At 35.5% G+C, this 282,404-nt stretch overlaps 29 protein-coding genes and 3 long non-coding RNA genes across 38 annotated transcripts in view; 11 read left to right on the top strand and 21 right to left on the bottom strand.

The window, feature by feature from the left end:
- LOC136809641 (fat-like cadherin-related tumor suppressor homolog) overlaps positions 1-4,636 on the bottom strand; it is a 15,243-nt gene extending 10,607 nt beyond the window's left edge. The window contains exon 1 of the mRNA XM_067066187.1: positions 4,330-4,636. Coding sequence (XP_066922288.1) covers positions 4,330-4,468 — 139 coding nt within the window. The 5' untranslated portion in view covers positions 4,469-4,636. The remainder of the gene's footprint in view (positions 1-4,329) is intronic.
- A 2,785-nt stretch (positions 4,637-7,421) lies between these two features.
- On the bottom strand, positions 7,422-18,941 carry LOC136809640 (uncharacterized). The gene is made up of 12 exons (XM_067066186.1): positions 18,817-18,941; positions 18,447-18,567; positions 17,652-17,974; positions 15,083-15,698; positions 14,251-14,468; positions 13,750-13,883; positions 13,315-13,459; positions 12,408-12,563; positions 9,968-11,833; positions 9,557-9,691; positions 8,208-8,358; positions 7,422-7,888 (listed from the first exon to the last, which is right to left on the bottom strand). The coding sequence occupies exons 1-12, from the start codon at positions 18,893-18,895 to the stop codon at positions 7,825-7,827; spliced, it is 4,008 nt and encodes a 1,335-aa protein (XP_066922287.1). The 5' UTR covers positions 18,896-18,941; the 3' UTR covers positions 7,422-7,824.
- A 10,635-nt stretch (positions 18,942-29,576) lies between these two features.
- Positions 29,577-33,285, top strand: LOC136809673 (uncharacterized). Its single transcript, XM_067066216.1, has 3 exons — positions 29,577-29,740; positions 30,151-31,104; positions 31,614-33,285. The coding sequence occupies exons 1-3, from the start codon at positions 29,577-29,579 to the stop codon at positions 33,283-33,285; spliced, it is 2,790 nt and encodes a 929-aa protein (XP_066922317.1).
- Positions 33,286-41,360: 8,075 nt separating this feature from the next.
- On the top strand, positions 41,361-44,111 carry LOC136809638 (small ribosomal subunit protein uS2m-like). The gene is made up of 4 exons (XM_067066185.1): positions 41,361-41,450; positions 42,040-42,150; positions 42,570-42,778; positions 43,286-44,111. The coding sequence occupies exons 1-4, from the start codon at positions 41,408-41,410 to the stop codon at positions 43,781-43,783; spliced, it is 861 nt and encodes a 286-aa protein (XP_066922286.1). The 5' UTR covers positions 41,361-41,407; the 3' UTR covers positions 43,784-44,111.
- A 10,761-nt stretch (positions 44,112-54,872) lies between these two features.
- LOC136809637 (cytosolic carboxypeptidase 6-like) lies at positions 54,873-56,805 on the top strand. The gene has a single exon (XM_067066184.1). It carries the CDS (start codon positions 55,050-55,052, stop codon positions 56,637-56,639), a length of 1,590 nt encoding a protein of 529 aa, XP_066922285.1. The 5' UTR covers positions 54,873-55,049; the 3' UTR covers positions 56,640-56,805.
- A 373-nt stretch (positions 56,806-57,178) lies between these two features.
- Positions 57,179-62,064, top strand: LOC136809672 (uncharacterized). Its single transcript, XM_067066215.1, has 5 exons — positions 57,179-57,377; positions 57,683-57,927; positions 58,385-58,705; positions 59,743-59,918; positions 60,199-62,064. Exons 1-5 carry the CDS (start codon positions 57,179-57,181, stop codon positions 61,742-61,744), a joined length of 2,487 nt encoding a protein of 828 aa, XP_066922316.1. The 3' UTR covers positions 61,745-62,064.
- Positions 62,065-65,084: 3,020 nt separating this feature from the next.
- Positions 65,085-66,335, top strand: LOC136809636 (uncharacterized). The gene is made up of 3 exons (XR_010846998.1): positions 65,085-65,189; positions 65,518-65,658; positions 65,895-66,335. It is a non-coding gene; the product is annotated as an uncharacterized lncRNA (long non-coding RNA).
- A 938-nt stretch (positions 66,336-67,273) lies between these two features.
- On the top strand, positions 67,274-82,975 carry LOC136809635 (uncharacterized). 3 transcript variants are annotated; one of them, XM_067066182.1, is made up of 10 exons: positions 67,274-67,340; positions 76,778-77,068; positions 78,454-78,691; positions 78,939-79,071; positions 79,471-79,554; positions 79,755-79,853; positions 80,136-80,223; positions 81,397-81,569; positions 81,837-81,957; positions 82,265-82,975. In XM_067066182.1, exons 2-10 carry the CDS (start codon positions 76,876-76,878, stop codon positions 82,630-82,632), a joined length of 1,497 nt encoding a protein of 498 aa, XP_066922283.1. In that variant the 5' UTR covers positions 67,274-67,340; positions 76,778-76,875; the 3' UTR covers positions 82,633-82,975. The 3 variants fall into 3 exon arrangements, with proteins under 3 accessions (XP_066922283.1, XP_066922284.1, XP_066922282.1); XM_067066183.1 differs by lacking the exon at positions 67,274-67,340 and adding an exon at positions 71,563-71,647; XM_067066181.1 differs by lacking the exon at positions 67,274-67,340 and adding an exon at positions 71,811-71,920.
- A 1,090-nt stretch (positions 82,976-84,065) lies between these two features.
- On the bottom strand, positions 84,066-88,823 carry LOC136809634 (uncharacterized). The gene is made up of 2 exons (XM_067066180.1): positions 88,733-88,823; positions 84,066-86,117 (listed from the first exon to the last, which is right to left on the bottom strand). The coding sequence occupies exon 2, from the start codon at positions 85,798-85,800 to the stop codon at positions 84,418-84,420; it is 1,383 nt and encodes a 460-aa protein (XP_066922281.1). The 5' UTR covers positions 85,801-86,117; positions 88,733-88,823; the 3' UTR covers positions 84,066-84,417.
- Positions 88,824-94,625: 5,802 nt separating this feature from the next.
- LOC136809633 (eukaryotic translation initiation factor 3 subunit M-like) lies at positions 94,626-114,849 on the top strand. Its single transcript, XM_067066179.1, has 10 exons — positions 94,626-94,792; positions 100,204-100,336; positions 100,658-100,793; positions 104,006-104,129; positions 104,445-104,539; positions 105,213-105,396; positions 113,145-113,226; positions 113,575-113,718; positions 114,404-114,464; positions 114,668-114,849. The coding sequence occupies exons 1-10, from the start codon at positions 94,745-94,747 to the stop codon at positions 114,798-114,800; spliced, it is 1,140 nt and encodes a 379-aa protein (XP_066922280.1). The 5' UTR covers positions 94,626-94,744; the 3' UTR covers positions 114,801-114,849.
- Positions 114,850-121,445: 6,596 nt separating this feature from the next.
- On the top strand, positions 121,446-122,063 carry LOC136809670 (GTP-binding protein drn-1-like). Its single transcript, XM_067066214.1, has one exon. It carries the CDS (start codon positions 121,446-121,448, stop codon positions 122,061-122,063), a length of 618 nt encoding a protein of 205 aa, XP_066922315.1.
- A 5,754-nt stretch (positions 122,064-127,817) lies between these two features.
- LOC136809669 (GTP-binding protein Di-Ras1-like) lies at positions 127,818-128,504 on the bottom strand. The gene has a single exon (XM_067066213.1). The coding sequence runs from the start codon at positions 128,502-128,504 to the stop codon at positions 127,818-127,820; it is 687 nt and encodes a 228-aa protein (XP_066922314.1).
- Positions 128,505-132,314: 3,810 nt separating this feature from the next.
- On the bottom strand, positions 132,315-135,917 carry LOC136809632 (synaptotagmin-1-like). Its single transcript, XM_067066177.1, has 4 exons — positions 135,811-135,917; positions 133,553-134,358; positions 133,141-133,261; positions 132,315-132,756 (listed from the first exon to the last, which is right to left on the bottom strand). The coding sequence occupies exons 1-4, from the start codon at positions 135,830-135,832 to the stop codon at positions 132,449-132,451; spliced, it is 1,257 nt and encodes a 418-aa protein (XP_066922278.1). The 5' UTR covers positions 135,833-135,917; the 3' UTR covers positions 132,315-132,448.
- Positions 135,918-139,382: 3,465 nt separating this feature from the next.
- On the bottom strand, positions 139,383-146,285 carry LOC136809631 (hemicentin-1-like). The gene is made up of 12 exons (XM_067066176.1): positions 145,866-146,285; positions 145,568-145,603; positions 145,040-145,315; positions 144,665-144,832; positions 144,295-144,366; positions 141,963-142,001; positions 141,366-141,656; positions 141,178-141,213; positions 140,657-140,917; positions 140,180-140,347; positions 139,982-140,053; positions 139,383-139,788 (listed from the first exon to the last, which is right to left on the bottom strand). The coding sequence occupies exons 1-12, from the start codon at positions 146,236-146,238 to the stop codon at positions 139,613-139,615; spliced, it is 1,968 nt and encodes a 655-aa protein (XP_066922277.1). The 5' UTR covers positions 146,239-146,285; the 3' UTR covers positions 139,383-139,612.
- A 579-nt stretch (positions 146,286-146,864) lies between these two features.
- On the bottom strand, positions 146,865-156,835 carry LOC136809628 (uncharacterized). The gene is made up of 6 exons (XM_067066173.1): positions 150,127-156,835; positions 149,742-149,813; positions 149,422-149,508; positions 148,549-149,034; positions 148,083-148,220; positions 146,865-147,275 (listed from the first exon to the last, which is right to left on the bottom strand). The coding sequence occupies exons 1-6, from the start codon at positions 156,741-156,743 to the stop codon at positions 146,936-146,938; spliced, it is 7,740 nt and encodes a 2,579-aa protein (XP_066922274.1). The 5' UTR covers positions 156,744-156,835; the 3' UTR covers positions 146,865-146,935.
- Positions 156,836-157,275: 440 nt separating this feature from the next.
- LOC136809668 (uncharacterized) lies at positions 157,276-158,878 on the bottom strand. Its single transcript, XM_067066212.1, has 3 exons — positions 158,610-158,878; positions 157,684-158,112; positions 157,276-157,340 (listed from the first exon to the last, which is right to left on the bottom strand). The coding sequence occupies exons 1-3, from the start codon at positions 158,788-158,790 to the stop codon at positions 157,276-157,278; spliced, it is 675 nt and encodes a 224-aa protein (XP_066922313.1). The 5' UTR covers positions 158,791-158,878.
- A 474-nt stretch (positions 158,879-159,352) lies between these two features.
- LOC136809629 (tubulin beta-6 chain-like) lies at positions 159,353-163,814 on the bottom strand. The gene is made up of 5 exons (XM_067066174.1): positions 163,289-163,814; positions 162,193-162,451; positions 161,333-161,778; positions 160,465-160,959; positions 159,353-159,724 (listed from the first exon to the last, which is right to left on the bottom strand). Exons 1-5 carry the CDS (start codon positions 163,343-163,345, stop codon positions 159,587-159,589), a joined length of 1,395 nt encoding a protein of 464 aa, XP_066922275.1. The 5' UTR covers positions 163,346-163,814; the 3' UTR covers positions 159,353-159,586.
- A 49-nt stretch (positions 163,815-163,863) lies between these two features.
- Positions 163,864-169,733, bottom strand: LOC136809630 (lysosomal aspartic protease-like). Its single transcript, XM_067066175.1, has 8 exons — positions 169,484-169,733; positions 168,587-168,716; positions 166,985-167,105; positions 166,128-166,246; positions 165,686-165,885; positions 165,110-165,232; positions 164,445-164,688; positions 163,864-164,269 (listed from the first exon to the last, which is right to left on the bottom strand). Exons 1-8 carry the CDS (start codon positions 169,540-169,542, stop codon positions 164,108-164,110), a joined length of 1,158 nt encoding a protein of 385 aa, XP_066922276.1. The 5' UTR covers positions 169,543-169,733; the 3' UTR covers positions 163,864-164,107.
- A 3,102-nt stretch (positions 169,734-172,835) lies between these two features.
- On the top strand, positions 172,836-179,818 carry LOC136809627 (uncharacterized). 2 transcript variants are annotated; one of them, XM_067066171.1, is made up of 9 exons: positions 172,836-173,084; positions 174,457-174,560; positions 174,786-174,872; positions 175,322-175,378; positions 175,588-175,671; positions 175,851-175,931; positions 178,507-178,637; positions 178,828-178,935; positions 179,352-179,818. In XM_067066171.1, the coding sequence occupies exons 1-8, from the start codon at positions 173,024-173,026 to the stop codon at positions 178,877-178,879; spliced, it is 657 nt and encodes a 218-aa protein (XP_066922272.1). In that variant the 5' UTR covers positions 172,836-173,023; the 3' UTR covers positions 178,880-178,935; positions 179,352-179,818. The 2 variants fall into 2 exon arrangements, with proteins under 2 accessions (XP_066922272.1, XP_066922273.1); XM_067066172.1 differs by lacking the exon at positions 175,851-175,931 and having other exon boundaries at positions 172,850-173,084.
- Positions 179,819-179,900: 82 nt separating this feature from the next.
- Positions 179,901-181,324, bottom strand: LOC136809692 (uncharacterized). The gene is made up of 4 exons (XM_067066230.1): positions 181,128-181,324; positions 180,902-180,978; positions 180,462-180,774; positions 179,901-180,238 (listed from the first exon to the last, which is right to left on the bottom strand). Exons 1-4 carry the CDS (start codon positions 181,198-181,200, stop codon positions 180,207-180,209), a joined length of 495 nt encoding a protein of 164 aa, XP_066922331.1. The 5' UTR covers positions 181,201-181,324; the 3' UTR covers positions 179,901-180,206.
- Positions 181,325-181,759: 435 nt separating this feature from the next.
- Positions 181,760-185,640, bottom strand: LOC136809626 (uncharacterized). The gene is made up of 2 exons (XR_010846997.1): positions 185,345-185,640; positions 181,760-182,589 (listed from the first exon to the last, which is right to left on the bottom strand). It is a non-coding gene; the product is annotated as an uncharacterized lncRNA (long non-coding RNA).
- A 6,240-nt stretch (positions 185,641-191,880) lies between these two features.
- LOC136809667 (endosomal/lysosomal proton channel TMEM175-like) lies at positions 191,881-193,380 on the top strand. The gene has a single exon (XM_067066211.1). It carries the CDS (start codon positions 191,881-191,883, stop codon positions 193,378-193,380), a length of 1,500 nt encoding a protein of 499 aa, XP_066922312.1.
- A 400-nt stretch (positions 193,381-193,780) lies between these two features.
- On the top strand, positions 193,781-198,709 carry LOC136809625 (UPF0462 protein C4orf33 homolog). Its single transcript, XM_067066169.1, has 6 exons — positions 193,781-193,860; positions 194,073-194,357; positions 194,660-194,720; positions 195,047-195,098; positions 195,925-196,121; positions 198,543-198,709. The coding sequence occupies exons 2-6, from the start codon at positions 194,093-194,095 to the stop codon at positions 198,640-198,642; spliced, it is 675 nt and encodes a 224-aa protein (XP_066922270.1). The 5' UTR covers positions 193,781-193,860; positions 194,073-194,092; the 3' UTR covers positions 198,643-198,709.
- A 453-nt stretch (positions 198,710-199,162) lies between these two features.
- On the bottom strand, positions 199,163-214,792 carry LOC136809624 (hemicentin-1-like). 2 transcript variants are annotated; one of them, XM_067066167.1, is made up of 18 exons: positions 214,660-214,792; positions 211,030-211,221; positions 210,213-210,371; positions 209,584-209,889; positions 208,693-208,965; positions 207,857-208,162; positions 207,148-207,483; positions 206,633-206,932; positions 205,918-206,232; positions 204,831-205,130; positions 203,754-203,926; positions 202,753-202,837; positions 201,609-201,857; positions 201,123-201,269; positions 200,915-200,944; positions 200,587-200,671; positions 200,026-200,251; positions 199,163-199,595 (listed from the first exon to the last, which is right to left on the bottom strand). In XM_067066167.1, exons 1-18 carry the CDS (start codon positions 214,703-214,705, stop codon positions 199,311-199,313), a joined length of 3,813 nt encoding a protein of 1,270 aa, XP_066922268.1. In that variant the 5' UTR covers positions 214,706-214,792; the 3' UTR covers positions 199,163-199,310. The 2 variants fall into 2 exon arrangements, with proteins under 2 accessions (XP_066922268.1, XP_066922269.1); XM_067066168.1 differs by lacking the exons at positions 207,857-208,162; positions 208,693-208,965; positions 214,660-214,792 and adding an exon at positions 212,186-212,302.
- Positions 214,793-217,108: 2,316 nt separating this feature from the next.
- On the bottom strand, positions 217,109-217,918 carry LOC136809666 (transmembrane protein 101-like). Its single transcript, XM_067066210.1, has one exon. It carries the CDS (start codon positions 217,916-217,918, stop codon positions 217,109-217,111), a length of 810 nt encoding a protein of 269 aa, XP_066922311.1.
- Positions 217,919-218,144: 226 nt separating this feature from the next.
- Positions 218,145-221,478, bottom strand: LOC136809622 (uncharacterized). Its single transcript, XM_067066166.1, has 4 exons — positions 221,220-221,478; positions 219,850-220,266; positions 219,238-219,558; positions 218,145-218,888 (listed from the first exon to the last, which is right to left on the bottom strand). Exons 1-4 carry the CDS (start codon positions 221,449-221,451, stop codon positions 218,374-218,376), a joined length of 1,485 nt encoding a protein of 494 aa, XP_066922267.1. The 5' UTR covers positions 221,452-221,478; the 3' UTR covers positions 218,145-218,373.
- Positions 221,479-221,653: 175 nt separating this feature from the next.
- Positions 221,654-230,533, bottom strand: LOC136809621 (WD repeat and FYVE domain-containing protein 2-like). Its single transcript, XM_067066165.1, has 11 exons — positions 230,299-230,533; positions 227,835-227,902; positions 226,880-226,953; positions 226,505-226,713; positions 226,080-226,192; positions 225,717-225,843; positions 224,894-224,999; positions 224,128-224,229; positions 223,868-223,998; positions 223,406-223,514; positions 221,654-222,598 (listed from the first exon to the last, which is right to left on the bottom strand). The coding sequence occupies exons 1-11, from the start codon at positions 230,433-230,435 to the stop codon at positions 222,560-222,562; spliced, it is 1,215 nt and encodes a 404-aa protein (XP_066922266.1). The 5' UTR covers positions 230,436-230,533; the 3' UTR covers positions 221,654-222,559.
- Positions 230,534-231,260: 727 nt separating this feature from the next.
- On the bottom strand, positions 231,261-235,349 carry LOC136809620 (uncharacterized). 2 transcript variants are annotated; one of them, XM_067066163.1, is made up of 7 exons: positions 235,250-235,349; positions 234,896-234,960; positions 234,681-234,737; positions 234,078-234,147; positions 233,561-233,669; positions 232,691-232,784; positions 231,455-231,793 (listed from the first exon to the last, which is right to left on the bottom strand). In XM_067066163.1, exons 1-7 carry the CDS (start codon positions 235,308-235,310, stop codon positions 231,761-231,763), a joined length of 489 nt encoding a protein of 162 aa, XP_066922264.1. In that variant the 5' UTR covers positions 235,311-235,349; the 3' UTR covers positions 231,455-231,760. The 2 variants fall into 2 exon arrangements, with proteins under 2 accessions (XP_066922265.1, XP_066922264.1); XM_067066164.1 differs by lacking the exon at positions 234,681-234,737 and having other exon boundaries at positions 231,261-231,793.
- A 113-nt stretch (positions 235,350-235,462) lies between these two features.
- Positions 235,463-249,125, bottom strand: LOC136809619 (calcium-binding protein 39-like). Of its 2 annotated transcripts, none has more exons than XM_067066161.1 (11): positions 249,016-249,125; positions 242,312-242,428; positions 241,242-241,299; positions 240,979-241,085; positions 240,067-240,185; positions 239,389-239,557; positions 238,893-238,952; positions 237,372-237,437; positions 236,741-236,884; positions 236,395-236,500; positions 235,463-236,081 (listed from the first exon to the last, which is right to left on the bottom strand). In XM_067066161.1, exons 2-11 carry the CDS (start codon positions 242,417-242,419, stop codon positions 235,957-235,959), a joined length of 1,062 nt encoding a protein of 353 aa, XP_066922262.1. In that variant the 5' UTR covers positions 242,420-242,428; positions 249,016-249,125; the 3' UTR covers positions 235,463-235,956. The 2 variants fall into 2 exon arrangements, with proteins under 2 accessions (XP_066922262.1, XP_066922261.1); XM_067066160.1 differs by lacking the exon at positions 249,016-249,125 and adding an exon at positions 243,717-243,778.
- A 153-nt stretch (positions 249,126-249,278) lies between these two features.
- Positions 249,279-251,247, bottom strand: LOC136809665 (uncharacterized). Its single transcript, XM_067066209.1, has 2 exons — positions 250,993-251,247; positions 249,279-250,892 (listed from the first exon to the last, which is right to left on the bottom strand). Exons 1-2 carry the CDS (start codon positions 251,192-251,194, stop codon positions 249,364-249,366), a joined length of 1,731 nt encoding a protein of 576 aa, XP_066922310.1. The 5' UTR covers positions 251,195-251,247; the 3' UTR covers positions 249,279-249,363.
- Positions 251,248-255,112: 3,865 nt separating this feature from the next.
- LOC136809618 (uncharacterized) lies at positions 255,113-256,731 on the bottom strand. The gene is made up of 3 exons (XR_010846996.1): positions 256,571-256,731; positions 256,219-256,283; positions 255,113-256,033 (listed from the first exon to the last, which is right to left on the bottom strand). It is a non-coding gene; the product is annotated as an uncharacterized lncRNA (long non-coding RNA).
- Positions 256,732-256,783: 52 nt separating this feature from the next.
- LOC136809617 (calcium-binding protein 39-like) lies at positions 256,784-265,450 on the bottom strand. The gene is made up of 12 exons (XM_067066159.1): positions 265,401-265,450; positions 264,012-264,128; positions 262,233-262,290; positions 261,970-262,076; positions 261,043-261,161; positions 260,347-260,515; positions 259,873-259,931; position 259,431; positions 258,956-259,021; positions 258,295-258,444; positions 257,898-258,003; positions 256,784-257,404 (listed from the first exon to the last, which is right to left on the bottom strand). The coding sequence occupies exons 2-12, from the start codon at positions 264,117-264,119 to the stop codon at positions 257,280-257,282; spliced, it is 1,068 nt and encodes a 355-aa protein (XP_066922260.1). The 5' UTR covers positions 264,120-264,128; positions 265,401-265,450; the 3' UTR covers positions 256,784-257,279.
- Positions 265,451-282,404: the final 16,954 nt, after the last annotated feature.

The raw sequence follows: 282,404 nt of genomic DNA, 5'->3' as shown, positions 1-282,404 counted from the left end.
TTTTTTATACCAACATGTCCTTGAGCCGACACGGCGACGAGGCACCGACAAACCGTCAATACTCGATCTCATCCTTACAGGGGAAGAAAATCAAATTTCCGAGATAAAATACCTTGCCCCACTCCATCTCAGTGATCACAGTGTCCTCTCCTTTAAATTCTATGGCTATTTCACAATTAAAAACGAGCTTGATAGATATCAATACAGCAAAGCCAACTACCAGTTTATGAGATCTCATCTAAGCCATATCAATTGGTCTATCGAATTCATCCAAAATTCGATTGAATTAGATGTGAATGAGAGTTGGGACCTATTCCTAAAACAAATGATCGAGCTCCGAAACCTCTATGTGCCACTTACCCACAATAAGAACAACCTGTCAAATCAAAGAAGGAAAGGGAAGCATCCCTTAGATCCAAAAATTTGTCAGATAATTAAAGAGAAACGTAAGGCGCATAGAAAATGGATCATCTCACTTCAAAATGACGACACTGAGAGACGTAGAAGGGAGTACGTAAGATGGCGCAACGCCGCTAATAGTGCCCTGACTCGCTCCAAGAGAGAGTTCGAAAAAAAGATCAGCGAACAATCAAAAACAAATCCAAAAAGATTCTGGAAATATGTACGCAGCAATCTGAAAGCAAGAACGGGAATACATCCTCTCCTCGAAAACCCTAATAATGAAAATTCGATCAAATATGATGACAAAAGTAAAGCCAACATACTCCAGAGCCAATTCTGTAGTGTCTTTACACGTGAGCCACTTGAACAACTCCCTGAATTCCATTCCAGGACGGATAAAGAAGTAGAGATAAACATACTAACTGAAACTATTAAAAAGGAGCTCAAGGCGCTAAATCCAAACAAATCCATGGGGCCAGATGAACTTCACCCAAGGATGCTCAAGGAGCTCGCTGAATATATTGCAGAACCACTTTTCCTTATAATGACAAAATCTCTCAACGAAAGTTGTCTCCCAAACGACTGGAAGCATGCTAATGTATCACCTGTTTACAAAAAAGGAAACAAAAATATAGCTGAAAACTACCGTCCGATTAGCCTGACATCCATTGTGTGTCGAATGATGGAAAAGATTCTTAAAACACATATTATGTCACATCTAGAGCAAGAGAAACTACTTTCTAACAAGCAACATGGTTTTATCAATCGCCGATCAACAGTAACACAACTGCTAAACTATCTAGATGTGTGTACCGAAGACATTGCTAACGGTAAAGCTGTTGACGCAGTATACTTTGACTTTGCAAAGGCATTTGACTCAGTTCCCCACCAAAGGCTCTTAATCAAATTAGAAGCCTACGGAATAAGAAATAAGTTGCTTGAATGGATCAGATACTTCCTGAAGGATCGATTTCAGATAGTTAAAGTAAATGGAGCTGAATCCGAAAAACAATTAGTTCTTAGTGGAGTACCCCAAGGTAGTGTCCTAGGGCCTACCCTTTTCGTTCTATACATCAACGATTTACCGGATTCAATTAAATCACAACTCTTTCTATTTGCTGACGACACTAAACTTGTCAATAAAGTAGAATCAATTGAAGATGCACTTATAATCCAGGAGGACATCGATCGACTACAGCAATGGTCAGATACGTGGCTTTTAAAATTTCATCCCGACAAATGTCATGTACTAACGTTAGGTAAGCCGAATATAATTAAACATGTACATCAATACACACTCGGAGGAAATTTACTGAAACATGTACAATTCGAAAAGGATCTCGGAGTTATCTTTGACCAAAATCTCTCATTCGACCAACATATATCAAACCAAGTAAAAAAGGCAAACTCAATGGCTGGTCTAATTAGAAGAACCTTCACGTATCTCACTCCTGAATTATTCCGTAAACTTTACATAACATTTGTCAGGCCCCACCTAGAATATGCACAAGTCATTTGGTCACCAAAACTGAAAAAACACAAAAAACTTGTAGAAGGTGTTCAGCGGCGCGCTACAAAAACGGTTGAAACATGTGGACGACTATGTTATGAAAGCAGACTACAAAGAATTGGAATCCCAAGTCTAAAATATAGGCGTGCGGTAAGTGATATGGTTGAGATCTTTAAACATTTAAATCACTATGAAAAATCGTGTGTTCCTAAGAAATTTAACCAACGAATAAGACCAATGAGAACACATAATTCTGAACTGGTAAGAATTTTCGGGAACGATGGTGTCCGTGGACCCCAGAGTAACTCCCTTTACTATCGGGGCATTCAACAGTGGAATAGCCTACCTGAAAAAGTAGTTAAATCATCTACAATACAAGAGTTTAAAGAAAACCTCGGTCTAGCTTGGAAAGAGAAAATGTTTGAGTATGATTGAAACTGTCACTATTGTTGCATATCTGTTTGAAGTTAACCTTTGTAATAAACCAAACCAATGTATGAGCGATTTATAGAGGCCCATGTGCTTGCACGGTGGCCTGGAAATCTGTAAAACATTATTATTATTATTATTCAATAAAGAGTTATTGATTTGATTTTTATAAAGTAGATGCTTATAAGAAAAACAAATATGATCATCTTCTTCGCCATCCGTTGTTTACTTTGTAAGAACTAATTACCGAAAGTTAATAGTTAAAGCAAGGAAAAGCGTCCGCCGCGCATGCTAAAAGGGAAAAGCTATGAAACTTTACCGGGAAGCCAAATTTACGGGATATCATTTCAGCCGGAACATACGATACTAACGAATGCAAAAAAAAAAAAAAACGCGCGCGCGCAAAAATTTGAGATGCGTGTCCAATATCCTAGCGTGAAGCAATGACTGCCATCCTCGCTCGCCCTCAGGCTCGCTGCGGTGGCAAAAAAATTCGAGATGCGTGTCCAATATCCTAGCGTGAAGCAGTGACAGCCATCCTCGCTCGCCCTCAGGCTCGCTGCGGTGGCAAAAAACGGATTATCTGATTCCAAGAATACTGTGATTTGATTGGCCGAAAGTATTTAAGAAAAAGATGGCTGCCGAAAGTGGACAAGCTGACTGTGTAGCAAATTACTGGCAAATCTCAGTGAAAAATTGATTATTTTCATCATTATTCATGATGTTTTGGACATGATTTATGAGAAGTTTGATGCATACTGGTTCTCTAACAATGTGGAAAGACTTTGGAGAAATTTTAGCCATGAATCGTCAGCTGATCGAGTGCTTAAATCTTGCATATGGCTAACTTCTCTTCTAGACTAGGCGCACAAAATTTGAACAAGATTGACAAGATTTTCACAGTGTTATGGCTGAAAATGATCGTTTTTGGACTTTGTCGTAATTTCATCGCGGCTGGCGACCGTTCCTTTTGATTTTTCAAACCCGACACAGATTTTTTACAAATATATCACTATGAGAATTCAGTAAAGGATACTGAAACAAATTTCCTGTATAAATTTGAACAAGATTGGAGAAATTTTCACAGTGTTATGGCTGAAAATGATCGTTTTTGGACTTTGTCGTAATTTCATCGCGGCTGGCGACTGTTCTTTTTGATTTTACAAACCCGACACAGATTTTTTCCAAATACAACACTATTTATTACATCATAGTAATACTATGATTACATACACAATGTTGTACTATTTTATTTGGTTTATCCTGCTCTCCTCCAAGTATTATCCCAACAGAAAGAAATAATGCTTAGCTAAAAGCCATGGCCTCTAATTTAGGCTATTTTTCTCCCCAAATTTTTATCCGGACAATCAAAGCAACGGCGCATCACGGCTTCGCTAATTGGCAAGTTTAGAAAAGAATAAATTTATTAAAACTTGGAAATATTGACTTCTAAATGTTTATCTCCTTTAGCTCCTTTTTTGAACTTTTTAGTCAAGGATAATTGGGCGGGTGGTGGGGTTGGTTCTTTATGCAAGAAAGTGCGTGTAATCACTTAGAAGAGCTAAACTTCCAGCTGGTTTATTTATTCGTTAAGATTATTTCTCATACTCGCTCTGCAATAGAATTATTACTTTGATTTCTGATTTCTGATTAGTAGTTTGTGGGCAACGTTCTAACACAACTAACTCAACAAACTCATCTTTCACATCTTTTAATCTCTTAAGCCGGAGCTTCCAGCGCAGCTGGTTTATTGATGTTTGTTTCTCATTCTTAATTATATTTTTCAACTTCAAATAGCTTTTTTGTTATTTTTTTCAAAATGACAATCTCGTCAAATGCTCCTAGTCTACTTCACTGGACTCGTCAAAAACTATTAGAAAGCAAAGTTTAGCCAGAAGTAGACTCTAAGGGTTATGCAGAACCTCAATTTGACCACAAAAAAACAAAGAAAGCAAATGAAATCGATATTGATAACTTGAATAACTCACCTGTGACATTTTCAAAGGTGGCAAAAAAGTAAATTGAAAATCCATTTATCAAATCTTTGAGATCTCCATGGAAGTTAGTTCTAAGTCTCACTCCAATAACATCGTTTTTCTGCAGATAGCGAATGTCAGCAATCCTCATTGTTTTGTATCCGTAATTATTTAAATTATTTTCACACAGAAGAAATTCTTCATTGTTCAAGAAAATCCTAATTGTCACTATCCCAGTATTTGTCAATTTTACAATCGAGTTAAAATCGATAAAATAAACGCCATCTTTTGGTACAATGAATGTTGAATGAGAATATTCAAAGTTTCTGAAATTGAAAGAGATTATTTTGTTTTTGATTATTTTAAATTCTTGCTCTAACAGAAAATGTATAAAATGCTTTAGTATTGGTGACTATATCAGGTGGAAAATCACATTTAGCAAAATCGAAAAATTCTGGCTATAGTTGGGGCCCGATGAGTTGACTTCTTGCAAAGGTAAGTTAGTTATCAGTCATCTCACCTGATTGACAATCCCGGTTTATTTGCTTGCCAAAACTCAAGATTTAAATCTTGATTTGGAGATAACGATGCAGTTAGATGATTTTCAACGATAAAACCTGTTGTTGAGTTGTTAGCAGCAACTGAATAAAATCATGTTAAAGAATCAAAATTTATTTAATAATCATAGTAAAAGCTTTTCGTCTACGCCATCGTCAGTACAAACGTAGAATGGTAAAAAATCACAAATTTTCTATCAAAAATGTTTAAAAAATTGGCTAATTATCTAAACAAAAAATTTCATGTTCTTGTTTGATTAAAGAATCTTTGGTAATTTGACCGTTAATAAGTCCCTTTAAGTTCTTTTTGAAATAAATATTAAATCATTGATTTGTTCGATCAATGACTGCTATGATTAATTCCCACACCCCTGTGTTGCAGACCCGGAGGACCTCACTGTCCACTGGAAAACTAGGCTAAAATTTCGTCCCCGGTGAGAAAATACCGTACAATTTCAGCCCCTGTTTGAAATTCAATGGTAAAAATTGCACTCTGAAATCTGTAAACAATAGAACATTTACTCCGATTGGGATTTCGAAAAGGTTACACCGGGGCTATGAAATAGGGGTGTATTTCCGAATAAGAGAACAGATATCATGCTATGATTGCATACAACTCGCAAAACATTGACGAAAAGATTTTTTCCAGCGAAAGTCCAGGTGTTGCAAAGTAAAGATCCTTCGGAGAAACAACTATTTAGTGTCTATTTATGACATTTCACAGGTTGTTGACATATTTTAAGGATTTAAAACATAAAAAATGAAATATTTACCTATAGCTGTACTAAATTGGACCAGGGCTAGTGCAAGGAAAAATTTGTCAGCCATTGATTATCAGTTACCACACTCATGTATTAAAACTATAAAAATGTTTTTTAATTATCAGTTTGATCTTATCATGTAGTGTTGATTAGGAAACTAAAAACACTGCTTTCATTTTTATTTTTGATGCAATCTTATGGTAACGGGCCTTTTAACGTAAGCTTATGCATTCTTAAGTTAATCTAAGTATACTATGATCTAAGGCTAAAATCAAATGCTATTAACGCTCACTATACCTTTTGTTATAAGGTCTTTTTTAAACGAATAATTGTTTTTCTATTATTTTGAACTCTTTTAGATCGTAAAATGAATATAATGAACTCACTGCGATCTTATCAATCTATTCAATTTTCAACTCGAGGATTGGTAACCGCCCACGCTAAAGCTTTAAAAAGGACGGGCAAATTTCCTTTGCAGAGGAATGATAGTTGGACATTGATGAGCTTCATCCCCGTTGGGATTAGCTACTCTTTGACTTTTTGACTTTTTTCTAAGAATTTTTGACTTTTTCTTTGACTTTTTGACTTTTCTTTGACCTTTTAACTTTTTTTTGACTTTTTTGACTTTTTGTAGAGGTGTACGATAATTTTTCGAGTGATTTACCCCTGGAGCTACTCTTGCGCGTAGGGCTGGAAATATTTCTGTTGGATCCAATAATCCCCGAAAATGAGGGCTTCCTCGCTACAATCTATTTAAAAGCTATTCGGTAATTCAAACCATGTAGATGTATCCTGTGAGTATAACGAACTGGGCTCTAACGTAACTTTTCAAGATTTTCAATATTGCGTCTTTCTTTTCTAATCACTTCTCTTCTGATTGTGCTTGATCAACACTTTCTTCTGATGGCTGGTGACTTAAGCAGCAGGGCATGCTAACTCATGGTCACACCTGATGCCAGACTTTGGTCATCATCTATCTGCACTCCATCTATTTCTCGACTTTCTTTATATTCACTTACAGGTTTTCTCTACGCTAAAACTTTATTTTTGTCAATTGTCAGCTGTGGAATTTTTGTCGGGTTTAGTTTTTTGTTTTTTTCTTATTTTTGTTAATTCTTAGTTTTGTCGCTGTGTCGATTGTTCGGTTTGCCACTTTTGTCCTTGTCGCGTTGAGTTGGTGATATAATTTATTTTGGTTTGAATGTTTTTTACTTTTAGCTTAACTTGCGTTATTTTTGAATTTTGATTAGCTTTTCAGATATCAGAGACCCAGTTTTCATAGGTTGAAATATGATTTCGACATGTGCTTTTCACGGTACTTCCACTCTATGCGAAAGTATTTTCCCAATGTACTGAAGCTCTGAAGGATTATGAAAGATTTTCAACATCTACACTACTGAAAACTCAACCTATGATACTCAGGGAAGGGTGGGAGATGATTGATAATTCGAGAACAGCTTGAGTGATTCGCCACTCTATATGAAAACGAAAAATGCGCAGACAAAAATCAAAGCCTCAAATTTTCGGACCTTTACAGTAGAGTGAAATTTCGGCCACATTTGAATAAATTCGATTTTTTCTTTTCTTACACTTCTTACACCCTTACATTACACTTTCGCTCATTTTGACCTTTACAAAGAGCACTTTGGGAAACCCGATAAACATATAGGGTCATACCAAGCTAGATCTCTCACCTTCAGTACTCCCCTGGACCCTGGCCAACGATGTCTGGACCTTAACAAATTAAAGTTGGTGGATTCAAATAGGAAATTAGAAATAGGAAATTGCAATTACAAATCTGATATTTATTCAGTGGCAACAGTAACCATTAATTAAAAATAGAAAAAGTTAAATTGCGTCTATATTAATGACTTTTTCATACAAAAATAGTAGATTATTCGTATCAAGTAGGCTTATTTACCATTACAATTATGTTAAGTGCACAATTTTTAATACAGTTTATTGATCATACAAGATTAATATTTCGTAATATATCCATCGTGTCAGAGTCCATTAACAATTCCCGGAGAAATTCATTATGTTGGGACGACTTCTATATCATGATGATAAGTACTGTAATAAATCAAATCTCGAGGTTTGGTCAGAAACCTTCTTTTTATCTCTTCTTTTAAGAAACTACTGTACTTGCACAAACCAACAGGTGGATGTCAACTTTCAACGGTGTAGATTTACTGTGTATCTGTATTTGACGGAGTCTCCACTGCCATGTCTTCTTTTGGTAACATTCGCACTCTGAGGAAAAAAAGGGTTGTTTGCATAGTCAAGTGGAATTTGGAAATTTTTCAATAATAACGTTGAAGAGGTTGGCAATTTTAAGGCCTAAAATTTTGCTGGAAGTTGTAAAGGGAAACTTCATTTTTTTGAGAAATGAAAATTTTGTTGTTTGTGACACCACATAGATCCATGGCAAAATCAGTTTTCGGACTAAGTTTTATCTCGTTTTGCTGAAGTGGTCATATGGTCAAAGTCTGCCAGGATAATTACTTTCTAAAAATCATTATAAAGTCAATAAAGCTGGGCGAATTCCTCTACTGCAAACATTTGTACTCACCCCGCACTGGCATTAGCCATCTTTAGGTCTTGCATGTATCGGACTTTGGACTTGTAGAACACAGCAGCCAACACGACAATAATGACCAACAAAACCACAGCTGCAACTCCAATACCAACGATAGTTGCGAAATTCTCTTTCTCTTGTTCTTCTGTTATGGAAAAGGAAATGCATTTACAAAGTTTTCAAATTTCCAGGGACGGCTTAAGGGATTATTAAAATCTTTCAGGTTTGGTTAAGTTACATAATAGTTCTATTTATACTTAAGACGATTAATCTGTCTGAGACGAGCAATTTAGAAAATGAGCATTATGGAAGAGTGTTCTTTCCATTCATGTTTCAATAAATAGGATCTCTTCCTCAGGTGAGTTAAGGCAAGTTCCAAACATATTTTGCGTGACGCGCACCGCTTCCCATTGTTCCTTAACTTTCGTATATAGCTTAAAAGAAGCGTATTAAGGAGAGGATTTCGGAAAGTGCTGGGCCGAAAATTTAAATTAAGCCAATCTCAAGATATCGGTCAAAAACTGATTTTTACGTTAGGAACTACGTCGAAAAAACACGTCAAAAAGACAAGTTAAATGACGTCATATTTAAAAACAGCGATAACTTCGATTACATTACTACAATTAACACCAAATTTTGACTGGAGACGTTTTTAGATTAACGATTCTAAAATATTTGTTGAGAAATTTTCAAAATTTTTAGATGACGTCATTTACTTTCGGTAAAAATTAAAATACGTCAAATAATGATGACGTCATCAAAAATGTTCAAATTTTTTTCATGCAATATTTCAGAATCAACAATCAACGTCTCCAGTCAAAATTTGGTGTTAATTGTAGTAATGTAATCGAAGTTATCGCTGTTTTTGAATATGACGTCATTTAAATTATCTTTTTGACGTGTTTTTTCGACGTATTTCCTAACGTAAAAATCAGTTTTTGGCCGATATCTTGAGATTGGCTTAGTTTAAATTTTCGGCCCAGCACTTTCCGAAATCCTCTCCTTAATACGCTTCTTTTGAGCTATATACGAAAGTTAAGGAACAATGGGAAGCGGTGCGCGTCACGCAAAATATGTTTGGAACTTGCCTTAACTCACCTGAGTCCACAGATCACATTTTACAAACTACTCATCTCAAACGATTTTTCCGTCTCAGTATAAATGGAACTAATAACTCCCAGGAAGAAAAGAATTGTAAGTTTTACAACCTCCAAACCTGAAGAACTGGTATCCAATATCCGGAAGTTAGAATGGGAAGTGCATTGAAGTACTAAGATTTTTTGCTCGAAAAATGCATGCGGTTTGTTGCGAATGTAATTAAAACCTGGGTTAATTTACGATACCTTTTTCTTCACATGTGAAACCATCACCTTCATAATTATCTTTACATTGACAAGTATAAGAAATGGTGTTCGGAAAAACTACACAATACGCATTTACATCACATTGATCGGAATTTGTTTGACATTCATCAACATCTAAGAATGAAAATAGAAAATTGTAAATTGATGCATAGAATCTTGGAGATAACATTGAAATCAAATCTTTTAGCAAAACGAACAAATAAAGTCGTTTGTATTTTTTTCTAACTTGAAAATATTCGAGCCTTTGAAATACCTTAGCAAGAAGAAGTTACGATAAAGTATACAAATTGATCTATTTAATATATAATTAAAACATGATACAACTGGAAGATGTAAGGTTTTGGCAATGAAGAAGTTTTTGGGAGCCTAGAACAATTGAATAAATTCTACCTGAAAGAGCACTGAATTTTGGATTGGTTTGAAGTCTGTAATTCGACGATTTTGTGAATTCAATTGTTTCATTCTTCTGGATTGGATTCAATTCTTTCAACGTGGCATCTGTTGTTTTGACTTCAAAGACGTATTTGACCGTCAAAAACCCAGGGTCGATGACTGCTGCTCGTTTTTGTCGGTAATTATCAACGACAGATAATTCAGTAATATTGAGTCGAACCAAATTATACTTGTCGGCAAAAAAATCGATCAAAGATGTTGCTATACCTTCCTCAAGATCGATGTAGTTGACGCTTTCTGGAGACCGGATGATCTCTAGAAGTTCTGTTTTGTTGAGGATTCGGCCATTTTGTTCGACATTGGTGAAAGTGACGTCACCATCTGCAGTACTGGTCAAACTGAAAGTGATTGGATTGCAATCCAGCCCACAATGTCCATCAAAGTTTTTATTGGTAGCTTTGTAGACTACAACAGAAAGGGATTGTTTTGTCGTAAATACACCGTCGTAAACGGAGATACTCATAGTATAAGACCCTATCGCTTTGTCATCGATGCACTTTGTGGTGAAAATATTTCCATCTTCGATTCTAAACAAACCAGCCTTGTTACCTGAGACGATGGAATAAGTGAAGGCTAGGTTTACACTGTCCTCGCTTTGGATTTTGACGTTCGCAACTAAGGAGCCCGTAGGGAAATTTGTTGTAAGTCGAGCAATGGTAGGAGTGATGAATACTTTTGGAGGATCTTTGCGTGCTTCTTTGATTGGCTCTTTATTTTTAATGATGACTTCTGCGAATCCTTTTCTTGGTGACCCGTAGTGTGGGTTATCTGAAACTTGCACAAAAAACCGGAATTCCGATTCTTGGAGACTTTTAATCATTTGTACAGACCCGTTCCGTAAAATCCGGAAATATTCCTTTGCTAATGAGCCTTTTATGGAAAACAGCATTTGTCTGTTAGTTTCATCGGGATCGGTTGCATTAACACGAAATAGCGTTTTGAACAGAGTTTGTTGGGTTAGTTCATATTCGTATACAGATTGTGTGAAAGAAGGGTCATTATCGTTCACGTCTTGAACAAGAACGTTGACAAGTAGGTCCCGGTATGATCGTCGTCCCCGATTATCTTGAGCTGTGATGTGCAATTGGTATGATTTTGTAGACTCGTAATCTAAAGAACTGTTCAAATGAATAGTCTGTCCTGTGATAAAAAATTTCTTCGCGTTATTTCCTTGAGTGATGATGTATCTGATCTGATCATTAAAGTCTGCGTCCGTTGCATAGATTTGGTAAACACTTGAGAAAGGTAATGCTCCTTCTGATACGTTGACACTTGCACTCAAGTACTTGAATACTGGTTGGTTGTCATTTACATCAATAATATTGATTTTTACCTCTGTTTCACTGTACGAGAAACCATCAGATGCTTGGATGAAAAAGTTGTATGTTTGTCGTAACTCGTAATCGAATGGAACCTTGGTTGTCAGCCTGCCGCTTCTCGGATCGATGTGAAAGAATTTTTCATCACTTTTACACTGCATGCTATATGTAATTGGGTCTGAATCTAAGTCTCTTGCCAAAAACCTGCCAATATAGGTGCCGTTAGGTACCTGCTCACCAATAGAAAGACTGTACAAATCAAGGTCAAATTTTGGAGGATGTTCATTTACATTTTCAATTTTAACTTGATGCAGAAATGTCTTTTGGTATGTTCCTGGGTGGAACGTTGGTTCGTCGACGTTCTTAGCCACGATCGTTAGAATGTATTGATTGGTCAAATCGTAATTTAAGGTGCCGTTTAATACCAAGTTGAAGTAAGATGATTCGTTTACATTAATAAAGATAAACACGTCTTCTGGATCACCTAAGAAACAGAAAAAGACGTATTAAAATTAGTTATAGGGCTTTGAGAAAAACAGACCTCGAAAAAACCACACAACACAGCTAGTGGAAAAAGCTTTTCCGCAAGAGGATATGTAAAAGACTAAAGTCAGGCAAAATGATCGACGGGTATGTCCGGCGGTTGAGGGTATGTTTTTCAAAATAGCAGAAATGCACTGTAAGGATGGACTTTTGATAAATGCACTGTTTGGGTGGAAATTTCAGCAAATCTAGGAAAAATTTAAATTTTTGCCCAAAGATCCTGATTTTTTTGCTCGAAAAGAGTTTACAATTTGAAAAATGCACTGTAGGGGTATGAATATCGCCGATTTTTTTTGCACCGTAAGGGTGCAATTCTGAAAGCCAATTTTTTCGCTGCACATACCGTCAGTTGGTTAACCCACTGCAACCCGGATTAAGAAATACTTTTCAGAGAAAAACAAGAGGTTTGGTATGAAAGTATTCTGACTGTAGAACATTCAAAAAAACCTGGATTTGATAAAAAAAAATTATTGAGACAAAGTATGGGTAATCCTGGCATCAAAGAAATTGAATACCTGAAATGATTTGAAGCTTGATTTTAGCAAGTTGGTTTTTCGGTGAAAGCTTGTAAGCTTCTGCTTGAAAAGTTTGCAACACGGTTCCAATATCTGCATTTTTATCAACGGAGCTCGTTGTAGATTGTGCGTCTGGTGTTAAAGATGGGTACGGATCTAGAATTGATTTAAAATAGCAAAGATTAAACAAAATCCGCCATAAATTCCAAAAAGCTTTTATGCAACCTTGAAACAATAACCAAATGACAAATGAAAAAAGTGCATTTTCGACAGATTTCAATATGATTTGAGATACTCTCCCTGTAGATTTCTTCAATGAACATGGAGAAAACTTTCAAATCTTTTCGCTTAACTTTCTTTTTTTACAAAGTTAAGATCCAAGTAAGAAGTTTTTTATTTTTACCAAAAAACTTTCATGGGAAGATCGGTATTAGAACCAGTTTTTAGAAATTTCGGATTGCGATATCTCGGCTGCAAATCAGACTCAGACAAAAAAGTTAGAGGTTTTGCTCAGGACCATGGAAGGAATCTCCCGAAAGAAATATCTCTTAAAGCTCAGAGAGAAATAAACAAGATGATAGAATTTCGTAAAACAAGCTTATAAGCTGACAATGAGATTAGTTTTATTTCTACACAATAGTTCCCGTTTCATATCAGGGTAGTGTCTGCTTATTTATTATTATATCGTGCTGATATAAGCAAAAAATATTTTTCTTTTTCTCCTTCTGACCAATCTTGCTCCACAGCCGTGTCAATTCAATATCAAAAAGCTTGTAAAAAGCAAAAATATACTCTTAATTAAAAACAAAACCTTTAAATAAGTACGAATGTATATCTTTTTTCACAGAATATCTGCGGTGAACCTAATCCTTTATTTTTTGAAAAAGAAGGTTACGTCAATATTTACCATAAAACTCCAGTTTCGCAACGTTACTTGGATATTCTGTTCCTTGAATTAGAACTTTGCATTGGTACGAGTCTTCATAATCGCTGTTTGGAACGCTGCTGATCTTGATGCTGTCTTTTTTAAATATTATCGAATCTGTGATTTCCTATAACGAATAGCGTTAATTACAATTTTACTTCGAATTAGAATAAACGCCCATTCTGATAAACCAAAAAAACTAACAGAAGTACTACGGTGCAAATGTTTGAATTGAGGTATATGTTGTTTTCTGGCTAATTCAAGAGAAGATCTTTTCATTTTCTTTCGTTATTTCGCTTCGGCTTTTCACGATATAACTGAATACGAAAAAACGTCGAGCGGTAACTCGAATTTAAAATATGCTAGTGACCATTTTAATTCAATTGATTGATTACTGTACATGGTTCGTTAACTTACAACTTGATTTCTAATCCAACGGTATCCGTCTGGCTCCACAAGGCCGTTGTATTGACATGTGTAAACAAATTGCTTTCCAGTTTGAACACGATTATATGCAGGAAAGTCTGACAGAATATGACCATCGTAATCACCTAAAAAGAACAGTAAATATTCGCCTAAATCTGTAGAAAAATTGTACAGTTTTTTTGGTCATTTGGCATTAGTCAATATAATGGCTCACAATAGGCTGTAAGAAAAGTGTCAGCTTAATTTCAGGAGGATGAAAGGTATTTAAAGGTATAAACAAGATATTTCATTAGGGGTATAAACAACTTTGTTCTCTCAACTAGGTCAAAAAATTTCACCTTGAAATTTTGGGTGAGTTCATGGTTGAGAATTGTTACTGTCTCAATGATTCCCAATGAAAAGTTGAAATTTTTATGAGCTTACATCTTTCACTGCAAATTCAACTAAAAAGTCATAACGAATTTTAATTTTTCTCTCTGCAAATCTACTTACCGATGCGAAGTAAAGAAATTAAACTTCCAGCCTCTACAGTGAAGTCATTACCATTATCTTCTGACGTAATTTCAAATTTCAAACTGTCAAAATGCTCTAGTTGCAAAATGCTTGATATTCCCAATGTACCTTCCACTTGAGGATCGATTCGCGTTGTCGCCTTAAGATTTGAGAGTCGTTCTCCAGAATTGACCCTAACCGCTTGTAAGGAAAACCATCTTGAAGAAAGTAAATATTGATATAAATGCGTGATACGTGTTTCACAGTGGAAATATTTTATGATTACTTTATTACACGAATATTACTATAGCTATAGGCAAGTATTCAACGGCCTTGAAATTAACACGCAAAAAATTAACACGAATTTTATTTGCTTTTTCAAAGACACAACGGCTGGTTTTAATTAAGGGGGTTTTTATTAACACGAAATTTTTCAATTCGTGTTAATAAAATGACTAGTAGTAATATTCGTGTATTAAGGTAGCTAAGGGCGATAGGCCAATTTCTGCCAATTCAGCAAAACAAGTTAAAAATATAGTCACTCCTTACGCAAAAATAAAGCTTTATGCTACCTTAAGCCGCAAATGTTGTAATTCTATTTAATTTTGAAGGTAGTCAATAACGAGTTTTTGCAAAGTTGGATGCTGGTTACTATTCTATGGTAAGCTTAAAATGATAAAACAACAAAGATTTTTGCGAAAAGATCATAGATGTAATAAACGTTTTAAGGTTTCATTATCATCATCATTATCATTGTTCAACCGATTTCGAGATTGGTTCATTTCAAAGAGTTACGGTACGTCCCTAATCAAAAGCTTTAAAAAAGTATTACCTAGGTATAATGCTCGGGTTGATCACATTGATTTGAATAGCTACTTTGTATACACCAGCATCAAGACTTATTTCTCCGGTAGATTGTGAGTAAGATACACTGTTGTTGAAGCCTCCTTCTCCTGGAACGTTCCAATCCGATGCCACTCCTCTCATCAAATCTGCTGGTGCCGATGATGCATAGGTCGACTTGTCGGTTTTTACAGCCATGAAACCTTGTGTTGAACTATCTCCAAGTCTCACAATCGATCGAGAAGTTTTTGACGAAAGGATTTGGCCTACATTTTGTGCCTCGACTTTAAACGAAAGATCATCACCATTTTTTAAAGACAAAATTATCGATAAAGCCATCGATTCTTGTCTTAAAATGGTTTTGTCATCAAAAGATAATTTTCCTTTGAAGACCACTTTATCGTTGATGAGAATGGATGTACCGAAACCTGCAAGGACGTTCGATATCGTTGGTGAGAATGTAACGAGATATATCCCCTCGCTCTTACTTATTGTGAAAAGGTCATGCTTGTAGAAATTCCCGAGTCCACCTGTTGTCCACCCAGCTGTCGTCGGTTGAAGGCTATTTGGTAATGCCCGATCTCCGTTAACAATCATCGTATGACCTGAAAAAATATGAAAATCAAAAATTTAATTGGAATGTATCAGCTAAGGAGTGTGTTATTTTGAACACTTTCAAGATATACTTCATATTTTTTGATCTTCCACCCCGAGGCTTGTTCAGGCAAATTCTTTTTACAGCATTTCCGCAACTCTAACTAAATCACTTAAATCAGGCCTTTACCATCAAACTGATCGGGTCATGTCATCGCAATACATTTCATATCATTGTATGTAGACAAAAACAGCCATTGAATAGAGAGAGAAGAGAGAGGAAGATAACCCTCCGATATCATCGGACCTGGTCCTATCCCGGGATAGTTTCCTACCCCTAGAAAGGGAAATCACAGCGTTTGCTAGACATTGTACTCTGTGCATGCAACACATCAGAGCCGTGCTTTATCGATGATGATACTCGAACAGTACGGGAGAACCTTGCGTTCTCGGAGGTACTGAGCATATGAGTACCATCACCACACCACATTCAATGTCCAGCATATCTTCCCATATTCTTGTATCAGAGTGATGGTACCCTATTCCCCTCACATGGTATGGGTTGACCCGGGCCAAGGTACATTCACTTGCCAAGTGAATCGCAGCATCGAGTGGGAATCGAACCCTGACCTCTCGCATCGAAGTCAAGAACGATGACCACTACACTACTGCGCCTATATATTCAATTAAAGTCTATTCACGATAACTGTGCACTCTTTTTTCATTTACCTATAACTTTTGAAGGAATTCTTCAATCTTTATAAATTTGGTATCATTGGAAAGATATTAGTGAGTGGATCAATTTGAAATAAAAAAATCTTTAAACAAATTCTAAAAATGAAGATGAAAATGAAGAAGAAAAAAATGAAGATCTTGTAGAAAGGTGCTATAGCTATCATTTTCACTGAAGTGAATCCTTGATTATCGAACATCATCACTGTGAAAAAATTCAGTCAAAAGATATCAAGCAAAGTTATAAGCTGATTGACGTCTAAAAACGCTGTTTTCTGCTGTTTTCTGCTGTTTTTTTGGGGTCAATCACTTATTAACTTTGTATCATAACTTTATATTGAATAAATATTTTAGTGGAATTTCTTCACAGTGATGATCTCCTAAGATCAAAGAATCTCTCCAGTGAAAATGAAAGTTATAGCACTTCTCTACAAGATCTTCCTTTTTTTCTTCTTCATTTTCATCTTCGTTTTTAGAATTTTTTTAAAGACTTTTTTATTTCAAATTGTTCCACTTACTAATATCTTTCCAATGATACCAAACTTATAAAGATTGAAGAATTCCTTCAAAAGTTATAGGTAAAAGAAAAAAGAGTGCACACTTATCGTGAACAGACTTTAAACAACAGTACATTTTTTTCTTTAAACTTTGAAGAAACTCTAAAAAGAAAAACATTCGAACGTTCGATCATGGGATGGTTTTATTTTTATGTAAATCGTTCAAATATTTACCCGGAGGAGGCACTCAGATGAAATTGGGAACGGGGACGTGCCGCTGAACAGGGTCCCTTTTTTAGGCTCTAAAGAGGGTCCCAAATTTACTAACTTTCAACATTTGTACCTGACAGGGTCGTTTTTGGTTATTTTGGACAATTTTCAGGGTGGAAATTAGGAAAATTTTCAACCTATCGTCTACATTTCGTCATTTTTGCTACTTTTCAGGGTGAAAATGGGAAATTATTTTCGATTTTCCTTCCAACAGGATCCCAAATATACCAAACATTCATATCTGACAGGGTCCAATTTTCAAACTCCAGCCGCACGTCCTCGTTGGTCGTCAATGTCAGTGCCCCTCCCCCGGGAAAATTTATATAGTTTATGTTTTGTTTTTGCCTAGGTTATAATAAAACATATTCAATATGTTTTCGTTGGTTATTGGATCTATTGATAAATCTCAATAACCAACTTTATTTACCTATTGAATATCTGCTTATTATTACCCAAAGAACTTACCTACGACATTGTCCAAGTTTGCAAGGAAGTACACTGAAAATCCATTATTAGTTATTAAATCTTTGACGTTTTCTGAGAAATCGGAGTTGAGTCTTACTTCAATAACATCGTTTTTATCAAAGTACCGAGCGCTTGTAATTTGCATTGTTTTGTACCCATTATCGTACAAGTTGCTTCGCAATTGGGTAATTTCAACGTCGTTCAAGAAAATTTTTACTGTCATTGAACCTCTCCAATTTGTCAATTTTATAATCGAGTTAAAATCAAAAAAATAAACTCCAGTCTTTGGTACGATGAATGTCGAGTAAGAATATTCAAAGTTCCTAAAATCATAACAACAAAAATTCTTGGTATATTTCCAGCTTTATAATAATGTTGCTCTTGGTATGAATGTAGTATATTATATTTGTGTCTTTAGACACCCAATATCCCCATCAAAGAAAAAGGTTCCACCGGGGCTGCGAAACAGGGGCATCATTAGCTATAAGCAACTTTGAAAACAATCACTCATGCCTGTCCCGAGCATTAAAGGTTTTATTTTTACATAAGTGTTCCCATTTCATGTCAGACACATATTTCATATCAGGACGTTGTCGGCCTATTGTTATATCATGCTGATATAAGCATAAAAATATTTTTCTTTTCTTCTTTCTGACCAATCTTGCTCCACATTGATAAATTGATAATTGAGTAAACAAACGATATCACTCTTACAAAACAAAACCTTTAAGCTCAATAGATATTTCTCAACAAATCTAGATAGAATACAGATCCAGAAAATACATACAGTCTTACCTAATTGACAATCCCGGTTTATTTGCTTTCCAAAATTCTAGATTTACATCTCGATTTGGAGTTAACGATACAGTTTGATGATTTTCAACGATAAAACCCGTCGTTGAGTTGTCAGCAGCGTCTAAAGCGGATATTTCATATTAAAGTGAAAATATTGAGATGCTATACACTTTAATTCTCCAACAGCTATTTGAGAAAAATGACTTCGACACGAGCCTAAACAAACTCATACAAGCGGGCTTCAATCTAAAGCTTTTACAAAAAAATGAAATATATAAATTCTATGAAATACTGATGTATGTGTATTTTCAGCGAAAATAAGTATAAATGAAATAAGCAAAAAAGTTCAATGATCATTAAAAGTAAGTACCTAAAATTATGCTTAAATGAGCTAGGAATAATCCTAATAAAATGCCCCGTTTGCTTGCCATTGATTCATCAGTTTTCATACTCTGCACATGAACTAGTTTTTAATTCACTATTGCCCGTATATCAGAGGAATGATGACTTTAAGAGATTGTAAGCCCATAGATCCGGATTATTAACTTCAATAAGGTTTTGTAGGTAATTATCTATAACAAGCTGATGAGAGATAATACCTTTATCATTCACTATTCATATTATTGTATGATCGTTTTTCTTTACTCTACATGGGCTTTTGTTGTTTTGCAGAAGTAGTAATTAATAAACCTTTTTCCTGATGTTTTTTATCACAACCCCCGTGCAACCGTTGCTTTATTCGCATGTTACACTCCTGTATCAGTGAACCAATTAGATCTGCCAAAATAGTTGCCAAAATGACATAATCTTAGGATAATGAGTAGCCCCGGTCATCGTTTATTGAAATTCTCTATACCCTGAACAAAACTGGAAAATTTATGGTTTTATCCTGGTCAATAATTGTATCAATTACATCAAGCCGGTCAAAATCAAAAGGAAAAATACTTATGAACTCTAGCAGTACCAGACTCGCTAACCCTCCTACCCCGTTGAAAATTGGGCAAAGCTTTTTTACCTCGGCGATTTTTTTTTCTATATCTCAAATTCAAATTCAGTGAAATTCCCTTTTCTTCAAAGTCACCCCGGTGGTTTCAGAAGTTTACCAGGTCACTGAGACCAGGGCGTCCTGTTTGTGTAACACCCCCTGTTTGAACTTTTTATCTCTAAAATATAGCGCAAATATGGGTGTATGGTTGCTTTTTAGCTGCCTTTTTACAAGGAGTTCTCCTCCTCAGAATTTCCAAGACTCAGAGAATTTATGTTTTTATCCTTGATTTCAGCTTCTAAATCCCAGAGTTCAAAATGTGGAACAAGACAAGCCCTCATCCCTCAGACTATAACACCCCCGTCATCTTAGTTTTCTCGATTACTTTTCCTTGTCTCAATCCTTATTCCTATTTTAAGCCTCTTTAGTTACTCATAGCAAGAGCTAATCACGATTTAAAATTGGTAATTGATAAGACTACAATAAAAGAGCACACACTCTGGTTTCATCTTATTCAGAGATTTTGAGATAGCATTCCTCTTTTACATTTCTTAGAAATTGTCTACATTCTTTTACATGTATAACTAACTAGTGAAATAACTCCGAATATAAAAATAATTAGTCTCTTAAAATATTATTAGTATTTACAAATATTTACATTTTACGAAGTAAAACTTTGTGGCTTATTGTGGGTGCTGAACCACCCAGTGCGGTGGGCTTTTAAAAATCTGAAATTCACTGGGCTGCATCAATAGAGTGGGGCTCAGGCCCTCGAGTCCAGATCTCTGAATAGGGCGAGTAAATATGAGTGAGGAAAATCTTTGCAGTTTTTTACATGATTTAGAGTACTTAAGAAGTATCTTTTTGTTCAAATGAATTCCATTCTTACACTGTGACACCTCTTTCGTCGCTATGGAGCATGGAGATAAATTTAAAGAAAGGATTTCTTGAGATTGCATGATCTGATTTTTTTGTAAGAACTTTATCAAGCGGTGGATGTAATAGTCAGCAGGTCAGCATCAAGACAATACAAAAGTAAATTTGCGAGGCTGGAATATATAAACACGTACCTTATCGGCCAAAACTTAGTCGGCCCTAAGTGACTAAGTTTTAGCTTAGTGACTAATAAAATTAGGGCCGACTAATAATTAAGGCCGACTAAAATTAAGGTGGACGAACTTTTGGCCGATAAAGGTAGATTGTTTATCTTTCAATCATTTGAAAAGAAGTCACTCTTTCAACTAAACGTTCCATATAATGCCGTCATGTCAAGTTTCGGGTGAACTGTTCTTATGAAGAATGGCATGAGTTGATGATTCCTTTTCATATAGACTGTTCCGGAACTCTCGGGGGAATACTAGAGAAGAGAAACGAAAATAGGGAAAGAGAAAATTACTGACGGCGTAATACTACCAGATTTGTCCTTTCATTGCATTGTCGATTAAGAAAGATCCGCTGTCGCTGTTTCGACAGCCGTTAGTCGAGCTAACAAATGTTTTTGTGCTGTTGACCTTTTTAACAATTTTCATCAGAGTGTGCGTTTCAAATAAATGCTTTTGACGATTGAGAAGTCGCAACTATTACCTTAGCTCGTCAGAGACTGTAATGACAGGGAAGTGTGGATGTTAGAAATTAGGTAAGTCTATCCCGACCGTAGTGCAGTGGTAGAGCATCCGGCTACGGTTTGCAAGGTTGTGGCAGTGGTAGAGCATCCGGCTACGGTTCGCACGGTTGTGGGTTCAACCTCCAGCCGATGCTCTGCAATTAAGAAAAGGATCGATGGAAAAATCCAGTGAGAAAGAGTGGCGCCCTCCCCTACCTTCGGATAGCTACCGAACGAGGAGCCTTCGGGACGCCTCCGACTGCGATCGCATACTTACTACTAAGCCTATCCCAAGCGGAGTTCAAGCCACATCTGATAACTTGCGCATTTCCTTAGGAGCACAAATTCGCTAGCGGGTCATCTCAGATTAAAGAAAAGCATTAATAGTTTAATAGTTCTAAAAGTATAATTGATATATCTTTTCAACCATTGCAAGTTTATCCGATTTTTAGGTTGAGAAAGTAAATTTTGTTTTTGATCCTCTAGGAATGCCTTAAGAATATTTCAAGATGAATTTCCTGAAAAAATAAAAAAATAAAATCAAGGCTTGATAGACGGTGATATACCTTCCAGTAATTAGTTCTTACAAAGTAGATAAAGGTTGGCGTAAAGTATCAGCTAAAATATATTTATAAAAGCTTTAACATTATCCTAACATGTCGCTACAAAGACTTAGCAAAAGGAAAACGTCGTTTTATTGGCTTGTAATACAAGCGATAGGCAATACAAATTGAATACAACGATCTTGAGGAAGAATTTCACCTGCAATTCAGGCTCGGCCTGATTGATCGCTTTTTTGTCGTCGTATCCATTGCTTTCAAAGCATCACCGAAGGGCCTGGATTTGAATCTCTTGCATCCAAAACGCGTGACCTGCGTCCGTCGTAGCTTTCTCTGAATTTAAGCTGTGGGAGAAGAACTGTTAGAACTTACACTTAACAGTGTTATTGCGCCATATTTGAATCACATTTACATTCGAAAGAATCGAAGATGGAGAGCACATATCTTCATATTAAGTTTAAGCAGCTTATATACATATTTCAGCCAAAACGGTTTTTTTGCAAAATTTGCTGACGTCAGCAAAGAATTTTAAATTTTTTTGGGGATCGCTTTCTTTTATTGATTTACACCTTTGTTGGAAATTTGAAGTTAAAAGTTTTCTTCTAATACTTTATGAAATTTTTTGAATAATCGAAAACCCCCTCTTTATAAAAAAACGCTTCCCCGCTAAATTTTCGCGACGGTTTTTAGTCACGTGACTGAAGTGCCTACTAATAGAGAAGTTATTCAAATTCTTATTTCTGTGACGTTATCAAAATCATGAAAATAATTGGCTGAAAATGAGGTTTTTATCGAAATTTTTCGATTTTTCAACAAGTGGGACCATGCCCCGTCTTATTTTCTGTTAACGAAATTTCGAAAAAACCTAAATAACATTTATGTATGTTAAGTTAAGGTGCAAGCTTCATGAGATCATTCGGGAGTGCCTTTAGGTACCCCGGGCTAGATTGGAAGGGGCCTGGAATTCCCGAGTTATTTTTTTCCAATTTCCGAGTTATTTTTCCGAGTTATTTTACATATGACGTCATAGTTAAAGTTTTGTGACGTCATTATGACGTCATCACAAAAAATGATAACTCGGGTTTTTTTTTAGCTTTTAATTTTTCGAGTTATTTGGTGTTTTTTAACTCGGTTTTTTTTTCGTGCCTTTCATTTATCGAGTTATTTGAAAATGTTAACTCGGTTTCTTTTCGTGCCTTTAAATTTTCGAGTTATTTATTTTATATATATATATTATATTTTTGTAGTAGATATTCGATTTAGGGAAAATTCGACTTGTTTATATGGGCTTGTTACCTGAAGGGGCAGATTTATGTTAAATATATCATCAACAATTGACTCGAAAAGTTAATTAAAGGCACGAAAAAAACCCGAGTTAGAAAATACCAAATAACTCGAAAAGCTAAAAGGCATGAAAAAAAAACCGAGTTAGAATTTATCAAATAACTCGAAAAGTTAAATACCCGAAAAAATCTCGAGTTATCATTTTTGTGGTGACGTCATAAAAACTGAAAATATGACGTTACATGCAATAAATATACAACTCGGAAAAAAATAACTCGGGAAAAAATAACTCGGGAATATTCCGGGGTTCATCGATTTCCGCGCGCGCGTAATCTTTGAAAAATGCTGACTCGACACAGAACAACTTTCGATTTCCAATACATTGCAAAAACAAAATGGCTGGTTTTATTTTTTGCATGTGACTGGCCTACTTTCCTTTTACTGCCTTTTATTGTTGATTTTTAGACAGATTTGACAGACTTTAAAGCTTTTTTATTGTCTACCTGGGTTTTCGAAGGTTTGAGGTTTTGTCTAGCAGTGCAGGTGATTGATTTCTATCTGAAGTTTCAAAAAATAAAAAGTTCTTGAAATTTGAAAAGATTTTATGTTGAAAATTTGTCTTGATATTTAAGTTGAATCAGTTGGTGGAAATACCTCCATTTAAAGTATGTTTAAAGTTTAACGACTTTCTTTTTATTATTAAGGAAACCAGAAGTGAGAACAAACATAAACTAAAAGTCATCTATTAGGACCCTGTCGACGCACCGTACTTAACAACGAACACCGGACACGCGAAAGTCCTGTGTAAAATGAGAATTTTTTTTACCACCGGAAATCTCTACACCAGACTTAAGGAAGTCGGATGTCTGGTGTCGGAGAAGGATATTTTTTTCCACCGGACATGACCAGTCCGGTGCATCCGGTGTTTCTTAATTTTTTGTTTCGTAAATGTCCGGCGTCCAAAATTCCCTGTATGCAACACCAGACTGACACCGGACAAAATACACCGGACAGTCTGGTGCGTTGGCAGGGTCCTCCCTGCCTACTGTTACTGACTGCCCTTTTTTGTACCGCACAGTCTGGTGTGTTTGTCGGTGCCCAGAAAGTATCCCCCAGTCACACAGGAAACCTTTTGTCAGGTGTAAGTTCCGGTGCTGATTTTTGAGCCTCTGGATGTAGGGGACACCAGGACCAGACAAAGTTTGTTTAAAAAATAATGCACACTGGTAGCCTGGGAATCCACGACCCTGCCGATTCACCGGACATTCCGGTGTTGTTTTTCCTGTGTCCGGTGATTTTTTAAGTAATTTTCAAAAGTGCGCACCGGACTACACCGGACTGTCCGGTGCACACTTTTCTAGCGGGCGTTTCGTGGTACCGCGCGGTCCGCGCGGCCTTTTCTTAAAATGAATATCGCTAATGCGTGGTCACGAGCGCTGTTTTCTGAAGTCTCAAAAAGCTGGATATTTTAGCTAAGTAATCACAACCAAGGAACTCCGCCGAGAAAGGTGAAACTTCGTGTTTTCCAAAGCTTAGTTTTTCGAAATTACCACTTCTGGGCATTTGAATGCTGCGAAGTGTTTTGTGAATTCAAACATCAAAGTTTATTGGGTGGGACTAAGGAACATTAAGAAAACGCCCTTGCCCACTACCGTGAGGCGGGTTGAATCGGATAGAATTGGAAGGTTATGGCCAAATTGCATCTTCTAGACGAAACCTACCACCTAATAAAACCGCAAAACTTGGTGAGCGGGGTCTAATTCGCGAGTGTAGAAAATTTCATTTTCAAAAGTTTCTTCTACGAGAAACAATCTTCAATCGAATACAAGAAAATCGAGTCACTCGTTTCGGGGTGAAGTGGGTAGAATTTGACGGGGCGTCATTCGGAACATAAACAAACACTCTCTATATTTTGTGGTGGAGCAATACCATTTTTCAAAAATTACGTTTTGCCGAAGTTATAATTTGAATTCATGCAATTCTCACAAAGTGATTATTCATTATAGATGGAGCGTCATAAAAATGTAATACCTAAGGGTTATATATTTGGGTAGTACGTTTAGTATCATTGATGATAAGATTTTGATTAGTGTGCGCTATGAAAAGTGTTGGTTGAATGCACGATAGAGAGTGCAATGTAAGAAAATGAAACGTCTCTGAAAGGTCTGACTACATTAGCTAAATCCAAGTTTGTTTGTTTTTAAATTTGACGCTTGCGTTTCGTTCCAGAGGAAAATAAAAAAAGGGAGAAGTAAATGAATGAATAAAAAAGAAGAGCATTAGAGAAACTGGACAACTTACGAAAATATTAAATTTTCATCGAAGCATCGGCCGATAGCGTCAACAAACACAACCATGGTGTTAGTTATGGTCGTTATATTCCGCGGTTACGATAGATAGCATTGAATTTAAAAGCAGAAAAATATCATACCCAGCAGGTGCGTATTTCTTTTAATCCCAGAAGAGTCTAGCATACCCACACCCCTGTTTCACATTCACTGGCTAAGTTAGGTTAATAGCAGTGTACATATCCCATTGTTTTACGGACGTTATAAAAGAACGTTGTTTTGACGTTTAGCGTCCATAGAATACCCCTGTCTCAAGTATCCACTGGACTTCTACTAATGCCCCATGAAAAGCTAACTTTTTCCAGTTTCCCAGTGATACTGAGTGTGATATAGCTGAGCCGATAAAAAGAGTAGAGAAATTAACCTGATCGTATATTTTTGTTTTCCCGTTATTTCAGGTGATACTGAACAATCTTAGATACTTGAGAGACGGGAGAAGATTATCAATGACGCTCTGGTTAACTCTAAGATTTGTCGACAAAATGATAAGAGAAAACGTATGATACACCCCTGTAGTATCAGTGATCCGGTCACAGATCCCGTTTCGATGGAAACCAGTGAAAAAAAATACAAAGAATGAGCTAACTCTAACGCGTTCACTGTCAAGCCATTTTCAGAAATGGTGGCCTTGGTTCTGCTTAAAGTGCGTACAAATTGTATACCGATCGACGCAGAATTTAAGGAAGATTCCAAAAATACAAAAACGAAACAAGCAAAAGTATTTGTATCAAAGGTTCTGGCCCTATTGGAGAATTGTCGGTATTTTGACACCTCTACTGCAACTAGGTCAAACCAGTCAAAATCGAAAAAAAAATTATTAATGAATTCTAGGAATAATGCTTAAAAGTGAATTTTTCCGTACTCCAGCGAGAATTAGATTACAAAAACAGGCCCGGTGTGTGTGACGTTTTACTTGTTTCGTAACTTCTCCGACATGGTCGATTTCAAATTTTCACTGAGTTACTGAGACAGGGGTATTATGGTGGCACTTAAAGAATTCAGAACCAGCGTGGACTCGCCATAAACACAAAGACATGAGACAGTATTAACTCTATATGGTATTCAATGCTCAGATGCATAGTATACTCGTACTCGTAGTTGATGGCAGCAAACTTTTTAAGCTCTTATTTGGAAAATATGTACTTTTTATTCTTTTCTTAGCGAAAGAAAATACTTTATAACACTGTCTCTCTCTCAGTGCCCGGTGAGAACTTTTATACCCTTTGGAAAAATGAAGGGTAAAAAAACGGTAAGGAAAATACAGAAAATAAAAATTTGTCGGATTCTTAACTGTCTGGGGCATATTTTCTCACCGGGCCGATTATTTATTGCCAATTGTTCCACTAGGAAGGGGCTCCACCGTGTCATACTTTCTTGCCCCTTTTTCCAATTTCCGCTTGCAGAAATATTTGCACCCCTGTCTCAGAGATGATTTAATCCAGGGGATGCGAGACCTCCGAGAGAATGAACAGCATATGAACGAACGGGAAATTATGTCTTGCTTCATACTGTACGCTGTTTCATTATCAAGCCTTTTAGAAATAATCTCTTTCGTCAAAGACATTTCCTATGAAGGACGAAAGACCGCGGCGTCCGTTACTTTAATAAATGTTCTTATCTTGTTGTAAGGTGTTTGTAGCCTTACCCTTCCCACTATTTTCTTCTGGAAAATAATACATACATATATAAACTCCTAAATTATCACTATACAAAATATGCAAAGACATTGTATTCACATGAACAATGAGTGACTATTAACATTCGAACATTTATTCCTAGCTACTATGAACACTAACAAGCCTCTTTTTTAATTATTCAATAATTAACTTCTTTCCATTTCTCGGTCCCGTATCAATCACTTAACAACGCCTTCAACTTGGGGCGCAAATGGGCGATTCGCGTTTTAACGCGAACAATTTTCCGCCCTAACTTTAGAATGAAAATACGAAGAATAGACGTTGTTTTTCGTTTAGTGAACCAAAGATTGTATACACAATACAACTGGCTTTCGTAGAACACAATGCCAAATGAATCTCCAATCACGGTCGCTTCATTATTTCTTATTCGGCATTTCAAAAAAGGGTCCAAAAATCAGAAGGTTTTCTTCTTCAATTTCCGAAGAACATGTTCCAAATCTTCGAAGTCATATTTTTCCGATAGCTTGATCGATCAGGGAACGGGATCTGAAAACAGAATAGAAAAAGACATCGTCAGTGAAGTATGAGAGGCGATTAAACCAATTATCCGGTACACCGGACATCGGAGAATGCCGCGGCTCCACCGTGTCATACTTTCTTGCCCCTTTTTCCAATTTCCGCTTGCAGAAATATTTGCACCCCTGTCTCAGAGATGATTTAATCCAGGGGATGCGAGACCTATGAACGAACGGGAAATTATGTCTTGCTTCATTCTGTACGCTGTTTCATTATCAAGCCTTTAGAAATAATCTCTTTCGTCAAAGACATTTCCTAGGAAGGACGAAAGACCGCGGCGTCCGTTACTTTAATAAATATTCTTATCTTATTGTAAGGTGTTTGTAGCCTTACCCTTCCCACTATTTTCTTCTGGAAAATAATACATACATATATAAACTCCTAAATTATCACTATACAAAATATGCAAAGACATTGTATTCACATGAACAATGAGTGACTAGTGACTATTAACATTCGAACATTTATTCCTAGCTACTCTGAACACTAACAAGCATCTTGGGAGTAATTAAAAATAACATGATAACGGCATTTGATATTTTTTAATTATTCAATAATTAACTTCTTTCAATTTCTCGGTCCCGTATCAATCACTTAACAACGCTTTCAACTTGGGGCGCAAATGGGCGATTCGCGTTTTAACGCGAACAATTTTCCGCCCTAACTTTAGAATGAAAATACGAAGAATAGACCTTGTTTTTCGTTTAGTGAACCAAAGATTGTATACAATACAACTGGCTTTCGTAGAACACAATGCTAAATGAATCTCCAATCACGGTCGCTTCATTATTTCTTATTCGGCATTTCAAAAAAGGGTCCAAAAATCAGAAGGTTTTCTTCTTCAATTTCCGAAGAACATGTTCCAAATCTTCGAAGTCATATTTTTCCGATAGCTTGATCGATCAGGGAACGGGATCTGAAAACAGAATAGAAAAAGACATCGTCAGTGAAGTATGAGAGGCGATTAAACAAATTATCCGGTACACCGGACATCGGAGAATGCCGCGGCAAAAATGTCCGGTGCAATTTTTTCACTTGCAAGTAAAACACACCGGACACTACACCGGACTTGTGTCCGGTGATTTTTCCAGTTTTTTTGAAACCGGACAAACAACACCGGAATGTCCGGTGAATCGGCAGGGTCGTCAAGTACCTGAGCAAAAAGACTATCTGAAACCTTCAAACATACATAACCTTATATGTAGGATCCAGAACTTGCTTCCAGAGAGATGCGCCATCTGTAATGAATCTTATTGTGTAAGGTTGGAGGATAATCCCCTTCTTCAATGCGTCATGTGTGGACAGGATGTTCATAGGCAATGTTTTCTTCTTCAACTCGGTGCTGTTGACCCAAATATGGACAGTGATAGTCTCTTGCAGTTAGCCACACTAGCGTCCCGCCAAAATGCGTATCAAAGATTAATGCTGCGAAAGCGCTATATCGTTTACTTGACTCTCAAGCAAAAAAATGCACCGCAAAACTTCTAAAGGGATTCATGAAAAAATAACCCGGCGCTTTTTAATGAAATCAACATTTTCAAAAACTTTGAGAAATTGCCTAAAATTTGAGCCATAGATGAAAAAATTTGAGCCAAGCCAACCTTGAAAACTAATTTGAAGATCAACTTCCCAAGAAAAAGATCTACGGGGGAGGCGGAACCCACCTAGATCCGCGCACTGCCGGATAGGCTATCTCCCGGAAATTTTGCCGGACCTCAAACAATGACCCATTTACATGTGCGTAATTGTTTTTACTTTAGCGTATAGACAAGGCCTTAAAAATCGAAGCGCTGTCTCGGGAATTGAATGACAAATTTTGGTTGGTTGATTTTGGCTGTTGCACGTTTTATTTTGTTTCCAACTTTCAAGTTTTAATTGATATTGTCTTGCGAACTTGATTCAGGTAACTCTCATCCTTGTTGTTGAAATGTATCCTGTAGATGACTGATGTTGTTTTTTCTGAAAGCTAGATTTCCTAGTGTGACTAACTGTCTTGTCTATCATTAATCCACATAACATCAAAAACCTCTACTACCTTTGTGATCACTGTGCTAATGAGAACCTCCCAAAGAGCGAAGCAGGAAAGAAGAAAAACAAAAGACAGAGAGACCTTAATAACCTTGTCAAGCCAATACCAATGGCAGGCAAACAAGACGAGGATGACAATATGAGTGATCCAATCCTGAGTGATAAAGACAACTCAGAGTCAAATGAGACAATTGAGAAAATAAGTGACAATTTGACGGACCAAAATCGACAGATATCCAAAACCTGTGCGCACTATGTAAAAGGAAAATGCAAGTACGGAATAAAGGGAAGAGACTGCAAGTTCGACCATCCAAAAGCATGTCGAAAATTCATGAAGCACGGAGCCAGAGCCAGTGTTGGCTGTCAAAAAGGTAGAAACTGTCTCTTTTTTCACCCAAAAATGTGCTTTGATTCACTGAGGAAAGGAGAATGTTTCAATAAGATGTGTCAGCTAACACATGTAAAAGGAACAAAAAGAAATGCCGAAACCTACCCACAGTCAGAGAGAGAGAGAATATCAAAACAAATGGGATGTCAAAGAAAATCAGTACCAAAATGATTTTAAGGAACAACACTATCAGCATGACAACAGGGAATATGGATCTCAAGTAACCCATCAAAGAAATAACCAGAATACAAACAAAGAAATGGATTTTTTAGCTATTTTTCAAAAATTCAAAAAGACTTAATGCTGGAGATCGATCAGAAAATATCCACACTGATGGACAAACAAGTGAGGAAGGAAATACCACTACAATACCAGTATCCTCAACGAATGATGTCCCCTCAGAACACCAACTGGGGAATAAACCCGTCAATGATCAACCCGTCTCGCTAAATTCATTTTCAATTTTAAACGTTCAAGGACTTAAACCACAAACAGTTCAATCAACAGTACCATATATCAAAGACAAGTTGATTGAGAATAACTTTTTATTTATGATTTTAACAGAAACTTGGCTCAAAGACCATAATGATGCTGAGTTACACATAGAAGGCTATGAAATATTTCGGTCCGACAGAAAAAGACCAAAGTCACGATTTGGAAGATGTAGTGGTGGTGTCGCTATATACATGAGAGAAGATATTTCATCACACTTCAAACAGACCGTTACACACTCAAATGGCGTTATCGAAGTCATATGTCTGAGTTCGACTACATTGGATATCCAAATATGGGGAATATACCGACAGCCAGACGACTCATCAAACGGAAATCCATCTAAGAATGAACAATTCAAACCAGTTATAGAGTTAATTAAATCAGAACTAGACAAAACTGAAGGAAAAACACCAGACATCTTCATAGCAGGTGATTTTAACCTGCCACACGCAAATTGGGACAGCAAGTGCTCAAACCCTGGGGCATCTACAGAGGAACAAAGAATGACTAGTGAAATATTCACTCTTATGAATGACCATAATCTGATTCAACACATTAGAGGGGCCACACACAAAGCAGGAAATACACTGGATTTAATGCTCACAAATAACCCTCTACTAATACACAGCTATGAATCAGCCCCATCACCAGATTACATATCCCATCACTCAATGATCAATGTTAAAATTCACTTTGATTTACACTCAAGTTTCCAAAAGGAGGATCCCTTTGTTGTACGTAATGTATTTGATCAGTACAATTTTCATTCAAAAACAATAAACTGGGTATCAATCAAGGAAAAAATGAAGGATAAATTGTGGACAGACCTTCATGATCAACCGACAGCTGACCAATTGTCAACAATCACAGACTGGACCATAGACATAATTAAGGAATATGTACCAAAACGAAAACCAAACACTAAAAAATTTCAGAAGATACCACGCGAGCGAAAGATTTTATTCAGAAAAAGAAAAAACATTTTTAGAAAATTTCCAAACCCATTGAAAAATGCAAAATCCAAACAAAAATTAATAGACATTGAAACTAAACTAAAGCTATCCTACGAATCAGAGAAGAAAAGCCAGGAAAGGAAGGCAACAGAATCAATAAAAAGCAATCCTAAATTTTTTTATGCATATGCAAAAAGCATAGTAAATCAAAATCCAAAGTTGGACCACTGCGTGACAAAAATAATTCTTTGATATATGATGCTGACCGTATTGCTAATATACTCCAAGACCAATACACATCGGTTTTCAGTGTACCATCAGAAAATGACGTCACTCATCCAACAATATGTCCAAACGTGCTAAAAGACATAGACTTTGACGAAAAAGATTTCATTGAAGCAATCTCAACATTGTCACCAAACTCTGCTCCAGGTCCTGATGGATTTCCTGCGATTTTGCTGAAAAATTGCAAAGAAGAACTTGCTAAGCCACTCGCAATATTCTGGAGGAACTGTCTGAACCATGGAGTAACAGAGGAGATTCACAAAAGAAATCATATCACACCAATATCAAAGGGTGGAGATCAAGGAGAGCCATCTAACTACAGGCCAGTATCACTTACGTCCCATCTCACCAAGGTGTTTGAAAAAATAGTTCGAAAGAAGATAGTCGAATTTATCAACAACAATGACTTGTTCAACCCAACACAGCATGGTTTCCGGGAAGGGCGATCATGCCTTAGTCAATTACTCAGCCACTATGACAGTATCCTATCAAAACTAGAAGAAGGATTGGATGTAGATGTTGTATATCTCGATTTTTCAAAAGCATTTGATAAAGTCGACCACAGGATACTGCTATCAAAACTGAAATCTATTGGAATAACAGACAAACTACTTAAATGGATTAAGTCATTTCTTCAAGACAGAAACCAAGTAGTATTTGTAGACGGTCACAAGTCGTACCAGGCAAAAATTCAATCAGGAGTACCTCAAGGATCGGTTCTTGGGCCATTATTCTTCATCATCATGATATCAGACATTGATGAAGGGACAACCAAAGCAGAACTTGCAAGTTTTGCTGATGACACACGAGTAAAGAAAGGAATCCAAAACATCATTGACCAGTTTCACCTACAAAACGACCTTAACAATGTTTATCAATGGTCGACCATAAACAAAATGATGTTAAATGGAAAAAAGTTCGAGCATCTCCATTATGGAAACGGACCAGCCACCAGTTATTTCACAGGTGAAGGAAAGATAATCCAAACCAAATCTTCAACAAGGGATCTTGGTGTTACCATGTCAGACGATGCGAAATTCAACCAACATATTCTAACCATTGTAGAAAAAGTACAGATACTCATTGGTTGGATTCTGAGAACATTCAGCTCAAGAGAACATGATGTCATGCTCACTCTTTGGAAGTCTTTAGTCATACCACACATCGACAACTGTTCTCAACTATGGTCACCCAATGAAGTTAATCTGATCCAGCAGATCGAAGATCTCCAAAAGTCATTCACAAGGAGGATTAAAAACCTACACAACCAAAACTATTGGGAAAGACTACAAACATTAAAACTGTTTTCACTGCAGAGAAGGCGTGAAAGATATATTATCATATACACTTGGTGTATTATTGAGAAGCTTGTCCCAAATCCTGGGACAATCACGTTCTATGCCAATCCCAGACAAGGAAGAAAATGTCACATACCACTAGTGAAAAGGGGGCCCTGGCAAAAAGTCATATACTCAAGTTTTAAAGTCCAAGGACCAAGGCTTTTCAACTCGCTGCCAAAACGTCTGAGGGATCTCACTGGGTGCAAGAAATTGAAATTCAAAACTGAGCTGGATAAATATCTGTTTACAGTTCCCGACGAGCCACTCGTGACTGGCTACACTATGATGAGACGAGCTGAAACAAACAGCATCATCAATATGAAAATTTACATCGGTCCTCACAGGATGGATGCGTAAAGATATTACGAAACAAGCTCAAGGTAACTCAAGGTAACTAGCACACCGGACGCACCGGACTCAAGTCCGGTGACCGGTGTTGAGATTGCCCTCATCCAACAACAACACCGGAATTTGCGTGACCAGTGTTCGTATATATGGTCTGGTACGTCGACAGGGTCGTCATCAGCGATCCCTGGTTGTACAACAAGAAAATCCCCGGAGTCTAGGGAATCGGCAGGGTCGTGTTGTGACGTACCGTAGAGTCGTTTAATATCGACATACGTCTTGCAATCTCGACATAGCTGTAGCTGATCTTCGAAATAAAAAATCAAACATAAACAAATACATACCAAAGTTATCAATCAATCACTAAACTGTTCTCCCTCTCTATCCACGTCACAGATTGTTAATACAATATGAGAAATGTGAACTGTTATTACTTACAGTTAGCCACACTAGCGTCCCGCCAAAATGCGTATCAAAGATTAATGCTGCGAAAGCGCTATATCGTTTGCTTGACGCTGAAGCAAAAAAATGCACCGCAAAACTTCTAAAGGGATTCATGAAAAAATAACCCGGCGCTTTTTAATGAAATTAACATTTTCAAAAACTTTGAGAAATTGCCTAAAATTTGAGCCATAGATGAAAAAATTTGAGCCAAGCCAACCTTGAAAAGGGCCAAATTGAAAAGTCCCGTTCCTGTCACGGAAGGAAATCAGAGCCTTTTTTGGTCTTTTTTTGAAAAATGGTAAAATGAATGAAAATAGTATTAGTCCTGAATTAAAGCCTTCATAGTACTACTACTTCCAAAGCAAAATAAATTTCATAAAAGTTTTTCCTCGTTGAATAATTGAACTTTGAAGGTTCTGTCACGGAAGGAACGCAGCGAAGACAAAAGTATGCTGATTCAGATTCCTGTGAATTTAAAGAGAATTTTAAAACCAAAATACCACCAGAAGAAACTTATGTCTATCTGCTTGTCATTGAAAAAAGAACTGAGTAAAAAAAATTAATTTCAATGGCTACAGGCCTTTGCAACTGAGAAAGGTCAGTGTCACGGAAGGACACCGTCACGGAAGGAAAAAATTCCTATTTTTCAAAATCAGCAATAGCGTAAGAAATGTTGACTGAAACTAGTGAAGTGACACATCATATCATGAATCATAGCCATTTTTACTATTCAGCTCATTTCAAAACCTTGGAACTGTATTTTTATTGTTCAATTATAATGGTGATAATAATTAGGAAATTTTACAGGAAAGATTATATTTTTTAAGCAAAAAAACGTAAAAACGCGACCTTGCAAGCCAGTGAGCTACTTCCAAAGGCTCTAATTAGCATATTTCCATGGTGCTGAAGCGATTTAGAGGATTTAGAACCAGCTAGGAACAGTAGTTTTGCCAGAAAACCGGTTTTTAGGCCTCAAGAGCCGCCTGGGCTTTACGCTGTAAGCTTACAGCGCTGTACTGGAGCCTTAGTTTTAAGCTTATTCTGAGCTCCATACAGGGCTGAGCTGGTTCCCAATGGTCACAAACCTTGAAGGACACTCCCCTGCAATGGACTAGACCCATTGAAGTCCAGCGAAGGGGGCAGAACCGACAAATTTTCACTAAAATAGCTTAAAAACGCTTAAAAAGCTCTATTTAAGCGTTTTTAAGTTTTTTTTAAGCAAAAAACGTAAAAACGCAACCTTGAAAGCAAGTGAGCTACTTCCAAAGGCTCTAATTAGCATATTTCCATGGTGCTGAAGCGATTTTGAGCGTTTAGAACCCGCTGGGAACAGTAGTTTTGCCAGAAAACAGGTTTTTAGGCCTCCAGAGCCGCCTGGGCCTACACTGTAAGCTTACAGCGCTGTACTGGAGCCTTAGTTAAGCTTATTCTGAGCTCCATACAGGGTTGAGCTGGTTCCCAATGGTTCTAAACCTTGTAGGACACTCTCCTGCAATAAATTAGACCCATTGAAGTCCAAGATTTCTAAAAATAACAAGATATTTTTAATCCGTCACGGAGGGACAAGGTGAAAGTGTCACGGAAGGACAATAATTTCAGACCTTGTAAGTGAATATGAAGGAGGTTGCTTTGGAATGTAATTTCATTTTTTGTTAGGGGGTACCAATAGTTAGAACTTGCAATAATATCAAGAATAGTGGACTTGCACAAAACTGGTGAAAAAAACTTTTTGTCTTGAAATTGTCACGGAAGGAATTCGATATTTGAAAAAAGTTTCTGCTTGCAGTACTTTTTTGTTGTTCGACTTATTTCAAAATGAATAAACCTATTAAACTAACTAGGGTATGTACTTGTTTTAAAACAACATTTCATTTTTGATTAATCATTTTATTATTCAAAAGAAGGTCCATTATATTTTAACACTTGTCCTTCCGTGACAAACCTCACTAGTTGTGTCTCGATAAAATCACCTACTTACAGAGTCTAAAAGTGCGCCTCGGTTGATTTAAAAGTTGAAATTGGAAAATTTAAGGGTTATTTAAATAAAAAATCACAGTTACTTATTTTGTTTGTAAGATTTTTGATTTTGTGTTTTGGTTGACGACTTTTCAATTTGGCCCAAAACTAATTTGAAGATCAACTTACCAAGAAAAAGATCTACGGGGGAGGCGGAACCCACCTAGATCCGCGCACTGCCGGATAGGCTATCTCCCGGAAATTTTGCCGGACCTCAAACAATGACCCATTTACATGTGCGTAATTGTTTTTACTTTAGCGTATAAACAAGGCCTTAAAAATCGAAGCGCTGTCTCGGGAATTGAATGACAAATTTTGGTTGGTTGATTTTGGCTGCTGCACGTTTTATTTTGTTTCCAACTTTCAAGTTTTAATTAATATTGTCTTGCAAACTTGATTCAGATAACCCTCATCCTTGTTGTTGAAATGTATCCTGTAGATGATTGATGTAGTTTTTTCTGAAAGCTAGATTTCCTAGTGTGACTAACTGACTTATATTTGAAAAGAACACTTTAACGATGTAGTAATCACTAAAAAACTAATTAGCATACTTTCAACGAAGATGCTCAAATCACACAACATTTTACACGCGAGGAATTTTTTAGTAGACCTTTTTACCGTGAACCGAAAATAATTAAAAGGACCCGGTTTCCTTATGAATTCAAAAAGGGACCAGGTGTGCTAGGTGCGGCGCCTAGAATTTTAACGCGGCCTCCTAGCGCCTAGAGCGTGTGCTTGCAATAAATAAAAAGGAAATGGAAACCAGGTCGACTAAGCGCGCGAATTATTTTTATCGCGTGACTTGAAGCGTAATAAAGTTGTAAAATTTTAATGATGGACACGAGAAAGTTACGAGGAAGTTTGCATGCGTTTCGTGTGTTGTGTAGAACTGCTTATAATTTGGCTGTTTTTTTAATAACGGATTGCAATGTTTACTGAACTTCTAGTTTGATGAATGAACTTGTTCGATAAGAATGATACCAAGAATTTCATTCAAGGTTTGTTTTGATTATTTTACGGATCCGGTGTCGAGATTGCAAGACGTATGTCGAGATTAGACGACTCTACGGTATAGGTTTTGTAATCGGCAAGTACAAAACGCCTACTACCTACTACTTAATACTTACTACCTACTACTTACTACTTACTACCTACTCAGTTTGTATACTTTACAGACCAGAACTCTCCTTCGCTTGTTCGAAATCTCTATTCTAAAAAAATTGGTTTTGTAATATCTGAATGCTAACACACAAGTCTTTGCTTTATATTTACTTGAAAAAAGTGTTATCTAAAAGAATATTTAGCATATTTACGTAGTGAGTAAATATTCTCTTCGCCTCATATAAGTATACTGAAGTATAAATAAAAGGCCATTATCTTGATTTTTTCTTTTTCCTAAACTTACTCTCTCTTATGACTCTTATTATAAGAACTTTCCTTTTTTCTAGACATAAATGTCTAAAAAAGGCTCTGTAATATAAATAGGGGGTCAATCTATCTCTATCCTATTGTATGATCTGCATCATATCAAATGGTGCCAAAATATTTCTTGGAATTGGTTTGCGAAGCTTTTAATATTCAATAACTGTGTCAATATTTTTATCAAAAATTTCATTTCGTCAATACTTTGACATGGTCAAATTGACACCTCTAAAACAGCTCTTTGTAGTATTTTCCTACTGAAAATTTCTACCTTGCGATACTGAAAGCATCTTATTGAGCACAATAAGAATTTTTGCTACATTAAATGAAGTCTACAAAGGTCATATTTTACGACCCTGTCAATAGTTTGGTTCAAAAGGGTCATTTTGTCAATAAATGTCAAAGACATGTCAAAGGATTTTCAGCAAGTACCCAGGGAAACACAGGGCTCTACTTACATGTTTTTTTATAAGCATAACGCTTATAAGCATATGAAGGCTCAGATTTGCAGATTTCCTAAGCATAACATAACATAAGCATATACGCTAGCCTGAAATATTTTTCAAGTAGTCAATCTCTTTCTATTCAAAAAGGTTTGCAAGTGGTCAAGTAAAAAAAGACATTTCACGGCTAGCCACATTCCACTGCTCAAAAATTTAAATGCTTTTTGAATCGAATATTAACAAAATTTTTAAGATTTTATTAAAAAATTTGGTTGGGTGAATCGTGAATCAGAAGCATAATAATTCTTAAGCATATAAAAAGCATATTCATAATAAAAGCATATATGTCTGGATGCTTTGAAAGCTTAAGCATACTCGAGCCTGACCAAGGGGCATACACTTGCTTATAAAAAAACATGTACTTAAAGTATTTTAACTTTTTAGATTGATCGATTCCTATAAATAAAACTGACATGAATAAGTAAGTGTGCGAAGGAAATATTTTTCTCTTCTCCGAAGAAGTGCGTCTGTAAACTTTATAGAAAAAGCGCGGGAAAAAGTCATAAACAAAATAAAAGAGAGAAAATATTTTGAAGTCTTCAAAGTACGATAAAAGAAGAAGTTTTAACTTTTTTACCACCAAAGTTTCAGATTTTGCTAATTTTAACATGCTGAATATTTTAAAGGTAATTTCGAGCCGTTTTGAGCTATTTTACAGTAGGTAGTAAGTAGTAGGTAGTAAGTATTAAGTAGTAGGTAGTAGGCGTTTTGTACTTGCCGGTTTTGTAATCAATTTTCACAGTTTCTTGATTATTTTATAAACCTTTTAGTAGGAGAACGTGTCATTCAATAAGGAATTTTATAACAATTCATCATGGCAGATTAAAAAGACAATTATATACCTATATATATACATTTTTGCATTTATGGGGAAAAATGAAATTTTCAGAAGATGCTTTATTATATTCGATACCCTAAGTTGGTCTAATATCGACATCGCTCGTCTAATTCCGACACCCTTCTTTAGAGAAAGGAATAATATGAAAGCTTGAATCACTGATTGAAAAAGGATTATTCCTCTCTGACCACTAAGCAAAGAATAACAGTTTCAACCTTTCTATAAATTTCAGCTGATAAAAAGGGTGTCAGAATTAAAGGAGGGGTGTTGACATTAGACCAAGTTAGGGTATGAGGATTCCCATTTCCGTAAAATCGCGATTTCCCATGGTTGCGAAATGGTCTATGGGTAATTCCTTTGTTCTTTTGCTATTTTTTTTCTATTTTCTTTTTCTCTTGCGCTGACTGTGATTTTGTCTGGTTGACATAACGAGGCTAAAGTACGCTGAAAAGATTGTAAACAAAAAAAATGGCGGAATCAGAAAAGTTTCTAAACGAATTTCTCTAGAATTTGCTAGCACTTCTGTTTTTTATTCAAAATTACCTAAATCGAGATAAAAAGTGCAGTGAAAGACCTGGGTATCCTACTCTCAAACAACCTGTCATATGAAATGCACATTCAAACGATCACTGACAGAGTCAAAGGTATAAGTGCCTGGATATACAGAACCTTCAAGTCCAGAGATAATTCAGTAATGATCACTCTTTGGAAGATATTGGTACTTCAACATCTGGAATACTGCTCCTAGCTATGGTCTCCTACAAAGCGATCCCTGATGCAAGAACTGGAGTATCTGCAAAAATCCTTTATAAAAGGGATCCAACTTCCACACAATTTAAATTATTGGGAGAAGCTCAAACACCTCAATATGTACAGTCTCGAGAGAAGACGCAAAAGATACCAAATTATATATACACGGTGTATAATCGAATAACTGGTGCCAAATTTTAACTATGGTGAAGGGGAAGGCGGTATTTATTCATATACAAACCAACGCCTGGGAAGAAAATGCCACCTCAAACCAGTGAATACAATGAAAAAGAACATTTGGAAGAGCTGCCTTTCAGACACCGGCCCAAGACTATTCAATGTGTTACCAAGAAAAATACGTGACATGACCAAATGTTCAAAAAATTCCTTCAAAAAACAGCTTGATCAATTTCTCCAAGATGTTCCCGACCAGCCACTGCTCCCTGCCTATCTCCCTTACAGGATGGCTGACTCGAATTCAATTGTTGAAATGGTCAAACACCGGACCCCACGGGTTGAGTGAGCAGAGAATTTGCTGAAACACATCAAAGGTAATCAAAGGTAAACAAATGTAAACAAACTGTTAACCCTTCCATGGACGAAAATTTCATAAATCGCCAAAATAAAAAAAATTCCGACCCACCGACCCACCTCCAAAATCTAGGGTCGGTTGACGGCAAACCAACAATTTTTTAAGACCAGCCCAAAGATATATAATGAATTTGCTTTCACTGATGCCTATTGACAGTTTTAGTGGAAGTACTTCAATTTTTTTACAAAAGCATCTTTAGCCTCGTTAAGTCAACCAGATAAAATCACAGTCTAGCGCAAGAAGAAGAATCTTCCGACCGTAAAAGAATCTTCCGACCGAGCAGGACCAAGCTGAAATTCCAAAGTCCCCAAAAAGGAATCTTCGGACCATTTATGATTGTAAGAAAAATCTTCCAACCATGTAAAAAAAATATTGAAAGAATCTTCCGACCGTAGACCATGGTCCGAGGATTGCTAAAGTTTCAAAAATAAAGAAAAAATTCAAAATGTACCGTGCAGTCGGGTAACTTGCATTTAAGTGGAAGGAAACTTGCATAGCCATCAAATGACCAATCAAAGCAGCAAAATTTCAAAATAAATGAACTACACAGTTCTGCTCACAGCTCTACTCTACCATTTTTGTTGTGATTTAACTTTTTAATGACCAGCCAGGTCATTCATTTGAGGGCTATGCATGTTAGCCTCCACTGATGCAAGTTACCTGTCTTCACGGTATGTGACCAAATTTCTTGAAATTAGGTATTTTATGAAAGTAGCTATAGAGATTGTAAAAAAGTGTATTACAATATAGAATTAAGTTTGGTGGTTAAGAGAGCCCAAAACCCAACTTTGCAGGTTTTGAGGGGTATCCTGGTACCAGGTGATAAAATTTTACCCATCATTATAAAAACCATACTTGCTGAACTTTGTCTGCCAAGTGAAAATTTAAAAACCTCTTCAGCGAGTTCAAAATCAACTCACAGATAGGGTGCATATTGCAAAGTACATTAATTTAAAATGTTTTGGCTTATTGCATTTTGCTCTGCCTATAGCTGTGCCTAAGTTTTCTTTGAGGCCAAAATATCCACCAGACATATATACAATTTTTTGCATACCACCATACCCCATTTTGGATAAGTTGTATTTAACACCCATGTACTAAATTTTTTTGGGACATTTTAACACAGACCACCCTATTTTTGTCTTCTCCTGGCCATGTTTCTCAAAAGTGCTGACTTTTGCAACATAATACTAATTTTTTGCACAAATTGATACTTTTAAAAGATGTTACTTTATTTGTTAATTTGTTATGAATGAAAATAATAAAGAAATTTTACTGAATGCAAAAATAATATAACTTAGAAAATCTTCAAATATTTTATTACCAGTGTACTAAAGAATTTCTCATATTTTTGTCTAGATGCCTTTTTTGTATTTCAGAAAAATAATTTTAGAACCAGTTTTTGGGTACATATCAGCACGTCACTAAATAACATAAAGTGAGATTTTATACCGACCCTCTCCCCTTGTATGCTACAGTATTATTTATAACCATTCGATAGTTTTTTCACCCATTTACAACATCTATTTACATCTTTACAATTGAATTAGGAAAAAAATCATTTAAAAAATGGCTTTTCATTTTGGCAAGCAAGTCTTAAATGTATTCAAAGGTAAGTGAATGTTTCAAATTTTGCAAAAATTTTCAGGTGCTATGCTCTCATGATATTATTCAATTGAGGTCGCTTTTAAAATTATTTGGACACTTTATTTTCTTAAAAATTTCTCAGCGCTTATTTATGCTATATCAAAAAGTTTTACACCAGTGAAAGATATTTTCGAAGAGAATAATCTATATACTGTAAGATTAGATTTCTGTAAAATTGAAAGATGAAAAAGAAATAATTTGTAAAATGTAAATTCTTTGCACTGATTCAAAGATCATGACATGAAATAATGTGTTCAGACACTTTATTTCTTCTTCATTTTTTACAATTTTACAAAAATCTCTTAGATTATTCTCCCCAAAAATATCTTTCCAACAATGTATATCTTTTTGATATTGCATAAATTTAAATAGGCCCTTAGAAACTATTTATATACTTATGAGACTCACTTTGAAAACTCTAATCTCATTTTAGCAAGATTTGTTGTTTCTCTGTAACAAATAGTAAAGATATCAGACCATAAAATGTAAAATACTCAAATGATAAAAAACGAAAACGACCATCACCCAAAGTACATTTGTTATCTTTTCCCTAGGCGTTCATTCTTCTCAACCACTTCTGAAGCATACTAAGCAAATATTCTTGAAGAACAATCTCCGTTTAGCCAGCTCATCAAGCAAGCTGTTCACTAGTGAAACTAATACAGGTAATTTTTAACCAAAGCATACCACTTTGGTTATTTATTTAAAATAGCTGGTGTGAATAATTGTATGCGTCTAATGAGGGCAAAATATGAAGTTAGATTCGATCTTTATTTTCGTGATTAGGATCTAGCCCCAAACAATTAAACGCTTTAGTCCTAAAGAAGGCAAACCTTTATTTTAAATTCAATACTCTCCTGACTCAAGAAATTTAATTTTAGAAGTGGTATAATAAGGTAAAGGCTTGGATTTTTTTAGCAATTTCAATGTGGGATTTTTCAAAAAATTGTCAAATATTTAAAATGTCCAATGAATCTTAGTCTTTGCGCCTCAATGCCAACTTTTCCATTGATTTTCAAATTCAATATTTTAAGATATATCAAATATATTTGTTTTCATCGCGTTTTATATCATTAATTGCCAGATGAGACTTCTGCTGTGTCATTGAACCCCATGGACCACGACGATTATTTTAACGTCAAATCTCTAGTTGATATGAAGGAGATGTTCGACGCAAGAGTCCATTTGGGCCACCATGAAGGAACATGGTATCCACTGACGCGCCCTTATATTCATGGAATGAGGAGTACTCAGTATATTATTGATTTGGAAAAGTCTGTCGAATGTCTACAGGTGAGTTATTTTTCTCCAATTTGGACAGTTGATCTAAAGAAAAGACATTTTTTAGCAAACCCGGCCCTTTGAAAGAATAGAATTCACACCCACTGGCCATCCCAGTGGAAATCTTTTCTGAAAATATCCATTATTTTCACGTAAAAATACCTTTACCCCACTAGTATCTTATTGCAAAAATTGTCCCAATTCAAGATAACCACCCTCTAAGATGTCAATACCCAGAGTTCTGTAGAGTCAGTTATTGAAGTATTTAATATCTCAGGAACCTCTGTTTTTTGTTAAGGAATTTTTTGAACTGAATTTCATTTTTCTTAGGATGGTTCTCGGTGAATTTTTTTTTGATAACAGTAACAATTCTGCAATCAATTTTATTGGTCGTATGATTACTGATTGTTCAGTGTCATTTTTATTTGTAGACTTCTATTTTTACATAGGCTCAACCAAGGACTCTTTCATTTGTGTGTAGAACTTGTTTTAGCGTATCCCTTTCTCCTTTTTTTCCAGTGCGCATTGAACGTGTTAAGTCACATCGTTTACCAAAAGGGAATCGTTCTTTTCATCACAACGAATCCACGGTTCGATCACTTGATTCAAAAGACCGCGCGGAACAGTGGTGAATATTTCATCACTCGCGCATGGCACAAAGGATTATTCAACAACGCATCTACCATGTTAGGGACGGATCGATTACCTGATCTAATAATCTCTTTTAATAACTCACGCTTCGAACGTGTCCGAGAAGCGATTACGGAAGCGGCCATGTGTAATATTCCGGTGATCGGCCTTATTGATACGGACTGTGATCCCCGGTTAGTCACTTATCCGGTACCTGGTAACGATGACACGCTCGACTCAATGGAATATTTTTGTACTATCTTTGAGAAAACTATTTTGAACGCTAAGCAGAGATTAGCCAAGGATGAAGGTGTTGAACAAGACACCTCTGTTGATATAACGAACGATGAAAGTGAACCACGTGAACGACACGAAGCTCGATCCTAAGACTCGCTGAAGTGGATTATTCTGGAAATAGTGTATTCGAAAAGTGATCTTTAAAGCTCAATTAGGAACTCAAAATGTTTCGAAGGTTGACAAAAACTCCATACAGTACTATGTCTCCCCGTCAAAGCACAAACTTACCTGAACAAAAGTGCTTAATAATTCAGTTTGAATAACGTGGATTTTTGAATTCAGTTTCAAACAGCATGGTGTAGAAATACTGTATGCTTTTCGATAAATTTTCATTCAGTGTTTTTGAAATTATTTTTGTAAACAATCTAAAGATAGAAATTGATGATATCTAGATAAGATAAGTAAAGCTCTCTCTAAAGATATGGTTATTACCCGAGTTAAATTTTGTTGGAAATATTCGAGTTATGTTTGTGGGGGCCTTTTGTTTTAAAGGGACATAACAGTACTTTCCGAAATTTGTAAACAAACTGTATGCAGCGGATACAAAATCAAAACAAATGTCACATGTCAAAATAAAAAATGAAACCAAATATGGCTAATTTTGATTGTTCAATTGTTTTACAAGTTTGTTTTGGACACGTGACTTTATTTGTTCTCTTTAATGACACGTGGTTAGCGCAATGTTTACATTTTACTACTTTTATGTCCCTTTAAATGTTTAGGAAATACATCATAGTATGGGCCTGAAATTTCCGATTATTTTTTATGCGCCACTTTGTTTTCAGGTATATTATGCTCTTTAACTTATGACTTTTAGCTTTCGGCACAATAAAGCTGCCAGGTTTTCTTTCTTTTACTTCATCTTCATTCATTTTCGAACTATTTTGAAAGGAATTACCCCCTCCCCGCATACACACCATGCTAAATAGGGAGGGTTTCGACCCTTTATTCGCGACAACCTTAAAAACATTTAATGCCAGGAATTTTGACAAGAATAACCCTAAGAAAATAAAATAAATTTCATATGAAAAAAGACTGATTTCTACATTAGCAAGTCAAGGTATACCCGCATAGCTACCAATAAGCACTTGAGCTGAGCTTGTTTCAACGCACGAGGGGTCATCCCCCTCAGGCAAATTAAAGCAAGTACAAAAATATTCCAAATTTACCGTAATTTTTTCGCACTGTTAGCACCTATCAAAACATGTCGACTTGTACCTCTTTTGCCTACGTCAGCATTTTATTGCAAAATTTCTTCAATTGTTGACTTTAGCTGATGTCAGCAAATTTCAAAGAAATTCTTTTTTCACAAAATGCTCCTTTTAATGTTTTGCAGCTTTGGATTTCATGCTCCTAACAATCTTAACTTTTTCTCCTTTTCAGTACACAAAATTCCAAACATTTAACATTTAACATTTCATGTTTATACCATAAGCCAAACTGGAGTTATTCAAAAAACAAGTTTTGCTGACGTCAGCATTTTTTGGTTTTTGTCTAATATCTTTTTTTGGGTGAAAAAATTAATTATGGCACAGCTATTCCAGTGATCTACACTCCAATTAAAAATAAATAGGCTTCTTTCGATGTATGAAGTGATATGCTATGACAAGTGGAAACGGTGATAAAAAATTAAGATAAATTTGGACGTGCCATAATTTGCCTGAGATCTCCTTTCAGCTGAAAAAAATAATTACGCTACAACCACTTCCGTAATTAATCTACATGTCAATACGCTTTTTATGTTTTTATGTATAAGTTGACATGTTTAAGTTGGCGCTAACGGTGCGAACAAATAACGGTAAATTTGACGTTTCAAGACCTGTGTCTATTAATTGCCCTTACTTAATTCTCGGCTTAAAGTTTGTAGCATATTTATTAAAAAGTAGTTTTATTTTAGAAAAGAAGTTTGTTAAGGGAAGAAATTTTCGCGAGAAGAAATTTTCGCGGAATTTAATTTCGCGAATCAGAGTTTCAAAATGGCAAATTTCGCGGAATTTAATTTCGCGAATGAACCGTATGCAAAAGTTTCACGGAATTTAATTTCGCGATTGAGAAGAAGTTATCAACTTAGATTAACTTTTAAGCATCACGGAGCTGTTTATATTTGTTTTTATTTGATAAAAATGCACGTTATATGCTTAAAAATCAATTGCGTCCATCTCTTCATCAGGTAACACCTGGTCAATAACAACAAAATAAAAAAAATAAAAAAAATCGAATTTCGCGGAATTTAATTTCGCGATTTAGCCATTTTGGTGTGTTTCGCGAAATTTAATTTCGCGAATTATACCCAAATTCGCGAAATTAAATTCCGCGAAAATTTCTTCCGCGAAAATTTCTTCTCGCGAAAATTTCTTCCCTTAAGGTACCAAACGCAAACGTATCTTTCCAAAAGTTTGCTTAACATTAGCAAATAACGTTCATTCAAATCGATATCAGACTAGTCAAATCTCGAAATCATAAATAACCATGGCAGACGATAGCCCTTGACCCTTCAGAGCTAATGCTAAGCAAGCAACCCCAGCACTGACCCGAAAATTGCAGCTGCTTATAAAACTAGTCATAGCTTTCACTAAATGCCCCCACACAGAAAGGTCATCTCATGCACTTATAAAGCTTTTAATGCTTTAAAAATTAAAGCATAAAAAATAATCAGGAATAATTGATTGATTTAATTATTTATTGATTGGTTGAAAAAAACAAACATATTCCATTAACAAAATACTTGAAGAATTCATGCAGCTTGACAATTTAATAAAATTCAAGGAAAATCTTGAAAAGCTTCTCAAAAACATATTTCGAAAATCATGGTATCATTATCTTACTGACATTCACATCTCCGTTGTTTATTTGTTTTTTCTTACAACAATATATCATTCACTAAATAGATCTTTTCCGATAATGCTGAAGACATCTTAGATTGTAGGCAAAATATATAAATATATCAACAAGGTAACCAATCAGCAATAGCTTGTTTATTTTTCATTGGCTGCTATATATTTCAACAATTCTCTATTGCTACTTTACCTAGTAAACAATAGTAAGATGATAAGATGTTACTGCGTATAAAATTTATCAAAAAGTTCTGCGCCATCTGAAATAGACCAATCCTAGTTAAGGCCCGGGCTCCACTTGCGTACGCTGTGATTGCAGTCAAAAGAAAAATAAAGGAATGTCATTGTGGTCCATTCAGACGTACAGTCGAAAAGTTGAAATGTGCCTAATTTTTTTTCAAGTACATAGTACTTTTTCATGATGAAATCTTTTCTCCAAGCTAAAAGGATTGAAGCCATTAAGATATGATTGCAGCGCAGACAATGAAGAGACGGGCCTTCAGGAAACTAGAATTTTTGAGTTTTTAGCTATGTATATACTCTCACTTTATGGTGTTCCTGTATGACTGTCTGTGTGCCTAGTCTAACCACCGTTAAATGCCTTAACTTGGAAAGCTAGAATTGGAGCTATTTCACCAAACCCCTAGAGCGTAAGTTATTTAGGCTATGGGGCCATCCATATAGTACGTACGCAGTGAAGGGGGAGAGGGGGGTTTAGCAAAAGCGTACATTTATTGTATAAATGACATCATTTCTATTGTTCTCTGCGTACAAGGGGGAGGTGGTATCAAATTTTTGGAGAATCTTTGCGTACGTACTATATGGACGGCCCCTATCACAACTGCATGAAAAAGTGGAACGTGCGCATGCAAAGTTAAACGAATGTAAACAAACTTTTTTCAGGTTTTTAAAATAGATTTACCACACTGAACAGTGAAAACACTCTAAGTGAGGTAAATCTATTTCGAAGACCAAAAAAAAATAAAATTGATTGACATTCAACACATTCAACGCAACCACTTTTGGATTCAACTTTACTTATGTGTACATTCAACTTTTTTGTACTTTGCCGGTATCTTGTTTTACCAAGTTAAGAAGGACTTTCTCGAGTTACGACCATATGATGGTCTTTAAAGCTCAAGAACTCTATAAACAATAAAGCTAGTTATTAATATAATAACAGACAAAGATAAATTACAGTTTGAACAAAAATATCAAATGTACATTTGAAAACTTGAGCAAACTTCTTTAAAGATTCCAGAAAAAGAATTGAAATCATTGCTGAAATGAACTTCTGACTAAATTACAATATTTAGTATTCAGTTTGAAAGACAAGAAACAAAATTTAACATACAAAACACTTTTTCCAGTCAATGAATCAGCTCATCATCATAACCAGTCTGCCATTTTGTTTGTTTTGATTATTTGCACAAGTAATATTGTAATTCGTGTTATGGTTTTCTTTAATTATGCACTATATACAAATTTTACCTCATAAATAACTTCCAAGATGTTTAAAAAAGAAAAGAAAATCTATAATTTGCATTTATAACACTCGCTTCAGCTTTTCAATGCTAAATCAAAACTAATAAAATGTAATACGCAATAATGGTAATAGCATATAACGTAATATGAAAATATGTATAACATTTACCGCTGTATAATTTACCGCCATATTTTTGCGGAACACTTATTTGGCCGGAAAGCCGCTTACGACGCAAAAACAAAAACAATTCGCAAAAAATCGAGATACCAGTCCAATATATTGCGTGAAGCTATGAATGCCTCCTCAGTCGCTGCGCTCCTTGCGGGGGCAAAAATGTGTACTGTGTGGTGTGAAACACGCGGCGGGCGGAGGCCGGTCCAGTTAAATGCGAAGGTCCGTATTTTATACTTTGCATACCTACCATTTTTGTTTTCGGGAAATGGTAGCCGAAAGCTGCGCGATCATTAGACCAACATTCTCCAAATCATCATCCAGGTCAAGTCAGTCCATGTGACTGTGGTTAGTATTTTCTATATTTCGTTTTACTTTTTGTTGTTTCATACTTAATGTTTTAATTCTTATACTAAGCTGGTACATAATTTTGAAGGCTTTTCTCAAACAGTTTTCATGAGCGACTGTACTACTGTACAGTAAGGCGGTCATCGAACTAGCCGTATTGTATAAGGGTTGCGAAGCGATCCAGACTCCACCTCAATTCGCAAGTTGCTAGCAAAATAAGAGACACTCTAAAAATCCCTCTAATAAATAAAGCCACTATAGAGACAGGGTCGTAAGCTAAGAGCCTTAATGCCCCAGACACACCACATAATCTACGGAGGCACAACACCCGCCGCCGCCCGCCGCGCATCGCTCTTTTTTTCCTTCTAGTTATTCTAGTGTAAATGGTGCCTTAATAAAATCGAACGATCGAACTTTTTTATTCGAATCACGAATCGTGTGTCAAAATCATCAAAAAATAAAAATAAAACAAAAACAAAAATGTACAAAGAGAGAGATGGCTTGTTGGTTCTTGGCACTTGGGCAGTTTTGATTTATTTCTTGACAAATTGACAAATTTGATTACCTCCGTACTTCTTTATCATAGAATATCCACTTGGTTTTGCAAGGTAAGTTTCGTTCATTAAAAGAGCACTCCTCCCACCCGTTCGCGCGACTTGCAAAAACCTCTCATTGATTGACAATATTAATTAATTGATACTTGATACTTGCTGTTAAAAGTCAAGGGATGATGAAGATCCTTTCTGTCAACGTTCAAACTGATTTTTTTCATATAACAGCAAAATAAACATTTAAAACCGAAGAACCACTGCTTAGATTGCTTAGATGCGTGCCGCCCGCGCGGTAATTTGATCAACTTCAGATTCTAAGTCCGTGTTTCGGCTTCCGGTAATTTTGTTGCTGTTCACTGTTAGGGTACACCATTTTAAAACGGCATTTTTCGCAGTCCTAGCTACCAAACCGAGAAAGTTCTGTGGCTTCAAGCCAAACCATTCAAGGTCATTTTGATAAAATCATCGGTTTGGAGATGTGATTTATATAGCAAATTTTATAGCAAATTTTCGCTTGGGATAGAAGTTAAAGGTACGTGCACAATATAGCAAAACTGCTTCGCTCATAAATTCGCTTCGCAAAAATTGTTCTAGATGCAGTAAAAAATCTGGGAAAAGCAATTTGTTCTTTTAAAGTATAGCTTTTTTCTTAATTGCTCTGACGACCATCGAAAAATTGGTTTGCTCGCGTTACCACCCGCTCCTGAGTTAGTGGCGTGATAAAAAAAAAACCCGGGAATGTTTTTGACCGCCCGTCCGCCCGCATGCATTTTTAACACCCGTTGCGACGCGAACAGAGCATTTTTTCGATGACCGCCTAACGCGAAAGCAGCATCCAGTGAGGTCTGTTTCCCCAGGCATAGCCCTCCTGGAAAATTTGATCTATTGGCCAAAGTTTCAAAAAATCTTATTCCTAGAAATGAAGATCTGTTTCTCCTCAGAACCTAAATTTTTAATCTCAAAGTATCTTCCCTTTTTTAGAAAATTTGATCTGTTTTCACAATTTTCAGAATTAAAATTTTGATATGTTCTCAAGCTTTATAAGGAATAGGGGGCCGTCGACATTCGACTTTCGAATTTTTTAACGGCATTTGGCCGTTAAGGGGGGGAGGGGGTCGACCATGTGCCGTTAAGGAAGAGTCAAAAATCTCTTTAGGGGTCAACTCACCACATATAAATTCTTTTCACCAGAAAATATCGATTTTTGAGACGTTTATTCCATACAAATGTTACTTTCCATATTGCTTTTCCTCCTTTTATCAACTAAGATCTGCGAAAGTCGCATACCAAAAGTATTCACTTCGCTATTTTTTAGAATAATTTTAACCAAAACAAACGACCCGATGTTTATGTCTCGTGTTCCTTTTGTTTAGACGGTCCGTGCGGCCCTTGAATTTCGCAGACGGTCGGTCTTTTTTCTTCGAAATGCCGCTATTCTTTTGAGTATGATTACGGAGATAATTAATTCGCCAAACTTTCGGAAAAAAGTTTAGAAATTATCTCCGTTATTTTTAAAATGTAAACTGAGCGAAGCCGTAGCGATATTAAAGATGGCTGACGAAACAACGATGAAAGTGAAGGAGAAAATTTAGAGTTTCATCGATTTTTGACAATTTTTTAACTTTAGAGAATTTGATGGCCGTTAACGTAGAGGGGGGGGAGGGGTCAGAACCATAACGGCCAAATGCCGTTAAAAAATTCGAAAGTCGAATGTGGACGGCCCCTAGGATATCTGTTTCCCTCTCCTGGAAATTTTCAACCGATTTTCCTTGCTTTTTGTGATTGATATCTGTTTTCCCCCAGAAAGTTCAATCTGTGTTTCCAATGCAATCATTTTTTTTTGGAAACAGATATCTGTTTCGTTCCCAATTTATTATGTCATCTCCTAGAAATATTGATCTGTTTCTCTTTGATGACGTCATCAGCTGGAGCAGGAGGGAAACAGATAGCTTTAAGGAAAAGGTCTTTCCTAGAAAATCGGATCTGTTTCCCCATATTTTCAAAAAACACTCTCTCCTGTAAAAGGGAAACAGTGGGGAAATGGGCTCGTTGGATGCTTCTGTAACATGCATATCCCTCAAATGAATGACCTGGCTGGTCCTTAAAATACAAAGTTAAATCAAAGCAAAAATGGTAGAGTAGAGCTGCGAGCGGAGCTGCATAGTTCATTTGTTTTGAAATTTTGCTGCTTTGATTGGTCATTCATTTGATGGCTATGCAAGTTTCCTCCACTGATGCAAGTTACCCGACTTCAGTATTTCGGACCCCCCCCCTTTCTTAAGGGGCCCCTGTCCAATATCTCTATATTAAGTGTACACTAACAGCCTTACTTATATCGATTCTTAAATAACTAAGCAACATTACTAGGGTGTTATTTTATGAGATAAGCTGCAAACAATGCTTTTTAAATCTAGTTTGGACACAAAATATTGGACAGTCTAAAGCTAATCACCACACTTGGACTTAGAAATTTTGCGGTAGAGCGCAAATTATTGTCAAAGTAGAATTTTTGAATGTGTCCAAATTTGAAACTCGCTTACTAAGGTCGAGCAATTTTTGCTGAATTACCGTCAACTGCTCTAACTTGGGGCTATCTGACAAAACATGGGATGGCAATTCGGCCACCATTTCACCAAACCTCCAAAGTCATTTGATTTGAGTTAAGGAACGGCGTGTTTAAAAATACACGATTTCTCTTTCGATTTTACAGTAAGTGAAAATACAGACCAGATATGCACAGTCCCATGTTTTGACCAATCGTCCCAAGTTAGAGCAGTTGACGTTATGAGGTTACCTCAAACTAAGGCTATAACGAAAAACCTGATGTTGGATTTTTTAGGGGTATTCCTAAAGATAGGGTACCCAATTGGGCTACTTATTGGGGTATACACCCATATACTGTCAACTGCTCTAACTTGGGACGATTGGTTAAATCTTGGGAGGGTTGATTTCTGGGCTGTATTTTCACTTACTGTTTTTAATCTCTTTGCTCACATGTTGACGCCATTTTTTTGTGTTGTTTTACTCTAGAGACTTTTTTCCAGCGTGCACGATTAGGGTAGATCGTCAAATGGCAAAGTCAAAGAATTCAAAGTGTAATATTTTTTTGTGAAAATTTAATCTATTGTAAGACATTTTGCGCAATTTTTAACCTCCTAGGTCAAAAATCCAGCATTCCCCAGGGGGGTCTTTGATTCGCACTAAAGCAAAAAATGAGTAAAAATGGCATTTTTTGCCCATTTTAAGACTATAAAAGGCCAGGAAAGGGTCAAAATGGTTTCTAAATGGTGTCTTGTACTAATATTCAACACAAAAAGACAAAATAACCCCAGTGAGATCGCTCAATGTTTCAATTTCAGTCTAAAAAGGCTGATTTTCTTCGATTCTGGGTAGGAAAATGCATGAAAGCAGCATTTTTGAGGACCCACAACTTTTAAACTTTTTAAGGTACACACTTGAAATTTTCATTAATTAAACACTCCAGAGAAAGCTCCAGGAAAAATCAAACTTGAGTTTTCAAAAATTTCCTATAAATCCATAATGGCACCCTAGAAATTGAGTTTTCATGCTAAATGCTAAATCTTTTGGTGTTGAAAGTATTCTGGAAATACTCTGGGAAAACCAAAATGGTTTGGGTCAGAAATTTACCAAAGTCTGCCATTATGGAATTGTATTTCATTCTAAAACACAATGTTTTGAGTAAGCTTGAGTGTTCTTCCTAAAGAAATAAAATTCATAATGGCAGACTTTGGCATACATATGTCCATTGTGAACCACTGTGATTTTCCTTGATTGTTCCAAGAATACTTTCAACACCTAAAGATTTCAGGACCCTATTTGAAACCATTTTTGAGATTTAAAGCCTGAGAAAATTAGACTTTAACTTTGGCATACATATGTCCATTGTGAACCACTGTGATTCTCCCAGAGTTTTTCCAGAATACTTTCAACACCCAAAGATTTCAGGACATCATTTGAAACCATTTTTGAGATTTTAGCCTGAGAAAACCAAGTTTTAGCTTGAAATATTGGTATTTAGCATGAAAACTCAATTTCTAGCGCGCCATTATGGATTTATAGGAATTTTTCGAAAACTCAAGTTTGATTTTTCCTGGAGCTTTCTCTGAAGTGTTTAATTACTGAAAATTTCAAGTGTATACCTTAAAAAGTTTAAAAGTTGTGGGTCCTCAAAAATGCTGCTTTAATGTATTTTGCTACCCAGAATCGAAGAAAATCAGCCTTTTTAGCTTGAAATTGAAACATTGAGCGATCTCGCTGGGGTAATTTTGTCTTTTTATGTTGAATATTTAGTACAAGACACCATTTAGAAACCATTTTGACCCTTTACTGGGCTTTCATAGTCTTAAAATGGGCAAAAAATGCCATTTTACTCATTTTTCGCTTTAGTGCGAATCAAAGACCCCCCTGGGGAATGCTGGATTTTTGACCTAGGAGGTTAAAAATTGTGCAAAATGTCTTACAATAGATTAAATTTTCACAAAAAAATATTACACTTTGAATTTTTTGACATCATGCTAAAAATGGTAGTTGACGATCTACCCTAGCACGATTGATTGACATAAATTGTCAAAATTACAGAGTGTTAATAACAGATCAGCGTGAAAGCCTACCTGGTGAGAGCAGCGTATTCACATTATTTGCTATCTATGATTCGTAGTATGTTAATTAATTGACTTAGGAGAAGTATCAAGCAATAGAGTTCACCTTAAAGAAAACATTGATCGAAAAATCTTATCATTTGATGGAGGATTGCCAAGCTTACATGCCTTTTTTAGTCCAAATATTTTCTTACACTGATGTCAGAAACAATGAATCTCGTCTCCTCTAATTTCTAAAGCTTAAATGAGCCAATAAGATTTCACCTATGGATAAAAGAGCTTATTATAAAAATGCACAATATATGAGATTATGAGCATGCATACATCGTAACTTTTTTAATCGTAGGGCGAGCTTGGTTACAATAGCATACATCTCCTGTTTCTTTATACCTCCATGCTTATAGTTTTAGTAGTTAATTGTATTTCTCCTTTTATGTTTTTAACCAATAAAGACAATTGCAATTGTTTTTTATTCTGCCAATCATGTTCTAAAGAGACGTGTTTCAGCCAATCAAATTTTTCACAATATGTACTAGCCTGTGCTTGAAACTAAAAGCGAACTGTGAACTTGGCCTAGTAACTGATTACACACACAATGACAACGAGCAGTACGCTAATGAAAAAATATTTTAATATTGCACGATGCAAAAGATATTCAAAGATACATTTTACCATCTGGTCAAAGCTTATGGTGTATGAAATAGAGCTTTGTGACACGGGGTTCACATCCTAATATACATAATATGGGTAGCAACTTCAAAAATGAAAATGTAACTTGACCTATTGAACTAAGTCATTATGTTATTGTGTTCATAATAGATTAAAAGACAAAAGATCGAAAAGATATAAGGGGATGAAAGATCGAATGATCAAATTGTAAACAGCTTTTAACACCAAATTTAGAGACTTAAAAATAAGATAGAGAATAAAAAAAATAAGGAAATAATATTTTCACGGAACAGACTATTGTTCTGCGTTTTTCAGAAATTTTATTCTGGTCTTTATCTTTTCAAATAAGAGAAGAAAGAAGACAACATTGTGCCTGACCATGATAAAAAATAGTAGATTTCAGTACCTTTGGGAAAATGACTATTGCTACTTAAGTTTTATTGCAATCTTAAAGTTTTATTGCAATTATCTTAAATCTGCTTTTTTAAAGGGTCAATCAAAGGTTTTAGTATCATTTTATCACAAACTCAAGCATCAGTTTATAAAATTTAGGACAAAAAGGAACACCCATTTTCTACCTTTTTTACCTACTTTTGAGGTTCCAACTTAAGTTTTAACCAATTTTGATTCTAATCATTTTATTGGAATTCTTTTAGGATATAAAAACATACAATAAAGATGACATCAAAGAGCCCAATTGAAGATAGTGACAGCGATGATTCTGAGATCAATTTATCATCTATGCTGGGTGCATGTAACTTGACAGATGATCAAGACACTGCATATAAAAGTTCTTTGAACTTAAATGAAGATTTGGTTGGAAATGTATCGAAATTTATTGCTTATCCACCTGGATGCACGGATAAATTGAAAACTGGCTATTTGATGTTCCATTCTTGCTTTCAAAGTGGGAATCTGGGTCGTGTGGATTGGATATCTGATATGGAATATGATTTGTTTGTTCGACCAGACACATGTAATCCCAGATACAGAGTATGGTTCAATTTTACTGTTCAGAATGTCAGAGCTGGTCAAAGGGTAATATTCAATATTGTCAATTTCAGCAAAAGCAAAAGCTTATATCGTGAAGGAATGGCTCCTATGGTTAAATCAACAAGTCGTCCCAAATGGCAGAGAATACCTGCAAAAAATGTGTTTTATTATCGTTCCCCTGATCACCATAAAAATTACGTAATGTCTTTCGCTTTTGCGTTTGATAAAGAAAACGATGTGTACCAGTTTGCATATTGTTATCCTTATACTTATAATAAATTGCAAAAGTTCCTTGGAGATATTGAGAAGCTGGATTTGAATTATGTTCAACGTAGAAAGCTCTGTGTTTCTGTCCAACAAAGGAGCGTTGATTTGTTAACTATAACTGCTCCTAAAAACCAAAAGGAAAACATCAAACGAAAAGTTGTCTTCTTCACTGCTCGGGTACATCCTGGTGAAACGCCTGCATCTTTTGTTTGTCATGGTATTATCAGTTTCCTGATATCTGATCATCCCATTGCTCAGGTTCTAAGAGACCACATTGTTTTCATGATTGTACCCATGCTGAATCCTGATGGTGTTGTTCTTGGTAATTATCGTTGTTCTCTGATGGGTTTTGATTTGAATCGATATTGGCATGAACCGTCACCCTGGGCTCACCCATCTATCGTTGCCACTAAACAATTATTGCTCGACATGAACGAAGATCCTCAAACTTCTTTGGATTTTTATATCGATTTGCATGCTCACTCTACAGCAATGAATGGATTTATGTATGGGAACGTTTACGAAGAAGAGGAGCGGTTTGATCAACATTCAGTATTCCCACGATTGTTGTGTTCCAATGCTGAAGATTTTTCTTATTCTAACACCTCTTTCAACCGTGATGCATTAAAAGCTGGGACTGGTCGTCGAACTTTAGGTTCATGTCTCAGTGAACACTCAAACTGCTACACACTTGAAGTATCCTTTTTCTGTTATATCAATGGAACATCTAACCTTGTACCTTACACCGAAGAAGGTTTTCTCAAACTTGGGAATAATGTTGCTCGTACCTTTTTGGATTATTATAAATTATCTTTACAAGTTGCCAAAAAGATCAACAAAATAAATATCAGTGGTGAAAGACTGTCAGCTAAAAGAAGATCAACATCAAGACGTAAAAGCACACCCATAAGTGTCAAAGACTTGATCAACCATTCTGAGAACACTTTCTACAGTGCTAAAACTAATTCCATGGGGCGGTTCAAAATGAAACAAACCTTTCGCAAATGATTTAGATTAATAAATTTTAATGCATATTTGTTAAAGATTTTTAAGGTTCGTCGCAGCCCTATTTTCAGTTCCACTTGACATAAAGAAAAATTTGGTCCCTTAAATTGTCTAAAATAGAGCCTGTCTGCTTGTAAAATAATTTGCTTTCTTGGGAAATTCTCATAGAGGAACGTCATGAAGGACGTTGATTTCAAATTGCCAAAAAAGATTTAATGTTCAGTTTTTATAATTTAATTTTTTATATAAGTGCATTTTACTGTAAAAACCAATTCCCGTAGGCTATTATTGAAGATCATTAATATATTGAAATAGTAAAGTTTTGTTATTTATGATTTGAAAAAAAGAGAAAATAGTATCATTATTTGCTTCAAAAAAACTTTGCAGTTTGATTCTTTTTACAATGTCCGCCGGTTACATGTTTTTATTGACTCAGCACCTACTGGTGGACTGTATAATATGTGATTTTCATAAGTATAATCTACGAATTCCTTTTAAAATGCTTCACTTAGCCTTGATGCTCATTTTTATTTCTCATCTAGATGAAAGAAAATGTAGAAATAATAAAAACGAAGAAAAACGAAAGAGCATTAAACTTGTCTTCTGCGAACAGATGGTATCTTAAATCAAAACAAAATGAAAAGAATAACAAAGATAGAAAACCGTGGAGGAAGAACAGTCCAAAGCCACAACCTATAGTCTTTCATCAACAGAATCTATTGAAGAATGCACAAAACGAAGGTATGTACCTTGCTTAATAGCTAGAACATCATCGATGATTTGAAATACCTTATTACACGAATATTACTAGTCATTTTATTAACACGAATCGAAAAATTTCGTGTTAATAAAAACCCCCTTAATTAAAACCAGCCGTTGTATCCTTGAAAAAACAAATAAAATTCGTGTTAATTTTTTCCGTGTTAATTTCAAGGCCGTTGAATACTTGCCTAGTAATATTATTCGTAACTCAATTTTCGAAAAATTGAAATACGGCTTTCTTGCTTTTATAAGGGTATGCATATCCTCAAATTTAAATTTTGCAGGTTATTTACACGATTTGACGGAAGAAGTTCTCCTTGAGAACTCAGAAAATGTCCACAACAAACGTTCAACCTACCCTGGTGACGTTGTCTATCTCTCAGCTGCTTCACAACACCTGCAACAGGTTTCCTTGCTGGATTTATGCGAACGATTGGAGATTTGCGATCTGAGTAATAATTTCATTGATGACATCGGAGCGTTGAGATGGTGTCACAATCTGTTCTTTCTAGATGTACATTCAAATCAGGTAATCGGGTTGCGTAGATGTTGTAAGGCTTGGTATGTTTTGTACAACAACTTAACAAAATTGACCCTGACGAGCCCTGTTGAAAGGCCTATCCATGCATCAATGACAAGATTTTACTTAACTTTCCATTTTACAAATTTTAGCTTCTGACAAATGACGATTCCATTTTGTGCTCTTCCAAATTGTTGTTATCGAAGAAAGCTTCAATTTGTAAATTTTAATTTTTCAGTTTTTCAAAAATCGTTATCATGAATTTTCAGATATCGCTACATAGACATATGATAGTCTATCATATGTCTATGATCGCTATAAATGTTGTAGAAATTAGATTTGAAGGGACCATATTGTAGTCAATTATAGTGGTAAAACATTTTCCTAGTCGCTAGATTTTAGTATTAATAATGAAATATTTAGTTATCATACTTCAACATATTCAAAGCTTCTTGTCTGTTTTCAGCTGTCAAGTTTGCCAGGTAAAAAGTTCTGGTCCTCTTTACCCAAACTATCATTGGTTTACCTTCACGACAATGCTTTTTCACGTGTGGAGGAGATCAAATATCTTTCTCATTCTCCATCGCTGAGTTCTTTGACACTTTACGATTCACCAGTCAGTTTGAAGAAGAATTACCGCCACTGTGTGGTAAATGCAGTATGGACGTTGAAGGCTTTGGATGGTCATGTTGTCTCTGATGAAGAGATTATCGAAGATGCAGACTTCACTGAGAATTTCAAACCACTCAAAAAACAATTTCGTTACCAATCTCCTTTCTGTTCGAAGGTATGTCTCAGGTTTTGTATTTATTAGACTTTTTCTTAGATGCGACACGAGAAAGGACTTTTAGTATCGTATTTCCTCTAGTTAAGATTTTGAATCAACAATCTGAAAGATTTTTTAAATGATCTCTGCGGCACTTATTTAAGGAAATATTAATTGTCAAAGGCATTGAAAATCTCAGACAAAATGTTTTTTGGACCTACCTGGAGGTCCTATAAATTTACCTTCGTTCGTTCGTTCGTTCGTTCGTTCGTTCGTTCGTCCGTTCGTTTTTTTCCTATTTTTGCACAAAGATGCAAAGTTTTTTTTCCGGCCCAAAATACTGGAAATATGCCGGAAATCGCCGTTTTTGCAGATTTTTGTTGGATTTTTTCCTAATCTTTCTTTGTTTTTTTTTTTCACTTACATTTTTGATAACAATGCCCACCATCAAGCATGATTCAATTGTCAGATTTTGGAAGCTGGAAATTTCTAAAAATCGCCGGAACAGCTGAGAATCGCCGAAAAAACGGTTTCTCTTGGATTTCTCGAACTGCATTTTATATTTTTCATGAATTTTTGCACACAAATGTGTTAACAATGATAATGCCCGATGACATTTAGCGTTTTTGATTTTCAATTGAACTAATTATTCTAGTATCTAGTAAACCGTTCGCTCGTTCGTTCTTTTTTCACGATCTTTTCCATTATCGCTTTAAACTACAGTCGACTTTCCATAACTCGAGCCTTCTCAACTCGATTATCTCCAACTGGAACGATTTTTCTGGTATCTTGAGGAGATTCTTAGGCTATTCTGCCTCTCTATAACTCGAATTTCCGTAACTCAAACGATTAATGATTATCTCCTCGGCGTTCCAGCACTCGACTATATTACACTTCCCTACTTGCACTAACTTTAATCATTAGGTAGGTCTAATCAGCGTTCCGGCTTGTTTGGGATGGAAACTATCGCGTACTTTAGCTGCTTCAAAGAACATGACAACTTTGAACCACTTTTAAAAATGAAACATTCTTGTTCATTCCTTTCTTTTTCATTCAAGAAACCAAAGGAGAGAAGGCGGCCAACACACAACGAGTTCAAACTTTTGATCAAAGAAGAACTGAGCAAAATCAATACAATTCAATCGAAGTACTGTCCAGTTTTGATCCTTCAGAGGTGTATCAGAGGTTTCTTAGTAAGACTCAAGTACAATTACATCAAGGATACAAGACTGTGGTATGTTTTTCTTTTCAATAAAATTTCCTGTAATGTTTTATGAGTCAGTTAGTTGTTCGCCTCAAATATGACCTTATACTTGTAGGGATAGAGAAGGTATTCAATGATGAGCAACATGGGTTTGAGGAAATTGGAGAGCAAGCTTTGATTTTTTCTTTCTCTTTTTCTCTTTTTTGGATTTGACCTCAATTTCGTACTGATTTTGATTTTGATTAGAATAATCATTCCTAGCTATATTACAACATTATCCTTTTAAAACGGAATTCTCTATTTTGTAAAGGGCTGCTGTTTCTATACAACGTTTTTATCGAGATCGCAAAGGTTACCCGCGACCACCGCCAACCTCTCCCAACCTTCAATTCCAAGACCATTTGTATCAAAGTTTCTCCTCTATGCGACTAGACTATGAAACCTACCTTCGTTTGCGGCGCTCAAAACACGCCAAAAGTAGCGCCTCTTTCAAGTCCTTGCATTATCGATTACTGCAGGCTGAAAGTCATGATGCCCGGGTGAATGGCACTTGCTTACACTCCGGTCTACCGCGTCCCATTCATCGACATATCAGTGTGGATTTACAGAAGCTTGAAGGACAAACGACTCAGATCTTAAATAGAGCATCAAAGCTTTCTGGTTCCAAACATAATCACCGAATCACAGTATCAGACCGTTTGCAAGACTCGGTCATCACTCGCCAAACAGGACAAATACCAACTGCTGGTCGTGCTCAGAGATCTGCTCATCTACCAAGGAAAACACCGGATAATTTGGAACAAATTGCTGAAGATTTAGGTGTGTCCACCCTCCTTTGTCATAAACAGCCGAAATCTGCTCCTCCTACCACCATAGGGAAATATCAAACGCAATATGCTTTCCTTGGCAAAATCGAAACTCCTAACCGCATTCAGGATGATAACGATGAAGAAACTCAATTCCGATTATCCATCCGAAAACCTGACGTCATTACCCATGATCCATTGGAAGAACTCATTATGCGGACCGTAGAGGGAGCAGATGACATTCGAACAGCGACTCGAGATATCGATCGAAAGATGAAGATGAAGAGTGCGATTGTCCCATCAATCAAGAAGACCTTCCAAAGTAGTCATTTACAACGAGCTTTCATGAAAACACAAACTGGAATGAATTTCTCAGCTTTCAAGGCCGTTGAGAAAGCATACAACGACCGCGATAAAGCTGAAGTGCTCCTTCGTAAAACACACGTGGTCAAGAAAGTCAAACATCAAGAGAAAATGACTCGAAATAAAGTGAAACGAAGTCAAAAAGCACACAAAAAGAACGCATGCGCAAACAAGGATTCTGATCGTGTCAAAATTCTTGAAGGGCTCCGAGTTCATCGTCAACGTGAGCTAGATCTGCAAGACGTGACCGCCCAATTCAGAGAACAGCGTGCGAAAGAAAGCGAGCGTGCACGACGGAGTTACCAGTTTGCCTTGAACTTCCGCTCGCAAAACGCATCCGTAGGTAAAGCCTTGACCGACCACGATCATGTAAAACGTAGACTCGAGGCTAGTCAAAAGAAAGTGAAACGAGTAGAGGAACTCCGTGTGGAGAATGAAGAGAAAAAAGAATTAATGAGAGATTATCAAGAACAGAAAGTGATGTTGAAACGAGCGGACATATCGGCCGCGCGGGACGCCATCGAACTACAGCTGGTGAAGAATTCAACCAAACGTGAATGTGATTTACAAGATCATTTGAGAAAATATAAAAATAAACATACTCAAATTCTACGGTCGCCGAACATTTTAGCAGTTTCTGACCTTCATTTACAAGATGCAATACCTCTAATGCCGTCCCTGGTTTGATAAGACTGAATTATTTTTCACCTTTTTGGAAATTTTGACAGGTCAATAGTGTTTTTGGTTGACTTAGAAGAGATCTCTCAATCTTTGCCTTGGTCTATTAGGTCGATTAATTTATCGAATTATAACCATTCTACTACACTTTTCAAATTACGTTCGCTACGGTCGGTCTTATCGAATCTTAGCCCTTTACTTGGCTCAAAGATATTTATTTTTTGTTAATATTAAATGTATTTCATTAAATTTGATTGCTAAATAATTATTTTTATTCAATATGTAATATATGGTTTGTTTTTAGAGTAATAAGTTATTTTCATAAAATATGATTTCTATTCTTCGGCCTCATGGCAACAATTTGGTATTTTTTATTTTTTTTTTTTTTTATTTATTCTTTATTTAAAGTTGGGTAATAAAAATAGATTTACATAAAGTAACTCTAATAAAGTCCAACTATTATAATTTCAAAAAATAAAAAAACAATTTAAAAACAAAATTAAGATAATTTATGTACAAGCCTTACATGTGCAGATTGGTGTAATAGATGTTAGAGCGTTTTTAAAAGAGACTAAAGAGTTCTCATTTTTAATTGATGAGGGTAATTTATTCCAAGTGGATACAGCTCTAAAATCGAATGTGTTTACACCAAAAGCTGTGTGTTATATCGTTTGTATAATGGCAAAGCTAGGGATTGACCGTTACGGAGCTGATAGACTGATTGTCTAATTGTGAAAATTTCATGCATAATCTTTGGACCAAGATTATGAATAGATTTGAAGACTTCACAAAGAAGGAGTTTTAAATTACGAGAATGTATGGTTTGAGTATTACAATCAGTCAAGAGAGCTTCGTAATCCAACCCACTATTGGACATAACTCGAAGTGCCCTATGGTGGCATTTCTCAATCATGTTGCTAGCCCCTTTTCCACAGAACATCCAAATAAGTGGGCAGTAATTAAAAGGTGATAGAATATAAGCATTGACGAGAAATTTTGTTTGTTCATCAGTCAGGAATTTTCTCAGTCGTCTCAGTGCTCTAAGTTTTTGATTAGATAGTTTACAAAGTTCAGTGACGTATGGCATGAAGGAAAGGTTGATATCTACCTGAACACCCAGTAGTTTAACAACCTCCACACTGTCAATCTTTATGTTATTTATGCACAAAGACGAACTGGCATTGGTAATTCCTGGATAGATCAACTGAAATTTAGAGGGGTTAGCAACTAAGGAGTTATGTTTGATCCAGTCTAAGACTATGGTCAATTTATAAATAAGATTAGAATTTACATCATCAATAGTGGGTCCAAAGGAAGATAAAGTGTTGTCATCTGCAAAATTTGAGATTTCCTTAACAATATAAAATAGGTCATTAATAAATACATTAAAAAGTAGCGGGCCAAGGATAGAGCCTTGGGGAACACCTAAGAATACATCAAGCCAAGGGCTTAAGTGTGAGCCTATACGGACTCTGTGCTTTCTATTGCTGAGATAGCTATGCATTAATTTTATACTTTTTTCCCCAAGACCGTAAGCTGATAATTTAGCCAGCAAAAGGTCATGGGGAAGGCAATCGAAGGCCTTTGACAGATCGATCAATACAGCTCCCACTTTTTGTTTATCTCCTAGAGCACTCTGCCAACCTCTGATCAAATTCAGAATCGTATGCTGAGTGCTGTGGCCTTTTCGAAATCCACATAATAATTTGGAGAAGGATGGTTCAAGAAAAGTAGTAAGTTGGTTTGTTAGGAGACGCTCAAAAATTTTTGATATCACAGGGAGAAGACTTATGGGTCTGTAATTGGTCTTGTCTGTCAGAGCACCTTTTTTGAAAGTAGGAATAATGTCAGCTAGTTTCAACCTATCCGGAAAAGTTCCAGATATTAAGGATTCGTTGAAACAAGAAGTCAAGAATGGAGTACACGAAGCTGCAGCAATTTTAAGCACACGAGTCGGTATATTCCCACTGACAGATTTTGAGCTGTTCAAACTTAAGATGGCTTTAAAAACATCTTGTTCTCCAACCTGACTGAAGTCAAAAACCACCCCAGAACTCTTGTTAGATCTTATTTCTTTAATACTGGGATGATCTTCAAATTTAGTTTTCAGAGAATCATCAGAGTTCAGAGGTGATTCGCCATTCTCCCAGCTTGGAATTTCAAGACTATCGGTGATCCTATTAAAATAAGAATTGAATATATCAGCTAACCTCCACGTCAGATATATGCAAAGTTTCTTTTTCCAGCAATTGAATTCTACTTTCAGAAGCACAAGATTTATTAGAAAACAGGGGCTTTACAGCATCCCAGAAATGTTTTGGTTTGCGTGTAGTGCTACTGAAATACGTTTTCTTTGCCTTCTTATTTAACTTTACAACCAAATTTCTTTGTCGCCTATAGTTTAACTCCATCTTCAGGTTTGTTAGATTTTATTGCCAAGGCTTTAAGATGTGATCGCTTCATTATAGCTTTCCTGAGTTCTTTGGAAACATGGGGTTTATTATTGGCTCTAAGATATTTAGTTTTAAGAGGTGCATGCCTATTTAAAATATTAGTAAAGATATTCTCAAATTCATTATAATTTCCTAAAATATTATTGGCCATACAATAGTCTAACTCATATAAAAAATGGTTCTCATTGAAATTTCTATAATCACGATATTTAATAATCTTTGGAGATAATTTGACATATTTGATCTTGAGCATTGAGTATATCAGATGATGGAAGTCACTCAACCCTGTTTCCACTGTTCCTTTATGTTTGATAATTTTTGGTGTGTTTGTTATTATGAGATCAATACATGACCCTGATATTGATTTAAAACAAGTTTTTGATTTAATGACGTTGATCATGTCGTTTAATTCAAGAAAATTCAAAACTTTTGGATCAGTGGGTTCAAGGTTGAAGTCACCTATAATAAAAATATTATCATAATCTACTTCATAAAAATGAATAGCTTCAGACAGTGTTTCAAAGAATATGTCTATACTAATCCTATCTGGCCGATAAATATTAAAAATGAGTATTTTTGTTTTCCTGAATCTAGCCTCAATGGGTAAGATATGCAAAGATGGATCAAGCTTGAATTTAATTAGTTTACGTGCAGGGATATCAGATTTTACATAAGTCAGTAAGCCTCCACTATTGGATTTACAATCTAGACGAAAAGGGGGAAAGTGATAGCCCTGCCATTAATTATTCATTCAGTGTTTGTGGAAGCATTTAAGGAATTTCGGATTTAAGATCACTCTCACAATGCCAGAGCCTTTAACACGTTCCAACATAGTTAAAAGTGCAATCTGTCATTTACTGGTTTTGATAATAAATTCTACTTTGCTTTTATTTTAGTGACTCTTAAAAATATAAACTGAGAAAACACTAAAATAATTATCAAGTATTGTCTGTCAATAATTATCTGTGGAGCACTTATCAAGTATAAAATTCATTTAAAATGTAAGTCTAATGTCTTTACTATTTCCTGTATTTGTCACTTCTTTTTTTTTCATTTGACCACAAAATCTTTATGGATTAAAAACTAGATTCAAGATACTGAATTGTGAAAACTCGTAGTTTTCATCGAAACGAACACCTTGGAAGCCCTGAATGCTTGAAACACTCTTTCGAGTTCATCTCCTCAAAAAGTTACATCTCCCTTTTTGTTATGCTACATCGATCATACAATCCCACATGATTATTACACCCCTGTGTCATCTACCTCGAGAACAGTTATACGAACAATTTCGAGAATAGAATAATTGGATGTAAGCTATTTTTCATTCAGGGATGAGAATATCTCACTGATAGAAGAACAATGCAACAAAGAAATTCAAGCTTATGTCCGCTGTGTAGATGATAATCCTGATTTATGGCCAACATTATGTCAAATGGAAAAACAAGCGCTCAACCATTGCACGTCTCAAAAGTAAGAGATTCTTTTGTTAACTATTCTGGAAGAGTATACGCCTGCAGGGCGGCGTAAAAACAGTGGCGGACGTGTAAAAACAGTTGAACAGTTTCTCTTCAAATCTATTTCCGTGTACAGTTGATGCTCTCTAATTCTCGATTTTCAATAGCGAGCACATCACCTACTATCACTTAGCGGTCGATAAAAACGCCTTTTTAAACGCTTTTTGAGTAAAACTTTATTTTCACATACAGCCCGATGATCAAAGCCATCAATGAGAGTTGCAGTATGCCTTTCAAAGAGTATAATAAATGCATCAACCAAAATACTGACCAACTTCACCTCTGTCTGGATACTCTTGAGGCGTTCAACAAGTGTGCCTCTAAAGCCGCCCAACAGTTCCTTCAACAGCAAAAATTGACTAAATGAGATTTATAAGAGTGTGTTATTCAGTTTGGTTCGGTATCCTTTCATGAAGATTTTTGCCCACCTCTATTTCGAAAATAGCACTCGGCGGGCGTTAATTTTGCGCCTCAAAGAATTTCATCTTTTTTGAGTGTTGTGCGTGTATTGAAAATCGAAGAAGTACATTATTTTTAGATAGGAATTTTATATTTCAAATTTTATATTTTAAGTGACAAGATTTTCTATTTTCTAGATTTCTATCAAAAATGAAAATTTACAGAACTACCGTACCCGATTTCATTTTTGTTACCTTCTGTTCGCTTCAGAGCTTTCGATCTTATTTTATTAAATTCAAAAGAATAAAAGCAATTCGGCAAAACAGAGATTCTTAAAAAGACAATGTAAATTACGTCAATCTTTTTTGCGGAATGAGTACCGAGTAGGCTACCTGCGTACTCATTCATTGATTTTACAGTTATAGAACATTGGAGGGAAATTCGGACCCTAAAGCTAAGATCACCAAAAATTGTTGGATTCATTGTTGTATTTGATTTGTTACTGGTGCGAAAATAAGTTTGACGACATGACGTCATATTTTCAACTAATTGATTTTCCAGAAAATGTTGAAATAAGACTTTTTTCTTATCCAACTCCTTTCATCACAAGTTCAATGATGATCCGTTAATAGCCATATTTAATGATTTCCAAATACAGGGCGCCCTCTTTGAAGTTCTGTAATCTTTTGATACAGTTTGGAAGGGTATGTACTTTACTAACATAATTTTTGTTTTGAGTTTTTTTATGTATTTCCACTAAAATTCTGGCATTTTTGTTCACAGTATTTTTGATACAACAATTGTTATCATTTACTTTTTCTTTTCCTAGGACAATATGGACGACGGTTTGACTACATGCAATGAAAACCTGCCGATACTTTATTAAATTTACGAAAAGGTTCTTGTATAGAATAGTGTAAAATAAGATCGGTTAGAGGCCCACTGTGAGCCTAGCTTGTAAATCTGTATAATAATAATATAATTTGTCATCTCGACCCCAGGAAACTTTGAAGAAAACAATTTTATATGATAAAATAGGAAATTTTTTCGGACAAATTTTTCTTCTCTTCTGCACACACCCTTTCTTCTTTTTCATTGAAAACGCTAATTTGTCACACAGCAATACGTAAGCTCTTTTTGGACTAATTAAATTAAAAGTTTTTTCTCCTTTTTACAGGCCGTACAACTTGAATGAAAGAAAGATTGACTCTTAAACCATGAAGGCCAAACATACTACAGGTTAGTTGTGTCTCGATCTCTTCTTTATGCTTTGACATTTTCAACAATTTTATCTGATACAACGGTCCTCAGGAAAAGAGACTTTCAGTGACTTTGTACAACAAGTGCAGTGGTGGAATCTATGCCTTATGCATTACTTTATTTATAAATAAGTTTCCTTGTTTTAAATGAAACATCCTGTGTGCTTGCAGGAAACTCATACCAAACCATAACAAATATTGTGATTTGAGATGAGATTTTCCCACAATCACTATCACAGAGTTAAAAGCAAGTGGCGTTAATAACAGAACTTGACATGGCCTTCATTGGCATCAAAAGGATCCGGTCGATCTATCTTTACTGAAACTAATCCCTCCCATTCACCTACATTCATCTCGCACCCTTTTTCGTCATTATAATTTCTGTCAAAGCCAATTAAATATTGCTAAAATGGTATTGGATAAGGCCTGTTTTTGAATTGGTGCTTACTTAGGCTTTATTAAGCTGATAATGGAGTAATTCAATAGATGATAATCTTGACTTGACGTATTTATTTATGTCAATAGTCCTCTTGATTATCTAGCTCTGATTACAAGAAGTTGAGTTGCTTCTTGATTGTGCGGTGAGGGTACCACCGTGAGAAAGACAAGAGTTTGTGAAGTATGGAATTCATTCCACACATCCATAATGAATAACCTAATGAATATAGTCATGATTTTAAATTTGTCCTACTCTCTATAGCATACTTTGCTCTTTCTAGTTTTAAGTTAAGGCTAGGAAAACAGTTTTCTAGCAAGGCTGTCCTCGTAAATGAAAGAGCTTTTTACTTTCTACCCTCAGGCATTTTGTAACTTGCTACCTTGCTTTGCTTGAAGTTAAAAGCTATCTATAAAAACGATTTTTGTATTGTGTTCGAGTTTTAGATTGGTTCTAATGAAAGTGGTTTGGGTGTTAGTCTATTGTATGCAGTTATGCAGAGCGTCTCGCTGAAGATGGCTGTTTTATGGACGGATTATTTTACTTGCAGACATTTTGTACTTGTAACATCAACTATTTGATAAAATGGTGTAATTTGTATGGAGATTTTCATTTTCACGTTAGAGTGTTTGATTTCATAAGTCTTGATATGTTAATGTGTTGACTGTTTACATTCTGATTATCACTTTCTCACATCACATTCAATGAGAGAGGGGTAGCCACTTCGGATGATATTACAATCACTTCTTACTTTCAAAGGTGTTGCTTTCCGTAACTTTCTACCATGGTATATTGAAGAGAAACGTTATTTTAAAGCTGCTGCTAGTCTCATTTGAAATATTTTCTTTCGCCCATCTTATAAGCACTCACGCAACAATCACTCACGTTTCTCGAGTAGAACATTTCACTTTCAGGCTTTCTGTTTCGAAGATACTTTTACGTGTTTTGCGATCAGTAATATCTTGAAAAAGGAACTTTATCTGTGAAAGTGTTATTTTCATCACAAGATGCGGTACTTTTTAAGTGGTATATAAGTAATAAGTGGTCCTTGAAATTACACTCAATGAAAAAAACTTTTTGCTCAATTCTGCAAATACATAACACCCTCTCGATTTAGCGTGGTTTTAATCCAACCCTGAGCTGTTTTTACGCTACTTAAATCGCTTCTAGACCATGAGCACTATTCAAGTGACTTATTTAAAAAATGAATTGTTCTTACCGCACCCTTATTTCTCAATAAAACTCTGTGTGTTGTTTGGATGCTTTCGAAAAAACTACTAAAAGGTTAAACTTGGTGTGGCGGGCTGCAGTGGTTCCTTCTTGGCGATTATTTGAACCTGCAAAGAGACTCTTTACCTCTCTCCAGTTCTCAGTTTTGGGGTTTAGAAAGGGTTATCAAACTGGAAATGTTTAGTCAATCCATAAGTCAAGTCAAGTTCTTCGCATCAGTAATCATTTGTCTCCCTCAATCAACATTGTGTTTGTAAGTAGTGCCAAGCAGGTGAGAATGATATGTCGAGTTGAGAATTTTTAATAGAATCAAGACATTATGTACTCAAAAAGCATCAATGGTGACTTTTAGAGAGTTAAACGTTCATGAAATGAATCTTCGATGATTACGTAATAAAATTGTTGTTAAATTATGATAGAAAGTGACACTTCAATTTATCAAAGTGATATCCCTTTGAACTTGTAAGTGGCTGATCTATAAGTGCTTCAAAAGTCTGAAGTTATAAGCTGATAAAGTTGATGATGATTTTTTATAGCTTACTCTACGCAATGATTTATGATAGTTTAAGGTTTAGTTCACAACCATTGTTACTTTGAAAATGTCTTTAGTGAAGTCAGCTCACAGAATTATATGTATTTTCACAATTTCACTATTTATAGATAGCTGGTACATTGATTTCAGTGTTACCCTTTGGAGCTTGTTTTTATTTCTTAAACTTCGATTGTTTGAGTTAAGTGGCTGGCTAACTTACCGATAAGCTGCTGAAAACGCAACACTTCATGACATGATAGAATGATTCGTTTTAGCCATCAGCAGTTCAGTGAATTTAGTGTTTGTTGCAGCATGATGTTATAGATCTTTGGCGATTTCGGAAAAAATGTGGTTTTGTCTTCCTTTGATGGTTTTGGATCTAGGTTAAGATCATTTTGCCACTCTACTTTCGAGGATAAAAGTTTTTGTAAAAACCATTTCATTTCAAACGAACGGCTAGTATTCATTAGTGTTGTTTACAGACAGATTTACAGGATTTCAACTTCATACAAAAAGCGCTCCACATTTTTCAGTTATTTGCGTTTGACTTCGTTTACTTTTGTCACACACAACAAATGTCATTTAGGAAGCTCATAAACAAGGAAAATTTTAATTTTTTTGTTACAGCTTTAGAGAGGTGATGGTTTGAAACAAGGAATGGGATATTTTTTTTAAAGTTTTATTGACTTGCTGCTTTTGTATTTATACAAAACCAGTTGATTTTCACATAAGAGACCATATAGTTAACATGACAGAGATGTTTTGATTTTGCTTTTTAATCAAAAGAGTTTCTTTTCTGCGAAGTCGATTGATGTTTTTTTAGGGACGGGTTTGAAATTCATTCTCAAACCGCTAATTTCACTTAGGAGGTGCTAAAAGATAGCATTGTAGTTTCATGAAATTTTTTCCATCATAGTTTCTCGATAGAAATATTTGTCAGGTAGTATTTTTGATTCCCATTGAACTGAATACTATATAAGATCGAGTAAAGGCTTGTGCCGCCCTTTTTTCGAAAATAGGAAGGTGATCGTCTGTAATTGAGGTAAAAAATCGAACGTTGGAGAGTTTAGGATGATTTTGAAAATCTCTGAATGGCGTTGAACGTATTTCGCTCAATATTTTTATTAAGTTTTACATAGGTTTATATTAACAGTTTCACTTATTGTGCAATCTCTGCATTTCAATTATTTAGTAATTAAAGTGTTCAATTAAATGTAACAAATGAGCTTACATTTATTTTAAGTGTCCCTAATAACACTGCAATCTCTCCCTTATTGCAAGTTGCTGGTGCGGATCTAAATCATATGCGTATGAAGGTTTGAATGTGTAATTCATTCAAAAGTGACGTTCAAATTTCACATGTTGAGAAAAGACTTAGGAAGGCTGAAGAAACCTGCAGAAGGCTGGGGGAGACCTATCATATGCAAAGAAAATTCTCGTTTCTATTATTGTGAGACATCTCTTATCTCCAATAGTATCAGTGATAGAGGCTTTCCTGTGTCTTCCTTATCAGTGTCATCGTTGTGTTAAGTGATCGCTTATCTCACGTCTCTCTATGCATGAGTATCGTTCAACATTTTCCCAGCATGCAATGTACCGTGACACCAACACTTTGAAAGATTTAACCAACCTTTCTGTCTGCTTTAACGAAAAACTGACTGACGTTTTCGCACCATTTTGACTCGAGAGGCGTTACATTTCACAACTTATAGTATATTTGTGTCTGATACAGTAGCTTCCTTGTCACGTGTCACTCGGAACTCGAGAATATATATTGTATTTTTCTGGATTGTCTTTTTCGTGGGTATATACTTTATTCAAATTTCGGACACTTTGGTCTGGTCTGTACATTTCAAAACTCAAATCTCAGTTTTGTATAAATATTCGAGAGAAACTTATTGGTTTTCGTTCACTATAGCGTATTGTAATCATTTTGGTTGGAAATGGTATAGTGAAGCTAACATTTGAGAGCGAGTTCTCGAAATTCTTCAAATCCTTTAACGGGAAGAACTAAAGACTTTGAAAATACGTACGGAAGGAAGAAAGTTAAAAGCCGCTTATTCCTTTCCAAAGTTTGACAAGTTTGACAGTGAGTATCTTTAAACGACTTCACACTATCAAGTAATAAACATGTTTATTATCGCTATTAAGTTTTCCGGAGGTCTTTGTCCATTTAAAGGGGCGTTATTTTTAATTACACCTAAAGAAATTCGCGTGTTAATTTCCCTCCCCTTTGATTAGTGTCTTTTCCCGTTTAGCTGACATCATGAATAGTGTACTCGCTTAAAAAGGGCAGGTGAATAGTTTTCTTTGTCATTCATCGACAACAAGGTTGAAATCTTTGGCACCTCTGAAAGCTAGGGTAAGCACTACGATGTTTGCTTCTTTTATATTTTAAAGCATTTCATTCTTTTTTTTGGATGAATTTTCCATATGATTATTCATAGTGGTGTATATGAGAAAAGAATTTCCAAATTTTTCACGGCTTGGAGTTTTGCATCATTTCAGACGGTCTTTTAGTTCAATTTAGCCCTTCTATAATGTTATTTTCAAATGGTCAACAAATGTCTTATTGAAGTGAACCAGTGACCATCACTCAACCGCTGAACATCGCTTCATTCAAAGTGAGATTTCATCAGTGCTTTCAAGCTACATTCCATGAGGAAGATATTCCAGCTCAAACGATATCAAATGGGAAACTTTAATCGGAAAACTATAATCGGTTATTTCTGGTGTCAAACAACCTTCGAACAGACTCTCTAATCCTCCTAAAGGAAGTCGCTCTCTATTTCAAAACATCTTTTCTATCTACAAAACGTCTTAACTGAAAACCCCTCATTCGAAACCGCCGACATTTGTAAACTATCCATCGTGAATCTTACCATCGATTTTCCTTCTTGAAGTTGTTTTTTTCCTTTCTTTAGGTGTACCGACTTGTCTTTGGAAACCTTTTTATCTTCAGATATCTATTACACGTTTTCTTTTTTTATAAGAACAAACTATATAAGAACATAAGACTTCGCTGGCTAAAATGTTAAAAACAAGTTAAGAACATTTTAAGGCTTTGTGGACTCAAAAACACCCTATTTCTTATGAAAATGGTCAGAAATATTCACAAAATGGTCAAAATAAGAACATGTTAAGAATATTTTTAGGCTTAAAACTCAAAAAATTTAGACCATCCGAAGGCTTCAAAAATTTTGGATGTTCTTATAAAAAAAACTTGTATGGGGAATCTTGTTTCGCTCTAGCAGATTTTGGTAATACACTGCAGTGCTTTTGGAAAGAACTTCGCCTGATGAAAAAAGTTGATAGACTGTATTCAACTTTTTCGATGTTATTGTTCATTTTCGCCCCTCAATACTGTAGAGTAGACAACAGGGAGAGTCAACGTAGTGTAGATAAACTGAATTTGAACATATGAGTTGCGTGAAGTGTCGTCACCATAACTCGAACATGCACGGGGAGCACAAATTTGTTCGACCTAAGTGAATTTCGAGTTACGGAGTAAGGTTTATAAGGTATTGTTAACTGAAGGGACCATTCATAAAACTTATTAAACTGTATTTTAGGAGCTGTAATTTTCTTCGTTGTAGCTTTTCTCACAGCTGTATATCGTATATTGATTTGTATGGTGCGTTTAGAACGCCATGATCGCTCGTCATTAATTGCATGCCATGAGTGTAATTATTTCTCTGCTTTATTTATAATTGTCAATAGGTCATTATGTAGAAATGAAGCTAATTCATTCTTGTCTCTCCGCCTTTTGTTTTGTTTATGATATTCTTTTTTTTATTATATTGAATGGTTGTTGTTATTTGCCATGTGTGTGTTGTTTGTGGTGATGGCTGGAAGTGTTGAATCAGGTTGTGAAGTATTGCTATAGAATCTCAATATCACGAGTTGAATTTTAAATTTAAGGTTTTGTTTTTAAATAAGAGTAATATCGTTTGCTTACCCATCAATTTTTATTCACAAGTTTGGATTGATACGTATGTGGAGCAAGATTGATCAGAAAGCGGAAAAGAAAAATATTTTTTGCGTATATCAGCACAATATAACAATAGGCAGACATTGTCCTGATATGAAATGTGTGTCTAATATGAAACGGGAACACTTATATAAAAATAAAACCTTTAATATCGATTTCATTTGATCCACCATTCACCCAGGCTGTTTTGAAACTCTATTTTTTGAGTTATAGTGATATTGCTGTTATTTGTACCAATCAGAATAGAGACAAGAATATCCTGCCACGTGAATGCAATATCTTTTACGTTTAGTCAGAAGGGTATATTTATACGCCATTAAAAATGTTATTCAATACTGATTTTGACATCTCTTCACGTTCCTTCTAATCCTTCAAAAGGGGAACGGTATCCGACATTACGGACACCATCTTGAAAGTGTGAAGTGTTTAGAAACACAACAGAATCACAAAAGAGTTGTTAATCTTCCCATTCATTTCTGCATTTCAAGTCTTCGTCAATCTCGTGAGATGCATGTTGCGAATGCGTATCGTTTACTCAATTTGAGGGTGTGAATCCGATATGGTTCTATTGAACTTTTAATTTTTCTTTGGATTGATCTTGGTTCGAACGTGCGTGGTATGTATCTTTGGTACTCCTTTTTCTTTCTCCATTTCTTGGCTTCTTTTATAAGAGATTTACGCAGATTTTTGGTTTTGACTTTTGCCAGCTCGCTGGTTAGCGGCTTCTTTGATGTTAAATTGTTTTCGTAATCTCATTTTTATTGACGTTGGTATGGGCTCGTACTTTGCCAGACTTTCCTTTTTCTCTTATATGTGGTTGTCAAATGTAGATTGATCGGCATTCGGACTTCAACAACAGACCAGTATTTGCAAACTAGATGTTTTCATATTATTCTAGCTTTGTAAAATACTCAGCGCTCTTGTTATCATGTTCCTTGGTAAAAGTTTCAAATGACGAACAGGGAAAACAGAATATGGCGTGCCTTAATTGGACTATTTAAAAAACCTTCAAAACGACTTTGCGGTCGAAATGTAGTTGTATTAGGCTGTGATAGGTCTAATTCAATGTTTGCGCAATTTGTAGACAATTTCATTTCATTTATTGGTTAGCAACTAATTTTTGTGGCTGTAGTTTTCTACTTTAGTCGCTACTTGCAATATTTCAAGATTACTTAATATCTTCATGCCGCTATTTCTATGCTACTGGTCATTTTTGAGAAATTTTTTGAATGTACTGTTGTTTTTCTCAAAAGCTTTGTATAATAATTTTAAAGGTGAATCTTCAATCTTTCTTAAGCAGTGAAGCCTTAGGCTTAGCGCCGCATTTTATTGAATTAAGCACTTTCTTTGTTTCGCGTGGATTATTCTTTGAAATTTGCCGATGGATTTTATTTTCAAGCTGTGGTTTTGTGGAGACAACGCGGGTTGTACGTTTTGGATGGGAAATAATTGGCTTCATTTCCCGTGCACGGGTTTCCCCTGTTTTAAAACGCATAGGTTTCATCATCCCATTCACCAATAGTCCAATATGGCTACTTTGTATCTGAAACCACCATACTGGTTGTAGTGGTGTATTGAATTTCTAGTACAATGTTATTTTTAGCAGACAGTCATTGAATAGTGATACCTTTAACACATTTTTGGTATTTCACGCCTCATTTGAAGTCGCCCAAAAATGTCAGAAGGTTTCCTGTTGAGAGCCATGCTAAACGATGACGATCGTTTGGTTCTCCCTTCGGTTTAAAGTGTAAGAATGTTCAAAAAATATAATTCTTATCAATCGGTTACACATGTTTAGAGCTTGTTGACTTGTTTGTTTCAAAGTTTTTGTTGTTTGTTGTATTTCCAGAAAATCAAAAAAAATTGCAAAACTCAAAGCTCAAGCAAAGAACTTTTACTCTGTTTTAGATTCTGTTTCATTTGGTAATTATAAAAGATATTTTACCACAATATTTTATAGTAAGCCATCAGTTCACTTAGTGACCATGAATGAAGTTAATGGTCATGAAATCAAATCTATGTAGTCAGGATGTTTCAGAAGGTTCTAATAGATAAAAACCTGTCGTTTTCCGTTCCCAGGTTATGAACAACCAGTCGAAGCTTACTAACAAACGTCGATGTCTAAATAATAACCTCAGCTTGCTTTTACTTGCTTCTAAGAAAAAACTGTTTTAGATTTAAATGGATACACCGTTGTTTGCGGAGCAATAATTTTAGACCGGTGTGTTTTGACGCATTTTTACCATTAGAAAATAGTTCGCTTAGAATGGCTTCATTTTCTGAAAATTGCCGGATTTTGAACTTCGAGCGATAATGATATATAAGGTCATTTCCATCTGGAAAATGGTAATTTCATTGAAAAAAAGTTGATTTTTTGAAATGCAGAATTTAAACTCTTATAAAGAAAGGTTGAAAAGTTCTTACAAAATCATTTCAGCAAATCTTTGGTCTAACTGTCATCACGCTAATAGAGAGAGCGACACAGAGCAGAGAAAAATGACAAAAAGGAAAGATAAGATCGCTTAATAACTGATTAAGCCATTGTCTCAGAAAAAACACAAACTTTCATGAAACATTATGCTAAACTGAAGTAACTTAGTTGAAACTCTATTTCTTTGTAATTTGTGGAAAGTCGGTGAACGTTAGGGAAACCACCAAGCTCCCTTGATGTTTATGTTCATGAATATTTCATTCAGTTCGGATAATTCGATTATCTTTTGGTTGGACTCGCGAGCGGCCTACTATACAGGGGATCAAAGACCATAAGAAGGGGTTTCAACTTATTGTGTGTGGGGATGTATAGATCTCACTTATGACGAATAGACCTTAGTCTCGTTTGCATTGAAAACACTATCAATCATCATATCAATATATAATGAATGATAAAACTTTATTGCAGGGCACAATTGTCTGATTATAATTTGCTACAGTATTGTAAAAAAATCAAATGATGAACTTCATTATGATGGCTTCTCGTTGACCTCTTTTATTTTTCTATGTATGCATTCTTAGGGAATGGTTGATTTTAGGGGGAGTCTCAGAAGAATTTCATGTCTTTAGGGGGTCTATATTAGGAGGGGGTGCCAAAAATATATTGACTGGTTAGGGGGGGGCTTGAAATTTTTTTGAGGATATTAAGGGAGTGCGAGTTTTTTAAAAATATTTGAAAATATCCTTCTTCGCCCCACCTTAGTGGATACTTTCTGACCACTCTCTATTTCTCTTCAGGACGAATAGAAAAACCGAGAATCGCATTCCCTTGGAAATGCTGTAAAGATTTAAGCTAAGGAGAGGGAAACGCGTGTACTGTACAAAGATCCACTACAATGGATCACCTTGGTTTATCTTTCCTGCTTTTGACTTGTTTTTGGACACCAACATTTTCGGACAATGCAGATAGTTTTGCACATGCGCAAGAGATGTTTGAACAACGTCTTCGAATGCATAGTCGACATCACTGGAATAATTTATCGTTAAAGAGAATCCATAAAGCAAGACGAAGGAACGCCACTTGTATGGGTAAGCGAAATTTTTTGTCTTGTTGTGTGGAACTATTTTTTAGCTGTCATCTCTCCGTTGTGGTTGAATAGCGCGTTTAAGTATCTACATTTTTCAGGATGATTGCTAGTGACTGAAATGATTTGGTACAACCTGCAGGTTAACCCCATTCAATCAGGATATCATAGTTCGGACCCCCCCCCCCTTTCTTAAGGGGGGATGACACCTTCCAAAAAAGTGAAGAAGGGGGGGGTCAGAGATTTTCACTAAAAGAGGGGGGATAGCAAGGAGGGGGATCGTTTAAGAAGGGGGGCTTACATATATTGTAGATTATTTTCCAGCACTGTTATGAAATTTGGTCTAAATGAAAGGAAGTTCTTTATTTTCTCTAAAAAGTGGTATTATATTTGCCAGACTTAATTTTTCTTTACTGTTTCCCTTCCCTTTTTACCAAAAAAAAATTAGCCCGAAACCCTTGGGGGATAGGCATTTTTAAAGGTTGGGGGGATGTCAAGAAGGGGGGGATCATTTAAGAAGGGGGGATCAGACCCCTTTCCGCACTATGGATATAAAATATAAAAAGCTAACCGTCTCCATCGTAGAAGACACCGATACATAAACTCGATGATACCTATCAGTGCGGCTTTAAGAGGAGAGCAGTAGCTAGCTTCTTTTTCCCTCTATTTTTACCGTTGTGTGTTGAATAACTTTAGAGAAGGCACAATATTCCTGAAGCTGAAATACTTCTAGACCTAAAGTTTTTTAGCATTTTCAAATGAATGGATGAGAAAGTATAATTTTGCTCCAAATGTTGTAAGATCATTCAACAACAAGTTTTGATCGCTTTAATCGAAAACGGAATGGAAATAGGTTTCATGAAAGTAACCCTGATCTAACTCTCTTTATAATTAAAACATTGTCATTTTTCATTCTCTTTGACCCGAAGACAAAGCCGCTCCTCGACTTCTTTAACGGTCTTAGCAAATTAGATCACAGGATTATAACATAACAAAAACCATTATTAATCAGCCTCGCTTTCAAAACAATCTTAATTTTGTGGGTTTTCAGAACTTTAAGTTCCGCGTTTTGTTTGTGGTGAGTAATCGAACTCTTTGATGTATCGATTCTTTCGTTCAATTAGTGACGAAAAAGCTTCCACCTTGGGTAGAGCACGTTCTTCCATTGGTCGCCTAAAAATTGAAATGGGCATTTATTGAGCTTATTAAAGTTCCCTTCAGCGAAATCAATTACCATTGTCCCTTTAAAAGTACCTTATAGTCGAACTTCAAATACTTATAGCTCGAGAAGCTGCCTTCTTATACTTAATCTAAATACTCCAAAGAAATGCCAATGAAAAAACGTTTAGTTTTTTTCACAAACGGTTTATTCTTCTTTGCTCTCCATAGATGGTTCAGATGCACGTTACTACCTGAGCAGACAGTGGGAATCCAATAATTGGGTCATTCATCTCCAAGGAGGAGGGAGTTGCATCACTTATGACGAATGCAGATCGCGTTCTGAAGGTCCACTTGGTTCTTCTCTCCCCCTCGATGCTCATATCACTGGTGAATGGACACTCTCCAATGACCCGAAGATCAATCCAACTTTTCATAAGTGGAATAAAGTCCTCATTCCGTACTGCAGGTAACAAACTTGACCTTCTTTACTTACATTTTCTTTTCCTTTGTAAATATAAAAATCCCAAAAGTCCCTGCTAGAGGATATCTTTATTGTGTTGGCCTTCGTCAAATGAGCATGACTGGGTTCAATTAAAACAGTGTCCATCTCGGATAACCTACTCTTTGTAAAATACCGCCTTTACCGTTCAAATTTGCAGCCGCAAGCACTGTAATTATTTGCAGTTTTTCATTTCTCAATAATCCATTCATAGTGGAGATGTGTTTGTTGGCAGGATGTTGAAGAAAAACCATCCATACCGGTTACCAATGCTCGGTCATTACATCTTTTCTGCGGTTATTGAAGACCTCGTTCGACTTTACAAGATCAACAAGAAGAAAACGAAGGTAAGTGCAGTGAAATGAAAAGTTTTACTTTCTTTTCAAGAACTTGTTTTTGGTCTTTCGAACTTTATGTAGCCTGTATTAGACGGCCATTACATAGTGAAGATCAGTTACCTTGTGATTTCAAAAATATTTACTTTGTTTGGTGACCGATGTAATGGTCAGAATTAATTTTGCTCTTTTCAACCTATAGAAATTAATGGTAGCGCAACAAACAAGAGGTTTGAGGATCTATTCCCCGCTTCTTCCGGTGTTCATTTCATAATTAACCGAGCCGGATGGTCGTAGACCCCGTGAAAACGTCTAAAAGTCCTAAAATACTGGGTAAAATATCGACTCTATCTAGCTCGTCCTCCATTTTAAATTCAAACTTTAAAGTCAATTTCATTGTTTCATCTTCAGATTCTGTTTGGAGGAACGTCAGCAGGAGGAGTTGGTGTTTTGGCCAATGCTGACTATCTTCAAGAAATGACAAAACCTGCCAAGGTAGGTTCCACCGATTCCCTCCCATTCTAACAATGCAATTTGAAATGCACAAAGTGAAAAATCACTTAGATCGTTAAAATGAGACTGACTTTAAAATGAGATGTGACGTAACCTGAGAACTGAGAAATTTAGGTTTTTGAAAAAGAACATTAGAGATCAAAGATTTATGATTGTCATGGTAATCTTCGTTTCCAATCCAGGTGCGAGCTTACAATGATGGCGGATGGTTTACATTGTTTAGAAGTTTTGGAGAGAAACACAATACGAATCTTCCGCAATTCTTTCACACGTTGGCTACAGTGAGTATCAGAACTTTTTTATATATAATTATACCAAAAAAGCATAAGCATATTTATACAGAAACAAAGCTTTCGATTTGTAGATCGGCAGTATCAAATGCTATTTGAAGATCAATGAAAATTTAGCACGAATTAGGTTTAAAATGCTTAAATCTTTTGAAAGATTTTGCCAATTTAAGAATGATTCCAACTTGAATGGAGAACCCTTGACCACGTTTTCAATTCTCTTTGCCGGAAACAAAATTTGTATAATTGACAATCTTCTTATGATCTTACTTTCAGTTATTCGAGAAACATTGGGATGGTTTTGCGGATAAAACATGTCAAAAACACATGCCCAAATCTGCTGCCTGTCTATACGGTGAACTTGGTAAGCAGCTCTCTTTTTCTTGCTTTTTCAACGTGTATTCGAAATCATGAAATGTTCTTTAGAGGTCACTCTTATGCTAATGTAAGAATTTTGATAGGAATTAAATTTGGCCATCTACTATGATTTGACGATGGCGAATGGCCAAAAAGTTGTAATTTAATTTGATGGGATTTAATTTAGCGTTTGCAGGATTTAACTTAGACTAGTAAACTAGCCGTTGAAAACAGACTCTATCTAAAAATTCAAGCTCAAAAGAAAAAGCATCGAAAAAGTGATGTTGCGTGTCTTTTTTAAATTTCAACGACTAGAAGCTTCTTCCCTCAAAAAACGTTGTTTAATTTTTCAACTTTTTTTAGATTTTTGAGAAACCATCCAACTAAATGTTATTTCATAGTAACATTGAACTTAGGAACATAGAAATAAAAGAACAATTGTTAAAACGCAATTAAAAGAAAGAAAAATAAACGCAAACACGTACGAACCTGACATACAGAAATCTGTATGTCTGAGCTTATGATTTTAGCTGAAGAAAAAAAAGGCGTGGAAGAAGCTTCAAGTCTGTTATTCTCCTTTTGCAGGTACATTTTTAGTTTACTTTTTATTATTATTATTATTGTATAGTTCTTATAGCCAGAGTAATTACAGACTTGTTTACAAGTCTAGATTTAACTTAAAAACTGTTTCCCGAATTCGGGAAATGCAGGAAATTTGATTTGATGGATTTCGAGTAAATTTCGGGTAAATCCACCAAATCCGTTAAATTTCGCCGTATGACCCAAATATTTCTTTATGGGTTTAACCCATTCGCTGCCAACTATGAGTATACTCGTAGTAAGGGGGTCAAAATACTGGGGTAACTTTAAAGCCCAATAACTTTTGATACAGAAATTTTCGAAATCTACGTAAAATTCTGCATCCAATGAACGCCAATTTTATGATGTTTGAAGCATTATTAAGGCCACAGGATCCTTTGAAAGTCAAGGATTTGTCAAAATTGTAAAAGGTCAATTTTTCGGTTTTTGGAAATAGCTCGGCAGTGAACGTGTTAAACAACTGAAAAGAGTAAATATTTTACGGTAGGTATCATCAAAAAGCTGAAAAATATCAATCAGCTTAATCTTTTTTTTTTGCGAGGGTTCATTTTAACTGACCAATCAAATGCTCTCATTTTAGCCATCCAGTACGTGAAAACGCCAATGTTTGTGATGACGTCGATGTGGGATTTGTACCAACTCAATCAAATGGTCCCAAGAACTTCACCAGTCATTCATCTACCTCCTAAATTAAACCAAGAAACTAAATATCTGGAATCGTTTGCTAATAATAGTTATCGCTCCATTACTGGGGTAAGATATAAAAGTTACTACAGCTCTAATATCTCAGCATGCCTTCTCTCATCAGAGAGGTTAAGGCTGAATAATAATCCCAATGGATCGTACATTTTTGTGAACTGGCCTCAAAAAAACTATCGGCTGTAAATGAACCCGTAGATACGGAAATGTACGTGTTATACAGTCTTCTCTGACACTGAGTACAAAATGTCCAGGTTTCGGTCTCGAATTTTCTTTGAAGGGTTTTTTCTAATTTGAAAATCAAACTTTTCAATTTTTCAGTTATTGAGGAAGCCGAAGAATGGAGTGTTTTCACCAGCATGTTATTCTCACATCTTTTTCACCAATTGTATTGGTGGAATCATCTGTGGTGCTCCAAAGAAAACCGTATACTCTTCTGGAGGTAAGACATATTTTGATCACATTTTCTCGTATTCTGGCTTTTTTAGTTTCAAGATCTATGTAACATTATTGCGTCAACAAAAAGTTGCACATTTGTCCTGATTATCAAAATATATAATCAAAGTGATAATAAGCTCAGTCAAAGATTGTGTTCCAAAATTTAGAAGCACAGTTGATTTCCCGCTCTCCCTGAAGTAAAATTGATGCAAGCACCTAATTTACAGTTATGCTGGTAAAAGCGGAGCTCATAGTTCTAGTATGACCGACGGGGGTGTTTATTAAAAACAAAAATTTCTTCTCACCTACAGGTCAGACAGCGTACGGTGCTTTAACAGACTGGTATCTTACAGATGGTGCTGAAGGGTCGTACATTGATGACATAATCGAGTCGCCTACATGTAACCCTAGCTGTTGTACACAACATTGTCACAAATGTAAAAGTTTGAATGATATTTTACACGGCACTAAAAATGGACACACGAACTTAGTGTACCGACATCGAAAACGTAAGAAAGAAACAGATACCAAGAATGAAGTCGAACGAAACCATGACAACCAAAACAATTATCAAAGATTTGTTTATTATTCTAAAAGTTATACTTTGAATCCACATCCATCGGTGATGTATGCCTTGATGTCGATGGTAAGTCAGATATGGCTGCAACTAAGGGTATAGCGTGTTAAGAGTTAACGATGGCAAGGGGATGAGAATTTTAAATATTTTGGATTACTTTTTCCTGAAACAATACCTTTCCTATCTTTAAGATCCATAACTCAAGAGCCCAGGTACTTTTAACCTATCCATGGCCGATAAAACCAATGAAAATTTATTGATTTTAGGGATATCAAAACATGCTATGTTCTGCCATATAAATGTAATATTTTGAAATTTAAAAACTTGTACAAAGAATAAATAGTTAGTTATATTTATAAAATATTGCAAAGTATTAAAAAACGATATTTTTTATTTTTAATGTAATAATCTGGAAATATTATATTAAGGAATTTACAATTCAAAAGCTTTTGTTGATGTTTGATTTTAATGACCGTTTGGTATTAACCCGCACCGCGTTTGGGGGGGGCTCCACGAACCCAGGACAAAATGTAAAATCAGTCAATACGTCACTTGCAATAAGTCAGTTGTTGGGTCCAGGATTTTTCAGACCTTACAAATGGTGCATATTATGAAAAGCTTTCTGACAAAAAACGAACCGCTGTAGTGAGCATAATTTCGAGAAAAGAAGGAAGGTTCGGGGTATTTAGATTTTTTTTTAAGTCATTTTTTTCTAAAGATTCTCAATTTTATTGTGCCTACTCAAGCATGTGTCCTTGAAGTACTGTACTCCCAACTTCCATGTTCCTTAATGCAAATCTTGCTCTCTCGATAATTATTACGGACTCTTACAAACTCCTGTAGTTATGCACAGGGTGGTCGGAAACTCCTGTAGTTATGCACAGGGTGGCCGGAAGAAAAGACATCATGTGGGTATAAAAATACCTAATTTCCTTTCAATTTATTTTGGCCCTGCTAACCATTCCGTCAAATCATGCTCATGAATCCCAATCCCGGATCCGAATTTCTAATAGTCTTTGATAATTTTCGATTATTTCTATGTAATTGCCACCGTAGCGAGATTGCAAGCGTAGGTGGCTTACATAGCTTCACGAGTATACTGGAAAAAGATCTCATTTTTTGCGTCAATTTTTTTGTTTGTATAGTCAATTTTTACTTGCCAAAATGGTGGGACATCTTCTCACGGGCATTCACTCGCGCTTTTTCAAGTGAAAAACTACTCAGATGTAAAAAAACTACCCGGATGTAAAACATACTTGTTAGTTCTTACAAAGTAAGCAAGGGGCGGCGCATAATATGAGCATATTTATTTTTTCTTATAAGCATCTACTTTATAAGAATCAAAGCGTTAACTATTGAAAAACAGTGATATTCCTTTCGGTGATTAGTTCTTATAAAGGAAGCAAGGGATAACACATAAAATTAGCATATTAATATATAAAAGCTTATTAAAATGATGGCATTTTAGTGAAGCTATGACTATAATTAGTTAATAACTATTTTGGATTCTGAGCAATAATGTAAGAAGTTTAAGAGCTTTTCAAGAGTTTTTCATTTTTCTCACATTTATTAAATTAAAATTATTTCAAATTTGAAAATAAATTCTCTATCTAACTTAATACTTACTATCTCTTTTCAAAAAATAAAATCTCACAATAAAATTTAAAATTAAGAACATTGCTATAAAATATTGTAATTAAAATTAGAATTAAAAGTTAAAACACAGTAAAGAACACAATATAAAACCCTCAAATAAACCCAAATAATCTTTAAAACAACCTTGAATGTCTCGTTAAAAGAACGCGATTTCAACTTAATTAGAATTTCTTGAGATTAGACTTTTAAAGATAAAACTTGACAGAAGGTTAAAAATCGTATATAATCTAACTAGTCAGAGACGCAAACTTTCTTCTCTTTCGTAAAATCTTTACGAAAATCTCGTAATTTATTCTGATACATAGTTTGTGTCTCACTGAAACGTCTGTATATTTGTTGTTTTTCGACTTCAAATTCCGTTCTCATTTCATCCATTCCCAAACAATAGTTCCGATCCAACTGCTCTCGTTCGAATTTCAAAATGTTGATCTCGCGTTCAAGATCTTCGATAGTATCACGCCAAGCGTTCCGCTCAACGATCATACGCGAATCATATTCTGTTCGCACTTCACGTTCGAAACGCTCTTTCTCATCCCTCAAACGTTGACGATCTTCATCTTTTTCTGCAGTAAATAATTTAACGAGTTCCGTTTTCTGTTTTCGGTACACTTCCGCCATTTCGTGCTGTATATCGTCATCAGAGCGACTCTCGTATTCAAAACTATGCGCTTTCGTTACGCTCAATTTACATTTTACAGCTGCATTTTCGTCACTACGCCTCTGTTGCGTTGGATCAGAAATGGAACGAATAAGTCCTCCTCCGACTGTCTCGTTTTGAGCATTAAACGCCTCTGAATCCTTCTTAGGCATGAGATCATTCATTTGCGTTTTACATTCTTTAAGTGTTTTAAATTCGTGTAAATTCCCAAACGTTTGTTCATTGTTTTGTATAATGCGTTGAACATTCTCGATCGCAGTTTGTAGAGTTTTGTTGAATTTCTCACATAAAATGTATTTAGTATTGAATTCTTCCTCGATTTTCGTTTTATACATCTCAAGATCTTTCTGATGTTGTTCTTTCAAAACGTCAGCTAGCTTTTCCAACATCTTATCTTTCCTTTCAATCTCTTTCAACAATTCAGTTTTCTCATTCTCAAACGCTTTCTTCAGTCGAGTTTTCTCTTCCTCATAACTTTCGCGTAACTCGAACTTTTCCAACTCGCATCCTTCCATTAAATGATTCTGTTCAAATAAATAAGTTCGTTTCATATTTCTAATTTGTTCTTGAAGTTCGTCGACTGTTTTTCCTTCCAAATCTTCATCGATGCAACCTTTAAGTTCCATTTTATCGTTCCCTGAACATTTTCCCTCCCTCTCTTGATCCAAGAGCAATCCAGTTTTCAAAGTCAGTTTTTCTTCACAATCCACGCTGTGCGATTGTAAGGAAGAAATATTCCCCGAAACAAATTCTTTTCCATTCACTTCATCAATTTTTAAAGTTTTCTCTTCAATGGAATCATCGACTGTTTTATGATTCACTTTTCCAACATCAGGGGAAAGCCCCTTGGTTCGAAAGATCGATCGATTCATCAAGTTAGGGAATCTGACCATACTACCAAGGGTGCGACTGCTTTTCCCCTTCTGGTGAAAAGTGTTTCTTTCGATTTCCCTCATTCGTGATTTACCAAAAATCTCTAGTTTCGCTTGACTGATCGGCAAAGTGTGCGAGCCTCACTTGGGAATAAACAAACGTAAACAACCAAAACAAAACAAACACATAAACAGTTTATCATCCAAATATCGATCTCAATAATTTTGTGCGTGTAAATTTCAGTTCAGCAAAATTCTTCAGTTTTTTTAACATCCGTGTTGTCTCGATTTGTTATAAGGGGAAGAACTAGTCTCTTCTCTTCGATTCTTTTCGCATCTGCTTTTATTTAACAGATTTCAATAGGTTTATTATCTTCTCCGCGTTTCATATGCTTGAAAATCTAAAGAAGAAATGAATATAAAGTAGAAAATATTAAATTTATCCAGACAATTCCTTTGCTAGGAGGAAGATCATGAAAAGGAAAAATTTCACACCTACGTAGTAAAGTGAAGATTTTCTTTTCTCCCGAAAAAATTGTCGTCTAGTCTACACTTTTTTTTTATAAGAACAAACTATTTAAGAACATAAGGATTCGAGGCCCAAAAATTTAAGAACATTCTAAGAACATACTAAGGCTTTAGAGACTTAAAAACATGCAATTTCTTAAGAAATTACATCAAAATGCTCAAAAAATGCTGAAAATAAGAACATTTTAAGAACATTTTTAGGCTTCAAATCTAAAAATCTAAGAACATCCGAAGGTTTCTAAAATTTTTGACGTTCTTATAAAAAAAAACGTGTAGTTCTTCTTCTTATCCCCTTCTCCATTTTTACGTCCAATTTCTATTTTACGCTTCTAAACCGCTTGCCTGGCCTGGCAAGAATTATATAGAGAAATCATAAAGAAATTGAAGAAATATTTAGTAATATAAAAAATCAAGATTTGATATTCATGCTTTGAATTCTAGGTAAAATTCCAAATATCATGTGTTGCCTTTCAATTTCCTGTCAACAAACTTTTTTTCGAATTTCCCTTCTCTTATCCAAAATTTCGTGCTCGCGTGTTCTTTTCATCCCTAAAAGTTTACAATAAATGTTTTCATTCGCTAAGAGATAAGACCCAAATTTTATTTCGATGATTCGGTGAACTTTTCAATAAAAATTGAAACTTCCCCAAGCCTCTTAATAAGATACACGTTTTTTTAATAAGAACATGCGAAATTTTTGAAGCCTTGGGATGTTCTCAACTTTTTGAGTTTTGAAGCCTAAAAATGTTCTTCGAGATGTTCTTAACATGTGCCTATTTTTGCCATTTTTCTAGTATTTTTATCCATTTTCCTATGAAATTCGATGTTCTAGAGTCTGCAAAGCCTAAAACCTCTTAACTTGTCCTTAACATCTTGGCCTTCACAGCCTTATGTTCTTATAAAAAAGAACGTGTAGAGATTTAGTTAACAAAATAATGCTGCTCAATCTTCAGCCTTTCCAACATTCAGCAAAACACTTTTGCAGCAGTAGAAATACTGCTGTCTTTCAGTTCCCCAGTGGAATTCACCTTGAAAGATTTTCACGCTTATTCAGCCGAGAAAGAGCTGTCTGTACGAACATAGTCATATGAAACTAAACTACAAATTTCAATTTTAGGCTCACCCAAAAAAACTCTCATTCATACAACTGCAATACTGCACTCTAATGTAAAGGGTGACATTCGTCTGCAATTTTGTCCTGAAATTTTCAGAGAGGTTTGCAGATTTTTCGAAAACAACAACATGTCTCATATCCGTCTTCAAATTAGTAAATGACGAAAAATCCAATGCACAAACAATTATTTGATATTTGAGACTAATTAACAACATGCGTTTATTTTCGCGTGTTTTTTTAATCGTTATTCATAAATTAAATCTCCTGTGGTTTGGAGATTGAACAACAATTAATGGCGATTACACATACAGCTTTTAGAAAATGAAAAATGTGTTCAAGTATGTTCATGGTTTAAGATATCGCGGTCAAAATAATCTAACCTCTAGACTGAATAAGTATAATCCCGACTTGGAAAAGCAAAGAATCCCCACTGGGTTTTGAGATTTGAATAACTTAATTTAAAAATTCTTATTGATCATCATTTTCCACCACTTATTTGTCGTTTTGTGAAAAATTTCATACGAAGGGCGAACTATAGAAATTTCTAAGGGAACATTGAGAGATGTTCAAATATTTAACACAAATAATATTTCGAAAAAGGGAAATTTTTGTTGTCAAATATTGATAAAGGTGGCTAATCAATCGATTCTTGATATTATGAAATTTTAAAACGGGTGAGAATCAAATGGAAATATTACATACAAGATTTAGTACCCTCGATGTAAATAACCATTCTTCTATATCCATCTTCTAAATCATCTACCATGATAATTCCTACACTTAAGGTTTACATACCACCCAACTCGATTACCAAGAGGTCTGGGAACAAAATCAAAAAGTTCAATCTCGTTTCAGAGATCGTCAGAGATACACATACACCACTTTTTGATTTCACAGTTGGACGTGATACAATTTTGAGCACTATCTGAATCATAAAAAAACGAACTAAGGGACTGGGTTCGAGTTTGCCTAACAACTCCTTTTACTTTTTTTAGAACAAAGCAGTTGGGTGAAGATTGAGTTCAAGATTTCGTCACCAATCTCAATCTCAGATATTTTAAGCCATTAATTTTAAGCCATTCAACACCAGGGCTAGTACATTATCAAAAACATCAAATTAAAAACGTTGTTTGCCCTGGAATCCAAGGCGAGTCCAATTTCTACGAAATTTCTACTTTTTCAAAACAACGGTCCATAGCCTTGCACAAAGTCTCGGCAAAACGTAATGGGTAATCAAAACTATACGCCAAATAAATGGCTTCTAGTAGTTACAGTAGTAGCCTAAAACTTCGAAGGATTTTGTATCTGTTATGAGAGGTGCACAGTTGCAACAGTCCACAGTGCCGTTGGCTATAATTGCAAACAAAAAATTACCTTTTACAATCTCTGTTCTTCTCCTTTTCAAAATGACATATGTTTTGACGTTAAGAAACCGTTGCATTGAAATCCAAAATGTGATACTATGCAAGGGCATCAAACACTAATGATTCTATCGGTTGATAATGAAATAGTGAAGTACTGTACATTTGGGGTGAAATGATATAATCTCTGGATGGTGTCAGTTAAATTGGCACTTTGGAAACAAGGGATGGTACTATGCGTAAGAGCAGAGTAAGAAGAGGAGGTTGACGCGTTACTGCTGACTTTCTCAACCTCTCAGAATGCTGTACGTGGCCTGAGCCACTTCCTTTACGAGGTGTTTCTGCTGGAATTTTCCAAAATATAAATAAAAACTTCGTATCAAAAATTATACAACTAATCACGAGAGAATCAAATTATTCACTATCAAACAAATGTGGTCATTAATACAAACTTTTAATGCAATAGCTTTTGATATATACAACCATAGTTTCTAAAAGATACAAAAGACTCACCTTTACAATTTGAATTCATTGAATTTTCATTTCACTGATCGATATCAAGACAAAACTTACCATAATAATCCTGTTAGTGTAAGCGTGTAAGTTGAAAGGATTCATTGTATATTACATCACGTGCAATATATGTTTCTGCAATCAATAAGTGGAAAAGGCTTTTCTCGGGACTTTTGGCGTGGGAAAGATATAGTGTAATCTCAAAATATGATATCCAAGGCCCCATTGACACGTTCACTTCACGTTGTTACGTCATTACGCAACTAAAACTTTGTTTTGATCAGGAACATGAGAACCCCGAATCGCACGCATCACCCTAAAATTTTAATTTTGCTGTCATGTAATGGTACCATATCACGCAAGAAAAATGCCATCCCTCTATCACTCAAAACATTTCATGCATACACTAGATGAGACTCTCTGATTTGAAAGGAAGACAAATTTCAAACTCTATATAACCCCCCCCCCAAGAGGACCTTCAATTCACGCAGTCACGCAAATTTTGTTCCCAAATTCACGGATTCACGGAATGTTTTTTCGCAGTTCACGCAATTTTTGTTCACGCAAACTTTCCAATTCACGTATTCACGCAATCATTTTTAATTTCCACGCATTCACGCATTCGCACACAAACCACTGGGAGCCCCCTATATGAGGGCCGGAGGAAAGTATTATAATATAACCTTTTCAAGATTTATTTAGTAATTTTTTTAAAGATTTTTTCCCGCACTTTCCTTTGCTCCCAACCCCACAGGTTTCAATTTTCGTAATTCTGATTTTTTTACTTCTTTGTGATTTTTTGAGACTTTTTTTTTATAAGTGCACGTAGTTTTTCGAGTAATTTACCCCTCCGTATGTTTCTAGAAGCGGAAAAGACTTTCGAAAGATCGTTTGTTTTTAAGGACCCACGAGCTACGCACAAAATCTTTTTCGATCCACAAACTACAACGACACACGAATTATATGCACGAGATTTCTTTTATCAGACCCACGAACTCCCCACGAAAGCACGAGAACATGAGAAGACGCACTCGAAGCACGAAAGACAGGAGGGCGCGCATGACCGACATGCATCCCCGCAGATGATATAGGGGATACAAATATATTTTGGGCAACCTGTTTCAATTTTCTTTAGATTGCATTAATCTCTAGCCATTCAATAACCTTAAATTCAAATTTAATGAAACTTGAAAATCTCATCAAGCTAATCAGATTTCTAAATCTCAAAAATACGAAGACGGGGGTAACTCTCGGATGGGAATTTTATACACAACATATGAAAGGGGATGCGTGTAGAATAATAAATAATACGCCTATGACCCGATGCGGGTAAAACACTAATTAATACAATATAAAATAAAATAAATTCTATCTGATCAGTTTACACTTAAATTTTTCTTTCGAGCTCGGTGCTCTTTTCTCCGTCGATAGCTTGCAATTCTATTCTCATTGACTTTACCACACATACCAGCAATTGAGCTTCTCCATACCGGGCGATCACCAACTATATCTTGCCAACTATCCAACATTCTTCCCAACTTGAGCACACTTTTACACGTATCTTTATATCTCAACTTCGGACGACCGACAGAGCTTTTACGGGACGGTCATCATTTATCCTTGCGATGTGGCCGAGCCAACGTAGGCGACTTTTGATTAAAATAATTTCAATATCTTCAACGCCAGATCGTTGTAACACCTCCTCATTACTCACAAAATCACTCCACTTGATACGAATAATCTTTCTCAAGTGTCGTTGTTGAACGGTACGGAGCTGGTTGATGTTATCTCGATATAGTGTCCATGTCTCGCAGCCGTATGTGAGGAGAGGTAATAAACATTGGACATGTACTTTCAATTTTGTGGAGATTGTGATATCATGGGAATCGAAAACACGTTCACGAAGACGTCCATATGCGGATGATAGAGTTTGAATTCGAGTGATTAGTTCAGCGTTCACCGAACCGTCGCTGGTAACGATACTTCCGAGGTATTTGAACTGATCTACACTTTCCAGTGGTGTATCATCTATGAAGAACTGCTCTTCAGGACCGATAGACATGGTTTCAGTTTTCTTGATGTTGATAGAAAGACCCATACGTTTAGCCATATCATTGTAAGCTGTTAACAGAATCTGTAAACCGAGAGGTGAGTCACTGAATATTGCAATGTCGTCAGCATATTGGGCTTCTCTGATGAAATCGAGAAATATTTTTGTTTTGGCTTTCAATCTTTTTAAATCAAAGAGATCACCATCGTAACGAAACCTAATCTTTATGCTGAACCGATGACCAATGTTTCCGTACGCAAGTAAGAGAAGTACAGCAGCATAGATAACATAAAGAGTGGGTGCGATAGTTTGCAGCCTTGTTTTACGCCACTGCGGTATTCGAACGGTTCCGTTAGAGTTCCATCGACTATAAGACGAGCGTTAACTTGGGTGTATAGACTTCGTATGAGTCTGACGAATTTTGGAGGACAGCCAAGCTTTCCCAATATCTTAAACAAGAATTCTCTATTGACGGTATCAAACGCCTTAGTGAAGTCGACAAAGACGATGTACATATGCTGGCGTTGCTCTTTGGTTTTCTCCATTAGCTGTCTCAACGTGAAGATTCCATATCGATGGTACTTCTGCCTGAACGATAACGCGATTGTGATTGTGGATAGACTTTCTCAGCTATGCGTTTTAGCCTTTGCAAGAGGATGTCGGCAAACAGCTTTCCCACGACATTTAGGAGTGATATTCCACGATAATTTCCGCATTGGCTCCGGTCTCCTTTTTTGAACAGTATGGTGATGTTTGGGTCTCGGACTTCTGATGGTAAGTTTTCAGTTGCCCAAAACATTGCCCACAGCCATTCCAGTGATCTACACTCCAATACGCTTCTTTCGATGTATGAAGTGATATGATATGACAAGTGGAAACGGTGATAAAAAATTGAGGTAAATTTGAAAAATCTGGACAGGCCTTAATTTGCTACCCTGAGTATCAGAGGTCAAGTTTTCAAAGAGAAAATATTAACATTAACTCGAATTTATTCGCGCTGTGATACTCACGGTATTAATTTGCCTGAGAGCCAAGATAGATTGACAAGGGCACAAGACACGGGAAATTAATCACGCTCGCGGTAGATCTGCTATGGGATTACCTTATCGGCCAAAACTTAGTCGGCCTTAATCTTATTCGGCCTTAATTTATCAGCCGGCCCTGATTTTAGTCACCTCGTCAAAATTTAGTCACTAAGGGTCGACTAAATAATTAAGACCGACTAAAAATTTGGGCAGATGGAAAATAGGAGAAAGCTTAAAATACTGGAAAATAAGGAAAGCTGAATTATAAACTTTCAATTTGGCCCAAATTTCTAGTCGGTCCAAATTTTAGTCGGCCCAAATTTTTAGTCGGCCCAAATTTTTAGTCGGCCCTAGTTTTCGAATGAAGTCGTTGCATTGTTGTTTACATTTTGAAATACGCGCGAAATTCTACTAATAAAGATTCGCTCCGCGCGAGTTTTGAAACTAGCGAGATTATGTATCTGGAATTCTCTACGGCTACGGCTAAAGTGGCGAGGGAAATGGCGAGTAAGGCAAGTAATGGCGGGTGAGAGCAAGTTCGATATTTGACGTACGGCATTATGTCGACTTTGCTTATACGGTGTTTTGGTGTTTTTCCCGTACAGAGCAAAGTAGACAACGACATGTCGCCTTTGTTGACGACCCGTACAAGCAGCCCCGCAACCGTAGCCGTAGAATATCTCCGATACATAATCTCGCTACTGCCGTGAATTGAGCAGTAAAACCTCTAATTAACGGACACTCTAAAAGGCGGACACCTCTGATTAGCGGACAATTTCCTTTTCCCCTGCCGTTTCCTAGTCAAATCCTCATAAAAAAGTTTCTAAAAGGCGGACACTCAATTAGCGGACCCTCTGATTAGCGGACAAATTTTTTCGCGCGAAATGGCCAAAACCCCTATTTTAGCTCTCCAATTAGCGGACATTGAATATCAAACGGGTCACAGACGTCCAAAATCGAAAAAAAAATTTTTAGATATTTTTATTTCAAGCACTTATTAGTCTTATTATTCAGTTTAATTCTACAAATGTCCAGTTTTCCCTTGACCCATTCAACGAATTTAATTTAGGTTGGCCAAAGAAATCATATATCACTAGATTTTCTTTTATTTGTTAAAAACTAAATTGTTGCGTTTTAATAACCTTTCTCTTGTTCTTCTATGACCTAGTGTCTGCAGATAAGTACTTTAGACCCCAATTTTGTATTTTCGACACCTTGGTATGGCCTAATTTCAAAATTAGAGCCCCAAGATCAAAAGTTTCTAAAAGGCGGACACTTCTAATTAGCAGACACTAACCCCTTTCCCCGATGGTGTCCGCTAAGTAATTAGAGGTTCCACTGCAAGCCAAAATTTAGTCATTTTAGGGCCGACTAATTTGTGGCCGATAAGGGAGAACTTGAGATCCAATTCGACGGAGTTTTATCTCCGTAGTATTTTTACCTCAACACAACAGTGTTTCTATACCCGGGAAACATTTTTAGAATGTTAACATTTTCTCCGGTTTGTGTAATTTACGATGCGCGATCCAACGATTCACGATGCGCGATGCACGATCCATGCATATATTATGTTAATTATTCTAATTATGCATTTACAGGTTTTAGTAATCACATATTTTAATTCCTTCTTTTGTATTCCTGGAAAATCAATGTAAAATATGCGCGTATATATTTTAACCTCAACAATCAAATCACATCAAAACATAAACTTTTTTTCTTTCTTAAAAAAAACGTTTCTCCGATTAAACCAACCAAATCCATTGCATTGAGACAGGGCGAGACATGGTTATAAATAAAAATTTACAATGTTGTGGTAAAGTAGGGAAGACGTTTTTTAAAGAAGAGCGCGTGTATAAACTCACCTTTTTTGAGAAAGATCAAATGAAATAACTTGATCATCAAACAAAGAAAAAGATCAATAAATAAAAGCACCAGTTGCCATTGAGTTGCTGAAGGCTTTTATAGAACATGCAAAAAATGTAGCCAGTAATTCCTTTTTTACCTTATTCACTGTTCTTAAAAAAATAATAAACGTACAAAAATGAGTTTGTGTTTTGATAAATTTTTCGCGCCAAAACTTTTCTATGACGTCTAGGCTTTTTCTTTTATTTTAAAAACGAGTGAGGCATGCGGCGAACATTTTCTTTCTCTCGCTATCAATTTTTGTTTTTTCTACACAAAAATATAAGTTATTTTAAATTATGAAAACTTATTCGTGCATAATTAGAATAATTAACATAAATCGACATAAATCATGCATGGATCGTGCATCGTGCATCGTGAATCGTTGGATCGCGCATCGTAAATTACACAAACCGCATTTTCTCATCAAAAATGGTAGCTGAGCAGTGATCACGTTGACAGAAGAAAAAGTTACCACCAGGGAAGAATCACGCACGTTTCCAACAAATTTTCAATTCGAGATCATTGAAACAAAATGGAAAGCTCTCTACCAGTATTCATTGACATTCCTGAAAAAGAACAGGTAAGATTTCAAACAGAGTTTTTTAGATTTTATTTTATTTTGTCTCTTTTGTTTACTGTACTTGGGTTGTTTGTTTTGTGGGGGTGGTGAGGTTACTTGCCAAAATTCAAGCAATCCCTTAGATCGAAATAAGTATAAAAAGGAAAGGCAGGCTAGCTCTAAAGCTCTAAAACAGCATCTAATAACATGAAAACCAGAAAATGATTCTTTGATGGGAATCAAAATTATAAAGTGCACTTACAAACATCAATATGTCAGATCTAACAAAATTATTAACGGCACTGTCATCATTCCAGACTCGATCATTCGAACTAATCGAACTGATTTTCTAATCAAACTAATCGAACTTGATCGAACCTAATCGAACGATTAGAGTTCGATTAGTCGAGCCAATCGAACCTAATCGAACACTCACAATTTTTGGTAAAATTTGAGTTCGATTAGTTCGATAAGTCGTCTGGCGATTAGTTCGATTAAGTTCGACTAGTTGGATTAGTTTGATAGGTCCTTCCATTAATTCGAACTAATCAAACTTAATCTGAATCGAACTAGTCGAACATAGTCGAATCTAATCGGACTAATAGAACTTAATCGAACACTCACAATTTTGGAGAAAATCTGAATGTTCGATTACTGTAGTTCGACTAATCCAACTTTCAGTGAGGCTGGAACTTCGATTTTTGAGGATTACGATTTTACCAGTTTTTTAGCAATTTTTGCCTCGCTAACCCAAATCTCGCAACCTCTTTACCTTAAGAAAGATCGAAATTAGAGTTTTTCAGCATTCCGAAAAAAACGCATAGCAGAATTTTTTTCACCTTTACAGGATCGATTCTCAACAACAAAATACATCTTTTGGTCTTTAGATTTGTTTCTGACGTTTTTCCTTCAAAGAATATCGATCACTTTCCTTTTTCCCTTGAGCGCGCGAGAAAAAAATGATTAGCTCGCTTTTTCGCGCGGGCGAATAAAGATGAGGTGGCAATCTTGCACTGAGGGTGCTACTTAGTTTCCGCCCTATTTTGCGCCCACGATAGTATGGTCCAAACACGGGGGTACTCTAAATGATAAACTATGTCGTTTTGTAAGTGTTAATTTTGTGAGAGATACGAATAGTATATTGAATATTATTAGCCTATTTATTTAAGTATTTTTGAGCGCAAATTTAAATATATGGTTAAATAAAAAACAAATGATAACAGTTCTGTTTATTCCTCAAACCCCCGGGAAAAGTTTTTTTGCAGACAGTTACATCAATATGCCTTTTTACCTGTCTTTAAAAATATAAATAAAATTAATCACGGAAAAGGATGCGAAAAAAAAAGACATAAGTGTGAGAACAGAGTAATCAAACTCGTTAGAAAAAGTACCCATTAGAAGTCATAAAAAATCAACCTGAATAAATGCAATCGAAATTCCAGAGAACTTCATAATTCCCCAAACAACATTATATTACTATGTCAAACTCCCATCACATAAATTTTACAATTACGTCAGAGTAGACTACGCTCGCCACCGAAGAGGTTTATTTGGAAAGGGTAATTATATTTTATTGTTCGCTTCTTTTTTAAAGATTTGCCGGGTTGGAAAAGTATGAATTTCTTTGTACATATTTTACCTACCCCAAATATTTAGGAGGCTGAGTTTTAAACGAATCGTCAAGTTGAAACGAACGATAAATGTATCAAGGTCTGTTTTATTTACCCCCTGGTGACTTAACAAAAGAGACTTAACTCGATGTTACAATCCAATTATTGAAAGTTTGTCTCAGTCTTTTTATAATGAGCGAGACATACGTTCTCTGATTACGCAATTTTCATATTGACATTTTCGAGGCATTTTGATGTAACTGGTAGACTTAGCTATTTTACAAATCTCGGAAAATAACTCCCATAGGAATTCCGATACCTAACCCGATTGGTTAATTTCGGAACGGCTGAAAGAAAGTCATAATGGCAGATAATTTTAAAAGTTTCTGAGGAAATGTGTGTAATTTATCGATGTTGATGGCTTGTTGATTCTTTAAAGAAAAAAGATAACAGGTATAGCTTTTTCTAATCCTGGAATATGGAGGTTCCAGCTACACTGACTTTAATCGTTCGATTAGGTTCGATTAAGTTCGATTAAAGTTCGATTAGTTGGATTAGAAAATCAGTTCGATTAGTTCGAATGATCGAGTCTGGATCATTGACAATAAAACAAAGGATTTTCTGTCAAGAGTCTTGTAAACATTCCAACAACTTCCATCGAAATGATCTGTCCTAACTGAGTCTACCACAGTCGGAGGATTGAGCCAGAAACTGTTGCAGAACGCTGGCAGAATGCCCGCGCGGGTGAAAAATTTAATCTGTCAATCAACTTCTCAAGCGAAAAGTACGGGAAGTAACTCTAGCTTTACGATAGTGCCGCGGATCATCAGTGGATATTATTCAATTATCACTACCCTTTATTTTCATTCCTAGAAAGAACTTTTGTAAAAAAAAAGGAAAAATAGAAAAGTTGTATTTTTTACTGGCTAGTTCGAAACGCAGGTTCAGGTTTCAGGTTTTAGGTTACAGGTTCAGGTTTCAGGTTTACAGGTTAAATCTTTTTTACAGAAATTTCAAAAATAAAATATCCCAACGTGTAGAGTGGAGCTTTATTTGCGGTTTCAACAATATATAAATTATTCTATAATTAATAAATTTAAAGAAAAACAACAATGTTTTAAAATTGAACAAAAGCTTTTCGATTAAAAACCATCTTCAGTGCTACAAATGATGTTAAAAATTGGAAATCAAAAAAGTTACAATTTGTGTGTTTAAAAGCAATTAAATGTAGTAAAAAACTGGATAAAAGAAACATACTAAAATACAAAAGGCAATGCCTGTTAAGGGAATATGTAAAAAGTAATTAAAATAATTGACTAAGTTACTCCATTTCGGAAAAGAATTAATCGGTTTGAGTCAAGTTGGTCATTTAAAGACAGTCTCTTGAGGGCTATGATAAACACATAAATTGTAACTTTTTTGATTTCCAATTTTTAACATCATTTGTAGTACTGAAGATGGTTTTTAATCGAAAAGCTTTTGCTCAATTTTAAAACATTGTTGTTTTTCTTTGAATTTATTTTTGGAATGGCAAAATTTCAAAAAAAATATTCTATAATTGTTAGTAGTCATTGAATTATCATACAAAGTATGTCAATTTCAATAATTTTTGCCATACCTGGTATCAATTTTAGAGAAGTTCATTCAATGCCAAATGTTACTTTGCCATTTTTGGACCTACCCAGGTGGGGTGGAGGTCCTATAAATTAACCCATGTTTGTTAGTTTCGTTAGTTCGTTAGTTTGTTAGTTAGTTACCAGCTTTTCTCGAGATTGGCTCATTAGTTTTTTCTGATTTTTGGCACAAAGGTGCATGAACATAAACCCTCGAATGTGACGGAGCCCGATTTTCGAAAAAAAAAATTTTGGGCAAATTTGGGCCAAAAAACAGCTTAAAAACAGGTTTTTTGGACTTTGGATCATAAATTTTTTCTGATTTTTAGCATGAAAGTAGGGTACAATCATAGTTAAAAGATGGCTCAAGCAGATTTTTGCAAAAAAAATTTTTTGGCTCAAAAATCGCATTTTTATCTATAAGAACCACTTTTAATAAGAATACATCAATGTTCTTAGCCATATTATTATTATTATTTTTATAAGTTTTTTTTTTTTTAAGATGAAAATGTCACGGTGGAGGGTAATGATTTGAGTTTTCTAGAAACACTTATTATTTTTTTGGCTAAAAAACGAATCTTTATCTATAAGAATCACTAATTATAAGCATAGATCAATGTTCTTAGCCAAATTATTATTTTATTATTATTTTTTCTAAACGAAGAAAATATCATCTTAGAGCGCGATGATTTGAGTTTTCTGTAAACACTTATTATTTTTTTGGCTGAAAAACGAATTTTTATCTATAAGAATCACTATTTATGAGCATAGATCAATGTTATTAGCCAAATTATTTTTTTATTATTATTTTTTCTAACAGAAGAAAATGTCACGATAGAGTGCGACAGTTTGAGTTTTCCGGAAACGTTACTTATTAAGCTGTGCATTTTTCTGATAGTGGTTTTTATAAAGAAAAGCGCTTAATAGCTTTTTTATTTATTTTTCAAAAATCTTTTTCAATAGTGTTGATAGTTTCTCTCAATAGGATATGCTTTCATTTTCTTTATTTTTTTGTATTTTGACCAGTTATGTCTTATGTGTTTCATTGTTTCAATGTTCACTGATTAGTTTGATAACCAGGTAGGTCCATAAAAGTATCGCTTGTTTCAGTTGGTTTCGTCATTAGCACTTAAAGATTGTGCTCTAGTTTGTCATACTGGGGCTTTCACAAAAATTTACAGGCGTCTTTGAAAAATTTAAGAAATTCTGTTTTTTCGACACTTAATCAAAAAATTTATCGAAAGTACAGGGGGGGTGAAGCAGTTAGTACAAGACATCATGCCTACTAACTGCTTTCTCGGAAGAAGTTAGTAACACCACCACCTTGGTACACTTAGTACAGTTAGTACTAACTGAATTTAGCCTTGAAAAAGGCTTTTGACCTTCATAAATTCAATAAAATCAAATCAAATAAAATTTACTATCTTAAAAATGATTCAATTTTCCATAGCTTTCAATAGGAAAAAACAACATTTTAGAAAATCAAATTTCTATTGCAACCAGCAAATTGTTTTAAAGATTTAAAAAAAAATTTTCGAAAATTTGAAAAAAAAATCTACTTCCCAAAAATTTTTTTTGGTAAAATATGGTCTTTTTTTTAAAATTTTCTCACAAAATCCTATTTTTTACACAGCTAGTACCAAAATTTGGCAAATTTTTAGCAGGGGACCACCCTTTTACCGGCATGATGTCTTGTACTAACTGCTTCACCCCCCCCCCCCTGGAAAGTACCATATATAAATGATAAACTAACAAAAGGTTTTAGCTTTTCACTTGTGAAGATTGTTTTTTTAAACTACCATCTCCAGCTTATTAGCAACAAGCAATCTTCAGACCATCCCAACAAAACTCTGCATGCTATGCGCAAAATAACACTACAATTAACCTTGTAAATCTTAATAATCCTCTACAGTATAATAACAAATGTATCAAACATTTGAGAAAGATATCAATTTTAGTAAACAGTCTGTTCTCCACTTTAACAAATTTTCCGTCAACTCTATGTATAATCCTGTAAAATCAAATAGTCTGTTTTTTGGAGATGAAAATCTAAATCTAAAATAAGGGTACATAATAAATATAGAAAAATCAGAAGAATAAGAAGAAGCCTTCATTCCGAAATAATTTTTCAAATAAATATGTCAGATTTAAATTTTTCTACAGTAACGCAGCTAACAATCATAGTTCATCGCTTTTCTTTTTCTTGTAGGCCAATGAAATCCGACAATACCTCATTTCAGCTGGAGCAGATTTGACTTCAACAAGCAAAGAGAATATTCTGGAAGAAGTCTCATGTCTTTTAGATGCTTGTGATAACTGGTTAAAATCTGCTGCTGACGCAGGTCTGTTTTATTTTCAGAAGAATGTTTATTGAGAAGGATTCTTGCTTTGTCGGCCAGTTCATCATCTATACCCAGGTTTAAAAGAAGGACTAGTTAGTTTTATTGATTCTTAAAGTTACAGCTCCCCATGTTGAGTATATTTTATTTTTTGTCTAGGGTAGTGCCTAAATTCAGTGATACAAACCTGGGTTCGGTGAAATTCATCAATAAATTGACAAAGCTCCAAAGGTGTTTTTCTGGAGTCAGGCAAGGTTTCTGACCTTCCAAAACGATCTTCTCAATATGTGTATTATTCTTTAAAATTCCCTTCTTTTATTTTAGATTTGGAGGCTTTGATGAATAGTTTTATTTACTTAATCCTCTTTTGTTCATTCGATGAGAAGCTGACCAGGAAATTCTGCACCAAAGTCACGGATGTCGGTGCTTCACAGAGCAATGCTTTATTAAGAATTAATATGTATGCTATCAAAATCATTTTATTAATATTCTTTATGTGAACCTTAAAAACAAAGTTAAAGGAAGATCTTGGTAACTCGAATCTCGAGAAAAAAGTTTCATCACAAGTGATTTTTTGGATACAAAAAGTAAAAAGAACGATAGAGAACATTTCGACACCCGTTCATAGACTTTAGTTGTTCTTAAGACTTTTCCCTTCATTTGCTAGTTTAGAAATGCCAGTCTGGAAATTGCGGCTTGTGCGCCGGAGATCTCCGGCGTAGATTTGAGGTTTGAGATCTGCTACCTTTAACTTTTCCCAGTTAAGTTGGCGCAGCTCCGGCGTAACATTTCCCTCCTTTCCAGACTGGTAGAAATGTCTTCCAATATCTTCTGGTTCCAATCGAGTTAATTATTAAACATATGTGCACAAAAGATCCTTTGTGAGTGTTTAAGAGCCATTTTTTTTAAGAGTCTTCAGGGTGTGATACCTCATCCTCTTGGATTTTGATGAAATTTTGACCAAATGATCCATCACACAAGAAAATAAGACCCTGAAAATTTCATCTTGATATCTCAAGTAGTTTTGAAGATACAGCGTCTCAAAGATAGGCTACTAAGCGGAAATTGACCCCTAAAAATCATGAACTCTGGTGGGGAGCAGATTTTGAAAGCCAATGAATTTTTATTCAAGTACATTAGAAAGCTGATTTACAGTGGATTTCAAGAACTTTTTGTAGGGAATCAGAAAAAATCAAATTGAGTCTCCAAAATTTTCCCCAAAAATCTCTAGCACCTCCTGTAGAGGGCTTCAAACTTTGTGTAATCTGGGTTTGGAAGCACTTTTAGCTGTCTGCTGATGGTCCTTGAGACTTTTTTGAAGCAAACTTTTGACCTGGAGTGGTTTACTGGTGGGTTTTGGCCACAAAAATAACATTTTTCAGGATTTCTATTTTTGCGTAACCGTCAAAAATGGCCGAAAAAATTGCTATTTTGGCTGATCTGGAGCAAAATTCAAGATGGCGTATCTTTTTGAACCCCCTACAAATTTTTTTGAAACTTTCAGTAATGCTTCCTTAGTAGGTCTAGTTTATAACCTCAAAAAATCTCAGTGGGGCCTTGAAGTCTCTTAAAGATATGATCAATTGAAAATTTGCTTAACTTCGTTGTTTTTTCCCTCCTAAAATGCTTAATCAGGCCCACTTAAGGGCTCTAAAGGTAAATTTTTGTCAAAATATTGGTTGATCTTCTCTAGCCAACTAATCATTGGCATTAAGGGAACAACTGTAAAAAAAATCAGGTCATTTCCATTAACAGATGACATTTTATGACTGTTTCTTTATTTTTAAGTTTAGAATATGTAAAAAAATGGGACTGACATCTGGCCTTTCCTACCATTCCAGGGCCTATATTTTCAGGAAAAGCCTCAACCTTTCACAGTTTGGTAAATATTACTCCTAAATATAAGCAGGTTACTTCAAATAAATGGGTTTAACAGTACTTAATTCCTATTCAAAAACTTTTTAGACTCATTCAGAAATCCTACTTTGACAATAATTTGCGCTTTACCGCAAAATTTCTAAGTCCAAGTGTCGTGATTAACTTTAGACTGTCCAATCTTTCTTGTCCAGAAGATTTAAACATCATTGTTTGCAGTATCTCAGAAAATATCACCCTAGTAATGTTGCTTAGTTATTTAAGAATCAACAAGTAAGGCTGTCAGTGTACACAAATATAGAGATATTGGACAGTCTAAAGTTAATCACGACACTTGGACTTAAAAATTTTGCGGTAAAGCGCAAATTATTGTCAAAGTAGGATTTCTGAATGAGTCTAAAAAGTTTTTGAATAGGAATTAAGTACTGTTAAACCCATTTAGTTGAAGTAACCTGCTTATATTTAAGAATAATATTCACCAAACTGTGAAAGGTTGAGGCTTTTCCTGAAAATATAGGCCCTGGAATGGTAGGAAAGGCCAGATGTCAGTCTCATTTTTTTTTACATATTCTATACTTAAAAATAAAGAAACAGTCATAAAATGTCATCTGTTAATGGAAATGACCTGAATTTTTTTACAGTTGTTCCCTTAATGCCAATGATTAGTTGGCTAGAGAAGATCAACCAATATTTTGACAAGAATTTACCTTTAGAGCCCTTAAGTGGGCCTGATTTAGCATTTTAGGAGGGAAAAAACAATGAAGTTAAGCAAATTTTCAATCGATCATATCTTTAAGAGACTTCAAGGCCCCACTGAGATTTTTTGAGGTTATAAACTAGACCTACTAAGGAAGCATTACTGAAAGTTTCAAAAAAATTTGTAGGGGGTTCAAAAAGATACGCCATCTTGAATTTTGCTCCAGATCTGCCAAAATAGCAATTTTTTCGGCCATTTTTGACGGTTACGCAAAAATAGAAATCCTGAAAATGTTATTTTTGTGGCCAAAACCCACCAGTAAACCACTCCAGGTCAAAAGTTTGCTTCAAAAAAGTCTCCAACGGACCATCAGCAGACAGCTAAAAGTGCTTCTAAACCCAGATTACACAAAGTTTGAAGCCCTCTACAGGAGATACTAAAGATTTTCGGGGAAAATTTTGGAGACTCAATTTGATTTTTTCTGATTCCCTACAAAAAGTTCTTGAAATCCACTGTAAATCAGCTTTCTAATGTACTTGAATAAAAATTCATTGGCTTTCAAAATCTGCTCCCCACCAGAGTTCATGATTTTTAGGGGTCAATTTTCGCTTAGTAGCCTATCTTTGAGACGCTGTATCTTCAAAACTACTTGAGATATCAAGGTGAAATTTTCATAGTCTTATTTTCTTGTGTGATGGATCATTTGGTCAAAATTTCATCAAAATCTAAGAGGGTGAGGTATCACACTTTCTTTATTCTGAAGATTTTTAAAAAAAATGGCTCTTAAGGAAGTTTCTGAACATTCTGGAACGTTCTAGGAGTTTTATGGGATATTCTAATTTTGAAGATCGGTCTCTATCAGTCGAGGATAACCTTAATTGTGGTAATAGCATGTATGGGTTACAATCTCTTTTAAGCTTATCATGAATTGCATTTACCTTAATTGTGGTATCACCGCATTATCCTTGACTATATACAGATTGTATTTTGTTCTATCAAGATTGAACTATCAAAGTTAAGAAAAGCTTCAAATTCTCACATACTTCACTTCTGATTTTTAGCTTTACATATGATTTTGAATCTGATTTTTTCCATTAAAGATTAAAGAATTTGTTCACCGCGCTCCCTGCAACTAGTGGTTTACGTTTCGACACATACTTGGGTCAAGTAAACTTGGCATCTAAATTTGGTTTGACTGATGATATTGAGACACAATTGAAAGTTGTAAGTATTCTGAAAAAGTAATGAAACTTGTTTTTTTGATTGACTCAAGCTTATACCTGATAATTTTGAGAATAGTTATTAAATTAATGAGTGTACCAGAAAGAAAGTTACCTTCTTTGACAACTAATTTCTCGAGTTAAATTATTTATCCTTCCTCTTTCCAATGATAGTAGATTTGATTCTTTAAAAAGAGAACTCGCGAAATTTCACTTACTAAAAGAGGGTAACTTATTTCTGGCACACCTGGTATTGATTTGTCAGTCACTCAATTGTGCAGATTGGAAAGTATTACATCTCACTTATTTTACCTTCCAGGTCGATGATTGGTTGAATAAATGGAATGTGATTATCGAAAACAGAAGGACTTGTTATAGAGATTTGCATGGTGCACTCAAGGATCAACAAAAGAGGTATCACACCATATTGTTTGTTGAGTGAAATACTACTTTTTATTTTTTGAACCACCTCGGAGGCGATTTTTTGAAAGTTTCATCTTCAAAAATCAGTTTTATTGACAATTTTTGCAGATTTTCATTTGACTTTTTCCTTGTATTTCTTTGTTATTTTCACAAAAAACATTATTAATAAACAATGCCCACCATCAAGCATGATTCAATTGTCAATAAAACTGATGTTAGTAACTGGAACTTTTTTTTTCTATTCTCCCTACTCCCCTTCCTATCCCCCCATCAACAATGAATGCTGAAATTTAATGGTTGTTTTCATTTTCTCTTTATTGCTATCTAACTTTCATCATCAGGTCCATTCAGCATATAGCTTGTTTATATTTTCTCTTTGCATTTTTTCCATGGTCAAGTTAGTATAGCCCTTCAGCTCATAATATCACAGCTAGAATATGACAGATCTCTGATTATCTAAAATGCATGAAAGCTGGCTTCTGTATCGGTCTATTTTCTTTTTTTACTTCCTGACACTTTCAGTTCTGTTGTAATTTTTTTCCCAAGAAGAAGAAAATATTGCAGAGTTTGGAAAGTTCACTATATAGTCGTTCGGTTTTTACAATCATTGCAAAACTTCTAACTCTAAATGTTGTAATAGTGGTATTGTATGATTTCTCTTCAGCGAGGAGGCAACTCGTGTTATATTGAAATTACTGTCCACATATGACGAAAGCAGTGCCACACAAGCAAAAGAGGATGCTGAGAAATGTGTTTTAGATTTCATTGGAAAACAAGACGTTTTTATCATGGACCATTTATTGAAACTGAAACCTGTGGAAATCCTGGCTGGACAACCCATTCATAAGGTAAATGATAATGTTCTTCATTATAAATGTAAATGGTAGATTGAAAACCTGTAAAAACTGATTCAGTCGGTCGTTTTGTCAATAGGCCATCATTTTGCACCATGAAATAAATGAAAGACTCTTTTGAGTTGAAATTTATTTTGCAGTATGTATATAATATGCATATATAAGCTGTCAAAGTGACCTTTCGCTATTGAAGGAAAGTTGAATTTCAATGAAAGGAAGAAATTCGTCAAAAATGCCCGAAAAATCTGGTAAAATTTATAAATATAAAAAATACAATACAGTAGCGTAGACAGAGAGGCGCAAAATTTGTGAGATGATTATTGTGTCATAAAAATCTGCTCTCCTACACAAATTTTGCGCCCCCTTGTCTACGCTACTGCAATACATCAAATATTGGCTACGAGATAAATCCAGCCTTACACTTTTAGACTTGATCCAGTCAAGAATCAAACATCAGAGAACAAGTTCGTTCAAAATAAATCAAAATGGTTTTGATGAAGATCTAAAACCCTTTCGAGGCTCTAGTTTCAAAATTTATTCGTTTAATTACTAAAAAGTGATCTTCAATCATACAAAAGGCTATTGTGATTGCCAATTTTAGAATAAAAATTTGATAGGTCGATTTTAAACGTTATCGAGCACTTTCTGAAAGTAACTTTTTTATTCATCGATTATACTTCGGATCTAATCAAGTAAATTTAATAAACAACCCCTCAATATTCGAAATTTATCTTTTTTTCTTTCCGCCTGAAAACGGTTGGTTCATTTTAATCTTTTAAAACTCGGAAAATTTTACTTGGAAGAGAGAAAATTTTTTACGGCGCACCCATAGGCTCAAATACTTTGTTTTGCAACAAACGTGCGCAATTTTAATGCGTTTTTTTGGACCTACCTCGGAGGTCCTTTAATTTTACTTTTTTCGTTCGTCCGTCTGTTCGTCTGTTCGTCAGCTTTTTTCTGTGTTTCCCGGCAAACCTTTTTTAGCCATAAAAATTATGGATTTTCTCTATTATTTGGGGAAATTCCATTTTGTCATTTTTAGGGAAAATGAGCATTTCTCGCGATTGACTGGTATTTTTTTTCTGAGTTTTTGCACAACGATGTGAAATAGTATTGTTTAAAATCTGGTGGAGCCCGATTTTCGAAAATAAAAGTTTTGAGCAAATCTGAGCCAAAAAGCGCCTAAAAAAAGGTTTTTTTTGGACTTTCTGTGAAATTCCTTCATTAGTTTTTCCTGATTTTTTACACAGTGATACTGAGTGATACGAAATTTTAATCCTTAAAATGTATGACTTCAAGATTTTTAACAGAAAAATTTCTAGCCAAATTTGGGCCAAATTTTGTATTCGTGGACGTTGCTACATTAGATTTTATCTTTAAAGAGCTATCTTCGCAGGAAAGAAAGGATTGTTTTTGTTTATGCCCAAAAATCCTTTTATATAGGGCCCTTTTCCATCGGAAAGCCAGTGTGAAACGAGCTTCATCATGTTTTTCTAGCTTACGTATTTCTATGCTATGCTATTGTCTTTTCTTTTTCTTTTCTACGTTTTCATCCTCATTCAGCACGTTTCTGACTATCTATCTTAGGGAGGTCCATTCAGCATGTTGCTCATTAATTTCACAAATCTTTCTTATTTCTTATTGTTATTATTAACCAGACTAAGGGTTTGATCGTCTCATAATTCATAAACTAAGAGCTATACAAAATTTGTTATGAGGGGGGGGGGGCTGTTGAATAGAAGAAATCAAAATGTTACACCTAAAAAGCTTTGGGATTTCTCACCCCGATATGGAAGTTGCTAAGCCTTCTCGACCCGTTTCCAGAACTGAAATGACAAATTCAATTTGTGAGGTGACATAATATTATATATAAGTCAGTAAGGTGAGATTAGATTTTACAAATAAATTCAAAAGCTGAACTAAACATATTTCATTTTCCACGCATCATGAACTCTTGCATCCCTTATGACATATTTCATATTTGTAAGAACAAGTCATGATGTCTTTATCACATGAAGCCTCTTCTACGATACTGGCACACTAAAATGAAAAGAAAATAAAGTTGCCATATATTTCTTTGAACTCTGATGGATTCAGCGGGTTGGTGGTAACAATCGAAGACCTTAATTTCTCTCTTGGAGTAAACTCCTTGGACCCCTTGTCCATTGGAAAAAATTGGTCAAAAATATAATGGTCATTGTGAAAGTTATAAAAGCTGAAATCGAAATCTCTTGTAGAAGTTAATACAACTTATAACTTTAACTTTGTAAAGGAGTACGGTTAAGTGATTTTAAGATGAACAATTTGTATTCTATCGATGTTGAAATAGACAGTTTTCATCTTAGATTCTTTTCAATTTATTTCATAATAATTCATTATAAACAGCTGACAGTCAGCGTGGAAAATCCAACCAACAATAAAAAGCACTTAAAATTATGGAATCCCAGCTAAATTTAATGAGCTGCAAACAAACAAAAAAGGAATTCAATCCCCATCAACTTCATCTTAGAAATTCTTTCTCCATCACCATTGAAATTTGGCTTTTTTACGTACACCCTTTTTTGCATGAGAACTAGTAAATTTTGGCTTAGGCTGGGCTGTTCTTAATTTTTTGAAATTTTCATGCCTTTAAATGTTCTCAAAATATTCTTATTGTAATATGACTTTAGAACATTTTTTTCATTTTCCGACGTCTGTACATTTTTCGAGCCTTTATGAATGATTTAGCGGGAAGAATTTATAAAGACTTTAAACACTGTTGTGTAAGGGTGTTAATTTATATCTTTAATTCGGCCTTGGTCCTATTTAGTTTCTTTTAAATATTCACTAGAGCTGAGCCTTTTTTGTTCTTAATCTGTTCTTAGAATTGTCCTTGTGTTCTCATAAAATTGTTCTTATAAAAAGAGCGTGTATCCCAGCCGCTAAAAAATTTTCATTGAATCACTGAAACAGGGGTATTGCAGTCAGTAGTTCTCCAAACGTCCTTTCTATCAAATTGCAGGTAGTTGTATTCTAAAAGCAGCAGCCTTACCTTGCAAGCACATGCAGTTCGACATGATGTACGTTCAAGCGTACATTTCATATCATCTTTGTAGTCTTTGGATGCTGATCGACAAGTACTGTATTTTATAGAACACTATAAAACAACAGATAAATATTGTTTCTGAGTGATTTAAATCGTTGGTCTTTATAGATTGTTAAGTGACTCAAAAGGAAAGCTACAAGCCGTATATATATAAAAGTTGCGAAGCGATCCAGAGCCTCCTCGATTCGCAAGTTGCAAGCAAGAAATTTAAGACATACAAACACTGTATATTCAATGGCATTTGTGAAGTTTTACTTAATACATTCGCTGCAGTCTTTCCCAATATCCTTTCATTCGCAAAAAATTTATAGTCCCTCTCTATAACAATGACATCTGTAGATTCTCTCATTGATGAAAAATGAAGACAACAATATAAGAAAAGTAAGATGAAAACACTACAGTAACACATTCAGGGCATTTTGAATTTAAAAAAATAAAAAACAAACTGTACCCTTATATAATCATAAAGGTTGGTGAGTCCAGTCAAAACACAGATTTGATCTGTAGCGTCACGCTTCACCTTCACAAAAAATTTCATAATTAAAAAAAAAGTCATTTTGCATTATCATAATATACTAATAATGTTAAAAAAAGGAAAAAACTTTCAAAACAGGACAAAGCAATTTCATATTCATAATTTCCAACAGATTGCAAGGAGGGAAAACCCCCCTCGCTTATTAAATTTTGAGATTTCTTCCAACCCCCCTGCACCCTGCTTATTCCAAACCCCCCGACTAACCGAGAGTATTAGACAAACGTGGAAGAAAATTTCCAAATTGACAGCTTTCCACATTTAAAACACAATTATATACCGTGAGATGGGGTAACTTGCATCAGTGGAGGCTAACATGCATAGCCCTCAAATAAATGACCTGACTGGTCATTAAAACACAAAGTTAAATCAAAACAAAAATGGTAGAGTAGAGCTGTGAGCGGAGCTGCGTAGTTGTATTTTAATGACCAGCCAGGTCATTAATTTGAGGGCTATGCATGTTAGCCTCCACTGATGCAAGTTACCCAATCTCACGGTACCAAGTTCAAAACAGAATTTATTTCCACATTTGTAAGGTATGCGAACAAAAAGGAGAAAAGAGACTATTTTAATCTAACGTTTCCAGTCCATCTAAAAAGAACGACAATCAAATATCTATTAAAAAGCACCAAAAAAAGAACAACAAACCCTAACTAATCAAAGAACAACATATTTTGCCATCCACTACCCCGACCGAAAGTGAATGTACCACGATTCATTCATCATTTTTTGTAACAGGAATTAACTACATATGGTTTAAAAGAACGCAAAATTATGCATGCGAGTAAGTCTCTATTTGGGTGAGGTGGAAAGATTAGATGAAATAACTCATAAGCAACAAAGGTTTTTCAAAGTTTTTAGTTGACGACAAAAGGCATGTCAAAGAAGGTTCAAAAGTTCACGGCAAAAGTTAAGAAAATTTTCAAGTATGTTGTCAACAAAACTTTTCCACATTCAAAAAATGCACAAAGAACATTTCAAAGTAAGTTCTGCAGAAGCTAAGTTCTGGGTTCACCTCGATTCAGCCGGTTTACCAGATGAGTTCATCTCGGTTCCATCCCCCGCGGTTCACCTTTTTCTAATTTACTTGCCAGTTAAGTCAATGTTGTAGAAGAAGAAGAACTCAGTGAAATCCAATTATCAATCAGTCCATTTTGCTCCAAGGTTGAGTTAAAACTAACCTAAGTCAGTGAAAGTTATAAAATTGTCCTGTTTTCGCAATCAAGAAATTTAATCTCTCAACCATCAAAATGGAAACAGATTTAGATTCCCTAGTAATGCATTTTCAAAATGAGTTTCAATATTGAGGTTAGGAACTAGTTTTCTTGGAGGGTTTGATGCCTGATCATAGCAAAATATTTTTAATTGAGACAATCAAATATTCAGAAATGTTGACAATTGTTTTACTTTTCGTAGCTATTGTGCGAGATGGACAATTTGCAGAATCATACAAGTCTTGAAGCAACTGTCCATGTGGGTCATTAACTAATCTTGAAACTTCATTTTTTATTGAATGATGGTTAAAACGATTAGGAAACTCAATATGACAGATAGTTTCATATGTAGTTTTCTCTGAAGCATTATAACATGTTTGACATAATATACACTCTAAGCTAGATATGGTAAAAACAGATTCTTTTGTCTGGTGCAGAACTTAGATTTAAATCATAAATTTGGTACAGCAAATATATTAGACATTTTTGAGCAACAAACTGTTGAAAGTGACTGTGATCATAATCCGGCCCAAGACAAAAAGAAGGAATCAAATGGTATGTTTCAATCGGTGCATTTGACATAGCGATAAACAATTCCCTAATCATTAACTTTCCTGAGTTACCACAGTTAATGTCAAAATTATAAACAAAGTCACGAAAACTTTTGACAGAATAATGCTTGAATAACAGAATTAAAAAAGCAGACATATTGACCCAAATTTCTTAGCCCAGCTAATGGAAAAAGTCTTGATTGTCCTGATATTTTGACGAAAACGATGAGAGAAATATAGAAATAGTGGATATTTAGGACTGTTCTGTTTTAGTCGGACGTCAAATTTTTTATTTAAAAAGTGTCGGTGTTGATATTTCTTAATCAGATCAGATAGTTACAGACAGACAGACAGGATGCTGGGAAATTTAACTCTTGTGTCAAGCATCAAGAAAAATTTCTCTCAAGTGAAAAGAAAACTATGACTGTAAAAGGTGGAGTGCAATTTCCTTCCCACTGCTAAAAAAGTGAGTGAGGAAAAAGTCAACAAATATATACTTCCTTGTTGGTGCACAAAGTTGGGTTTTATTGAATCCAAAATGTTATGGTGGATGAAACTGATTATATGATTTTTCCAAATGATAATCGCCACAGCAGAGCAATAAATTCACTAAGCTGGTAGCTAGTTGGTAGAGTTTTCCAAAAGCTTCCAGGTCGATAAAATTCTTTCAGTATAAAAGATTCTTCGAATAAAAAATTCACAAAATGGTTTTTTTATTCTTTCAGTATAAAAGATTCTTCGAATAAAAAATTCACAAAATGGTTTCGATAAATAAAAATAAAAAGATCGAAACCATAACAACGAAAATATCAACCAATCAGTTGTCTGATAGTACGAAAATATCAACCAATCAGCTGTCTCATAGGTGAAGGAAGAGATACAAAATATACGGAAACGACGAAATGTCTCCTTTGGAAAAAAGCCCTAACTCGGACATTTTCGGTGCCGTAAAGATCAACTTTATTAACGAAACCATCTACCAAACTGAGATTGATACCTATATTTGGACGCGAAACACAACCTTGAACGAAATACTTATCTACATTTAACAGATGGGAACTAAATTTTCATTTTCCTTCTGCGCTTCCCTGGTATATAGAGTTTAAAGGTACGCACACACTATAGCAAAACTGCTTCGCTCATGTATATTCGCTTCGCAATGAATTTTCAACTCAGTAAATGATCACTTAATATATTCAAAAGGAAAGCTATGAATTTTCAACTCAGTAAATAAGCACTTAGATTTAAAAGAAAAGCTATGAATTCTCAATTCAGTAAATGATCACTTACCATTAAGGAACCTCGAACATTTGTTTTGGAAAAATCTGAAAAAAAAACGAGAAAAACATTATAGGTAGTAGCATCTCTACGCTCCGAAATTTTCACGTATCACTGGCTGCTCCAATTTGGTTGGGGAATTTACATGGACAAAATTGAAACTGGGCATGTGCTTAGTACCCTTTTCACGCATCGAAAGTTTCTTTAAGGATGACAGAAAACCAAATTATTCTCTGAAAGTTTCCCAAAATCATTCAAATTCGCCTTCAGTGCCATTTAAGGAGAAAGTCTTCAAAGGTATTTTTAATTTTCTGGCTCTCACAAAAAACAATTTCGCCTAACCAACCTCTATCGCCATGGCTACATTAAACCTGTAGGGGTCTTACCTGCAGCAACAACAACTACAATATAACGACGAAAGTCAAGACGAAGAATAGTTTTGATGAATTCATGATTGATAGATGCAAAAATCTCTTAAAGATTTTTTTACAAAATGTTCAAATTTGCTAAATTGAATGCTTCAGGGGCAATTTTCGTTGCATTTTATAATTTTTAAATCGCCTATGTGTACATAGCTGAATAATGGAAGCTGTGTTTTATTAGTCAGCAATCAGTACACATTTCAAAATTTAAGCCTAAAAAATATAGAAATTTCATTTTGATTACTCATGAGATAATTACTATATTTTTCTTCGGCTGTCTAAATAGTCTATTGAAGATGAAGAAATCTTCTTTCTTGGAAAAAAACTTGATATACTACACTCAGCTTTCATAATTTAGTTGTGTATTGGTTGATTTCGACATCGCCGTATCTTACATAAAATTACCCAAATATTAACAGTAATATATCTTTTTACTGATCTCGCCACGCAACGTGAATAATTTCAAGTTAGAGAGAAAAAAGTTGCTTTCATGAGAGCAAGAAAACATTATTTCCTCGAATAAACAACGCGGTGTTGTTTAATTTTTCAAGATTTTATGCGTGCAAAGTGCGACGCTAAATAGAGGAAAAACATACGGTATAAAACCTCAAAATATCATATTTTACAATAATCTTCAACGTCCTTAATTTCCGTTTACAGTTATTGGAAATCCTTGTTTCGGGACAGTTATCAGACTATAAAGAATTTTACAATGCCAATAAAGAATTCGTTGATAAATCTGGTGAGTTATTTTTTGGGCTCGAGGCGTTATTCAAAGTCGCACATTACAGGTTTTTCCCAATTTTCTTTCTCATTTCTTCACCGCATCGTTTTGTATGAGATAAACGGAGATAATGGCCACATTCTTTTTCACCGTTCTCAACATCAAGACTGTAAAGACAAAGAAAGGGAAAGAGAGATTCCAAGTCTCTTGCCTAATTATGATCGAGTTATTTTTGTGTAGACTTAGTCAATGATGCCATCTTTTTATAAATATTATTCAATTTTTGAAGAATCACATTCACCTGTGAATCAACGAAACTAATATCTTTCCAACGGTTAAATACTGATTCTTCATCCATATTTTCAGGCTTGGTACACGATCATATTATTGAGAAGATGCGCATTCTGACCATGCTTTCATTAGCCATCAACAACAAAGAAATTTCTTTCGCACAAATCAAAGAATCTTTACACTTAGATGAAGATGATATTGAAGATTTCGTCATCGATTGTAAGTGCTTTCAAAAGTCACTTTCATGGGGATGAAAGCACAGATATCTTATATAAAACACTAGATAGAGCACCTCTGTATTTACCAAGCAACGGCATTTGAAACAAAATAATCCGCCATCTTTGCTGAATATAGGTCACAGTAGAAACCTTGGTTTTCACTGTTTAAATTTTTTTTACAAGGCATTGACTTCAATATTTCATTGATCACGCAAGTAAATGGGGACGTCTTTTGGTTTAAGATGGTGGATTATTTTGCTTCAGCTAAGGACGGCGTAGCTCTATCTGGTGTTTTAGATAAGACATCTGTGGATGAAAGGCGATTTCCTTTCCAAAAGTAGATTAACTTTTGCGGGGATTGAATTCATCGAATTTTGCGAACTTTTCGAATTTTGGCTAAAATCGCCAAATTAAATCCACACCAAATTAATCCACTGTTAAGTTAGTACACTACTCAATGTTGGTCAATTTACGATTCAGCTTTGTTATGCTTTCAAATTTATCTTGACCCACACTGTTTAGAGTAGTGGCCTCATTAGGCAACTCCGATTAAAGCCATTTTGGCTAGCAAGGATTGACCAACTGCCTCCAGGGCTTATGATATGATATAGCTCAGTGTATCGCGGTCGATGAGATTTTTCTAACATGGTTTTTATTAATTTTTCAATTTGTTATGTTTTTTTTAGTTGTGAAATCTGGATTAGCACATGCTAAAATTGACCAAATCAATGAAAAGATTGTAATCAGGTAAGACCTTGATAGACTTTAAGCAGTTCCTTTGCAATAGCCTTGCAAACTTTTGGGTAATTACTAAGCACAAATATTTCTCTCAAACACGTTAAATGCAACTGGAGTTCTTTATCGCAAAATTAAGGTGAAAAGCGCTATTTCAAGGCTTCGTAACAAAAGTTTGACTGACTTTGGTTGAATTTTTCTCATCGAATTTTCAGGTCAACGAGTCGCAGAACCTTCGGTAAAGGAGAATGGGAAGAGCTACAAGACAGATTGCAAATCTGGTTGGATAATTTATCTCTCATTAAAACGAGTATGGAACAAGTGGTTAAGCATGGTCATGGAGGGTAGATATCGTTTGTTTAAGTAGAAAAAAAAAAAAAAATTCTATTTATCAAAATTCTTTTAATGGTTACATTTTTCTCTCGATCTTGAGTGTCAATGATTGACATTCACACAATACTGCTTTCTACTCCCAACTACAAAACTCAAAATCCCCTACATCGTCGAGCAGGTTTTGGTAATCTTCTTCTGCTTTCCTCCGATGACTTTTCCACGTGAGCAACTTTCGCCTAATTTTTAATTAAAAGATGCTGTCAATCAAACGAAATGTTTAAAATGTGGTCAATAAAAAAAAAATCTCTGTAGAAAACGTAGATTATGCATCGACTTATTTCGGACGAAATCCGTGTGTTAAAGAAACACAATGGTACATTTGAAACACCATAGAAAACAATACTCTACACGCCAGGCAGACAGACAGACAGACAACCTATAACTCCCCTCGTGCATTGAAGGCCGTACACTAGACATACATTAGACTCTGAGGGAAAAACGTCTCTCCTTTACAATCAATGAGATAAATTTTTGTAGCGATATATTTCTGCTCGTCTTTGATTTCAATGTCGCATTGCTTGCCAAAAAATTCTTCCCAACAAATCTTTTTCCTCAAAGGAAACTTAGAACGCCTACAGAAAACACTTTCCTTTATAATCGATCAGTGGAAATGATAAAGCAAAAATGAAAACGCTTTCGTACGATACAGATAAGTCGAGTTTCTGGTTCTTAAGGGAAATCGAATTCAATCATTTCTAATTTCCTGTACAGAATTATTTTGAGGTCAGCATGGAGGGTTTGTATCAGGTTTTTTTGATGGAACGATTTTTGATTCATTTCGATAAGATATAATTACTTGCCGACAGTCTAATAACAATTCAAAGTAATTAATGTTGATTTTGATCACTTCCTTATCGATCCTCTGTTCGTCATATTTATATATGTAACCACTATGAACATCGTTGATGGGAATTTTGGACAGCCACAAAAAATACCCAGATGATTTTTGCACTGACCAATTTTCTTGTGCGGTTCTTTATTTGATTCTGTCCTAGATTCGTTCAGCTGATTATTGAAACTAGGTGTGTAATGCTTGGTTTATTTCTCATCTTCATCAGAGACACACCTAAAACTTATTAAGCTGAAAGGATTTAGATCGAAACTGTGATTCAATCCCAGCTTATATGGATTTTAATAGCTGTCAATTTCATCATTCCGTGATTTCCGTATGCTGTGAAACTCCGGATATTGTGTGTTTCCGGATTACTTTCATGGAAAAGGATTAGATCGTCGAGAATTCCATTCTTTGTAAAGTGGGAAACTATTTTGATCATCTAAAGGGTTTTCTCAGCACTATCAGAATTCTATACTTTAACCATTCACTGACGATATATTTTTCTTCCAAGTATGATGATGCGGTTCTTTTTCACCACTCCGCGTGTTTTTTATTGAGCCGAAGTAAGAAAAACAATCTTCCGGAACGTTCATTCAATTCACAAGACAATATGTATATTCACCAAATCGTCTCATGCTGTAACAAAAAACTGGTCGGTTTTTAAACCAAAGCAAAAAGCTGCCGAAAGTTCACTACTTTGCTTCGTGGTTTTGCGAAAAAACGAAGATACGCATTAAAATTCCTTTAAAATCAAAGAAAAAAATTCAACCATACCAAAAGCTACCGCCACAAAAGTTTAGGTTTGGAAAATCTTTATTTGGAATTTTACCACAACTGAAAAGAAAGTCCTTAATTTCAACGAAGCATATTCCGGTCGATTTTCATCTGAACGGTTGTGAGGCGCTTCCCATAACTGATCACCCATAATTTTCTGTTTTCTCGTTGCCTGCTGAGGAGAAAGCGCTTAACCTATCAAACAATATTGACTTCGATTACCGCCTTCTGGTAAACTAGTAAACAACCATTAAATTTGGAAACCACAACTTAATGGCTGGTGATATTATAACCTCCTTTTTGAAAAATTCAAACAAATAATTTGGTAACCAGCTCAACGCCGCTTTTAATTAGGAGATCAGTATTTCTTAATTCGGGAGTTAATCGATTTCTTTACTATGGTTCAACTGACTGTATGACCGGGTGGCACTTCTTTTTCTCTGCCATTCACCAGTCCCGACTCCACTGCTCATAAAAAATTTCAACATGTGTATATAGTATGTTGCACTACAACAACGGCCGCGCCTTTTTTCAAGAGTTTGACCTAACCTGTACCTACCTAGGTATCCCTATCTTCACTTCTTTGTTAAATATTAACTGTTAAGTATTCATAGGGGTCACGATCGCCCTTCTCTCGTTTCTCTTGAGCGTTGTAGCACAAATCATTGTTGAGGGAACTTTTCTAAAGCTTTTCCCTATCTTTTCTTCTGTCCCTGACACCTGTCAAAGTCAATTGATTAACGAAGCTCTGGAAGTCGCGTTAAATTCAAAATTTGAACGAGGTTTTTCTTTGACCTACCTCGGAGGTCCTTTAATTCAACTTTGGTTCGTTTATTTGTTCGTCCGCCCGCCCGCCCGCCCGTTCGTCCGTCCGTTCGTCTGTTATCAGCTTTTCTCGGGATTTGCCCATTATTTTTTTCTGATTTTTAGCATAGTGATGCAAAATGACAGTACCCAAAAAGTGACGGAGCCCGATTTTCGAAAAGAAAATTGCCTAAAAATGTTTTTTTTTGGACTTTGCATTTCTCTTGAGTGACTGGGTATTTCCTTCTGATTTTTTGCACACTGATGTAAATTGATATTGTTTAAAACCTAATAAAGCCCGATTTTCGAAAAAAACAATGGGGTTTTTTGGACTTTGCGTGAAATTCCTTCTTTAGTTTTTCCTAGTTTTTTACACAGTGCTGCGAAATTGTAATCTTTATAATGACAGACTAATGTTAGACTTCAAGAAAATTAAAATCCAAATTTGGACCAAATTTCGGAAGCTTACGTATTTCTATGCTGCTGTTCTCTTTTCTTTTTCGTTTCAACATTTTCATCTTCATTTAGCACGTTTCTGACTATTTATATCAGGTAGGTCCATTCAGCATGTCGCTTGTTATATCCTGCGTTTTTTCACGTAAGACTGCACAATAAATTAGTTTGTTGCAATGTATTTGTTTGTTGCAAGGTAGAGGCTCGGTGATAGTACCTAGCTGAAAGATGGTAAAAATCCTGGGTTGGTCTTAAATGACAATTTTCCATATCCCATTAGTACGAAAACCGATTACTCGTCTAGTCTTTCGATAACCGCAGCTGCCATCCATGGTTATTTGGTTTTGAAAATTTTCATTCGGACAGACTAAAAATAATTACTTTGTATCCATGGTATTGTTCTATTGCACTTTATTGCTATTGGTCATTTAAGTCCATCTCATTACAATCTGTGGTTTTCTCATCGAATACATGATACGTTAAAACCGATCCATTAACAACCTATAACGACCTGTTCGTTAATTTGAATATTTGAAAATGTTTTTTTGGTACGACAACTTCCTTGTGCTGATGATAGTTGAACACGAGGCTTTTCCGCAAAATGACTTCATTGAAGTTTCAGTCACGTTTTTTAAGGCTTTTCACGTGTAAAATGAAAAACCGCCTCTCCTCTGCAAATGGCTAAACTCTTGCTAAGATTTGAACATTTGAAAATGTTTTTTGGTATGACAACTTCCTTGTGCTGATGATAGTTGAACAAGAGACTTTTCCGCAAAATGACTTCATTGAAGTTTCAGTCACGTTTTTTAAAAGCTTTTCACGTGTAAAATGAAAGAACTACTAGTCCTCTACAAATGGCTAAAATCTGGCTAAGATTTGAATATTTGAAAATGTTTTTTTTGGCACGACGTTTTTTCACGTTTTTAAAGGCTTTTCACGTGTAAAACAGTCTTCTGCAAATGGCTAAAATCTAGGTTTGCGTCAGGCATTAACGCTATGCTACGATAACAAACTTACTAGAACCTGAATAAATGTATCCTTAGACATCTCTCTCGGAAATGACTCACGATGACTTGTTCCACTTAAAAGTCTTCCCTACCTTGGAGCAAATTCCAATCCAAACGACCGGAAATAGGCATCAACTTTGCTAATCAGTTTTTTGCCAAATCATGGAATTATATTACTGATTAATCCATACTTAACTGTAACATGCCTCAGTGTTGCTCACAGCGGGTCTGTAATGATGATAATCCTATTTAACTTGAATTCATTATCAACAAATAACTTGGTTAAAACTTCCACCTGGAGGCAACTTATTTTTCCTGCTTGAACTTCAGTTGCTATAGTTCAGACACCTACACACAAGCTAACAAGCAGAGATGCGGTTAGTCTAATTCTCATTAAGTCTTTTATAACAACACCGCATTTTGGTTTGTTCTTTCAACAAACTAACTGTCCATTTAAATTAAGTTAAATCTCTTAAAAATCGTATTCTGTGTTTTTAAGTACGCGTAATTTTCTAAATAAAGATTACGCTTGCATAGGCATGGTCTATATGGATTCTGAACGTGACCTTTCTGGAATTGTTATCGGTTTAAATGACCCTTTTGAGAGCATTTGTAAACTCCCGATTATGCAAAGCACTGTGTTTTAAGCATCAGCAGATGACTCTCAAAGACGGGCGTGGTTGTTGCCGCTCAAATTCGCGCTGTAAGACTCAACTGGAAATTTGTTTCAGAAGTCGTTATCTTGGTACGGGGTACAAGTGCCGTTCTGCTTTTTATTTAGCCTATAAAAAGTTCTTCTGTGTTTTATATGAAGGCGAATTGATTCATAAAAAGAGAAATGTATTTCTAAAAATCTTCATCAAGGGTTGTGAATGTAAATTGTGAATGATTCGACTTTTTGTTTGGTAATTATACTCCTTACATAACCTGACTTGCTGAAGGAAGTCAGCGAAAAATATCATTGATGTAGCTTCTGCAGATACGTTGTGTACAGGAACTGCTAATACCTATTTTATCGCTTTATATCTTTATACCTAGTATGCTTTTTCATTAATTTTCACAACTACGCTTATGACACGCTAATTTTCACATTGTTAAAAGGTCGACAACTCTATAAAATTAAATTTTTTTCCAATAATTGAAGTTTGAGGTTTTAAAACAAGTTAAATCGTAGCTTAACTTTCATTTCATAAGCGTTGTATAATTCTCTGGCTGGATTGCCACCACTGAGTCTACTTTGCCCTTATCTGAGTGACATCATGTTTGATAATAGCCCTCGCATAGCTTGGGCTATAGACGTAGCAAGTCGTGACTCCATGTTAAAATCGTCGCTGCAACTGAAAACTAAGCGAGTAAAATTTTAGGTATTTGGAAGTTTAGATATTATTAATTTAGATTTAGTATTGTTGAATGTTCACGATTACTCACGTATTACACATAATGTCTCCTTTTGGAATGACTTTTACTGATTCCTCTCCATGCAAGTGAACATAAATTCAAAATGAACTCGAGGGAAGTTTATAAAGAGAATACTTTCCAGCAAGCAAAAGATATTTTCTGTACTTTTCTCCGTTTGAGAGAGATTTCAGCGGGAACTTTCCAAATACCACTTCTTTCTCTAAATATTTTTACAACGCTTCATTTCTCGGAAAATACCACTTCAGTTTTTTTGGGGAATTTTTTTTGCCCGTAGAATACGGACTCTTAATAGTCAGATTAAAACAAACAAAATGTTCCGAGAAATTTTAGAATCGTCCAAATATCTGAAATACATCACTTTTGCCACATCATATAGTCATACGATTCTAATACCAAGTCTAACTTTTTGAACAATTCATTCACGAAATTGTAGCAAGTAATTGTAGCAAGCCTTTTAAAATGTCAGGGGCATTATGCTTTGTCCTTCATTCATGAAAACCTAATCAATCTAGATACAAGGGCTATGTAATTTTGAACAATGATGTAATGTTTTGTCCAATTTCACTGGCTGCCAGGCAAGCCTTTTATACACATTCTTTAATGAAATTCTACACTTTCAACAAAATGTTAAGTATTGTCAAAAATAACATTGCATTGGAGATGGGAAATATTACATTTTCAAACATTAGGTAATCCTACGTAAGCAATTCTTAAAACGGCCTGCCTGCCACAAGTATCAAAACTATTCGGCTAAAAGTTTGCCTAAAATTGCTTAAATTATCCTAATGTTAGTGAGATCATTATCTGAATGCTGAGATAAGTTCCTATTCAACCAGCCAATCAAGCAGTTTCATTTGAAATCGTCCAATCAGTCCAAACCGTCAAATTTTCAAATTTTCTTAGAAAATGGAACGTTTTCCCCCACTCTCTTCAAACGGAAGCATCCGCGTAGAAGAGCTGTTTCATACCAAAACTATCAGTGGTTACCATTAATAGTACTCCGTCGTTGATCGTTATTAAATCTCCGCTAATGGGCCGATTAGTATGCTTGTAGTAATATGAAACAAAAAGCTGTGATAGACAACTTTTAGTGGTAGTGATAGTTATACAAACAAAGCTCTTTTTCTTTGGTTAATAGGTATTTCCCTTTGTCAAAGTGACCCGATTCTTATAAAGTAAAAACCGCATTAACAATGCGGTCACGTTACCAATACATATAAAAGAGAGATTCTTTCGAATCATTACATTATAATCAAGATTACATACAAACAAGACACACACTTGTTATACTATAAAACTCAATTCATTATGAGGAAGAAAAGTTTCCGCGAAGAATTTGTTAAAGTTGCCTTTATGGGGCCTGGAGCGAGTGGCAAAACATGCATCGTGCACCGATTGGTTGGAAAGAAATTCTCTGAAGAGTATGAACCGACCGTTTTCGATTTTTATGATTACGAAAGCAAAGTGGATAACACATGTCGATTAAGCTTACAAATTTCCGACACAGCTGGTGCTTTTTCATTTCCAGCCATGGACAGACTTACTATACAAAAATCGGACGTTGTCGTCGTTGTTTTTGACTTGACGTCGATGGGCTCGTTAAAACAAGCCATGAAACTGGCGAAAGAAATTCGGGGAGATAATCCGAAAAAAGCTGTATTGGTGATCGGAAATAAATCGGATTTGGCATTGCGAGTGGCAGCTAAGAAAGAACTCGAAAATACAATCACTTGTAATCTTCAGATGGGTTACTGTGAACTTTCTGCGAAATATGATGATGTTTCTGCTGACTTGATACCAAGAATTGCTGAAGAATTCGCCATTTCCAAAGGACCTTACGATGTGAAGAGATCGCGAAAACCTCTCTCCGCAAAATTCAAAAGGAAGCTCTCAAAGAGCACTGAAAACCTCCTTGACTTATTCTAAGCTATATCAATCTTTTATAAACTTTAATATTTGTAAATATCTTGAGAATTTTGAAAAGAATTATTTATTGTAAATTTTTGTATATTTTGTATATTGGCAAGAAACTATTAGTAAGAATTGACACAACTTAAAATTCAACTTTTCTCAATTTATGTTTTTTAAACTTCCACTATTGGGCTAAAAGTAAAAACTTCCATCACATTCATTGAGTTTCCAACCGAGGACTGTAGGCGAATCGTCAACCTTTCCCAGGCAAGAAAAAGTACCTTTCCGCCGCATTTCGGATTACCAATTAATCTAGCAATTACTTTGTCTTCGTGTCTTACATTTTTCCATTTCTGGCGGTAAATCTAACTTCAAATTCAGCGTTAGTATGAAAATTAAGCGGACAGCGCAACTTTTGAGGGAAAATACGTGGCTTCAAATCCTACATAGGAGATTCGGCCAATAAGTTGTAGATACCTTGTTGATCACAATATATTTTTCGGTTATACAATTTCATGAATTTGATTATGGGAATATCGTATCTTCTAGTTACCAATATTTTACTAATGCTCCTCCCTAGCGATATAATGAGGGAAGAATCTGACATAGCTTATAAACTTTCATTCCGAGGTATTTACAATCTTCCTTGTGCAAAGCAAACCCCTTTTTCCTGACTATAACTGACTCTTTATAGGTGTAAAATCTTCCGTAAAATATGATGTCTCATACAATCTTGTACAGCTAGGTAAGAGTGATACTGTGGTTGTACACTCCCAAAAGGGAAGATATTTTTTGGAAGAATATTTTGAGTGGGATGGAAATTTTGGACGTAATATTATTATTATTATTGATCGAATGCTTTTCACAAAGCAACGAAAATTAGTTTTGAAAGGGAAGTTTTTTAGCATTGCACAAAGGTAAAGGGTATACGTACATTCAATTTACTTACTCGATAATCTGATGAAGTCATTACACAATATAATGACTATTCTGTTTAATCAAAGAGGAAGACTTTCGTACCATGATCCCACCTAAGCCTCTTTAAATAATTCAATCAGAATTGTGATGCTCTTTGGCTGTTTGCCAAAATTAATAAAAAACGTGATACCTAAACCCCTTGTTGTCGTCATAAGTTTATCCTGACCTATTTTCTCTTCAAACGAACGCCTACCCCCATTTTAACAGTCTCATCAATACATAGCAAAAGCTTCAGGGCCTCCACGATAGGGAGGCAAAGAAAGAAAATGCCACCCACTTGAACGAAAGCTCTAAGCAGATTCTGATTACTCCGTGCTGGCACGTATGCACTCTTTAAAGGCCATGGCTCCGTTATAGAATCTGTCCAGGTTAACGCACCGCTTTGATCTTTTCCATCCAGATTTGGAATAAATATTAAATAAGGTTTTTGAGCACGATGTTTGGCCGCAAAACGTTCAATTTCATGAACTTAGAAGAAAAAAGAAAAAATTAGTGAAAAAAGCTTGATCAACTGAGGTGACTCCGAAAGAAATTTGCTGTTGTGGTTAAAACTCCAATGCTACCACTTGATTTTCAAGCTTCTGGATGTTTTAGCGTATCTCGAATCATTTTCCATCACTCTAGAGCACGAAAATTGTCATCTTCTATTTATACTTCTGTCGTGAGCAAACAAAACAGATTTTTTCTTATTCTCTAAGGCTCTAATGTTAAAGTCAGACATAAATACGTCCATACCGCGGTATTCATATCCGGGCTGGAGACAGGCTTCTATTTCTGTAATAAAAATTAAGGGACTTTCCGTTATATTGACTGAATGATTAAATCACTTTCTAACGTTAAAAGTTAGAAATACTTCCATATGATGGGAGATTCATATCCGGGCTGTAGTCAGGCTACTATTTATGTACTGAAAGTTAAGGGAGTTTTCTATTACATTTTGCGGCATTTCTCCATTGATAACGTTGTTTGTTTGACAAGTTCATGATTTGTAGCCTTTCCAACAGGAAATTGGTGATTTGGTACAATCTCAATCTAAAGTCACATATTATTTTTAGTTTAATATAATCAGTTTTTATTTGTATCCCTTGGTTACCGAAAGCTATCAATTTACTGTGTCAATCACTGACAATTTTGATAATGACGGTGAATACTGAAGTCTTTATTAATTTCATGGCGGTTCGAATCACTTCTTCTTCCAATATTTCGTTAGATTATTAGAACAAATGGAGGTGAAAGAGCACTTTGTCGAGAATTACAGACCACACAATACCTGAGCTGGTTTTGTTTAGGAGATATGGCTTTGTCTTTAAAACGAAAGAAAGGATCCGTCAATCCGTCAATTTAAAAAAAAGAGTATTTTGGGATGCGTGAATAATCTATTTCACTATCATGACCCACTCATCTTAGCGACCTCAATGTCTTTGAAAGACCCAAGACAATGCATGAGAAAGGGTCAAATAATTCCTGGAACATGAGTAAGGTCGGGATTACAACAAAGTGATATCAATTTTCAAAGGTTGTCGGAATGCTGGTTGGAAGGTTCTCATCAACTTCGTTCATTTTTTACACATATTTTTTACTAAGTCGCCCGTACTTGAAGTTTGATTGTATTGGATCAGGTTTATGCTTGGCGGAAGAGAACTTTGGACATGGTACATCGCAAACTTTCTCGGACTGTATAGGGAAAGACTCCAACAATCATTAAGAGGAGCCCTTTTCTTGAATAAGACTGTCAGAAATCAACGGGCATATTTAGACCTCTAACGAGTTTAATTGGAGTTAGCACGTTCGAAGAATTTGTGGAACATGAGTAAGATCGGGATCACAAAAAAGAGATATCAATTTTCAAAGGTTGTCAGAATGCTGGTTGGAATGTTCACATCAAGTTCGATCATTTTTTACACGGATTTTTGCTGAGTCGCCCGTTTGCCAAATTTAAAATAAAAATTTGATAGGTCGATTTTTAACAATTTAGAGCACTTTCTGAAAGTAACTTTTTTATTCAATTGAGCATAACTTTTGATCTAATGAATCGAATTTAATAAATGACCCATCAAAATTTAAGTTTATTTTTCTTCTTTCCAATGAAATAGGAATGGTTCTTTTAAAATTTTTAGTTTTAAAGGGAGAAACTTTTTTGTGGCGCACCTGGTATTAAGAGGAGCCCTTTTCTTGAATCAACCGGCATATTTCTTGGACCTCTAATGAGTTTAATTGCAGATAGCACGTTTAACGATTTAAAAGAGTATTTAAAACTTCTCTCGACACACATTCTTTCGAATTTTGGATCATTGCCAAATAAATTCTTTTTTGGTCACCTGGAATTGCCGAAGAACTTCAGAACTCAAATCTATTTGATTTGTTGTCGTTTCGGAAATTACTTTTGTTGTCTCGACCAAAACAATATACTACAAAAATCAATTAAATTCAGGTACACAATAAGCACTTGAACCAAATTGGCCTTCCAAACAGTAAATTATATAAAAGATGAAGACAACCTTTAAAATTTTGGACCATCGCCAAATGAGCTCTTTCCTTTTAATCACCTGGAATTTCCAAAGAGCTTCATAACCTAGATCTATTTGGTTTGGTTTGGTTTGTCATTATGGAAATTACAATTCAAATACCGACACTTTAAACTTAGGTTGAATATAAGCACCACAACTAAATTGGCAACTCAAACAGTCAATTAAAAAGGCTATTCAATTGGATAACCCATATCTATCAGAATTGATTAAACAGCCGTTTAACAGCCACCCAAGATGTCTCTATTTTGTCAAGATGTATAGACTTATCAATTTTCTCCAGCGGCAGATAATTCAAAGTTTTCAACGTTACAAATAATATTATATACTTTTATTTTGCCTCTTCAGAGAAATCGCATTGTATGTTGGGTGTGGAAGGGTTGCCTGCACCGAACGAAATACATTCAAATTTCTAACCGACAACAGCGACTGACAATCTTAAAACCCTTCTCATCTCACTTGTGTCACTGCATTGCACTTTCAAGACTGAATGCAAAAAAAAAGAAGAAAAAAAAACTTTCGCTATGGTTTGTATCCATGTTGCAAATAATTTTTTTCAGCTAATCCGCCATCAGCTTGTTGGTTTTCCAACAAGGATAAATGTGCGTAAAAGTTGTTTACTCCGGCTCCTTGTCACTGATATTTATGCTTGATCATCTTGGATTAACGTCTGACAGGTAAAATACTTTCACTTCTGGAATATTTTTTAGAAAATGATTTGGTCATTTTCTCGGATTAAACGTTTTGGGTAATTGTTCATTTCCGATGGAAAAAGTCTTTTTTATTGGTAAACAATACATTATAAAAGTTATTTATCAATTTCAAATCAAATTATCATTAATTTAGCTGCTCTCGTGAATGAGACTAAATTGCTGATACAGCCTGTAAATATTGAGTTGATTGGCAACTTTTGTTGTCCCTGAAAAGTGAGTTTTTCTAAGAAATTCTCATCCAATAGTCGGGGATATTTTCGCGGTCTAAATAGGAAGTCAAATAGAAATCATGCAGTATGCGGCAACACGTTTAAAACCCGGGGATTACTTAGGCAAAAATGGGTGCTGGTATTGTGCTGACGATACGGGTCGGTTTTTCACATTCCAAAGTCTCTCTAAGGGTTACAAAAATCAGAAAATTTTAAAGTAGTCCCTCTAAAAGTCGGAAAATTCACAATTTTTAGGAAATTTTTTTGATTTCGAGAGAAAAAATTGAAAAAAGTCTCTCTAAGGGTAAGACATTTTAAAAATCGAGGAAATTTTTCAAAAAGTCTCTCTAAGAAGCAACCCCCCCCGGATTTGAAAGCAGACCAAACAAAAAGAACAATTTTAAAATTTATATGAGATCCGTCCTCATGCTGTTTAGATAGCTGCTACATTTCTTTTTTGGCAACAGAAATCCTTTCATCCCACCAAAACTGGAAGGAAGATCGATTTTAATGCTCTTTATTGATATGAAGTTGGCGCGCCATCCACAACTCTCACAAACAATGCTCTCTTTCAAAAATAAATAAGCGTATATGTCTGAGAGGTATTTTTTCTCTTTACGCGCATGCCTTGATGATAGCGGAATTTCGACACGTTGAAGGTTCTATTTTTAAAACATTAAATTACTTTTAATTTCCTTTTGAAGAGGGTAGTTTTTAAATATAGGAAAATCAACCCATTTAATGCCATCGCTGAGTTTTTAATTTAAAATGTACGGGCACACCACAACTATAAACGAAGACATTTTAATTCGGCTGTGGGTAAAAAAAACAAGGCAGAATATATTGCGGATCTCCTAGGTCCAGATTCAACGGTACAGGACCGAAGAAATAGGAGCCATCCAATATATTGCGAATGGCACTAAACGATTGACGGATAAGTATCGAGCATTTGGGCTGTAGGTGAAATATTACTAGCGCTTTGATTTTAAGGCAATAGTTTAAGTTTCAAGGCAGCCATAAAGCTTGATCTTCGCTTAATGGATATGTACATGAAAAGATGATAAACACTAAAAGTATTGAATGAATGAATGAATGCGTGATCTGGTCTATCGGGTTTTCGTCAATGGTGTCAGGCGTGACTTGACGAAACAAAGATTCCTAATTCCCCTCAAGAAAGACAGTACTGTTATTTCATTTCTGAACTTTTCAGTAGAAATCTCTTGAAAAATAATGTCTATATTTACATTTCTATAAAACTTATTTACATTGTCAACAAATTCATAAAATTTCAAAAGAATTTACAAGTATGTATAAGAAACTGAACACTGGGGAAAAAAAGTCCATTCAACAAAAATCACGTAAACTCAATGTACTTCGTGAGAGATGTTTTTTGAGTTTGGATGAGAAAGGTTTTTCAGAACGTTTGACATCATAGGGGCCTTCTAATAGCGCGAATTCCTCTTTGATTCTCTGCAGCAAATCAATGGTAATGTCATCATTCAACTTTGCTGATGTCTCGATGTATGTGTGCTCAAAATTGCATGTGACTCGCTCATTCAGTAGTCGTTTGCTGGCCACGCGGTGTGGCTTGTCCGATTTGTTTCCAATGATAAGAATCGCTTTTCTCGGACATTGTCTTTTGATGTCTTTGATCAACTTCTCGGCGTGGTTTAACGAGCCCATCGACGTCAAGTCGAAAACAACGACGACAACGTCCGATTTTTGTATAGTAAGTCTGTCCATGGCTGGAAATGAAAAAGCGCCAGCTGTGTCGGAAATTTGTAAGCTTAATCGACATGTGTTATCCACTTTGCTTTCGTAATCATAAAAATCGAAAACGGTTGGATTATAATGTTGGTGAAATTTCTTGCCCATTAGCCTGTGAACGATGGTTGTTTTGCCACTAGCCGCTGATCCCATGAAAGCCACATTAATAACAAATTCTTGATCTACTTTTGATTTTTTTCGTAACACGTTTATCTTGTCGTGGTTGCGCATAACAGAATTCAATGAAAGTCTTCTGGCGGCCATTTTGTGTCACAGAACTGTGATGGAATCCACCTTCCTCGTCTTAACTTTGAATATCAAATGAGGCGAAATAATTAACTGCTAGAAATAATATACTGAATAATTCGGCGTAAATGAGGTTGGAACATAACATAATAGCCACTCTATTAATTAATTTAATTACTCTTGTCACCCTAGTAACAAGGATAATTTACATTTCAAGGTATTTTTGGTTTAAAGAAATTGTGAAAGTTGCTTTCCTTCTTTCATAAATAAATTTGTTTTATTGTGACACAAAGCTATAAAAATTTTTGAAGTGTTTATTTTTTCGCAGTCAAATATCAACGGAATATTAGCATGAAGAAATGGTATAAACTTGTTATGATTTTTACAAATTTTTGAGATCAGGCGTGAATATTACACAGGTCCAATACATCCATAAACTAATTTATGATGCTATTACATGAATGTAATTTTGTAATTAATTGAAGCAATTAAAACGGTAATTCAATTTCCTTTTAAAGCTTTGTTCGCAAATTTTTGCTTAATTAAGACAAAATTTCTAGCTTTCGTTTTCAATATTTATCATCATTTTTCATTGAGTCTGCCAAACCACTACGCATCGAGTTTAATTTTCTTTTCTTTGATTACCCATATAGATATTTGAGACTTGTTAGTCGAGTCTATCGCTCTTCAATCCTCCGTTGGTTCATCTCTTACACCCTAGGTTTGAGGAAATTGTGTCGCAGATTCGTCTTAATTTTTCGAATTCTTTGTTCTTAATATACACGCTTTTCTTTATAAGAATGGTGTTTTTCCAATTCATCATGAATATTCTTAACTATTTGGGAAACATCATCCTGAAATATTCTTACGGTATTTTTAGGTTTGGATCCTATATAATATAGAAAACTCTGAACGAGAAAAATATATTCTATATTGGGTATATTGTACGAGTAAAAGTGTGATAACTGGTTTATCGTCAACTTGAAAAATATCACCAAACTTTCCTCTCTGCATCAGTGTCTCTTTTTATTTGTTTTGTTTTTTACAGGTTTTTTTCTTTTCGTTCTACAACATTAAAACATTCGAAAATTGATCTCTCACTTACCAGACCCTTTTTTGAACGCGGTCTTTTATTTGTACGATATGAAATACAGCATTTATGTACGCGTTTATTTATATTATATTTTTCAAGTTGACGATAAACCAGTTAACAATTTTGCAATTCCAATGCAATTGTATTGTATTTATGGTTTAATGAAGCCACCCAGACCAAATTAATTGATTCTTTAGGATCACTTGCTAAATTTAATTATCGGTAATTTCAAGAACTGGAAAATTACACTCCATAAAATCTGCTGAAGCTAATTAAATATAACTTCTTTCAATTTGCGTGCACGCCTCTGCTAAACCGATCAAGGAAATTTTAAATTCCGGAATTATAAATATTGATTGGTATTTATGAGAATTTAACGAGAAGCCAGCTTGCCAAGGAGTCCTTTCAAAACTCTCATTCTACTTCTTAAAGATCTTTTCTGCGACTAAAAGAAAACAATGATCGTTAGTAATTAAACCTGCGAAAACTGATTCTGCATAATTATTATACCTTGTGATACGTTATTATTTTGACCCTCTGGTTCAGAATATTCTTTTCAAGCACTTTAATGTGATAAATTTTCACAGGGATTAGATTACGTGGTTAAACTCATCCGCAAAATTTAAATTTTAGCCGGAACTTAATTTCGCGGATAGCACTATAGGGAGACAATAGTTTCTTGATTTTGTGTCTTTTTACCCCTGTCGAAATACGGATTACACGTTTTTTTATAAGAATATCAAAATTTTTTGAAGCCTTCGAATGTTCTTCTTAGCTTTTTTAGTTTTAAGCCTAGTATTTTTGTCTATTTTTCTGAGAAATCGGTTGTTTTAGAGTCCACAAAGCCTTAAAATGTTCTTACCTTGTTCTTAACATTTTTGCCATCGAAGTCTTATGTTCTCATATAGTTTGGTCTTATAAAAAACGATTCTTTAATGCCAGTAAACATTTTAAAAGTAGTTATTTGAAATTTTTTGAATTCTTTTCAAAGCTATTTCGCGGGTAAGACCTTTCCAAATTTCCATTGGGACTTAATTTCGCAAATAACACCCAAACCCGCGAAAATTTATCCCATTAAAGTAGTTCTTTTTTGGTGCTCACTTTTTTGTAGTTTTCACCCAGTCATACTTTGTGACTAGCACCTCTTTTCGTAACTTTTGATTGCTAGATTCTATTTTGTTTGTGTTTGGTTTTTGAACTTTTTCAGAATTTCCTTAGCAGGGGCGATCTCTATAGACTTTACTAAGATTGCCTTTTTTAAGAGTTAGGCGCCTAATTAAACACCTTATATTTGGTGAGATTATGAATAACCTGTTTAAAGGGATGTTTGCTTATATAATAAAGCCATAGCAACGGAAACATCAATATCCCTTAACGTGAATTTAACGGTTTTTCTAAACCCTTCTAATGTCAAACCATGGTTACTTTCGCAAACAGTGGCTTTTCAATTTCAGTGGACTTGTCACGGAACCTGATCCTTGACCGCTTCTATGTTAATTATTTCACTCCACTATAACTATGCTAATTTGATAGGAAGAGCCTTTCCAGCCCACTAACAACTATTTTACGTTCTCAAAAATTTGAATTACCTTTTAATCTTAACCCTTCAAACCCGGCAGACGTGTATACACGGTTTGAATTAGCCAATATACCAAGCTATAACTCCTGATTACTTGACTTAAAATGGCATAAACCGAATGCACTTAGAAAGAGTATAAGATTACATTTTTAATGGTACCAAAACCATTGTCTAACTCTCGAGGTACAAGCTTTTATGCCAATTTGAAATTTTGGATTTCAAAAAAAAAGTTGGAAATTTTTCACATCTTTCGTCAAAAAAAGTTGCGCGTTGAAAAGGTTAATCTCTAATGCGTCAACTTTCACTTTGGTTATCTCGTGATATTGCGTGATATTAGGGGAAAATAGCCTCTTCAAATTGTTGTTTCATTGGGAAGATCTTCCAAGTCTTATTACGTTTTTGACTTAGGTTTTGAGTTGAAAATACCAGTAACTGAAAGGTTCGCTCTTTAGAGTTTGGAGACTTTCTCAAAAAGTTGAAGATTTTTAATTAACTTGACAAGGAAGCTGTTCTCACCTCAATATATTTCAAGAGGAAATATAAAAATGAATACGAGCTCTCATTTTGCAAAAGTTTTGCGTGGTCGCAAATTGATTTTACGTAATCCGTTTTGACGCAAGTACATGTTCCTTGTAAAAGCTTGATTCTTTCAATGGTCAATTGTTTGAATCATTAAGCCATCATTGTGGTATACCACATGAACCCAGTTTCCCCGCAACGACAAACTTGTACTTTATTTACATCTATACGTTTTTTCTTAGTCAAGAGTTCATTTTAGCTGAGGCAGGGCAAATCACAATTGACCCTTTTTTTTCAAGCCAAAATCTCAGTCTAGCTATGCTTATAATTGCTATGCTTACAATTTAAGAGACGGGTGTATCGGAAACTCGCAATTTTATGTTTGAGATAAAGAAAGTTCAAGACATAAATGAATGCAGAAGAGGTTTAGATATTCTATTCCAAACAGTGACATAATTGGAGATTCGTGCCTACTGTATTTAAAGTGAGCAATGACAGCCCTTTTTACTGATTTCTTTCTGGAGTTTTCATCATCAGTATCGCCTATAAAACACATGTTCTTTAACGCTTATTAGTTCTTGTCGGTGAATTTCCATAGTTTAATAGATGAGTCTGTATTTCAAGAGCGTGAACAGGGTTAACTTTAATAGAACGATCTTTTCCCGAAAACAAATAAAAAGTAGATAACTCATTGATGAAATTAAGAAATTTACAAAAGAAAGGAACAGTCCAATTTCCATTTTCATCGTCCACAAAACCATGAACGGTCGTTTACATCAACTTATGCCACTCAGCGACGGCCTTTCTCGGTTGCATCAACATATCATTCCATTGCGTCAAACCTGTCCCCGTAGAATACATATACGGCCCGGTATTAGCTTTCCCGACCACCCTTTTCCCATTCCCGCTATAAGCGTATACAATGAGGATGAAACTGATACGATCTAGAAGCTCGTTTGTGATCTCGAAAACAAAAGATTCGTTGAATATTGGAGCATCGAGTTGTGACTTGTTGGTGGAGGTCTTCTTTGATTTGACCACTTTCCCATTCACGATGAGGTTGACTTTCACTGCTACACCTGTAATGAAACAGCGTTTGTAGTTGGTTTGGAGATGAGATATAATAAATTACGTAGTGCCTTCTTACTTATACATAGACTTTGCAGCTCAATGTGTCGACATGTGTCTTACTAACTCGAAAATGCCATTCGAACTTTTTTGTATATGGAATTAAAACTATACGTGGTATCTCCGACAAAAAAATTTCAACTTTTTTGCCTTTGGAGATAGAACTGGAGAGTGTCAACTGAATCTCTTAAAATTCCGTCCGTCATCCACCTTATTTTCCAACCACTATTACATAAAATTATAACATAGTAACTAATAACTATAATACTTTTTCGAGGTACGAGGTACGGCTATGATTGAAGCTTGCTCGAAAATCTGAAAACATGGTAACCTACCGGTGTCTTTATCCGATGCACTTGCGTTCAATTCTTTAGCCTGGATGACAGCTAACGTCATGCGACCAGCTGTTGGGAGATGAGCTAGTGAAAACAATAAATCGCCCTTCTTTACTCCTGGCTGAAAAGGAAAGGTAAAATTTATTGATAGATTTTGGTTGAATAGTGTTGTTGAACTTGAACCTTGTTGTAAGATTTTCTTGTGCTGCTTTTGTATTAAAATTCAGCAGATCTTATTTGTAGTCGAGCACTGTCTTTGGTGAAACAAACCCACCTTTATCGCTACTGATCTTATTTGTAGAAGTATTTCAGCTTAAAATGTCGATTTCATCTTATCGCTAGAATACTATCTATGGCAGCGGTTAGCTTTTGTGTAAAAGAGCGATGGTGATGGCTAGAAACAAACCATTACCATAGCATCGTTATCTTGCAGCTCTGCCCAAAATTCTCCTGAATCTCTCTTAGACAACAACATATCTTTATAATCCTCCATCTTTAACATGACGTAACCAATTATCGTTTGCCGTGAAAATCGATCAAAATCACAAACTGCAATGCGTAGAATCCGTTTCCCGATTTCTGAACCCGGCACTGAGAACACAAATTCTTCGTCGAAAGTCGGATTTGCACCTTTCCTGGTTTTAGAGTGCATTCTTCGCTTCTTATCAGGTAGTAAACACACTTTCAGGTAAGGGCTGATGGAGGAGCTGTTATTCTTCGATTGAAGGTTTTCACCACAATTGATCAGGAGACATAAAAGTTCTTGGTTTGGATCATACAGCAAAGTCAACAAAATTCTTCCATATCCCGAGTTTTGTGACTCTGCTTGCTGTACTTCATCTTTGTAAAGTTGTAAATCTAAGTCTTTAGCGCTGATAAGATCAGTAGAAACTTTAGGCTGGATTAGATCAAGATAACTTGAGGATTTCCGTAACATAAAATCATCATATTCTTCAGCGGCTGGACTGTTCGGTGTTGAACGTTGCCTAGCAACCGGACTAGATTGTTGTCGCTCGGTAATTGTATTGAAGACAAAGAGAAGGTTATTTTCATCATCTTTTGATTCGACAGAGGGAGGGTAGTAAGATTCTAAGCTATCTTCAAGCCCTTTACCGGTACCGATTTCATTTCGGCGCCGTATATATAGAAAGAGTAGCACCACCACCACCAGAATAACACCAGACAGTGAACCAATGAGAATGTAAAATAGTGTAGGATCTAAAATGAAGAATAAACAATTGGTAATTTCATATTTCTTAGACTTTCTAGAGGTTTTTTTCTTACTTTTAATTTTTAAATCTAACCTAGGTTTACTCAGAGGCGTAAGCACAGTGTGAAAGTTTACAGGTTTGATAAAACAAAAAGAATGTGTTTTTGGACCTACCCCGGTGGGGTGGAGGTCCTATAAATTAACCTTTGTCCGTTCGTTCGTCCGTTCGTTCGTCCGTTCGTTCGTTATTAGCTTTCCTCGTGATTGGCTCATTAGTTTTTTCTGATTTTTTGCACAAAGATGTGTAACTATAAACCCTCGAATGTGACGGAGCCCGATTTTCGAAAAAAAAATTTGGGGGCAAATTTGGGCCTAAAAAGGGCTAAAAAATGGGTTTTTTGGACTTTGTGAAAAATTGGATCATTAACTTTTTCTGATTTTTTGCATGAAAGTAGGATACCATCATAGGTAAAAGATGGCTCAAGCAGATTTTTTCAAAAAAATTTTGTTGGCTCAAAAAACGCATGTTTATCTATAAGAATCACTATTAATAAGCATACATCAATGTTCTTAGTTAAATTACTCAATTTTTTTATGAGATAGATGTTTTTTTGCTCATGAGGGCTTACCTTTGAAGAATGTGTGTGTTTAGACATGAAATTTTTCTTGGCTTTTCTTTCTGCTCACAAAGTCTTGAATATGAAAGGATATTTCAAGAGCATGAATTTTTGGTTTCTAAACGTTTTTTTTACAAGAAACAAACGACTAATTTTAATAGATCGTCAATTTTTGTGTTCTGAATGATTGTTTAATGCTTACGTATATATCAATTATATATGTGTTAAATGCATAACCAATGCATAACCAGGTAGGTCCATAAAAGTATCACTTGTTAAATTAACACTTTATCAAAAATGATTTGACCTGGTGGAGTAAAAATATGATCGGAATCAGAGTATAATCAGTAAATCCTAATCGGTTGTGGAAGGATTAGTTTGAAATCCAATGTCTTTGGAAATTTCAATCACCGATTTTCCCTAAAATAGCTGTTTTCATATAATTGTAACATGACTGAACCACCGACCGTAAGTCCTGTAAACAGATTTACACAGACCGACTACGATACGATTAGTTGGCTCGGTACAGTAAACAAATTTGCAGCATTATTCAGGATTGCAATATTAATTCTTTCTCAGTCCCTCAGTTAGTGAGTACCTCATCAAAAAGCGGAAATTTTTGTTCCGTCACTTGGCGAGTTCCACTTTGATGAGTTTCAGAAAAAATCAAATGTTTGGAACCCGAAAACCTGAGCTTCAAAAATTCGAAAAAGTTGCAAATTGGGACAGACGTTATTCTGTACAAAAAGCCTAGTATAGGTTATCCATTATTTTTACGAGTCATATAACGCTCGCGTATGACTACTGAAAATTTCTGTGGATACAAAATGGAATTTGTCTTACCTTCAAACGATATTCCAACCATCTTGTCTTTGTTCAGCCATTTCTTTAATCCCTAATTCCTTCTTCGCCAGTAGAAAGTTCTTGTTTTATTTCATTATACTCTAAAAGCAATGTTAAATGGTTACTTGACTACGTCCATCTATTGTCCCGTAACATCCAAATAAAGTTAGAACAACGTTGAAAGGCTACTCTTTTCGACCAGGTACGGGTTTTTTACTTGAAAACCTAGACTTTCCTGACCTTGCTTCATTAAGAAGGAAAAATGACTGTAGCCTGTGCTGTTTTCTCAGTCCTTTCATCCCATATAGACAGCAAGCTCCTGAGATTCCTAGTTATGGACTACATAGATATATTCCAATAATAATACGTGGGTTGACTCAAGTAATATTCTCATATAAAAATAAAATGTATTTCATTCTAAATGGTTTTAATCCCCCCTTTAATCCCTAAGATTCTCCACAGGAATCGAACAATCCAAAAAATGTCTCTGTTCTGTCAATTACTTCATCATACCTAGAACATTACTCAAATCAAATCAAAAAAGTGTTTTAATTCCAAACTTTGATTTCCTAATTTCGCAGAGATTTCTTTATTTTGTTTCTTCTTCAATGTACAAAGGTGTTTACTTCTTGCTTTGGTGTGAAGTTTTCGATGAAATAAAGGTTGGAGGCGTTGCTTTGACTTGCTACAAAGTTTCCTTATTTATCATCTAAGATGAAGAGCTGATTGTATTGTTTCGATCCTTATTTGGTAGTCTCAATCTTGAACCGTTTTGTATTTTCACATGGTTTGAAAAATGGGTGTTCCCTACGCACCCTTTATCTATGTACAGACAGGTTCTGCTTGCTCTCACATGAGTCCTTAGGCTCCTCAAAAGAAAAATCTAAACATACAGATTTTTACTACTTTAAGGGAAGAAATTTTGGCTGATTTGGCGAATTTTATCAAAATCCGTCAAATTAAATTCCAGCTAGATTTAATTCCCGCTAAATTTAAGTTATTATGTTCATTACCCAAATGTGTTGCCTAAAAACAGGTTTATCCAGTCGTCATTGAACATGGAAACTATCTAAACATTTCGCACTACTGCTAAAATCATTCACAAATATTCCGTCTAAAATCCTTAAAGATTTCTCGTCTCTTATCAAAATTCATTTAAATTTCCTCCTAGATTTAATATCAAATTTGAACTCAATTTGTCAGGTGTATTCCAAACTGTGTGGGTAATTTCTCTTACAAACTTCAATAAAAAAAACTGTTTCTAAAACTTTTGTAATCTGGATGCGAGTTTCGACATTTTGGTTATAAATTGTTTTACATCGATTCACTTAGATTTATTGGTAGCTCTCTGTCCAACTCTTTAATTAAAATTTTCAGATAGGTATAACTTTCATTCTTAACCGATATACATAAAATGAATAAATTACAAAAAAAACATGAATTTCGCAGATATTCAGAATCGTGAATATACTGTGTAGGTTCACCGAACATAAATTTATGAGCGACTTAAGAATTCTTTTGAAATGGTACTCTTTCAGACTTGATCGATGAGTTTTATCTGTCTACCTCGGATCTATTTTATCAACTTCTCATCTTTTTCATCACATCTGTCAAAGAAATCTCTCATTCATTCGCTGTTAGTTCTTTCCACTTTTTCACAAATTCTTCCCTGTTGGATACAAAGAAACTTCTTATACCCCTAATTGCAGATGTTTGTTTTCGTGCTTAATATAGCTCGCCAGGGGCTTCTTGAGAAAATCTTCATAGGATTTTTGATAAATTCGTTAAATCCTTTCTTTCATACATTAAAAAGTTTCATCTGGAGTTCCACAGCAGGGAAAAATGATTTTTTGCTTCACTCTTTTGCCACTTTTCGCGAACTTTTTATTGCCTCGTTGACCAATGATTTCGAAATTGACCACTAGCAGGACCATTTTGAACTTTATGACTTCCATGAAAAATAATGAAAATATTTTTAGTTTTACCGAAATATCCAAAAATTATTAAAATTCTCAGACTTATTGACATGTTTTTTCAGGAAAAAGAGACAAAAGTTATTTCGGAATATATCTTTTTTTTATTTAGTGCGCCGTTTCAAATTTCATCTTTCATCATCATGGAAATGTTTTTTTGAGCAGGATATCGCGCCTTCTCGCTTGAGAAGAATTTTGAAATTTGCTTCCCCCCTCAGTCAACAGCTTTTATATTGTTCACCACTAGATTCAATGTGCGAATTTTGTACTTGTGTTGGTTGCTAAGTAACCGCCTGTGTCATTAACGAAGGAATCTCTTTCACAGATCTTTAATTCTAGGAAGTGCTTCCTGGAAATTCACTAAAACGTTAAGAAAATTTAATGATGAAGTCAACCTCTTCCTCCAATCTCTCACCGTTAACCTCGTGTTATTTCCCATCACTAGTTGACTGGCTGAATCTTAAATAACCATTAGTAAAAAAGTTCAACCATAAAGACATTTTTCTCATTCCCAGAAATTGAAAAAATCTTGAGTTTTGTAAAAAGGTGCAGAACGTGTTGATGATTCATCCTCTTGAGCCATCGGTCCACCGAAACAGACGAGATGCATACCTAGCTTTTTCAAACTCGTTGCGAAGACGATTTTCCTTGATTTAGAGTTGCTGAACCAACAATAAATATCCCCATACTTAAGGTGTTGTTTAACCTCAGGCTGCTTTATTCTTCTTGGCGTGCTTATTACACATTTCAGAGCATCAAAATTTGAAGAATCTCTTTAATTTCTGAACCTAAAATTGTTTCAAAAACCAATTCCCTTCTCTAGCCCACAATTTCTTTCCCATTTTTCTCAAGGATTCCTTGTTACTTTTCCTTTTAAACTTTAATTTCAATTTTTTCTTGAAATATGTACCTTGGACATCTTTTGGACGTGTTTGAGACGTCGTGAAAGGGTTTAAGTTTCACAATATTGGTTTCAGATATTTATTCATTATATTTAAGAGATATTTGCTTTCAAAGTTAACTACATGTCGAGAAACCTTCCAGCCCTTTCTTCTCTTTTTCAAACGAAAAGAAAGGATTTTTTTAGCAAGAAATTGCCAATATGTAAGAGTAGAATTAATTTTCTTCAACATTCATTAAACATTCAAAAATCCATCCAATCGAACCTACCCCGCCTTTTTATAAAATGTTCTTCAAACAAGCCGCGATTTCAAATTCTTCTACTCGAGCCATAGAAAACCCTTCAAAAACCATTGGCATTCATGTACTAAAAGATTCGGAATTTTTCCAAACAAGAAACATTATCAGGGTGCTAAAAGACTACCTACCACATAACCATAAGGTTATTATGATATAATAATTTACTATAACCAAGCTCCTAAACTGTCCCCAAACCATCTAAGAACTGTAGAAGTAAAAAATTTGATTGTGGTTATTGCGATTATTACCCGATTTCCGTAACCGTTGAAATTGCCTATCAATAAAAGTTTCGTCAGTTCTTTTTCTAATATAGTCATGGGTCATACACTGTAGGAGGTCCAAGAGTTTGTTGGGACTGGATTAACGTTTAATAATGACAATTCGACCCATGGAAACAAATTCACATAATATTATTCTTTTTTCCGTGTTTTTCCATGTTTTTACAAATAGACTGATAATCAAAACTTCAAGATCGGTTTAAGTCATATTTTTTAAGTATACAAACTAAAGTTCTCGCAAAAAATTCAACAATAAGCTATGTACAGGTTGCAATGTGACAGGTCATCACAGTAGTCTTCTTTTGATTAAATTAATCCCAAGACGTGTTGGTTATATACAGGTGTGTTTCTTCAAACCTTGATGGTTATATACATAGTCATAAAACCAACATGGTTTCGTATACGGCAGCTGTACGAGCCACTTCGTGCTTTCGGTTTTGGAATTTTGAATTCCGGATTTTGGGCATCGTAAGACATCGGAAATCGTCGGCCGTTAAAATACCATTGAACAGAAGGCGTCGGGATCCCTAAAAAAACCGATAGTCAATCAGTATGCTATCTTTTGTCAGTCAAGTTCCAAAAACCCAAAAATTATGATACAAAATAGATTAATCGTGCCAAAGTCTCTAGTGAAGATAGAAAAACTTGAAAGTTCACAGTCAGAGCTCTTCCAGGAATGCGAAATTTTGTTATCGAATTTAAGATTGATTCAGAACTTACCAGAAGCTTTGCAAGACAGGTGTAACCCTTCTTTTGTAATTTCGAATCCGAATTTCTTCAAAAATGGTTTCTCTATAGAAAAATATGAAGTTTTGAAATAAAGTACAGATTAAGTTATTCGCGTGGAAAAGTTGTTTGTTCTTTCATCCTTTTTCAAGATTATTATATCGAGAGAAAAAAACATAATTTTGAACTTACGACAAGATCTTGATCTGCACGAAAGCCTTTGGAAGCTTTCGCCCGTACAATCACGCCCTCCGCCCGAAGGTGCCGGACTGTCACATTGGCGATTTCTTGTTTTGAAGCCCAGTCCACACTCTTTGTCGCATGGGCCCCAGGCCTCCCATTTTCCATAACGTCCGTTTACTGAAGAAAATGAAGAAAATAGTAAGGTAACTTTCATTGAATAGCAGTTCAGCCGAGATTTGAGTTTACCGAACGAACGAACGAACGAACGAACGAACGAACGAACGAACGAACGAACGAACGAACGAACGAACGAACGAACGAACGAACGAACGAACGAACGAACGAACGAACGAACGAACGAACGAACGAACGAACGAACGAACGAACGAGATGTAGTTACTTGGTTTGTGAAGTGTTATATCTGATAACCTGGTTGTTCATTATCAAATTTAGGACCAAGATAACTGAAGTGAAGTCTTCGTTTACCTCGAATAGTGACTTCAAATTGATATTCAATTCTTCCTTGTGAATTTTCTGCCACACATTTATAATATCCTGCATCATCAACATCTGGGCGGTGCAACACAACAGCAGGATCCTTGAACTGTTTTAAGATTTCCTTATCATCTCTCAATCGGTACACGGTGATTTTGACACCCTCCGGTTCGGCTACCGCACATCTGGCTATAAAAAGTTGCTTACTGTTTGCCCTGACGATTCGTTTGGGAACATACAACCAAACGGGAGCTGAAATACGAACGTTAAAAAAGTTTAAAGTTGAAAGAAAAATAACAAAGCAGTGCATAGAGGGATCTTAATGTCATGCCCAATGAATAAAATTCAGTGTTGGTTGCAGAAAAACGAAGAATTCTGACAGGTTTCAAAATTCAGAACTTTTCTTAGTTGCTAGCTTGTTTCATATGATTTAGTTTTACTTTTCAAGATTTTCAAATCCTTCACTAGAAAAAGTCAGGTTAGAAAGGGAGAAATGAATATTGTTGTCTTACGTCCGTTGCCAGGAGTCTCCGTTGTCTCAAGTGCCTCTGAGAAATAAAAAAGAACAATTTAATTAGAGTTCAGCATTTAACATGTTGTTATGGTGTTGCTTCCAGAGTCTAGTTTTTTCACCATATTGGGTCAATTTATTTGAAGTAATAATGCAGAATACAATAATGAAATATTACCCGATACTTACCCATGATAATAAGGCTAAATTTTTTAATGATTGGTCCGTACTGATCCCCTTCACGACAAATGTAGGTTCCCTCATCTTTCGAATTGAGATTTTCAATCGTGAAACTTGTGAAGGTCAGGAAATCGTATTTGCCTTCCTCATACATAAGGTCAGACATGGCTCCACTTTTTGTAAGTCTATACCACGTGGCGAAAACGGTGCTGGCGTCTTCTATTGCTATGGGACATTCGAAAGTGATCTTTTTCTTCTCATTCAAATTCGCGATCACGTGATCTTCCGGAACTTTAGGACCTAGAAAGAAAGTCGTTATTAAGAGATTATTTATAATAGATCTTATCGGAGTTTTTGATACTTCTAAAAAAGCGATGCATTGCGGGATTGTTTCGGGAGTATTACGATAGAAATCTCTTAGGAATTCCTCGAGGGAATTCTATTGTAATACCCCCGAAACAATCCCACAATGCATCGCTGTTTTAGAAAAATAAAAAAATCCCATAAGGTCTATTGCTATGGGATATCAGGACAAAATTCATTGCCCAATCATTGTTGAGGCCCTTTCTAATCACAGTCAACAGCAGTCAACCAATCAAAGTTTACCTTTTTTATTATCGATATCAGTTTTCATCCATGGCCGAACTGAAAAAAAAAAGAATCGAAATTATTATCACGTCAGATCTTTCTACATTTTTTGTCTTTCAAACTTGACAATCTATACTGAGATTCTTAAAGGCTAGATAAGTCAAGGCCATTTAACTAAAACTTTTTCAGAGGTTCTCGAGGAGAATATTTTTGATGAGATTGCAAAGGCTAGAAAGGCTCGTTGAACAATTTTTAGCTAAAAACTGCTTCGGGAGAACAGTCTTCCATATCCATTAGAACCAAACCAAATCAAACCAAATTAATTATTGTTTATATAACTTTCATAGCGTTTAGAATTCATACTTACTCCCTCCGTCAGCGTTGGTATCGAACGGTCCACCTTGGGCCACGGCATGATTGATCAACAGTAAAACCAATGCCCCTTCCCAAAACATTTTCCTACTTTGAGATATTTCAACCTTTCCACTACTAACTTTTTAATTCGCTTATCACCAGTACCAGAATTTGTGAAGATTCTCAACTTAATTTTCATACTTTTTATAAACCCTCGTTGTCACTTTCTTACACAAACACCGAACATCGTTTTAACGTCTTTCTAAAGTTCTTAAGACGTCACTTTTTGATTATATCAGCAGAAATAAATAAACCATCTCACGAAAATATTGTAAAACAAAATATTTTTGTTTGCTCCATAGATTATAAGCCTCTCAACCAAAGTCAATAAACGTCAACCTCAAATCATTTTTCGTCACCATTGTAAGTACTGGGACTAAAAATAATGTAATGAGAGGAACTATTGCCATAGAAATGTCCCAATTTATCATACAATCATTTTAAGTACCTCAATAAACACTTCTACTTTTGGGTCATTATGAAAATTAGGCTTTTTGACGATGTAGGCAATGTTATCATTAGACTGTTAAAGGGATATTAAAGACGGGGAAATATATACGCGCGAAGTTTACAGGCGTAATGGCGGATACGGACAAAAAAATCGGCGTAGAGTTTCGAAGACCGTCAAACTCTGCCGGCTTTAAACTCTTTTCAGCAAAAAAAAACCGTTTGTGAATTCTTCAGCGTTCGGCTTATTTCTAAGATAGTTTGTCTTAGACTATAGCGGCATAGTCTAGACGATGAAGTACTCTAATGTGACCTCTCAGAAAAATAATACGCATAAAATTAGAATACAATATGATAACATTGATGTATTTCAAATAATTTAAACCATATAAGTACCAAGAACTATAAAATGTTACTTTGTTATTGAATTTTTCTCCCTTTAGAATTCGACGTTGATTTGTTTTTGCTCGATATTGATGGAAATCCTGTACATCCATCTTTGATTTTTGACCACGCATGTGTAGCGACCAGAGGTAGCTTGTGATCTCGGGATAATTAAAGTTTCTTTGTAATTTTCTTTTTCCAAAGGTTCTGTTCCCAAGGCTCCGTCTCTTTTCCATTGCGTGGTAGGGGTTGGTAAACCTAGAATAACAACAAGGAACTGTTTATGAACATTGACTTTTTTTTACTACAGTGTGTCCCAAAAAAGGTAAAATCCTCATCATTTATGCAAAATTTTATGACTCAAAAAAGTTTTTAAAACCTTTTACTTTCGAATGGAACCAGTTTGATTTAATCCTATAAAACATGTCACTGGCCCAATTGTTTACCTTACATCACGGCCAAAGACCGTATGCCCCTTCTATTAATTTCTTTTGTTAAAAAATGCCAACTCATCAGCCCACGTGTCGTGCTTATATTTTCAAACTCTTTCCAAAAAGGGAGTTCTGGTAGATAATTGACTATGTGTTTCTAGAAAGGGTGAACACCATATGACCTCTTTCGGTATTTCGTCGTTTGAAGGTATAGCTTTTACCTACCTTATAATAAAACTGTCAATCAAATAATGTAAACACTAATTAAATATTCAGTGCGCGTGAGAGAAAAGGAAAATAACCGACTAGAAGCTTCTTCCAACGCCTTTTTTTCTTCACCTAAAATCGTAAGGAGAGACATACAGATTTCTGTATGTTTGACCCGTGCAGGATTGCATTTATTTTTCTTTCTGTTTATTGCGTTTTTAGAAATGCTCATTTATTTATATGTTCCCATGTTCAATGTTACTATGAAATATCATTTAGTCAAAAAAGTTGGATGGATTCTCAAAAACCTAAATAAAGTTGTAAAATTAAACAACGTTTTTTGAGGGAAGTAGCTTGTTGGAATTCAGAAAAGAGACGCAACTTCACCCCTTCGATTCTTTTTATTTGGAGCTTGATTTTTTGTATATGGGTCTGTTTTCAACGACTAGTTTACTAGTCTAACCTACCATTAGCTCCACAGTGCAATAATAGATTGTCTTTTGTAACTTCAAAACCGAATTTTGTCAACACTGGTTCTCCTGAAACGAAAAAAATTTATAAATTTCAAATTTGCTGAATTTTTTGAGCTTACCAATCAAAACCTGACTTCGAGGACTATAAAATTAGAATTAGTCAGAATTAGAAAAATGCTCCAGTGGTACCCAAATTCATGCGTCATCTATAAAATGTTCAACTAATGATGCTTAGACTAGATCCTTGGTCGTGTTATCCCGCTATAAATCACTCAATCTCGCTAGAAAATGCCATCATTAACTCGCGCTGGGGCCCTCTCTCAACACCGGGAAGAATTATTTTTGGTCTAGTGGAAGGTCTTACTGCATGTTTTCTCTTGACATGGCTGTTTCTGTAGTGATTCTCCTGGACAAGATCGGCGGGAGTTCGAAGGTGGAGGGTTATCGCATTTTCGTACTCGAAACTTTTCACCAATTCCGCATTCCACGTTGCATTTGCTCCACTCGGTCCATGCACCCCAATTGCCGGCCTCTTTGAGAAAAAGAAAGGAAAGTGCAGAAAATATTTTCAGGACACGCAACTATATTTGCTTTGACCGTCACTAAAACGGATTTAACAAACAGTTTTATTGAGAATGCTTGGCAAAAATTTCTTATAAGTGAAAAGTGACCTTTACAGGCAAAAGTAGCAACAATAAAATCATCCGACGAAAAAGAACTATACTACTACTATGCTTACGTTCAACTTCGATTTTGAAAACGTGTTCGATTTTTCCAGCCTTGTTTTCAGCCACGCATTTATACTTTCCACTATCCTTGCCTTTGGGTGAAATCAGCACAACGCCTTGTACTGTGCGCCGTTTCAATTTCTTCAACACTTGTCCGTCATCACGTAACCGATATGACGTCACATGTACGCCGACCCCTTCGGCGATACATGGAAATAAGGCGTATGATGATCTGCTCGCAGACACTACATTTATTTTGCTTGGAATGCTCGTCGTCCAAGTTGGTTCTGGAAAACAAATAGAAGATGGATTCACCATGATATCGTGCCCTTGGTTTTTACCATATTAGGGAATTATTGTTCGCTCACTCTATCGTTCAATAAACGTCGGGTAAAAAAACATAAGCTAGAAAATCGTTACTCTAATAAAAATTGCCCTTATTTACCCTTCTCTAGAGAAAATTAAGATTTTTAGGTTGTATTTTATCTCCGGTGAAAATGAGTCAAGGCTTTTGGCCTAATGTTTTCTTTATTCCTTACTTTCAATAATGCTGGTGGTCGATCCACTTTTGTCTTCTAAAAAATAAAAAGAAATCCATGTAAGTGGTATACAATAGAAACTTAAAATAATATCATAGATCATAGATGATACTGGAAAAATTGGCTGGTTCCAAAGTCAGGATATTCAATACCAAGTAAGATAAAAATTACAACTTTGATCCTGAATCATGCCAATGAGTTTTGAGCACTATGTTTTTCGGTTTTCGGTCAATGATTTTTGAGCACTATCTTTCAAACCTTAAGGTTTAAACAATTCTCATGGTGGAGGTTTTCTTACCTTTGACGATCAGTTTGAAAGTTCTTTTAACATCATACGTAATATCACTTGCAAGCTCATCTGAAATGACTTTGCATTTATAAACAGTCCCATCATCCTTTGCACTAATTTCTTTCACCATCATTGAGTTTAAATCAGGGAATTCGTACCGCGATTCACCGAAAAAGATCTCTGTCTCCTGCCCAGACCCTTTATCAACACGAAACCATTGTGCGAATTGCGATTCGCTGATGGGGCATACCAAACGAGTAGTTTGGCTATTACTCAAATCCACCCTCACATCTTCTAACGAAGAACCGGCGAGAACGGAATCGTAAATAATTATAAGGAAGAACAAAATAGAGATGTACAATTTAGACATCTTTCTGCTCATACCAAAAAAAAATACTGCTCCAAAATAGAAACTTATTCGTTAAAAACATTCACTAGATTATTTTTTCTTCTTATCTGTACATTCTAGCTTTCTCTACTCTAAATACTCAACGGTGGAGAACCTGTTTATCCAAATAAGGCTAAACACTTCAAACCTACCCTCCGTCATTAGGATGTTATTTCAATATGCAACAATCAATTGGACAGTTTTAGTACCTTTGATGACATTACAGTTTATTTAAGCTCGAAATTAACCACATGTAAACAAAGGAAGGTCACACTCGTTATGGTATCGTGTCTACTTTTAAATTATGATGTATTTTGTCAATCAATTATTAGCGACCTTTGCCTTTACGCCAAGCTAGAATTTGTGTGTTCCTAAAGACTATTTTGAGCCTGCATATTCTTATAGCTTTGCTGTCTGCCCATTCACTATTGATACTCCACGACTTAAAAATTCACATAGGTTTTGCTGCGGGTTCAAGAGTTTGCTAAGAGTCTTGTTATCCTAGGAGTCGAAGTGACTTGAACCCATCTTACTCAAATTGTATCAAAACAAAAATGACAAAAAGGATTTAAAAGTTTAGAAATATATTTACAGTAGAAAATATGTATAATAAAGTTAAAATAGTTTTTGAATTTAGTAGTTTATAAAAAATATTAATATAAATATTATGTAAAATAAATTTGTAAAGTTTCTAGCATTTTTTAGATTCGATATGATCGAGTCCTCCAAGTAGCTGTTCGAGTTCTCTGCTACCGCTGGCGCCCGCTTCACCACCATCCTCTTCTTCATCATCACTCAAAATATTTGTCGAATAATCGAAATCGAATGAGGTGTTTAGAGAATCGTCTTTCTTTCTTGCGTTCTTTGAGGTAGAGGTAGGGTTGAAGTCGAATTCGTCATCTTCAGAATGGTCTGTGATTGGCTGCTTTTGATTTTGTTGGACAGTTGCCATGGTGACTGAATTATTTTGTTTGGTTTGTTGATTTTCATCTCCGATCGTTTCTTCTTCCTCGTCCGATGAATCATCCAATCTGTAGGAAATAAACAAGAGAATTGTTTGTTATTAAGACTTACAACGATCTGGAATTCCATGTTCAACTATTTGATACACTCCATGACTCCATTACTCAAAAATATTGAAAGTCACCATCAACAAGAAACCCTTTTAAACGACGCTCTTCTATTTAATACGCTCCCTTATTCGATGAGAATCCAATTCCCCTTAAAATCGAATTAGAGAGCATCAAATGTACTACTGACCAGCTCTCTGTCACTCTAATTCGAACCTCTACTATTCGCATGTTTGGAGTTAAATTTAAATACTTGCGCTTTATTGAATATAAATTCTCTTTTATTCGAACCAAACAACCAGCTTCGGTTAATCAGCACTAATATCAGCACTACAATTTAACGACAAATTTTCATTTGTAATGGTTATTTCTATGATTTCGCTTTTACTTTTTAAGATTATGTGTCGATCAGCATAATTGACCCTGTCCCGTCTTTTACTACAGCGGAGTCTTTATAACTCGATCACTCACAGAGTTCATAGATTTTGTTCGAGTTATGGAACATTCTAGTAAAAGAGAGGTGTTTATAAGGTTTTGTTGCTTGAAGCGACAATCCCACACAAAATATTTGAGAAAAAGGGAATTTCCCTTTTAAATTTTAAACACCACAAATTATTTTTAAGCGCGTTAAACAAAGCAGCAATTCTAGCCCGAAATTTGAATTCTGAAAAACGTTAAAATACATTAAAGTCTCAATATATTTCGACCATGATTGGAGTTAACGAGACATTCGATTTTAGAGGTTCGAGTTTTAAAGACTCTACTTACATTTTTTGAATGAAATGGTTTCTTTTAACCAGCGAAGACTCTTGGGTTGATTGTTTTCTATCTTTCAGGTTATCATCATCTTCATCCCAATCGCTTTCTTGCTCACTATCTGACCAATTAGTGCTTCCCAATGAAATACTAAGGAAAATGAAGAAAAGACTGTTTACATGCATTCTTAAATTGGTTTAATAGGAAACATGTTTCAAGTTTCACATAGGGGCCATATAGGAAAAGACTTTGAGCCTTCAATTCGATCGACACGAGGTAGATTTTGAAAATCAACACATACCAGTACAGGAACCTCATTTTATTTAAAAAAAAGCAACAAATGTACTTGAGATTAAGATTGCACTCGAAGGTATTCTTTAATGGCTCTAAACGAAAATATTTCTTGAGAATACTGAAAAACTAAAGGTTTAAGTGTATCTATCAGTTATACATTCTTATATTAAATAAAGAATCTCACCTTTTTGCAGCATCTTTATTCTTGGCACGTGGTGATGTTTTTGGTGAGCCTGCCGATTCTTTTACAGGTTCAAGAGTTGCCTGACGAGAGACTTTATTTGCAGGTTTAACCACTGCGGTACCATTGACAGGACTTGGTGACACAACTGGAGTGAGTTTTCTTACAGGTTTTGGTGATATGTCTCCAGTTTGCCGGATATTTTTTGAAGAGACGGGTACATAATCAAAGTCTGATTCCATTACAGGTTGGAGTGATGCGGGACGAGATATTTTGTTTGTGGGTTTAGTTAATGCGGGGTCCTTCACAGGGGTTGGGGTGAGTTTTCGCTTTGGTTTTGGAGATGTATCGGCAGCTTTGGTAGTCTCTGGCTCAGGAGATGGATTTCTTTCAGGTTGTTTTTTGACCAGTTTCTTTTTTCTTGGACTTTCATCTTTTTTGTTTTTTTCGTCACCGGAAGATTCGTCCCAAGAATCCCATGAGTCATCACTGGAAGAAGAAAAATTAAATGAGGATGATTTATCGTCGACGCAACCTTAGCCACAGGTAACAGTAAAAAATATACTTTCCCAATGGTTTACTTCTAGTATCAATTTGTTTTTGATTTTTTTCAAGTCTAGTACACCTTGCTCTTGAAACTTTTTTAAAATTTACAAAACTGTATTTCTGGAATCTTTTGTCGAAATAATTATGATAAAAACACTTTGTATAAATCAATACGGATCATGAACGAGAGAACTTCGCAAATGCACGATGCGATCGCTGAAACACGAGTTTCGAAAAATACCTAAAGTCTTCTTTCAGTTCACATAGGAGGATAGGATGAGTTGAATTCTTTCTTCCGAACACTTAAATTTAAATAATTACTACACCTACCCTTTGTTGGCAATGTTTTCAGAGGGATTTTTCACTGTCGGGATTTCTGGAATGTCTTCAGAAACTGATACGTGTGGAATGATCTTTCTAAAATATGAGAAGATGAGAGTATTTATGACTTCAGTGCCTCAATGTCAGAATGACCTGCTTGCTTCTCAGACATATATCAAAACAAAACCAATACTACAAGTTTAATGGTATGAATGAATGGACAATGATGTTTATCAAACTGATATAAGTCAATTGTAAGTATCGTGCATGCCATCAATTTTTAACCTCGAATCTCAAAATTTTCTCATCAAAGTATAAATGAGGCTTACTCTTGTTTTTCATCATTCTTCGTCGATGGCGTTTCCTGGTTTTCAACTTTGTGATCGTCATCCTTGGCACTACTAAAATATAAGAAATATTGTTTTGTTTTCAGGGGCAATCGGTGGCTGTTTCTTTATTGGGAGAAGAAGAGAAAAAGGTGCAATCATATCATTAACAGGTAACCTTCTAAATTTTGAATACACCCATCTATAAACTCGATTCTCCAAACCCAACGCCCCATGGCTCAACAGGCATTAATTCAAATGGCTTTCTAGTCCAGGTCTACCGAGAGAATTTAAGGTATTCTACATCTCTCACACAAGACTCGACCGATTACCGATTTCGTTTACATTGGCATTCGAAGAGACTTTAATAATGTAAAATTTCCCCTACCTTATTGGAGATTGTTGTCGTTTTGCTTGTTTCACTTCTTCGTTTAATTGGTGGATTTCATCAAGTTGGTCTTGATATCGTTCATAATTTCTGGCAATCTCTTTTTCCAGTTGATCCACCTGCATGGTGAGAGCTTCAACTTGCTCATTCAAATCCTGGTTCGTTACTTTACACTCGGCTAGCTCTTTACCGGCCTGGGTTCGAGTTTGCTCTCTTATAGCTTCTCTAAGTTTTTTCTCAAGCTCTTCAATCTTCTTTTGATTTTCTGAATCGTCTTTTTCTAATTCTTGAATCTCATTGGTCAATCGTCGAACTTTTTCATCGCGTGATTTCAAATCTCTTTTCTGATTGGCTAACACCTCTTCAACCTCGTTTTGGTGCTCATCTAATTGTTTTCTCAGTGACGTGATCAGTTTATCACGTGACTTCAAATCACCACTTTGATTGGATGAGACCTCTTTCGATTCTTTAATGGAATTTTTTAATTGGTCAATTTTGGCTTTCAACGATTTGATTTCATGATCGCGTATTTGAAGATCTTGTTCTTGTGAAACTGATGTGTTTCCATTCTCACTGAGAGAGTTTTCCAGCCCTCTGATCTTTTCGTTCAATAGCGCAATCTTTTCCTCTCGCAATTTTAAATCCTCCTTCTGATTGGTCGAAAGATTCTCATAATCTTTGAGAGAAGTTTCTAACTTTCTGATTTTCTCACTCATACATTTCCTTTCAGATTCAAGTTTTTCATCAATTTCCACTGATACACCTTCTTGCTCTTTTAACGAAGTTCTTAACCGTTTAATTTCATTGTTTAATGATGCAATCTTTTGGTCACGTGAATCCTCGAGATTTTTCATCTTTTTAATCAACATTTTGATTTTGTTGTCACGTGACTCTAGACCTTCCCTCTGATTGGTTGATGAACTTTTACATTGTTCTAACGAATCCTCAAGAGTTTTGATCTTTTTAATCAACATTTTGATTTTGTTGTCACGTGACTCTAGACCTTCGCTCTGATTGGTCGATGAATTTTCATATTGTTCTAAGGAATCCTCAAGATTTTTGATCTTTTTAATCATCATTTTGATTTTGTTGTCACGAGACTCTAGACCTTCGCTCTGATTGGCTGATGAACTTTCACATTGTTCTAATAAATCCTCAAGATTTTTGATCTTTTTAGTCAACATATTGATTTTATTGTCACGAGACTCTAGACCTTCGCTCTGACTGGCTGATGAATTTTCACATTGTTCTAATGAATCCTCAAGATTTTTGATCTTTTTAATCAACATTTTGATTTTTTTGTCACGTGACTCTAGACCTTCGCTCTGATTGGCTGATGAACTTTCACATTGTTCTAATGAATCCTCAAGATTTTTGATCTTTTTAGTCAACATATTGATTTTATTGTCACGAGACTCTAGATCTTCGCTCTGATTGGCTGATGAATTTTCACATTGTTCTAATGAATCCTCAAGATTTTTGATCTTTTTAGTCAACATATTGATTTTATTGTCACGAGACTCTAGATCTTCGCTCTGATTGGCTGATGAATTTTCACATTGTTCTAATGAATTCTCAAGATTTTTGATATTTTTGATCAACATTTTGATTTGGTTATCACGTGATTCTAATCCCTCGCTCTGGTTGGCTGACGAAATTTCACACTCTTCCAATGAGCTTTCAAGATTTTTTATCTTTTTATGCATTATTCGAATTTGGTTGTCACGCGATTCAATATCTTGACTCTGATTGATCGAAATCTCTTCTTGTTTTTCGAGCAGAATTTTGAATTCTCTGACTTTTTCGTTCAGGGACGAAATTCTTTGATCACGTGACTGAATATCTTGATTCAGATTGGTTGATGAATTTTTGTATTTTTCCAAAGAGTTTTCAAGATCTCTTATTGTTTTATTCATTATTCGAATTTGGTTGTCACGTGATTCAATCTCTTGACTCTGATTGGCTGAAATTTCTTCTTGTTGCTTAAGGATGACCTTCAGCTCTTTCAATTTTTCATTCAATGACGTAATCCTTTGGTCACGCGTTATTACATCTTGTTCGTGATTGGTGGAAATTTCTTGAACATTCTCAGTGTTGGTATTGTTCAGTTTCTCAATCTCCTTTCTCAATGACGTAATCTTTTGATCACGTGAAGAGATTTTTGTCTTGTAATTGGTAGAGAGCTCTTCTGTTGTTTCCTTGTTTTGAGAATTCAGTTTTTCGATTTCATGTTTCAGGGTGTTTATATGTTGATCACGTGTCTCCAACTCAGTTTGGTGATTTGCTGAAAGCTGACGAACTGCTTGCTCATTGGTTAAATTATTTTGCAAAGCTTCTTTTAAGCTTTCAACACGATCTTCCAAAGAAGAAATCATCTTATCACGGAATTCAATTTCTCTTTCAAAAGCCGCTTTTTCTGCTCGTTCATTTTTCAAACTTTTCAAATTTTGAACTTGACTTTGAAGATTGAATATTTTTTCATCACGTGATTTCAATTCAGAGTTTTGATTGGCTAATAGGTCCTCTACCTCATCATCTGGGACACTTTCGACAATCTTATCTCTGAGTCCATCCACCTGTTTCTTCAAGTCCATAACCATAAGATCACGTGACTTTAATTGGGAAACGTGTTTATTGATCAATGAATCAATTGCAGATTGTGGAATCGAGTTCACTTCTAGCGTTATGTTCTCATGCTTCAGTTGGTCGACTTGTTTTACTAAATTGTTCTTCTCCTTATCCAAAGTTTGCATTTTATTTGAATAATTTTCCATGAAGTGATTCAACTCTTGTTTATAATCTTCTATCACGTTACCTGAAGCAGAATAGACTTTCTCCTTCAGTTCTGCATTCTCACGCTTAAGCGCTTGGATGGTGATCGATTTCAATTGCAGTTCATTTTCATGAATGGAAGCCATCTTGTCTAAGTCTCGTTGTGAAACTTGTAAAGCCTCGTTCTCGTCCACACTCTGCCTAGTTTTCAAATTCAACATACTATTATGTAATTTTCGGATTTCCATATTTAAGATATTGATGCGTTTATCTTTCTTTCGTATTTCAGTTTGATGTTCCAACAGGGTGCGGTTAATTTCTTCACTTTTATCGGCCAACTGGGTCTGAATAGATTCGGACAGTTCTGTCAATTTGAATTCTAAATCTTCATTTTGGCGCTTAAGTCTTTCTTGTTGTTCTTCTGAAAAACGGAACTGTTTATTTAAACATTTCTTTTCCTTTTCTAACAATTCCAGATTTGTGCGACTTTTCTTAGCTTTTAAAGATAATTCATCTCGTTCTTGCCTGAGTGAAGAGTTCTCTTCTCCCATTTCGGACACTTTTTGTTCGCTTTCTTTGAAATGTGAAGCATCATGCTTAACACGCAGGTAATCTTTCTCAACGGCTCGTAATTTCTCTTTCAGTTTTGTGTTGTGGTAAGTGAGATCGGATTTTGAATTTTTCAAGTCTTGAATTCGCTCTTCGATCTGTACAACGTATCCTGATTGGCTGTTGTTTTCCATACGCAGCGAGCGCAATTCTTCTGCTTGTTGAGTTAGACTAAGTGCCATTTCTTCATTCTCCTTCTTTAGTTTCTCATTGATAAGAACTATTTCAGTTTTCTTGCTTCTAAATTTCTCATTTTCTTCTCGTGTCAACTTTTCGCTTGTTTCTAATTGCACCATTTTGACGTTTCTTGCAAGGTCAGCATTTTTGATTTGGTGTTGTAAATCCTCATTCAGTCGAGTAAGCTCGCCATGTTTTTGTGCCCAGACTGCTAGAGTATTGGCATGTTCAATCTCCATGCTTTCATTTTTTGTTCTCTCCTCTTGCACCTGTTCGCATAGCTTCTTTTCCATCTGAGCTCGTTTTTCCATTAATGCTTGCGCTTCGCGTGTCATTTTACTACACTTCTCTTGATAAATGATAGACTGAATTTCAGCATCCTGGATCTTGTTTTTACAAATTTCTAGCTCTGAAACAAGGCTTCTTCTCTCATTTTGCCAATCTAGTCCACCGTCTTGTTTCTCGGTTTGTAATTGTTTTGATATTCTAAGTTGTTCGTGAAGATTTTCACGGACGTTCGTAATTTCACTTTTATAATAAGTGATTTCCTTTCGAAAATCATCAAACTTCGTTTTCGCTTCTTTGGTATGCTGGTCAGCTTGCTCTGTCAGGAAAGTGACTTGAGATTTCAAATTTTCCTTTTCTTTGTTCAAACTTTTGACAGTGGTTTCTAGCTTGAAAATTGCTTCCCCTGATTTCCTTTTCTCAGAACTTTCACCGGATAAGATTTCATCTAGGTTCTCGTTCAGTTCTTTATTTAGACGAGTCAATTTCTCGACCTCACTTTTCAAATTACGATTTGAAGCTTGGACATCGGTAGAATTTCTCAAATCTCGTTTCAAAATATCAATTTGAGTTTGATAGTCTGTTGAAGTGTCTCTCAACACTTGTTCCGCGTCATGTTGGTATTGTGTTTCTTTCTGACGAAATTGGCGCTCCATATCGTTTCTCCTTTTCTCGCAGTGGCCGTGCTCTTTCTTCAAAAATTCATATTGTCCATTCAGTTCGAACTTTTCGTCTTGAGATTTTTCCAAATCACGACGGAAGCTTTCCAATTCCATTTGATGAATCTTTTTATCTGCATTAGAGCGTTGTTCTAGCCTAGTATGGTCTTGAAGCAAGCATTGATGTTTCTTTTCAAGCAGAAGGAATTTTTCACTGACCATCAATTTGTCTCTCTCTTCTTTTTCCAGATCGCCCCTCAACTCGTCAATTCTCAGATTGAAATTTTTTCTCAAATCTTCAACTTCTAGACCTTGTAATTTCATTTTATTGATCTTATCATCTCTCTGCTTTAACAGATTCTCAGACTTGCTCAACTTATTGGTACTTTCCTTTAACGCTATCTTGTAATTGTTTTCATTTGCTAAAAGCTCTTCAATCCTTGATTTGAAAGATTGCGTCTTTTCTCGAAGGACATTTTTTAGCTCAATAAAGGAAGCCTGTGACGCATCACGCTCAACTTTGAATTTATCACAATTTGCTTGAAGGTCTCTAATCTCCAACGTGAGCTGGTCTTTCCTGTTCTCCAAAATGTGATTGTTGTCATGAAAACTCCGTGATTCACTTTTCAAAATGCGTGTCTGCTCCTCCAAATGTCTCAGTGTATCTTTCTTGTCTTGCAATTCCTTTTTGGCTTGCAGCAACTTGTCTTCAAAGTGTTTCTTACAGTCTTTAGACTCTTGGCGAACCCTGTCGCACATATCTTGTAATGACTTTGTTTCTTTCTTGAACTCATTCACTCTTTTCTCTCGTTGCTGCAACCTGGACATTAACCCATCCTTCTCTTGTGATAATCTTTGTAATTCTGCTTCAGAAGCGCTCGCATGTTTCTTGAATTCCATTTTGCTTTCACGTCGTAATTTATCCACCACTTCTTCGAAGTTCGCTTCAGCGTTCGTCTTCAACTTCTTCATCTCTTTCAATTGTGTTTGAAGTTTTTCGATGGAAACATTTTTCTCTTTAACCTGTTTCTTCAATTCTATCTTCTGATTGGCTACCTGTTTTAACAAAGAGCTTTTCTTCTCTTGTTCATTTAACCAATTAGAATTCGTTTGGCAAGCGCTATTAACAGTCATTGGATGAGGTGTCTGTATGCCTTTATTCTCATTACCAGACCTTTCACCACTGACATTGGACTCCTGCAGCCACTTGCTGACTTTTAAATTGCTTTCCATATTTTTAACTTTGACTACATTTTCTTCTTCCTTCGTCTTTGCGTTTTTGAAAGAAGTCCATAACGAGTTCCAAACCCCTTGATTTTCTTCTGTTTCTTTCACCTGCGGTGTCTCTATCACTGTTTGACACAATTCTTCAGTGTTTCTGAGATCGTCACTCGACTCGGCAGCCAAAGTATCTAATGTATCGCACTTTTTCAAAAACGATTTTATACTGCTCAATTTTCTTCCAGGTATCGCTTGTTGTAGAAGGTGAGCTGTTGAAGCACTAGCCTGGTCGGTATCAGATTTTGATTTTTTCAATTTAGAAATACTACTTTGTAGTTCAGTATTTAGTCCAATGAGAGATCTCAATGTGTTTGCATCCAGTACTTGAGAGCCATCCATTGTTGAGCAACTAGGTTTTCCACCGTTACTGTGGAGGTCTGTGTTGGAGGATTTGATTACAGCACTCAATGTGTTTGCATCGAGCAGTTTAGAGCCACCTTTTGTAGATTTTCTTTGGTTGACTTCTTGTGTTTCTGTTGAAAGTTTTGGATTGGGAACCTTTTGTTGGACTGTATCTGGATGGAATAACAGGCTCATTGTGTTGGGGCCCAATAGTCTGGAACAAGATTTAGTTGGATTTGGAACATGTCTAGTTGACCTTCTTTTACTATTGGCTCCCTTCCCTTTAGTGAGAAGGTGTGACGTTGAAACACTTTTCATATTCACTTCAGTATTACTTTGAAGATCAGTATCCGATTGAAGTAATGCGTTCATAGTACTGGCGCTTATCAATTGAGAAGAAGTCCTTTTTGATTTTGGCCCTCTATGGATTATTGTTGTAGTCGAATCGTTATCTAACTCAATATCGGTATCAGACTGAAGCAATGCATTCATAGTACTTGCACTAAGCAACTGTGCACTGGTCCTTGATGACTTTTCTTTACCAGGTTCTTGCCCTTGTGTTACTAGGTGACCAGATAAGAGGCTGGTGTTACTATGTAGATCTGTATTTGATTCGAGAAGGTTTCTCAATGTGTCAGGGTCAAGAATAGCTGAGCCACCGGTTGGCGATTTGATCGGATCAGGAGGAAGGTTGGATGGGATGGAGACGTTCTGTTCGTCCACCACGTTGAGTGTGAATAAAGTCTTCTGTTGACCCGTTGATCCTGAAGTAAAAGACAAGTAATTGAAAATATTTTTCGTTGCTCATAAAGAAAAGAAAATGAAATCATAGAAACTATTCGTTCTAAGGTTTTGTTCAATCGAAGCTCGACATGAAAATTTATTCTATCAAAATGTTCTCTAGATCCTCATGACTATATTTTCATAATTATCGTAAGCTGAGATAAGCGGTGGTACACTAGTCCTCTTCAGTCTTGATTTACGTACGGGAGACCAAGGTTTGTTTTCACTTACGGCAATTTACTTAGTAAGTGAAAAAACCGTCGCCTACGTCAACCCATACAATGTAAGGGACGTTTGGTAGTCTGTCTGAAGTGAAAGATTTCTTCAATTGAAATTTTTCACAAGACTTCCAAACTCTACTATATTGCTATGAATTCACTTCAGCAGCAAACCCGCTCGTGATTTTTTTTTCAATTTGGAATTGCCTGGAAAAGACCTCAGATGATTTCATGTTAAACCCTCGTACTTTTAGGTGCCAAATAAAGGGGGGGGGTTGGAAAATTTTCGAGATTTTAATAAACGGGGGGGGGTCCTAATAAGGTCCGAGGGGTTGGAAAATTTTCGAAAAATTAACAAGCGGGGGTGGCCCGTTTATTTGGCACCTAAGAGTAACGATTCTTATTTTAATGCCTCACTAAAAATATCTTACCTGGCTCCTCGTGGAAAAGTTTATAATGAACAAAATAATCTTCTTCGTTCAGAAAAGTCGGATGTTCCGGACAAATAGAACACATGCAAACAGGATTGGGTACATCTGACAGTCCATTCAGACTCCCTTTCAAACTGTTTGTATCATGCGCTATGCGTTGATGTTCATTTTTGACCTGTTCTAAACGACCCAATAGGTTGGTAACAGCAGTATTACCGCTTGTATTGGACTTTTTACGTACTAGGCTAGAAGGCAATTCTTTTGCCTTTTTCCTTTTGGATGAAACGGTGTCACTGGTAGACGGACCAGCTTCTAGGCTATCCATTTCATTGGAGTGAGCGCGCTTCAAATGAATGGAAAGCTCTTGTTGTGTTGCAAAAAACATATCAAAGGGACAGAATGGACACAAAAAGCTTGAATCGCCATCACCTGAAAAGTAAAGAAAAACAGGTTAGGTGCTGTGGTATAGTGGTCATTGACCTTAGTAGGCGACTGAGGTTCGATTCCCACTCGCAGCGGTTGACTTGGCAATTGAATGAACCTTAGCCCGGGTCAACACTTGCTATGTGATGGAAATTGGGTAGTCAGTTTAAGGTGCTGACGGGGCGCTCATTAAAGGCTATAGTTAGTTTGTAGTCTACAGTTGTGAAAAATGGCCTCAAAGCCTCCTGCGATTCAACAAAATAGAATTAGAAATAGGTTTTTCACTACTGTATCTGATCCCTCAAAATCGAGGAAAATCTTCACGTTACCCTCATTGGAGTAGAGATAAAAAGATGGGGGATGACACCAATAAGTAGTTTAAAGTCCCAATGACCCACTACTACATTCTTTTTAATGAGAACTTGAAGAGATAAAATTAATTTTGTCACAACGTAAACACCCAAAAAGAGGTTTTATCAAAAATGACGAAAAAAAATTCTTACCACTTCCTCTGTCGCTACCACCATTGTTGGTTTTCTTTCCTCCGTGAGCTAAGCGATGGTGTGCGAAATATGCCTCCATACTGACAAAAGATGGTTTGTTTGGACATAATGCACAATAACAAATTCCTGGGGCATCTTGTGCCGTCGAGTTGGCTCCACCTCTAAATGAGTCATCGGCCATATTCTTTAATTAATTATAGCATTCCAAAGACTAATTATTTCCCCGAACAAATACTACACGTGCAAATGATTTCCAAATTTCTTCTGGATTGAATTCTATTTTTCGATAAATATGTGTTTCTTTTTTTTCTCGATTCATTTGACGTCAATTCTTAAAATGCTTCAGAAAATATTGACGTCAATTCAAGTTTAGCCCATGGCCTGTACCGAAAGAATAGAAAGAGACACACACGAAAGATTTCTCTAAAAGCAAAGATTGCCTGTGAGTATCGGAGTGATACTGACTATGTGAGACGCATCTAAGCCAGAATAACGGTATTAAAATTATATTAAACTTCTCTTTATAGACAATGCATGTTTTTCAGATGAGTGCTTTAATTCCACAAGTCTCAATTTAATATGTAAACAAGGGTCCTCAATATGTCAACGTACGGAATAAATTCATCATGTCTTATCTTTAATGACTTTGGTCAATGCCCAGTACATATGTTCTGTAATGCTGTCGTGGAAGGTAACGTTTTTAATAATATGAAACACCCCACGCTGTTCCATATTGTTCGTTGGCACATCCTTTCAGTAGAGGGGTTGTTTTCATCGAATAGATTGTTATTCATTGATGGAACATTGTCTTTTTTTAAACTAATTTCACCGACTTTTTCATCACGTTGATCACGATAGTGGGCTTATCAGTGTAAAGCTATCCCATCGTTGCGGGGTCTTCTACCAAATGGATTTGACCAATGATAAAAAGCCATTCTTCGAGCTGTCTCCTCAACTATATTGTCATCTCAACAGTGTCATAACCCACCAAAACCTGAATCCAACTCCTCTAGTGAATCTTCAAGCTCACAGAATTCGGACGGGATATCATCATCAACAGGCACATGCGTATATTGTTCATACTCTGAGATAATGTCAACGATGTTTGCTTCGGCCTGAAATATCAAAAATGTTTGCCAAGTTATTGTGACTGAGAGAGAGAGACTAAACCTACCCAAAAAAAGGCATAGGCCTCATAGCTATGAGGATCACAGCGCATAAATTAAATTCAAATGCTAATGAAAATACTATACTATCAAAAATAAATAATATAGTAAAGTCTTAGTGGAAAATACTAGTCGAAAATAATATCATCAATGTAAACAATCAAGGGGCAATTTTCACAGAATAAATCAACTTTCTCCATTCCAATTTATTCATAGCTAAATCATGCCAAACATTAGAATCTATTCCAGATTTTTTCATACATTTATTCAAAGATCGACCGTAGGTGTACCTCGGAGCACCACGAGGACGTTTCGCACGAACCCAACATGATAACATTTTCCTTGGAAGACGATTCCAGGGCATTCGTATAACATGGTGGTTATTGTGACTGATTTTTGCTAATTGAGCCTTACCTTAGGTGACTTATGAATGATGGGGCTGGGAAGGGGTTATTAGAAAGTTTTTTAAATCCTACAAACCGGCTGAATAAGACACCTTTCAACCTTCTGCGCCTAAAAAGATCCCTAAAATGGGATTATTTTAGAATCTATTAGTGTCGAATCTGCCGGCCAGTTTCTGTGTTGACGCCAACTTTGACCCTAGAAATATTGAACCCAACCTCCTTTCAATGCTAAAGTTGACAAATAAAACTGTATGTATGTCATAAATATGTGTGTCTATAAATTACCTCCATGAATTGTAGTTCTTCCATTCCTTGTGCTGTGTACCAATGGAGAAAGGCTTTACGTTTCATCATTTTGAAATAACGGTCTCTCGAACGTCGTAAAATGTTTTGTATTGAGGTATTATTAGCAATGAAAGTTGCTTTTAGTCCTCGTCCTTTCAATGGGACATCACAAGATGCAACTTTCGCATTGTGTGGGATCCATTCCACAAAAGATGAACTGTTCTTATTTTGAAAATTCATAATAGTTTCTTCGATTTCTCTAGTGTTCGTTTGACCACGGTAAATGGCGGCAAATGTTAAGTAGCGCCCAGACCTCGGATCGCAATCACACAACATGTTTGAAGGTTCAAATAAGTCTCTTGTTACCTCCGCAATATCATTCTTGAGGTATGGTTTCACATAATCATGAACTAATGGGGATAATCCAGTCATATAGAAATGCAGACGTGGGAAGGGAACCATGTTGACTGATAATTTTCGGACGTCCGAATTCAGCTGAAAAGAATAAAAAAGAGAATTATTAGAGTGAGATGATTGAAAGTGTGACGGTTTTGTAAAAGGTTTTGCTTTATAATCCCGTAAAGATGTGTAGATATTCAGCCACCAGATGAATATACTTACTTTACATCTACATCAATGAGAAAATTCGACGAGCAGTGTTAACATGATGTTATATTGGCTTCGAATGGTATTTGAGAATAGGGGTATGAAAGAGGAGAAAAAATATCGTCAGGCAATAGATAAAGGTATTTCATATATTTTATCTGAACAAGATAACAGCGCTTTCTAATAGGTCCTACTGAAAATATGAAAAGTAACATAATGTTCGGATGAGATGTTGATAAAGAAAGTTAGAATATGCATTTACCTGGCCAGGGTAGCGCAGACTGGTGGTTGCACCACCGAGAGTTGAATAATAATTAATATAATTAATCCTTTCAACTTTTAGTTTATTCATACAGATTTTATACAACGCTTCATTATCTATACAAAAGACACCATTGCTATAATCCACCAGATATGCCAGACTAAGGATAGTATTGTATGGCTCAACAACGACGTCGGAAACTTGAGTCGACGGCAAAACGCTGGCATTCATGAGCAAAATGTCGGGAAACTCGTCATAGAGACGACATAGTAACAAGGAACCAAATCCCGACCCAGTTCCTCCACCAACAGAATGAGCCAATTGGAAAGCTTGGATGCAGTCACATGACTCGCACTCCCTTCGAATGATCTCCATTGTTTGTTCGATATACTCTCCACCTTGGTGAAGGTAACCTTTGGCCCAGTTGTTGCATGAACCATCTTGTCCTGTTTGGCAGGATAAAAAAGATAAATTGAATGTTTCTCTCTTTATAAGGGAAAAGCCCCGGAAAAGCAAACGAGATAAAGAGTATAAAGCAGCAAACAATATTGCCTGAATACATAAAAATAGTGTAACCAAGAAGGACATCGACGGAGAAAGTTTTTTTAGGCTTCTCATTTATGCACATTAAAACTTTAGGGAATTCACTTTCCCTCCTTATTTGTGTGTTTTTAGGACTTCAACGTTTGTTTTCCAAGTAAAAAGGAAATTACTGTCCACTTACTGTCCTAAGCATCGAGATCTGTAAGCCTCTCGTAAAGGTTGAGAATTTCTCTCTAGGCCTTTGAGCTCTAAAACTTAATTTTCCTAAGGTGTTGAGATTGTCATTTTTAAGTAGCAAGAAAAATGAAGGGACCTACCGTTTAACATATGGTCAGGCTTGAACAGATCTCTCAATTTCCCACCACGAATCGAATCTAAAACGCCTGGTTCCATATCCACCAAAACACTCCGTGGTACAAACTGCACTTCACTACCCCCATATGTGCCAATCTCTTTAAAGTAAACTTCATACTTCCCACGAGGTTTCAGGATATCTTCACGGGGGTCAGAAAGTGCTTGTTGGCTGATCTTTCCATCCAGTGGAATTTGATGGTCAATACATATCGTCTCCCAAAACTAGAATTAGAAATTCAATAGAAGCTTTCAAACTTTTTCAGTCTGTTAAGCTTCTAATTACAATGGTAACGTTCTTAAATCATGTATTCTAACACCCCCTTCTCACAGACTACATGGAATTTTATCAGCCAGTGGATGTAAAAATAAGGGATCAAAACTCGATGGGGATTGATATTCCCATGTTTTAAATGGCTGGGGATTTGAATTTCATCGTTTTCTAGTTAGGAAATTTAGTGGGGATGGGTAAAATAGCACAACGTTTTGCAGTTGGGATTTGTGACATATTGGATTATTTTCAGAGGGGACAAAAGTTGGAGGATAATTTTCTACAGGGGATGATATCACGGCCAATTTTTCCAGCGGGAAGGTTCCCAGTGGGTTTGTATTTCAGAAACATTTAGGCGTTCGAAAATTTTTGCAATAGCGCACCGCGCTGAATCTAAAAATAGATTTTATTTTTGACATAATCATTACTCTCGATGTGTTTGTACGAGTTCCAATCCCATCAACCTTTGCGTTAATCTCTTTTGCACGTTAATTGCATCGTTTGACAAAAGATATATAACAGCTTGCACGTATCTTTAATTGAGCCGCGTTGAATTGTGGGATTGCAACTCGTACAAATGTCAAAAAAAGTGAAAAATAATAATTATGACGTATGTGTTGCGGAGCGCTATTTAGAGAAATAATAGAGGGTTTGAGAACTTGCTATTCGAATGGATTCAAATCCACGATAAGTTGATCGCAGTATCAATTACTAATAACAATGTAAAAAGTCATAAAGCAGGAATATTTTTATTTGTAAAGAAGAAAAAGTTCCATCAAAATAAACCATACTTTTTCACCAATCTGATTTCCACATTGTCCTATCTGTACGCTGACGATTTCCCTCATTCCAACAATTCACACACACGATCATTTGGCAGGTTAAACTAATTCCACAAATCCAAGAAGACCGAATTCGTTACATAACTATATCAATAACGTTTTATAAAAGCGAACGATTGTAACATTTTAACATAACAGTTTGGTGTACAACATATATTTTAATCGAAGAGATTTGACTATGGAAAATTTCATGACATTATTTTGATAGACTGTTACTAATTATTATTGTTTTCATAACTTTGAATGTAAAAATAACTTTTTCATTCGATGAGTCCCTCTACTCTCACACAACCTACTAAAACAACACGGGTTCAAAATCCTGCTCATGTCAGTGTTTATACAGGTCACATGGTGATTTCTCATTTCTCACTTCCTCTTGTCCTAGTTCTCTGACCCCAATCATATTTCAAAGACCAAAATAAAGATTTCTATGGGGATCTATCCAAGTTTTCAGACACGAAAAACTTGAGATGCGTTTGTCTAAATATTACAAATAGGGAATAAACTGAGCAGTATTGTATCGATTTCTGTTTTACAAAGTTATTATATATTGTACCAAAGCTTAACCTAAATTCTTAAAAAAATACAAAATACGAATGAAAAACAATTGAACCATTAAAAAACAAAAAGAATCAATATTACATCAATAAAATAGAAAAAACGAAAAATCCTAAAGTGCAAGTGTGAGATACTGAAAGTCGAGCCAAGTTTTTGCAAGACTTATTTGAGGGACTTTGTGTGTACAGTATACTAAAAAATCATGTCAAATTATTTGGTTTTGGCGAATCCAACTCTGTTGTTACCAAGATCGAAGACAGTGTAGTATGGACCAATGAAGACATCTCCCAAGATCCACAAGGGACCACGTGGTGGGGGAACATCGATTCCAAGGAAACCACTGATGCATTCTGTTTGTCCCATGGTGGAAACCTACCAGAGAAAAATGAAAATATTATAATTGAGTAATTATAAAATACATCTAAATTTTGCTTCATTATTTTGCCTCCTTCAACGAGAACTTGGTAGAGACGGTATTACGAAAAGGCTAAACTCCAAAGAAAAAGGCTTAGTCACATTCATTAATAAACGGAGTTTAAATCTTCACCTTCAAGATGTAATCTTCTCCTTTCAAAGTGAATTTCTTTCCACCAATGACGAAGTCCATAGCAGGGAGGGTTGGGATTTTAGCGCAATCAATAGTGTATTCTCCACCAACGATTGGTGTAGCTCCAATTTGTTCGTTCAATTTCTTGACCTCTTCCGATGGTCCGGCGATGAGGGACGTTCCGGTGTCAGCGATGGCATGGCAACCTCCGGTGCAGAAGACTTTTTCACCGTTGATTTGAATGCTTCAAAAGAATATGAAATCGATTACTTTAGAATTAATTTTTGCGGGGATTATATTTCGCTGTTGAGCTATTCCGCGAAATTTTAAGATTTCGCGGGGACTTAATTTCGCGGATGGCTCTATTGTAACTAACATTTTCAAGATTTTGTGCTATTTTACTGCCGAACTATGCACATTAGTTGTGAAATACACATTATTAGCCCTTCTTTGATGGCAGTAAACATGTTAAAAGATCTTTTCAAGTTTCCATTGGGACGCGGATGACAACCAAATCCATGAAATGCGCGAAAATTAATCCAAATTAAAGTAATCAGTTTGTAATCATAAAAACATTGCTTAAAGTTTTCAATTATTATCAAAGCTTGATGGTTGTAAACTTTGTTTCCTATGAAATAATCAATTCCTTTTCATGAAAGTTTTACCTGTCCATGTCAAATTGCCAATATCCTTTGATGGAAACAGGGACATACGTCATGTCTCCAGTGTATTTGGATTGGTCGATACCTCCCAATAACAATTCACCACCATCTGTGTCTGAAGCGTTTCTAGAAGAGTTGAGAGAAGTTTCTTTTTTTATAAAATTTATTGATACAACAAGTGCGGAGTTGTTTTTAATGCATGACAGGACAGTTGCCCCGAACAACTGCTCCCACCAACACCAAGTAATCTTGCACCTACACTATTTTTTACCAAGGGGTCAATTTCTTCTTTAATAAGGAACCATGAGTCTCTTATGTGAAGAAGTTTCATTCTTCATGAACTAAAAAAATAGCTATGAATATCAAAAGCAGTAGCTAGCATGAAAATAAGAAATTACAGTAGACTCTCGCTTATTCGAACTTCTATTGTTCAAACTTATTACCAGGCCCCGTCGAGGAGAAACTCACTTAAAATACTTTCTACAATTTGAATCTCTCTGTAACTCAAACATACAGAGAGTCAACTGTTTTGATATTAAAGCTGTTCTTCAGAAGTGCAGAATAATATTTGAGACCAACCTGTTCAAGTAGAATGAAAAGACAGCATCATCGACCAACTTTTGGCTGACCATGTTGTAAAATGGTGGGACGACGTGATCAACAGAGATTTCTTGGTATCCCATACCAAACAGACCATCAAACTTGGCAGCAATAAAAGCAACTCCTGGTACACTTTTTGCTTCACCGAAAGTTTGTGATTTCACACTGATACCAGCAACCTATAAAAAATAAATTGAAAATGTGGTAATATGAAAGTTTTCCTAAAAGAAATGATATCACAGTAAGTGGAAATTAGGAAGATTAGCTGCCCTCGGTAAATTTTTCTGACAAAATTGTGGGAACAAAATTGTCTGGCAAAAAAGAACCAATGAAGTGTCAAGTAAAGTTTAAAGTAAAGCCTTCCCAGACAAACAACAACCCTGCAAACAACTGCAAAATTAAGTAAAGTAATAAGGCTTACAGTAACAGTATCTTCACTCAAGAAACCAGAGCAACTTCCACTTCCATAACGAATGGCAAAGGCTGTACCATTTTTTTTGTAAGTACTCGATTTGTCAGAATGGTATTTGCTGTGTAAAACTAATGAAAAGGAAATGGAAAATTATTAGTATCCTGGCTTACAGCCACGATTGATCATGCTTTATAAATTTACCACCATATACGATTATTGCTTTGAATTATACTAATTGTTACAGTTTTGATGTCAGCTAAGTGGAAGGTTAAACACAGGAAGGAATTTAAACCAAATACAGGAAGGAATTTAAACCAAATACAGGAAGGAATTTATACCAATTTGAACTTCAAAGTTCTGTCAGATAAATTAGAGTTTAAATAAAATTTTACGTAAATTGTACTCTAACTGACAAAATGTAATGAACATCCAATGGCTTTATTTCTATATGTGTGTTTGAGTACGGGACTGTATGGTACCGGGTGCGCCACAAAAAAGTTTCTCTCTTTAAAACTAATTTTCCTAAAATCAATAAAAATACATTAAATATGGGTTTCGAGGTACATCCACCGTTACATAGACTATATCCAGTCTAGAACCAAAAATATGAGGAAAATTTCGTTAAAAGTAAATTGAAAGGATTTTGATGAACATTTCAAACCCTTCCGTTCCTTAAATTTCAAAATTTATTTGTTTAATTACTGAAAAATGGTCTTAATCATGTAAAGCCTTTCTTTATTCTTAGATTTTGAGAAAATCAGTTTCAAAGAGAGAAACTTTTTTGTGGCGCACCCGGTACAATTTTTTTTATGATTTTCAGTAGTCAGCTAACAGTAGCCATGTAACATAATTTTGAGTAAACTTACAGCATGCAGGTGAGAAGTGGCATTGTGATGAGGGGACCCACAAGTTTGATGATCCTGTATCGAAAACAACTTTGAATGCTTGAGGTGGTGTTCCAATGCTTATTTCACCATAATATTGGGCCTAAAAGATTTAAATTATAGTGAATCTCTAAAACGAATGAACAACCGCTTCTGCTCAGATCATACTCTCAAACAAGGAGAGAGGGGGGTTAGGAATAAGCGGCCTGGCTGGGTGGAAATGTTCATTCCTGGGTGGAAAATTTGAAAAAGGAGGGCAAAAGAGGGAACTTTCCCAAAAATCCTTAAGTCCTGCTCTTGGGTTTTTCAAAAATTTTATTAGCAGGGGATGCTTATTAGGTACGCGTTTTTTTTTTTTAAGAAACTAGTTTTACCAAGCAGCCTCAATGTTTCTTAAGAAATCAGCCTTTTGAGCCTTAAATGTTTCTTACATGTTTCTAAACTTTTTGACATAATCAGCCTATTTTTCCATGTTTTGATTTGAAGGTTCTTAAAAAAAACGAATTAAAAATGTCATTTTTTCATTTTCAGCCTTAGCATGTTTCTTAGTTTTTAGGCATTCTGAGCCTCATGTTTCTTAAAAGTGTGTTTCTTAAAAAAAACAAACGTGTACCTGAGAGTATACAGAGGAGCCAGTTTACATTACTGGCTAACATTGTGGTTATGTTGGTAGTCTACAGGAATTTTTAATTCGATTTTGGGCCACACAGGGACAAATTGCTTACGTACGTGCTTAAAGATTCAATTTGTAGAGACATTTACATATGCAGTTATATGGAGATAAAACTTTAATCAATCAATTATCTACTCTTTAATAAGAAACCATTGTTAGGACTATATCAAGATTTTCTTTCTTGATGCAGGGTTGAATATTATTTGCAATCAGTTTGACCTTGTAAAATGATGTTTTAAATGACAGATGCATATTTCTCAATATTGTAATTGTCATGTTAAATTACAAGTGCAAATATTTTAACATAAACAAAGAAAAAATGCTTTCTGTTTGAATGGTTATAAGTATCATGTTTCAGTTTCTAAAGACAACAATTCATGTGTCACAGCAATAGATATTACATTAGTGCATTGATTTAAAATGTTGCAATATTATCAAACCACGTGGGGAGCATGAGCATTACTAGGACTAGATTTCTAATGAAAGTGCATAACCCAACAAAAAAATCTATATGTATGTGAAAAAACAATCTAAAGTTTTTGAAAATTAGCATTTCCCCATAACCCCAACTTAAAACATTTTGTCTAATTGATGTGAAAGCATCTTAAAAGGGAGCTAATTTTTGCTGGAACTAGTTTTTGACAGTGAAAATAAATGCAAATAATAAGTCTTATTTCATTTTGCAGCTATGACCTTGTTCTTTATTTAGAAATTATTAACGTGAGTTCTGCCTGTTCCCTTGACACTGGGCGCATTCTACCTGGAAAAGTCATAAAATGGGGAGAAAAACTAGATTTTACCCTCCTCTCTAATTAAACATGAGAGTAATGACAGTATTAAACTATTTAAATCAAATGCAATAACATGTTTTGGAGACTTTCATGTTCAAATAATGAAACAAACATTCTTACATCTAAGAAGTTTTTGATTGGTTCAGGATGTGGTGCAAATAAATTTTGTTGATAAGCAGGGATGAGGTTTGCAGCTCCTTGTTCTTTCAATTCTTGACGCACGGTTTTGTCAACCTTTTTCAATTGGATTCTAAAAGATAAAGAATTTACTTTTACTTTCACTTTCGATTTTTTTAAAAGAGAGTGATTTCGATTTTAACTACTATTAGGTTCCAAATAAGCACCCCCCCCCCCGCTTGCTAATTTTTCGAAAATTTACCAACCCCCCGGACCTTATTAGGACCCACTCCCCCACTTTCTTAATCTCTAAGAATATTTTCAGCTTTTAAAGAGAAGGTCCCTTATTTTCCTCTAAATAGGCTGATTTTATTCAAATTTTACCTTATTTTTGGGTTTCAGAAGTACAATTTCCAACCCCCCGGCAATTAGGTCCCCCCGTTTATTAAAATCTAGAAAATTTTCAAACCCCCCCCCCAACTTAACTGGGAAAAGTTGAAGGCAGCAGATCTCAAACCTCAAATCTATGCCAGAGATATCCGGCGCACAAGCCGCAATTTCCGGACTGGATTTTGCTACTGCTGTAGTGTCTGTATATATTTCCAACAAAAACACCCAGTTGAAAACAAAACTAAAGCATAAGCATACAATGGGCCTACAAATTGCAAGGGTGTCAAACTGTCAAATGAGCCACTCCCCACATTATTAAAGATTTTTTTCAATCCCTTTAAGATGATCTACACACCATCTAAAACAGTGAAGAAAAACAAAAATGGAGTATTTTGATGTTTTGTTATTGAGAAGGAAGAACAATTGTTTAGCCAAAATCTCACTCAGCTGTTGTCTCTGCAACAGCAAGTCTTCATACAATAGTAATAGATATTGAAATAAATAAAATACCTTTTGATTTCTCCATGAACCAGGGCTAAAACAGTGATAAAAATGGCAAGGGACTTCATTTTCGCTGACTTTTTCTCACTTCCCGAAAAACACAGCACCTTTCACTTTTCAAATTCTCGGAAAGCGATCCTTTGTTTACACCGGTTGGTTAAATAGTCAAAGTAAAACCAAGCTAGTAATAAAAGTAAAAAATAAAAATTCCACGATTTTCCAGTCCTTTTAAAGTATAGCTTGGTGGCTGCGCTTGAATAGTATAGTTTCATGAGTCAGTCATGTGACCTTCTCGTGATTTTCAATAAAGCTTAATTTACACGTAAATAGTAAATTATATTTCCATCTGAAATATAATTGATAATGTGTTCCATTTTGTAAAATCTCGTACCAAATCTTCAAAATACATGTTTAAAGCCTTTAAAGTTCAAAGTGATATGTATAGAGTAAAATTTCAATATTTATCCTCATTTCCTTAGAAAGGTCTTTCAGTTAGGATAGAGTCTTACTTCAAACATGGTAGACTGTTTCTACGAGAAAGTGAAAGTGTTTTCGATTTTTCTATCTGACGGCGTTTAACTAAATAATCCTGCAAGTGCTAAAAATAGAGTATTTTCCATATATGGTCAATGAGTTAAAGTGAGCGCTTGCATTTGTATAGCGTATCATAACAAAGCGCGCGAAGATTGAATCAAAATGGCGCCAGCTTGTTGCCATACTGTACTGCTGGACTGCTGCTTTTTCAATCAAATGCTCTGCTCTGATTTCGTTTGTCACTTGAACATATAGTTTTAATCATAGTCAAAATCTTTGATAATCAATTTATTTTCTGAATGATGAATGGTTTGATTGACCCAGGGCCCAGGGGTATAGAGCTCTGGCAGAGGCCATCCACGACGGGGGTGTGTGGTGTGCAGCACTGGACTGTGGACTGAACTTTTGTTGTTTGCCTACCTACTTTTTGTGTTTTGAAAGCATTTAAATGAAAGATACCAAATATTTTGATACTAACATGGAATATGAAAAGTTAGTACAACAGTCGTTCAGTCATTTGGGAGAACAACAATCTTTGAATACAAAAAATATTATTTGATAGTGGATAGTGGGAAAATTTCATTACTTACATTATTATTCATTTACCGTGATTTAAGTTGGGTAACTTGCATCAGTGGAGGCTAACTTGCATACCCCTCAAATGACTGACCAAGCAAAGCAGCAAAATTTCAAAACAAATGAACTACGCAGCTTTGCTCGCAGTTCTACTCTACCATTTTTATTTTGTTTTGATTTAAGTTTGTATTTTAAGGACCAGCCAGGTCATTCATTTGAGGGCTATGGCCTATGCAAGTTACCCAACTTCACGGTATTCATTGCAGTTGACGCTCTCTAATTCGATCTTCAAGGGGAATTGGATTTTCATCGAATAAGGGAGCGTCGTTTATAAGAGTTTCTTGTTGACGGGGACTTTAAATTTTATCGAATAAAGGGAGCCTATTGAATAGTAGAACGTCTAATTAGAAAGCGTCAACTGTATTTCTAAAAATAGGGGGTGTCAATCGAATGAATCGAACGCCGAATAAATTGAATGCAATTGAATAATTGCAATTCGATTGTCAAATGCAATTGAATATTACTCAGAATTTGCCGTTTGATTGTAACAATTATGTTCGATTACATTCGATTGATTCAATTGTATTTGATTTTATTCACTCTTGTACCGTATCAGCTGTTCGACTGAGATTCGATCGCATTCGACAATTGGAACCATGTTTTTCATTGGAAGCATACGAAAAACATGGTTTTGTGCAGTGAAGGTGTTATTTTTGGGTGTTTTTTCTCACCTTACATATCCCAAGTCATACAAGTCAGAAAAATATTAGAATAGTTTATAAGCATATACTTACCGTGCGTTGGTCTAATATTGACATCCATCTAATTTCGACACCCTTCTTTAGAGACAGGGGGTCTTGCAGTTACTCCTTGACACTATGTGGAGTAACTGCAATTTTGGACATTTTCTACAGACACCACCACCCTTGCAGTTATTCCAACTAACTGATTTTCTCCTCAAAATTGGTGTATACCACCCCCAAAAATGCCAAATTTGGCAATTTTTTCACTGAATTCCTCATTTTTGATACCATTTTACTGGGTACGTATTATTAACGACCGTTCAAGAGTTAAATATCTCAATCATTTTCCAAGTTTGTTAAAATGTCTTTCATGCCTTGATTGAAGAAAAAATTTTGTGATTTTTTTTTTTGACTTTTGAAAAAAATGTTTTTAATTTTTTTGCTTCCGGAATTTTTAAAAACCTAAAATTTTAAGTGAAAAATTGAAAAATGTGCTCACTTAGTACACCATAATATCCAACCAAAATCGACAATTTTGGGCTTAGACAACACCCATGTTGCAGTTAGTTAGAGAAGGGAAAACATGAAAGTTGGAATCACTTGTTGAAAAAGGAAATTTCCTCTCTGAAGCAAAGAAAAGTAGTTTCAACCTGTCATTATTTTCAGCTCTAAAGGGTGTCAGAATTAGATGAGGGATGGTGACACATAGAGTGCAGAGGGGTTGAAGCCCCCCCTGAGATTTAGCCCCAACCAAAATTCGAAAAGGACAGCCCCCCTACCAAAACACAAAAAACATTTTTAATTTATGCTTAAAAATTTCAAACAGTGCAAGGTCTTCATTTTGCATGTCCACACAAGAGAAAGAGATACCAAATGTATAATGTCTTCTTTTGAAATTCTAATCAACAAACGTACGTACGTACAATAGTACGACTTCATTATTACACAAACAAAATACCAAAATGTACAAACAAAAATTTCTTAGTTCTTGGAAAAAGTTGTTAGGTTAGCCCCCCCCTGAGTAAGTAGCCCCCCCTGATCTTAGGGAAAAAGAGCCCCCAGCCAGAACTTTAGGTTCTAGCCCCCCCCCCCTAAGAGCCAGAGGGGTTGCATTCTATGTGACATTAGACCAATTTACAGTATTTAAAAATTATATCCTGATTAGCAAAAGGTCTATTTATTAGGATACTAGAAAGGTATATACCAGGCGTAATTAATTGATATAATCAATAATCGACTGTGAACAATAAGTAATCAATGGATTAGATGTCTATCCAATATAATCAATAGGTAATCAATACTCAAGATTTTTTCAAAGCTTGATTGTTTATCGACTACTTATCTATTAATTTTCTCATTGATTGTGTATCGATATATTATGTATGTGTAAATGATTAATAGGTAATCGATAGATAATAAATAGCTCAGAAATAATCGATCACTGATTGATGCACAAGATTCAATTATATTGGATATTCCATCGATTGCTTATCAATTATTTTTCACTCACAGCTGATTATCGATTATATTGGATAGTAAATGCCTGGTATAGAGAATAAATGCTGACTATTTCAATTTTACATGCTTTTTTCAGTTAAAAATTGATTAATTTGGTAGCCATCCATCCACCCATTTAAAATAGCTATATATATTCGATTTTGGTCATTTTCAAAAAATTTTGGTGCACAGAAGACTAATGGCAGCGATCAATAAGTTGAATTTAGATAACAACAAGACAAAAGAAGAATTATTTGAAGGTTTGAATTTTTTATATTAAGTTGAGAGTTATATATAACATAACTGTCACTCCCATTCTTGGGAAAGAAGCTCTTACAGTAACTTGCTTTGAAACAATATTCCAAGAATTCAAACAAGCTTTATTTTATATGATGATTCTTTGCAAATTCAGGATGTGTTTTATTTACACTTTAATGGATTTCATTCTCAGTTTAACCTCAGACTCAAATGGCATGCAGATTAATTTCGGCGATTATGTCTCTTATTTACATTTAAAGATTTTTGTGAACTGAAGCTACATATGTTTTAGGGCAATATTTTGACTCTTGCAGTGGATTGTTTAGAGTTGATTATTCTTAAATAATGATAAGTGTATTGATTTATGTGTGACATGATATTTTACTAGGTAGTGAAATTAAAATTTGTGGAGTTTGTAAGTTTAAGTCTGTTTTGCTTATACATTTTTCAATTAATGACCCAGAATGGCCAGAAATGTTTAGGTTCGGAGGAAATAGTTGTTACCCAGAATTTATGATAACACCCTTCCTATCTTTCGTTTTCTTATCTCTGAAAATAATATACTTTCATTTGTTTTTCCCCAGAGTATTAATTGTCATCATTACAAGTCATTATGTTGCATTCATAAATGCAACCTGTTTCAAAACCTCAGCATTATGAAGCCCTGTTCAAATTGATATGTTAATAGTGGTTAATCCCCTGTCTTAATTTTTTGGATAAGACTTAATCTTTTTAAATTATTCTTTGTTCAATCTTTCATTTATATGACAAAGAGCTGTCATCTAGTAAATGCATTACGTACGATTCTATTGAAAGTAAAACTAAAATGGACGTACAAGAAAGTAAAATCAGTCCTTAGAGATTGTGTGATTTAATGTTGGGTAAAATGCAAAATATCAAGCAAAATTTGATGTTTAAATTTGTGAAAGGTTCGGTCAATATCATTTGGTAGTGAAAAGTATCTACTGTAAAATTGTCTATCATTTGCAATCCTGTTCAAAAAATAGGAGATAAAAAAATTAGCAGGGAACCAAACTCAAACTTTTCTAGTTCACTTTCATATTCTTTTACTGTCCAAGGATGTGTATAATACAATTCAACATGTTCCGGAAGAGTGTTTTATTTATATACAATCACCACTTATACAAAACAAAACACCGACGGAGAATGTTATTCAAAAAATGCAAAAACTTGTTTACCTCAACACAACAAAATGGTGTAGAACTATTTGCCTATTGAAAGAAGGGTTCATAATTCCTTTGCCATTCCTTTAAAAAGTAATTTCCCGTTCCCTTTAGAAAAGTTAAGCTACACCTTGTAATGTACCCGATTTACTTTAAAAGCCTACTCAAAAGGTATTCTTTTCCAATTTAGCAATATGGTTTAACCAAATTTATCCGACGATCAAGCCAAAAATATTAGGTAAAGTGTATGCCCAACGTAGAAAGAAACTTGGCAATATCAAAATCAAACAACTGGTAAGTTTTAAAACGTGCAATGCAAATCATTTTCGGAATTTTTAGAAAGTTGGGAAAATGTTAATTGTGAGTGCTTCGTCAGTGTTTATTAATTTGCAATACAACATCTCTTAAATAATAATGAAGGGATTTTTTTGGGCCATCGTTTTCCAATGACTTGCTTACCTGTTTTCTTAAAAAGTCTATTCGCTTTCTTTAATTAGGTCTTGTTTTTTTTTTAATTAGAAAAAATTTAAAACACTCATTGATGAAAGCTCTAACGTCGATATTGCTTTAAAAGCACTTGGAGAAGATTTATCAAATCGATTCAAGGTTAAAAATCCTACTAAATTGTTATTCTTCAAGTTGCCTAAGTTTGTCAGAAATTACTTAAAAAGTTCATAATTTTTATTTCTGCAACAAACAAAAAAAACATTACGATTTCAACAAATTAAAATCTCGTGTTTCCGATACCGTCGTTGAAAAAAATTTTCCTTTTAAATTTATTACCAGTCTCCTTAAAAGTTGACCACATCGCTAAAGGTTGATAGCTACATTGTTACTTTTTCGAAACGGGCTACACGGCTTTTTGCGCAATGCAATTGGTTCTTTTCGCTTTATTTCGCTATTTTTCTGAATAAAGCGCTAAAAAATCAATAGAAGCTGAAGGGAATGGTTAACAAATACAATAATGACCGGTTAGTGAGGGCTGTACTGAGAAATATTGCCCGAGGTCAAGTAACGACCGAGCTAAGTGAATTTTTTAATATTCTTTATTATAGGTTACTTTAACTTTAGAAGTGGATAAACTTGATTTAACTAAAGATGCAAATCAGAAGGTACTCAGGAACAATGTTCATTCAAGAATACTTTTATTCTCACCCATTCATTTGCAATTTTTCAATTAAAAGTCTTAAAAAGATAAATAATTTTTAATCAATTTGAAAGAATTTAATAGAAAATTTTCACATCTACAACATTTTACTGCCATAAAATTCACCTTAAAAAGTAATACTTCAGCTTGGAAAATCTTCTTTGTCCTTTTAAGTCGACTGACCACCAAATAAGTGAGGATAACACAAGTGAGACTGACGCAGAAGATTCAATAGACAAAGAAAACGAAGAAACAAAGGTTTTCAGTATTCTTAAAGCTCTTGTTAGCTCGGCAAGGGCTATCATATAGAAGCAATTTTTTTTATTTTTGATGACTTTCAAAAGGTATTCTACAGTAATAAAGACAGCAGAGTAGTATACAGTACATAATACGATATTCATAAAAGATTGATCTTTTATCTTTTCCATCCTTTTAAGACGACTGAGCACCAAATAAGTGACGATAATGCAAGTGAAATATACGCAGAAGATTCAAGTGAAGAAATAGAAAAGACAGAGGTTTTTACTCAAATTATTATGATTTCCTTTCTTTCTTTTTAATACCAATTATCCTCATAAAAACTCATGCTCAAAAACCCACTAAAAACAAAAATCAAGAGTGCAAGGTTTGCAATACAATCCGAACAGTATCTCAAACTTAATTCCTTTTTGAAATTTTTTAAGACTGGGACTCGAAAAAGATTCAAATTCACATTGAAGGAAGAAGCGCCAATAGACACCAAAGTCAGGCGGATAGAACGACTAAAAAGAATAAATGGACAGCAAGCGGATACAATTGAGCAACTTAAAGAGAAAAATGCATCTCTAACCCTTCGAAACGCTGCCTTCACCCGTTTGAAGATAATAGAACAGCTAGGTGAAAGGCGCTCTACTTTAATGGTAGACGCCTCACTTTTTTCTAATACTTTCCATGCTGGTGGTGATGCCATATTACAACAAGAAGATTCCGATTTGCTCGACCCCTCCACTTTTGAAGGGTTGGAAGGAAAGATGTTGATTCCTGGTCTGTTTTGCTTTGCCAAAAAAGTCACCCTCTCCAACGGAGAATCTGTTGTACTGAAAACACATAAGCCAGAGAGTTTCGGTCTTCAGAGCTTAGCCGTCCTAAGTCACGAACATCGTCTCCTAAAGTTTGTTGGAAGCCACGCAAATTTGGTTTCGACAGTTGGTTTGGTCCCCACAAACGGGATATTTGCTCATGTCATGAAATTTGAGTATGGCATGAGTCTCTTTGAAATGTCACAAAAATCTATTTCCATAAGTTCTATCTCAAATTTCAAATCCATCATCGAGGGAGTCGCTGATGGACTAAATTTTTTGTTTGATAAAGGGGTCATTCATAACCATCTTATTAATGACAACGTTATTGTTAGAGATGGTTCCCCTAGAATTGTTGGGTTTACGTTTTCATGCAGGGTGTATTCCACCAAAAACAATGTACAAGAAGTCTTAAAGAAGTTTCAGGGTTCAAATCATTTGGCTCCCGAACTATTCAACGGGTCTTGTGCTAGTTATTCGACTGATGTTTATGCGTTTGGCGTGCTAGTACAAAGCATCTTAAAAATGAAATTCGGCTTTACAATGAACACAACCTTCAAGTCAAGAGTTGACTGTTATGCTGACAGCTGTCTGTATACAGCAGACCTAAGGCCACCGCACAAGTTTCTGGCTTCGAAAACAAAACGGATGCTTTATTACAAAATTTGATATTAGATATGCATTTTCCTGATTCCTTCTTTAGGCTATAAGTAGTAATTCATCATTCCTGCATAACTCGAAAATTTTCTTGAGAAAATGTTACTACCTTTTCGAGAACCCTGCTGTTTCATCGAAACTGGTATTATTAGAAAGAATGCAGATTTATAAAAGATGAACAATTAATGTTTCAAATAGTAATAGTTATGGTACATGATGTATTTTTCGAGTTTAGATTTTCGTCATATTTTCCGAGCCTTTAAGAAAGTTTTGGCGCGTTTTTAGCCAATCAAATTGCTAATTGGCGATAAATTGAGGTACCCTAGTTAATCTGATTCAGTTCATACTCTCGGGTGCCTAATAAACGTACATGTACGTTTATTTTTTTCGTGTCGAATTTCCCGCCTGTACGCACCTTATTAGGAACTGTACGTTTATTTATTCTGAAGAATTTTCCCGCCTGTACGTTTATTCCCTCCCGTACGTTTATTTATTTTCACCCAATATCACCCAATTCATACGGCAAAAAATTGTTATTTTTTGTTCAAGTAAGATATGTTGAAAGGCCGTTAATTACATTTGAAAGTATTGTGGGAGATTTCGAGTGTTACACGAGTAAATTCTAAAGTTTTGCTTATGTACTACTTGTCATTGATCTATAAGAGATATACCTGTACTTTAGTTAGTTAGTCAAAAATTGGTAGATTATTCCCTGTACGTTTATTTTAGCCTCTACGTTTACTTATTTTAGCTCTGATTTCTCGCCTGTACGTTTTCGGCCTGTACGTTTATTAATTCCAATTTTATTCTCTCCCCTGTACGTTTATTTTGGTCTGTACGTTTATTAGGCACCCGAGAGTAGGGAACAATAGTTTCTCGTTTTCTTCGAAATTTTCAGGCCTAAATGTTCCTAAATATTTTTTTAGACCATAATGACAAGTACCATAACGAACATAGTACTTTTTGAAATCCAAGCTTAAAATTTATATGCTTCGAGGAAATTTATCATATACTTTTATAATTTTTTTTCTGCTCCGTTGAAGATAAACTGTTTCATTTTAACGATAATGAGGGTTTCTGACCAATACCTAGATTTTTGAACTTGGAAGACCTTTTTAGGGTTTCGATTCTACTTTTGTTCGTATTGACGAGATTTGATTATTGTATTGGAATGATTCAAATTTTTTTAATTTAGTGGATTTTTTTTGTGCTACGTTTCTCTTCATCTTAAAATATTCTATAAATATGATAATTATTCCTATTTGGACCATTTGAAGTGAACTTTTCGTAATGAAAAAATTGGAAAAGATTTTCTCAACAATTTAAGTGACTGCAAAACCTGTGATGAAATCTTTAATTTTTAATCCTCTATTTTTAGTGCATTATTGGAAAAAAGTTTTTAAGAAACAAAACGAATCATCAGCCCGAACAAGTTGAAGTTATGCAAATTTCTGTTCGACAGAGCCGACCGATAATAATCGATTTATATGCAGTTCTATCAAAAATTGTGTAAGTTGAATTACTTGGGACTCTATTGGCATTATTTTCTCTATTTTCATATAATATCCTAATTTTAAGGACATCGTGCTAAAAGATTCTAAACAACAATATAATTCGGTAATAGAAAATTAATTTGGATATTTTCTTTCTACAGGTGATTGCTAATTAAAAACAACCAGTTGTATTTTCATTTTTTCAGCCTTCTCCTGGGATCCGAAAGAAATCCGGTTGGCTTTATGTGCTGGTACTAACAAACTGTATATGTGGTCGTTAGCTGGTTGTTTGGTTGTTGAGGTGCCTGGTGAAGGTCAGTGTGCTTGTATTAATTATATTAAGAGATCCCGTCCCATTACCAAGGTCATCTGCTAATATCATTATAATATATTGAAACATCCTTTGTAACATATAGTCAACAATTACTGTCAAAATCTGAAGTTACTCGGTTTGATTCAAGGTAACGTGGGTTTTACGCCGGCCCTTATTACGCTATCGACGAAAAAATGCGAATTTCCTCAGGATTTTATCAGGAGGCTAGGGTCCATCTTTGTTTTTAACATAGATAATTGCTTCCTTGGCACTCGATGAATATGGATATACCTTAGTACCCAGTATATTTTCAAGTTCAGCTCATTTAGAGGTGAGAAGGTTTGTGAAGGGTGCTTTTTGGCTTTTTCTTCTCCGCAAAATCTAGCATTAATTAATTCTATTCTCGTTCTTTCTTAGGGATTCAATGCTCGAAAAGCTTCAAAACCTAGAATTCTGGAGTTTTTTAATTCGAAACAATCTTAATGGCAACAGTGGATGTAATATCATTAATTTGACCGTTCGAGTATTTAATGTTAGCTTAAAGCTATGATTTTGAGAGAAAACACAAACTTGAACATTCTTGGGTTGAACTGCGATATCTGTTGTTGATAAATTAAACTAATAGATTGTAGTACGCATTGTTTGTGATGGAATATTTTCATTTTTACCCATTAACATTGGGAAGATTTCCGCGAAATAAAGATTTTCCACGACGACAAATATTTTATGAATATATATTTTATATGAACCATACAAGCTTCTAACAAAATTTAGTTTTAACATGTTAATCAATAGCCCTATTCAATATTCCCTTGTTGTACAAATCAACGTCTATGAATAATCAAAGGAAAAAGAAATTGAACTCAAAATAAAACCTTGTGAATATACACAATAAAGATATTTTACTCATAGTAAGAAACCTTTGTGAACTTCGATCTTTTTCATCACGTTTTTCATCATCTTTTTCATCACGAACGTCTCTCCATTTCTGTTCTTTTCTCAGGCAAAGAGCAAAGACTCCAAGCATCTTGATGCCATCTTGTTGCCAGAGGCTGTCAGCCAAAACTTTCAGACATTGGTCAATTGAATCTTTATCATCGTAGACTTTTCTTTTGAACGCATCATACCTGGGATGATCTTAAGATAATCGTAAAGGAAAAACAAGTTCAAAACGAAGTTAGTTTATCAGTGCAAATGTAATTAAGAAGCGTCATAGGTTGTACATACATTTTCCACTCTCGTCATGTCCTGTTTGTTATCAGTAATGTCATGTCAAGTATCAAGTGAGATGTTTACGTCAATGTCTAAATGGGTAAAGTAAAAAGAATAGCTTTAATATCAACTATCAACCGCGGGCTAATGATTCAGGACTTGATAAACTAAGAAATTCTAGTTGATAGTATTTGATAATTCAGATTGGAGAAGCAATAACCAATAGGCTTAATTTGAAAAACAACAAGATTAAGCAGGATTAAGGACTAAAATACTCAGCTATCTACTTGATAACATACGAGGCTTAAACTATACCTTTTGATCTTTTGTTTTGGAACATACTCATGTTTCTTTTGCGCTTCAATATTATATCTTGGGCTGAATAGCAGCATATCGGTATGTGGATCTCCCCGAAGATTTTTTGCAGTTTTATCAAGCCCACGTCATCCATAAAACCATGAAAATTTCCGGATTCAAAATAGTAAACACAGGTTTTCCCACTAGCAAGCTTAACAGCCAAAGAAAAGAAAGTACCAGAGCAGATGTCATAGCTGGCCAATGTCAAAAAGTCCTGTTCAAGTTTAGTCATTGGTTTTCTAGGAGCAAGTATCTTCGCATCTTCTAGTTCCTATAATATTGTGTGAAAAATATTTAGACTTAAGTAACCGTTAAAAATAACCATTTAAATAGCAATGATTTTAGATATAACGCTTAAAATGCTCACATAAAAAAAGATTAAGACATTATAACTTTACCTTGACAGCAGACTTGTATAATGAAATCGCTTCACTGGACATTGCAATATTATTCATCGCTTTCTTAATGATTGGATCTAAAATGACAAAGGTCTTCAAATGTATGTTTTGTTTTCGCCTTTATATTCAGCTAATCTTTATTTATTTGGAAATTCAAAGACGAATCTATATTGCTTCAATAATAACTAAAGCTCATGGAGAAGTACAGCTAAAAAAAAAGACATACTGGTTTCTTCATCTGATACTGGGTCACCAAGGTCTACATTATGAAATGCTGATGCTGATTCTGATTGTTCCATCTTTTAAAAGAGAATATTTATTCAATATAATGAAACTTGAAAAGGTCATTGGAAAAATCATTGATATGCAGACTCCCTTCAATTAGCTTTCAAAATAAAAAATAAGTTCGACCCAAATATTGAAAGTTTTCTTGGAAAAAAGTTGTGTTTTTTATAATCAAGTCAATTTAGAAATGAAAAGACAAAAGAATTTTGGAGGAGACAACATGGTAAATTTCTTTCAGACACATAGACATATGACAACAACTCAATCTCAAATACCTGCACCAACACTTCAAAGAAAGTGAAGAAGAAAACTTCCAATTCAGAAGCAAAATGAAATTGGTAAAAAAGCAAAATTTATGTTTGCTAGAAAGATAACGAAGATTCTAAATTAAAGCAAAAAAGCAGTGGTTGTCAAAATGTCTATCTTACCCCCTTGAATATTTCAAAATAACAATTGGAACTTCTAAAAATTTCTTCAAACATTTGGAATTAAACAAGCTTATTTATATCATTTCAATCTCTTTGGTAAAAAATATTGTGAACCTTTGAAGAAATTTTGGTGCTTTGATTAAAATTCTAATTTTGACAATAATATATTTTGATGTCTTAACATCGTCATCAGGTATAAATGAGACAAAATGATAAGTTAAAAACAGTAAAAATGCTATAAAAACAATAACATTAATGACTAATGACAAGTCTTAAATGTTAATTGAAAGTTCAATGACTTTTATATAAAGTGCCTCTAGGGCCATAAATGTTACTCTGATTTGTTCGTTTTGCAAAAATTTGTACTTCATCAATTGTAAGTGCATTTCCACTGGAATGTTTGATCTCTTGTGTTCTTAAAAATGCAATTGATTACAGGAGATTTTTCCAACATAACATGCTTGACAGCGGGAACGAATAATTTGGTGCTCCACTTTCTATCGATTTCTGAAAAGTTGCCTTAAATGATGGTTAAGTTTATTTAAGGTGCTTATAAATCTCACCAATGCAATTTTAAAAGCATCTCAGTGTCCTTTCAAACTGATCTGTTACTTTATTCTTCTTGTCTCACTCATCGTTATCTCCTTGCTCGGAATAGGGTTCAAAATTATTTCCAAGGTTTTAGGAATGATCGGTACGTAAAACGAAGATATATAATGATTCTTCTGAAGTAAAGATACGGAAAACAAAGGTGGATAATAATTCTTCTGAAGTAAAGATTTCGCCTTCTCAATACTTGTTGTCAATATTTCACCCTCTTTGCTGCATGCATTTCTTATTCAATAAATATCTTTGGCACCACAAATCTTTTTTTACTTCTTCGATGCTAGCGAAATGGCATATCTATGAATAGGATACTGCCACTTTCTGTTGTTTATCATTTCATATGGTGGACAATGCTTGAACATCCAACCCCTTGAAAAAAAACAAGCAATATGCTGAATGGACCTACCTGATTAAAGTTAGATAGCAATGCGAAAAGAAAATTGAAAAAAATCAGTCAGAAAATATAGTGTTTAGCGAAAATACACAACACAATAAATTCATGATTGATTGTTGATGGGGGGAGAGGGAAGGGTTGTAGGGAAATAATAAAGTTCTGGTCGCAAAAATCAGTTTTATTGACAATTGAATCATGCTTGATGGTGAGCATTGTTATGAATAATGTTTTTGTGTGAAAAGCATAGAAATATAAGTAAACTAAACGGCGATTTCCGGCATTTTCAACCGGAAAATTTTTTTTTGAGCATTGCGAATACGCATCTTTCTGCAAAAAATCAGAAAAAAACTAAAAATGAAAATTCGAGAAAATATCAAAAAACCGATTTTTCCGACATATTTCCGGCATTTTCGGCCGGAAAAATTTGTTTTTCGAAAATCGGGCTCCGTCACATTTTAGGTATTGTCATATTGCATCATTGTGCAAAATTTCATTAAAAAATATAAAGTACAGCTCAAGAAATTCAAGAAATATGGTTTTTCCGGCGAAAATCAGCTCTTCCGGCGATTTTTAGAAAACCCGGCTTCAAAAATCAATTTTATTAAAAATTGAAACATGCTTGATGGTGGGCATTGTTATTGATAATGTATTTTAATGAAAAAATAACCAATTATATGGAAAAAGTCCAATGAAAATCCAGAAAAACGGCGATTTCCGGCATATTTTCGGCATTTTCGGCCGGAAAATATTTTTTCTCAAGAATCGGACTAGGCCATGTTTTGAGCATTGTTAATACGCATCTTTTAGCAAAAAATCAGAAAAAACTAATGATGAAATCTCGAGAAAATGCCGAAAAACCAGTTTTTCCGGCGTATTTCCGGCATTTTCGGCCGGAATTGAATTTTTTCGAAAATCGGGCTCCGTCACAATTTAGGTATTGACATTTTGCATCAGTGTGCAAAATTTCATGAAAAAATATAAAGTACAGCTCAAGAAATTCAAGAAATACCGTTTTTCCGGCGAAAATCGGCTGTTCCGGCGATTTTTAGAAAGTTCCGGCTTCAAAAATCAATTTTATTGAAAATTTAAACATGCTTGATGGTGGGCATTGCTATTAATAATGTTTTTGAATGAAAAAAACAACCAATTATATGGAAAAAATCCAATGAAAATCCAGAAAAACGGTGATTTCCGGCATATTTCCGGCATTTTCGGCCGGAAAAAATTTTTTCTCAAGAATTGGACTAGGCCATGTTTTGGGCATTGTTAATACGCATCTTTGAGCAAAAAATCAGAAAAAACTAATGATGAAATCTCGAGAAAATGCCGAAAAACCAGTTTTTCCGGCATATTTCCGCCATTTTCGGCCGGAAAAATTTTTTTTTCGAAAATCGGGCTCCGTCACATTTTGAGCATTGCTGTTTTCCATCATTGTGCAAAAAATCAGAAAAAACTAATGAGCCAATCTCGAGAAAAGCTGGTAACTAACGGACGGACAGACGGAAGGACGGACAAAGGTTAATTTATAGGACCTACAGCCCACCGGGGTAGGTCCAACAACTCAAATCAAACTTCTTACAAAATTGCAAAAAAATTATAGCCCCCTTCTGGAATTTCATTTCTTGGGAGAACAATGTCATGCAAACAACCAACAGCTAAAATTTGTTCCGGGCTCAATTCCAGTTAAAGTCCATTACAGGGGGGTGGACGACAGCAAAATTCTGAGGCAAAATGTTTTTTTGAAATTCCTGGATTTCCAATACAAAAGCAATAGCTGTTTTGGCTTAGGCTACGGTCTTTTGAATAACTAATTACTCCACAACAGTTACCTAGAGACAAGATAATTTATCATGTTTTTATTGGCTGAGGGAAAGTAATGTATGTGGAGTAATTAGTTATTTAAAAGACTGTTGCATTCGCCAATACATCTATTGAAGATTTCCAATACAAAATCAATTTTTTGGCAGAAAAATCTGGAATTTCAGATACTTTTTTTCAAAATTTTGACAAATTATGTGAAATTTGCAAGCCGGTTCAAATAAAAAATTGAGTGGAATTTCCGAAGCATTTTGAATAATTGACTGGATTTCCGAGTGCTTTTTTTATCTGAAAATTCCTGGCGTCCACCCCCTATATCAATTTTTTTCTGGAAGAGCCCATATACAATAATAAGATGCCCAGCCAGTAGTGCTTTATAATTAAAAATTACTGTATTAAAAAGTACCATTTTAGTTTTCATTAATTCCTTTAGATGTCATGCTAGATTCTTTGCTTTAAAAGTCAAGTAAATAATATGTAGCTTGTAGGCGATTACAACGGTCTAATTGAATGAATGAGCTAATTACTATCAGCATAAATTTTTTTGTAAATGATATATGCCATGTTAATTGATTTTTCTCTTACAACACAGCTATTGCATAGAGAAAAATGATTTACATAGATTGTAGAGATTAGTATTTGTGATGCTAGTAGTCACTCAATAGACGGGCACATTCAGCAAAGCCAAAAAGTCAAGCACTTTATATAATTTACTTTGCTTCGCTTGTAAGCAAAGAGCATCCATTAATCTTTAACAAACTTTTTAGCTAGTAAGCTGACTAACTTTCCCCAAAATGGAAGGGAACGTGGAAGGGAAGGGCAGGGTCCACCTAGAAAAGGACTGAAAAGGATGATGTTTTTTGCCATCATTTTGTTATGTTATCAATGACTGAGTGGGAAACTGAATCATACCTGATCTTGGATAAATAATTGATGAATGCTGATAGAATTCTTCAATTTGTTTGCTGTTAGATTCTGATTAGGTGGCTGTACAGCAGGTACCGGCTAACAAAGTTCAAGGTAGTTCAAGTGTAGAGGATGTACCAGTATTACTTTTCAGAAAAATATTTCCTAGTCACCGGAGCTTCTCTACCATTTTTAGATTCCCGCCGTTGGGTATCGGGGATAATTACCGATATTAATCCGAATCGGTTAACATCGGGAAGAAAAATCTATTTATAGCACTTGCAGGATTCTTTAGCGGAACTGACTGTAGAGTGGAAGTTCAGTCGAAAATTTCATCTGGACTCCGTCTCCGTCTCCCACTTTCACTTTGAATATTTGTGGAAAAGGCGCTCCATTCAAAAATATGTGTAATTTACTGACCTAAGCTTCACAGCTTGAATTATTCAAGATAATGAAATATTTAAAATTTATTCCATAAAATGTCAATATATTTAATTTCTATTAGAAATTGATGGCTTTATGAAGTTTTTAAACTTTTTTATGATAAGAAGTTTGATAACTTTTGGTCTGTAAAACTTAATTCCAGGTAGTCATGTGACTTCACATCACTTTCACTTTCGCTTAGCTATAAACGGAAAGTGATATATACTATCCGTAGATCTAACACGATTTTTTTTCCTATCCGTAATTCCGTTCAGGGGCTTGGGTCATTAACAGTAGGTCGGGTCAGGGTTGCAGTAACGGCGTGTCCGTGCCGGTGCATACTCGGCGCCGTGGGCCCGCAGGGTTCGATAACGCTCGATTTCAGTCAGGTTAAAAAAGGGGTACTTTTACCCATATTATAATAACATTACCCCCGTCTTTTTTGTCATTCTATAAGTATTCCCAAATTTTGTCTTCTGCTGTGCGAGTGTGGCTTAACGGATAGCGTATTGGCTTCCGAATCCGAAGGTCTTTCTTTAGTGGTGGTTCGAATCCGACCCGGTGCGATGATTTGTTGGTCGAAAAATGATTGACGGATCAACTTATTCCAGAATAGAAACTCAGTCTCAACAGTCGTAGAAGCAAAGATACAGAAGAAAGATAGGAAAGGAAAAGGAGTAGAAGGAGTGTTAGATATACGGATAGTAGTTATCACCTACCGCTATAAACCGACCCCACTCAATCTTTCATAACATTGTGTCTGGTAACTGTTGTAACCAGGTATTAAGAATTATGGTACGGTACAAACCTCCAGGACGCGTTTCAACTTTTTTCTCTATTTCTCTAATCTTTACTTGCTTTCCTAGGTATGTTTTATTTCGAATGAGATTGTTGTGCGTTTGTATGGTTCTTTACTTTAGGGCACTGCACTGGCATGTGGGTCCCTTTTATTTTTAGTCCCCTTGACATGTGAGTAAAAGTGCAATTTGTCTTAAAACAGTCACCTTTTCTGATCGATGAAGAACACATACGTGGATGAAACATGTTGCATTTTGTGCCAGCATTACAGCCTTTTTGGGGGTTTATTACCATGTCTCAGTAACTTGGTACAGATTTTTGGATGCTTGAATCGGCAATCTTTGCCTGTGATGCCATATATTTACATTTTCCTTTTTTGTAAAAGTTACAAACTGGAGTCTCATCAGAGACTTTGTCCTTGGTTGTAGTATTTTCCAAAGAAAGGGTTGCGTCGTTTTGTAAATCGCGTTTGAAATTTAGATTTTAGGAAATTAGTCCTACCCAGATATATTCCATCAACAATCTTATTTGAGGGTCTGTCGATAATAATATCTGGGGTGATTGGAATGTGAGGGAGTGTCCTTCTTGGAGTGGGTTGTCCTTCTTGGAGTGGGTTGGGTTCCATTTAAAAAAGATTCAGTGGCTTTGACAGCTTCAGTCAGTATAGACCTAACTCTTCATACAAAAATTACGGGAAACGGATGTTTGGAGTTTGTACCCTATGCTGCACTCAACCACTTAAGCCAAAGTCCTGCAAAGGCGGGACAAAAATCAGTTTTTTGAAGTTTGCAAAAAAAAGCCACATAGAAGATCTTTCAAATTCTGTACAGTATGTGAATAGAGCAGTAAAAAATACAACTTTTCTATCTTTCCTTTTTTTTTGCAAAAGTTCTAGGAATGAAAATAAAGGGATAATGATAATTGAATACTATCCATTGATGATCCGCGGCACTATCGTAAAGCTAGAATCGCTTCGCGTACTCTTCGCTTGAGAAAATGATTGACAGATTGAAGTTTTTCACCCGCGCAGGAGCTCGCAGGGCGTTCTCAGCTCAATCCTCGGACCGCGCTAAAAATGGTAGACTGAGCTGTGATAGATCATTTCAATGGAAGTTGTTGGAATGTTTACAAGACTCTTGACAGAAAATCGTTTGTTTTATAGTCAATGATGACAGTGCGATTATTAATTTTGTTAGATCTGACAAATTGATGTTTGTAAGTGCACTTTATAGTTTTGATTCCCATTGAAGAATCATATTCTGGTTTTCATGTTATTAGATGCTGTTTTGGAGCTTTAGAGTTAGCCTGTCAGTGATCTGTGTAGGTGAATTCGTTATTTGAGCTTCTTGTACTTCATCTGTTTCATTTTTGTGAGAAAAATTTATGTCTTATCTTTTCCTTTACAACAATACAATGCTGACAAGTTGACACAACACATTATGTACATGTACATTGACAAGTAATCCCTGAGAGAAGTTTATTTCGAAATCTGCAACAAAAACGAAAGTGGTCTCTTCTACTGATTGCTTCCCAGCGCTCCTTCGCAGCCGTTTATCAAATTTCCAACAAATGAGGTTGCCGCATTTCAAACGGCCCTTCTTTTTGGCACCCATGACCTCTCAGTGCCTTGCACGACAGGCGGCTGTAAAATCCCATCCTTCATATATTTGTTTCAATCTGTGATCCGTGGCTTAGGTTTTTTCTCATCTTCAATTTACTGAATAAAGCGGGAATTTGAGGTGAGAGTTAGATTGTCAACAAAATGCCGTAAAAAATCGTTGAATAAAAGAAAAACTTAAAATCTTAAATATTTTCATTTTGAAGAATAGGTGCAAAAAAGTGAAACATAGAAAAGTTAATTTTTCATTGCTTTAATCGAAATAGGGGGTTTGGAAAATTTTCAAGTTCAAGGTGAAATTTTTTCCGCACAAAGTATTATGGGGAATTCTCGGAGGTCAAATCTGAGTTTTCACGTTAAGCCGATATCGTCTATTATAAATTTTGTGTCAATTTTTTCTTTATTTTGGTAATTTTTAATAAAAAAGTGGTTCAGTTTTATGGTAGCGCTTTCTTTCCAGGAAGGTATTTGACTTCAAATTGTGATTTTCCATAGGCAACTCATTCATGTGTTTTTCTGCTAAAAGTGTTTTGAAACCTTTTTTCAATTTTGCTCTAGCAGTGATTTTCTATGTACATCCATTTTGTAACCGGAATTTGTCCCGTCCGAGGCAAATTTCCAGGGTTTTGAGCTGCTACCATTTTTATTTCAAAGATTGAGTTTGAATTCAGCTCGAAGAACAAAATAATCAACCAGGCTCTTTTGAATTAGTTGGGAACTATTAAAACACAAAGAATTAACCTCGGGATGGGCTTTTTCTGTTAATAAGGGCCTAGGACATCAAATTTTTGTCATGATTCTCATGGCTCATATACAACAATTAGGATTGAGTTTCAAAATTCAAGCAAAGATTGAGTTTCTGCTACCGTTATCCGGTAGCAGAAAAGGCCTGGAAATTTGCCTGCGGGTCCGAAATCATTACACAATGGCTGGATATTGTAATCTAGGATAGAGCATATTTTAATTGAGAAAAATTAAGATTCAAAGCCCATTAGATTTGATTTTAGGGGTGATAGAAAAAGATTTCCCGTCTGAAATCATATTTTTTTCAAATTTCTTTCAATTTGTAGTAAAATGAATGTTTAACATTCAGGAAGTTATCAGCAAGACCTGATGGAAAGAAAAAAGTTCAAATACCATACGATTACTAGTACTAATCGATAACTAATGGATATTTACAATTTTTTTTACCTCAATGAGCTATCAATTGTTATCAATCCAATCGATGTCATCAATTCTCAACTTCAGTTGACCCAGGTTGACCTACAATCTGACAATGTCTGTCTGTCTGTCTGTCTGTCTGTCTGTCTGTCTGTCTGTCTGTCTGTCTGTCTGTCTGTCTGTCTGTCTGTCTGTCTGTCTGTCTGTCTGTCTGTCTGTCTGTCTGTCTGGTCTGTCTGGTCTGTGTCTGTCTGTCACAAAACTTTAGGGCAGCCGTAGACTTCAAAACTGCTTTTGGCTGCCCTTTGCACACTTGTTCCTTGGGTGGTTTTTTCCACTATAGTTCAATCTAACTTTATTTCAAATTTTCACCTCTAATCAATTGATTGATATCTTATTTTTTCTGATGTATTTTATTGTTTGACGCTAAATGGGATCATTGTTTTTATTTCTCGATTCGAATTTATGGTGGAGTTTTTGATTCGAAAAGAAATCCGCGTTGGTAGTACAAATTTGAATTAGAGAAAATTTTTGGAGCTGAAAGTCCGTTTAGCCTGTTATTTTTAAAGGTCTTGCGAGTTCTTGCACCCTATTATTTGAGCATCTACAATCGGGCCTTCGAATTAGTTGGGTAAATACTGAAGTTGAGCCCAGTGCGTTGCGCACGTTACTATTATTAATCGATAGGTGTTTTGTATTGATAGTCTATCAATTATTCAAATATCAAATATTATATATTTTAATCGATTAACATCGATTATCTATTGATTTAAATTATTTTAATCAATGATCAATTTTATTATTACTCGTACATTTTATTATTACTTTTTGATGTTAGAGTTGTTAGAGTTAGTCAGTTGGAGATTTTTGAAATTATATTCAATAATGCACATCGCATCCTACAAAAGGTTTATCTAGCCATGTAAAAGTCCAATAGTCAACAGTCAAGCGCTTTCCTGAACACTGATTGGTTATTTGGTTCAATTATGATGTCATTGCTTATGCAATATTTATTTATGAACCATAAGCAATGTTGCATGGCAATATTTTTATACTTTTTAAAGTCACAACATAATGACTTGATGCCTTATTTATATTCATTTATTCATTTATCTTATTCCATATTCGTTTTGTAAACCTCCTTTAGATTATCGAATAGAAATTAGAAATTGATTGCATTCTATTACAGCCAGCTATTCTGTTCACCTAAAAGAGTATAGTCCTGGACGAGACGGGCATACTTCAATGAGTAGCACCAAATCAATTTATCACTAGTAAACAAGGAAGCAATAAAATCTTCTCAGAAAACGATGAATTTGTGTATAAGAATCTAAGTGTGCGGCTTAAGCTATGTAATAGGATTAACAGAATATCTATTCATATAAGTTAGCTTGATAAGCCGTCAGTGGAAAAACACCTTAAGTGCTATAAAATCGATCCACTATCAGCTTATCCTAGCGCTAAAATAGTGTGTACGAATTTGCTCTTGTCATTGTTTTTATTCAAAACACTCTTCTCGAGATGCATAAATTTATTGTTGTCCTCGTTTTCAAACATATTTCATTGCTATAAAATTACATATTCACAATGATAATTGTGTTGTTTACACCTCATGAGACATTTTGAATTTCAATTACTTTGGTTTTAGAGTTAACGTTTGCCTTTTGGGAATTTAAATTGTTTTAAATGTATAATTTCATAGCAATGAACGAGGACAACAATAAATTTATGCATCTCGAGAAGAGTGTATTTGGGAGCGAGCTAATGGTAAAGTTTCATGTCTTTCATTTTTAGTCTATATGTGGCTATTCTGTGTCAGAATAAAATATAGATCAGACATGTTAGTTTAGTGGTCCTTCGTGGAAACAATTCTTCAGCTGTCTGAAAACTTGTGAATTTTTAGGAGCATACCACTTAAAACATATGCTTTTATTTAACAAAAAATCCCAAAGGGACATTCATGCCAGGGTTCGTGAGGGAGGGGGGGGGGCGTGTTACTGTCTTTAGTCCCAGAAGGCCAACGTAAGGGAGTCAAAGTGGGTAGGTTTCCATACGCATGTACTCTGCGAATAACGGCTTTAATAGTGTGGTCGTGTTACAAAAATACAGGCTGTTTGTAGGAAACAAATAATATCTAGCTGAAACTTTCTCCAGGCCTTCTCTATAGGATGCTCATACCTCAGGAAGAAATCCTCTAAAATCCCACCACTGGTGGAACATCCATTTTTTGGGACATCTCTTTTTTTTCCCAGGCAAAACCCTAAGGGCGAAACTCATTTTTTAGACAATATCATGTATACCATTCGAAAGTTCTCAAAAAACTATTAATATAGAAGACATTTAAACGAGTTTAGCCAATTTCATTACCTAACTCGAGATAATTCACGCAGAAGATGCAATTTATGGTCAATTTTAGACCAAAATGTGGGCGAAAAGTGGAACTTGTTAATAATTGACTTCATTCACTTAGGTTTAACTGTTTTACAATTTTGATGAGTTATATGCTTTTGTATTTAGGGATTGATTTAGAATACAAACTGGTATGTCTTCCTCTATCGTTCATCAAGTATTAAGAGGAGGGCCGCCCAGGGCCATCACACGTTCAGACATCGTTGAGCCAAACCGTCTGCAAGGATTCAGTGATGCTGTCTTCGCGACGGCTGCTACACTCCTCATTGTTCCTGTGAGGAAATTTGAGATGGAACAAGATGAGACATTGAAAGCTGCTCTTCTTCGGCAATGGCCTCAATTTACAGTGTTTTTGTTGGGATATTTGGTGATTTGCACTTTATGGGAATCTCACTTCGTTCGCTACAAAGTCCTCGCAAAAGTGGATGACGTCTTGGTAGCTATGAATCTCGTCTCTCTTATGATCGTCACTTTTCTTCCATTTAGTGTCAACTTGGAAGGTCATTTTGCAAAATACGAAACATCCGTTCTTTTGAACGCTGGTTTGCTTCTAGCACTTGAACTTTGTGAATTGGCGATGTTTATTTACGGGTTTTCGAACCCTGTGTTGTTGAGCGCTCGTTTTCAAGCGCTTGAGGAGAGCGAGAAACGTGTCAAAAGACATCAAATCTACATCAAGGTTCTCTTGAACTGTTGCTTATTCTTACTGGCCGCCATCTTTAGTTTCGCTTCATTTGTGGTGGCGTATATTTTGATTTGTTCTGTCCTGTTAACGCCCTTCATGAAACGTATCATTATCAAATTAACGGAACTGTCAGCACAATGCCGTTTCCATGACACCGTTTCCACGTTCGAGGTGCTCACAGGGAGAATCGACAAAGAACGGTTAGAATGTTTCACGGACGCTGCGGTGGCAATAGTGGCCACACTTCTCATTCTTGACCTGACGACGGAGGACTTTCCGACGGAACAAGAAGTGGAGCGTGAAGGACTCGTAGAAGCATTAAAAAGGTTGAAGCAGTTGTTTATTTCGTACGTGGGTACGTACGTCACTGTGGCTATCCAATGGTTCATACATCACTCAGTGGTTCACCACCTTCACATATTCACGCCCATCTTAGTAGTCATCAACCGAACCTTCCTCGCCTTTGTCGCCTTCACGCCCTTCCTTTCCACCCTCAACAACAAATACACAGGTCACGTGAGCAGCGACGCTCAAACAGCCGTCGGCTTCTCCTCAATTATCCTTTTCATGGGAAGTTTCACCAACGTTTTAATGATCATTGTTGCTCTATTCAAACCGGACATCAATTTAGTAGACTGGGCACGACCACGTGATAATGGCAACACAGCCTTGATTTATTTAACCATCAAAGCTTTAGTTATTCCTGTCATGGCTTTCTTGACTTTCGTCATCAGCCTGTCAGGGTTGGAAGCTTCTTACTTAGTGTATCACGTATGTATGTACGCCACGCCTGTCGTGTTGATTTTATTGAAGGTGGGGTACGCTTGTCATTGGCGCCACGTTGGTGATGTGCAGCACGAAGAAGAACAATTGACTGAAGAAGAAAACATGGAGGGGAATGGTGAAGAGGAAGAAGGGACGAATGAAGGTGTGGCTGTTGTGATTTGATGCGTGTCAACTTTTATATTTATATTTTTCTAGCACTGCGTTCATATATTGGCAGAGTTTTGATTTGTTCGAGATTTTAAACGCGAATAAAACAGGATATCATTTTTATATACAAGCATCTCTCTGTTCATATAAGGAATGTAAATAAAAACTGAGACAAGCACTTTTACAAGCGGACCATAAAACAAGTCTTTTTGAAACGAATGAAATAAAATGAGGTAAAGTTCTTCAAACAGAAATCTTCATTTGTTTGTTTCGCTGTTTGTTTACAAAAAAAGAAATTCTCAAAATGGGCGTTTCACATTATTAGTACCTACATGCACTTCTGTAAGATCTTTTTTTGTACATTTAAATTATTCTAGTTTTTAACTTTATAACGATTTTTCATATTTTACAAACGGTACAATATACATAGTTTAGAAATGAAATCAAATTGTATGATATTCAGTTTTCTTGCTAAATTCAATATAAATTTATGAGGTACGTTTCTTTCGTTGGCTTTTTCATGTATGTTTCCTTGTTTTGATGTTTTTTGAAACCGCATACTTGTCCAATGAGATCGTGAATCTTTTTTAGTCTGTGAAACAATTTTTTTGATTTCAAGAACAATATTTGTGCAGCCTGTCTTTTGTTTGACGAACGAAAAAATGATTTTGATCATATTTTCTATACCCTCTATTCTTTTCCGTCAGTTTGAAAGAAGCTGTGTGAAATGATGGGTCATCTTAAAGAGTTGTGGACAGTTCTTAGCTTGGCTGCCATTTTGTTTTCAGTGCGATCAATCACAACAATGAATTATAAAATTACAAAAGAATGGAACGACAAATCGGCCAATCATAATCCAGCATCTATTTCACTGTCATGGCAATCAGGGAATGATTACGTCACCGCTATCTTTGAGGCGCCATTTTTCGACGACCCTGCAGCGCCAAAGGGAGAAGTTGGGAGACCGTTCCCGAAACTCTGGGATTACGAAGGTGATTATTTACTTTAGCAATACGAAGGTTATCCGCTTTTAATGACAGATTTTTGGCGTAATAAAGTGCACTTTAAATTCTCTATTTTTGATGACGTGAAATCAGCAACTTTCAACAACTCATTCTTGGCTACTTAATTCGTGAAATCAAAACTACGCGAATTCGCGAAAATTAATCTTGTTTAAGTGTGAAATTCTGGTTTTATTATTTCTGTCTTTCTCTCACTCGAGATGGGAAAGTGTGATTTGTGCTGAAACATCTTCTGAAAGATATTTCTGACTTTCTTTTTTTCTTTTGTTCAGTGGTAGAGATTTTCTTCTTATCTTCAAAAAGTCAAGAATATTTGGAAGTTGAAGTTTCACCGTAAGATTTTCCTTCTTTCATTTGAACCCTAACTACACTGAGAATAAAGTTTCGGATGTTTAAGAAGATAAAACACTTTGTCGTGCACCTGTCAAATCTTATGCAAGGTCACTCAAACTTCTTCAGAGATTCTTAACCTGTGCAAAACAATTTTTCGCTCAAGCTAGGATGATCTTCTCTTGTTTAATTGAACACACCCCTGTCTCTGTTGTGGGCTGGGATACAACGAAGGAGTTGAATACCAATCTATCAAAACATATTTTGCTTGGGTGGAAACTTTCAATTTAGCTCATAAACCTCATTCAAATATTATGTTTCTTTTACAGACATGGTCAGCATCTTTTGTTGCTCCTCAAAGGCGTCCGCAACATGATCGAGGTTGGTGGCAATTTGTTCGCATTTCTTTCTATGTAGTAGAAGAGACATACGAGACTCCCTTGGATGAAACCTTGATTTCTGAACACGACCTGTTTGTTTACTGTTAATTTGATGCAATCGATTTGATTGTGATTATTCCGGTCTTTTCTCTATTAAACTCTAACAGTTTTCTGTTACATTGTTGGCGAGAGAGCCAGATTGTACCTACACCCTTCTCAAAATGTTATAATGTTTTCATCTCTGAATAGTCTTTTATCTCTTGAGAGAATCGCCAAAAGTCGCTACACGTAAAATAATTCTCGAGTAACCCGTGACACGCTTTTTTTATAAGAATAGTGTACTTTGAATGAGGATCAAGTATTCTTAAGAAATTGTTAAAATTGAGGGTGAAATATTCTTAACGTATTCTTACTTTTTTAGACTTGACTTTTTTACAAACATGAGAACTGATCAATTTGAGAGTTTTGGACTTTTGAGTGAACCTTTGGAACTAAGATTAAATTTCTGCCTCAAAGTTTAAATTCAAGTCTAACAAAGGAAGCAGTTTTTTTCTGTTGACCAAATACAAAATGTATTCTTATCAAATTCTGTGAAACTCACCCTAGAGGGTATTCTTAGGGTATTCTTACAATTTGGCCAATTTTCACCCTGATATTCTTATAGAAGATATTCTTATTTTAAAAAAGCGTGTACCTAAGCCTGGTACTTAAGCCATGCTTAAAGTTGTAAATATTGGATTCACCAAATGGATTTTTTGTGGCCAGGTTTCTGGGCTTATTGAAGTCAAAAGAACTACCATGATATTTAAATCTTCTTCTCTTAACAGGACGAACTTCCAATGAACTACACAGCTTCCATCGACCTTAACAACAAAACGTGGAAAGGTCACGCGCACATCCCGCTCGCATATTTCCCGCGAAGTGTGGACCGAATGAATGCGTACGCCATCCACGGTTCGAATGAAAAGCGTGTATACGAAGCGCTCTATCCAACGCCAGAAGGGAAATTCCCTCAACCTGATTTGTAAGTATTTTTACCTTTGAAACTACACCCTTGTTGCGTTTCATCCCATACTCTCACAACACCCCTGTCTCGTGTTAATGACTACCATGTTACTTCGAATAAACGCCTCTCCTAAAATCCGAAAAATTAATAAACGCCCGGGGTGCTTATTCGAAGTAATACAGTACTTTAATCGTAGAAATTTTAGCGAGACTAATTTTAGCGTTTTAGCGAGTTTTCCCTATTTTCGCTAAAATATAAATCTCGCTAAAACGCGCCGAATTGACAGATGGTTAAAATTTATCCGCAAGAAATTTTTCGAAAAGCTGATTCGCTAAAATAAATCCAGTATGTTTTTTCTTTCATTTTTTGGACCTACCCCGGTGGGGTGGAGGTCCTATAAATTCACCTCTGTCCGTCCGTCCGTCCGTCCGTCCGTCCGTTCGTTACCAGCTTTTCTCGAGATTGAATCATAGGAATCATTTGATTTTTGGTACAAAGGTGCAAAACGGTAGTGGCCAAAATGTGACGAAGCCCGATTTTCGAAAAAAAATTTTTTTGGGCAAATTTGGGCCAAAAAACGGCTAAAAAACGGGTTTTTTGGACTTTGTGAAAAAATTGGATCATTAATTTTTTCTGATTTTTTGCATGAAAAACGCATGTTTATCTATAAGAATCACTATTAATAAGCATACATCAATGTTCTTAGTCAAATTACTCAATTTCTTCATGAGATAGATGTTTTTTTTGCTCATGAGGGCTTACTTTTGAAGAATATGTGTGATTAGACATGAAATTTTGGTTGCTTGGCGTGTTTTTATAGAAAAACTGGCCAAGTTCAAATTTTTTTTATAAGCACATTATCAATTACTTAGGTATTAGCTTTTCTCGAGATTGGCTCTTTCATTCTTTAAGACTTTTTGCACAAAGATGCATAACTATAAACCCTCGAATGTGACGGAGCCCAATTTTCGAAAAAAAATATGTTTTTGGGCAAATTGGGGCCAAAAAACGGCTAAAAAGCGGGTTTTTTGGACTTTGTGAAAAATTGGATCATTGATTTTTTCTGATTTTTTGCATGGAAGTAGGGTACCATCATAGGTAAAAGATGGCTCAGGGAGATTTTTGCAAAAAAAATTTGTTGGCTCAAAAAACGCATGTTTATCTATAAGAATCACTATTAATAAGCATACATTAACGTTCTTAGTCAAATTACTCAATTTTTTATGAGATAGATGTTTTTTTTGCTCACGGGGGCTTACTTTTGAAGCATATATGTGTTTAGACATGAAATTTTGGTTGCTTGGCGTGTTTTTACAGAAAAACTGGCCAAATTCTATATTTTTTTATAAGCACATTATCAATTACTTAGGTATTAGCTTTTCTCGAGATTGGCTCTTTCATTCTTTATGATTTTTTGCACAAAGATGCATAACTATAAACCCTCGAATGTGACTGAGCCCGATTTTCGAAAAAAAATGTTTTTGGGCAAATTTGGGACAAAAAACGGCTAAAAAAAGGGTTTTTTGGACAATGTGAAATATTGGATCGTTTTTTTTTTTGATTTTTTGCATGATAGTAGGTAAAAGATGGGTTTAGCAGATTTTTGTAAAAAAACTTTTCAGCTCAAAAAACGCATCTTTATCTATAAGAATCACTATTAATAAGCATACATCAATGTTCTTAGCCAAATTACTCAATTTTTTGATGAGATAGATGTCTTTTTATGCTCACAAAGTCTTGAATATGAAAGAATATTTCAAGAGCATGAAATTTCGGTTTCTAAACTTTTTTTTTATAAGAAACAAACGACTAATTTTAATAAATCGTCACTATTTGTGTTCTGAATGATTGTTTAACGTTCATGCTCACGTAGATATCAATTATATATGTGTTAAATGCATAACCAGGTAGGTCCATAAAAGTATCACTTGTTATCATTTTGTTATCATTTTCATAATTTTTTCAAAAACTACCTAGTAATGGGGGCGTAAATTTCCAAGTTTTTCTGTTCTTAGTCAAGAATTGTGTTACAAAGACTATATTGATTTTTGAATTAAAAAACATTATTTTTTTCTTCGAAATCATTGCCCTCGCTAAAATTAATCCACGCGAAATTTTTGTCAGACGAGTATTCGCTAAAATTTATCCACGCGAAATTTTTTGAAATCGTGATTCGCTAAAATAAATCCAAAAAAATCAAGATTTTCCTGATTCGCTAATATACGCTAAAATTAATCTCGCTAAAATTTCTACGATTAAAGTAGTTGATAGGTAGGATACTCAAAATTTCAAATTTGAACATGAAACCAAGAGTGGTAGTCAACATTAATTTTTTAGCTAATAACTTTGTTTTGGCGTTACATTTTACCTATATATAGTGATTTGAGTCATGAAGAACAGTCAGTAATCCTGACTCCTTTTCTTATTTATCACTTTCAGCCATCGATTGGAATATTTCGAAGATTTCGATTTATGGAAGATCGTTACTGATAGCTCGGTTACTATTGGTAACTACTGGAACCAATTCCCAAAGACGTGAAAAAAGTTTTTTTTGTACTTCATTATTTTCATATTTGAAAATATATCAGCACGCATGCTCGTTCAAAGCTTTAATGACTCATCTTCGTATCAACATCAATCTACTTGACTACCTACAGAATGAGAAATTCTTCTAAATTTGAGCAAGTGAATTAATCCTAAAGTAGAGTACACGTTTTTATAAGAACAAACTATATTAAGAACATAAGGCTTTGATGGCCGAAATGTTAAGAACAAGTTAAGAACATTTTAAGGCTTCGTGGACTCAAAAACAGCCAATTTCTTAGGAAAATGGACAAAAATACATAAAAAATGGGGGGAAATAAGAACATGTTAGGAACATCTTTAGGCTTGAAACTCAAAAACTTAAGAACATTTCAAGGCTTCAAAAAAGTTCTTATAAAAAACTTACAGGCTTGTTCTATATTGTAGTTCTTTAAAAAACCTCCTCCTTTTCTCCTCTTCAAAGGTCGTGAATTTTGGGAATTTTCAGGAAACAAGGAAGTGATGAGTCGAAGGTATTTTCATAACGAGAAGTTTTTTATTTACAAAAATGGGAAAATAGAAGACATATTTTTTACATCAATATAAATATTAGATATTATAATTGTTATTAACTAAAAGAAATTTCTAAAGGTCTACCCTCTCCATTGCCACTCAAATGAATCACTAAAACAAACTAGCCGTATCAGACTGGCCGCCCATGAATGAACTGTCTTGCTTACGGGGTGGTTTGGGCGGACCACCTCCTGTATCATATAAACTCATGAAAGAGTCATTATTCAAATTACTGTTCAGGTGGTTAAAGGTACTTGCAGGAAACGAAACGTCAGCCTCACTTTCGTCATCATAAGCCTCGTTTTCGACCTCAACAACTGCATCAACTGGGTCGAGGGCGGGCCTGGGCGGCGGTGATTGAGCTTCAGGAATTTCTTCTTGAAAATGCATTTCCACCTTAGAGATATAAAAGAAAATTTTGTTATTTTTATTATTCCAAGAGAAAAAAACACTGTCCTTGCGAGGAGCGTCAAACCTTTAAACGATTTTAATCGTTTGCGAATCTCGGGTAACTTAATGCATGTCCCAGAATTGCATTAATTTTTCACTGGTCAAAATTTCATCAAGTTTTGATTTATATTTCTCGAGATATTCAACTTTTTGTATTTATGACGTCATCAATCATGACGTCATAATCAGGTTTTCTTAAGATATCTCTAATTATACTGAGAAAGAATTTAAGTTACACCGAATACGGTATTCTACATCCAAATACGCTTCCAAAAATGTATAGTTTGTTATGGTTTAGGGACTGGAACTGGGGCGGAAAAATTAATGCAATTCTGGGACATGCATTAAGTTACCCGAGTGAAATAAAGAAATGTACCTCTATTGAATCCGTTTCATATTTGTCAGGGATTTCTTTCGGTTCGTGTTGATCTGGGATGTATCCGTTATTGAGAGCGGACATGGGGACACGGTCCGGAAGGTAGATTTCTCTTTGAGTTGACATTTTACGGACGGGCTCCGTATGAATTCCGTTTTCTTTACCAGTTTGCGGAGCAGGTGCAAGATCGCGGTTGATGGGTACAAACACTGCTTTCTTCTCTGATCTGATAAATATGAAAAATTCGAGGAATTTAAGCTTTGACCTTGATTGATGATCTAGCCATTTAGAGCAAAATAAGGGACTCTTTTTCTGACAGCTGGGAATATTTTCAAAAATTAGTATACGTAGGGCTAGGGGGTCCTAGGGCAGCTGGAAAATATCAAGAAATGAACAAGCGGGGAGGGGAGGCTTTATTAGGCACTTGAGAGTATTAAACATCAGACACTTCTACAGATCAAGATTTCCTCCTATGCACAAACTTGTTTAATTAGGGTAAATCACAAACTGATACGTTTGACATTCACAGTGAAATTGTTTAAATCAAAACAAAAAAAATACCTTCTTTTCTTTCCACACCACACGAAACAAATGATCAACAAAATCGCTAACAATGGTATCGCTACCCAGAATGCAATGTACCAATCTGAAAAGATATGATCAAAAACAATAACATTCCTGTTTGTTAATTAGTCTCTTAATTACCTCGGAATTAATTTTAGGTTAATTCAAATGTTATTCCTTCGAAACCCCTCGCGATATCCCAGTTTTTCATTTCTCTAAGCCTGAGTTCGAATCGAGATTAAACCGGACTACATCCAACACGTATTCACGGGAACGGCTTTCCCACGTGTAGTGGTTACGTCAAAGGGGAATGGGCGTTTCTTACCTTTATGCCAGTCTGCTTTGATGGCACCAGCTGAAATAAATAACAAAAAATGAATGATACTTGAAAATGTGAAGAAAGGTCCGGATGCTGTTAGTTTCTACTGTAGGTCAAAACTCTCAAAAACAATGAAGAGGACTCGAATGAACCGGAAAGTTTACAGTTCAAGTCGCACGAGATCGAGTATACAAATAAACGAACAAACTCATACTCGTTGGACAGGAAATATTGCAATTTTCTTTCTCCAATAAACCAGGCAGGCAATTCTTGATGAGACATTTTCGCGTCCGATTTCTTTCCCCTTCTCCGCAATTGACATTACATGATGACCACGTGCTCCATTCACTGTTCCTAGGTACTATGATGGGAAAATGTGGATAAACATGACTAAAAGTCATCAATTTTATTATCGAGGAGAGCTCATATCGTTTAACGAAGTAAGCCCTCAAAACCTTAGGTTAGAGATGATTAAAAACTTTTTATAATGTTCAAAGATGTTATTTATCAAAGATTTTTAAAACAAAATAATATTCGACACCTTCCTCCGATAGTGGACTATGACTAAAAAGTTGGTTCGTTTAGCAAAATTTATTTGAAAAATAATATAAATTTGGAACATCCTCCGAGCCTTCTTAGGGTCTTCAATCAAGTACATGAAGTGTATTTAAAGAAATGATTTCAAAAAGTTAAAACATACTAAAATCTTCAATATTGAGAACTTCCTCAATGGTTGCGTGTGAATTACTCAAAACACAAGAATAATTTCCTTCTGTGTCTTTACTCAAAGAAATATTGAGCGCTGATTGGTTCGCGATGACGTCATTTTGGCCGAATACTCGCCAATGGTGGGTTGGGTCGGGAATTCCGGAACCTTCGAAATGACATTGTAGGAGATCTTGTTGCTCGTGGTGGACACAAGTGGGAAAGGTGGTGAAAACTGGCTTTACTGGAAACGAAAGATTAGGAAAGGTTATTTGAAACGATAGTTGATCTTGCAGTTGTTTTTTTCAAACTTTTAAAATTTATCTTGTTTCGGTGTAAACTCATCCACCAATCCAATAAAATCAAATTATTAGAAAAAAGAAAAACAGTTCAACCAAAAGACCAGTTTGAAAATTCTTTTGCTCATTTTTTTTTTTAAATAGCTACCCGACCATAGTTTAGGTGATACTTGAGCTACGTTAGTGAAAGAAAAAAATCTTTTCACTGATCTGCCTGATAATCACAGAGTGACACACACGCAATTCTTCGCCACGGCATGACGTCAGAACTGGGGTACAACAGAACACTTACTAAAGATTAATTATGTGTTTTCAGTAAGCATAATCTTTTAGTGAGTTAAACAATAGTGTTTGTTTTACCCTCGAAATTATTAAATCTTATTGGTTGAAAAAGATGTCACATGACTTTCCGTGGCAAAGAATAGAAATATTAGCTCTCCTTGGAGCAGGCCTCTTTCTTCATTACCCGCTGAATTTCATCAACAACTATTCCGTTGAGTCCATTGCAAGCACAACGTTCAACTTATCTGGTCTACGATTTTTATATGATAATTATTAGGCTATTCCAGAAATAGTCTGTACCCTATAAGTTGAGGGGTGTGGTCTCAAAAATAAAAACCTAGAGGAGTCTGGTTTTTCAAGTGTAAAGTACCAGGGTGATTAGTAAAAAGAGGTGGAAAATCCAGCCTGGTCCGAAAAATGAGAACAGGAATCTATGGCGTGCCTTTTCCAAAAACAAACTTCCTCAACATTGGGGTGACATTTTTTTCTGGGATAGCCGACTGAGTTTGCACTTAAAGTAAAAGTATGGTTCAGAAAGCTGAAAAAAAATTGATTTACCGATGACTGTGATGTTATGAACGATCCGTCCACCGAGACCTTCAGCATTCATTGGTTGACATTGGTAAATCCCTTCTGATTGCTCCTGTGTGGAAATCAAACAACAAAATGATCAATATTTGGAAACGTTCTGCAAGAGAATGCATCTTAACTTTGTTTTTCGAATGCTAAGAAACTTGATTTTATTCTTACCCTAGACAGAAGAACCGTCCTGTATTTTAATAATCTGATATATACAGGACGGGTACAAGCTGTGAGGCAGATTTCTGCAGTTGGAAATTCGAATTTAGCGCTGTCCTCGCTTACTAAAATAAAAACCAAACCTTCGGAAGTTGCGTTTTCTCTAAGAAAGTGTGACCAGTAAAAGAATAACAGAATTTGATTGGCTATGTTTTCAACCGTCATTAGGATCTGGGAAATTCAAACTCTCAGCCCTAACCATGCTATATATTTCAGTATATAAAATAAGACATAATAGCATGGATCTCCAGGCTATTTTCACCCCTGTTTTCCCTCGTGATCTTTCGTTCTTACAACAGTGCCAAATTCTTTTCTTCTTTTTTTTACTCGGAAAAAAATGGATAAAGATGAAAGGGAAAAGTTAAACGTAATGGGAAGATGTTTTAGTTGTTAAAGATTCCAAATGGTGATTACAGCTCAGAAATCGGAAGGGGATTTTCAAGGATCGGATTATCTTTCCCAGTGAAAGCGGGAGCTCAATGAATAATTTTATGAATTGAATCTTTAACCTTTCTCAGGCAAGAAAAAGTTAAGCCTTTAAAAAGTGCGTCGTATTTTTGACGACGGATTGAATCCAGCGATTTCTTTATTTTCGAGTGGTATATTTTTACTATATTCTTACTTCCAATCCGGCATTTGTGTGAAATCCACGCGGACCACGCTGACTGCGCAACTTAAGTAGGATTTAATGGCTTCAAACCCTACCTAGGGGATTCAAGTCTAGCCCTCAGGGCTTCTATAGACCGTTCAATTTGACTTACATCAACTGACTGAATGACGTATTCTTCTTGATTGAAGTCTTGGATAGCGTTGCCGTTATACCTCCACCTGTACTCCTCAATGGCTGGGTACGCATGCGCAGCACAACTCAAAACTAACTTCGTTTTGGCGGCCACTCCCTGTTCTAATGGAGTAGCTGTGATAATAGGGGCGTCTGAATGAAAATAAACAAAAGATTGTATCATAGTCAATTTATAAATCTCTCTAGCCTATACTAGACGTCACGACTTTTTTTTACGCAATTAACGTCTATTCCACTTTGCGACTTTTTCGAATGTTTTGAGCCCAGCTTTTCGGGCTCTAAACATTCGATTTTTTGACGTCACTTTAAACTCTCGAAGCTCCTGAAATAAAGAAAAAAATCGAATTTGCGTCAAAACACTTGAAAGGCTTCTATTTTTCGAAAATCATCAAAGTGGAACTCACTAAGAAACGGGTTTTTTGGTGTGCTGCTCGCTAAGATCTCTTATGTTTTTTGAAGGACAGCAACGAAATGAAGTCAGGATAGAGCTTCAAAAAATGGACAAAATAGCTGTTTCTGGCTGAAAAACACTAGTTTTAAGGGTCAATATCTTGAGTTAGGTAGAAAAATCACCTATACTCACAATATATCTCTAATCTTAATTTTTTCAGAGCTTTCCAAAAATATACAACGGGTCTCTCTTTTCTCAAGCTAAAATTTTCATTAAATTTTGACCCTATGATTTTTGCCTGAGACCGAAATATTTGTCCGAGAAACACACCAAAGTGTCCAAAAAAAAAACTGGAACCTATGTTATTTTTATTCCCCTACCCCTTACCTTTCCAAAAATGTAATAACAAGTGCTTTGACTAAAACAGTCGAGCGCTTTTACAAATTTCCCTCTACTATAATATTAAACTCTTCTCAAATATAAACCACATGCAATACATATTTTGACGTTCTTCTAGTCCACTGAAATGACGAAGGGAGGGTGTCAAATATCCCACCATTAAAAGTAGAGAATACAAACCGAAAAGTGACGTTTTGACTGAATATAAGGAGAACGCGAGGGGCTAAAAAGAAATAAAGAGCTTACATCTGACTTTGAAGTCAATAGATTGGACGACTTTCCGTTCCACACCGAGCACCTCATTGATAGCTTCACATTTGTAAACAGCCATGTCGTCTGGTTGTGCGCTTTGTATCTTGAATGTCTCATCTTTGCGCACCAATGTCAAGTTATTGATGGGAACAGTTTTAGGGAAGGCGGAGATTTCTTCATCATTTTTGAACCATTTGACATCTGACTGTGGATTGCTTTCAACGATACATTGGAAAGTGTTTGGGTCATTCATCTTCACTTCTTCAACACCACTCATCGAAAGCTCCGGTGCGACTGAAAAAAGAGGTGAAGGTATAAAGATCTTGATAACTACTTTACATTTGACAATTAACAGAGTAAAAGTTTGCCCTACATTTATCATAATCCAACGTCCAATTTGACGTCAAATAATTTTGTATAAAAACGCCTTTTTTTTCTATAGAAATATCATTCCCTTGAGAACGGACCGAGTCCGAAACATGTCGGGAAAAATCAAAATATAATAGCCGCATTCTTTTTCACCGTCCAACATATCATAATCCTTTACACAGACTAACTGATTTTTCTGAAAGTGTGTTTCGTGGTCGAGTTGTTTCCGTTTTATGTTAGATTTTCAAGCGTTCGAAGTTCAAAACAATCGAATCCTACTGTTAACGACCAGAATTGAAACCAAGATGACGAACTTGAGGTCAGCTCTTAAACTGGACACACTTCCTATAGATGTGAGAACCGATCCAGTCAAGTATTTAGAGATCAGTGCTTTGTTTGGTTTCAAGGAAGAATTCCAGCCCCGGATTCCAGCACGTGTTTTCGAGGAGAATTGAATTGAATTGAATCGTCAAATCGTCAAACCTTCAGCGATTTTAATTCCAATGACATGGTTAACAACAGTTGACACTCTCTGATTCGATTTTCAAGGGGAAGTGGACTTTCATCGAATAATCGAGTGTCGAATTAGAGAACGTCGACTACGGATATTTTGCTACAGTCAGGCTAGACCCCCTCCTAAAATGTTAGCACAGATTAAAACAAACAGCCACAAGGAGAGCTTTAGTGAAAAGAGAATTGACAATTTACTTACACTGCACAGTGACGTTGAGGAAGTTATCTAAGGAAGCTTCAGAGTTTGACACTTGACAATTATAACTTCCCGTATCCACGCGAGATATGTTTTTATCTCCATAGTCCAAAACACTTGTTACGTGAGATGAGTAGCCATCATGGAGACGTGAAGTGGCTACAGCTTTATCTGTTATCTCTACAAAGTTGATTTGGTCATGCGCGAAAAACCATTTGATTTGCGGTGGTGGGTAACCGATGGCGGCGCATTCGAGGTATCTCATTTTACCTTCTTCGATGTCAAGGGTTGATTTGAAGTTCTCCATCTTTGGAACATCTACAAAAGAAAGATATAGTATTTTTTAATTGAGCTTCGGCGACTGTTCAGAAGATACGTGTAAAACTGAGATGCTTGCAAAAGTAACAAGTTAGATTTGGATAGCAAGGTTGCAGTTTGAATTAAATAATGATGGAGGAGAATGTTGTATTGCGGACATAAAAAGAGACGCAGAAAAAATTGATAGTAATGATTGACATAATGATTGACGTAATGATTGATAGTAATGATTGACATAACCATTGACGTAATGATTGACGTAATGATTGACGTAATCTTTCTTCTCGGTTCATGCCAAGTAACTCAGAAGAAATTATAAGGGATGCGATAAAGTGCTGCATATAATTCAGACCAGATAAGACCCTCCATAAAGAGGATCAGGAAATTAAAGGCGACTTACAGGCAACTTTAAGAACAGTTTGTATTTGAACAGTTTCATTCCCTTCCACACCATGGCATGTAAACAAACCGAAATCCTCTTCCCTCAAATCGCTGATTGTCAGCACAGTCGTCACAATAGTCTTCCCTGTCGCTTCTTCCACCACTGTGGTGTTGGTGACACGTTCTTCGTCCAGGGTGATGTTGCTCGACCACCAGGCTAACGGTGAAGGGAAGCCTTGAACTGAGCAATTCAATACAGCCTGTGTTCCATTACGAACGGCCAACAACGGCGGTGGGTTGGATAGAAAGTATGGTTTATCTAGATAGGACGACAACAAAAGTTTGAGAATCGATTTTCTAAAAGCCCGATCTTTAAAATATCTTGAGTATTACAAAAATGAGATTCCTTCGGTCGACAAAATTAAAGTTTTGAGCATGAAGGAATACTATTCTTTTTTGAAACAATGATGATAAAACTCATAACTCTAGGCAGTCTCTTTAAAAGAAAATTCTTTCAAAAGTAGAAGTACTCACGTGATATAATCAGCATTGCGGATTGGTTGTTTATCATTTCACCTCGTCCAATCACATTGTTGGTAGCTTGACACGTGTACCTTGCAATGTCTTCTTTACGAACGTTTTTCACGTGGAAGTTACTTCTGACAACAGCATCGTTCGTTTGAGAGTTTATTGTCGTCTCGTTACTGACGTCATAGAGGTGTGGGGAGGATTGGTTGTACAATTTCTCGTTGATAAACCAATCAATGGTGGAGACTGGGTTGGAGTGTACAACACATTCGAATCGAACGTTTTGAGCTCCTTCCACTGTTCCGTATGGGTCGGTCGGAAAAGATACGATGTTTGGCCCGTCTAAAAGTGAAGTTAAGTTGAGTGTAAATGGAAATATTCTGAAGATCAATATTAATACAATAATGACCGGTTAGTGAGGGCTGTACTGAGAAATATTGCCCGAGGTCAAGTAACGACCGAACTTGCGGCAATTCTGTGCGGTGTAGGCCCGTCATCATGCGAAATGAACTAATTGCATTGCGCAAAAAGCCATGTAGCCCGCTTCGAAAAAAATAACCGGTTAACAAAGATCAATAATCGTGTTTAACGATTAAAAATCAACTGATTCAAGAATTTGTAAAGATTTATAATTTTATGATTTACAGTTTAACGGTGAGATTTTAACATTTAGAGAATCCATAACATTTTCGTTTCCATGACAACAATGGCTTACATTGTACTTGAAGTGAGAAAGTTCTATTATCTTGCGCATGCGTATTGTTCACAAGACAAACATATTCTCCAGTATCATTCAACGTCAAAACGTGAATCCGTAACGTCGACGTTTTCGTCACCAAGCCGTTCTCGTTCGAAAGTAACGTCTCGATCAGTGAGAAACCTTTCCCGATGACGTCGACTTGCGGGAAAATCCATTCAACCGTTGCTTCCGGGTCCGCCCGTACTTGACAGAAAAGTTCGGACTGTGAACCAACGGCTGCTTGCTGATTTTGTGGACTGCTGGAAATGACCTCTGGGTGAGCTATTGGGTTAAAGTTATTTTTAATCATTTAGAGTTTAAATTGTATGAGTTGATTAACATTATTTGAAGTTTAAAATATTCAGTTACTTTATTTACATGATATTAGGAATAACCAGAAAAAAATTTAATTCAAGGTGAAACTTTATAATATAACAATAGCGTTCAGTTTGAGGTCATTGTTGTTATTTTCGGCCCGCGCAGTTTGATTATTCGCCCGACAATAGGGGGCTAATAATCAAACTGCAAGGGTAGAATTAACGACAACAACGAACGAAAACTGAACGCTATTGTTATGTATTTCAGCACTCTGAGGCCTGGCGCTTTAGTTTCCTCAGCGCGGGTATGAAAATTTGAGTCACAAAACAAAACCACCCGCCGATTGAATCTTTAATGGCTTACTTAATATGGACATATGGATAATAATATTTATTACCCAATGTCAGCATCGGACCATTGACTTTAAGCTTAGCTTAACCTTTTTACAATATGTTAAAATGAACTTTATGATTAATTTTAATTTATTATTTTACCGTAAACATCGAGTCTCCTGTACACAACCGGTCCTGCTCCCACGCTATTTGACGGTTCACAACGATATACGTCGTCATGGTGATTGGATACTGTTAGATTCACCACCCCGTCACGTGACCGAGCGATCAAACTGGTGGAATTATAAATGGCATACATCGGGGGCGGGAAGGCGGTGGCATGACATGTTATGGTGACATCATCGCCCTCGAACGTTGTGTTGGAGGAGAAAAGGCTTTTGAGTTTAAATGTTAATGTTGTGTTTACTGGTTTATCTGAAATCGCAAAAAATGTTCGTTATTTAACGGTTGGTTTGATAATAAAGCAGTTTAAGTCGAAAATTCTAATTAATTGGTTGAAATAGTTCGTAAGGGGCTGAATAGTTGGGTAATTAGATTAATTCATTGATTTATTTATAAATCGTCAGCCGTGCAAAATTACTCGAATCTGATTGGTTTAGAGGAGTGCGATTAATCGTTAACCACTAATAACCACTTTTTGCACTCTTCGGCGGGGGGACACTTTTGTCCCCTTATTCTTTTCTCTTTTTTTAATAAAAAACAAACACATTTCTTTCTTCAATATAAAAAAGAACAAAGAAATTTTACGTTACAATAGCTTCTTTTAATTGAAAACAAAGAAAAATTACACTGTAATGTTTTCTTTTTAAACAAAAGAAAAAAAGGAGGTTTTCGAATGTTTACAAAAATAATAAAGTTAGAAAAAGATTCTTTTTCAAAACTATGATTTACTGACGATTACTAGTACAAATTATGAACATTGTTATACCACGCAACTACAAATTATAATGATCGATTTTTCACACACTGAAAAGATTGAGAAGCGCATTCTCCAACACGATATCGAAATGAAGAGAAATAAACAAGACATACACTGAATAACGAGGTCTGACGTCGCTTCAAGATTTCGACCATCAGGAGTTGTGGCCACACATCTGTACTGGCTGGTGTCGCTCTCCCTTGATTCCAAAACACTCAATGTGCTTTCGATCGTCGAAATATCTCCCGTTGTGATGACGTCACTTATGTTGTATTCCCCTGAGTCAGCTTCAATCTGATTGGCAGCTTTAAACCACGTGATATTGGAGACGGGTCGTGATTGGACGATACATTTGATGGTGAAGGGAGAGAATTCGGACGCTTCGTTGGATAGAGGAGTGATGCTGATGTTTTGAGGTGCTGAAAAGAGAGGGAGAGATATATTTGTCAACAACAAAGATTTGAATACTCCCGAATTTTTACATTTGCTATCTGTAAGGTTTTGGAGTTGTAACGAGAATAAAATCGGTAGTGTTTAGGTAGCCTGTGTCAGACAGAAGCGGTTTTTCCTCCAGTATGGTTTCAAAAAACTGTTTCGCCATTCCAAATTAAAATCAAATCATTGAAACTCCAACAAAGTGATCCAATAGTCGCTTGGCAGGCTAGAATAGGCTAATACTTAATGTGATGTGCCATGAACAAGATATATGACAACCTTCGTTCTACGAAAATAATAAACTCACTGATGACTTTGAGCATGCTTGATCCAAGGAACCTTTGAAGGTCAGTGCGTAGAACAGTACAATCGATAGTCCCTTCATCTTCATACTTCAAATCATTCATCTCCAAGACGACGGCTTTTTCATCCTCCACAAATGTCAGCGTTACCCGTCCTTGGTATACTGAAAAAGAAAAAGTCATGAGTCAAGTATACCCCCTTATTATATTACACCAACCTTGAGACAAACCCCCTATTTGAAATCTCAGGATCCTGTACCTTCTACAGTCGCGTTTTAGTAACTTTTAAAATACGCAAAAAAAATCTACTTCAAATGTCAAAATGGCTGTAAATAAAGCAACCGGCAAAGATTTTGCTTTCAACATTGCTACTCTGTAAAATACAAACCAAATTATTTTACCAATATGAGATTTCGTATATATTTTGACCAAACACATATTAAGCAACAGCTTCTTCCTTTTCTACTTACTGCATTTGCTCTTACGTTTTCTATTCTGACCAAAATATTTTAACCCCCTATTTGTATCAAATCCTCCCTTCAAAACTCAAATCCCCATTGTTCGAAATAAGTCCTATACCCCCTCCTATAAATCCTTTCCAGGAAAGTTGGACACCTCCTTCTATTTCGGAAGGAGTTTTCACAGTAGTATCATCTTTTTAGAATTCTATGGTTGATTATAGTTCGATTCCATTTTAAGCAGCTTTTAGCTCTAAGGGTGAAGAGTGTATTGTAGGGTGAGTGATAGAAAACAGGTTAACCTTACTACAGAAGAACATTGTAATTAATTTATGAAAGAGATTGTGAGTAAACAAAAAGTTACCTGCTTTAACGTTGGGTGTGAAGACATTGTTGCTGAACTGTCCTTCTGCGATGATCCCATTAGTGGAGGTGAAGGAAACGGTCTTCAAGGAACCATTCACATACCCCCATCTCAAAGAGACTGACCTCGAGTAGTAACCATAGATGACGTCACCAGGTGTTTCAGGGAAAGTCAAGTTCAGACAGAAACTCACTACGAAAGAAAAAACGTTGGAAAGATGTTATAGAGTTTTACAAACCTGAACCCAGCCCTTTTGTTCGTCAATAAAATCAAAAAGTGGCACTAGTGGCCCTGGGTACGACATTGAAGCTCCTACCATAGATTTATAAAAGCCCGAAGGACTAGATAGAGTGCTTTTGCTGAAAAGTGGGCCGAGGTTAGGTAGGAAATCCTACTTAAGTCACATGATATTACAATAGAAATTCAGCACTTGACCAATCAGACCAATCAGAAGCTTCGCGGGTTTTCGAAAACAATAGCAACAATATTGTTTCCGATATTCACTTTTTTTGCCTGCGATGCCTGCGATGGCTTAAAGCCTGACATCTAGCCCTTCGGGCTTTATAAATCTATCTGTCCAGCCTTGGAAAACGAAGGTCTGGAAATGAACTTCATAAATATGACTTTAGAATATGATTCTCTAATATAGCTTCTATAGAGTTCAGTTAGAGCTTCAACAGATATCTTTCACTTCTCGCATAACACCAAGTCGCTTTTAAAGGTTGTCCTTTGGGTAGGCTCCTTGGCCCCCTGTTTGAGCAGCAAAAATTGTACTAATTTTGAATTTCTTAAACTGGAACTGAAAACAGTTCAAATCACTGAATCAAAAACTCGATTTCCTTTTGCATTAGTATTCACTTCCCAAGCTTAAATAGTTTGAGTCTTTATAAAAAAAATTCATGGAATCAGTGAAAAAGAGGCATCATTGCGTATTTGAGCACGTCTTTCTAGTAAGCTTATCGTGCACTTGGAATTATTTGGAATTTTGCAGTACATTTAGTTTACAAAATTTTTCTCAAAGTTTGACTGATTTACTTCAAATGAACTTAATGTTGTGAACATCGTGGCAATACCAGTATTTTTTGCAATGTTCACAAATGCAGTCCAACGATCATCCCAAAGCGAAAGCGAAAGAGGAAGAGAAGGACCAGCTTACCATTATTAAGGAGAATGAAGAGGACCAGACACCAAGCACGTTGGACCATGTTCTTAACAATACTCATTCATTCATTCGTTAATCAGCAATTATATAGTTATGTATAATTTGCTCGCTAATTATGTGAAAGACCAAAATATATAATTAACTTATTTATACAAGACGCCAAACATCCCATACATTCAGGTTTTTTGAATTAACTGATTTGAATTGATTCGGTTGCATTTCACTTTAAACTGACAAAAACTTTAAAAAAACTTTAAAGGTTTTATTTTTATATAAGAGTTCCCGTTTCATATCAGACACATATTTCATATCAGGACAGCCTATTGTTATATTATGCTGCTGATATAAGCGAAAAATGTTTTTCTGTTTCTCTTTCTGGCCAATCTTGCTCCACATCCGTGTCAATCCAATATCAAAAAGCTTGTAAACTAAAATTGATGAGTAAGCAAACGCACAAACACTCTTATTCAAAAATAAAACCTTTAACGTCAAATATACGTAACCGAATCAAATCAAGTCAGTAAATATGCGAAAAACCTGGATGAACGGAATGTTTGGCAATAATTTAAACTTCACAATCTGAAATTTCCCGTTTTATGAGACCTTTCAATCAATCAATATAGAGTTCTTGACAACGATTATGATAAACCCCACCAACAGAACAAATGAATGTTGCATCTTGTTAGTAAAATACTATATCACTTTTCCACCAACACGATCCGAAAAGACCAAATAAAAACGAAAGAGCAACAATTTCACCAAGATAGAGATCAACAAGAGATCAACATTACAAGATTAATCAAAAACAGAGCGATGATGAGGATTGACTCACTCCCTTCTCTTTCATCGGTATTAATATAATCTTTTCATTTGCTCATCACATCAACGACCCTTTTGATGTCGTGCCGTGCTTCAGCAATACAGCGCAGGATATCGAAAAGTATTGCACTTTACAAAGACCTAAAGAATGCTATTTATTTGAAGAAGTATAGTAATGGATAGTTTAAAAAGATAGATATTATTATTATTATTGATGATGAGAGGGAAAGAAAGAAAAAGTCATCAGAAAACCATCAGATTATTTACATGTCATGAAAAGTGGAGGACTTCCTTTGCAATTATCATCTAGTAACGGAGAGGTCATATAATTCAAAGATGTGTCAGAGTGTAAGAGGGCCAGGGGGTCACAACCACAGATCTGTAAAGCCCGAAGGGCTAGATAAGCAACTTTAAGCTTTCTCCAGCAAAAAAAAGTGAAGCAAAAAATTGACTTTTTAAATTTCGTGCCCGCGGATAGGATCTAGCATTTTAATTGTTTTTGGAGCGCGAGATAAAGAAAAGTAGGCGGCAAACGCTATTTCACATCTCTCAAACCGGTGAAATTGCATATTTTAGTCACGTGACTTTGGTAGGAAATCCTTCCAAACCTAGGCTTCACTTTTCGATAAGAGTCGCTTATCTAGCCCTTCGGGCTTTACAGATCTGTGGTCACAACATGCATGTAGTAGAGGTATTTGGTAGATTCCAGAGTTCCCCTCATATACACATTAACCACGAGCCACAAATTTCAAAGAAATAAATCGTCTAATTAATGATTTTTCGGAAAATAGCTTTTTAGAATCTAATCTCCCATGGCATATCAAAGGCTGACATTACAAACATGGACATGAAAGCTACATATTAAGGTTTTTTGGTAAGCTGGATGACAAAATCAAGTCAAAAAGTGGATTAGAATAAAGTTTAGTAAGAGAAGCAGACTATAATATAAGGCCATAGAGAGGTAAAAAAAACATCAACTTTTTCATATCGATAAATATGCACATCAAATCTATGAAATCGATAAAAATTTGATGCAATCACTATGAGCAGGAAACATTTACTATTTATGGAAAAAGTAGAATCTCGTCTGTCAGATTGTGACAGATCACAGGAGGGTGTCGGTGACCGCAACCAAATAGTTTAAAAAATTGTTGAACGATAAAGAGAATAGCAAAGATGAATATCATTTTAAGAGTTTTTAACCTAAAATCAACTTCTTGAAACCATGAAAAGGATTGTTGGAAAATATGGAGAGAAGTATCTTGTTGTAGTAATCTCAATCTCAATGTATTCACACAAGATTGTTTTAAGAAGTCGATTCGATTAGATTGTCCTGGTTAATCTCTCCACTTTCAACCTCGTCCCCGTGTATCCCAGGCTTTATTTACATTACTGATAGACATCAGAGAATATTATCTGGTGCTATCAGTAAGCATAAAGAAGCCAAAAATACACATGGAACGAGTTTGGGTTGCACGTAAAATTGAAAACCACAAGGTTCACTTGTTCCCTACTCAGTCATTCTGACATCCAATATTACATCAAAAACTAAGGATTTTATCACTCTGATCTTTGGAAGTGGCTCAACCGTGTGGATTGTTCAAACTGATTTTGCAAGCCACGAACTGCGAGAAAGAATTGCGACTTACCATTTATTATTTGTAATAAAAAGAAACTGCACACTAAAAATCTCATTTTGATAATGTAGACATCGTTAAAAAAGTGTCGGCCATCACTACTCAATCATTCAAGTTGCTCAACTTCAAAAAGGAAAGTTCTTTCGATCTTCCATTGAAAAAGGGAAAAGGTTGGAGGGATAGAGTGTTCATCAATATTTGATGACAATACCGAAGTAACGTTTATTGATGACATTCAACCAAAATCTAAATATTGCGACATGAATCATTTTTCAAAACATCTTCTTCATTATTCATCAAAAAGAAAAAGAAGAAGTGCTCATTTTTCTTCCCCCATTTTCTCTGATTCACACCAAAAATAAATACTCCCTCCCTCCCCATCATTATCAAAAACATGAAAAGCTTACCTCATCATTTTTCAGTTTGAATGTTTCAGTCGACCAAGTCTTTCGATATTCATTTCGGGTCCGATCGACACAATGAAATTCGGGCCACCAAAAGCATCCCAAAAGGATCCAAACAATCTTGTATAAATAGACGATGGTTGTAGAATTGGGCAGTAGTATGTTATGCTTGAAAGATGTATTTAATTTAGTTTCTTGGAATATCAAGGAACAAGAATGTCTTTTTTCGGTCTTGCTTTCGTTTTACTTTTCCATGGGTTGCCATTAATTCATTTAGCTTATAGTATTGCTCATTAGTATAATTTATCTAAAAGGTAATAGTGAATAGCTGTTTTCAAAGGAGGTTAAATTCTAGAAAAAGTCATACTTCATAAAAAAACTCCCTTTCTTGCACCACGAATGCTAGAATGACACAAAAAGACCGATGCAGCTGGCGTACTACTCCCCATGAGAATTCTTATTTAGATGAATCATAATTTTTCTAGTGCTATAAACCTTGAATTCAAAATAAAATTCTAAAAGCGAAATTTAGAAAATAAAACTACTGGTTACATCTAACATAAAAGGTATCCATCGAAAAATAAATAAAAACCCCTGAAAATATACATCGTAAATAATATAAATTGAAAGTCTCTTTATAGATCTTACCAGAGTTCTTTATTTTTCTAAAAAAGCGATGCATTGTGGGATTTCGGGAGTATTACAATAGAATTTCCTCGAGGAATTCCTAAGAGATTTATATTGTAATACGAATGCAAAAAATAACAAGTGATACTTTTATGGACCTACCTGGTTATGCATTTAACACATATATAATTGATATCTACGTGACGTGACCATTAAACAATCATTCAGAACACAAATAGTGACGATCTATTAAAATTAGTCGTTTGTTTCTTATAAAAAAAACGTTAAGAAACCAAAATTTCATGCTCTTGAAATATTCTTTCATATTCAAGAATTTTTGGGCAAAAAAAACATCCATCTCATCAAAAAATTGAGTAATTTGGCTAAGAACATTGATGTATGCTTATTAATAGTGATTCTTATAGATAAACATGCGTTTTTTGAGCCAAGAAAATTTTTTTGAAAAAATCTGCTTGAGCCATCTTTTACCTACCTACTTAAAATGATCCAATTTTTCACAAAGTCCAAAAAACCCGTTTTTTAGCCGTTTTTTGGCCCAAATTTGCCCAAAATTTTTTTTTCCGAGATTCGGGGCTCCGTCACATCGAGGGTTTTAAAGTTATCATCTTTGTGCAAAAAATCATAAAGAATCAAAGAGCCAATCTCGAGAAAAGCTAATACCTAAGTAATTGATAATGTGCTTATAAAAAAATATCGAATTTGGCCAGTTTTTCTATAAAACACGCAAGAAACAAAATTTTCATGTCTAAACACACACATTCTTCAAAAGTAAGCTCTCATGAGCAAAAAAAACATCTATCTCATAAAGAAATTGAGTAATTTAACTAAGAACATTAGTGTATGCTTATTAATAGTGATTCTTATAGATAAACATGCGTTTTTAGAGCTAACAAAATTTTTTTGAAAAAATCTGCTTGAGCCATCTTTTACCTATGATGGTACCCTACTTTCATGCAAAAAATCAGAAAAAGTTAACGATCCAATTTTTCACAAAGTCCAAAAAACCCGTTTTTTAGCCGTTTTTTGGCCCAAATTTGCCCCCCAATTTTTTTTTTTCGAAAATCGGGCTCCGTCACATTCGAGGGTTTATAGTTACACATCTTTATGCAAAAAATCAAATAAAACTAATGAGCCAATCACGAGGAAAGCTAATAACTAACGAACGAACGGACGAACGGACGAACGGACAAAGGTTAATTTATAGGACCTCCACCCCACCGGGGTAGGTCCAAAAAACTCTGATAAGGTCTATTGTCATGACGGCAAAAACCGTTGATGTGAAATTTGCCAATGAAATGAAAGGGAGTGTAAAATCATTGTATTCATTTCCGGGCGATCACGGTTAATAATGTCCGTGTGTTGATTTGAAAAATAACTCTACTCCAAATAATCATCCTCACCATTGAACTTTAAGAATATCCTTTCCTGATCAGTAACAGGCCACACAAGACTGGAAGATGCCGACATGCGATAGTGGCTGTCCCCCATGTCTTAACGCTCGTATTTCTCGCCCAATACTTAAGATCAGCGTCAATAAGAACAGTTAACCCAAGGATCAAGATGGCGTAATATTTACTGAACTGGACAACATTATAACCTGTGTATAAACATAATCCGAGCACTAATTGGAGAATCATGACTGCATAAGTAACGAGGGGATCTTTAAACAGATGATGCGTGCACGCCGCAAACTCCTTCTTATCGTGCCACGTCAGAACGACCGACAACACAGCATAGACGCCTATCATCTGACGTCCGAACGTAATCAAGCGCGCGCTCTTATCTCCTTCACCTTTATTCTTTGCAATACCACCAGCCACCATCAAGAAGCAACCGATGCATGCCACGTTTCGCGTCAACATCCGGTACGCAATTTGTTCACCGTATCCCAACGTATATTCAGTGTACGAGACAACCGTTAGATGGAGACACGTCAGGGCGGCGAAGAAACGTTTCAGCCCGAACAAATCAAAGGCCATGATGGTTCCACACACAAAGTAAGAACCTAAGTGAATGTAAGCCATCCGATACTTCAACGAACCACGCACGACCTTCTTCTCTTTGGCTTCCTCGGCGGTTGTCACCATCAAAAGCACTGCACACAGGTAAGGATATCTGGTGATCACAAAAGTGGCACTCTCATACGACGCGCGTACGGCCGCTTTACGCCAACTGAATTCTTCAGGTTGTTGAGGTTTCTTTCCGTCTGTTCCACTCATATTTATCCTTTTTTATTTTTGATCACTGAAAATAAAGGAATGAAAGTTTATTAAAAAGTAGAAAAAATAGACCAAATTGCAACAATATCTTAATCGTACGCATTTCAGAAAAGTGTCTCCCACCTTCACAGAGCTGAACAGAGTTATATCATTTCTGAAACTTAAGCCTATTTGTTGTTCTTTGTTATATAGAGGGACCATCGAAGCATCATTACACCACGAACAATCAGAATAGGTATTTAGATATTTTTCGAAAGTATAAAAAATCAAAATTTAATGTTAGAAATATGCTACTGAAATATTTGATACAAAAAATAATAGTTTATTACAGTGAAAAGATAAAAAAAATTGTAAATATTTGAGCTAACTAATCATAAGTAAATGACTCAAATTCTTCAGGAATGGAAATTCGGTATTAAAAAAAATGAAAAAACTCATACAACTACAGCTACTGTTCAAAAGACTGTATCAATAGCTTCGAACCAACACAAAAGCGAGTTATCGGTCACGGCATACTGGTAAAATTCACTTTCTGATAATTTCCCATCTCTGTCTAAATCAGCTTTTTGAATGATTTGATCAACGAGTTCAACGATAGCATCCTGTGTCATGGCTTCTACTGCTGAGAATCTTTCGTACTGCGTGTTCTTACGGTTAGTCAGTACCACACTACTTGGTGAATTATCGTAAGGTGTCAAAGCGGCGGGTTCGGCCGACAGAGACTCACTATGTTTTGAAGCGCTTAAACTTTGAGCACTAGATTGTCTATTCATTGAAACAGAATCAGGGATCGGGGCGTTGAAGACGGCAGAGATGGGGCGGTTACCGCCATCATCATATGACGCCATCATTTCTTCTTCGCACGAGCGGACGACATCACGAACGAGCTCCATGGAGAGTTGATGGTAGGCGCGCAACATTTGTTGTAAGTCATCTTTAGAGACGAACCCGTCTTTATCCAGATCGTAGCCTGTTGTGTGAAGAAGATGAAAAGAAGGGGGTAATCCTCAATTTAAAGTTCAGAATTTCGCTAGATATATTAAATCGGACTAATTTTTGTGAGAAATAATTTCGCATGGATTTGATTTCGCGAGTCAGCAATCAGAAGCAATTTGAATCCAACCCAATTTTAAAAACATCACAATATACCAACAATACGGCCAGGAGTATGAAACGGGAAAGAAGCATTGGATGTTCATATTCAGGATGAAACCGTTGTATCCTGTATCAAGTTTATGTAAGAACTGTAGACAAAAAGACATGTCATCGCAGTCTGTAAAGTGAAAAGTTTAAAAAGAAATGAGGGAATGATAAAATACCTTTAAAGATGTATTTCATTCGTTCCGCTTTTGTTCCTTTGGAAAGAACGGACATTCCATTGACGAAATCGGAAAAGTTGATAAACCCATCTGAGTCCGCATCGTAGAAAGAGAAGAGTTGTTCCACCACCAGGTTTTTTTTAGTGGAAAGAGGTCCCAAACATGAGAGGAACGTATCTTTGGTGATTCCAACGTCCTTGGAGGAGCACAGGGATTTGTATTGTTCGTAAAGCACTTCAATATGTGTCGTGTCGAAGTGTGTTCGTTCGCGCAACGCAACGGCTTCTTCCCATTTCAAGGAACCTGTTATCGATTTCTTTCCTGAAAGATTTTTGACATTGTAATTATATATCCATAAACACAACAATGATTCTTTATTTTACTGTGTTTTTCTTTCCTCAAAATGCAAAAATAGACACTTCTTAAAGTGAGTAGATCTGAAAATTGAATTGCTAGTCTAGCACAAAAAATTTATTTTATACTTCTTTCACCTTCTTATTACAAAGAAACAAATGATACTTTGCAATAACAAGAAATAGAAAACGTCTAAAAGATTTTGTCACCAGAGTAGTTTTTCCCTTCTATTAAAAGTTCGAACACGTTGAAACTCACCTGGATAAAACACTGGTAAAAGAGTGGTTCTTGGGTTGGCCAGGGGTGGTATGGGAATAGCGATTTTGACAAAGACATGAGTGAGGTCGTGGTCACACGAAGGTTCACATCTAGAACACACGTCATAATCCACGCAATTCAGACATTTGAAGCGAACGCCGTTCAGCGGATTAGCGCTGCAGATGTTGCAACTGATCCCACGGTGAAGAGTGTTCTCTCTCCGAGATTGCGCCTCACCAATCTTGTACAACAAAGTCAATAACGTTTGAACATCTTCGCTACTTGTGGCGGTAGAGGTGGGTGTCTTGGGCGTGGAAACCTCTTCGGGCGGAATGGCCTCTTCGTTGAAAAATTCTTGACCGAGTAAATCCAATGATTGATTTCTCTCTAGTCCAGATTCTATTGTGTTTGGTGGGTCTAAAGGAAAAGAAAATAAATACCAGACTTGTTATGCTCAAACACTGTAACATCATTTTTTTCGGAGAGGATTGCAATAGACCAGCATCCGAGATTCAGAAAAGGCCTTAAAACAGGTTTTCGTAGGGCATCCCTTAGATCAAGGAAACTTTTGCTATTATGCTCCTTTGATTATCTATTTTTTGATTATTTTGCTGAGTCAGCAGTTTTTCAGCATATTTAACCACCTTAAAAATTAATATCTCGAGATCTAGACACCAAAACTTAACAAACCATACCATTTTTGGACACTACAAATTCAGGGCTATCCAGCTGTGAAAATGATTTTTTCTAAAAAAGCTCCCAGGAAAACTGCTGACGTCATCGGAAGACGCGAAAAACGTCGATTTTAAAAATGCAATTTCTGGGGGCCAGATGGTCAAAACTTAACAAATATCGCATTTTTCTTTACGTTCTTTTCGCGCTGAATCTGATGGTCAACTTTTGATTTTCAAACTTCGAAAAAAACTTTTTTGTAAAAAGGGGGACCTTAGTAAGTTCTATCGATTGACTAAAAACCCAACTGCAGGAGATTCGAAAGGCAAATTTTTTTATCAATTCTACACCCTATGAGGAGCATAATATCAAAAATTTGCCCTGATCTAAGGGGTGCCCTACGAAATGACACAATTCACTACCTCGGGCGCTGGGCTACAATGCTAATTGCTTCAAACCTTGAAAATCTACTATTCCAGTAGAATTAGCGCTTTACAAGAGCAAAATTCGCAACGAGCTAAATAATTAGATTAGTTCCTGTAAGGATACTGGACCTCCAGAAAAAAGCTCCGCCGACTCGTTGTAATGATGGGGAAAACCCCAGGTTCTTGTTAGTTCTGATATAAGAATAAGATTCGATGAGTCATGAAGAGAAGTGAGAAGTTAAGGAAAAGTAAGGTCATTGGTGAAGTACCAACCTGGTGATCGAATGAGAGATGGTAGTTGAGGTGTTCGTACACTTTGTCGTGTTGGAGTAAGCAAGTGATGTTTAGGAGAACTTTTCTTCTTCTTTCTTTTCTTTACCAATGTGTAGACTTTCATGGCCACCAACATTCCACCAGCACCAACCACCGCACCCAATACCACATTGGAAAGGTTGAGTTCTTTTATATTTAATGTTGTTATTGTTGTTGTCGTTTCGAACGACATCTCTAAAATGAGACGAACAGTAGCATGCAAATATATTTAGCCTATCTCAAGTTTTTACAAACTATCAAAGGTTATAGGCAGAGCTAACCCAAGGGCGTTCCCCTGTCTGTGAAATATCATAGGAAGTGACATCGAAACGTTTGAAAGATCGTTAAAAATGGATCTACCCAACTCATAGTGTAAAGAGTTAAACACAACAACAGAAAAAGGTATAAAATGTTTTCTTATAAATTCACGTATAATATATAACATCAAAAATCAAAACATAAAGATCCCTTGCCCCCACAAGACCTAGTCTTTTCTAATTCAAATTTCTATAAAGAAAAAGCTTGGTTCCTTTCTAAAAGGAGTGAAAAAATGAATGACTTATTCTCGCTACTGCATATGTAAAAACCCCGATAGAGGAGCAATGTAATAGCCTATTGAAACAAATAAAAAATGTAATCTATCAAATTCCATAATAAAAAATAATAACAATTTATAATAAGTGTAATTTCGGATAATAATATCACATTGCTAGATTATCGCATAATTCAGTATAATAAAGTCTTTAAAAAATGTACACCTTGGTTTAAATGCATGTTTCGAGCAGATTCTACATGCAATAGCTGTAGGATTGAATTCATTCAAGTCATATTTTAATTGGGAAATTCATTGACCAAGAAAAATCTTGAAAACTTGAAAATTTTACCTAAGAAAATAATTCAAAACAAATAAAAATGAAAAAAAATAGAATTTAAATTAGTGTGTCATATCATCAGGTTAGCGATCAATGGCGATCAAATTTCATAAATAGAGAATTTTCATTCATTCGTGCATTCATTCATTCATATTTATCATATATTATCTGATTGATTCCTCTTCATCATTAATGTAGTTTTACGGTTTGATTTTTAACGACAATTGAAGTAAAGTGCATTCTTTACTTCCCCTTCTTTGAAATGAAATTTTCTTTTTTATATTTAACCCTTTTAAAGAGAGGGTGCCCGCTCATCCAATGATCAGTGCAGACTACAGCACTTGTTCCAAGAAAACTTTTTCACCACCATCGAAGGGAGTATCCAAAGTTTACTGGTCCAGTCAATACCCATCCTACATTCGCCTACGACTATGAATGTTCATTCAAAAATTCTTTCACGTCCCATATCTAGAATTTGAAAAGAATTTCAGTTTATTTAAAAATATTGCTTCTCTAGTCATTTCCTTTTTGTGTCATGCATCACCCCTGACTTCCTAGTACAGGTTGAACTGACCAGCCCAGCCTGCTTCTTTAGTGATTCTTCATCAAAAATATAAACTTGATCAATGATATTTGTATACCTCTTGAAAGATCTCTCTTTCTTATCCCTTCCCAGGCAAGAAAATGTACAGGTTTTCTGACAACGGATCAAGTGTTTGCGTCAGGTAAGCTTTATAACTAATTTACCGTATTTTCTTAAATGAGTACTGCAGGCATCTTCAAAATTTCAAGGTTTTAGGTGAACTTATTAGCTTTAAAATTAGAAACATTTGAAAGACTTCATTTTTCAAAATTATAAAGCTTAGGTCGTTTGAGAGTTGATGACTAAAATTGATTGATAATTAAAAAGGTCCGTTTTAATTAGTTTTTCTTTTCTTATTAGAAGTTCCTAAGGGAAAAAAAACCATAAAAACGGTTATTATAGTTGGAAAACCTTTCCGTCTCATATAGGCCCTTTGGGAAATTTATTCTAGGTGCAGCGCTCTTTAAAGATCCTATTCAAGACAGCCTGGCAGAATTGAGCTACAGTACATGACCCCCAATATTTTGGTTAAATTTGAAAAGACTCTTGTAACCTACATATTGGGGGCCATTTACATATTGGGGGCCATTCAGATATTGGGGGCCATTCACATATTGGGGGCCATTTACATATTGGGGGCCATTTACATTATGGGGGCCATTTACATATTGGGGGCCACATAACATACATACCATCACAACATCGTCAGAACCACACGTCAGCATTCTTCCCCGTGAATGATCGATCTGCAGATGTGACGCACCGTGTTTCAGCTCATAAAATGCTGTTGTACTCACTTTACTGGAAATGCAAAAACATGTTTCATAATGAACAAAACAAAACAGCGTGTGCCATGTCCGTTGAATGTTTTATTTGGCAACGGAAAGTCTTTCTTTGCAGACTGTTAATTTATAGAACGCTTTGGCGTTAAAAATGTAGAATAAAATTCGAAACGAATGGCCTGATATATGTGAAATTGAAAAAAATGACCCTAATTTATTCAAGGACCCGTTTCTTCATTTCTTCACCTTTCTCATTGCTAGCATTATCATTATACTTCAGTGACAAAATAAATGCCAAGTACTTAGGAAACAAGAAGCTTTCTGGAAGGTTTTTCCATATAGAAAGGTTACATTCAACCAAAGGATTCTTACTCTTCTTCTTTGATGGTTAGGAAGCATTCTTGGCACAACCGAACTTGATGCTCGTAACCAAACTTTGGTAAAACACTCACTTTATCGCTACATTTCTGACAAACTGCTCGCCCACATTTTCGACAATGGTGCTATGAACAAAATACAATACAAGGCAAAATAAAAAAAAGGAATTCGCATAAATACAAATACAGGTTATTAGGACTTTGAAGAATTTAGACGTATTAGCAGTAAAGGAAAATTCATAAGATGGACAGCACCTGTCGAACACCAACAATTTTTTGATCCCACATTTGTTTGAAATTCCAGAAAAAAGGAGAAGCACATTTCTCACACATGTCGCTCTGTGACCAGTTTGGTGTCTAAATGAAAATATTTTAAAGAAAGATTTTTTAGCCGTCAAAGAAAAATTGTCATTATTATTTCCAAAGGACTAGCTGAATAGACTTTTTGTAGGAGGCGACGCCATGTTGAATAATTAAAAATTACAACAACACAACAATAAAATTCGAAAGCAGTATTAGTGAACATGTGTACTTAATATTTTCTTATCGTTGTCTGAAGTTTGAGTCTTTTAATTGCATTCAACATGACATCGCATTCTACAAAAGGTCTATGACTGAAGCACTATCAATAAACTTCGTCTCTTCAGTATATATGCAGCGATGTATAATAGCCCCATTCACCTTCTGGGTTAAGCAAAGTCGTCTATCAATGAATAATAGCCCCATTCACCTTCTGGGTTAAGCAAAGTCGTCTATCACTCGAGATATTGAATTCTGCTCCCAGACTTTAACAATCGAAACCATTATTAGTGAACTTGTTTACCAATATTTTCTTATCATTGTTTTTGAGTCTTTTAATTGCATTCAACAAAAGGTGTATAGTTGAAGCACTATCAATAAACTTCTTCTCTTGAGTATATATGCTGAAAGGTGGACACGTTAAATTACAAATACCAATAACCACAAGCAGTAAACTTCACAATACTGTGATTCTATGCTTCTCAAAAGCAATCACTCTCACCTCCTTCCTTTCAACAGTCATATCCCACATGACCAACATTCGATCTTCACCATACGATAACAGCTTCTTGGTATTGCTTGTTAATGAAACGTTATGCACACACCCTCTGACAAAACAAAATAGATCGTAGATATACACAATATAGAAAATAGTCCATACAACGTAAACTCCAGGAGTGATAAAGCAGACTAGCTGAATAATGATTTTATTTTTAGATCCAGCCTGTTTTGTGTTGGTAAAAGTTAAATAATAGACCTTTTCATAAATTACGTCACAAACATCATTTGCCTCGTTTTAAATTATTGTCATAAATTGTCATGGTGATTAACTCCCAGTGGATTTTATTAAAACTACTTTCTATTTATAAAAAAATTATTTAATGTCTCAAGGGACATAATCACCGTGGTAATTGTTTGAATACGAGGCAAGTGATGTTTGTGACGTAATTTATGAAAAGGTCTATTACAATCGAAATTTCAGATGGGTTTCATAGTGCACATATTACACTACATACTTAGATAATGCTAGTTAAAGGTTTTGCTTTTACATAAGCGTTCCCGTTTCATATCAGACACATGTTTCATACCAGCACAGTGTATATACCTATTGTTATATTGTGCTTATTTAAGCAAAAAAATGTTTTTATTTTCCTCTTTCTGACCAATCTTGCTCCACATCTGTGTCAATTCAATACAAAAAAGCTTGTAAATTAAGCAGATATCACTCTTATTGAAAAACAAAACCTTTAAAGTAACAATAAAAACAAAGAGCTCTCCATACAGCTCCACAGAATCTTCAATAATGATTTTAGAATGACAGGTACCTGTGACCATGCAGTTCTACAGCTGACCCTTTTTGGCCTCCAATATCCCAAATAATAATTGACTGATCTGCGCTGCCAGAAAATAAGAGTTTTCTTTCCTCGTCCCAGGTTAAGCTCAGTATGCCTCCTGAAAGATTAATATCATATTAATTGTTATTTATTTCACATAAACAAAGTCATAGGATGTACTCGTTATGTAACAAGCACCAATGTAGGAAAAGGAGAAAGTTGGTTCTTGCTTGAACGCTTTCAATCTATTTAAACGAAATTGGCATAAAGTATTTTAAAAGAAAATTCAATGAGTGATATTCTTTTCTATCAACCTTGACCATTGACTTAACTTAACAAAGAAGAAAGGCCTACCTGAATGTCCTTTGAGTATGGTTACTGGTTTCAAGGAATTCTCACTCAGCTTGAAAACATGTATTTCTCCACCTCGATCTCCCATGAAGGCATAGCATGAATGTGAGTCAAATCTGTTATGAAACTTGTTGTTAAGGTCAACAAATAAAAATGTTAATGTGAACATTAGTTAAAATATGCAACAGATCCAAAAAGGAATCCAAGACCTTGTATTTTTAACTTGCTACTACAAGTAGAGACCTTAAGAGTGCCACAACTTATGCACAATTTTTTAGCATTCACAAAAAAGGCAGTACACAGATCTCAAACTTTTCAAACCTTTTTGTTTGAAAAGATGTGTCATGAATTGAAATTAGTACCACAATACTCTAATCTTAGAAAAGAAGATCCACCAACAGTTTTAGTTCAGGCAACAAAAAAGATACTGTAAGCAAGTGCAAGGGGCTTTGGCGGCACTATATCCACCAATCCTTCTCCCACTTTTTGTGCAATGCCATTGAAACTGTTTGTCGTTACCACAACTCAATAACCAATTGTAATCAAGTGAGAAAAATGTACCATTCACTCTTTTTGTGTGCGCTAAATAATTTCGAGCTAGAGTTAATGTGTTTACATCATCTGATAAATCGTATTCCTATAAAAAACAGCAAATCAAATATCAGATGCATCTAAGAGCACCCATCCACTTCTAGCTCCAGTCGATAATTTAGAAATCTAAAGTTATCACTGCTATTATAAAAAAATGCCTTGCATTGTGTTCATATGCGTTACTTTATCATCTAAAAACGTAATTCTCATACATGTATTGTTCCTTGGGCCATCCCAACAAAAACTTTCCCACTTTCTTTGTTGAAGTCAAGTGAATGCCCAACATCTGAGAAAGAAGAAGAAGCCTATTTTATAGAAAACAAATCTAAATCTGTAAAGAATATATTTCGTCGCATCAAAATAAGAAAGCCTTAAGTCCATTTTTGTAGTTTTGAGAAAATCAAGTTTAAAGGTTTGAAATGGCTGCCATTTTTGACCATGTTGGGCTAGCTAGCTGCTTTTTTGATATGAATATAAATGAAGAAAGATCTTTCAAGTTCTAAAGTATCAACATTGTCACTTATACCATTGCGGAGATATGAATGCTTCTTCATAGCATGTTTTTCGAGAATGGACTTAAACCTTTTTTTTCTATGTAAATTTCCTTGATTAAAACTGAAAATTTGAAAAATTTCCAGTGAAAAAGTGTCTTAACTCCAAAATGGACTTAAGACTTTCTTGCTTTAAACTTTCTTAACTTTTTTGAACTCTTTAACTAAAACCTTAATCTAAAAGGTCCTAAAGTCCAACTAAAATGACAATGGACTTAAGACTTTCTTAATTGAGAAAATTTCAAAAATAAAAATTCTTATTTTTCAAAAAACTTAAAATTAGGCCACTTTAGGTTGGTTTTTGATGGATTTAAGCCAAAAATTCGATAAAAAATGGGGTGTAAAGCATCGGTATGGTCATAACTCAATTTTTGAAAAAATGGACTTAAGGCTTTCTTATTTTGATGCGACGATTTGTAGTTCAGCTAATATTAAATACCTTTTGGTGAATAAAATGCTAAAAGCCATCAATAAGTTTAAATTAATCAATGGTATATACAATGTAAAAAAGCTAACCTAAGAATAATTGAAGCATCAATAGTTTTTTTTTCCTATCCCTTTATTTGACGCCAAATAACACCTTAGATTTGTAGTCTAACAACCAGCAAAGACGTACCTGGCATATGATGAAAAACACTTGGCCAATATTTGCCATTGTCCCGCATCACCCATACCCTTATGCTTCTAAAAAGTAAAATAAATGTTTACAGACTCCAATAATTAGCAGCAAAAGCATTATGTTATAATGAAAACAAAAAGATCTAATAATGGATAAACCTGGATAAACTTCTAAGCGTTTAGATTTTGCTCTACAAGTGTATGTGCACTAAGGCTAGATAGTACATACACAATCACTAGTAGCTTATTTGACATTTTTGGACTTTTTGGAACATTAACAAAGGGTTGGAAAATAGAAAAGTTGTATTTCCAGTTGTTTAAGTAAGTAAATTCATCTGGTGGCTGTCGGCGAAGTCGAGAGTGAGGGAGTCTAACCCCTTTTCTATTCGCGCTAGACCTGGGAGATCGAATGCTGAGGTGGAGCGCCACACCTCCTCTCAACTCCCAGTAACTTATCGCCTAGATCAGATTACCCAATCTAAGCTACTCATCCGCTGAGTTGGCGGTGATCGGGGATCAAATCTACAAACCTTAGATTGTAAGGAGAATCCGGAGCGCTGAGAACGTCCTATAACAGTTGGGTGTTTAAGATATAAAGGGCAATTATTGCTCTTTTCGGCAATTACTGCCGAAAACTGCAATTTTTACAACGATGAAATGCTGAATCAGCAGAAAAGTAAAAAAGTAAATAAACAAAAATTGCCGTTTTTGGAAAGAAAGTTAATTTTATTATTGAACATGTGATATTTGACACCCTTGCAATTAGTAGGCGCACTGTTCCTCGTTTACTTTTGCTTTCAACTGGCTTTTGTTGGAAATGGAGACTAGCAAATTCGAGTCATATGTAAAGAAACTTATAACGGGGGTTTTGTTTTCTCTTTCTGGTTAAAGTGTTTCGGCATCGATGCAGGACCTTTTTACATATTATTTTAGAATTTTTCATGTTATTGAGCAACAAAAAATTTAAAAAATCACTTTTAGAATTCTGAAAAACCATTTCCTCGATGCTATATTACAATTTTCAAGCACTCTGACATCTTTGCCTTTATAAGGACACACATTTTTGCTGACTTGGCAAAGAAAAGAAAATTACTAAACAGAGCAATAATTGCCGAAATAAGCAATAATCTGCAATAATTGCCGTTTTTATCTTAAACACACAACTGTATAATGGGCAGTTCCAGAAAAAAACCATTAACTCCCTTTGAACATGGCAGTCTAAACTTAAACTCCTATATCAGGATTAGAAACTAGGCTAGTCTTACCTCTTTTATCTTTTCCTTTACAACAATACAATGCTGACAAGTTGACACAACTAATGTGTACATGTACATTGACAAGTAATCCCTGAGAAAAGTTTTTATAGAAATCTGCAACCGCATTTCAAACGGCCCTTCTTTTAGGCACCTGTGGCCTTTCAGTGCCTTGCACCTTGCACGACGGGCGATTGTAAAATCCCACCCTTCATATATTTGTTTCAATCTGTGATCTGTGGCTTAGGTTTTTTCTCATCTTCAGTTTACTGAAGAAAGCGGGAATTTGATGCGAGAGTTAGATTGTCAACAAAGTGCCGTAAAAAATCATTGAATAAAAACAGAACTTAAAATCTTAAATATTTTTATTTTGAAGAATAGGTGCAAAAAAGTGAAACATAGTAAAGTTTTATTTTTCATTGCTTTAATCGAAATGGGGGATTTGGAAAATTTTCTATGTTTAGTTTTTTGCACAAACCCCTGTAACTATGATGGGCGAGCACCCCATTGCTAAGATGTTTGCTTGAAATTGAAAATGAAACCACTCTAAACGAAAGTAAAATCGGCCCGTACTTGAAATCTTGATATACGAGTTTAAGTCTATACTGACAGGGTTTTTTGGATTTTTTTTCACTTGGAAATCCTGAGAAATTTGAAAAAAGGTTTAGTAAAATCCAGAATTTTTCTTCATTATTTTAGTCATATGTATCGGAAAATCCATAAAATCCAGTCTGGAATTCATGCACAGTACGCTGAATATATTCGGCGTGAGAATGTCCTCAATTGGGTGTAAACCTTCTTGATCCTCAAAATATCTTCGGCGTGTGGCTTTTGCATGGATTCCACACTGGCATAAAATTTGCTCTATTTTCTTGCCAAGTTTTGGAAAATCCATAAAATCTACTCTATTTTCTTGCCAAGTATCGGAAAATCTAAGATTTGCTCATAAAAAAATTTGATTATTTACGGGAATCCTGAAGTTTTTCAAAAGTAAATTGTTACGGAAAATCTATATCGTCCACAGGGGGGTAACGGACTATAACTTGAACCGCCCAATCTTTTTGCATAGGTACTGCATATTAAATCTCACCACTGAAAATTAGCCACAATTCTATCTGCATCCATAATCATCCAGCATATAAATCCAAGGCAAGATGACAGACAACAAAACACACACACAAAAACAAAAAAAAGCACAAAAAGACTTACTTATCTGCACCAAGTGTGATAATCGAATCTTCATGTGGTATGAAAACTGCAGCAAATATTATATCACCATTCAGCTCTAATCTATTTAACAATGTTGGCTTACTTTTCCCTTTTTTTGTTCTCAACTGTGCTGCCATTTTTTTTGATTTTTGCTTCTCCAGCTTTTTTATCCTCCTTCCATTTTCATATCGTTCTCTGTTTAGAGTACCCCGGGCCTTAGATGGTAAATTAGACCCTATATAGACTACACTAAGCGACGCTAAGGGTCCGTGTCGGAGTGTTAGCCGGGGGGTTGAAAAAAAATCCGACGAATGAAAAAGTAACCGACAATCGAGAAGAAATCGTCTTTTTGCCGACCGAAATTTTTTTGTTTTTGAATGAAATTTTTTTTGATGGTGCTAGATAAAAGGTGATATACATCAATACAACAAATCTACAGGCCCTTATCGAAAGTTCTCCTGACACACTTTTCGGAATGGTCCCAAGATAACGAGAATCGAATTTATCCTCTCTCGGAGGATCTCGATTTTTGAATAATTGGGATACGACAAAAAGTTGGTGGGACGATTTGATTATCTTACAACTGAAAACAATAATAACTGTTGATTACCTCTCCTTCTATGTCTAAAGTAAAAACCATTGCGAGATCCAATATTTGGTATTATTATATGACATACACGGTTTTTTATATATTAAGAACAAACTTTATAGATCAAAACATCGATGGTATTAACCAAGTTAAGAACATTTTAAGGCTAGGTTGACATCCAAGTTCTTGGGAAAATGGACTCACAACATGGCCAAAATAAGAACATGCTAAGAACATTTTTAGGCTTAAAAATCAAAAAGTTTTAAGAACATCTGAAGGCTTCAAAGATTTTGGATGTTCTTATAAAAAACGTGTATTAAATTGTGGAGATCACTGAGGCTGGGACAGGAACAATTAGGACATAAGCTTTTTATTAGGTCTCTTGGCGTCTTTCGATTAAATTAAAATATTCACAATCTTAAGGAAACAAATATATAAATCTATACAAAAATAAATAAAATGGAAAGTAAGTAAGATAAAGTATGCGTGTAAAAAAGTGATCGACTTTCTTGGTACTTCGTGTTCTTCAAATGGTTTGTTCTTCCTTTTTAAAAGAAATGTAATTTTCTTTCACTGTTATCTTTTGAACGAGTAGAGCAAAAATGAAAGATAGATAGTTTAAAATTCAAGGTAGGCTTTTTCCTTTCAAAATGAGAGAAGATTAGTTAGTTTTCTCAAAGTCTCAAAGTCTCCATACAAACTGTTACAAATCTTTTGAAACACTCAGTACTGCCAAGAATGAAATTGACCAAGTAATGAATAAACTAATTGCTCAGTTAGTAGTAAGAAAAACAATGGATGAAAGAGTGAATGTGAAGTATGGATGCGTGAAAATCTGTATGAAAAACAGTTAATAAAAGATATTCAGCACGTTCATAAAATGGATCGAATGAACTCTTCAGCACTCTAAAAAAGATAAAATACTCAATTCAAAAATCAAATTTGACAAACAGATCATCTAGGGGGTGGTTGAACATATCAACAGACGGTCGAAAAACGAGGAAATTGGGACATTCCATTAAATTTCCATACAGGGGGTAGACAAATCTTTTCAAGTCAAAAAACATTTCTTGGAATGGGAGGTATCCCCCCTGGAAAATGGCGAAATTAGCAAAGAAACCCATGGAAAAATTCTGTTCATACCTTAAAGTGACGGTGGACCATAGATATCTTATATAAAACACTAGATAGAGCTACTCTGTATTTCCAAAGCAACGGCAGGTGAAGCAAAATAATGCAGCATAATTCACAGTAGGTCACAGTTCGGTACCGGCAATTAGTTCAAACAAGCAAAAAATCCTGAATGCGACGAGGCGAAAGATAGGCCTGATCGATCAAATTGCCGGCACCGAACTATGGTCTACATATCAAAGATGGGGGATTATTTTGATTCAGCTAGGGACCGAGTAGCTCTATCTAGTGTTTTATATGAGATATCTGTGCGGTGGACGAAGTAAAATCAGTCTTAACCCTTCTTGAGATTATAATAAGTCTTACCCACTGGAAAAGTGGAAAAAAACTCTTAAAGACCCCTAGAAATTCTGCTCGCTTGAATGACCCATCAATTATGGAAAGACCAAAGAAACAAGATCATTTTTTGACAATTAGTATGATACAGGAGTGGACTCTCCCTAATTCGAACTTCTATTATTCGAGTCTTTCTGTAATTCGAACTAAAACATAGGTCTTCTCAGCTAGAAAGTAGTTTAAAAGGCTATCTATAATTCGAATCTCTCTTTAATTCGAAGAGAAATTTTTATCCCTTGAAAATCGAATTAGAAAGATGGAGCTGTGAGCCCTTACCTCTAAAACAGAGAGGCCATGATGGCACGATACTTCATTGAATAAAGTTGAATGTTCGATTGCAACAATCTCTCCTTCGTATTCCATCACCACCCTTCAAGAAAATGAAAAGGTGTAAAATATATGTAATGGGCTCTTCCGGAAGAAAATTGAGTGTGGGGGTGGCGAATATAACATTTTCTGGAAATTTACCCCCCGGTCATTATGAATTATGAGCCACCGGACAAGCATCAGTTGACCGCCCCTGACATTTAAAATTACCCCTAACAAACTTTGCAGATTTTTCATTACCCTTCGGACAAAATATCCAATATATCCTCCATCCGCCTCCTGGAAGAGCCCAATCGTGACTTGGGAATTTCTCAGGACTGTAAACATAGAAGCTAAAAGCTATCATCTTCATAAACTAAAAAAGCAGAATAAACATTCACAATTTACCAAGTTCTAATCCTGGTAGCATTTCCCTGTCGTACGACGTCATTTTGTGATCATTTTATCGGTCTTTTACGTGTCAGTCCCTTAATACAGTTCTAATTGACCCCCCCCCCCCAGGATAGGTTCAATATCTACAAGGGAGCGGATATCCAGGGGTAAAGTGTCTTTTCAAGTAAAAAATACGATATCCACGGGGTAAGTATCTTTATAAGAGAGGATATCCAGTGGGTTGAGTATATTTTTAAGAGTGGATATCCAGGGGGTTCGATACTTCGAAAAATCAATATCTTCCACAGTGGGGGTAAAATCTTTTCCTGGAAAAGCCCAATAAAGCCGTAACCGTCATTTACAGGCAAGCGAAACGGACCGTCAAAAGAAGCGACACACTGTAACTCCCAAAATTCTCACAAGATGAAGAAACTAACCAACTAATACCTTTTGTTTTCGAGGTCTTGTTTATTTGCCAATAACATGATCGGTAACTTGGGATGCTTCTCTCGAATTTTCTTCAACTGTAGCACACCTTCTTCGTATGACTCTCTTGCTATCAAAAAAAAAAACTTTCATATAAAATGAAAAGATACGCAAACCGCATCGCAAGTTTTAAGAGGGCGCTCCTTTCATCGCTTGAATGAATACTAGATCTGTCGTGGATTCCAGTTTTATCTGATCACAAACTCCTAAAAGGTTCCCCACTGCAAAAGGGTGATGTTGGAAAAAAGATCGAGATTAGAACAAATTTGAATAGTGAAGTTAAGAAGTTTGCAAAATGTAAATATATAAAAAGATGGTTTTGAGTTTCCCCTTAACCTTAAACAGCACTTTATCCCCTTGAGTTATGACCTACTTTAAATGTGAATATCAAGCTTGCTTAAAGCTTTTGAAAATTCAACACTCGATGTCTTTTATTATGGTCAATGAGGTGGTAACAAAATAAGTATACTCATCTTACATGTGACATCATAAAGTATGCAAATAGCATTGAAACTTTCTGCTCCGTTCTCCCACAGTTGTAGCATCACCTGAAAAAGGGAGAGAGCCTCAAGTCTAAAAATCATCTCCAATTTTACCATCATTAGGGGCCATCCATATAGTAGGTACGCAGTGAAGGGGGGAGAGGGGGTTTAGCAAAAGCGTATGTTTATTGTTTGAATGACGTCATTTCTATTGTTCTCTGCGTACAAGGGGGAGAGTGTCAAATGTTTGGAAAAATTTTGCGTAAGTACTATATGAATGCCCCCTTATCCATTTAAATGACGTTTCCCAAATCTACACAATCATGACACAGATACAAAGGATCATCAAAGCCCGTATAAAAAAGCCGGTCTGGAAGCCTTTTGTTTCCTTTCATTGTTTCTTACTTCTTGAACCTGCTCACTTTCTGATCATGTGATCAAATCTTAAACCAATCCCAAATGGAGCACTTGGTAACGTGATCAAAACTGAGCAAATCGATTTTTTTTTTCATATTAACAAAGGAAAAAGCCAACAAAAAGTTGAAACAATAAGCTTCAAGATCAGGGTTATGTACAAGGACTATGTTTTCTATGCACACCTCGTCTTCTCCGCCCAACTTCATATTGAGAGCCGTAAAATCATCTTTCAAAGTGTGCTGTAAAAGAAAGAAAAGAAGTTGCTTAAGACAACATCAGCATTGACGAGCTGGGTTTCTGTAACCTTTGCAGCACTTTCTGCAGGCTATTCCAAAAGACAACGATTTTCCTTTTAAAACTGAAGAAGAACTCGTTCAAGCAATCGATAAATCAATACCTTAGCATATTGACAACAATTCTTTCCTCCACTTGCTAGACATTTGATCAAGGACGTTTTACCAACTGAAATAAAAAATGAGACAATGGAGAAAATAACATCGTCGTAACAAACCAATTGTCTTGCATGTTTTGACAAGATTATTTCTGTTACTTTCATTTCAGATATTTGCCCTTTTTGGCTAATATTTCTGGCAATTAGCACTTAAAATAATAGTGATATAATTATACACTATCGCCCAAGGGCTTTTGTCATGTTCAACAACACTCTACTCAGCGGGTGTGACACCGGGTGACGGCTAGTCTGTTACTAAAGAGGTCGAAAAGAAAATCATTACTAAAAACAAGCTCCTACCTTTTCTACCACCGACGATGGATATTGAAATATTTGAAATTTTTTTGTTAGTATTATGCATTCTACAAAATATAAATAAATAGAATAAAATATAGGTGATCATCACTACAAAAAGAAGCCAAGTTGAAAACTCATTGAAGTTGAAGTTGGAAAGGTATTTTGAAGAGCAATGTCTGCATTTTGAAGGAACTTCGAAAAGAAATGACGGCACTCTGAAGGGAAAGAATCACATTGATATTCATTCCAAGAAAAAAAATAAAAACACTCGAAAAAACAACATAAAACAAAAACGAAAAAATTTACAATAGTAAAAATTATACAATATGTAAAATTGCAAATATGATAGTAGATTGGGAGGGAAGAAGAAAAGAACAGATCGTTGCATCGAACACCCACCGCCCACCACCCAACGTCTGTTGTGTACATAGTGTAAACCAATCTCGACGCTTCCAGCGGAAAAACCGAACCATATAAAAAGCCAACTATACTTTCTACTACGAGAATTCATTATAAACAAAAAACAAAACTATTCAAAAAATGGATAATAATTTAAGTCTGTGATAATTGATATCATCATCTAGAGTACAATCAATTAATGAACGTGGCAGCATATTTCTATACTGACCAAATATCCTCAGAGCTCATTTTGGTTTGTTTTTTGAATTTAATAATTGAATAACATTCTATAAAAATGGGCTTTCTTTGCATTATGAGGCGGGCGTTTGGTCCATCTGATTTGTGGCGGATGGCGTTGCAGCTGTGGCGGAGGCGGGTTGTAATTCTTTTATTTGTTTGATGAGGTACGTCTTTTCATCATTAAATTGCTCATCTTCTGCATGGTACGAAGAAAGAGAAATGCATGAAATGCGGCTATGAGGAAAGTGGGAGGCTAGTGAATGCAGTGGGAAGCGAAATGATGTGAGATGAAGTACTATCCATTTGCACTTTTAAGCTTCTCAATTTATTGACGGATTTTAAACTGCCTGCGGTTTTGTAGAGGTCTGTGAGACGGACTAACTTCCACTTTTGGTTTAGCCTCTTTGCAGGTTGTATAAGATATCAAATTAAAAAGATCCTACTTGATAAAAAAATGAAGTCAATATCTCTGAATGATTCCCTATTAATAGAAAAGTAAACAAACATACCCGTCCTATCGGCGTGAAAGTGCATCAAAAATTCTACCAACTTTTCTTTATTTTTAAGCAGGATATCTAAGATAGGAGGCGTTTTGATGGGGTTTGCCACAAACACCTGAAAAATGAAAGGGGAGTATTTTTAAAGAGAAATTCTAACTTTGAACATTCCGACCTAATAAAAAACACAAAGAAGTCATGTTATTGAGCTCCATATAGTTAAATATCTCATTATTTATCAAACAAAGAGAAAATTCTGAAATCAGCTTCTGTTTGAATTGAAGATATCTGATCCTTGAAAACTAGTAGTCAGAACATAAATAGCAAACAGTCTAAGCCACAAAAAAATACTGGGTACCTTGAAAACATGGAAAGCTTCAAACTGGATATTCCGACTTTTATCTCTCAACATATTCATCATTAATTTTAAGTTTTCCGGATTGCTTATATATTTCGTCATCACTACAAAGTTGTGTCGATCAAGTAACAGTTCTCCTAAAAGCTGAACAGGAGAACAAATACGATGGATCTCATTTTCTTCACAACACATTACACAAATTTGATTTCAAATTACTCTTAAGTTCCAAATAAACGCCCCCCCCCCCCTCGTTTATTAATTTTTAAGAATATTTTCAGTTGTCAAAGAGAAGGTCCCTATTTTGCTCTAAATAGCCTGATTTTAGCCTATTTACCTTATTATATTTTTGGGTTTTCAGTAGTACAATTTCCAACCCCACGGCAATTAGGTCCCCCCCGTTTATTAAAATCTCGAAATCTTTCCAATCCCCCCCCCCGTTTATTTGGTACCTAAGAGTAAGGATAAAACTTTTTGTATGGTTAGACAGAAAAGTTTTTGCTGAATAAATATATAGAGAAAAAACTGCGGACTTTCTTTTGATTTAGCTTAAGAGATGGCTACTTTTGAATCAGAATCAGAGGAAATATTCCACTCTCTTAAAAATAACAAACAGAAATAATATTTAACATACTTTCAAAGATTGGCGTTTCGTCACATAATTTTCAGAGTCTAACAAAACTCTATAACATCCAAAGAACTGAAAAAAAAAGATCAAATAAATTTTTGAAAAAAGGTAGATGCTGAATAGACCTACCTGATGATGAAAGTTAGATAGCAATGCGAGGAGAAAAATGAAAAAAATCAGTAAGAAAATATAGCGGTTAGCGAAAACGCAATAAATTCATCATTGATTGTTGATGGGGGGAGAGGGAAGGGTTGTAGGGAAAAAATAAATAGAAAGTTCTGGTCGCAAAAATCAGTTTTATTGACCATTGAATCATGCTTGATGGTGAGCATTGTTATCAATAATGTTTTTGTGTGAAAAACATAGAAATATAATAAAAAATCCAATGAAAATCTGCAAAAACGGCGATTTCCAGCATTTTCAACCGGAAAATTTTTTTTCTCAAAAATCGAACTCGGCCATGTTTTGAGCATTGCGAATGCGCATCTTTCTGCAAAAAATCAGAACAAACTAAGGATGAAAATTCAAGAAAATGTCATAAAACCGGTTTTCCGGCATATGAAAATCGGGCTCCGTCATATTTTAGGTATTGTCATTTTGCATCAGTGTGCAAAATTTCATAAAAAATATAAAGTACAGCTCAAGAAATTCAAGAAATACTGTTTTTCCGGCGAAAATAGGTTGTTCCGGCGATTTTTAAATAGTTGCGGCTTCAAAAGTCAATTTTATTGAAAATTGAAACATGCTTGATGGTGGGCATTGCTATTAATAATGTTTTTGAATGTAAAAACAACCAATTATAACGAAAAGGTCCAATGAAAATACAGAAAAACGGCGATTTCCGGCATATTTCCAGCATTTTCGGTTTTCTCAAAAATCGGACTAGGCCATGTTTTGGGCATTGTTAATACGCATCTTTGAGCAAAAAATCAGAAAAAACTAATGATAAATCTCGAGAAAATGCCAAAAAACTAGTTTTTCCGGAAAATTTTTTTTTTCGAAAATCGGGCTCCGTCACTTTTTAGGAATCATCATTTGGCATCATTGTGCCAAAAAACAGAAAAAAGTAATGAGCCTATTCCGAGAAAAGCTTGTAACAGACGAGCGAACAAACAGACGAACGAACGAACGGACGGACATGGGTTACGGGGTACCCGGAGGAAGGTCCAAAAAACACTGTTTTAAAAATGGTTTTAGCTAGTGAGAGAATAATTCAAATAATAAAATTCTGAAAGTTCTTGCTTTTACTTCGATCGTGAAAGTGTATGAAAATTCACTTGTACTCATCCAGTAGTGAGGATAATCCAATATCAAAAGACTTTTCCCTTTTGCGAATGACAACAAAGTAAAAACCCAACATCACAGAAAAGGTTCATGAGATTGATCATTCTAAAAAGTATCTTTTTTGTTAATAACTTTTAATTACGACATTTTCGAAATATGGTGTAAGTAGTGGTTTTCTTCTTAGAATTACTAAATCTTACAAAATATCTGAAAATGAAAAACACCCATCCTTTTGTTTGTTACCTTTTCATACTCATCTTCAAGAAATTTGGAACTGGCCATTTTGTGACGTGTCAGAAGATCCTAGCAATAAGAAGAATATAATAATATAGTAAAAATTTGATGTAGTATCTTGTTATCTAATATGTAATAAAATGGTTATTCTTAAGTTTTCATAAATTTGAGCCTTGTGATATCTAGGGCCTGCGCAACCAGAAGGTCCAAGGGGGCTTTTCGCAAATAAACAAAGTGGAAGGTGAATGAAAGCTTGAGAAAATGGGACAAGTGAAAATAGATTAATGCAAACAAACAAACGTAACAAAAGAACATAGAACAAAAGAGTAAAGGTTTAAAAAAAGAGTAAAGGTTTAAAAAAAGCCACTTTATTGATTGACCCTCAACTTTGCTAATGAAGGTAGGGACTCTATCACAATAATTAGGTTGGGGCTGCTGATTATGAGATAACATTTTTTATTTGTTGTCTTTTTGCAAATTGATTAAGAGATAACTATGTGTTTACCTTGAATGTACTGAAGGCATCTGAGGCTACATCGAAAGTTGATAATTCCACGTAATTAAATAAGTTATAAAATTTAGGGGATTTGATTATGAGAGCAGCCAGAGGCTCGTAACGAATACATTCTCGTAGAATCATTCCTGCGTTGACAGCTATTTCTGGTGTCTCATATCTATAAAGAAAATAAAGTCCTTCGTGAAAAAAACAAGAAACAATAAACACTTCGCCAAGAATTATCAACCTAAAAAAGGTTATATTACTATATATTTTATTACTATCGGCTTCTTTTCAACAGTGCTCATTCAAAATCAGTTTATTTCTGTGCATTGGCAAGATTGACAGCATTTTTCAAATCAAAAAAACTATATAAGTCTTTCACCGCCTCCAACATGAGCACAACCCTTTTCTTTGAAATCCTTAATTTCAAATTGACATAAAAGCTTGTACGTTGAGAGTTAGAGAATGGTTTTCGTACCATTAAAAAGGTAAGTTTACACTTTTGCATTAAAGTTTATGCCCTTTTAAATCAAGTGATCAGGAGTTAAAGCCTTAAGTTTGGGACTGGGTAAATTGGCAAATTCAAACCGTATATACATGTCTCCTGGGTTTGGAGGGTTTTAAGTCAACATGAGTTGTGACCTACAATTGTTTGTCAACAAAAATTATCAAATCCATACATACCCTTTTAGTAGCGTAAAAAGGACTTCATTTTTATTGTTGATAAAATCAACAGTGGGTGCACGAGCACCAATCTGTCTTCTTAACAAAGCACCAAAGATTTGAACAACATCTTTACGTGCCTGAAAAAAAAGAGAAAGTTTGCATTAGTCTTATCTGCAAAAAGGAAGCTTGAAAACGTAAAAAAATTTGTTTTAGAGGTGGGGAGCCCAACATACAACAACAACTGGAAAGCAAACCATGCTAACTTTTGAGCATAAACATAAACAATCTTTCCTTTCCTGTAAAGAAACACCTCAACAAAATATACCTTTAAAAGGGAACTAATTTTTGTACAAACTAATTTTTGTGTTTTTGGGTGCCTACCGCCAAAATTAGTTCTGCGAAATGCAATTTTTAGTAAAAATCCTCAAAAACCCACCTAGGAATATAAAAGGATTTCATAAAAAAATACATGTCAACCACAAAAATTTGTTTCGAAAAATGCAAAAATTCCGTACCCTTGTACCGCAAAATTAACAACAGCCAAAATTAGTTCATACGAAAATTAGTTCCCTTAAGGTAATAGAAAATTTTGAAAAAAGTCCGAAATTATTTGGCCAAAATTTGCCTAAACATTTTTCTTGAAAGTCTGTAAGTCCACATTTTATAAAAAGGATTACCATTTCACATTAAATGAGACGATTGTGCATGTACTTAAAACCTGATTTTTTGAAACTTTTTGACAAAAATTTGCCCAAAATATTTTTGTTTAAATTGGGGGCCGTCACATTTCAGTCAATCCTGAGAAAAGCTAGTAGCAGACGGACAGACAGTGGTTAATTTCCAAGACCTTTGAGGTAGGTCCAAAAACCCATTGGTAGAAATTCATTTGTTCTTATTAATATAATAAATAGAAATTCTTATTAGGTATACCTCAAAATCCAGCCTTTCCAGGTTTGTGATTAAGATGAGGAATACGTTGTTATTATAGAATTCTTGTGCTAATTGGGCAACTAATTCTGATTGATTGTCAGGTTGGTCTGAAAAAAAAAATTCAAAAGATAAATTACAAAGGGTAGGGTATTTGCAAAATTTAGTGTAACAAAATTTTCAGGACGAAAAAAACTCATTTAAAAGTTTTCGGCCAATAATACATGCTAGAAAAAGATATGACCTGAAAAAAATAAAAATAATACCATTTCCAATTATCATATTTTTACATGTTTGAATTTGTTTTGAGATATCCTCGTGTGCCTATAACAAAAGTAAAGTAACAAGTTATACTTTTATGGACCTACCTGATAATAAAATTTTTTGAGAAAATAATTTGGAAATTATAATAATGAAAGCGTATCTATTGGGAGAAGCTATCAACACTATTAAAAAAGAATTTTGAAAAATGAATAAAAAAGCTTTTATTTAACGCCCTTGTACCTGCTTGTACACTGTCTATATTAAATCAATATTAAAAAAACTGTGACTATATATGGATAAAATTGATAATGTCCTTACATTTATCAATAATCTAAATTATATTCAATTATAGGACATTGATCTATTAAAATTTGGACCCTTACAATTGCTCAAAATCGTAGGTAATATTGCAAACAAAAGGAGCGCTTGCACTTCGTTAAAGAAAAGAAATTTTTTCTTGGAGAAAAAAAGAATGAAAGTATTATCAATAGTTTTTATTTCTATTGTTGAATATTGATTGGAAGGGGGAGTTAAATTGAAATATTTAATTAAATCAACTCTCGCACAATAATCGAACAATGGAGCACTTTCAAGAATTTGAACATCATTTAAATTCAATTTTTTACCTTACATTCAGCAATATTAGCTAAATAAAATTTTTGATCTATTTATAGTAACATTTTTTAAATATTGATTTAATATTGACAAAAATGCACAGCTTAATAAGAAGTCTCTAGAAAACTCAAACCATCGCACATCCACTTTTACCTATGCTGGTACCCTACTTTCATGCAAAAAAATTAATGATCCAAAAAATACATATTTTTAGCCATTTTTTGGCCCAAATTGACAAAAAACTTTTTTTCCAAAATCAGGCTTTTTCACATTTGAGGGTTTACCATTTTGGTTCTTTGTGCAAATCATCAGATGAACGAATGAAGAGCGGTTATTAATTTATAGGACCTCCAGGTAGGTCCAAAAAGTCTAGTACAGATGATGTTACTTTCAAAATTTTTAAAGAAGAACAAGTTTAACTGCTGATACTGTAGAGGTGACATTGTTAATTTGTTACCTTTTCAGCCTTTTTGCCTTTCGAATCGGTGTCCAAAACTTGAAAACTCTCAGAAATGATCTTCACCACTTCAGATGGACTTTTCTTCGAGGAACCAAACAGTGGCATTTTGAAATCCTGAAAAGTCAATGAATTTGTAACAGTTATCAAATTATTTTATCAAATACTCGTTTTGTTCCTGATAAGGGTATAGAAAAATCTCACAGATTTGCAAAAAAGGGGCCATTATAATCTCTCATATTTTTTGTTCTTTTCTACTCAAACAGAAGAGAAGGTTTAAGTCAAAATGGTTTGTTTTTAGAGCATCAAAAACCTTCAAAAAGAACAACAGCAATCTAAATTCCAAGGGGTTAATTGATTCAATTCATTCCTGATGTAGGGTCAAGATCTCTCATTTTCTCAACACAAAAATTGGAACTTTCGCAGAGGTTAATTTTGCAGTCAAGAGAATTTTTTGTTTACAGTATGGCCTATTTTGCCCTAAATAGACAAATTTTAGAGGTGATTTTTTAAATCCTAACAATAAACGTGTTGTACGGAATTTAATTTCACATAATATACGTAAAAAAAAACCATAAAATTAAATTCCAGGAAAAATTGTTCCACAAAAATCTCTTCCCTTAGGGGAGCCGTCCATATTTATTTGACAACGCAAAACGTTTTGACGTTTATGAGGGGGTGGGGTTTTTTCAAAAGTTAGGTTTGAGGTTGTAAGAAATCAAAGGTATACCTTTTCGTGAAAATTGCGAATAATTTGTTACCACCAACCACAATATACTTTTTAAGCTGTCGAAAATATATTTGTGCATGAATTACATGAAAATTTGCTCGCATAATCCCATTGGTTCGCACTATGATATCATTACATAATATTTTTATTGTTTGTGCTATCGAGCAAACCACATCGCACAAATGGGCAAAGAAGGTGGTACGCCTAAAGCACGGCACGGACCTAACGCTAAGTGGAGCTTTTAATTTCTTTTTAAATAAAGGTTATTAGTTAAAAGAACACATACACGCACGGGAACAACCAAGTACAGACTTTGCAATGGGAAAACTTTGATGAAAAAATGGTGACAACTTTTGGTATACATCGCTTGACGTAATCTGTGGGGGTGGGGGTTCAGAAGATAACGTCAATTTGACGTTATGCGTTGTCAAATGAATATGAACGGGTCCCATTATTAAGGTATAATGTGTACATTATCCAAGCAACAATGCAGCCTTCCCCTAGACAGTCTAAAGTGGGGCTCCACACAGCTCCACAGCCGATTTTTGGATCATATACAACAAGAAACAATTTATAAGTTCCAGGTGTCAACAGTAATTTGCACTTAATTTACACTTAATATGATCAAACTAATTGAGTTTCGTTTTAAAAAAACAACAAATAATTCAAAATTACCAATAGTCGAAAGAAAAATGTTCCTCTTGTCTAAACTTTTATATATTCATCTAAAAAGAAAAAGATATGATGGGTTACTTGAACTACATAGCTAGTCATCACGCTCATTCAAAATTCATCGCAAAGGCTATAACCTGAATTCCCCAACTGATTTACTTGTAAAACTTGGTTGATTGTCGAACACAAGGGAAAAACATAAACTGAGTATTATCACAATTTTCAGATCTAATTGAGTTTTATCATGTCTTATCATGTTCCATTAGGCAAGACAAACTACTTTTTTCGTTCTACAGGAAAACCTTTAGAAAAAATTGGTTGGTTAGTCGGTATAATAAAAATAAATTTGAATTGGTCACGTGAAAGATTTTTGAAATGTAAATCGCAAAAATAAATCATTGTATTTGCACGAACTGGCGAACCAAAGGCGCTGTGGTAGTGGTCATTGACCTTGGTTGCTGCACAGGCGACTGAGGTTCGATTCCAACTCGCAGCGGTTCACTTGGCAAGTGAATGAACCTTTGCCCGGGTCAACCCATGTCATGTGAGGGGAATTGGGTAGTCAGTCCAAGGGTGCTGACGGGGCGCTCATTGAAAGCGCCTATAGTTGCGAAAATAGGCCTCAAAGCCTCCTGCAACTCAACCAAATAGAAATAGAACATGGGTTAATTCATAGGACCTCCACCAGGGTAGGTCCAAATAGCCCTGTAGGGATTGCTAATGAATTTAAAACACAGGTTGTAAAAAACCCTAGTTGTTTGTGAGCTTCTGTATCTAATGTGTTCTAAAGAAGAAACTTTGACGGACCCCAACTGATGCAAACGTGTACTCTCACATCCCCCTTGACCAGTGAAGTATTTCTCTAGCCCTCTCTATTCCCTGGAGACAGAGCCTAAAATTTTATGCGACATAAAAGTTTTTGATATTGAAATGCAAGCTCTAAAGCTATAAAAAATATCAAGCGTTCTCGGCTCAATCCTCGGACCGCGCGCTAAAATGGTAGATATAGCTGAGGCAGATCATTTCGATGGAAGTTGTTGGAATGTTTACTCTTGACAAAATATTGTTTGTTTGATTGTCAATGATGACAGTGCCCTTATTAGTCTACACCTACTTTTGTGCTTTCCACATTTTACCAGCGTCTTAGAACATCTTGCGCTAATGTTTTTAACTTTTTATCTTATTTTATCCTTTCTGGTTTAAAATCACGAAAATGTACGTAATGTATTATGTGATAATTCAATAGAACTAGAACTAGATTAATTTTGTTAGATCTGACAAATTGATGTTTGTAAGTGAACTTTATAGTTTTGATTCCCATTGAAAAACCATATTCCGGTTTTCATGTTATTAGATGCTGTTTTAGAGCTTTAGAGCTAGCCTGCTTGAAGGAATACACTTATGACTCTTTGCTTTTAGGTGCACTTAATATTTGTTTTTAAGTGGGTTACACTGGAACATTCTGTGCGCGAAGTGGATGTTGTTTATAGAAGAATCAAAGCAGTCAGTTAATAAAGAACTGCAGAAATAGTATTAGTTTATCGGCAAGTACAAAACGCCTACTACCTACTACTTAATACTTACTACCTACTACTTACTACCTACTGTAAAATAGCTCAAAACTGCTCGAAATTACCTTTAAAATATTCAGCATGTTAAAATTAGCAAAATCTGAAACTTTGGTGGTAAAAAAGTTAAAACTTCTTCTTTTATCGTACTTTGAAGACTTCAAAATATTTTCTCTCTTTTAATTTGTTTATGACTTTTTCCAGCGCTTTTTCTATAAAGTTTACAGACGCACTTCTTCGTAGAAGAGAAAAATATTTCCTTCGCACACTTACTTATTCATGTCAGTTTTATTTATAAGAATCGATCAATCTAAAAAGTTAAAATACTTTAAGTACATGTTTTTTTTATAAGCAAGTGTATGCCCCTTGGTCAGGCTCGAGTATGCTTAAGCTTTCAAAGCATCCAGACATAGAATATGCTTTTTATATGCTTTAAGAATTATTATGCTTTTGATCAGTTTTGATTCACCCAACCAAATTTTTTAATAAAATCTTTAAAATTTTGTTAATATTCGATTCAAAAAGCATTTAAATTTTTGAGCAGTGGAATGTGGCTAGCCGTGAAATGTCTTTTTTTACTTGACCACTTGCAAACCTTTTTGAATAGAAAGAGATTGACTACTTGAAAAATATTTCAGGCTAGCGTATATGCTTATGTTATGCTTAGGAAATCTGCAAATCTGAGCCTTCATATGCTTATAAGCGTTATGCTTATAAAAAAAAACATGTAATTAGAGCCCTATGTTTCACTGGGTACTTGCTGAAAATCCTTTTTTACAATAGGATAGAGATAGATTGACCCCCTATTTATATTACAGAGCCTTTTTTAGACATTTACGTGTATTCTTATCCTCTTATAATAAGAGTTATAAGAGGGAGTATGTTTAGGAAAAAGGAAAGTTCTTATAATAAGAGTCATAAGAGAGAGTAGATTTAGGAAAAAGAAAAAATCAAGATAATGGCCTTTTGTTTTATACTTCAGTATACTTATATGAGGCGAAGAGAATATTTACTCACTACGTAAATATGCTAAATATTCTTTTAGATAGCATTTTTTTCAAGTAAATATAAAGCAAAGACTTGTGTGTTAACATTCAGATATTACAAAACCAATTCTTTTAGAATAGAGATTTTGAACAAGCGAAGGAGAGTTCTGGTCTGTAAAGTATACAAACTGAGTAGGTAGTAAGTAGTAAGTAGTAGGTAGTAAGTATTAAGTAGTAGGTAGTAGGCGTTTTGTACTTGCCGATTAGTTTATTATGTGAAAAGGAGGTAAAAATTTTTGGATTTTTCCGACTCAAATGAACAGTCCATCACAAAGTGCCATATAAACAAAACTCAACATCCTTACAAAAGTTCTCTTTTTGATTTCCCAAACGTTTGTCTTACGCGTTCACTTCCACAATAATTTATATAAATTGCAATTTCGGTCAGTCCACAGTCAGGTATACGCGTGTTTTTATTTACGTGACCTAAGTGTCTACTAAAACAATCCGGGGGTAAGTGACAAAGCAACACAGCAGATTATTCGTTAACGTAACTTCGATTTTTTTAAATGAAGCACAACTGGAAAAAACAAAGCTTCAAAAAGTTGCATATGTCCAGTGAGTAAACGATTCTGACAATTAACGAAATTGATGATGATGATTTTTTTTTCAGTCACGCAAATGTCTCTTATTGGTTCTAGTTCTAGTACGACCCTGGGTAACGCCCGCACATGCCCGCACATTTGCAGGCGTTTGTGGGCAAAATTTAGAGTTAGGATTTGTAACGTCACCCGAACGCGCCCGGTCAGCGGGCGTGACCGGGCGCAAAATAAACTCGTCGTGAGAAATGAATTACAGACTCAAAACAAAGCTCTTTCATGTGATTTTTAATGTCTATCATGTTTGAAATAAGACAAAACACAAAATAAAAAAGATTTCCAGAGTATAAAAAACATTTTCAGGAACTCTAAACATAAATTTAATGATGCAGTTTAAAATGTTTTTGGTCAGTAAAATGTTCACGATATTGTTTACTTTAAACCCGTTGCACGTTGCACTCAAATCGCTACAGCCGTTCCATCAAAAATTAAGGGAACAAAGACAAGGAACGAAAATCTCTCCCCGCACACGCCCACACATATGTGCGGGCGTTTGCGGGTGAAATTTTGACTTAGAATGGCTCCGCCCGCACAAGCCCGCAAATGTGCGGGAATGTGCGGGCGTTACCCAGGGTCGTGTTATAGTCTTGACCCTTAAGGCTACGCGAGATTGAAGCGTTCGGGTAAACGAGACAAGACTTGAATGAAAAAAGCTGGTGTTTTGAAGCGCTTCCGTGCGATCGAAATATCGCTCTTTGTGACGGACTGATGAAACACTTTTTCTCAAAAATTTAGAGTCGGTCGGAGGACACGAACCAAAATATCAATTAGGCCTGGCCAAAACGTCAGGAAAGTGATATATACTATCCGTAGATCTAACACGATTTTTTTTCCTATCCGTAATTCTGTTTTCAGGGGGTAATGGGTCATTAACAGTTAGGTAGGGTCAGGGTTGCTAGTAACGGCTTGTCACTGTGCCGGGTGCATACTCGGCGCCTTGGGCCCCGCAGGGTTGCTAGTAACGGCTCGAATTTCAGTCAGGTTAAAAAAGGGGTACTTTTTCCCATATTATAATAACATTACCCCCGTCCTTTTTGTCATTCTATAAGTATTTCCAAATTTTGTTTTCTGCTGTGCGAGTGTGGCTCAACGGATAGCGTGTTGGCTTCCGAATCTGAAGGTCTTTCTTTAGTGGTGTTTCGAATCCGACCCGGTGCGATGATTTGATTGGTCGAAAAATGATTGACGGGTATCAAAACTTAGTCAGAAATGAGAAACTAAGTCTCAAACAGTCAGTAGAAGCAAAGATACAGAAGAAAGATAGGAAAGGAAAAGGAGTAGAAGGAGTGTTAGATATACGGATAGTAGTTATCACCTTCCAAAACGTCATGAGAGCCCATTATTCCTCAGGAACGCTTGAGGAATAGAGGAGGAACGATAAAGTGAAGAAGAAATATCTCCATTCCTGAGGATGAGCGAGTGAGGAATAGACCTTTTTTCAAAGAGGCCACCCTGTTGAATAATTATGTAGTCCAGCAGAAAAACAATGATAAAACCATGCATAATTATTACAATATGCATGATACAGTAATTATGCATGGCTCTATCATTGTTTTTATGGCTGGACTACATAATTATTCAACAGGGTGGTCACTTTGAAAAAAGGTCTATAACGCTGCTCGCTGAGAAACGTTTGAGGAATAGAAGAGGAATAGTGAGCTATAGTGAGGAATGGAGATGTCCGTGAGGAATGCTAATAGTCATCGGGTTAGTAGTAGAATGGTGATGTAAGAAAGGCTGAGCTATCGAATAAATCTTCCGACATTATTGCGACTGGGCCGACGCCGACTCGGGATGTATGTTTTGAATGAGAGTCGGTCGGGCGATGCCAACAGAACATATTATTTTGATAGTCGCCCAGTATGACAACAGTGAAAAGAAAAAATTAATGCGCATATATACTTATGATAACTAGCCATGCAATAAGTTTCATTCTTTTAATGCTGCTGTTTTTAATTAATATTATCCATCCATAAACGGCAACATGGATCGTGTTAAACCTTGTAGACGTAGGTAGTTGAGCCGAGAGCATAATTGGATGGCAGACCTGGTTTAATCAAGTACCATTAAAGTAAAGACAAACACTTACCTACTTTTAAGACAAGAAAGAAGGAGTATGGAGAGTGTTTTTAGATTTGTTATTTTGTTAGAAAAAATATTAGCCACAGTCACCACCATCTTCAAGAAATGACGGAGCCGACATCCAGCCGACAGAGTCGCCTTAAAATAACGCAGGGTCAGCATTTTCCCCACCTTTGCTCTTTTCCGGGCGGGAGCGTTTACACCCTACTGTGGCGCCCTCTCTGATTGAAAAGAAGAAAGTATATCTTTTATAGATTACTCCTAAAATGATACAATGATTTTCCTGAGGTCAAAATATTATTGAAATTTGACAAAAGCAAAAAAACAAAAAAAAACCACAGCACAAAAAATGGCTTCAAATATAGCTTATAGCTTCTGTGATATTTATGTCCGGATTTTGGACAATATTGTTCTTTGACTTTGGTATTCTACTGCCTCGAATGCATAGAACAGTGGACCTTGCAAGAGCAAAAGAGATCTTAGTTCTCAGATAGTTCAATGTAATTTGCATAAGTTCGTCTCTCTTTTCGGATAAGAGAGTAGCTAAAGCCTTGATGAAGATTTGAGCCTCCCTGCCTGCGCCTCCATTTGTGGAAAAGATGAGAGGTGTAAAAGAACCTCCATCAACTTGAATGATACGTTGGTTATAATGTCTCTTCTTTTCTTTCTCATTCACTTCAAAAGCACAAGTGGGACTCATCCTAGAGTACCGTTGGGCATAGGCATTAAATACCCTAACATCAAAAAATGCCCGCTGGCCTCTAGTCCAGAATCCCCTTGCACTTATGTCAGCTCTGGCACCATCTTCCTTGATTACACCCCGGTCAAGATGCTCTCCAGTGATTGGTTCAAGCTGTGGTTCGATGGTGACATCCTTAGTGACCTCATTTAACGTCATGGCTAGCGTGTCCCGGATCTCATTATGGCGCTGGTAAATGAACCCACCTTTGGGGCAAGACAAAGCATGTTCAATAGAGAACCTTTTACCACATGCACATATGCTAGGTAGGTGCTTTAGCTGCCAGCGGTATCTGATGGCTATCGAATCGAAAAATTCTCTTTTGGTGAGATCAAAGTGTTCACTTTTTAGTGGTTTGGCGGTAAGCCAGTTGGACGCCCCTTTAACTTGGGCAAGATCGTTGGCTTTCTTCTCCTCCGTTGACAGCTCATTTCGGATCTCGCTCAGGGAGTTCTTATGTCTCACCTCCTTTTCCTTCATGATAGTATACTTTCCTTTGTTGTCGTTTCCTCTGAATTCTTTTCTTTGAGCTATAATGTTCTCTGTTAGTTCCTTGCTCACCTTTCTTGAGTTCTCAGATTCATGTTCAGCAATTTCAGAAAGGATCGGTATCCCCAGACCTCCGTAACGTACTGGTAGAGCAAGTAGTCTGCGTTCGACAAAACTGCAGTGATGACCTTCTGTAAGGGCAGGGATTAGAAAATTGTCGATGGCGTGGTCTAAAGGTGTTAAATATTCCTGAATGTCACTAAGTACTCTGAGATGATAAGTGAATTTATGCACAAAGCCACCTACAAAAGCACTATAGGCGCATTGCGGTTGCGACTTAGCAATGTCACTGAGGGTCTTGATCTGTTCAATCCACTTCGATATAAGATCCTTGATGTAATTCGATTTGAAGGCATCATCGCCAATCGTCCCCCCTAAATATTTTTTACCTGAGCACGTGATCTTGACGTCCGTCCCAGAGAAAATTTGCATGGCTTCGGTTAGTCTTTCCTCATCTTTTACAATGAGCCAAGATTTGGAGGCTTTGGGGTGATAGCCAAAAAGTGGACCGAGTCGAACTATTGTGTTCCACCATAGTAGAAGATCGCGTAGTTTGCCAGCTCCAGCAAGGTCATCGGCAAAAGCAACACTTTTCACTAAAGTTTATTCATTCAAATGTTCCTTGAAGAAGTTCTTGAAAGGGTAAAAGACCAATCGCATAGGTAGGCATTGCTAGCGGGTCTCCTTGGGTGGTACCTTCTTCCGATTTGATTTCCATTCCCCCATCAACAAAAAGACGTGATTTTCGAGAATAACAGTTCCGAACATAGGTTGACAAGGCAGGGCATAACGATTGAATGTTATGGAGAAAGGCTTTGCGGTTGATTGAATTGAATGCATTTGATGCATCCACTAGGAGAATAGCGTCGGTATTTTCCTCTTCGAAGATACTGTTCATGGCATGAACTGCTGCCTCACAGCCTGCTTGTTGCCCTGCACATACTTGTAAGGAGCCAGCAGCTTTCATGATGTCATCCTTTACCACAGAAATTAAAGTTTTACCAAAAATTCTGCGTATAACCTCTCCAATGCCTATGGGTCTGATCCCAGGGTCCTTGTCAAGGGGAATCAGTCTACAGGCAAGGAAGCCTTCAATGTCTCTAGCTGCTGAGTTGGAGTCAATAGATTGGCGACACAGAATCTTGAGCATATTTGGTAAACTAGATCGAAGTTCCTCGCCCACTTTACCATAATTCCTTGACGCTAAAATTCTCCGCCATCCGTTTGCATCCAAGCCTGACGGACCAGCTGCTCCTTTCGTTTTGAGGGCAGCAGATAGAATGGCACAGCTGTCAATCTGTTCAAAAGCTATAGGGTCAATCTCTATTATATCAGCAGTATTAAGTGTTTCTAAATCTGGTTCCTTGCCGGTTGGGTGAAGGTCATAAAGAGTGTTCTTAACATGAGTGTCTAGGTTTAGAACTCCTTTTGAAGTTGAGTTTTCAAGGAGTCTTATAGCAGAGCGAATATTTCCCCGGAGCATATATTTGGTGAACTCCTTTGTCAAGTTGTGGTCGGACTTATTATTCTTTGTGCTTTTCAAGCGAGCTTGGATCTCTCTAGATTCTCTGATGAGCTTTTCAAAGTCACCTATCCTCCATAATTCAAGGCGTCTCAAGGCTTTTGGAGAAGGAGGGCTGGCATACACATGAGCATTTTTAAAGCAATGTTTGAAAGATTAGCAGAGTTCTGGTTCCAATAATTTACAAGTCTATTCATTTCAGTGATGTAATCCTTTCCAGCCTTCCCTGAGGGTAATAAGAAAAGGTTCTTTCGGAAGAAAACAATTTCCTCATAGCACGAGATCATTATCTGTGACAAGTCCTCGTATGGGTGATTCCCCCATATTGAATTCTGTGGGATACGCTCACTTGTTGGTTGTTGGGTAGGAGGGACGATTTGTGGTTGGTGTTCAGCATTTTCCTGAGGGTTTTTGGTGACGGTTGCTGTTTGGTTGGAACTTGGATCTGGGTGAAAAGTTGGTGGTTGGTTAGAGGTATCAGGTGGCTGGTTGGGAATAGTTGATTGGTCTAGGGTTTCTGTGGTGGCGAAAGTTGGACGTGTTGTCCTACACTTTTTCATATGGATAGTTCTACCACTTTTTGTGGTGAAGCTTCTTTCGCAGAAGTCACATGGGAATGGATTTTTGGTGGGTGGTTGTTGGTCAATTTTGGTGTTTGAGGATTGTGATGGTTGTTGTGGTTGAGAATCTGGCAGAATTTTTTCGGTGATCGTTGTGTTGTGTTTGGTTTTTTGTCGAAATTCAGGTGGGTCAATGTTGAACAAACTTTCTCCAGGCTTCAGGACATTATTCATGTTTTGGTGTCTGGGTTGGTGGTGAATCTGACAAGGGGGTGTGGTTTGTTCTGTAAATGTTGTTGGAGAATGTCCATATGCAGCATTTTGAGGGCGAAGTTGTATAGAGGGTGGTGGTTGAGGAGGTGGTACAGGTCTCACAGTAGCTTGCGTTGGTTGTTGTTGTTGCAGGTCCAATTGGTGACTCATTTTGTTTTGCATTTAATTTAAAAATATATCCAAGTTAGAAATTTGATTGGGATTGGCTGACATTCAGTTGAAAATATGAAGTCGAACAGAGTCTTGACGAATAAACTTCACGTTTTTGCTTGCAGTTTTGTACTTCACATAACTTTGTCCGCCATCTTATTTTTCTACAGCCCTCTCTGATTGGCGCCCTGATTTTTTCTGGATACTCGAGAGAATGTTGAGAATATTAATACACGACCTTAAAATAGAAGAAATTTTGGCGAATGAGCCCATTCACCAATTTTGGTGCAATTTGGCGGAATTTATTTTGGTGATTTAAAAACCCCATTTGCTGAAATGAAAAGGCAATTATTTTCTGCGTGATGACTTTTGGGAATACTCTTCTAAAGGACGCCCTCTAGTAAGTAAGTTAGGTACCTTATCCGGCCAAAACTTAGTCGGCCTTAATTACTAGTCGGCCCTAATTTTAGTCACCTCGTCAAAATTTACTCAAGTGACTTAGGGCAAATTTCAAAAACCTAACAGTTTACCCTAAGTTTTCGCTACCAATAGCAGCAGATCCACTTAGGGCTCTAAAGTACCTCTATACCTTGAAGTTTATGAACTGGGTTGTTACCTAATAAAATATCACCCCAAAAATCTATAATTCCCGGGGGGGGGTACTTAGGCAAATGGAGGGTAGGGTACAGCACAGGAAAAAATCCGCGTGTGAAAACCAATTTCCGAGCATGTGATCCTGCAAAAAATCACATGCGTGTGAAAATGTAATTCACAATCCATCTTTTCTCACTTGTTAAATAGAATAGAAGTGAGTTACTTTTAGGGTATTAAACCTCTCTCTCTCTAAGAAAGACAAACAATCCTATTTGTGATTTTAGACACTCCATTTAAGTTGAGAAAAGATGGCTTGTGAATTGCATTTTCACACGCATGTGATTTTTTGCAGGATCACATGCTCGGAAATCAGTTTTCCCAAGCATGTGATTTGCATAATTTTTCCTGTGCAGTATGTGCCGCCCTTAAGTTAAGGGTACCTTTTTTGGACTTCCAAAGTCCTGCTAACTCTAAGGGTCGGAAAAATCAGAAAATCAAATTTCAGTCCCACTAAGAAGGGTCGGAAAAATAGGAAAATTTCAACTTTTTACCCCCTGAAAGATCAACTTTGATCAAAAGTTTTGAAACCACAATCGATTTGTATGTGCTCTAAAGTAGGTTGGAAGGGTAGAGTTTTAACTCTGAGTTTTAACATGAGACTTAAGAAAAAGTTAAGAAATGGTCCAATAAGCCTCATAATATAGCCTGGAAGTCTATAAACCCGAGCCAAATTGAAATATTCGATTAAATTTAAGAGATGGCCCAAAATTTCTCGCCCCATGAAGGCAGGGTAATATCTAAAGCTACTATCAGTAAGTATAAAAATACTGATAGATACATACAGAGAACGAGGTTGTTACTGTTATACATTTGGGAATCATGTAGAAATTTTCCTTCGATTTTTGAAAGAACCTCATTTCAATTACACTTGGAGGTTTGGGGAATTCGTAAATAGTAAACTGCATACTGATACAGTCTGCTAGACATTAATATGGTAATATTAATATGCTCTTCATCTTTGATTCTTTCTACAGTCATTAGATGGGCACATGCGCGACAAAATTTCTACAATTGGTCTGAATCGTAGACCTCTACAAAACTCCAGGTAGTATAGTATAAGGAGTACAAATCCATTAGATGCCAGCAGCCTAGGTCTTCAGAGGTTGATATACTCTTTGAAAACTCAATCCCTGATACTCAGGGGGACCGAATTGGCGGTGATTGGGGACCGAATCCACACAACCCATGGATTGTAAGGCGAAATCTCTACCCGGTCACAAAATATCTGGCTCCGATTAACATTTGTTTTACAAAAAGTTTATAGTTGTGTCACTTTATAACGTTATGTGAAGGTGTGTAGGTGTTATCGGTCTCTTACTCACCGACATTATAACAGAAAAGAGTCAGAGCCAGATTTGTTTGGCTAAATGTTATGTTCAGAAGTGAAATATCAACGATGTAACTTCATTTTATTTTTATTTTACTTGACAATATATTTCGATACTTTTGTATCATCATCAGGTCTAAAAAATAAATAAAGATAAAAGTTAAAAACAGTAAAACTGCTAGCTAAAAAACTTCAGTATTTACACGTCAAATACTCTCTATATCAGCTCAACTCAAAGAATGAGCTCAAATTTTCAAACGCCAGTTGTAAGAATTCAAAACTGGCATGTGATAATTGATCAATCATCCCATGATAATTGATCATTTTATCCCATGACCATTCAAATTCTCAAGACAAGCGTTCTACTTTTGAACTCATCCTTTGTGTTTAAAGAAGGCTTAATGGCTTGAATGCATAAGGCCTCAAGGGCCATAAGATGAAATTCCGATTTAGCTGATTGTGCAATTATTTTCACATCATCCATTTTAAGTTCAACATTACAGCTACGAAAATGGCTTCCCACTGGTGTATTAGCATTCCTGTGCTCTCGAATACGGGATAGTAGATGTCTGGCTGTTTGCCCAACATAACACGACTGACAGCGTGAACAATTTATCTGATAAACTACCCAACTTTTGTATTCTTTTCCAACAGGTGTTTTCAACAACGTTTTAATTTTTCGTATCGTTAAAATAACTTTCACTGGAGCACCGACCCTTTTTAATGAATGTTGAAACTGCTCGGTAATTTTACCTCGATATCGAAGAAAAAAACTTTTTCATTTCTGGTTCCTCATCCTTTTGTTCTTCTGTTTGCGGAGGTTTTGTGATCTTTTCAATGGTCTTTTTAATAAGTGGTTCGTAAAATGAAGGAGGATATTGATTCTTTCGTAATATGGATTTTGCTTTTTCGATGCTTGATTTGAAATTTTCAGGTGTACTGCAAGCACGATGAATTCGATATACTATCCCGGTGACATTGGACTTCTTGTACTTGATCGGTGCCAGTGCATGGAAGTTCATTGTTAAACCAGTATCAGTATTTTTCGTGTACCATGTCGATGTTAATTCATTTCCAGAATGTATGATCCTCATGTCTAAAAATGGAATACTACCTACCTACTAAATGTTATGTTGTTTGAGATTAGATTACAATCTCTCATTGAATCTGTTCTACTTTCTTATTCGTGATTTGATTGATATAGAATCGATACAATCTATTGAGAGCCGTAAAATCATCTTTCAAAGTGTGCTGTAAAAGTAAGAAAAGAAGTTGCTTAAGACAAAATCAGCGAGGTGTACTATCGGACTATAACTAGTAACGACGAATTAGGTTTCTGTAACCTTTGCAGCACTTTCTGCAGGCTATTCCAAAAGACAACGATTTTCCTTTTAAAACTGAAGAAGAACTCGTTCAAGCAATCGATAAATCAATACCTTAGCATATTGACAACAATTCTTTCCTCCACTTGCTAGACATTTGATCAAGGACGTTTTACCAACTGAAATAAAAAATGAGACAGGTGAGAAAATAACAAGGTTGTAACAAACCAATGGTCTTGCATGTTTTGGCAAGATTATTTCTGTTACTTTCATTTCAGATATTTGCCCTTTTTGGCTAATATTTCTGGCAATCAGCACTTAAAATAATAATGATATAATTATGCACTATCCCAAGGGCTTTTGTCATGTTCAACAACACTCTACTCGGCGGGTGTGACGCCGGGTGACGGCTAGTCTGTTACTAAAGAGGTCGAAAACAAAATCATTACTAAAAACAAGCTCCTACCTTTTCTACCGCCGACGATGGATATTGAAATATTTGAATTTTTTTTATTAGTATTATGCATTCTACAAAATATAAATAAATAGAATAAAATATAGGTGATCATCACTACAAAAAGAAGCCAAGTTGAAAAATCATTGAAGTTGAAGTTGGAAAGGTATTTTGAAGAGAAATGTCTGCATTTTGAAGGAAATTCGAAAAGAAATGACGGCACTCTGAAGGGAAAGAATCACATTGATATTCATTCCAAGAAAAAAAATAAAAACACTCGAAAAAACAACATAAAACAAAAACGAAAAAAAATTTACAATAGCAAAAATTATACAATATGTAAAATTGCAAATATGATAGTAGATTGGGAGGGAAGAAGAAAAGAACAGATTGTTGCATCGAACACCCACCGCCCACCACCCAACGTCTGTTGTGTACATAGTGTAAACCAATCTGGACGCTTCCAGTGGAAAAACCGAACCATATAAAAAGCCAACTATACTTTCTACTACGAGAATTCATTATAAACAAAAATCAAAACTATTCAAAAAATGGATAATAATTTAAGTCTGTGATAATTGATATCATCATCTAGAGTACAATCAATTAATGAACGTGGCAGCATTTTTCTATGCTGACCAAATATCCTCAGAGCTCATTTTGGTTTGTTTTTTGAATTTAATAATTGAATAACATTCTATAAAAATGGGCTTTCTTTGCATTATGAGGCGGGCGTTTGGTCCATCTGATTTGTGGCGGATGGCGTTGCAGCTGTGGCGGAGGCGGGTTGTAATTCTTTTATTTGTTTGATGAGGTACGTCTTTTCATCATTAAATTGCTCATCTTCTGCATGGTACGAAGAAAGATAAATACGTGAATTGCTGCTATGAGGAGACAATAGCAAGTTTCTGTGTTCGAGATAAATCGAGGGGGACGGTATAGAGCAAAGTTGACATGGGGCCGAAATCGCCGTCAACTTTGTTCGACGACGGTAAAAATACCAAAATGCCGTCGTCTGTTTATGTGAGCAAAGGCGACATAGAGCCGTACATCAATTATTCGACATAAACTCGGTATTGTAGGAATAGGAATGAGGGAGTCCGAAGTATGGGAGGTTAGTGAATGCAGTGGAAAGCTAAATTTTTGTGGGATGGTACTACCCATCTGCACTTTTAAGCTTCTGGATTTATTTGATTTCTAACGGGTTTTAAGCTACCTGCGATTTTGTAAAGGCCTGTGAGACGGACTGACTTACACTTTTGGTTTAGCCTCCTTGATAGAAAAATGAAGTCAGTTTCTCTGAATGATTCCCTATTAATAGCAAAGTAAACAAACATACCCGTCCTATCGGCGTGAAAGTGCATCAAAAACTCTACCAACTTTTCTTTATTTTTAAGCAGGATATCTAAGATAGGAGGCGTTTTGATGGGGTTTGCCACAAACACCTGAAAAATGAAAGGGGAGTATTTTTTAAGAGAAATTCTAACTTCGAACATTCCGACCTAATAAAAAACACAAAGAAGCCATGTTACTGAGCTTCATTTGGTAGTAATATAATTAAATATCTAATTATTTATCAAACAAAGAGAAAATTCTGAAATCAGTTTTTGTTTAAGTTGAAAATATCTGATCCTTGTATATATCGAAAGCTAGCAGTCAGAACATAAATAGCAAACAGTCTAAGCCACAAAAAAGAACTTGCGGTACGAAATCTGTTAGTCAAAAATACTGGGTACCTTGAAAACATGGAAAGCTTCAAACTGGATATTCGGACTTTTATCTCTCAACATATTCATCATTAATTTTAAGTTTTCCGGATTGCTTATATATTTCGTCATCACTACAAAGTTGTGTCGATCAACTCTAAGTAACAGCTCTCCTAATAGCTGAAAAGGAGAACACATTACACAAATTTGATTTCAAATAACTCTTAAGTTCCAAATAAACGCACCCTCCTCCGCTTGTTAATTTTTCGACTCCCCCGGACCTTATTAGGACCCCTCCCACCCCCGTTTATCAATTTTCAAGAACATTTTTAGTTGTCAAAGAGAAGGCCCCTTATTTTGCTCCAAATAGACTAATTTTAGCCTAAATTTACCTTACTTTTTGGGATTTCAGAGGTACAATTTCCAACCCCCCGGCAATTAGGTCCCACCCGTTTATTAAAATCTCGAAATTTTTCCATCCCCCCCCCCTTATTTGGTACCTAAGAGTAAGGAAAAAAATTTTTGTAAAAGGCAGCATTAATGATAATTATCTATACAGAAAAGTTTTCGCTGAATAAATATATAGAGAAAAAACTGTGACTTTCTTTTGATTTAACTACTTTTGAATCAGAGGAAATATTCCACTCTCTTAAAACTAACAAACAGTAATATAAAATAATATTTGACATACTTTCAAAGATTGGCGTTTTGTCACATACTTTTCAGAGTCTAACAAAACTCTATAACATCCAAAGAACTGAAAGAAAAAATCAAATCAATTTTTGAAAAAAAAACACTGTATTAAAAATAGAATGCTGAAAGTTAAAAAGGGGTGACCAGCAGATTTTCACATTTATATATATTATAATAGAGCAGCTAATTCTGGGAAGAACTTTTGCTTGCACCATAATTTGAAATTGTTGCAATAAAAAGTTATACCCAAACAGCGTCAGAATTTCGCAAAGCCTTTTAACGGTCCAAAGGAATCATGGGTAATCAAGATCAACACTCTCAAAAAACATCTTCCTGTATGTCCGTAGGTTTTTGTATCAGGATGCCGTTATTGGGTGCAACGAGGCTCCTTTTTATTGTCCAGTTCATGTTCTGATTTTCCTTCTTACTTCATGCATGTACAATCCATCTTTTACAGCGTTCAACTCTTCTACTCTTTCTTGGGCAGATAGTCACTTAATCATGACTAACATACACCACACATAACCATTATATAAACACGCACCTAGAGCTTAAGACCTGAAGCCCTTCAACACACACATTAACCACTGGAATGAAATCAGTCCTAATTACCCATGATTCATTTCGATCATGAAAAAGTGAAATGAAAATTCACTTGTACTCATTCAGTATTCAACCCAAAATGAGGATATTCCAACATCAAACGATTTTTCCCTTTTTGCGAATGTCAACAAAGTAAAAACATTATCACAGAAAAGGTTCATGAGATTGATCATTCTAAAAAGTATTTTTTTTGTTAATAACTTTTAATTACGACATTTTCGAAATATGGTGTAAGTAGTGGTTTTCTTCTTAGAATTGCTAAATCTTACAAATTATCTGAAAATGAAAAACACCCATCCTTTTGTTTGTTACCTTTCATACTCATCTTCAAGAAATTTGGAACTGGCCATTTTGTGACGTGTCAGAAGATCCTAGCAATAAGAAGAATATAATAATATAGTAAAAATTTGATGTAGTATCTTTTTATCTAATAAAATGGTTATTCTTAAGTTTTCATAAATTTGAGCCTTGCGATATCTAGGGCCTGCGCAACCAGAAGGTCCAAGGGTGCTTTTTGCAAATAAACAAACTGGAAGGCGAATGAAAGCTTGAGAAAATAGATCAATGCAAACAAACAAACGTAACAAAAGAACATAGAACAAAAGAGTAAAGGTTCAAAAAAAGAGTAAAGGTTTAAAAAAAGCCACTTTATTGATTGACCCTCAACTTTGCTAATGAAGGTAGGGACTCTATCACAATAATTAGGTTGGGGGTTGCTGATTATGAGATAACATTTTTTATTTGTTGTCTTTTTGCAAATTGATTAAGAGATAACTATGTGTTTACCTTGAATGTACTGAAGGCATCTGAGGCCACATCGAAAGTTGATAATTCCACGTAATTAAATAAGTTATAAAATTTAGGGGATCTGATTATGAGAGCAGCCAGAGGCTCGTAACGAATACATTCTCGTAGAATCATTCCTGCGTTGACAGCTATTTCTGGTGTCTCATATCTATAAAGAAAATAAAGTCCCTCGTGAAAAATACAAGAAAACAACCGTTCTTGAGATATGAATTTTTTTACCACTTTTATTGGAACAATTTTTGAAGGTTATATTACTATATATTGTATTACTATTTGCTTCTTTTCAACAGTGCTCATTCAAAATGAGTTTATTTCTGTGCATTGTCTAGGTTGACAGCATTTTTCAAATCAAAAAACTATATACGACTTTCACCGCCTCCAACATGAGCACAACCCTTTTCTTTGAAATCCTTAATTTCAAATTGACATAAAAGCTTGTACGTTGAGAGTTAGAGAATGGTTTTCGTACCATTAAAAAGGTAAGTTTACACTTTTGCATTAAAGTTTATGCCCTTTTAAATCAAGTGATCAGGAGTTAAAGCCTTATGTTTGGGACTAGGTAAATTAGCAAATTCAAACCGTATATACATGTCTCCTGGGTTTGGAGGGTTTTAAGTCAACATGAGTTGTGTACCTACATTGTTTGTCAACAAAAATTATCAAATGCATACATACCCTTTTAGTAGCGTAAAAAGGACTTCATTTTGATTGTGGATAAAATCAACAGTGGGTGCACGAGCACCAATCACTCTTCTTAACAAAGCACCAAAGATTTGAGCAACATCTTTACGTGCCTGAAAAAAAGAGAAAGTTTGCATTAGTCTTATCTGCAAAATAGAAGCTTGGAAATGTGAAAAAACTTGTTTCAGAGAGCTTGAAAAAATTTGTTTTAGAGGTAAGGAGCCCAACATAAAACAACAACTGGAAATAAAAAAAATGCTAACTTTTGAGCATAAACAATCTTTCCTTTTCTGTAAAGAAGCACCTCAAGAAAATATACCTTAAGGGAACTAATTTTCACGCAATCTAATTTTTTGTGTTTTTGGGTGCCTACCGCCAAAATTAGTTCTGCGAAATGCAATTTTTAGTAAAAATCCTCAAAACCCCCCCTAGGAATATAAAAGGATTTCATAAAAAAATGCATGTCAACCACAAAAATTAGTTCCGAAAAATGCAAAAATTCCGTACCCTTGTACCGCAAAATTAACAACAGCCAAAATTAGTTCATACGAAAATTAGTTCCCTTAAAGTTATAGAAAATTTTGAAAAAAGTCCGAAATTATTTGGCCAAAATTTGCCTAAACATTTTTCTCGAAAATCTGTAAGTCCACATTTTATAAAAAGGATTACCATTTCCCATTAAATGAGACAATTGTGGATGTACTTAAAACCCGATTTTTTGGACTTTTTTGACCTAAATTTGCCCGAAATACTTTTGTTTAAATCGGGTGCCGTCACATTTCAGTCAATCCTGAGAAAAGCTAGTAGCAGACGGACAGACAGTGGTTAATTTCCAAGACCTTTGTTTGAGGTAGGTCCAAAAACCCATTGGTAGAAATTCAGTTGTTCTTATTAATAAATAGAAATTCTTATTAGATGTACCTCAAAATCCAGCCTTTCCAGGTTTGTGATTAAGATGAGGAATACGTTGTTATTATAGAATTCTTGGGCTAATTGGGCAACTAATTCTGATTGATTGTCAGGTTGGTCTGAAAAAAAAAATTCAAAAGATAAATTACAAAGGGTAGGGTATTTGCAAAATTTAGTGTAACAAAATTTTTAGGACGAAAAAAACTCATTTAAAAGTTTTCGGCCAATAATACATGCTAGAAAAAGATATGACCTGAAAAAAATAAAAATAATACCATTTCCAATTATCATATTTTTACATGTTTGAATTTGTTTTGAGATATCCTCGTGTGCCTATAACAAAAGTAAAGTAACAAGTTATACTTTTATGGACCTACCTGATAATAAAATTTTTTGAGAAAATAATTTGGAAATTATAATGAAAGCGTATCTATTGGGAGAAGCTATCAACACTATTAAAAAAGAATTTTGAAAAATGAATAAAAAAGCTTTTATTTAACGCCCTTGTACCTGCTTGTACACTTGTCTATATTAAATCAATATTAAAAAAACTGTTACTATATATGGATAAAATTGATAGTGTCCTTACTACATTTATCAATAATCTAAATTATATTCAATTATAGGACATTGATCTATTAAAATTTGGGCTCTTACAATTGCTCAAAATCGTAGGTAATATTGCTTGCACTTTGTCACGGTGGTAAAAAGTAGCTGTATTTTGCCCACATAGACTAAGCCTGTGACGTCACACAGCGAATTATGTTTAGGTTTACAGAGCCTTGTAGAATCATCAAAATGCCTTCAAACTTGGTAAGTAAATTCAAAATAATAAAAGAAAAATTTTTGTCTTGAAAATTTTTAGATTTCCCGATTTCCCGATTTTTAAAAACGGGAAACCCTCATTTTTACCCCCGTCTTTGGTAAAAAATCAGACCTAGCAGAAAATTAAAGGTCCAAATTCAGTAAGTCTCAAGATAGAAAATTTCATTTTAACCATAACTTGCTTCATGTCAGTTTTCAGCTTTTAAGTATATCGGGAACATACAGTTTAAACTCTGCAATTCGTTTTTTTACCATATAAGGTCATACCTTTAATTCTAAATTTCTTGAGTTAAACAAAAGCTGAAATTAAAAGTGACCCCATTTTTAAGCACTACTCGTCGAGATCTATCGTTTGAAAATGTTGCTTTAAGCATGATACCAACTTCAAATTTTCGTTTAAATTTTGATGACGTATTTTTCGGTCACGTGATGACTTTTTTTTCAAAAAATTTTTTGATTTTTTTTGGAAAATAGTTTGAAAAATATTTATGGCCAAAAAAATTATTCTAAGGCTATAAGAATGATAAAGAACAGGATAATGGATTTAAGTCATTAAGTAAGTGGTAATAAAAAAGCCTATTTTGACCACCGTGTGTTAAAGAAAAGAAATTTTTTCTTGGAGAAAAAAAGAATGAAAGTATTATCAATAGTTTTTATTTCTATTGTTGAATATTGATTGGAAGGGGGAGTTAAATTGAAATATTTAATTAAAATCAACTCTCGCGCAATAATCGAACAATGGAGCACTTTCAAGAATTTGAACATCATTTAAATTCAATTTTTTACCTTACATTCAGCAATATTAGCTAAATAAAATTTTTGATCTATTTATAGTAACATTTTTTAAATATTGATTTAATATTGACAAAAATGCACAGCTTAATAAGAAGTCTCTAGAAAACTCAAACCATCGCACATCCACTTTTACCTATGCTGGTACCCTACTTTCATGCAAAAAAATTAATGATCCAAAAAATACATATTTTTAGCCATTTTTTGGCCCAAATTGACAAAAAACTTTTTTTCCAAAATCAGGCTTTTTCACATTTGAGGGTTTACCATTTTGGTTCTTTGTGCAAATCATCAGATGAACGAATGAAGAACGGTTATTAATTTATAGGACCTCCAGGTAGGTCCAAAAAATCTAGTACAGATGATGTTACTTTCAAAATTTTTAAAGAAGAACAAGTTTAACTGTTACTGTAGAGGTGACATTGTTAATTTGTTACCTTTTCAGCCTTCTTGCCTTTCGAATCGGTGTCCAAAACTTGAAAACTCTCAGAAATGATCTTCACCACTTCAGATGGACTTTTCTTCGAGGAACCAAACAGTGGCATTTTGAAATCCTGAAAAGTCAATGAATTTGTAACAGTTATCAAATTATTTTATCAAATACTCGTTTTGTTCCTGATAAGGGTATAGAAAAATCTCACAGATTTGCAAAAAAGGGGCCATTATAATCTCTCATATTTTTTGTTCTTTTCTACTCAAACAGAAGAGAAGGTTTAAGTCAAAATGGTTTGTTTTTAGGGCATCAAAAACCTTCAAAAAGAACAACAGCAATCTAAATTCTAAGGGGTTAATTGATTCAATTCATTCCTGATGTAGGGTCAAGATCTCTCATTTTCTCAACACAAAAATTGGAACTTTTGCAGAGGTTAATTTTGCAGTCAAGAGAATTTTTTGTTTACAGTATGGCCTATTTTGCCCTAAATAGACAAATTTTAGAGGTGATTTTTTAAATCCTAACAATAAATGTGTTGTACGGAATTGAATTAAAAAAAAACCATAAAATTAAATTCCAGGAAAAATTGTTCCACAAAAATCTCTTCCCTTAGGGGAGCCGTCCATATTTATTTGACAACGCAAAACGTTTTGACGTTTATGAGGGGGTGGGGTTTTTTCAAAAGTTAGGTTTGAGTTTGTAAGAAATCAAAGGTATACCTTTTTGTGAAAATTGCGAATAATTTGTTACCACCAACCACAATATACTTTTTAAGCTGTTGAAAATATATTTGTGCATGAATTACATGAAAATTTGCTCGCATAATCCCATTGGTTCGCACTATGATATCATTACATAATATTTTTATTGTTTGTGCTATCGAGCAAACCACATCGCACAAATGGGCAAAGAAGGTGGTACGCCTAAAGCACGGCACGGACCTAACGCTAAGTGGAGCTATCAGTTTCTTTTTAAATAAAGGTTATTAGTTAAAAGAACACATACACGCACGGGAACAACCAAGTACAGACTTTGCAATGGGAAAACTTTGATGAAAAAATGGTGACAACTTTTGGTATACATCGCTTGACGTTATCTGTGGGGGTGGGGGGTTCAGAAGATAACGTCAATTTGACGTTATGCGTTGTTAAATGAATATGGACGGGTCCCCTCATTAAGGTATAATGTGTACATTATCCAAGCAACAATGCCTCCCCTAGACAGTCTAAAGTGGGGCTCCACACAGCTCCACAACCGATTTTTGGATCATATACAACAAGAAACAATTTATAAGTTCCAGGTGTCAACAGTAATTTGCACTTAATTTACACTTAATATGATCAAACTAATTGAATTTCGTTTTGAAAAAAACAACAAATAATTCAAAAATTACCAATAGTCGAAAGAAAAATGTTCTTCTTGTCTAAACTTTTATATATTCATCTAAAAAGAAAAAGATATGATGGGTTACTTGAACTACATAGCTAGTCATCACACTCATTCAAAATTCATCCCAAAGGCTATAACCTGAATTCCCCAACTGATTTACTTGTAAAACTTGGTCGATTGTCGAACACAAGGGAAAAACATAAACTGAGTATTATCACAATTTATAGATCTAATTGAGTTTTATCATGTCTTACCATGTTCCATTAGGCAAGACAAATTAATTTTTTCGTTCTACAGGAAAACCTTTAGAAAAAATTAGTCGGTTAGTCGGTATAATAAAAATAAATTTCTTAAAATCAAGGGTTGGAAGGTCAACAAGATTTAAAAGATTTGCAACGTTTGAAGCGATAACAATTTTTGTGCCAATTCCATTGTGATATTTGGTTGCCCCAAGCTAAGTGGAGAAGACTGGTGTTTCTCCATAAGACAAAAAAGTTCGAGTTTTGTTGCCAAATTCAGAGTCAAATGTTTGGGGAATTGTAAAATTGTTTCTTGCATAAATTCTTGCATCAGCTGTTAAGTGTTAGATCTCCCTTTTGTAACACCGACCACACAATCTTATCAACCAGCATTTGCCATATATATTTTTGTTAGCTCCATAGTTATTGGCGCACTTGTTTCATGAATTTACTAAATGAGATTGCCAAATTAAATCTGCGCTAAAGTAATTCAACTTACGGAATCTTTTGTGCCTTGCTACGTATGTGTCCTTCTTGAGCTAAATTTCCTTAAGAAGAGATTTTGGCAGAAATTCAACTTACAGTAATTCAACTTATTATATTTTTATGGCCAATTGCAATTATTCAAATTATGGAATTGGTCACGTGAAAGATTTTTGAAATGTAAATCGCAAAAATAAATCATTGTATTTGCACGAACTGGCGAACCAAAGGCGCTGTGGTAGTGGTCATTGACCTTGGTTGCTGCACAGGCGGCTGAGGCTAGATTCCTACTCGCAGCGGTTCACTTGGCAAGTGAATGAACCTTCACCCGGGTCAACCCATGCCATGTGAGGGGAATTGGGTAGTCAGTCCAAGGGTGCTGACGGGGCGCTCATTGAAAGCGCCTATAGTTGCGAAAATAGGCCTCAAAGCCTCCTGCAACTCAACCAAATAGAAATAGAAATAGAACATGGGTTAATTTATAGGACCTCCACCAGGGTAGGTCCAAAAAGCCCTGTAGGGATTGCTAATGAATTTAAAACACAGGTTGTAAAAAACCCTAGTTGTTTGTGAGCTTCTGTATCTAATGTGTTCTAAAGAAGAAAAGTATTTCTCTAGCCCTCTCTATTCCCTGGAGACAGAGCCTAAAATTTTATGTGACATAAAAGTTTTTGATATTGAAATGCAAGCTCTAAAGCTATAAAAAATATCAAGCGTTCTCGGCTCAATCCTCGGAACTTGCGCTAAAATGGTAAGACATAGCTGAGGCAGATCATTTCGATGGAAGTTGTTGGAATGTTTACTCTTGACAAAATATTGTTTGTTTGATTGTCAATGATGACAGTGCCCTTATTAGTCTACACCTACTTTTGTGCTTTCCACATTTTACCAGAGTCTTAGAACATCTTGCGCTAATGTTTTTAACTTTTTATTTTATTTTATCCTTTATGTTTAAAATCACGAAAATGTACGTAATGTATTATGTGATAATTCAATAGAACTAGAACTAGATTAATTTTGTTAGATCTGACAAATTGATGTTTGTAAGTGAACTTTATAGTTTTGATTCCCATTGAAAAACCATATTCTGGTTTTCATGTTATCAGATGCTGTTTTAGAGCTTTAGAGCTAGCCTGCTTGAAGGAATACACTTGTGACTCTTTGCTTTTAGGTGCTTAATATTTGTTTTTAAGTGGGTTACACTGGTGGAACATTTTCTGTGCGCGAAGTGGATGTTGTTTATAGAAGAATCAAAGCAGTCAGTTAATAAAGAACCGCAGAAATAGTATTAGTTTATTATGTGAAAAGGAGGTAAAAATTTTTGGATTTCTCCGACTCAAATGAACAGTCCATCACAAAGTGCCATATAAACAAAACTCAACATCCTTACAAAAGTTGTCTTTTTGATTTCCCAAACTTTTGTCTTACGCATTCACTTCCACAATAATTTATGTCAATTTCGGTCAGTCCACAGTCAGGTATACGCATGTTTTTATTCACGTGACCTAAGTGTCTACTAAAACAATCCAGGGGTAAGTGACAAAGCAACACAGCAGATTTTTTGTTTTAACGTAACCGTAACCTCGTTTTTTTTTAAATGAAGCACAACCGGAAAAAACAAAGCTTCAAAAAGTTGCGTATGTCCAGTGAGTAAACGATTCTGACAATTAACGAAATTGATGATGATGATTTTTTTTTCAGTCACGCAAATGTCTCTTATTGGTTCTAGTTCTAGTACGACCCTGGGTAACGCCCGCACATACCCGCACATTTGCAGGCGTTTGTGGGCAAAATTTTGAGTTAGGATTTGTAATGTCACCCGAACGCGCCCTGTCAGCGGGCGTGACCGGGCGCAAAATTAACTTGCCGTGAGAAATGAATTACAGACTCAAAACAAAGCTCTTTCATGTGATTTTTAATGTCTATCATGTTTGAAATAAGACAAAACACAAAATAAAAAAGATTTCCAGAGTATAAAAAACATTTTCAGGAACTCTAAACATAAATTTAATGATGCAGTTTAAAATGTTTTTGGTCAGTAAAATGTTCACGATATTGTTTACTTTAAACCCGTTGCACGTTGCACTCAAATCGCTACAGCCGTTCCAGATGGACTTTGAGTTATAAATTATGCATACTTATGGCTCTAGAACCCTTTTGTTATCGTGTATATATATAAACTCTTTGATCGAAAAAATCAAAAATTAAGGGAACAAAGACAAGGAACGAAAATCTCTCCCCCGCATGTGAGGGCGTTTGCGGGCGAAATTTTGACTTAGAATGGCTCCGCCCGCACAAGCCCGCAAATGTGCGGGAATGTGCGGGCGTTACCCAGGGTCGTGTTCTATTCTGACCCTTAAGCCTATGCGAGATTGAAGCGTTCGGGTAAACGAGACAAGACTTGAATGAAAAAAGCTGGTGTTTTGAAGCGCTTCCGTGCGATCGAAATATCGCTCTTTGTGACGGACTGATGAGACACTTGTTCTCAAAAATTTAGAGTCGGTCGGAGGACACGAACCAAACTATCAATTAGGCCTGGCCATAACGTCATGAGAGCCCATTATTCCTCAGAAACGCTTGAGGAATAGAGGAAGAAACGATAAAGTGAAGAAGAAATATCTCCATTCCTGAGGAACGTTCATGGAACGAGCGAGGAGCGCTTAAACATAACGTCAGAAATGTCCATTCCTGAGGATGAGCGAGTGAGGAATAACGCTGCTCGCTGAGAAACGTTTGAGGAATAGAAGAGGAATAGTGAGGAATGGAGATGTCCGTGAGGATTGCTAATGCAGTTAGGAACATTTGGCGAGTTTCCTGTACGCGACCGCGATCTAAAAAATCATAACAACATTCATTAAAAAATGACGTTCGTGTCTTTTCGCACTTTTTTTAGCCTAGAAGATGTAGCAAACATAGTAAATATAAGCACACTGTGCCTTTAATTGGCTGAAGTTTTTTTTTGCGTCGGAAATTTTTTTTCAAACTTTCAGCAATGATTGACCAAACTGTTACAATGAAAATTATCCAGCGCATTTTTTGTCTTCTTATCTTCTTAATATTCAATTAAGCACTCAAAGTTTACTGAATTTAAGCACATAAGATATTTTTATAATTATTGATATTTACTTCTTAACAACGAACTTACCGTTCGTTGTGTGCTGCGGTGGAGTGTATGACGTAACTCGCGCGGTAACTAACTCGCTTTATGTTGGAAGATCATATTGGGCGTTTTGGCGTTACCACCCTCGAAGTTAGCGGGCGCCCCTGTCTTTCCGCAACTCTTTCCACCATTTTAGATGGTCATAACAATAGATCCAAAAAGGCGCCATAATCTTGGAAGATAATTTTTTTTGGTCTCCAGCTTTGGGAAGTAGCAATGTTTTTGGTTGTTTTTGATGGAAAATAGTAAGAAACTTAAGTTTACAAGTGGCATTTAGTTTTTGCTAGCTTATAGAATGGCAGGATCCTGGATGGTTTCCCTAACTGTAATGGTCATCGGGTTAGTAGTAGAATGGTGATGTAAGAAAGGCTGAGCTATCGAATAAATCTTCCGACATTATTGCGACTGGGCCGACGCCGACTCGGGATGTATGTTTTGAATGAGAGTCGGTCGGGCGATGCCAACAGAACATATTATTAATATTAGTCACCCAGTACTCTTAGGTTCCAAATAAACGGGCCCCCCCCCCGCTTGTTAATTTTTCGAAAATTTTCCAACCCCCGGTCCTTATTAGGACCCCCCCCGTTTATTAATCTTTAAGAACATTTTCAGCTGTCAAAGAGAAGGCCCCTTATTTTGCTCTAAATAGCCTGATTCTAGCCTATTTTTACCTTATTTTTGGGTTTCAGAAGTACAATTTCCAACCCCCCCCAGCAATTAGGTCCCCCCGTTTATTAAAATCTAGAAAATTTTCCAACCCCCCCCCCGTTTATTCGAACCCCCCCCCCCCCCGTTTATTTGGAACCTAAGAGTATGACAACAGTGAAAAGAAAAAATTAATGCGCATATATACTTATGATAACTAGCCATGCAATAAGTTTCATTGTTTTAATGCTGCTGTTTTTAATCAATATTATCCAACAGCAACATGGATCGTGTTAAACCTTGTAGACGTAGGTCTGTAGGTAGTTGAGCCGAGAGCAATTGGATTGCAGACCTGGTTTAATCAAGTACCATTAAAGTAAAGACAAACACTTACCTACTTTTAAGACAAGAAAGAAGGAGTATGGAGAGTGTTTTTAGATTTGTTATTTTGTTAGAAAAAATATTAGCCACAGTCACCACCATCTTCAAGAAATGACGGAGCCGACATCCAGCCGACAGAGTCGCCTTAAAATAACGCAGGGTCAGCATTTTCCCCACCTTTGCTTTTTTCCGGGCGTGAGCGTTTACACCCTACTGTGGCGCCCTCTCTGATTGGCGCCCTGATTTTTTCTGGATACTGGGGGGGGCGTACGAGGTTTTGAATTACCGCCATCCCGGCCATTTTTTTGAAAATTACCGTTATCCCGTCCAAAATTTACGAAAATACCAGTAAATTTTAAATTTATTATTTGACTTGTTTTTGGACTTTTTAAAAGTGAATTTTGACTTCCAAAGCTTAACTTGAGAACTACTGAACCAAATTAAAAGGTCATCAGCTTAGCCTAGTTTGCTAAGAATATATTTAGTACTGGTAAAAAGCTCCAATGTGAAGCAGAGTACTGTTAGTTTAAATTAAATTGAAAATACCTTGGTACTGTAAGATTAAAATGTCTTCTTATACAATTTGATTTCTTCAGAAACGGTCGCTAAGAATACCTCTGACTCAACACCCTTTATCCGTTATCAGAAATAAAAATCAAAAATTTTGGGTCTATAAGAATATTATCAAATTTTATCTTCAGGATCTTATTAAGTAATAGAAAAATTAATTTTCAGTGTCCACAAACTTCGTTACTTTTATTGATGGATGGAGTGATAAGGTGAGATTTGCATAAGCGTATCATTGAGGAGTGATCATAGTCAAAATCAAGTGCGTTACTTAAAAAACTTAAGACAAAAGGTTCAAGTGGCAGATATGAGAGGAGTTCAAAAATTTTGATGAAGAGTGATGATTTTCTAATAAAGAATTTGGAAACCACTCAGACTCGCTACTGGATTCCTCTGGCGATGTCACAAAGACTCAAAGTATTAAAATAGTCTTAGACAGGCATTTTGCAGATCCATCTTTCTTGGCAAATTACCTATTTAAAAAACTATTTTGTCTTCTGATGAGTTCACCAAGATTCTTGGCGATCTTGGTTCAGAGACATATCCCAATAACATACTATTTTGGAATATTGACTGGAATTTCGAGTCACGTCTTCCAAGTAAAAGTTTTTTTTTTTTCTTTTTTTTTTTTTTCTTTATTGAAACAAAAACACGTGTACACTACGAACATATATTACAAAACATTACTTAAACATAAAATATAGTCCCTCCCCCCGCTATAGGAACTAACGTTATATCGCCAGAGGTACTAGACTATGTAAAAATTAAATAAATAAGTAAATAAAGAAAAAAATCTTGGAGAAGGAAGCTACAATTGTTAGGTAAAAGCCTAAAATAAAGCACCGCTAAACCTTCCAGTTTCGTTAAGAAATTCAACAACAGAACATAGAATAGATTTATTTAGATTTGAAGTCAAACTTTCATCCCCATATAATAAAAGCCGACAGAAAAAAGGAGGGTTAAGCGGCGGATGAAAAATAATGCCTAGGGTCTGAAGTTTGTCGAACAAAGATTGTCTTGCATGGGAATATATAAAGCAGTGCAGAAGAAAGTGCTGAGTGTTTTCAACAGAGTTAGTTCGGCAACCACAGAAAGGGTCTAAAGTGTCGTGGAAGCCATGTCTAAATTTATGCTCGTTGAGATGGCTAAAATCGACCCGAAGTCGATTAAGAAAGATCACTCCTTGAATGTCAGGAACATCAAAAACATGAGATTGCTTGGGTCTCAAAAATTCATAGATTGCTTTTTTGAAAGTTTTAATTGAAGGTATATCTCGTATATTACCTCCCAGAACATTCCACTGAGATATGCAGTACGGAAAAAAAGTATTACGGAAACGCTCAGTTCGTATATTAAGAGGATAAATAGGATTTCTTGTTCTAAGGCCACCTGGTGCTGTAAGTCTTACTTGCAGGTAGTTACGTAAATACGAAGGGGCTAAATTGTTAATAATTCCATAGAAGAATGTCATTCTTCTAGCAAAGCGCTTGTCAGCAAGACTTTCAAGACCAAGTTCTGAATATAGTTTTTCTTAAGACGTTCCACGAAAACAGCCTGTTATAGCTAAACAGGCATTATATGGAATAGATTCAAGCTTCTGCACAAAGGTAGCATTTCCCGGGCGGTCATATACGATATCACCATAATCAAGATGAGGCCTAATGAAAGATTTATAAATGGTTAGTAGAGATCTCCTAGGCACATGCTTGCGAAGTCGGTTAATAAGACCGATTCCTTTATTGGCCTTTTTTATCTTCTCGTCTAGATGGCGATCAAAAGAAAGTTTTGAATCTAAGATTAGACCAAGATGTTTCTGGTACTCACTGGTCGCGATATTAGAATTATTAAAGGAGATTACTGGAGCATTAGGAGGAGTGAGTCTACAGGTAAAATAGACTTCAATGGCTTGCTTAGATGGGTCAGGGTTAAAAGACATCTTCCATTGATGAGCCCAGTCAGTTATCCTGGAGAGATCTCTGTTAAGTACATCAAGGCTCAAGAGTTGATCAATCACAAGAGAGAATAAACCAGCCGAGGCTGGAAGGTCAGCCAATAGAGCTTAGCTAGATAGCTTTAATAAGTGGGTTAACAGATGTAAGAGATGTACTGAAACAGAGTAGACTAAAAATGTTGAATACACGCTTTTTCTTTTATAAGAATAACTTCTATAAGAATATCAGGGTGAGATTTCGGGTTTAAAACAATAGGCCTATTGTTTAGAACAATAGAAAAATAAGAATAATGCTTACCCTCAACCAAAGTACACTATTCTTATAAAAAAAAAGCGTGTAATGTACAAAATGTGAAACATTTGATAACAAGCCTGAGAGCTCCTTCACACCTCCCCCCCCCCCACGAGAAACTCAAAGTATACTTCTCTTTAGCATTGTAGCACTGTTTTTATGACATCAAACAATTAAGCTATAGTTCATTACTATAAAATAAAAGAGAAACATAGTGTAATTAAACTTTTTGTTTATTTCATTCCAGTCAGTTATGATACATTTTTTCTGTTCGATGTAGACAATATCCATATCTGACCAAAGTGTTATACTAGAAATAAATAAGAAAATTGCCAAAACGTCAGAAACTGTACTTTTTGTTTTACTTGATAAAACTCCAATTTCACTTTAAACTAACAAGCTACAAACTTTAAGTCACAAAGCGCAAACTCCAGAAAAACACAATTTGCATCAAAAACTTTACAAAACGTAGTTCATATTTATAACATTTCAACAGGAACTGTATTTTGGTAGACTTGGTCAAATTACAGAAACCATTTATCAGTTGTCTGCAAGGGCAATGAGGTATGTAAATACTGACTGCTATTCAGTCAAAGCCAAAATTTGGCAAGGTCAGAGAAACATAATTTGCATCCAGTCTGCGTAAATAAATTTTGTAGTTTAGTCGCAAATGATAATCGAAAGCAAAACTTAAAATTCATAACTATGCGGGGAAGCTTTAAACTCCCTTTTGATTGGTCTATGAATTTGGGCGATCGCCTTACCGCCTTAGCGGAATAAACACACGACCATAATAAATAAATTCAACAAGGCAGCGAAGTAGCAATTAATTTCAACTGGGAGTCCTCTCTTCTGTGCCAAGCACTGGCAGTGTTTTTTAAACTTTAAAACAATGTTAAATGAAGACCAGATGGATCTGTTGTTTTGTAACTTGGCGATATAATTCATTGAATTCTAGAAACCATTTTTCATAACTTTCTGCAGTCCGCTTTCTGCAAGTCTGATAAGAGATATGTATAAACTGTTATCGCCATTCATTCCATTCCATTATTCGGTCAAAACGTGCGCCAAAGTTAGGAAAGGTTAGAAAAACACAATCTGCGTCCGGAACTGCATGAAAAATAGTTTGATCAATTTCAACAAGAACTGTATATATTAATATTAATATAATTGATCAAATTCCAAAGACCATTTGTCATAATTTTGCAAGTCCAATAATAGGAGATGTGATGTCATCATTTGGTTCCCGTCATCTGACCGACCCTGATTTACGGTCAGCAGGTAGAGTTGGAGAGTCGGAAAGCTTTTCCGCTGCTTTGCTGGATTTCCACTGTCGACCTCTGCACGCTCTGTGTTTACAAGTTTTCAAATCGAAGTAGCGAGCCACATGCTAATGGAGAGTAAACCGAAAACCAGTTTATCCACGGTTTCTCAATTTCTTAATTCGGATCAGTCCACACGACGGATTCCCTTTCAACAAGATGTAGCTGCTTCTTAAAAGAAAAATATTTTCAACCGAATGACCGAACGACCCCCACTTTTTAAAGTAGAAATGACGGGAACCAAACAATTTTTTGCGATTCGCCTTTTAGTCCAAAAAAGCACAATTGCATCCAGTCTTTATCAAATTTAGACAGTAGCTGTACTTTTGTAAACTTTATCAAATTCCAATAACATTATAACACCATCAATCCCACCTAGAGGCAAACAAGAAAAATATGTTTTTATTGCAAAAACGGCAATAAAAAGTATCAGAAAATTCAACATAAACAAAAACTTGAGCAAACGGCTTTAAAGCTTTAAGAGATATAGAAAAAGAGTCCCCTTGATGAAAATCATGTGTTTGATTTGCCGAGTTAAAAAATAAATGACAGAAATTGAAGCTTGCAACAGATTTATACTGGAAATACTTTGGTACAACACTGACTTTTATCACATCTGACTATCGCTTGAGCCGCCATCTTGAAACACCACATTATGATCTGTTAAAACAACGTACGCTAAAAGTACCCAAAAAGTTAACCCGATCGGAAGAAAGTTTAGAAATCAAAGTGAGATCGGAAAATCGGATTTTTTTTTTGCCGTCTTATGATGATGATGGAACTGGAAAATTTTACCTATTTGAATGCTCAGCTTAGGCTGACCAATAAAGAGGTATCGTCAGCAAAGATCTTCGGTTTTGACTCAAGGTTTTTTGGAAGATCATTAATATAAATTAAGAAGAATAATGGACCAAGAATCGAGCCTTGAGGTACCCCAGCATTGATTCGCTTCCACTCAGATGTTTTTCCATTTAACACAACTCTCTGATGCCTATCGTTAAGAAAGCTGCGAATTAAGGAAAACAACGGTCCAGTCACCCCATAAGATTTGAGTTTAAAGAGTAAGCCATCGTGCCACACCCGATCGAATGCCTTTGAAATATCTAAAAACACCCCCCTGGTATCTAGAGAAGGATCTTTGTCAAACCCTGTATAAATATCATGCGTTATGGATAACAACTGAGAAATGCAGGAATCCCCCTCCCGAAAACCAAACTGACAAGGAGAAAATAAGTTATTGTTTTCAAAATACCTGTAAAGTGTATCGTAAATACACTTTTCATATATTTTTCCAAACACAGGAAGAAGAGACACTGGTCTGTAGTTTTTGGCTATGCTCCTGTCTCCCTTTTTATAGACAGGAACCACGTTACCTTTCTTCCACTGTGATGGGAAGATGCCAGAGTTGATAGAAAGATTGAATATGCTAAGCAAAGGTTTTACTAGAGACTTACCGCAGATTCTGACCATACGAGTAGAAATATAGTCCCACCCATGGGCCTTGTTAGCATTCAAAGAATTAATGATAGACTCGATTTTTTCTTCTTCAAATACAAGATTATCCACTCTAGAGTTAGTAAGAAATTGTTCAGGTGGCAAAACACTACCAGTATCGATAAGTGAGCATTGGTTTGAGAAAAAAGAGTTAAAAATATCGGCCTTCTCAGAAACATCACTTACAAGGACGTTTCTTTCATTTCGAATAGGTGGAATTTTCGGGGTTTTACGTACGTTCAGAAACTGCTTCAGCGTAGACCAGTATTTCTTACTTCCTATGTTTGGATCATTTAAAGAGTTGCCAAGACGTGAAAAATAACTATCCTTGGCAGTCTTGATGGCCAATCTGCACCTGTCAACCATGTCATCAAGTGTCTGACCATCTAAAGGATTTCCCCATTTTCTCCAACGACGATATATCTTAGCCTTATCCAAAAGCATCTGCTTAATCTCATAACGCATCTTTGTCTCTGATGGTGATAGTTTTATTTAGAACAAAATTAGAAATAATATTAAGTATATATTCAAAGAGTAGGGCAACACGATCTTCTACGTTGAGTCCCAGAAAGGAGGTTTCCCAATCAATGGCATTCAGGGCAAGCACGATTCCCCTCTCATCAGCGCGAGAAAAGTCCCAAATCTTGCGTTTATAAGCTGGGGGGAATATAGTTCGAAAGTTTAGTTTTACGAAGGGTATCTGGTGGTGGCAACGTGGATTGAGTGAAGGTAAAACTCCGGAATCTAAAATAGGAGTCCGCGAAGATGAAAAAATAAGATCAATGCAAGAAGGAGAACACCCAGGACGAAGATGAGTGGGCTCATCAATTAGTTGATGTAACCCATATTGTGAAGCTAACTCGCTAATGTCCTCTCCTTGAGAATTTGTAATGTCACCAGTCCACCAAACTGAGTTTCTTGCGTTAAAGTCACCGAGGAAAATAGCTAATGTAGGAGAAACATCATAAATTTTTCTGATAGTTTCCTCCAATTTTTGTTTAAATGCAGAAAATTCTTCTGCATTTTGACTAGGAGTTCGGTAGAGAAGACAAAGAAGAAGTTTTTTCGAACCAGAATTAACCTCACAACACCCCTGTCTCAGTGCCCCGGTGGCATGATTTCAGTACATGATTTTTTTCAGTACATGGTTTCAGTACATGATTTTTTCCTACGTCACTGCAGTAATCAAATTTTTATTGCACTCATTTGTAATCATCCTAAATGGCTTGGGAATTCAAGAACTGTTTTTTATTGTCGCTGTCTTTATTCAATTTATATCTCAATTCACAAATAAGTGCAATAAAAATTTGATTACTGCAGTGACGTAGGAAAAAATCATGTACTGAAACCATGTACTGAAAAAAATCATGTACTGAAATCATGCCACCGGGGCACTGAGACAGGGGTGTCTCACAAACAAGGCACTCGTCAAGAGAACACAACTCAGGCCTTCTCTCAACAGAAAGACCCCTTCTATAATAAAGACAAACACCACCTATTTTTGAGTTAGATGGGTGATCACATCTGAGCAACTCATAATTTTCTATCTTCAACCTCGAATCATCGCTCTCGATAGAGGAATCAAGAAACGACTCACCAACACAGAAGATGTCAAACTTATGAGCACTCAGAAAGGCAGTAATTTGAGCAATCTTTGAAAATTTATCAACCCAAACGCTGTTTAGATTTCAATGAGAAATTGATAAGGTGTTATCTTTCTCTCTCGGCCCCGGGTTGGACTCGATATCTCCCGCTAAAAGAAGTAGATTAAACTGAAAAAGTATATAAAAATATTGTAACCAGAAAAGATGGAAACGATAGGGAAGAAGATTTGGTAAACCCCCTAACGTAAGATTAATACACAGACTTAATCTCCCGAAAAGATATTTGCAAGAGTTAAAATTTCCAACGCACGCTCTATACTGTTCGACAAATCCAAAACCAAACATCCCATTACAAAAGTAGCTCAATATTAAAAAACACATATAAACAAAAAAACAGTATGTATACATTATAAAAAGTAGATAGAGAAAAGTTATTGAGATAATGCTCAATAACACTTACGCAATCAAAGGATAATGTGAAAAATAATCAGTAATTACTTTGAGAAAAGGGCTTCACAAAAAATCGATTGAAGTTAATAAAAAAAAATGAGGTTGCAAAAAAGTCGATAACACAAGAAAAATTACAGATGTAAGAAGAAAACTATTCCTTGTTTAAGATGTTATGTTTGAAGGACTGAATATCATTGAAAAATTTGTATGTTTTGGACTTCAAACGTGCTACACAATTGCAATAAATATCCGCAAAAAGAAAATCAACTGGCCCATCATCCACAATCAATGCCCTTGCCTGGTCTAAGAGGTCCAACCTTGCCTTAGTGATATCAAGCCGTAAAAAAGTAAAAGCGTAAAAGTTTTCAAACTTTTTTTCAGAAATACAAAAAATACTTCATTTCTTAATGTTTTTTATACAAAAACCTTAATCTGACCTTAATCTTAATGCATGTTCTTTTCTTAAAGTTGAAAAGACGAGAGATTTTTATCTTGCTACCAAATAGCAAGAAAAATTGAAAAGTTTGATTAATTTAAAATTGAATTAAAAACCTCTCTCGAAACTAAAAAATCGAGAGACGGGGGTGTATAAGACGAGCTGATCGAAAATTTAATGTACCGTCTACGTACGACTTTTACCGAAATATCGTTGTTTTTTATAAGAATTACTTCATCCCGGAAGAAAAATCAAGTGTTTTACCGTCACCGTGGCTCTTGCATAATACCGTTTCCCGAACACTTTTTATTGTTTTTACCGCTTCCCGGCCCTAAATTAGACCTTATCCCGAGTACCGCCAGATCGTACGGCCCCCCCCGATACTCGAGAGAATCGTTAAATGTTGAGAATATTAATACACGACCTTAAAATAGAAGAAATTTTGGCGAATGAGCCCATTCACCAATTTTGGTGCAATTTGGCGGAATTTATTTTGGTGATTTAAAAACCCCATTTTGCTGAAATGAAAAGGCAATTATTTTCTGCGTGATGACTTTTGGGAATACTCTTTAAATAAAGGACGCCCTCTAGTAAGTAAGTTAGGTACCTTATCCGGCAAAACTTAATCGGCCTTAATTACTAGTCGGCCCTAATTTTAGTCACCTTGTCAAAATTTACTCGAGTGACTTAGGGCAAGTTTCAAAAACCTAACAGTTTACCCTAAGTTTTCGCTACCAATAGCAGCAGATCCACTTAGGGCTCTAAAGTACCTCTATACCTTGAAGTTTATGAACTGGGTTGTTACCTAATAAAATATCACCCCAAAAATCTATAATTCCCGGGGGGGGGGGGTACTTAGGCAAATGGAGGGCAGGGTACGGTATGTGCCGCCCTTAAGGGTACTTTTTTTGGACTTCCAAAGTCCTGCTAACTCTAAGGGTCGGAAAAATCAAAATTTGGAAAATTTCAACTTTTTACCCCCTGAAAGATCAACTTTGGTCAAAAGTTTTGAAACCACAATCGATTTGTATGTGCTCTAAAGTAGGTTGGAAGGGTAGAGTTTTAACTCTGAGTTTTAACATGAGACTTAAGAAAAAGTTAAGAAATGGTCCAATAAGGCTCATAATATAGCCTGGAAGTCTATAAACCCGAGCCAAATTGAAATATTCGATTAAATTTAAGAGATGGCCCAAAATTTCTCGCCCCATGAAGGCAGGGTAATATCTAGCGCTACTATCAGTAAGTATAAAAATACTGATAGATACATACAGAGAACGAGGTTGTTACTGTTATACATTTGGGAATCATGTAGAAATTTTCCTTCGATTTTTGAAAGAACCTCATTTCAATTACACTTGGAGGTTTCTGGGGAATTCGTAAATAGTAAACTGCATACTGATACAGTCTGCTAGACATTAATATGGTAATATTAATATGCTCTTCATCTTTGATTCTTTCTACAGTCATTAGATGGGCACATAAGCGACAAAATTTCTACAATTGGTCTGAATCGTAGACCTCTACAAAACCCCAGGTAGTATAGTATAAGGAGTACAAATCCATTAGATGCCAGCAGCCTAGGTCTTCAGAGGTTGATATACTCTTTGAAAAATCAATCCCTGATACTCAGGGGGACCGAATTGGCGGTGATTGGGGACCGAATCCACACAACCCATGGATCGTAAGGCGAAATCTCTACCCGGTCACAAAATATCTGGCTCCGATTAACATTTGTTTTACAAAAAGTTTATAGTTGTGTCACTTTATAACGTTATGTGAAGGTGTGTAGGTGTTATCGGTCTCTTACTCACCGACATTATAACAAAAAAGAGTCAGAGTCAGATTTGTTTGGCTAAATGTTATGTTGTTTGAGATTAGATTACAATCTCTCATTGAATCTGTTCTACTTTCTTATTCGTGATTTGATTGATATAGAATCGATACAAACAACCTTTTTACGGTTATACAGTTACTTTTGTTCTCACCGAGAGTGCGTTGATGAATCTCAAAATTTGGTGTTTATTGCATTAATAGACTTGAAGTTATCGCTGTTTTCAATAATGACGTCATTTGAATCTTACTTATGACGTGTTTTTTCGACGTATTTCCTAACGTCAAAATCAGTTTTTGGCCGATATCTTGAGATTGGCTTAACCTTTACCACGCCGAAGCCGTAAATTTACGTTTTAAGCTATAGCCGAAGCCGTAAATATACGTTTTTCGTGCGGTTGTAAGAAAAGCCGCCCTACCGCCTTAAAGACGCCTTTAAATCCCGGGAAATGTCTTATATGACGGAGAGAAAATGTAAACAAACTATTTTCAATAGTTTGAAACCACCTACTTTCGATTTTAACTGTCAAAACAAACTGGAAAATCAGGCAAAATATTCTTTTGGAAATTATGAGCTCATTGACTGCTGTAACTAACTTTTTATGTTTATTTAGTGGAAAATGGTTTGTTTTATTGGTTGGAAATGTTATGTATTGCTTGTTTGTAGTTTAGTCAGTGTTTGAGGTAAGTTTCTGCCTCCTTTTTCTTTAGTATGACGGTACATTAAGGGTGAGAACTGGAGGCTTGTCGGCCGTCATCGACCGTCACCAAAGCCCAAGTTAAGGCTTCTGATAAGGCTGCAAAGAGTTTCAAAGTGTATTATTGCTTTCATGCTGGTTGATGATAGGAGAGTCATTTTTAGCTGTTTTTAGTGATATTTCCCATAAAAATTACCTCAAGGGGCCTCTGCCTTACGTGCCTCTGATTTACGTGGAAATTTTCTCGAAAACCAAGGTTTTCTAAAAATGAATTCTGCCTTTTCTAGTAAAGGTATGATTGTGAGTTTTTGGCTAGCAGTTGTAGTTATAATGGTGGAAACAATGAGCCAGAAAATTTTGGTATCGCAAATGTTCTCCCCACTTTTTTTTCAACCGGAACTTAAAATTTTGAAAAATATGACAAATTGCGTTTTGAATTTTTTTCAACTCTAAGGCAGAAGACTACTGTGTCACCATTGATAGAGGAAAATCCTTCATTTTAACATTTTTGGAAAGCAGGATAGTTGGGCTTTCCAGAATGGGCTTATTTTTTTGAATCGGTTTAGTAGATCAAAAGTTATGACGGAAAGCGTAAAACTGTCATTTTTCCCAAAACGACAAGGCGTGCACGGGGTGAAGTTCCCAGAGAGAAGGCGTGGTAAAGGTTAATTTAAATTTTCGGCCCAGCACTTTCCGAAATCCTCTCATTAATACGCTTCTTTTGAGCTATATACGAGAGTTAAGGAACAATGGGAAGCGGTGGAAAAATCGAGAAATAGGTTTTGGACTTTCCTTAACTCACCTGAGGAATCGGGATGAGTCCTCACAGTGTATTTTTCATACGATGTGATACTCACCGTACATTTTGCATAAGTATCCCTCCAGACTGAAAACAATTTTGAAATTGGCCTGCCTAAATTACCCCGATTTGGTCGCTACTACTCCCAGGTAAGTTACAACACTTAGTTTTGCAAGAAATTCCATTTTATTTTTCTTAAATATTCTAATAAACATAGTATAAGAAAGCCGCGGCTGGAACGAAGACGCTATTGTTTTTGTCGTTAATGGATGTTCTATCTGTGTCTCTCCGTGGTTTATAAGAACTTAGTCGAAGGTAACAAAATCCTTAACCTTAATTAAAAGTATTAATAATATTCAATTGAAGAACAACTACCTTTCAAGTCTCAATTTTTTCTCACTGTCCTTTCTTATAAGCTTATTTGAAGTATATTTTTATAAATTCCAAATTTTTTTTTATAAATTTAGGACCAAATAACCCACATTTTATTACAAGAACTAATTTTCAAATGTTAAACTTTGAATGCTTGCTGTCATATCAATACTCTTGCTTTTTGAATGAAATTTTCACAGAATACTGCTTGAATGATTATTTACTAATACCAGTAAGAATTTTTCAGAATAATCTGGAAGGCATTTCGAGGCACTCAATTTTCTT

The sequence above is a fragment of the Clytia hemisphaerica genome, unplaced genomic scaffold (assembly GCF_902728285.1).
Source record: "Clytia hemisphaerica strain Z4C2 unplaced genomic scaffold, Clytia hemisphaerica genome assembly, whole genome shotgun sequence".
In the NCBI taxonomy this organism is placed as follows: Eukaryota; Metazoa; Cnidaria; class Hydrozoa; order Leptothecata; family Clytiidae; genus Clytia; species Clytia hemisphaerica.
Note: the sequence above shows the minus strand (reverse complement) of the source record. Positions and strands in the feature narration are given on the sequence as shown.

Coding starts and splice junctions, on each gene's coding strand:
- LOC136809630 (XM_067066175.1), bottom strand. CDS start 169,542: ATGAAGTCCCTTGCCATTTTTATCACTGTTTTAGCCCTGGTTCATGGA. Junction 166,247..166,984: donor CCACTTCTCACCTGCATGCT/GTAAGTTTACTC, acceptor CCTTTTCATTAG/TTTTACACAGCAAATACCAT. Junction 165,233..165,685: donor TTTTCATTCTACTTGAACAG/GTTGGTCTCAAA, acceptor CAACTCTTCTAG/AAACGCTTCAGACACAGATG.
- LOC136809669 (XM_067066213.1), bottom strand. CDS start 128,504: ATGGCCGCCAGAAGACTTTCATTGAATTCTGTTATGCGCAACCACGAC.
- LOC136809670 (XM_067066214.1), top strand. CDS start 121,446: ATGAGGAAGAAAAGTTTCCGCGAAGAATTTGTTAAAGTTGCCTTTATG.
- LOC136809635 (XM_067066182.1), top strand. CDS start 76,876: ATGGATCACCTTGGTTTATCTTTCCTGCTTTTGACTTGTTTTTGGACA. Junction 79,072..79,470: donor TCAACAAGAAGAAAACGAAG/GTAAGTGCAGTG, acceptor TTTCATCTTCAG/ATTCTGTTTGGAGGAACGTC. Junction 79,854..80,135: donor TCTTTCACACGTTGGCTACA/GTGAGTATCAGA, acceptor TCTTACTTTCAG/TTATTCGAGAAACATTGGGA.
- LOC136809620 (XM_067066163.1), bottom strand. CDS start 235,310: ATGCATAATACTAACAAAAAAATTTCAAATATTTCAATATCCATCGTC. Junction 234,738..234,895: donor ATTGTTGTCAATATGCTAAG/GTATTGATTTAT, acceptor TTTCTTTTACAG/CACACTTTGAAAGATGATTT. Junction 231,794..232,690: donor ATGGCCTCTCTGTTTTAGAG/GTAAGGGCTCAC, acceptor TATCTTTTTTAG/AGTGCTGAAGAGTTCATTCG.
- LOC136809667 (XM_067066211.1), top strand. CDS start 191,881: ATGTCTTCCTCTATCGTTCATCAAGTATTAAGAGGAGGGCCGCCCAGG.
- LOC136809638 (XM_067066185.1), top strand. CDS start 41,408: ATGGCTTTTCATTTTGGCAAGCAAGTCTTAAATGTATTCAAAG. Junction 41,451..42,039: donor AGTCTTAAATGTATTCAAAG/GTAAGTGAATGT, acceptor TCTTTTCCCTAG/GCGTTCATTCTTCTCAACCA. Junction 42,779..43,285: donor AGTCTGTCGAATGTCTACAG/GTGAGTTATTTT, acceptor CTTTTTTTCCAG/TGCGCATTGAACGTGTTAAG.
- LOC136809672 (XM_067066215.1), top strand. CDS start 57,179: ATGAAAGAAAATGTAGAAATAATAAAAACGAAGAAAAACGAAAGAGCA. Junction 57,928..58,384: donor TAGATGTACATTCAAATCAG/GTAATCGGGTTG, acceptor GTCTGTTTTCAG/CTGTCAAGTTTGCCAGGTAA. Junction 59,919..60,198: donor ATCAAGGATACAAGACTGTG/GTATGTTTTTCT, acceptor TATTTTGTAAAG/GGCTGCTGTTTCTATACAAC.
- LOC136809633 (XM_067066179.1), top strand. CDS start 94,745: ATGGAAAGCTCTCTACCAGTATTCATTGACATTCCTGAAAAAGAACAG. Junction 105,397..113,144: donor CTGGACAACCCATTCATAAG/GTAAATGATAAT, acceptor TTCCGTTTACAG/TTATTGGAAATCCTTGTTTC. Junction 114,465..114,667: donor AATGAAAAGATTGTAATCAG/GTAAGACCTTGA, acceptor TCGAATTTTCAG/GTCAACGAGTCGCAGAACCT.
- LOC136809640 (XM_067066186.1), bottom strand. CDS start 18,895: ATGAAAACTGATGAATCAATGGCAAGCAAACGGGGCATTTTATTAGGA. Junction 9,692..9,967: donor AAAATTCAGTGCTCTTTCAG/GTAGAATTTATT, acceptor TTTCATTCTTAG/ATGTTGATGAATGTCAAACA. Junction 7,889..8,207: donor ATGGCTAATGCCAGTGCGGG/GTGAGTACAAAT, acceptor TTTTTTCCTCAG/AGTGCGAATGTTACCAAAAG.
- LOC136809619 (XM_067066161.1), bottom strand. CDS start 242,419: ATGCCACTGTTTGGTTCCTCGAAGAAAAGTCCATCTGAAGTGGTGAAG. Junction 241,300..242,311: donor AAGGCAAAAAGGCTGAAAAG/GTAACAAATTAA, acceptor CTTTTGTTATAG/GCACACGAGGATATCTCAAA. Junction 241,086..241,241: donor AAATATGATAATTGGAAATG/GTATTATTTTTA, acceptor TTTTTTTTTCAG/ACCAACCTGACAATCAATCA.
- LOC136809628 (XM_067066173.1), bottom strand. CDS start 156,743: ATGAATGCATTGCTTCAGTCTGATACCGATATTGAGTTAGATAACGAT. Junction 149,814..150,126: donor CGACAACAATCTCCAATAAG/GTAGGGGAAATT, acceptor CTTATATTTTAG/TAGTGCCAAGGATGACGATC. Junction 149,509..149,741: donor AAGAATGATGAAAAACAAGA/GTAAGCCTCATT, acceptor CTCATATTTTAG/AAAGATCATTCCACACGTAT.
- LOC136809621 (XM_067066165.1), bottom strand. CDS start 230,435: ATGGCAGCACAGTTGAGAACAAAAAAAGGGAAAAGTAAGCCAACATTG. Junction 226,193..226,504: donor GCCCCTTGCACTTGCTTACA/GTATCTTTTTTG, acceptor GTTTCATAACAG/ATTTGACTCACATTCATGCT. Junction 223,515..223,867: donor CTAACCATCAAAGAAGAAGA/GTAAGAATCCTT, acceptor TTGCATTTCCAG/TAAAGTGAGTACAACAGCAT.
- LOC136809627 (XM_067066171.1), top strand. CDS start 173,024: ATGGCAGCGATCAATAAGTTGAATTTAGATAACAACAAGACAAAAGAA. Junction 173,085..174,456: donor AAAAGAAGAATTATTTGAAG/GTTTGAATTTTT, acceptor TTTCCAATTTAG/CAATATGGTTTAACCAAATT. Junction 178,638..178,827: donor GCAGTTCTATCAAAAATTGT/GTAAGTTGAATT, acceptor TCATTTTTTCAG/CCTTCTCCTGGGATCCGAAA.
- LOC136809692 (XM_067066230.1), bottom strand. CDS start 181,200: ATGGAACAATCAGAATCAGCATCAGCATTTCATAATGTAGACCTTGGT. Junction 180,775..180,901: donor TATACAAGTCTGCTGTCAAG/GTAAAGTTATAA, acceptor ACAATATTATAG/GAACTAGAAGATGCGAAGAT. Junction 180,239..180,461: donor CCAAAACAAAAGATCAAAAG/GTATAGTTTAAG, acceptor TTACCCATTTAG/ACATTGACGTAAACATCTCA.
- LOC136809668 (XM_067066212.1), bottom strand. CDS start 158,790: ATGGCCGATGACTCATTTAGAGGTGGAGCCAACTCGACGGCACAAGAT. Junction 158,113..158,609: donor TGGTAGCGACAGAGGAAGTG/GTAAGAATTTTT, acceptor TTTACTTTTCAG/GTGATGGCGATTCAAGCTTT. Junction 157,341..157,683: donor ACTTTTCCACGAGGAGCCAG/GTAAGATATTTT, acceptor CTTTCACTTCAG/ACAGACTACCAAACGTCCCT.
- LOC136809622 (XM_067066166.1), bottom strand. CDS start 221,451: ATGTCGTTCGAAACGACAACAACAATAACAACATTAAATATAAAAGAA. Junction 220,267..221,219: donor ATCTCTCATTCGATCACCAG/GTTGGTACTTCA, acceptor CTTTTCCTTTAG/ACCCACCAAACACAATAGAA. Junction 218,889..219,237: donor AATGAAATACATCTTTAAAG/GTATTTTATCAT, acceptor TTCACACAACAG/GCTACGATCTGGATAAAGAC.
- LOC136809665 (XM_067066209.1), bottom strand. CDS start 251,194: ATGAACAGTATCTTCGAAGAGGAAAATACCGACGCTATTCTCCTAGTG. Junction 250,893..250,992: donor GGAAATCAAATCGGAAGAAG/GTACCACCCAAG, acceptor AATAAACTTTAG/TGAAAAGTGTTGCTTTTGCC.
- LOC136809631 (XM_067066176.1), bottom strand. CDS start 146,238: ATGAGCAGAAAGATGTCTAAATTGTACATCTCTATTTTGTTCTTCCTT. Junction 142,002..144,294: donor ATTGCACTGTGGAGCTAATG/GTAGGTTAGACT, acceptor TTTTTTTTTCAG/TTCGGCCATGGATGAAAACT. Junction 141,214..141,365: donor ATTTAGCCTTATTATCATGG/GTAAGTATCGGG, acceptor TTTATTTCTCAG/AGGCACTTGAGACAACGGAG.
- LOC136809625 (XM_067066169.1), top strand. CDS start 194,093: ATGATGGGTCATCTTAAAGAGTTGTGGACAGTTCTTAGCTTGGCTGCC. Junction 194,358..194,659: donor GAAACTCTGGGATTACGAAG/GTGATTATTTAC, acceptor TCTTTTGTTCAG/TGGTAGAGATTTTCTTCTTA. Junction 194,721..195,046: donor TTGGAAGTTGAAGTTTCACC/GTAAGATTTTCC, acceptor TTTCTTTTACAG/ACATGGTCAGCATCTTTTGT.
- LOC136809673 (XM_067066216.1), top strand. CDS start 29,577: ATGGCAGGCAAACAAGACGAGGATGACAATATGAGTGATCCAATCCTG. Junction 29,741..30,150: donor TATGTAAAAGGAAAATGCAA/GTACGGAATAAA, acceptor AAATTCAAAAAG/ACTTAATGCTGGAGATCGAT. Junction 31,105..31,613: donor GTACGTAATGTATTTGATCA/GTACAATTTTCA, acceptor ATCGGTTTTCAG/TGTACCATCAGAAAATGACG.
- LOC136809624 (XM_067066167.1), bottom strand. CDS start 214,705: ATGAGATTTTTAGTGTGCAGTTTCTTTTTATTACAAATAATAAATG. Junction 208,966..209,583: donor GTCAGACCTCGTTATTCAGT/GTATGTCTTGTT, acceptor TTGCGATTTCAG/ATAAACCAGTAAACACAACA. Junction 201,270..201,608: donor TCTCAATATTGAAGATTTTA/GTATGTTTTAAC, acceptor TTCCCATCATAG/TACCTAGGAACAGTGAATGG.
- LOC136809634 (XM_067066180.1), bottom strand. CDS start 85,800: ATGAGGGAAATCGAAAGAAACACTTTTCACCAGAAGGGGAAAAGCAGT.
- LOC136809666 (XM_067066210.1), bottom strand. CDS start 217,918: ATGAGTGGAACAGACGGAAAGAAACCTCAACAACCTGAAGAATTCAGT.
- LOC136809617 (XM_067066159.1), bottom strand. CDS start 264,119: ATGCCACTGTTTGGTTCCTCGAAGAAAAGTCCATCTGAAGTGGTGAAG. Junction 261,162..261,969: donor TGGAAAGGCTGGATTTTGAG/GTACATCTAATA, acceptor TCTTTTTTTCAG/GCACGTAAAGATGTTGCTCA. Junction 260,516..261,042: donor CTTTTTACGCTACTAAAAGG/GTATGTATGCAT, acceptor TTTTCTTTATAG/ATATGAGACACCAGAAATAG.
- LOC136809632 (XM_067066177.1), bottom strand. CDS start 135,832: ATGGTTGGAATATCGTTTGAAG. Junction 134,359..135,810: donor GGTTGGAATATCGTTTGAAG/GTAAGACAAATT, acceptor TCTTCATTTTAG/ATCCTACACTATTTTACATT. Junction 133,262..133,552: donor TGCAAGATAACGATGCTATG/GTAATGGTTTGT, acceptor TTTCCTTTTCAG/CCAGGAGTAAAGAAGGGCGA.
- LOC136809637 (XM_067066184.1), top strand. CDS start 55,050: ATGACATCAAAGAGCCCAATTGAAGATAGTGACAGCGATGATTCTGAG.
- LOC136809629 (XM_067066174.1), bottom strand. CDS start 163,345: ATGAGGGAAATCGTCAGCGTACAGATAGGACAATGTGGAAATCAGATT. Junction 160,960..161,332: donor GTCTGCGCTACCCTGGCCAG/GTAAATGCATAT, acceptor TATTCTTTTCAG/CTGAATTCGGACGTCCGAAA. Junction 159,725..160,464: donor AAGAACTACAATTCATGGAG/GTAATTTATAGA, acceptor TTGATATTTCAG/GCCGAAGCAAACATCGTTGA.